Here is a 261,694-nt window from a genome sequence, read left to right as displayed (position 1 = left end):
AAGTTATACCGAGTCCCGTCCGTCTAGCTGATCAGAAAAGCATTTTTTTAATGCTTTAAAGTAAAATGTAGGTCTTTCCATACTGAGAGCTGACCTAAGTGAAGCTGTGTTTGACGAGGGATTGGCTGGTGTTGTGCTAGAGCATGACTGTACACATTGAGGTGGATACACCCTCTGAGCATGTATTCACAAGTGCACGTCATGTGAGCGCTTTGGAATTCAGGCAATGTAGGGAAACATTTTCTTCCACCAATAAAACGTTCTTGTGTTCTACTGCAACTTTCAATTTCGGCGTTTCGACTCCTATCTTCTGTTTTCACACACCAGACAACTGAGTGTGTAAATAAGTTCACTTACCAAAATGTCTCGCTGACTGTTTGAGATGTCTGATGCGCCACGTGGTGAAAATGTATGCATCTCTTTCTTTCTTTCTTTCTTTCTTTCTTTCTTTCTTTCTTTCTTTCTTTCTTTCTTTCTTTCTTTTTGTGTAGTTTTGATTATTGGTTTTTTGTTTTTGTGTCTGTCTGTAAATTATTTGAACACAGATAATCAAGAATGGGATGCTAACTACAGAAGCTACCTCTTCAACTGTAGTGGCTACCAACAGTGATTTGTTCATTTTTTTCTTTTTTCTTTTTTTTTGCATTCTTGGCTTTACATTGACAGAGGATAGGTGACAAATTAAAGGAAAACTCAAATGCCTGACATCCATGCAGTGGGGTGGATTCGGAGGCTTTGCTGTGCTTTGTTGATATGTTTAGGTCTGCTTGTCTCTCTGCAAAATAGAACTTTTCCTTAGCGACTAGCTACACAGCTTATCCTGTGGTGACGCATTTCTGTCATCATATGAGCAGTCTCTTCCACGATGATAATCCCACAGGGCACGAGGGATCATTGAATCGTTAATAATGTTTGTCATGTGTTCACAGTCGCCAGATCTCAGCACCTATGGGAGATTGTAGACTGATAAGTTAGACGGGGCTCTCCGGCACCGTCATCCAAACAGACTTGTAGAATAAATGAATGAATGAATGCCACACCTTACATACGGCTTAAAGTTGGCCTTTCCTTTAATTTGTCACCTCTGTTTGTACATCGTTTTAGTTCTTTGCAAATTGTGGGAGGAATCTATGTACTGTATACTGTGATTTTTTTAACCAACCTTAAACTATGAATTTTTTTGTTTTTATGTTTTATAGATATGAACCTGCAGAATAATACAGATTATATATAAAGTATCTCACTTATTTTCAGTTTGAATTAAATTTTACTAGTTTTACACGTGAGATCTCCCTGAGTTGTTTTTATTCTGTTAAAATAGAAAAAAAGGTATTTCTTTAAATTTTGAATGAATAAAATTGGATGAACACAATAATTCTTGTACTTTTGTGTTGCTTTTAAGACCATGAAAGTCATATTCACAAACCAGCATCTGGCGGTATATGAGAGGAAAGGTCATTTGTTTGCTTGCTTGTACCGCATTTGAAGTGACTTGAGCCAGCTGCTCTGTCCACATGTTCAGTTGAGGTACAACTGATGAATTAAAGTGAGGAGTTATCAGTCTTATTACCCAGTATGTGATGGATACACAAAACTTTGTACCATTTCTGCCACTAAATGTAAATTACAGAAACTTAGTTGATCTTCAAGCTAACAATGTGATTAATTACACAATGCTAGTTCTGAGCCAGAGCCTTAAAGCGTATAAAACCAGGACAAGGCTTCTTGGATGGAGAAATGAAGCCAATGTGAAAGTGTCTTCAACCTGCCTGCAGTGTCTCTGAAGGCCACCAGATGGCGATAGTTGTGGTTGCAAAAAGACTGCCGGTCCTGTAGAGCAGCGGTCCCCAACCCCCGGGACTTGGACCGGTACCGGTCCGTGAGTCGTTTGGTACCAGGCTGCGAGAGTTGAGGCTCAGGTGTGAAATGTATAGTTTTCAGGGTTTTTATCGGTTTTCAGCGTTATTTTATCATTTTTATCGTTTACTCGGTTTTCCTGGGTCTTTTCACGTGTGTTATGAATAAATTTTGTTTTTTTCGGTACCGGTACTAGTTTTACTTTGTTGTATTTAACCGCGACACCTTAAAGGCCGGTCCATGAAAATATTGTCGGGCATAAACCGGTCCGTGGTGCAAAAAAGTTTGGGGACCGCTGCTGTAGAGGTCTATGGGAAAATTGCTCTCTGTCTTGACCTCTCTGAAGACTTTCTTGCTGAGTTTATGGACTCACTTAACCATTTTGGGTCATGCTGAATGAAATGTAATTCTGTTTTGTAACTCTTCAAGATATTCTATTTCAAAATGGTGGATTATATGTGGTATGAAACCGCACACTCATTGGCTAAAGAGATATCAGTCGCTAGTCAGTAGCCAGTGAGTTACTGAGGTTTTAAAGCTAGACCCACCCTTCCTCAGCACATTCATTGTTTTGCAACAAAGGTTAAAGTCAAGATAGTCACATTTATCCTCTATTCTGTCTATAGTTGGACCCACTTTTGCTCTCAGAACCACCTTAATTCTTCAAGACACAGAAACATTCCTGAGATTTTTGGTCCATACTGGCATGATAGTGTCACAGTTGCTGCTCATCCATGATGCAAGTGTCACATTCGACCAAATCTCAGAGGTGCTGTATTTGTTTTAATTTAATTTATATAACCCTTGGAGGGTTTGAGCTTTGTGACATGACCATGTCCATTCCTTTGCAACCACAGTGTAGCCATCAGAAGATGCTACATTCCCTGAAACTGTCCCCACACTAATACAAAACCAGCCTAAACCACTGATACAAGGCAAGATGGATCCATGCTTTTATCTTGTTAGCACACAATGATCTGAATGTGGCAGTAAAAATAGAGACTCAATAAACTAGGCAGTATTTTTCCAGTCTTTTAGATTGTCCAATTTTGGTGAACCTGGTGTGGTCTTCTGCTGCTGTAGCCTATTCGCTTCAAAGTTTGATGTGCTGTGAATTCAGAGATGTTTTTCTGCATACCTGAATTGCAACAGATGTTTATGTGAATTATTGTTTGCTTTCTGTTAGTTCAAAGCAGTCTGGCCATTCTTCTCTGACCGCATTTTTACCCAGAGAACTGCCACACACTGGATACTTTTTCATTTTCTGTCTATTATCTGTAAAACCTGGAGATGGTTGTATGGAAAAATCCCAGCAGTTCAGCAGGTTTGGAAATACGTAGACATACTTAGACATCTAAACATGGCACCAGCAACCATGCCATGTTCAGAAATACTAAAACCTTCCTGGTTGTGACGCTCAGTTTAAAGTTAAGCAGGTCATTTTGATTATGTCTACATGCATTAAGATGCTGCCCTGTGTTTGGCTGATTAGATATTTACATTAACAAGCAGTGAATTTATTTCACACTTTTTGTGGCATTCAGTTTCTTTCCACTTCCAGCCACCACAGCTGTCTCCTTTCTGTGGTGTAGCTCATGAATTGTAACAAGGTGATGAGTAAAAATTGTCATGTGGAATTGTTACAGACATGAAATTTGATGTGCTTGGTTTAACTTTCAGCCATGTTACCCTTTACCCTCATCATTTGTGGATTTTGGTGAAGTCGAATGTCAAAACACCTTGCAAAAAACAGAGATGCTCTAAAGCATTTATCAAGTATGTTCCAAGTGACCCTGTGACACGTACAAGGCTCTCTGGATCTTTTGCAGCTGTACGCTGAGAGGGCACGGGAAATATTTACATTCAAGGCATCAAAGGAATAACTGTTGAGTGATCTTACAGGAGCCCACTATGGAGCAAAGCCAGAATGTGCTCTACTCTACATTTAATCACATCCCAGCTATTCTAGCCCTTCACATAGTTCAGGCACATGCCTTACAGCTCTGGCTTTAAAAAGGCTTTGTTACAATAAAACTAAGCTCTCAGAAACTCCTATCAATTGCACCAGACTTCTGAGTATCAGTGGCAGGCTTTGGGGGTTTTCAAAAAAATCCTTGCTGCACTATAATGTAATACCACCTACATATACAGTACACTTCTTGATTTCTTAGGGGTTTTTTTCATATTTCACATTACTGTGGATGAATTTTGGCCCACTATTCTCTGTAGAATTGCTTTAATTCAGACACATTGGAGGGTTTTTGAGCATGAACAGCCTGTTTAAGGTCATGCAAAAACAAGTCTCTTGCATTTAAGTCCAGACATTGACTAGGCCAATCCAACACCTGCATTCATGCCATGCAGAGGTGGACTTGCTGGCGTGTTTCTAATCATTGCCCTGCTGCATAAGTCAAGTACTCTTTACCTCCAGATGTTCTCCTTTACTGGTAGAGAGCAGAATTCATGGTTTCATCAACTATGGTGATTTTGTCCAGGTCCCTAAGCAGCGAAGCAGCCCCAGAACATCATACTACCACCACTATGTTTTACTGTTGATGTTCTTTCTATGAAGTTTTAATGCAAGATGTAACAGGACTCAAACTTTCCATAAAGTTCAGCTTTTGTCTCATCAGTCCACAGAATATTTTCCCAAAAGTCTTGGGGATCAACAAGAGGTTTTTTGGCAAATTTAAGATGAGTTTTTGTATTCTTTTTGGTCAGCAGTGGTTTTCTCCTTGGAGCTCCCCTATAGATGTCATTTTTTCCCTTTCATATTGTTGAATCAAGAACTCAGACCTTAATTGAGGACTGAGATCTGTAGTTTTGTTTTCTTTTTTCCAAAAAGAAAAATGTGATTAATCATAGTTAATTCATGATTTAACACGGTGGTTATAAGTCTGTTTTGAATTACTCAGGTTATTTTTGTCTAATATTGTGTAAACTTTGATGATCTTAAATGTAAATGTGAAAAAAAATTAAAAAGTAGAAAGACAGCAAATACATAGTCCTCACAGCTCTGTACACTACATGACTGAAAAAAAAAATCACTCAGTAATTCTGTTTTCAAGTAATTTTTATGCACACAAATCAGCCCAGACAAGCAGCAAATCAGAAAGTACTTTCCTAAATATTGATACTATTTACTAAACACTGTTATCTCTGTTATCAATACCAAGAACTAGACTGAAATAAAGATCATTGTTTGGGATAATTAATAATAAATACTTATAGCAAAATGAAAATAAAGGAACAGCAAATTCAGTGAGCCCCATTCACTTCTGTCATCCAGTGGTTTACATGACACTAATATAACAGTGAGGATAACATGATGTGAGATGACTGCAGGAGAGGAAAGCAGCACATAAACATAAAAAGGATGTGGAGCTGAACTCTGAGATGCCATCTTCTCTTCAGTTGGCTTCTTGAATTTTTTCCTTCTTGGGCTCCTTCTTATCTTCTCTAGTAATTTGAGCTGCAAGGCAGGGGGGATTTTTATTCAGTAAAAACAAAACAAAAAATTACTTAATCTGTTAGGTGCTGAGTAGGTAACATTAATGTCTGTAGTGTGTTTTTACTGTTTTATTGGTTTTTAAAAAATGCTGAAGCAGAACTGTAGTTCACTGAAAGTCACACCTCCACATAACTGAGGAGAGTTGCACAGCTTGGTGATGATTGTCTGTAGATTCAATTAATAATTATTGTTGAATTAAAAATAAATGAATACAGCTGAACTGTTTAAACATCCTCAGTGGACATTTAAAACCTCATAAATGTGGAGACTGTAATAAAGTCCATAATTCTCTGTCAAATCCCTCCTAAGAATTTATCATATTATCATCATATTACAGGTTATTTTGGAGCTTGACAGGGTAAATTATGACAATTAAAACTTTTACTCTGTGCAAATGTGATTTTATTTTTATGTTTGCAGTTATGACAGAAATTGCAAATCAGTTTTTAACAGGATTATTTTTCTGCAGCACAATTTAGAGCTCTGTAATTTCCCAATAATCCCCAAGACGTTATCTCAGAAAGAACTTCATAAAATGTTAGTATTTAACAGAAAAAACTGAGAAAAGGCTCGGCGGGTTTAATTCATAATTTAAATGAATTGTTAGTTGGACTCAAAGGACTTCGGCAGAAACTTGTTTATCTCTTAGTAAGTGTGCAGCCTGAGAGCCAATTCAGGATGTGGGGAAATATCAAACTGAATGGGTTTCTTTATCTTTCTTTGTTAATGAATGTCCAATTTTTACTCATGAAATAAATACATAAATACAAGACTGTTGTGTCGAAGATTTTCTGGGGTGTGTGGTCAGTTAGTATTTTCCAAGAAACTATTTCACATCAAATGTGGATGTGTTTTTTGTATTCTGCTATTAACACTAAAATATATTTATATATTTTTCTTTAATTATTTGATGAGTTCATGTGTGCGTCTAAGTGCAGTCTAAGTGGGGCATGAAAAAGAGGACACATGCATGTCATGAACTACTTACGGCGAACCTCCAGTTTACACTCCACTGTGTCTTCACCGCTGTCGTTGACTGCTTTGCACGTATACACTCCCCCATCAAATGGACAGGGCTTACGGATCTCCAGCGTCAGGACACCTTGCTTACTGATCATCCTGTACTTGGCTTCATTTGAGATGTCCATTTTGTTTTTGTACCATGTTACTTTGGGCTAATAAGGGAGGAAAAGTAGAATTATGTAAGTATATATTTTTGGGAAAAGATTTTGGAAAGCAGTTTAAATGTTGATTGAATAATATAATAATAATACGATTAATACTACTACTAATAATAATAATAATAAAGATTTCAGGGTGGTCAAGATTATAATGATTACAGTTTGTTCAGTGACTTCCTCTCCACCACAGCTTCAAAAGTTTCCAGTTTGTAGCCAATCACGGAGCCAACTTTGCTGATTTGTTCATTCAGCGTGCTGGAGTCACCAGCTCTGATGCTGCTCCCTCAGCTTCCTTAGGAAATAGAATCTACTCATCCCCCTTTATTTACACAGCCTCTGTCTTGGGCTTCCAATTTAGCCTGTTGTCGTGGCTATGCAGATATGTGTGCAGTCAATCATCATCTCACATTTTACTCACTTTAAGAAGCAGATGATTCCTCGCAGACTCCTCGACAAATTCATCCACTAGTGCTCTGTACTCCTTCTGTCTATCACTGGGGTGATGTCTGAGGTGTACCAGGTGTTTATACACCACTTCGCATTTAATTATTAGTTATTATTAATCTTCCACAGTGTGTCTTTTGTCCTGTCTTGCTCATAGGGGGTCATCTGATGGTGGGGTTTTCTCTGTACTAGTTTAGGATATGTAAAGTGCTTATTTATTTGCATTCCTGATATATATATATATATATTAGGGGTGCAACGATACTCGTATCGATATTGAACCGTTTGATACAGTGCTTTCGGTTCGGTACGCATATGTATCGAACAATACAAAATTTGTAATTTATTTTATCAACTTTCCTTCTGACGATGCTGTCTGTGTTGAGCGCTCAGTGAATCTGCGTTCGACTACTCTGCCTAGGCTGCACTGTCGAGCGCAGATCCACTGAGCGTTCAACACAGACGGAGATTTGCCGTGTTGTGGCGTTAACGTCATTTCAACGAGATTAACGCTGACAGCACTAGTGGGAACACAACGAATATGACTGCACATTTACGCCGACATCATCCTAGTGCAAAGACAAGTGGAAGCAGACAAAAACAACAAGCATGCATGCTACAAACTTTACCCGAGTCATTTAGACAGCCGTTAGCACATGATTCTCCTTATGGGGACCTGATATGTTTAATATTGTGGCGAGCTCAGACAAGGAGGAGACGGAGGTATCGTTTGGTCTTGCTTCCCGTGAGCTAGCCAGGGAGCACAGCCGTTTATTGACATCTGCAGAAGAACACTGCCGCTAGCTAACTGCTCAGCGCGGCAACCGCACAGCAACAACAACACACAGAGCGCCTTCTGACCCCGGAAGGACACACCGTCTCAGCGAGAAGGCGTCACCCGTCACTATGGCAACATAAACAAAACATAACTGTACAAACAGAACCCCGAACAGCCCTGACCCGCTACATAGCCCCCACCTAAGGGGTCAGTCGTCTCCGACGACCCCATTACCCCACACAAAGTCCTGCAAATGTCCAGGTGCCTTCTTTTGGCGCACCGGCCGGGGTCACTCGGGTCAGAACATGGGGTGCCACCATCATCCCACTTCTGACACCAATGTGGCGAGCTCAGACAACGAGGAGACGGAGGTGTCGTTTGGTCTTGCTTCCCGTGAGCTAGCCAGGGAGCACAGCCGTTTATTGACATCTGCAGAAGAACACTGCCGCTAGCTAACTGCTCAGCGCGGCAACCGCGCAACAACAACAACAACACACAAGGCGCCCTCTGACCCCGGAAGGACACACCGTCGCAGCGAGAGGGCGTCACCCGTCACTATGGCAACATAAACAAAACATAACTGTACAAACAGAACCCCGAACAGCCCTGACCCGCTACAATATGCTGCTGAGAATATAGCCCAGAAGAAGCCTATAGTATAGCTTTTATTTTGGAAAGAGCCATTTCTCTGTAATAAACTCTCTTTTCCAAAGATGAGTGATTCCTCAATCAGATACAGGTGTTACCGCGCCAGATCCGCGGCCCCGAACCGTAGTAAGGAAACCTCTGGCAGTTACTTGAAGGTTCCGTAACTGACTCGTAGCCGGCAACAGCTTACTATACAGGTCAACTCCGCTAGCAAAAAGATCGAAGGAGGCGTAGGAAACTGCTTCACCGAACTTTATTTCTTCTCTAAGGCACGAACACCGCGTACAGTGGGCTGAAACAGTTTACTCACAGCGAGCATCGCCGACACAACTCTGGCTGTCGAGGGAGTTATTATATTCCTTTTATTTATTTTCTTTTCGTCTCTTCTGTAGCTAACCGTTACTTTTTCCCCTTCTCCGCTCTCTCTCTTCAAACACACACACCAGGCAGTCCTGCTACACACATCCCGAATACATTTCCCATCAGGCTTCATCCTTAAAGGGCCATGCCTGTAACACAGGGCTTGCAAAATCGCTAGCCCGACGTCCCGGGGCTAGCGATTTTTCCAGTCGTACTACCAAAATCTATCTCTGCCCTGCCCGTCGGGCTATTGTAGGAAGGAAAAATATATGTCAATGCTTTTGCATTCTTTCGGAAATGTAGCTGGGTAATTATGTCATTGGCATCGGTGAGCCACTGTCAATATGTGACATATTGAAATCGCGTTTGAATTTGCGCTTGTTTTTTGCTTTCACTTTGCAAATGTCCAGGTGCCTTCTTTTGGCGCACCGGCCGGTCACGACCGGCGGGGGAAAAGTCACTCGGGTCAGAACATGGGGTGCCACCATCATCCCACTTCTGACACCAATGTGGCGAGCTCAGACAACGAGGAGACGGAGGTATCGTTTGGTCTTGCTTCCTGTGAGCTAGCCAGGGAGCACAGCCATTTATTGACATCTGCAGAAGAACACTGCCGCTAGCTAACTGCTCAGCGTGGCAACCGCACAGCAACAACAACACACAGAGCGCCCTCTGACCCCGGAAGGACACACCGTCGCAGCGAGAGGGCGTCACCCGTCACTATGGCAACATAAACAAAACATAACTGTACAAACAGAACCCCGAACAGCCCTGACCCGCTACAATATGCTGCTGAGAATATAGCCCAGAAGAAGCCTATAGTATAGCTTTTATTTTGGAAAGAGCCATTTCTCTGTAATAAACTCTCTTTTCCAAAGATGAGTGATTCCTCAATCAGATACAGGGTTCGCAAAATCGCTAGAGAGCGACAGCACTGATTGGTGAGTGATGATAATTTGCGCACCAATTCCTCTGACATCGTCTTATCAATCGTTAGCTTACTATGCAAACATGACAAGTGAAATCTCCCGCAGCAAGCTTAAACATATGAGAGGTTGATCGCGCAGAGAATCGCTGACCGTTATGTGTGTGTGTGTAAAAGCAGCAGGATATATATTTTAGTTCTGCTGAGCCAAATAAGACAGGTCAGGGTGAAGAAGTGACAGCCAAAGAAAAGCTTACCACAAAACGGAAAAGTTACGACAAATCAGACTATAAGGTAAAAAGAAAGTGCAGCTTTATGGTTTCATGGACAAAAGAATTTCTGTGGCTGCAATATGACGAGCTATATAACCGGGGTGCACATAAGTGGTCCGCAGGTGCGCATTCGCTGTCAAAAAAAAAAAAAAAACGCGCACAAGATATGAAGTTGCAACGCGTGTTTGCATACATAAGATTTTCTGGAGGAGGACAGACATTTGTTTAAAACTCTTAAAGATGTCGAAGAAGCTCCTTTAAGCAATTACTTTGGTGTTCCTCTACCTCCAAAGAAATGTCAGAAGGAGTCCGAACCACAAAAGAAGCGCGTATTCTCGGAAAAGTGGTTGCAGGAGGTGAGCTGGCTTCAAACAAATGATGAACGCACAGAGATGTGGTGCGGAATGTGCCGTGAAAATCCCACTCTAGCGGACAAAAACAGTGCTTTTTATATGGACGCAAACGCGCGTTGCAACTTCTTATCTGGTGCGCGTCTTTTATTTTGACAGCGAATGCGCACATGCGGACCACTTATGTGCACCCGTGTAAATAACATAATGTTCTGCCGGGTGTGTTGTTGGTTTTCTCTCGATTTCTGAGTCGACAAGCGCCTTTGTTACTGGGACCAGTCATTTTAAGAAAGGCCCCCATTAGAAGCCATGAGAAATGCAAGAAATGCATTATTGCTCAGTCTGCAATATCTTTCCCAGAACAAACACCAATTGCAAATAACATACTAAAAATAAACCTGAAAAATCTGTTTAGAACAGCGTACTATGTTGCAAAGAGTGAACTACCACTGGCACAATTTAGCAGTCTTTGCAAACTTCAAAAAGCAAATGGCCTAGATCTTGGTTCCACTTGCCTCTTACCCGTGACTTCAGCGGAAATTTCAAATTCAGGATCTGACACAGACTGATTCATGTCCTACACAGTTCTTACAAGTTCATAGAAATTTCTGTTCAATGAGAACCAAGTATTTGAGTTGATGATTGTAATTTTTATACAATGTTGTAATTTGTTTTTCAACAATTTTTTGATTAATGTTTTGTTTCCTTTACAATATTATACTTTAATGTATAATATTGTAAAGGAAACAAAACAGGAAACAAAACATCAATCAAAAAATTGCTCTCTTTTTTATTCGGGCTACTTACATTTATTTTGGGCTACCAAAAACTGAAGAGTCCCTGCCCGAAGGGCTACCAGGGATTTTGAAATTTTGAGAGCCCTGAGATATATTTATTTTTTTAAATTACTTTTGTTTCAGCAACATTAAATTTAAAAACTGTACTTTTGAGTTAAAATATATATTTATAATTTTAATAAATGACAAATTAAAAAGGCATGAACATTTTTTTTTGTATCGAAAAAATATCGAACCGTGACACCAAAGTATCGAACCGAACCGAACCGTGAATTTTGTGCATCGTTGCACCCCTAATATATATATATATAAATATATATATATATATATGTATATATAATGTATGTATGTATGTATGTATGGTCTAAAAAATTGTTAAGCACTGTATATAAGCAAAGGAAAATGTTTAACAAGATTTAATTCTAGTAAAAGTGAATATCTTTGAAACATCTAATTCATACCCTACAGACCTTTGGTATTCCTCGCACGGCGCAGCTTAGGGTGGCGTTGTATCCTGCTATGACAGAACGGTCCACCAAAGGGCGTGTAAACTTGGGAGCCTCTGTGAAGTCATGATCCTTGTAGTTGGGTGGCTTGTATATGATACCTGTGAGGACAATTGGATATTTTCCTTTCAGTTCCAAAGAGCATATAATCATAACCACAAGTGCATCACACTGGCTATATTTGCTCACCTGTTTTCTGAATGTAAACACTGTCTTTTGTGCAGTACGGCTCTGGGCTGAGGCCCACAAGGTTTATGGAAAAGACTCGGAACACGTACTCATTCCCCATGATGAGGTCGGACACAACACAATGGGTTCGCCGGTACTGATCATGGACTGTATACCATTCCTTCACATTAATTAAAAAAAACACACGAAAAAACAGATTGAGTGTTTAAGTACCACTTTAAAGACAAATGTAACTGAATGAGTGAGGAAAAAGAATGAATCATCATACTTTTATAAATTGGTTTTATTTAGAGTCCAGAAGGGTGTCATTCATACTTATTTAAGTTTTCAGCTTAAGGACACCTGAAGCTACTCTGGATGGCTATGATAATATTTCATTTTATGACATTTAATCTTTACATTAAGGCACAGCCCACATAAAGTTACACAGGATATATTGTTTGTTCACTGAGACGCATATATATATATATATATATATATATATATATATAAATTTTTTTTTTTTTTTAAGTGTTAAGTATTTGAGACATTACAAAGATTTTACTGATTTGATAAGAGAAAAGTGCTCACCCAAAGGAGAATTTTCACAGGTTATTTATTTCGCAACACATGATAAGGGTTTATCTAAAGGACACCTGCCCTAAGTGCTTTTATCTATGCCACATAACAGGTACACTGTTTTTGGTAACATGATAATAAACACTCCTACCTCACTATGTTGCAAGCAAACTTAATTTGATCTAATAATAATGGCTAGAGTGAAACATGAGCACTTGCTGTGCTGGCAGGGGAACAATGGTCCTGCGTCACTGTGCAGACAATCTGGACCAGCTCAAAGCTACAAGGATAAGATTAGGACATTCCTGGCTGACACTGTTCCTGGCGGCTCGAGGTGGAGGCTGGTGGCAGTTGGAGCTCTTGCCAGGAGGCCAGATATTACATCACTAGTGACCCACAGAGGAAAGTTACTGGGAAGAGTCTGAATTTGAATTTAAAAAACAAGAATTGGGTGTTCAAGATCAAATTTATTTGCAGTTTTCGATAATCCACACAGGATCAAACGTCGGCAAAAAGGCTCAAATATACACAACGGGTTCGCCATTAAAGTCACTTTAATTTTTTAATAAGTGGTTTTGAAAGGTTCTGCCTTATATCTTAACAAGCACTCACTGGAGTAACCAATACTAACAATAGGATCTAGGAAGGAGAATTGTAGAATTGGGAAGGTCTCTTGGAGACGTTTCTAAACAACTGCAGATTTCAAGATAAGGAGTTTACACAATTGTACGTAACTACAAGTTATTTAGATCTGCTACCATTTTGCTAAGGTCAGAAAGAAATTTAAACATCAGATGAGAACCACCAAGGCTCAAAGCTGCCACTAACTGGAAACTGTTGGAACACCAGTGTTACCGTTCACAATAAGGTTTAAATCGCCACAGACTGAGAGGTTATTGACCACAGCAGAAGCCTTTGCTCCAAAATCAGCATCTTCAAGGTGGACTGAAGTTTGCAGCTGCACACCTGAACAGGCCAAATGACTTCTAGAGAAAAGTTTTGTGCTTAGATGAGACAAAAATTGAGCTGTTTCGCCAAAATGACAAGAGGTATGTTTGGAGGAGTAAAACGTACCAACTCTTAAGCATGGTCAAAGTGGTAACATCATACTTTGGGGCTGCTTTTCTACCAGTGGTACTGCTGCATTGCACAAAGTGGACGGAATAATCAAACTTGGACACAGACGGATGTTCCAAAAAGACAATGATCCCAAACACACATCAAAACCTGCTTTGCAGTGGATAAAACGTTTAGCTTTTTTTGCGAACCTCCCGACCTAAACCCTACTGAAAATGTGTAGGCCTCCTTAGAAATTGGGTCTGTGTGATGCCAGAGGCTTGTTGATGGCCACCAGAAGTATCTGGTCAAGGTGCAACTTGATAAGGGACAATTAACCAAATACCATAGGTTAACAGCTGAAAGAAATTATTTAAAAAACAAATTACTATAATATTACTCGCCTCTGTCAGTGCGCCCCAGGGTGGCTGTGGCTACAATGTAGCTTGCCATCACCAGTGTGTGAATGTGTGTGTGAATGGGTGGATGACTGGTTGTGTAAAGCGCTTTGGGGTCCTTAGGGACTAGTAAAGCACTATACAAATACAGGCCATTTACCGTTACCATTTATGCCCATGATGAGTTTATGTAAACTTAAAAACTGTATGTAAACTGACCACAACTGTAATATACTGACTGACTAAGTTGGTGCTGGGAGCAGGCTGTGGTGGATAAGTAGGGCTTGCTTGAGAGTCCCGAGCTTCATTGATTTAATAAATCTTTGTTAACTGCTGACTTATATTTAGACTTTGTTAACTTAAAAAATAGTTTGGTTACATTTAGGTAACAAAACTATGCAGATGTTTCCAAATACAAATTCCAGAAACCAAACTTCTCCCGTGTGCCAGCAGAAACTGCATGTTCAGCATAAGCTGCTGTAATTAGAGGATATGTTCCAGGAGGGAGACTAAAATATTAATCTGACCTCATCCAGGACCACAGACGGTTGGGCCAGGGAGAAAGAAATTTAGATTTGAGTGTTATTATCTCTTCTACCTAACCTGACCACTGGAGAAACGCACTAGCAACAAAAATTACCAAAGGTTCCCCATGTGGAACATATTGCACAAATTTCTATTACTGGCACAGGTACCATAAAGTTGGAACAGGCATGGTACCACAAGAAAGTCGAGCAAAAGTGCTTCCAATAGATTCTGTCCACCAGGATTTTCCTAACCTGAACGTCTGCTCTATGTAACTTTTGGTACTGAAAGGTGGAAAAAGGGACAGGAAAGTATTAGGTAAATTAATACATTAAATTAATCTCTACTTTTATTGAATTTAGCTGCTTATTATTGGGTGGAAAAGCATGGAAAAACATGCTAAAAGCAAAAGCGAGAACTAGTGTTTGGATCCAGCTGGACTCCAAAAAGCTTTCTAGCGCAGTCTCACCATAGTCTTCTTGTCGGCTTTCTGAATGGTGTAACCGGTTATTTCACAGTTTCCATTGTCCTTTGGAGGCTTCCACTCAAGCGCCACATTAAAACCCCAGGTATCAACAATCTTTAGAGCCTCAGGAGGGCCTGGGAGGTCTGTAGAAGGAAAAAAAATAGGAGCTCTCATTCAGTGCCCACTGACAAAACATCTGTGGTGCTGTTTTAATGCAGTGATTTTTTATACTCCGATTAGAAGTCAAACGTAGCTCTCCATTTGTTCAGTTCTGCTTACCAACGACCTGCAGTGTTACTGCTGCTTTGTCCTCCACGTTTTCAATTTGCACCTGGAGCTCATACTTCCCAGAATGTTTTCTCTCTGTTTTGCGGATGAAGAAGATCGTGTCAACTTCACTGTTCCTAACACTAGCTAATGTGGGATCTAGGGGCTCCCCATCTTTGCTCCATGTGACTTTTGGCCTGGGTTTCCCCTGCATCACAAGAAAAGAGAAAGGAATGGCTGTAACTCAGATTGCTTCTGTGTTTGTCTGCAAATAAGAGACAAGAAAAGCAACCTTTCAGCTCTCTCCTGTCACACTTACAAGTTCAAACAGCAGCTCATAAACAGAACATTGCTCAGCGTTGCCACAGTTGGTCAGCTTGTCAAAACAAAACTGCAAACTCCTTCTTTGAACACAATCAGGGCTGAGGTGATAGAGTGAGGGAGATGAGGAGCAGTTCTCTATAGACTTCAGTACAACCTGTCTTCTTTTTACAAACTCAGGACTCACCCCCTGCTGGTCCATTAGAGTGTGGGTTCAAAACATTTCTACTGTGGCTTCCCTTTTCAGACCTGGACCTGGACCAGTCTATGGTCAATATCAAAGGCACCTCATTTTAAAAGTGGTTGACCTCAAAGTGGCATCACTACACTGCTTTGATCCAGAATTAAAAATCTTAAGTACTTTTGAGGAAACTACTGTGAATTTTCCCCCAAACAAGTTTTCCAAGCAATTATCTGACCTTACAGGTGAAGTTTCCAGATTCCAAAGAGCAGATTCTTAAGTGGCCACATTCTTAATTACTGACAGCCTACCTGTTAACATGAAAGTGACTTTTGACCTGGCGCCGTCTTTAGACCAAGGTTTACATTTTTTTATGTCCGTGCTGAGAAAGGTGAAATAATCCTACCTTTTTATCCATCCAGTCACACTGATATGACCACCAGATATGACCAATAATGATAAAGACATCAGTCATGTTTTACTTTGATATCAAACATAGGTAACCCTTGTTGTGTTTCATGTGTTCATGAAGCCACCTGAAATGGAATCACGATGTTCATGGTGTCTCCAACTTTCTTGATAAGAGTCTGACGGAGATTTCTGGGAAGCCAAATTTTAGGGCGTTCTGTGAAAATAAAACACAAAATAAGAGTATGAAAAAATGGCTGAGTATTGTGTATCACGTCCACGTAGGGAACTAAAGGATGTAAGCGAATAATGAAGCGTGTAATCTATAATTACTCACGCATAATCTCTCTGATGGTGACGGGCTGAGCCAGAGTGGCGGGAGCACTGGGTCCCGCCATGTTGTAGGCTCGCACACGGAACTGCAGCTTGTCTCCGGTGGTGAGGCCTTTGATCACCGTCGACGTCCTCTCTGTCAGACCCTCCATTGCTGGTATCCATTCATCAGCTGTTGCCAGAAACCACAACAAAATTCAAATAAACTCAAATCACAGAGTTATGATGTGGAAATTAGCATAAATGCAACTTGCTCCGGTACATACTGCCCTCCTTGCAGTACTCAATCCCATAGCCCTCAAGGTCAGCTGAGCCAATTCTCTCAGGCCGCCGCCACTTCAGCGTGATAGAAGTGTCACTGACGTCGTCGACGCACAGTCCAAGGGGCTCGCTTGTAGGGGCTGAGGAAGAGGCACAGAGCACATAAATGTCCCTTTGAGTCAGCTAGAGCTTTAAAGAAATACATTACTTTAATTAATTACTCGACAAGTGGATGACAATAATCAGTACAAGATTATTTAACCCTTCTTCAGAGCCATCATCACATTACACTGCAGCTTTCCTTTTCTTTTGTTCCACACCAGGTCAAGTCAGCAAGCTCCAAGTCATAGACAGTAAGAAAAAAAAAAAATCTCCTTTCTTAAAGTCTACCTATTAAATTGCATTTCATTACACTTTAGGGTCCTGTTCCAAAAAAGGAGGCCTAGTAAAATTTGTGAACCCTGTAATGAGGAAAAGCTCAAAGCCAGAGGGCTAACTCAAACCTCAGGTTAGTTATGAGGAACAGGTCTTCTCTCCATTTCCTCCACTTTTGCTGCACATTACGTCTTTCTTGAAACCCCAGGTAGATGCTAGTTTGTCATTCATTTTATTTAAAATAAATTCTTTCACAATCAGTCTGTCATCAGTTTCAGGACAGTGACAGAGAGCTTTAGAATTTAGGGATCATATATATTATATATTAATGCACAAACTTTTTGTCCTCTTACAATTGATCACATTGATGATAAAAAGGCCTTTTGTAGATATTTTTTAGAGATGATGTTAATATTTGAGTGAAGATGAATGTTGTGTTGCTAAATGCAGTATAATGTGAGATTTTTAATATAGGCTCTACATAGTGTGAATGTTATTAAATGCTCTCGACTGTACATTTAAAATGTAAAATCTCCATGACCCCAGATACCCTTTGCATCAGAAATCACCATAATCTATATTAGTGGATCTCACTGAGTCCTATTTTGTGTGTCAGTTTATGGCTGAATAAAAATATTTAAAACTCTAATGTAAAGAGAATTTAAGGAGAACATGCCGGGTAAGCAATGACTGAGAAAAGAAAATCACTATTTTTCCTCATCTTGTATTTAAATTAATTTATTTTTAAGGCAAAGATCTATACTTAGTTAAAAAGCAGGTTTTAGAGCATTTTAATTGAATTATGACAATAATGCTGTTTGCCTTGCAGTAATTTTACTAACAGACCATCCAGGATTGCCTGTGCTGCAGTTTTGATGAATTCTGTATAGATATTTGGGCTAATTTGCATCTTTCTTTCCTGCAGTGTTCCTCTACACTCTATAATTGTATATATAGCTTGCTAGTATAAGCTTGACTACATCCAATAAGATAATAATCGACAGTATTTATTACATTTCTGTGTTTAAGAAGCAGTGGTAGACCATCAAGTAAAATTCAGTATGCACTTGTGTAAGTTCTTGTTAGCATACACAGATTATACTCAGGCAGCTGTAGTGGGAGGTATGTGAAGATGAGCTATTGGTCTTATATAGTCCACAGGGTTTAGCAGAATCTTCATCTCCAATAATGAAATTCAGCGTCAGGTTGCCTAATCCTGTCCTAACTTGAACAACAAAGACATATTAATTAAATATTAAATGTTATTAGTTATCAAATGGCCGTTTAGCCCATAAGCCAGATTTAGGCATCATTTTCCATCCAGTGAAATATGAGTCTGTGAATATGACTGACCTCGACTTGCCAGGCTAAAGTCCAAGTGGCTGTGATACTTTGTGTGACACGTGATTTCAGACCTGTGGCTCTGGAGCGCTATACAGCTCTTTTGCCTGGGAGTTTCTCATCCATAGAGACCAAGATGGTCAATTTTCGGCCTTACATCTTTGGATTGAATCTTTTCTTTTAGGAGGACAGTTAGAAGAACAGCTTCAATGGGTTAATTAGAATTTGTGTGAAACAGAGGAGGAACTGATTTAGTGGCTAGTTTAGCCCTATTGTTATCACTCTGAGGACAAACTGAAAGCATATGCGGAGCTGTGAACAAACTGATAGCTACTCCATCTTGCCCTTAAACACGTAGAAACCAAATGTGTAAAGTTTTAAATATTGTGTGACTATTTCTGTGTGTGCTGCACAGCCAGTAAACGTGTTAGGGAATGATTTGCTGAGCAGTCAGTGCACTGACAAATATTTACTTAATCAAAATTCACTGCCAGCATGACCTAAATATACAGTCAGCTATGACCATAATGATTTTGCTAGTGTGGATTGAACCTTTTTCTAAAACCTGCATGATAATCCAACAAAAAATAAAATCAAATAAAAATCACATCCTAAAATCCTAAATCAAACAATGCCTACTGGAAACAGGCTGTGGGTCTGGCTCAGCGGCAGCAGCAGGCTCCACGGGGGTCTGCACTGCTGGGGCTGCAGCTTCCTCTGCAGGAGGACCACTTTCTGTCAGAGTGACACCTTTTGCTGGTGTTTCATCCTCAGCTGGTGCTCCCTCTTCTCCACTGGGTGCTGCCTCTGCACTACTGGCTCCAGGTTCCTGTTCTGCATCAGGAGGTGGAGGTGCCTCTGTCTCAGCTTTACTGTGTTCACAGTTTGCTTGTGCATTCTCTGGAGCCCCAGCTGCCGTTTCTTCCACAGGTTCCAAAGACTTCTTATCTTCCACTGGCTTCTTCTCAGCCGTCTTTGAGAGCTTAGGCTTTGTCATATTTTTCCTCGGTGCATAGACGTCCTGCTGTTAATTTAAACTGGTGGTTGTATCTGCTTCTTCAATGTGTTCTTTTTCTTTCTCTCATTGACAGTCTTCTCTTCTCGTCCTGCTGTCTTTGTTGTAATAACGATGCTTGTTCTGCAGCAGCCTCCACAGAAGCAGTGACCCCCCTGTGTGTTAAGCAGCTGGTCCCAGCAGAGTCAAGGGCTTCCAGGCCATTATTTATAGAGAGGGATGCCATGGATAGTTTCCTAATCAGCTGTCTTAAGAGGGACTGACCATCTGGATACACTGATGCTCCCTCTTAAATCAACAAGTGTAGGATAAGATTGCAGTTTAGATAAATTAGTGCCACAATAAAAGACAACTAAAACCTGAGCTGCTGAATGAAAAGTGACAGTCATAAAGAGTGCATCTAACTCCAAACCTTGTTTGGCTGTGGAACTGGGCGCTTGCATATGTGGCAAGGCACCATCAATACCTCTAAAGTCTGTATATACAGATTTTAGAGCTACACTTGCTCCCATCCAGATTGTGTCATATATTTCAGTAAAACAATGCTAAACTGCATACTGCAGCTAGTACAGCAGCATAGATCTGGAGAAGAGGAGCCCAGGAGCTGAACTGGTGTGCCTGCAGCCCAGTAGACTATTGATGAACTAGTCATAGACTATCAATTGTTTTAATTAAAAGTCCATTCTAAATCAATATCATAGGAGCCTGACATGCGTTCGGTGTCTCAGTGACTATTTACTCATGTTTGCGTTATACCACAGAAATGCCACTTCTTCCTTATAGCCAACAGACATGCTCTGTACTCCTGAGTTAACTCAGAGATGATCTTTGCATCATCATGTTTTTGTTTTTTAATTTGTTACATGCACAGTTCACAGACCCTGAACTCATGACCACATTACAAGTCACCCTAGCCCTATGACCTGAGTGAAACGTTAGACTGACTAAGTCACTGGAACTTGCATGACCCAACTTATTCAAGTCAAACATGCCAATGTTATCACAATCTGTCTTTACAACCAAGACAACTCATCAATCAACCTTTTCATGAAAGTGACCTGAATGAAAATGGAACATCCACTTATCCATTTCAGTGTTTCAATTATTTCTGTTTATTTAATCTAAAGATAAATTCACGGACTCACCGATTGGCACAAATGGCTGAGAGGCTGGACTGTGACGAGACATACCAATGCTGTTCACAGCATAGACTCGCATCTCATACGGCACACCTTCTATCATACGCTTGGCTTCATAGGTGGTTTCAGGGTAGGGGTCAAAGTTCAGTCTCATCCACCTGTAGCTCTTCAGCTTCTTTCTCTCCAGCACATACCCTGCAAATTCAAATGTGTGTTGCCATTGGCTTGGTGTCTCCAAGGAAAAATAAAGGAAGATGCAAAAAGAAAATGGCTCATATTATTATGAAATAAAGCCCATTAGAAGTTATTTTTACCAATTATTGGCTGGCCACCATCAAACAGAGGGGGTTCCCATTGAACGACACAGGAATCTTCACCCACACTGAGGATTGTGGGAGCCATGGGAGGATCAGGAACATCTGGAGGAGAAACATTACTCTTCTTTTTGTCAGAAGAAAGTTTGACATTCATAGATAAATTTCATAAATTTACAACTTTGATGGCTGTTGGTGTGTGTTAATTGGTATTGCTGGGGCTTTGGTAGGGAGAATAATGATAAAAGATGTCTTACCGACAACTTTCACGTGGATATCTGCTGTATCTTCCCCAGCAGGGTTTCGAACCACAACAGAGTAGATTCCCTCATCCTGCCTTTCAGCACACTCAATAGTGAAGACACAGTGGCCCTTGGTGGTTTCCACATGGACCCTACCATCTCCCTCTGTGACGACCTACATGAGGACAACCATGAAAGTTACTCGATTATATTGAGCAAAGTTTCTTTTGGGAATTTGTGCTGCACTTTCTTAAAAATGATAGTTGTAGCCGGATCAATTATGACTTTTAAGACGAATACAAATAACAATATTTGCTGATTTAAAAAAAAAAAAATCCAAGTGTATCAGCTAATATTTTACACTGCCATTTGTGTAGTTAATATTTGTTAAAATTATTTTTTTTTTACACTTTGCCTCACTCTACTCACATCTGCTGGTGGTTTGTAGTGTTGCAAACATGTGTCGTTGACAAGGAAACTGCAGAGTGCCCTATGGTGGACAAACCATGCAAATTCAACTCTCATAACGTATTTGAAGGGTGTTTCTCCCCTTTCTTCTTGACTTTGTTGAAGTCATTTATCAGCTTTTATGAATGCAGACACTGAATGCTTTCATTATTATTTCCATGAATATACAATTTAGCATGTCAATTTGCTGCTTTGCAACTTGAAGATCTAATTTGAAATCTAATTTCATGAGCTAATTAATTCCTCTTATTTTTTTAAAATAGAAAGTAAAAAACCTTCAGATTAAGTCTCAGAGTAGGTGAACTTTAAAATACTAATATAACATACTGGTCTGACTGATAGTATTAACCATTTGAATTTTTTTCTTGACCAATACCGGATTGAGGTGATGCTGCTCTTGCTTCCTTTATGACAAACTTAATATTATACCTTCACAATATTTCTCAATTACTACATTTAATGTTGGAATCTAGTATTTAGTTGCATATTTTATCTCCAGTTGTGTAGCAGTTAACACATTTGCTTGCCAAACAAAAGGTTGCTAGCTCATTTTCAACTAGATACAAATATCCCCATTGGAGTTGCATCAGGCAAAAAACTCTGCCAAATCAGACATGTGGAACTACCTGCTGTCGTGACCCCTTGTGGCAAGAGAGCTTCCAAATGTCGTTTTCATGCTCATATGGTTTATACCTTTTCCATACTGTACACATTGTACTTGCTGCTTAGCCTCCTGTGCCCTCTGTCTGTCTTAGGGAAGAGTCATAACATGCTCTTACCTTAGTGACATGGATGAACTCTGCATGCAGTTTTATCCTGTTCTTAGTGTTTAAAACTGACACAGAGGAAGGAAAAAACCATGGTATTCACTGGATAAAGTGTTTTTAAGAAAATCCATGTATTAGTTTACAATTGTTACTTCTGCTCTTTGAGGTTTTCTTGTTAAAGTCTTTTCAAAGCTCAAGCTGTAAGACAGCAGGTTTACAGCACATTTCTACAATACATTTGCAAATCTAAATGCATGACATGTGACGTTACTGTTTATGTGTCACAAAAGCTTGTAAAGGTCAGCAAGTGCACATGCGTAGAAACTGAGGCATGCGCTGGCAGTGCTGGCGTGAGTGAAAAAAACACAAACAAAAAATAAGCATATAATGAAAAGTACACTTACTTCCCCATCCTTCGTGGTCCAAGAGGTTGTATGCCCTCCTTTGTCATCTCCACCGGGTTTTACAGAACTAGCCTACATTTGAGCAGAGCAAAGCCTTAAAAGCCAAAGAGGACAGAGAGGGTCCCCTCAAATCAAAGACTTGCAAACTACAGCTAGCATCACTGTTGGAAGCCATTAGCAGCACTGTGCTTACTCAGCTCGGTGAAAGCATCAAAGTTTACAAGCCAAAGTAGGGAGGAATGTATTAGTTTGCATGATATCAATATGGAAGAACTAGCCTGTGCCACTTTAGATTATCAAAAGCAATTTGATGAAAATATACCTCCTTGGCTTGTTTAATATTGGAAGCATGTAACATATTGTTGCATTTATTTTTAAAATGCAGTATTAGTATGTCTTTCAAATATAAAATAATCAGCTACAAATATAAACTAATCAGCTACAACACTGAAACTGCAGACAGGTAAAATGAACAACATTCATTTTCTCATTGCACTGCAGTTACATTATTTAAGGACATGCACCCCCATGATGATAGCACTCCCTGATGGCATCCAGCCACCTCACCCAGCAAAACCAAACAAAAAGATCTTTTTTCCTGGCTTCTGAGATCCCTGTATCTCAATCAAATTGAGCTTGTAGGCTCTGCTATCCAACCTCGGAGGTCCCACCTGGGTCAGAACAGTTTTGGTGGCACAACAGTGACCTGTACGCTGTCACGTAGGTGATTTAATGTTGTGATTGATCAGTGTGTCTTTGGTAATGAATGAAGTGGGTTTTTTTTCAGATTTCAAATCTTACCTATATAACTCTGGACTGGTGGCACATGTCTTAATTAATGATTAATAGCACAAGCCTTCCATTTGTCTTACCTTTTCTCCTTTGGTCCAGATCACTGTTGGAGCTGGGTCTCCAGTGATGGGGACGTCCAGACGTAGTTTGTTGCCAGCCACCACCACAATGGTTGACTCGGTGGTGCGTCCCATACAGTCTAAGTGGATCTTAGGAGGATCTGTGAATGTAATGTAAATGGTTAAAATGGAAAAATATTTTGTATTATGACTGGTACAATCTGCGTAAGTTGGTGGCTGTGTACCTTGGCGTGGCACATAATCAATCTTCACCTCTTGGAAATCAAGAAAAAAACAATTAAATAAGTTATTTAAGTAAAATTTGAACATGTGAGTCTCTAAAGAGATTCTAATTTTAAAGTGTAAGAATATAAAAGCACACATTTTACCCAAGAAATTTAGTTTAGCAGAGAGGTTGAAAGCATAGCCATCTGGCACAAATGTGTAGTCCCCCTCATCCTCCGGTTTGACGTCATCAATGGTCAGTTTATGGATCCTACGGGGTCAAAAACTTTAGCTTGTGGCGTCATGGAGTGCAGGCAGCATACCGAACACGCATTACCACATGCAAACATGTCCTCACCTGCCAATATGCGTGATGTTCACTCTGGCATCAGGCTTGACTTCGACGCCATTCTTGTACCAGGTTCCCCTCACGTTCTCATCTGACACCTCGCACTTGAAAACCGCCTGATCTTTTGCCTTCACTGTGAGGTCTGCGATGCTCTGGTAGACTTCCAGCTCTTTCTCTACATGTTCAGAAAACACAGGCTCAGAGCGCAGATAACAGCAGGCCTTCTGCTTTATGAGACGCCAGGTTTAGTTGATAGCTTGTGAGGATAATATGATTAAAAAAAATAAAAGCTCCAGCGACTGTACGCGTGGATAATGTGATAATGATTTTGAGCATGAGGGTCTCCTCTGTGTGTTGTATCTTAGCTACAGACACAAGAGGAATAGTTAATTAGATTTATAGTAGAAAATAAAGTGGCAAGATATGAGGATATGAGGACCATATGCAGGAGCTTCGGGTTATTACTGTATATCAGATGAAATAATGTACAAGAGGGTTATTAAAGTTGTCCCAGGGAAATTGTTATCTGGGTGAGATATCTCACACCGCGCTCCTTTTAAAGGTTACAACAGTTTCACGTCAGCTCACTGCTAGGTAGGGCATATATGATGGGAATGTCCAATGGCATTATAATGGGAGCTCTACTGTGGACTGAGGTGTTGATCCCTGCAACACGATAGCAGCTGGTAATTCTTGGCAGGCTCGCTTTTCAATTAAAAGGCCAACAAAGAGCAAAGATCAGGTTTATATCTACACACACCTCTGAAACACACACACACACACACACACACACACACACACACACACACACACACACACACACACACACACACACACACACACACACAAAACAACATATCCAAAGGAGAGAGCATGCATATTCAATATAAAGTGAAGAAATTTTAAACAGATGTTGATGACCATTGTGTGATAATCTTTTCTTTTAGAGGGATTTTGATGAACGTTTTGTTCTGTCAGATAATGGTGCTGAGATGGTTACAGGGAAAACTAACTAGATTTTTCTTAATGAATTTTGCCTACGTCCGTGTATGGATGAGTTTGAACAGTCTCCACCCATTATTTCTAGATCACCTGTGGAATTAAAAATAAAACATCTAATCACCTTCAAAGAGACACTTGTCTTAAATATACCAAAGACCATCATGGTATTGAAAAGAAAAGTTCCAAATCTAACTAATTTCTCAAAAGGAGACTTACAAAATTCAGTTGTGCCCAGCGGGGATCCTACATCAGCATCACCGAGCTGCTGTGACTTGGTACTAGAGGAAAATCTACCATCTAATAATAAAACATACTTTCAAACCACAAAGTACTCTTTGCCCTTTAGGTGAAATATATGTCTTCTAACTTTAGCTTACATGTGCTCTTACATCTGTGGAGCAACCTTGGGACAATGATAGGTGCTATATCCTAAAGATAGACCACAGACCAAGAGTGGCAAGGCCACGGAGCTACTGGCAAGGTATGGGAATGCGTCCTTGAAGAATTCATCACTGACAAAAATGGTTCATATGGTTTGTACGGCGTAACTGACACTCACCCTGCACCAGGACTTCTGCCACAGATTCGCCACCGTTTGTTTTAACCTTGTAGTGGCCACAGTCTTCTTTGGTGGCCTCGTTAATGATCAGCACGTGCTTGCAGCCGTCTTTCTTGAAGCGATACTTGAAAGATTCGTCTCTTGTCAGCTCCACACCATCTTTCTCCCTGAACAGAAATTAAAACCACAATTAAAATTAATATGATCAACAAACATGGTGAAACGTTTCAGATAAAAAGAGCTAGTTACACTGCTCAACCATTTTTCAGAGGTTGCCTACTTTTGAGGTAAAATGCACTACGTCTTGTGGATGTTGATGTCACTGAATCCTAGTATGACAATTAAAACAGCTAATCGGCTAGACGTTAGATTTTTGTTACATTTCGCATCATATTATGTACAGTACATAATATGTTGCTAGGAAAATGGTAAATAGATGGTGAAACATGTTACTAAACCATGTGCCAACATACGTGGAAATGTAGCATAAGGCAAAATCACAGTAAGTAAGTTGGCACTGCACACTAAATCAAAATCTGAGGATACTTTTCTGTATTTAATCAGTATTTAATTCATCAATCTTTCTCCATTTTGACAAGATCCCCAACACCATTGTCTGAAATGCAGTCCCAAAACCATGACAGAGCCTCCACCGTGCTTTACAGATGGCTGCAGATACTCACTGTTGAAGCTCTCTCCTGACCTCCTCCATATGCACTGATGATTATTTGTACCCACAAATTTTAATATGGATTCATCACTTCATCAGACCTTACTTTCTGTCCAACTGAGGTAAACTTGCTAATCTCAGGCTTCTTTTTATCCTGTTTCACTTCCTCAAGAATGACTTCTTGTCAGCCAAACTTCCACCGAGACCATTTGTGATGAGGATTTGATGAACACTAGACTGATCAACTGAAGGGCCAGTGTCAGGGCTTAGCTGACATTTCCCCTGTATCTTAAGGACACGACTGTCAGATATTGTTAATCTACTGCAGACATTTTTTTAAGCCAGGTTCTTTCTTTTTTTGTCCTCCACTTGCCCAAATTCCTTAGATTTTTTAAGAACACACTGCATACCACGCACCACAAACTACTTGTTTTTGCAACAGGCTGCTAGTAACAAAAAGCTTAAGGAGTTACAGTTAAAATGACTTCTTTGCTTAGTTGCCTGCTATGTTTAGACACATGACTGAGTCATCCCTTGAGATAAAAGAGCTTGAATGATTAATATTTCAATGTTAGGTGGTTTAGCACTGACCTGTGGGATGTTTTGACATTTAGAAATTTCATCTGTTTCATCACTTAAAAATATTATGACACACGTGTTGGTTTCATCACTTAGCAACATGTCTGATTATGGTTCAGTGCATTTCATTGGTGAGTTTTTGTGTACTTTTCATAGTATGCGGTGGAACAAAATTTAAAATGTTATTCTGGGTGATACACTTTAAACAACATGTAACTTTACATTGCAACATTACAGATTTCCTGCTTCCAGAATCCAAGGTCAGAGTACAGGTCAATAGGTGAAATAAAGACAATATCTTAAGTTAGAAAGTTTACATTGCATTTCAGAATTGATTTGAATTCACACAAGCCCAACTTCAGCAAATGGGATACATTGTTTAGTTAGATGGACCATGTACAAATTAATATACATGCCAGTTTGGGCCATTTTTGCAAAATAATTCAGGTTTGACTATTTGTTTGAAGCATTTTGGCTGCAGTCCTGTGTTATACACTTATTTTATCGCTTTAGCAAAAGTTGGAACTTTCAGATGATTCTCACTTTGTTACAACCACCTGTTTCTTTTTGTTTTTTTGCATTTTAGTTACACAATCACACATTTCCTTCGCTCAATTTACTGGCAGGTTTAGGTCTACTTGCGTCACTCCATTAAATACACAAGGTGACCTTTCAGATTAACAGGTAATTCAGGAATACATAGAACCACAGAGAACTGTAATACAGAGGTGGTATATCTGATACATTTAATCTTTGTACTTTGTTTCAACAAACCTACACTGGCCAGACAATAATAGCTTGTATACATTTGTAGCAGCAACTTTCTTCTTCAGGTAAAGGTCATGAGGGACATACTGAATGGCTCATGCAACCTTTTCATTGAGATGATAATTCACAGCTGGTAGCAACACTTCCCACACTGAGGCCTGGTATCTATCTGCAGACATGACATCCTCAGATGCCATCTGTGGGGTGTCTGAGCAACTGTTAAGGATCCAGCAAATTAAAAGAGAGCCTAAATTTAACCCGATTAAATATAATTAATTTAATGGTAGATGGCATTTTGAATACTTTTTTATTCAGTCATGATTCATTTATTTTATTTAATAATGATTATTCACTTTTTTATAAATTGGGACATGGATGATCAGTTACTGGCTGCTTAGCCATGAGTGTAAAGAAAAACATCTAACCATTTAACATTTGCTCCTTCCTCTGAGACTTCACATTCTAACTCCACCCGCTCACCCTTCATGACCATCTGATCCTCCAGATTTTTCACTACCAGGACAGGAGGCTCTGCACAAAACAGATAAGAACATGTGATTTAGCTGAACATCTCTGTTTTTGCATACCTGTGCTGGAACTGGTATGTTGTGAATGTTCTCAAAACATCAAATACCTTTAACAAAGAGCTCAGTGGTGCACTTCTCATCTCCCACTTTACAGGAATATGCTGCATCATCTGCCAGGGAGCAGTGGTTGATGGTGAGGTACCGCATGTTGCCAACACTCTCAAATATGTACCTTGACAGGGAGGAAGATTATCACACAATGAAAACACTGTTTTTATTTGTTTTTTAAAACCACAATATAGCGTGTGAGAAGGAAAGGAAATGTTTTGTATTACTTATGACACTTACTTGCTATCGATTTAACCAAATGACGCAATAAAGGCACAAAATAGGGAAGTTGGTCATGGAGAGGCAAAAGAGAGAAATGAAAAACAATCAGTAATATAGTTAAGTATGTTCTTCCTAAAGTTTTGCAACAGAATATAATAAAAAGCCACCCTGAGCATCTTCTAAAATGATTTAAATAGAATTTCAGATGAACAACAACACATTAAAAAGAACTGCAAAATGCAGAAGCAGTGTGTGAAAAGTAAGCACAGCCCATGATTCAATAGCTTGTGGAAAGACCATTAGTTGCAATAATGTGAAGTAATCATTTTCGGTATGACTTTATCAAGCTTTCACATTGGTGTGGAGGAATTTTGACCCACTTTTTTGCAACATTGCTACAGGTCATTGAGGCTTGTGGGCATTTATTTATGCCCATGAGGTCTGGACTTTGACTGGATTATTGCAACACCTTGATTCTTTTGCTGATCATTGTCCTTTTGCATGGCCCAGTTTTGGCAATTTTGACATATTTGACTCCAGAACACTTTGGTACACAGAGGAGTTTATGGTCAATTCAGTGACTGCAATTCCTGCAGCTGCAAAACAACCCTAAATCATCACCCCCTCCACCACCTGGCCAAACATCTTCACTTTGGTCTCGTCTGTCCAGAGGACATTGTTGCAGAAGTCTCGTGGTTTGTTGAGATGCAACTATGCAACCTAATCCATGCTGCCAAGATCTTTTTAGAAAGAAGAGACTTTCTCCTGGCAACCCTTCCAAGCAAGCCAGCCTTGTTCAGTCTTTTTCTGATTGTACTGTAACAAACTTTAGCATTTAACATATAAGAGTCTGAGTTGTAGTTGTTGGGTTTTTCCAAATTTTCTGCCTTGGGGTGAATTTGATGGGACGTCCACTCGTGGGAAAATCGGCAGCTGTTTTAAATGTTTTACAACTGAATATAATCTTCCCCAATGCAGAATGACAGACTTTAACGTGTTTGAAGTGAAGATTGATGTGCAACAATGATAGCTTCTCTAAGATCACTGATGTTTTCTTTCCTGCTTCTCATTGTGTTAAAATATATCTGAATGCTCCAGATCTAGAAACTGCCAAAACATCTGCTTTTATAAAGCCGCTCACATTTACCGATGATCAATCAAATTCCTGTGGAAGTGTTACTTAGTTTTTCCACACACTCCTCTTCCATCGCACCTTAATCTTTGTTACATAAATACTGACACAGTGTAATATATAATATGTGCTGTTGTTCATCTGACTTTAATTGTATTTAACTAATTTTAAGACCTGCTAAAAACCAGATTCTTTTTTTTGCAGAGTTATTTCAAACTTTAGAAATAAAACAGCGTTCACTTTCTCATTCAGAAGGCTGCATGCATTTTAAGTATCCCTCAGCTCACCCTGCAAACTGAGGCATGAGGCCCTGATTAAGATAAAATACTTGCATCTATAAAAATAAAACTTAGCAAAGGTGCACAGGTAGGGTGTATTCAGACCTTCCAGTTGGTTGAATTTCTTGCCCGTTTTTCAGCCACTTCACCTCAATATCTGAATTGGCAACCTCAACGGCCAGTTTTATTTTGTGGCCCTTTGACACTTGGTAGGCAGGATCCAGCTTTTTGAGGAAAGCTGTGTTTCAGAGCATAAATAAAATAAAATAATCAGTCTCTGTTAGGTTTTCATTTAAATTGTGTTAGTTTTGCTACTAGCTCAGCGCACCAACCTTCACTTTTCTTTTCATCTTTCTTCATCTTCTTCAGCCTCTTGAGCATGCCCCTCAGGTCGGTGATTCCGTACTGAAAAGCAATCTTTTCATATTCAGTAGGAGGAGCCTGGCTGAGGATGTTCCACACATCCACATCGGTCTCTGTGTGCACCTGCACGGTTCTAACACACAAAGACAGATATGTTAAAACCACTCCAGTGACACGAATGAGTGAAAAGAAGCAGGCTGTTAAAACAGGGACAGTCACTGTAACACACTGGCAAAACTGACACAGTCAGATTCATTGATATCGCATGCATCAGTTCATTATTCGATACTGAAAAACTAACAAGCAACCGTTCAACAGTCATTTTAGTAGATTGTTTACAGACTTGTAGCTAACGATTAGTTTAAACAGATCGATATCGATTGTGTTTTGTAATCTCCTGTTGTGTCATTATGGGCTTGATCTCATTTTGTAGTTATTGTAAAGCTAATTTCAAGAATTTAGGAGTATTACAAACTACATGAACAAAATTACTGAGCCACCTGAGAAAGGCTTTCTATGAAGCTCCCCATGCACATTTTTTGTGCTGCTGTTAATGGACAGTTTCTCATATAGCACTTTTTTGTCCTACTTAGGCATTCAAAGTGTATTGTACAACATGTCTCATTCACACACACATTTAAACGAGCATTTTTTTCCCTCGCCTAAATGCTTTCTCTCTCATGTTCATTCTTCAACTCAGGGTTCAATATCAAACTTGAGCAGCCAGGGATTTTATGACTAACCTTCCGGTTAGTCGATGACTTGCTCTACCTCCTGAACCACAGCCCTGTACCCTGCTTCATAACAATGTATTATCTTTGCTACTAAATTACATTTGGTAGTGAAAACAACAAAAAACTTGATGATTGAAAAAAAGGTTAAAGTGGTGGTGAAGGCATGGCAAGAGTTTGACCTACTTGTAGTACTATATTTCCATATATACCTACTTTGTATTTCTTCGTCTTCTTTTTTTACTTTTTTAAATTTTATGTGAACTTATTTATTTATTTGGTTATGTTTAGGCACCTAAACTACTTGCCTAACCCCATTAAATAAACAACTGGCTGCCAGAAAAGAGGCAGAAATAATATAGATAAAAGGAATAGAGAAAACAGCTTTCCCTTGCACCATAATTGAGGCCTGAAATTCATTATTTTTATACAGTCCAGTTGCGCTGTTCACCTTCCATATGAGAGTGTCACTGTTAATAAAAGTTATAGATGTGAAAAACTATGAGATGCTTAAATTTCCCTAGCAAATATGATCCCCATTAAACATTAATATCAACATATTTGTATCAAAATAAGATAAAATGTGCATTTTCTTTTTCTTTAGAGCAGTTTCACTACAAATGTGAATGTCTCCTTTTCATACCTTGGATTAACTAAGCTGTGCACACTGCTTGTGTACCTCTGTGTACCTGTCATCTGTTTCCTTGTTGCTTACTTGCTGCTGATGTCTTGTTTGGTGTGAGACTGCCTCCTGAGTAAAGTTTTGTTTAACTCCGTCTGCCTGCTCTGTGCATCATGTAATGGGGAATTATTCTGCATTTGTTTTACATACTGTCAAAATGACTGACTCTTGCTTATGCTTCTGTAATAGACTAGCAGCACTTAATCAGCTAAGAATGATCGTGATTTCAGCATTACTATTAATTATTGCAGTCAAATGTTTGCTGTCATGGGGGAAAAAACACGTAACACAGAACAACAAAAAGTTTCCCAGTGACATTCAGACAACGTGTCAGCAGTTTCTTACCGATTTGAGGGTTTTAAGAAACTGCTGCTCATTCAGAGGTAGAACCCAAGAGGCAAATATGGCAAAACAAACCAGAAAAGTTAAAACACAGCATTTCAAAAGCAATGCAATCAGCAAATTAGAAATATGCTTTTAAAGCACATTAAATATCATTACAATGGTTAAAATGCACTGAAGCAATCGTGCACACGCTAAACCTGAGTCACAGCGTCAGTCAAAAATGACTCATATGCTAACAAAGCATGCATTGTTTGGATTTTAACACAGGGTCTGCTTATAGTGAGGCATATATGCGGATTTTAGGGATGTGACATGTGTTAACCCCGAAGACTTTCAAAGAAAAACGTAGGTGCACGGAGGTGGAAGTATTGTCAGACTTATTATAGACTGAGTGAAATGATCTTCGGGGCTGTGACAGTGTTGAGCAGGGGATTTATTTAAAGTGTGAGGAAAAAAATGGGATCTGACAAAGTGACTCAGGATGTTATGTGATGGAAAATCATGTGTATACGTTTAAAAAATGGTAACACTTTTTTCTATTCTGCGTGACAGACAAATGTAAAAGCTCGGAGATAATGAACACATCATGCCACCTTAAATTATCACTGTGCATTGTTAGTTTGTGTTCAGGCTTATTTGGTTGCAGATCCGTGATCATTCCAACTTTTAGTTTGCAAATGCAGAAGTAGCTTACTCTCTGAAGATGCAAGGAGATCCAGAAGGAATGAAAGTGTGAGAGTTTTAGATTATAAAGGGCAACCCCCCCAAAAAAACAACAACAAAAGCTGAAAGACAATAAATAATTAGAATTTTTTTGTTTATTAGTTTGTAATTGCTTACCTCTTTTTTAATAGAGTACTGAAGTCCAGCTCTCCTGAGTCATCATTTCCGTCTGTGCTACTGCAGGAATCAGAAAATATCAACAACCCAGTAGGTTACCTTTTTCTCATTTCTTCAATAAGTAAATGTTATTACTAAACAGAAATAGTCTATTTTAAATAAAACAAATCCACATTCCCAGACTCAGTAAATTATTTCCTGTTTACTCCAATATGCAAGGGAGAGACATGCTTGCATATCAAAATGTTGGAAGAAAAAAAACTGGATTGGACACGCCGAAACTAAAAGAAAACAAATGGAAAGATGTGAAGTGCAGGCAGATGTTTTTGTCTGGAAAGACAGATGTTGCCATGTTTAAGGAAGCAGCTTTCATTTTGGGAAATACACATTTTTTTATGCTGGTGTAGTCAGGGGGGTCGGGGTCTGTTTGGTCCAGTTAATGTAGGTGGAAACTTATCCACAAAGCTCCACAAATACAGCATACCGGCTTCATGAGTCCAGCCGGACTCGAAGCAGACTTGGAAAAGTTTAACAGGAATAACTGCTCAACTGTGGTGCCCACAGCTGCCAGTGTGCATCTGAATGTGACTACAATCCCTGCTGAAACTCAAATAGTTTACTACATGGAAGTTTACTAAGAAATTACACAAGATGGTGTTCTTGTTTTTGCGGAATGGCTGTATCTGTCTTATACCAGCATCTTTTAACAAAGAGCAAAACAGCAAAGCCAGTCATGCCTAAGGCATCGAGGCAAGCCGTTTACATCTCCTTCCATTCTTGTTACATTAGGATAACTTTACTTCATTTCTGGAAACAAAGTCAAAAAGTTGTATTTCCCAAAACTATAGAACTGTTCTTCAAGCCATGAGCAGCAGCATTCATTCACGCAAGAACAAAGCAAAACACTGAAGGTTAAAGCAAACACAAGTCACCGTATGGTATAGGCTCTGTTTGCTGCTCATGAGTGGGATAACAGATAAAAACAAGGGCACAGTAGACGTGACTGTGTGTTTGGCTCCTGCCTGTGACCCGGCAGCAGGATTAGAAGGTGAGTCTCTGGTTTATGCGGTGGAGTTACAACACACCATAGCTGCACTTCCTCTGTGTGGCAACCCCTTATGGAAGAGCTCGGCTACTGAAAAGCCTGTGTCTTAGCACATCCTGCACTTTCAGTATGATCAAACCACCGTCCAATTTCACTCTGCCATGTAGCTGTTTGTGCAGCTGGCTTTGGTGTTTTGATGAAGACCCAGGAGGAGATCAGAGGGAGCTGACAGATGCAACTAGCGGCATGTCACTTAACAGTTTAATAGCTCAAATCTCCACATATGGAGAGCCGAAGATTAACACAATCGTAGCTATAATTAGCAGTTGCATTCTGGATTTTGAATTTGAGTCCCACACTTAGCTCTCTCTCAAGGTCTTCCTTCTGTTGTCGTTCTCAAAAATCTGCAAAAGGGAGGCCGTATCATTCACAACACTGGGTTTGTTTGGCAGAGAAAAGGCAGGCCACAGAAGAGAGACGAGTCTCTGATCTGCATCCTGATTTCTCTGTTCTTTAACAAAGTCCTCAGAGTTTGAATACAGGCCTCAATTGCTGCAACAAACACCTTTACTACCTTGCTCCTGGTCCACTTCTCTTCTTACCGCCTTCACTCCTGACAGGTTAGCATTTCCACAGTTATTTTTCACAGACAGCAATAATCCACTGCAGTTTATTAGCAACTGTACTTGTGCATTGACTTTATAATCTACTGAGTCCTCGCTATCATACACAAAGCTGACGGCAAAGTGATGGCTGCAGTTTTGTTCCCCATTGACTCTGATTTAAAGCATGTGCAAAAATATATCTGCCTATGGGTACTTAAGTGGTTTTCAGTGTTTCTGTTATCTACCGAAAACATGCAGAAGTAATTACTCCAGCTCATCTAATGAAATAATTCAGTCCTTCCTTCACACTTTAAATAGCCATCTTTAGACTGTTTAGAAATATTCTGTATTTTTCTACAGAGGGCAAAAACTGGTTTGTTCATATGAAACAAATCCAAAATAAAATGGTTTTCTGATTATAAAACGAGATTACAGAAAACAGATCACAAAAAATGTATCAAAATGTACCCTTCACATATGACAATATTTCACTTTTATTAAAATATAGTCAGCCTGGTAATACAATATTGAAGAAAAAGTGTGATTGATTAATGGATTATAAATAGTTTTATAAAGGGAATGTGAATTTTATAGCTGTGACATTAAAGAAATGGGATGAGGAAGTAAAACTCTCAATGAACAACTCATATAAACAATTTACTTTTTAAAATCTTTTTAAAAATGTCACATGACTTTGTTTATTCTTGGAATGACATATATTATTATTTAATTTTATTTTTTTAAATAAAACTTACGTGCGTCTGAAAGCTGCTCTTATATCCAGGCCCTCTGGAGCACGAGCCTCTGAAAGAAAGTGTCCAATACCATAAATCACTGTGGTGCATGTATACATATATATATATGTATCTATATATATATGTATAGTATTTGTATCTATATATATATGTTTTGTGTGTGTGTGTGTGTGTGTGTGTGTGTGTGTATGTATTATAAAAAGAGGGTCACATTAATAAAATAAGGACACTCACCATGAACAGTGAGGTCAAAGTTGCAGCTGTCAAACTTATCCTTGGATGAAACCTCACATCTATAACCTCCAGCAAAGTTAGCCTTGGCAGCAATGATGTGCATCTCAAATGTGTAGACCTGCAATCACATGTGTGCAAAGAGATGTGAGATTTAATGTGTTTGGAGATATAATGTGTTTTGCTGTGTGTATGTGGGATGTTTTTAGGTCTGCTGATTTTCCCTGCCTCCTTTCCTTTGAAATCTCTAAGTTTCCTTGAAGTTCTGGGTTTCCGAACAGGTTTGATGTGTCACTGCTGTGTCATTACCTCGAAGATAGCGTGCCTGTGGTTTGTCGTGCTTTCAGGATAAATGCCTGAGGCAAGATGTTGCCCAACTGAGAGTGAGAAGGGCAGGACTTGCAAAACATGTCGGTTGCTTCAGCGTGAAATGCTACATATTCCAGCCTTAAGGTCATTTTAGTGACAAACAACATGAGCCCTTGCATTTGTGTGTTCCTTGAAAGGAAGCATAGCTTTTAACATATGTTATTCCAAATTTCTTCTAGTGTTGCTTGTTGTGATGTCTTTTTAGCATTAGCCCACCTTGGTGTTGCGGTCATATGTCTCCTTCAGTTGCAGGTGTTTTCCAGACTTGCTGGCCAGGTCCATCCACTTCCCTTTGAACCATTTGACCGTGGGTTTCTTCAGCAGCGACTCAGCGTTCACTTTAGCCACAAAAGTGATGTTTTCACCTGTGTGAAAACAAGGCTTGGATTTGATTCTCATATCTGATGGCACCTTTACCTTTTCTACAAATGATCATCTTACTGAGCGCACATTATACACATTACATTCATTGTGGGATATAGCTTCTTTTTGTTTTTTATTAAAAGGATAGAATATTCTACTTTTTAAGTATTTTCATTACAAGTATCTTTGCTTTTGTGTGTCCACCCTTCCTATACATAGCTGGTTAATTCTGTGGGATTAGATTAAGGATTAAATGTATTTAATTTTATATCCTGTATTTTGAAGCTACTCACCTACAGTGACTTCTCCACTCTGAGGTTTCTCTGTGAAGAGTCCAGTCAGGTCCTGTCTGGTGTCTGGAGGATGTGCATCTGAAAAATACAATGCTACAGCATAAACTTCAATTATAAAAATGTTTGGGTTTTTCATTATGTTGAAAATAGCACATTATTAGCTTAGCTCTGAGAGTTAAGACAAACCTATCATGGTCCTGGGCTGCTGACCCAATCTTTTTTATATTTCGGTCCCTCGTGTTCTGTTTATGATCCTCGGGGTCATTCCTAAATTGTTTATTATTGTTTTGTTTTTCAGCTTTGTGCATGTTATTTCGTGTTCATGCTTGGGTTTTTTAGTTTCAGTTACTGTTGTGGTCACTATATTCCCTCCTTGTTCCTCATGTCAGGTTGTCAAGTCTCTGTGTGTGGCTGTTGTTGTGCCTGTGTTACTTCCTGTTTTATTGTGGTAGTCTCTCATCTCTTGTCTTGTCCAGTTCAGCTGTATGTCCTCATCCCTCTGCATCTGTCTTGTCTTAGTCGCCTTTTGCCCTTTGTTGAGTAAACTTGCTCACTGTCTTTGAGGTTCATTCTAATGTTTTCTGACAACTTTTCACTGGCAAATGTTTGGATTTGCTGATTGTTTGAGGTTATTTCCTGTGTCCTGTATTTGCCTCCTTAATGCACTTGTCACATAGAGGCACATGACATAAACCATTCAACTTTCTGCTGTTGTTGTTAAATAGAATATGACACTTTTTGATCTGACATTACTCTACTACAGTAAAAATAAATGTGAAATCCTCTTTAAAAGAAGGTCATTAAAAAGTCTGAGGGGTCCTGTATTTATCCACCCTGCTGCATGGAATTACAGGACCTTGGAGACCTTTTCTTTAAACATAGCATGTGCAAAACTTAAAATAGCATCCAGGCAATGCCTTTTCTTACAAATGGCAGCTGTTTTCAAAGTCTTTGTGGAGTACACATGTACAGTTATGGGATATTTGGGGGCATTTTTGAGCATTCAGGGAATGATTTTCACAGCATATTTTATAAAAATGGACAGCTGGTAAGAGAACAAAGGAATCACTGAGTGATAAAAATGAACTTACCCTCAGCTTGTGCTGGGGCAGGAGTTTCTTCTTGAACTGGGGCTACTGCAGGCTGAGAAGGGGCTTCTTCTGGTTTTCCATCAGCAGGGGCCTCAGCTGAAGATAGCAAGCAACATTTGAGAGGCACAGAGAAACGACAATCATACGTTTAGTCCATTCACTGTTCCCCTCTGTTCCCCCCTCAACAAAGAATCAGCTCCAAATAGTGAGTTTTTAGTCTTTGAAACAACATAAATAATACGAGAGTTGAAAACATTTTTGTGTTTTGTCAACAAAAACTCTCTGGCCAACATTCATCCATTCGCTTCCGCTTATCATTTTCAGGGTCGCGGGGGGCGCTGGAGCCTATCCCAGCTGTCATAGGGCGAGAGGCGGGGTACACCCTGGACAGGTCGCTAGTCTGTCGCAGGGCTAACACACTGGGACAGACAACTATTCGCACTCACATTCACTCCTGCATTCACACCTATGGGCAATTTAGATTTTTCAATTAACCTATCTCCACAAAGGTATCTGGCCAACATTCATCACCAAAATATTTTTGTCTTATCATTTTTTAAAGGCCCGCTGACTTTCCATGTGTTATCAGCTGCCTCTCATGCCTTTCCTCAGTGCCAGTCAAGTGGTGGTTACTCATGAGGAAATAATGCACTGGTGTGGGTCAAGGTCGTCATGCAAACAGAGTAAAGGTGGCTATGATATGAGCCCCAGACAGCTGTGGCCAGTCCCTTATAGCACACTGGGCACTTTGGCCGCTGTCTTTCTTTGACATTTGTTTACATCTTACTAAAGCCAAAGGGTCACACCGATAAACTAACACAAATGCAATAGCACAAATGTTGCTCCGTGACACACTTGGCAATCGTCTCAATGTACATTAGAGTGCTGTGCAGGTGCGATAAAATACAGGACAAAAGGAGTGAAGTTAAACGAGTGAGTAGGTGTGTTCACGGCCTCAAATGAAGAGCTGGACTTTTTGGGAAATAAACTTGCTGTTGTAATATCATTTGTATTTAGAGACAACAGTTCCCAGGACACAGGCATGCAACTAACTGAAGGAAGCTGTGTAATTTCTAGTCACGTTACAACGAGTCATCCGACCACTGGCTTGGATGACTTCTCTCTCTCTCTCCACCATCTGTTATGTACAATTTAAGTCTTACTGAAACAACATGAAGGCCTGTTTCCAGTTATAGCGACAAAGCCAAATGTCACAGACCCTTACGCCAGCTGACTAGTGTTCAAGTCCCTTCTGGGACAATTATTTTTGATTTAGTGGACCACGTAGGTTCTCATGTAGTTTCAGTAGGATTTTTTGATGTGTTAAAAAATCACAATGTCATGTTTGGGGAAAACACAGTGTGACGACACTCAAGCTTTTAAAGTCCCTTAATACAGAGCTTTCCGTTCAGGGAACCAGGCTTGAATGTCATAGATTTGTTCTAATGAGCCAACAGCTGATCACCTTGTGACTCCAGCAGGGACGGGGGCAGCAGGGTTACTGAAATCCAACAGAACACAAAACAAGTTTTTAAGTTGATTACTCTAGCCCCATAAGAATGCCTCTCCTAAGTTTGTATGCACAACTACAAAACACATTTAACCACATAACAATTGGCCACTTCTGAGGGTCTAAACCTTTATAGATGTCTCTTTTTAAAAAAGGTCAAGACAAAGTTCGACACAGTCATTTCTGGTTCCCCAGCAACTTCACAGTGAGCTATAGAGGTGCCCTTTCATGCACAGGTGGTCTGATGTTTTTTTAAATCTTTGGACCGAGTCAAGGTAGCTGCCCTTAATACAGTATGAGTTATATGCTAAGCCAGCTGTCTGCTGACTATAACCTTGAATCTAGCTGTCAAATACGAGAGTTTCATCAATCTTCTAACTTAATTCTCGACAGAAAAAGAAATGATGCATTCCCCAAAATGTCAAACTGATCCTTTTAAAGCAAACATCTCTCAAATGCACAGCATACAGAGCTGTTTCAGAGATCTGGTTTTGAGTAGCTGTCAGAGGGTGCTGTCAGAATGTGCAGAAACATCAAGTGCATGCAATGTGTCAACTATTTACTGCTTCAGTGGTTTTCTGCATCGAGTGCTCCATTTTGCTTTGTGCACAGTGATGACATTACAGCCCGTAGGTGAGCACACAGAGAACTAAAATGCACAGCAGCAGCATCGCAATCTCCCACCTGGTTGAGACACCACCTTCAATTCAAATTTGACCTTTGAGCCCCCAGCGATCACTGCGTAGACACTGGCGTCTTCTTTGGTAATAACTTTTATAGTGAGCGAGTGCTTGTTCCCGTCGGCTGCAATAATGTATTTGCTGTCGCTGGCAATGTCCTTTGAGTTGCACTGCCATTTTACTTTAGCGTCTGGCTTTTCGGTCTCTGCCTCAAAGATCACAGAGGACCCCTCTTCTGCCTCCTGAGTCTTTGGTTTCCTGGTAAATGCTGAAACTGGGGAGGGTGGGTTGGAAATTAAAAGCAAACCTTTGATGTGTCAATTTAACTTTCTTTCTTTAAAGCTCATATGCTGCCAGGCCAGCAGTGAACACAGATACCATCATCTCACCGACAATTCAGTGATTAGAATTTGATCATGCTGTAAAAACAGTAAATGACAAATATCTGTGAGATTTGACATTATTTAAACTTTTTTTCATCTGGGTAATTTCTCTCTGCTCAAAAAACAAAGATCATGCCCGAAGAAATTCTGAAGAAAGAACAAGACATATGGGGGCAACAATAAGTATGAATATGTCAGCAAAGCTAGAAGAGTCATGAGCTCAGCATGGCTGCCCAGGGTGAAAAATGTTGTACAGTCCACAGCACACTGGGTGGGGCTAACTGAAAACCAATAAATTTGCCTTTTGCCACTCCACACAGATCCTGTCAGAGCACAAACATCAAGTTAGAAGACAAAAATGAATTCTGGAGCACATTCTGGAACGTGAACAAGCATTAACAGTGCTGTACTGTATGTGTACAAGCTAAACACTTTTAATCTGAAAGACTGAAAAAATTTCTTCAGCAACTCTTAAGTGCTTGTCATCTTTAGAAGAAGCCTAAAAACAGGGAGCGTGACTGACATGACTGACTGACATGTTTAATGGTTTAACGGTTATGAATCGCACACTTTGTGCTGGCGTAATGCAGGCGGACAGTCTTCAGCGAGTCCTCACCAAACCACACACAAACCAAAAAAAGAAAAAAAAGCCCTCCACATGTTAACAGATGGCCCCGCAAGTATGAGTTTAAATATAGGATGCATATGTACTGGACTAATAAATGAGGCTGGCAGGCTTAAGCTGCAACAGGGGTTGCAGGTATCATAGTTGAGGGATTAGCTGGATGCTATTTTTGTGACTTTAAAGGGAGAGGAAGAATAATGTGCCCTTCTTGTCATGTTGTCAATCATCTGTACTGTTCTAATTTTCATACTGCTGTCTGGCTTTAAAGTCAAATAGACTCCCTTGAGTTTTATTTTTAGAGAATATTAGTAATTGTAAAGCTGATTAGTGGTCTTTTAAACCTAATTTCACCTTATTTTTTGGATATGTTTAGCTATTATTTCAGCTGAATCTCACGATGACCGGGTTAAATGTTGGCATTTACAGTTTAATCTCTGTTTAATTCAATCACATTAACAAGTGATTAGTGTTAAAGGTTAGGATTGAGCTGAATGCACCTTCTGCAGCCAAATGTGTTCATTTATATATTATTACAGCTTTTCTTAATGTTGTTGCTGTATTTATTCTTGTCTTTAAATGTTTGACTGAAAACAATCTTTTTGACCGCACTGTACTGATAGTAATTGTCAGTAATGTTATGGGCTCAAGACAATTTGTCCTGAACAAATCCTTGACACTAAAGGTCTTAACACACGCACACAAGCTTGGCCATTTGGGCTGCACTCTTTGTCATTGGATATGTGACATGTCAGGCTTCTCGCTCCTCAAACGGCCATTCATTTCCCACTCAAGAGCGCAAAGAAAACTGTGGAAAGTCATTTGTCAAGTTGGAATCCTGCGGGGCATTTTTGGATCAGTGAATCATTTTGTGAATGCAGTGATGCTGGAAATGTGACAGTGTCGATTTCACATCAGACGATGTTTCCACCTGCGCCGCGAGATGTGTAAGTGAGCTACTGACGTGACCAAAAAGGGCTTCAAGTTCAGAGTGTTTTCTGATGAGAAACAACAACTGCATGCACACGAATGTAGTAGGTTCTGATTTTCCCTTCCTGGCTACATGATGGCTGATAAAGCATTTTGATAAAGGCACTTGTGGCACCTTAATAAGCCATGGAATATATTTAAATTTGAGGGGATGGAAGAAGAATACTGCTAATTTACCTGGTCAACTGCATTACACATCTTTAAGCTGTACAAAGTGAACATATTGAACCACCTTTCATTTAATAATCATGAAAAGGAAGAGCTACATTTTCTTTATGTTTTCCAAATGTCATTTCTCAGTTACACAGGTTACAGTCATTGCATGGGAATAAATAAGCTTTATATTTAAAATGATGTTTTAAGTCTGTTTAGAAAACTTTTCATATAAAAACACTATGAACAAAAAACAAAGGCTGTGTCACCGTCTATAACGAAAATGATATGCAGGTATTAGGCAGGCAGTTTGGTTGTGGTTCATTGCTTAAGAGGGGTGTGGCCCATCTCAGCTTTTTCTCACATGTACTTTTTACACATGTCTTGCCATATTGTTGTTCTTCTGACTAGATATTAAGGTAGAACGTGGTAATATCACAATAAAGAGTGTATCTAAAAGTTTACAGTTATTAAGAGAACTCATATCTATGGCAAACCTTTTGATTCATGGATTAGTTTGCTCAAAGCAGGCATGTGACAGAACAGTAGGAACATTAAATAAGATGAGAAATAAATTGCTCCATCTTTGTTTGCTAAGGTAGTCGAATATGTCCACTTACTTGGTTTTTTGACTGGCTCTGGCATCCTGATCAATCTCCTCTCTTCAAATTGTGTGACTCTTTGCTCCCAAACAGTCTGCTGTCTGTCTCAACACCCCCTGCCTTTAATAGTGGGCCTCTTTCCAAAAATGCCTCCCCTCCTTCCATGAACCATCCCACCTCTTGTGCCATTTTTGCTAGTCCTAAGCCAGTGTCCGCAGACACCACTCCACTCCTGCAGCCCATTCCAGCAGTGACCCAGCCCCCACTTCCCAGCCCACCGCCTGTCACCGGTCACGTCTGACCAAGGGCTATATTTCAACCATCCTTTCCTCCAGCACCTCGGCTGAATGATAGGCCTTGAGAGGGAGGGGAAGAGATGTAACGCAGTAGTTTATATTTAGCACTTTGATTCCAAAAAAAGTCTGCTCTCCCCACATCTGTTCTGCCTCCTGTTAGCCTGTATGTCTAAGAGTTAAAACTACAAATGGATAAGGTCTTTAACTGGTCTGTGTCTTGGACACACATGCATGGCAATCTTGTTGTTTTTTTGGCAGCAACTGAGCCATGAGGTTGTCGAGCAAATACAAAGTTGCTTGATCCCTTTAGGGGCCACCGAGGTGGATCATCTGCCTCAATTTCACTCTATCTCTAGCATCTTCCTCCTTAACATGTCCTCCTTAACTACACCCATGAATCTTCACTGTGTTCTTCCTCTTTTCAGCTCCATCTTCAACATGCCGTGTTGAATATATTCACTATCCCTCCATCAAAGCCTTGTCTCTTCACCTCTAAACTGCTCACCCTGAACTGTCCCTCTGATGTACTTATTTCTAATCCTGTCTGTTCCCGTCACTCTCAATGAAAATCTTCAGCTCTGCCTCCTTTTTGTTAATGCCACATACATCATACCATAATTCTACCCCTCGAAGCATTGCTGTTACACCTTTCTCCCTGTCCTGCTTCTACAAACATTTATTCCTCTTTTCTCCACAGCATACCTCCACCTGCCCAGGTTCTCTTCCACCTGCACCCTACTCCCACTACAGATCAAAATCTCAACTGCAAACATCATAATTCAGTAATGTAATTCCACCCACACCTTGAACCCATCTGCCACTCTTACTACACACCTCACTACTCACTCACTATCCTCATGGTGCCCTGCACCACCCTCACATACTTTTCTGCCACCCCTGACTTCCTCATGCAGTACTACAGTTCCTCTCTTGCCACTCGCTTACTCTTTTCTACTGCATGCTTTCTGCAGATTCATTCAGTGATGCCCCGTCTGACCATTTCTATACTTCTTCATCAACACTCTCAAAGTAAACATCACATCTATACTTCTCTTTCTCAGCATTAAGCCATGCTGCTGCTCACTGATCATCATCTCTCTTCTTAAACTAACTCTTTCCTACATCTTTATGATATGGCTCTTCAACTTTATCCCTGTGCAGTTACTACAGCTCTGTACATCATCTTGAAAACTGGCATCAGCACACTTCCTCTCTAATCTTCTTCTTCTTTAGTGTTCAGCCTTACATACAACTCACAATTAGCCTTTTCCTTTTCAACTCAGTTTTTGCCGTATCTATACCCTCTCTGTGCTTGTGTCTCAGATTATCTCACTTTTTCTTTGTTAACATCCTCCTTTGAATAGTTTCATGTACTTGTTCTTTTCACCTCCATTCTTATATGTTACCCTGTGCTCCTCCTCTTCTTGAAGCACATTTTCACCAAGCTTTCCAAGCTCCTTAGACTTTTCACCACAGCCTTTTCCATCCTTTTCACGAAATCCACTACTATCTATCGTTCTGCATTTCTCTCTTCAGTATCATACCAACCTAACACTTCCTAATCCTTTCTGTTATCTTCACTTTCATGAACTTTGGAGTTTGTTCCAATCACCACTCTCTCCCCCCGGGGACACTATCTACCGCTTCATCCTGCTTACTCCAGAAGTCCTCTTTCTCTTCTTACTGACATCCAGCCTGTGTGGCATGCCTCAAACCCATGATTTTGTGAATCAGCCAGCTCTCTCTTTGACAGCCACAGTCCTGAAATTAAATGTTACTCCACACTTCTGCTGTTCGTTCTCTCTTGTTACCTCCTAACAGACCTTCTCTTTTTTGTCCATGCTATACTAAAGCTACCATCAGCGGCTCGCTTATTCACAAGGGTTGCCACATCGTGTAGCTCTGCATGTTTGATTTGGCAACGTTGTCACACCAGATGCCCTTCCTGATGCACCCCAAAGGGATTTGTGTCTACAAAAGGTTTATACTATATTACACTAACTATATTGTACTATACTATACTCTAATCTGGTGCTTTTATGCATCTCATGTACACAGTTCTCTTTCTCTTGCAGCTCTAAATTACTGTATTTGACTGAAGGACATTTTAACGCCTACTTGTTATTGATATTAATTATAGCTCAGCCATTGTGGGGAGCTGTTGGCTCTTGAGACACCAGGTGCTGTGGTAACTTTATATTTACATATTGCAGATTACAGTAGTAAATGTTGCAGTTTGGCTACTCCCATAATGCCAAAGACCCGTGGCCATCGTAACTAGAATGCAACTGTGAGACCAACACACAGACGCTGAGCACTTTAAATGAAAAATAACTCTCAAAGTGTTTTTCTCTGGCCCACGATGAAGCTTCAACAGTACAAGGTCAATACAATATGCCATAAAACACAGTTTCTAAATATCTAATTTCACACATTATACATATTTAAATCTGCTACCCTCAGTAACACATTACATATGTTAATATTTCACATACAGGAGCATCTATCTATGACAAAATTTGCCTTTGACATACTTGATTCTGACATGATAAATAAATTTAGTTCCTATTTTTTCAGTTAAAAAAGGATGTGTGTGGAAACGGAGAAGTCAGTGAGCATTTCATAGGTCTTCTTTAGACAGTTTGCTAAAAAATGTTTTATTCTAGAAAATGAAAAACAAATAGAGAACAAATGAACAGAGGACTACATTGCCCACTCAGTGATATAACATAAAAATTGTAGTTGTGTAACTTTCAACATAGTGGGTTCTTTATACCCTCTATGAACAGGGGAACTGGTGGCTGCGGTGTGTCAGTACACACAGGCAGATATAAGTACTTGGTGACAAGTGACTTCACCTCCTCAGCCCCATATTAACCTCATAGTTCCTCATAGTTGAACGATTATCTTTTCAGTTGTAATGAGAGATGTCACTTAATCTGTGTGTCTAACACAATTCAACTTTATATAGACTTTGTGTTTCTTCTTCTTTGTGTTTTATCTCCAGTGTTTGCCCAAATCACATCACAATTATCTTTGCAAGAAGCACAATACAGATAAGGTGATGGAAAATTTATTAACTTTGTACATGCGATTTTTAATTGTAACATACAGCGTTTCATATACGGTCTTCTAAACCATGATATGAAACCTAATATTCTGTTTTAAATATATTTTTAAAAAATCCAGTTTAAATATATACAAACAGTAGTAAAAACATTACAAGAGAACTTGTTCATGTTCAACATGACAAAGAAGTTGAATGTCATTGCTGTGGTTGAATGACATGAAGCAGAATTTAGTTTTGAAAATATATCAGATATTTCCAAACAGAATATGAACGTCTACCATATATGTGTGCACCCCCACTTAAAACTGCATAGGGGATGTCAACATGCCTACATCCACCCCACCCAAGAGAGGGCTCTGTTTCTTTTCCTTAATGCTTTTAAACAGGCAGCGAACAAGTCAAATCCCTCTCATACCAGGAGTTTGAAGAAAAGAGTCATATAGCTGCTGCTTGTACATTTAATATGAAGCTACAAAACAAAAGCAGACGTAACCTGCTGGAACTCATTGCTCCAGATTCCAAATAGCTGAAAAACAATAATCCCAGCTTGCTTTTACATTTCAGAGATGCAATGTTTATCAGAAAGTTCATCTGACTGACTTTAGTACCTTTGAAAAGAAGCAGTCAATCTGTTTACCCATGGATTTAAAGTCTTAATGTAAAAACCATGTATTTTTTTTTTTCATATTTCAGTTGCGTACACAGGAAAACTATTATACTTTCTATCAAAAAGACACAATAAACCAAAATGACAAAAAAGAAATTCTACAAGAAAAATTAAGAACAAAGATTTATGAATGTGTTTGAAAATGATGTTGTAGAGTTTGATGATCGTAGATGATTGTTCCCCGTGGCTGGTAGTGGTTTTGTGGTTTCAGAGGTGAAGTTCAACTTTATGGTTGTTTTGTACATGTTGTTTGTCTGTATTTCATTCACAAGAGTTAGGCGTCAGACAAGAGTTGCCTGCAGTTTTTGAGAGACTGAGCTAAAGTCATTAAACTGTATTACTTTAAGCCTGAAATAAACTGTAATCTGTAATAAACTGCACACTTTAAAGCTATTTTGACTAAAATGGCCCAAGGGTAGTTGTAATTAGGAATTCTTTCTAGTTCCTGATATTGACTTTGTCTGTTAGGTGTGTGTATCAAAGGTCTCTCTAAACCATGGTATCACATGACTTTCACTTCCAACTCGGGCCACCTCAACAAGGAACACCAGCAATAACAGCTTTTCAAAAGTACTCATTCACAAATTTCTATACACATTTACAAACAGCGTGTTACACATAATCGTGTTCGGCCCTGACTTTATTTTCATTGTGATCATTTGGAGTATTTTGTCTTCCAAATATTTCAGACAGACAAGCCAAACTGAGCTTTCTATGGTGATTCTTCTGTACTTATTAAACGGTCCCCCAGCATGTCTTAGAAGGAAGATTGTGGTCCATAGCTTTATGCTGCATTTACTAGTACCTTCAAAGACCCGGTCACACTGTGCAGCAGTACTCATCAGGAAGACTGATTAAATCTATACTTTTCATTATTCAGTGCTAGTATTTGAGCATTCCTCCTGCCTATATGTATGCTTTTCTGTCTAGATGACTCTTGCCCAGCACCTCATCACTAAACTGGTACGTCAGCTTCTTTTTTATCTTTTTCACCTCTCCGGTTTTGCCATAGTTGCGCAGAGCACGAGCCATCTTCTGGTAGGTCATTTTCTTGCGGTTTCCCTTCTGGATTCCCCAGCGGTGTGCGAGAGCCTCCTTGTGTTTGGAAGAAAACTGGAATGTCCCTTTATCTCTGTCCACCCACCAGATACTGTCCTTCATGTCGCCGTTCCTTAAAAGGTCCAACAGAAACTGGTACAAGCGGATCTTCTTTTTATTACCTTTAGAAACAAGAGAGTTGCATCATTAGAAGTGACATATTATAATTTTTTTGTTTTACTTACAGATTAGAAAATCTTTTATATATATATGTGAATATAAATCATAAAAGATTAAATAAAGAAATGTATAACTTTATACAAATTACACAAATTCAAAGATCGGTCACTGAGAAAATTAGAACTAAAACTGTTTCAGCAGAGCAGTAGTTGATTTTACAATATCTGTTTTATGTGCGTACAGGACACTGCAATGACTTTGCACTAAAACGCTTTTAAGTTCTTAGAAGCAATGGAAAATGTTTTTCCTGCAGATATAGCCGTCCATGATTCATCATATTTTTTACACAATCATTCTGTTGTAATGAAATGAACCTAGCTTGACGCACAGTTAACTGTATCTGAAGTAGGTTAACCAATGCTTAGATCTCACATTAATGATGCAGGAGGTCGTTCGTTAATTTATATCACTTTACACATGGCTGCCTGTAGCCATACAACAAAACTGAGGACAACTGACTTCTGTACACATCAAAAGCAAGATAAAGACACTGTTTATGCTGTATGTTATATGGGAACACAACACATATCTTTTTCTAATATCATCATACTGTAGTTTTTTGAGACATTTAAAAATCATTCGTTTGCACTCTAAGATTATTGTGACTAATTTGTTAACAAAATAATTAAATAAAAATCGAATTTATAGTTTAAAAGAGTTCTTTTTACAGCCACCTGATCGGGAGTGTAGGTGACAATTACACATGCGACCAAACTATTTACTCCTTGGACAAAATGTCTCTATAGTCAGAGAAATATGGCGTTTTTGTTTTTTTTTCTCCTTTCACTTCCACTCATACACAATCCAAAACTAAAGGAACTCTGTAAAGCCGATGGGGGGGGGGGGGGGGGAAGCATTTTACATGGTACCAGTTTAGTATGACGCACATTCACTTCCACTGAAATCCTCACCTCGGTGCTTGGTTTAAAAGAAAAAAATTCCCCCAAACAAAACAAAACACTGCATAAAGCATAAGCCACTTGACTACAGGTACTACTGACACTGGGCACCAGACACTACTCAGGTTCTGTCACATCCTAAATAATATAAAAGAGGAAGTGCACACTACTTTTGGTTAAGCCAGAGAACAATGGTCAACTGTGAAAGGATTTGGACATGATCCAGAACGTCCACTGACACTGAGATTCTGACTCTGGTGTGTGAGTCAATCCTGCTGTGTTGGAAAAAATGCCTATTCAACAAACATGCTGCTGTCTACCACTTTTATACAGAACTTGGTCACAGCAGAAAAAAATGCCCCAAAGACTGACAGATCTCTGTAGATACCTCATTAGAAGGCCAGCGAGGTAGCAAGCTTTCCCACTCTACAGACTGCATGTTTTCCAAAATCCAGGGTAGAGAGACAGAAACTTTTAACCGAACTGAACTGAATTGACCTGTTTTCAGAGTACCCCACCTCTTGCCTAGTGACAGCTGTGACAGGCTTGGTGGACGGGTGAATGAGTTGAATTGAATTCCATTCTTGGAGACCAAATTCATGATAATTCATAACAGAAAAAAAAAACCTCCCTGTCTTTTTGTGGCCAATTTCCGGAGAAGATGCAAGACCAGCAGTTGTTGTGCAACGTGTAGCTGATCCTAAAAGCGCAATTTAAGTTGTCAGCAGAACACAAAGCTGACATGTCTTATTGACAAATGTCCACTACCTAAGTGCACAGAAAGCAAAACTCATCCGTAAGTCAGACAGAGACTCTTGAAGCACCTTTGATTCATGCATGACCTAAAACGCAACAAATGAACATGCCCCTTGTCTTGGTCAACGCATTCATGGAGGAACTTGGACCACGTCCACATGGTGTTTATACAGATCAGATATTATAGAAAGTTCCTTTAGTTTCCAGGACTCAAGAACCTAAAGAAAGAGTATTGACATAGAACTTCTAGATATACAACGACCTGAGAATCTTAAGAGTGAGACTATGAATGTGAACACGGTCAGAACAGTTGGTGCTTCCTAAAGTATCCATGCTAACTGCCACAGACTGAGTACAGCAAATCTAGTTCCTTACCCAGCTCTCCTGTTGGGATATAAGAAACTCGATCTCTCAAGCACTCCTCATCAGACACCTCCAGTGGCGGACTTCGTGCCCCATGGTCCTCTTCATCAGAGCTGCGCTGGGATATATGCGGTGGATACAAGGTCCGAGGGAAGAACGTTACCTGTAGCATACAAATCAAAGTTAGTTTTAAATAAAATATTTGCAATGATTTAACTTGTAGACTATAATTTAACTATTAAATTATTTTCATCTCCAGGTTTCCCCTGAGTTGAAGTGAAACAATAATAATAATAATGAAATAATGATGTATCATTTCATAGAAAAGAGCTTCTTCTTGCGAATGATTTTAAACAATGATTAGCACCAAAGATGGCTAAAGAACGCAAAATTGCACTTAGCATTTATTGGTAAAAAAAAAAAAAAGTATACAGTACAGTACTTTCTACAAGCTGATGCAATAAAGAGCAGTTTGTAAAGCAGTTCAACTAAACTCCGCTGTAACTAAATGTGACATTTAGATACTGCCATGTTCAGAGTGGCCCAATCCAACTACCAAGGGCTACAGAACTTAATGATGTAATCCATCTTTTAATTTGTATTTGTAGCTGTACTTAATTTCCTAAGAGGTCTGCCGTTTTAATTGAGAAAAGAAATTTTCCTTGCAATGTAACATTTTTTCAAGTATGGTATTTAGCCCTTATCTTGTTTTTTCAAACACAGTTTCACATGTTTTATTTATTTAAGTATGTATGCATCTATTTATCTATTTCATGTATGTATGTGTGCATGGGTTTAGTTATAATATCATTTTTAAGCCGCATGTTTGACAGCTAAAGACTTTTGGAAAGTTTTAAACTACGATACTAATATAAAGTGCAGACAGAGATGATGGTGCCACTCTCAAATGCACTCTGTGACCACTTTATCAGAAACGCTTGTGAAATCTAAAGCCATCCGACAGCTCTGCCATAAGTATGAAAACTGAGGTCCTGAGTGGGTAGTGCTGCAAGACCACAACATATTACACTTTTAACGGTATAGCATTTCACTGCAACAGTAGAATTGTCATCTTCACAATGCCGATGTATAAGCTTGGCAAAAGTATATTTCATTGCACAGCTATTCGCTATGGTCGTTGGGTACTGTTGTACTGTACTCTATATCAAACACGTACAGTGAAGTGTGGGTTTCCACTAAGATGTTCTCACTGCAAGTGAAAGCGTAAAACAAAGTTTCTCTCTGCATGAGCTGTGATGTGTGGATGCTCCTGTGCGTGTGACAGGCAATAGTTGTCAATGTATTCATAACATCTTTTGAGGCAACGGTCGGTACGGATACCTACATGTGAATTTCCATGTGTGAACAGTGGTTTTCACATTGTACTTTCCTGTTACACTTAAATTTCTGTATCAACACCTTATCTCGCTCTGTCTCTTTTTTTTTCCAAGCACACAAACATTTTCCTCTCGTAAAAAATGGCAGATGTTTTTTTAAAAGGGAAATTTCACTCGCTAACAAGTGAAAACCGTCATGTGACCTATAGGCACACAAGCTCGGTGAGGGTTTTTTTGTGTGATTGCTAACAGCAAAAGCACAAGTTGCTCTTTATGAGGTGAGTATTTTGGTGAAGTTTAAGGTTAATCAAAAGATGTTTTACAACATGAAAAATCCCTTATGCTTTTATGCTACACGTCAGCTGTATCTGCTTGTTTCAGGACTTTACGTCTTCACACTACTGAGTGAAATGTTTATTGTTATGACATCTCTGGACTTAACATCACCTAAAATAGGGAACATGAACTTTGCATGTAGCCAAAAATGTCACTATACATGGTACATACATGGTAAGATTTGGGGAAAGTCTGTGATCTTCATCAAAACAAGTCCTTTTTATTGTGATGCACATGATCTCACATGTGCTGAAGATTGTATGTAGAATTTTTGTGGGGTTTTTTCTCCTTTGAAACATGTGAATATACAAGAAAACAGGCACACACGCACACGCTTGCATAACACAAGTTCATACTGAGGTAGGCAACAAAATGTATGGGGTTTGAAACTGACGACGCTGAAGCGGTTAGACGTACTGTTTTCCAAAACCAGAGATCTCTGTTCTAGTTCACTGGTTCATAACTGGAGGTTTGAAGCATGCAGATGTGACTTTGAGTTTAGCTGAGTCTACAGAGCCTATTCAAAGTAATTTTTCCTTTAACACTGGGAAGAAAGAAGAAAAAAGCACTAAAATAAAAGTGTTTCTTGTAACTCAAAAGATTCACTTCCTGATTTTTGTAACAGGACCTTAAAGGGCCTCAAGCTCCCGAAATCTTCTCTGTGATTTCAATAACAGCCTCGAATTATGTAGATTCTGAAGATGTCTGCATAGAACTAAAAATATATGGTGCACTGTAGCAAAATCGGCTTATGTGTCAATCAGCTGACAGATATCAGTTTCTAGTGAATGCTTTTTCCACTCCACCACAGAGAGCAGAGTATAGTTATGCTTCATACTTGCACAGTTGAATAGTGTAAATATCAGTGGCTTTAAATAGATTAAAAAAAAATAACATCAAAGTAGTTTAATGTGTTATCATACTCACTGGTGATTTCAAATAACTCATTTAGAGGAGTTGATGATGATGCACTGAAAGCCTTAGTTTAAAGTATGCACAGTGCAGACCAACAGTTTAAAGCTTGCTGGCAGCACTTGCTCTTTTCAACAGTTTCATTTGTACTTAATTATTCCCTTTAGTAGTCAGCATCACTGTCATTTTAGCCTCTGACTACTAATGACTGCTTGTGTTTTGTGGGTTTGAGGACTTACTGGTTGCTGTAACACATGGGAATGAGCCGCTAGATTTGGATCAAGCAGGTTTTCAGCTTCGTATCGTAGAGTGTCGTGTCGTAAGAGCCCAGATGGGTGGAGAGCCTGCACATTCTGGAGCTCTGTGAAGTTGCTCTCTTGGAGGTTTTCAAACTCTGCAGGGTGCACATGAGGGTGAGCATGGTAGTCCCAGTGTTCTAAATAGAGATGGTGAAAAACAGCATAATGGCCACAACCTTTTCTCTTCTTTTTGTACAGTAATAACTATTTTGCTACCACAGAATTTGTAACATGTGAAATTAGAAAAAATGGAAAGAAATTAAACCTAGTCAGACTGATTTTTAGACAAATCTAAACTCGAAAAAATGTCTGTACAAATGCACGAATGACAGTGGAGACATAATAAAAGCCACAATGTATTTCTGTGAAAATCCATATTTGGAGATATTTAAAGAAATTAAACAAACAACAAGTGGAAAACTGGCTTTCTGAAAGTGCCTGAGTTTGCATCAACAGTGTGAAATGAATAAAAGAGAATTCAGCATGAAGCTCTTTCCTGTTTGTTGCCACACTAGCATTATTACCACAGCCACTGACTGTCTTTAATTTGCAATTTTCTTTTTTACAAATTTACCCTAGTTGTTTTATTTTTAAAACTTATTTAGTTGTTTAGAAAAAAACAAAACAAAAGATAGATAAGCTAGCTTGAAAAGTACAAGTTTTTTTAAGTGTTAACACTGCAAATATGCAAATATTTTAAATGCAAAGTGCAGTCTTATCACTAATAAACAAAAAATAGTTAAAAAAGCATTTCCCACGTCAACTCTAGCACTACAACAGTAATTAATATCTGTTACCTTGATCGGTATATATTAATTTAAACATTTCTGGGTGTAGATAAAGATTTGATATCTTTTGACGCCAGGTTAGAACACATCAAAATGACAAGTGATGCCTTCACAGCCAGCCCAGTTTCAACTTGTTTTAGTGCAACATTCAAAACAGTTGATTACAAGAGAAAGTAAAGCACCTTTCTTATATTAACAAAACCCCATGGGGCGAAAGTTGTTCTATGTCTGTAGTTATAGCGGCAAAAAAGAAATGGCATCTGTTTCCTGTGTTCCAGTGTGCTCCAGCTGCACACACTGCAGTCTTTTTATGTACAACAAACCAGAAAAGTCTGCGTTACCACATTAAGCCATGGCCAAAACTTTTTTTTGAAGGATGACTAAATTATGTTTAATATCAATCTTTTTATATATTTAAAAATACAGTTTAGTTAATGACATCAGTATCTTTAAATACAATCTCCATGCTTTGTTTTTTATTTTAAAATTATTTACATTTAAATATCACCGAGTGGATTTTCACAGTCCAAACTTTTTTTCATCATTAATTTACATTAAATTTCTTTAAACAGTAAAAGATTAGAAAAAATCAACGTTGAAGTAAAACTCACCTGCCTGGCTTTCTGGATCTAGGACATAAGGATATGAATATTCTGGAATTTGATGTCTGTAGATCTCAGGGTCGTAAATTTCATCTGTGTGCTGCTGGAACAACAAAAGCAACAACAACAAAATGTATATATCATTAATGAAAAGCCTTAAGTCAATGGTGTATGTGGACTATGCAGAAAATATATCCCTTATCTGCATTTTGTCGAATGGATTTGTAAATTATTTGTAACATTTTAAACACCCGTTTAAGTCGCCTGTAAATGTATACACATTTAAATTAGCTTCAAGTGTTGCTACAATAATGACGATTTCTTTTCTCTTCTTTGTCCTACAGTTCTGAAACTCTCAGAACTTTTGAGTTTCAATTTCATGTACCTCATCGTATAATACACTCTTAGACTTTGTAAGCCCTGTATTCAAATTGTAGTAGAAACCACATTAACTCATCTAATTTTTTTAAAAAATGTATGTCATCCATTCTTAAGAGTGTTTCTCTGTTTAGTCCTGCGGTAAAAAAGGACTAGTCTGTCAGCTCTGTTTAAGTTTCAAAGTCTAGAAAGTCTCCTCGGAGTTTAGATATTTGTAATAAAAGAAATTATACTTACAGGCTGAATGAGATAGCTCTCCATTCTGTATGGATGGAACATGGATACCTCTTATCCAGGACCGACTCTCAGATGCTTTGCTGGTAAAATGCTCTCTCAACCTTTCAAAACTTTTGCGGCACCATTGCACAATGTTTCAAAATTTCCTCTCAGTCAACGAAAACCAAAAAATGTCTCCCTCTCTTATTGTATAGCACAACCTTATAACACTTACTGCTCAAACAGGCCTTTCAACTGCATCAGATAAAATTAAATAAACAAGGCCCACTGTTTAACTGTAAAATGAAAAAGGAACTTTTGACTTCTGTAAATTTAGTGTGGGTGGGAGCAATAGAGTGTGTCTGCAAAAGGTTCCTGGCCATTTGATGATTTGTCAGGGGAGACCATGAAACTTCACATTTATCAGGGTCTATATGCTGTCCCATGCCTTGGTAGCCAATCATCATCGAGGGCTTTCCTCACTGTCAGTTTCTCCCCCCATCAAGTGTGAGGTGATAAATGTGGGCAACAGTGTTTGCAAGCGTTTAACGTGTTGTTGTTTGTGCTCTTTGTCAATGTCTGCGCTTTTACAACGTGTCATATTTAAGCAGCTGGACTAGTATATATAAACATTTACGTTTTAAAATTCTTTCTGCACATTATAATGCATTTTTAAATCATGTAGATTTAAAATAAACATTGCTATTTTTTTCACAATTGCTACATCATGTTTTGTTTTTAAGCTTTAAAATCAACCCTTGAAATGATGTCAACTATCCCTTGCAGTTTACAAATAGACAACAACATGTTATAAAGCATGTATTACATGGCTATATGGTGCTTATAAATGCTCAGCTGCTTTGTCTCAAGGGCTCAAGTAAAAATTCCATGCTATTTTACCAACCTTGCTATGTTTAGTATGTAAATGGCAACCATGTGCCTGGATCCTGACTGCGGACCTGAAACCGAGAGACTGAAGGAGTGCTTTGTAGCAAAATGACTACTACATTTGTTTTGGTCATGTAAACAGTGGCTTGGTGAGGAAAATGTGGCCCCTACACACAACACACACGCATGCAATGCACAGCTGTGAGATAAGATGAAGGTACAGTGTCTGTGCTGTAACCTCACTGAGGTAAATGGAGATTGTGATTATCACACAGAGAAGATACGGTTGGAATAATTCCTGAGGGGGAAGTGAGTACCTCTGTTGCCAAACAGTAATGACAGTCTATGAAACTGAGAAAACACCTGTTTGCTTTTAATTCAGTAATGCATTGTTATGCCATATATTAAACTAATTTTTTTGGCCAACATGTTCAATGTTTAGGAAGACATCGGGCTGCCATCAAATTTAGATGTTAGATGATTGACCAAATATATATATATATATATATATATATATATATATATATATATATATATATTAAAAAAACACCTGATTATCAATGTTTAGCTCGCTTTCACCCTAACAGAACAGCTTTGACCTCTTCTCTTGGAGTGCAGTGAGATGACGGTGGATCCTCTCGGTCGTGAGCATTGAGATGTGGGTCCTCAGTGAATCAGGTTTGTTCCAGCACATCCCACAGATTCCTATCTAGATATCAATCTGGAGTATTCTCTGAAGTTGTAGAGCATGTTTTTTGCAGTATGGCAGGCTTATCGCCGCTGCCTCCCAGGTCTGTCATGGCAATGGTCTGCCTTTTCTTTACCTTTAGGTGGATGGTACATGTCAGAGTCTCATCCTCATGATTCCAAGGGCCCAAAAATATTGAGATGTAACAGGATGATTTTATTCACCTCACCTGTCAGTGGTTTTGATGTTGTGGCTGAGTGTTGTAGCTGCATTGGTTGCCAGTTTCGAAACATATCATGTCAACTGTAACATCTGAAAATAAATGCGTATTTCCCAGATGTTGAAATAACTGATAAATAATACAGTAACAGTGTAGCATAAATCTGAGTGCATATTGTTAGACCTGCCTGCTTAAGAGGAAGAATGCAGTATTGTGATAAGGCATTGTGCTGAAAATAAAGTCCGGCATATGATCAAAACACCGAGTTTATCTTTATCTTCGAACACGGGTCACACAGATTCAGAGATTTCAGCTATACATCGATCAGTCGGTCAAACTTCATTTTAAAATAACACACATGCGACACACATGCACATAGACATCATAGCAAATGCACACTATTAGTCATACGGAGTGCACATATGCATTTATCTCTTTATGGAAGCTGGCATATTACAGTCCGTCACAGAAATAGTGCCACCTCAGGGTCTTTTGTAAATTTAAATGCTTTTAATCCTTGTGACCTGCTTTCCCCTTGAACTGATGAGGGATCATAATTGTCTCACTTTAGGGAGCTGTTAAAAACACACAGACGGAGGCCTACCCCCAAACCAGCCCCCCTCTGAATCACAGCTGCCTGAGCTGAACCAACCATATGTACAGTAGCATTTTCCAGGAGTATTAATACACAGAGTGAGCTGCAGCAAGGCCGGAACTATTTCTATCACAACTATTTTCAGTGACGCCAAAAGATAACGTTTGGTTCTTTTTCCCCCCCTCACTAAGCAACATAATGACCATTTTTGGCATAACATTCAACGTCCATTTAAGCTAACTCAAATATGATCATTTAAATATAAGATACGAGTTAAGATTACTCCGTTATGTGTTCCATATCATAAAAAATATAATAACATTAATACAGCATTTCATAACAGAAGTTATGTGTTATCATTTTCAGAGGTGAGAGAAATACTTTAATGTGTTACTTTTGTAAAAGTAGTTTTGGTACACAGAACAAATACCAAAGAACTGTTGTATTTGTAGATTCACCATCAATGTGTATTTAAAAATCCCATCGTAAGAGTGCTCATTATGCACAATAACACATTCCTAGATCATATTTATTATATTATTTTACGATAATTATTAATGCAAAATTGTTCTTCATTTTAATGCTGTAACTGGCAAAGAGGCAAGTTTATTTGTAGTAGTTTGTACTACAGGCATAATCAGTGACTTGAGCTTTAATAAAAGTTTACAGTATTTTCCTCTGAACTGCTACAGAGAAGTACAATATTGCAAAAGATTGAAATACTCAAATACTGTGAGTAATTGTACTACATTATGGGTTTTTTTTTTGTTTTGTTTTGTTTTAGCAACACCATCTTGAATCAGAGAGCCATGTTAAATGTTTTGGTGACCAATTAAAATAAACCTAACAGTCCTCACAGATAAAATGACCTGATACTCCCAATTATGTTACAAGCAGGTTCCAGCTTAGGAACCTTAAAAGGAATTAAAATGTGTCATGCTTGTCTCTGATTTTATCGGCACTCTAATATATGTAATGCAGTAAATAAAATGCAGTACTGTGCCGAGTGAGTGTGAACATGCTGACTAAAAAAATAAGTCAAACTATCCCTGTTGAACTTGCTTAAGTGTAACATAAAACTGCATTTTCAGTCTGTAGTTTCATTTCTGTCGTAACAATTGCATCAACACTGTGTCCAAAGTAGGTAAAGACAGAAAAACCAGATTAACGTTTAATGTTTTTATACATGAGCATACAATCAAAGTTTTTAAAACTGCACTCGACGTCAGTGTTTTAATCGTCGCTTCTTTTGGGTTTTATAGTGTTAGTTTGTTTTCCTTGTGGCCTGAGTGATGAAGTACATTACATGCACAACAGCAGTATTATACTATTAAATGAGGAACTGGGAACTCTTGTTTCAGATTCAGTTCCTTGAAGGCTGACTTTAAATGAATCCTTTTACGTGTCATACGGTCCGGATTGTCCAGGTCTCGATAAGAGCCGGTCACCTCTCTGCTGCATTTTTATTTTAATTTGCGTGCTATTTTCTGGTCGGTTCAGCAGGTTTAATGCAGGCCAGCTCCAGATGAGGCCCTTCTATGCAGTTTATAAACAGACAGGCATCAGGCATATAAAGGTACTATTAAAAGAGTGGCAATGCCGGCGTAAATAACAAAACAAAGCTGACCGTTGACATGTAATTCGCATTGTGCAACATAACAGAAACTGCAGTAACAGAAACATCTGCAGTAAACAGATGGCTGAAAACAAACTAGTTTCCACACAGCTTTGAAACTTATTGCAAGTACAGTCACAAACTCAGTAGTCATATTGCTTTAAGAAAGACATACTGACAACTTATTCAGTGTTCAGTAAAACCTTTATTTTTATTTTTATTCCAACATCATGCAGATAGGTTGCAACATCAAAAACACAACATAAAAACCATTACCACAACACATCACATGCAACACAGTGTTTCTCTGAAAGCCTTCCATTTGTCATGTGTGTATGATTTTACAGTGACTTTGACTAACCTCTTGCTGAAATACAGTCAGAGGTCACTTTATTAGGTACATCTGTGAACTGTAATACAATCTAAAAACTTCTTTGCAACCTTTGGAAAAGTATCCCTTTACTTAACACTGTGTGCATGCGTTTATTTCTTAGGGCTCTGTTATACCACTGGCAGATATTTTGCTAAAACATGACGAGGCTCAGCACAGCTGCTCTTCAAACAGGTGCTCCTAATGTCCAGTTTCAGCGTGATCGCTGTGCCAAAGTTGTTTGTACTTATCTCCGTTGGCACAGATACTCCCACATTGCAGATGTGAAAAAAAATAATGACCATGAAAAAATCTAAGCAGACTGGAATAGTATAAATTAAAGGTACTCAGAGGGCTCCATATTTACTCTTCCATCTGCAGCAATGTACGTGTTTGTACATTTTGTACCCACTCTTAATGGCATTTAAGGGTTACTGAGCAAGGCATTAACCTCGACTCAGCATCAAAATACAAGGCAGCTGCCTAAGTTTCAATATCATTAATTCATTTGTATATTTTACTAATGCTGAATGCAAATGAACCTCCTTTTTGAATGTAAATATTAAAGAGGCTGGTCCATTCATGGCAATTTCATTCCTGATAGTCCTTCTTCCTTTAGTGGCTTTGTTAAAAAGTCCCATATCACTGCTTGAATACTTTTAAATCCTGTTTTACTTCTGGGTGTTTTACTACCACTTGTTCAACGAGAATTACACAAATCAATATTATTTCCTTAATTAGGGTAAATTGAAAGCTGCAGTCAGTGGATGGTTAGCATAGCACAATGAGTTTCTGCTTTATTTTCTTGTACAATTCAATCCAAAAAAAGGGAAAAGCTCGCGGTAAAAGATTTTGTCAACAGAACCACCTTTGTTGGGAGTGTCCATGTTTTCTAGGGACTTGACCTACTTTTCTTTTGTTCGTTGATTTCCTGGGCGTTGAGTCAGCTAACAATAATAATATTTTATTATTAATAAGAATAACCAATGGCAGCAAACCAACCGCAAATCTTTAGCTGCCCGATTTCATCAACAATAACATCAAAGAGTAAAAAGTGGGGGTGGATTGAATAAGTTCCACAGATATTAACTTCCATAACATGCTCCAATAAGCCACAATCGTTAACCAACATACACAACAGCAGGACTTCTGCTAACATACCTGCACTGTCCCTGCTGCTGCACATTAAAAATGTACACCCAGTAACAGGGCATGCAGCATGAGATGTCTTGTACCTAAATAGAGGCTGCTTATTCTAAGGCAAACAGGTCCAGTGAGATATAAAATAAGGCTCTCAGCGTTGATAAATTTAAGTGTAAGTGTAAGTGACACACTGTGAAATTACATACTTGTGACCTGCAGCAGCTCAGACCAAGGACTGCATTCTGGTTTGGCCGCAATACAGGGTGTAACTGAGCACTTCACAGTTTTCAGTCTGAATACAGTCACAAGATACATATCTGCAAGTCCACACATGTAGGCAAACAGTTAAATTGGCACCTCTTAATTCACGGTCGCGTAGCGTGGCCCCTCATGTCTTGTCAAGGCCAGCAGTGTGGAGGTGTTAGTGTTCTCATCACTGCCTGTATGTGCTTATTTTAAGGTATTACTAATATTTTGAGGGAAGTAATCTGCTGCTTATCAAATGGTACTGTTACAGCTTACTTAACACTGCAAAACACAGGGATTATACAGTCCTTCACTGAAGTCAAACACATTTTAGACTTTTAGTCTTTTCTTAACAGACGTGCATAAATTCTTCGTGCCGTCGTAGGCCTGCAGATTTTTTTTTCTGCTGACATTTAGAGTTTTTCTCAGACATGTGGAGTCTCCCTTGATTCAGTCTCAGAAAATTCACAACGCATGGTCACGAGGTTGTGCCCACACAGCCTTGCTGAGGGGAATGACATGCATGACCACTGACTGTGGAAAACAGGATACAGGGTACGTCGCAACAGGAAGTGTTGCACTCCCCCTGCACAGAACATCAGTTTGACCAGAATGACTGCAGGTTGATGTCCACACTCTGTAACTCCTGTGGCAGTATTCGAATTTCGTAATCGTCTTCGCTCACCATTTCTCTGAGCGAGTTGAGTAACTCAGTTAAAAAAAAAAGGTTATAACCCCCACCCTTAAAAGAAAGTCCCCAGGCAGACTACACTTTCTTCACAGCAGATGCTTGTAGATATAAACTTTGGTTAACTCTGTGCAGCAGAAAATATCAAAGCTATGAAAGTAAAGCATAAATATTTGTATATAAACATATTCTGCGGGCTTTTATTAAAGATTAACACTCTAACACTAACCAACTTACAAAAAAAAGAAAATAAATAAAAATAAATAAGCAAACTCAGTCACATGCATTTCTTGCACAAAATTGTGCATTCTGAGTAAATACAGTGACGTTACATGCAAAAAGGCAAACAGTAAAACAGTAAAACAGACGAATATCTATCTGCACTTATATTTAATGTTAACAAAACAAATTAATATCTTCTGAAAATTAAACACATCCAAATAAAGAAAACCAAATTACTGAAATAAAAAATGTGAACTATGTTGGTTAAATGCTTGAATATATTTGGTTCTAAACTGCACTTTTAAAAACCTGCACAAAAACACAAAGTATTACTAACAGCGAACTCGTATCAGTTAAGAAACGCCCACATTCGCGCACAGAGAGAACAAAAAAAAAAAAAAAAAAAAAAATACCGCTTGGGTCTTACCATCACTTGATGTACAGCATCCAGCTGTAAATTCTCTACACGGGAGTTGCTGAACTACTGGAAGCAAATTGCCAAAGGTGGCTGAAAAATGCAGGCTTTCTATATATCTCTGAATTAGCAGGGGAACTAAAAACTTCCTTAAATCTACCAATTTAGGTTGGTACCATAAGGCTTCTTCTTCTTCTCCTTCTTCTTCTTCCCTATTAAAACAAGAAGGTGACAAACTTCCTACAAGACAAGTTGTTACAGCTGTGAATCCAGCGCGAACTCCTAATGTTGATGAGTTCAACTCATTCGGCCACATCAGCAGTCTAGTTTCAAACCTCTTATTATTATTTCTTATCAGTTTGATGCGCATTTGTTGAAAAGAATGAAAGAAAGGTGGCACAAGAGAAGTGACCTTTGATTGGCGTTTTAAGCAATCTTGCTTTAAGCTTAGTCTATTTTATCCACTACACTTCTGTGACAAGGGTTGCAATACATGTAAGCACAAAAACAGCTTAAACAGAAGTGTTGTGAGAATATGAACTGAATGGTAATCGGCATGGCTAAAACAATAGATGCTTCCCCTTTGAATTAAATCAGTGGCAAAGCAGGGTGGCAGGAGGAAAAAAGACAGCGTGAAGTTAGATAGATGCATTTTGATTTGTACTTGTTCTCACAGAATGATTGCAAGAAGCATTTAAAGCATCTGTTACCATGCTGTTGCCAGGTTATACCAAGGGCTAAACACATTATTTCACATGTCTAACATAAAACAAATTGCAATGAAGAAGTCACCATGTAAACAAGACAAAGCAACTTTTTAAACACTGAAGTGTGTTTGTTGCATGCATGTTAAATTTGGCAAAATTCGATTAATGGTGTGACAACGTGTAAAGATCTATCGTGTATGCACATGCATCATGGCCTGCTATCTGCAAAAACAGCAAAGTATATTTATTTACAAGAATAGAAATATATGCGTGAGACATTTTTTTTTGTATACTGACACTCTTGCAGGGCTAATTACAGCCACAATTTACGATCAGATACTGTCACTTTGTCGTGCAATGCAGTTTTGCACAATGTGATCTGAGCCCACACCCGACAAAACATCATCACTGAGTGGCAAGCAATCCAGCATTTATGTGCAAGGGTTGTATTAGCCTACAGAAAACTGGGCCCCCCCGGTTTGTGATTCGTGTCAGCGGGTGGGTTTTGGACAAAATGCATTCTGTTTCACTTGCAATTTTCTCAAGAATTGTGGAAAAACACACACAGAATATTTCAGTTCTGTGGGTGGACACTCCACAACGAAGGCCTACATTTCCTGGCTGACAGTCCTCAGAGGTTTCAGTGGCCATCATGTGTTTCACAATGACATGGAACGGTCGCTTGACAAGCGTGTAAGGGGACATCCAGCCCTCTCACTTCTTATTCCTGATTCCTCATTTTCTCTGGACTCCACAAGCATCAGCTATTAGACTTGGCTGTGAGTATTATTAGACAAGGGTGAATCACAAGGCAAGCGGACATGCGCACACGCACCCAGATGCACGCAAACGAACACACGCAACCGTTCACAGTGGAAAGTTACTTTTTCCCCTGTTTCGCCCTTTTTCTATTTAGCACAACAAGAATAATCTATCATCACGGTCAGTTTAACAACTTTTAAATTTAACTTCTTTTTGAAACTCTTCATTGCTATACAAGCACAGAAACCCATAGATAACCATATAAGGTTGTGGTCCTCTATCCCACCAAAAAACCAAGTTCCTCTTTCTTAATGTATTGCTCAAGTCAGACAAGGATGACTCAGTGCGGACATTAATCATGTTTTTTTTTTGTTATCTTCACATCTCACTCTGCTAAGTCCGCCTGTCAGAGCCACAGTTATTTTTAAAAATCTGAGAACTTAAACTCTGGTTAGACTTCAAATGTTAAAAACAACCTCAGAGCATGTTGTCAATTTGACTTCAACAACATGCCCTTGAGAGGGGCTAAGACTGTTTGCGCAGTCCTTTTATTTACATATATTAGCGCTCATTCTGCAGCTTGTCCATATTCTGCTTTTAAAGGACTAAAAAAGTCTTACTTTTTTAGGAATTGATCGAAACAAAGAATGTGGGAAACAGTGGTGGATAAGCTGGCCCACTGAAATGTTTTTACCTTTGAAAAACAAGTGTAAAGTCATTGCACACAAAAAGAAATAGGAAAAGAAAAGCATGTGTTTATGTTCAAGGTGTTTTATGGATTGTATGTCTCATAAGACTGATTTGTCATAAATAGTACGCATTACTCATGAGACTGGCTTCTTCCACATTTTCTAATCCTACAGAATCAAAAGATTTAAGAATGAATCAATGATGCTGCATTGCAAAAATGCTAAAGTTGGAGGGAATGAGGACTTCTTATAGTTTTTTAAAAGTAGTTTCCACATGCGTCCAGTCGTAAGTTAAAATCTTGTCGGCATACAATGGCCATTTTCTTGACTGTCAGGGCAAATGTCACACTGTAATTTAAAAAGTAAACTCCTGTCACATGCACCACCTGGTGGTCAGGCAGTTTATAAAGAGAACTTCTTGAACAGCTCCACTGAAGGAAAGATGAGGAAGTGGACCCTCTTACAGATCCATATATGGTAGAAACAACTCTAATGTGCACATTTAAAATAAACGAAACACTAAAAAACATAAAGAAGACACCAAACCTCCGAAAGAAGTAACGCAATAAGTTAAGCCGAATTTTGTTTTAGCTACTGATTGAGCTGCATCCAGTTTTAACTATATATATTTCGTTACAGAGATGCAGCTCAGTGTCTCCCAAACTCAGGTCTGTCAGGTCTTCTTTCATACACTCACTTTTCTATTATCTTTGCCTTTTGTGTGTGATATTGTGAAGCCCAATTTTACCTTTTTAGTTCTCAGGCAGTTAACTGAATCACATATTATTTAAACATCATAGGGGAACTCTGTCTTTCAGGAGCTGCTGGCTACTGTAAAACTTCTGAAACTTGACCAGTTATTTTTTAAGAGGTCATAAAGCTAGAAAATTGCAAAGCATTGGTTTAATTGTTAACAATATATTTTATAATCTTCTCAAACTGGTTTTAAGTTTTAATAATATTCAGAACAACAACAAGTAACTTATTCATTTGTGACCCGCTGCAATTAAAAACTTTAGTTCCTCCCTTATTATAGTGGACAAAAGTAAAAACATAGGCCTACCCACAGTTGCTGATAAGTCATGACCACCTAGATGTGTCCATGAACAAACAAAACAGGAACCCACACATTAAAATGTTCCTCTATTGCATTAATAGAAGCAGGAAACTGCACAGGGAACCTGTAATAGTGATAATAAGACCTGCTTGCCTACTTAGCTTTGATTTCATAATAAAACACATAATGGACATAAAGGTTAACAGTATACCACGTTCATTTTCTAAAACTTTTATTAACTGAATTTAAAGATAAAATTGTACCAGCTTTTAAATATGAAGACAAGCCAGAACTTAAGTGATTTTGATTCATGTAAATAAATACAACGAAAGCAGCAAAGGAGTAACTTGCTTGTAGTTTACACTCTCTTCCTTATTTATATTAAGTAACACTGTCTGCAATAAGACCTGCATTGTGTAATGACACTTACAGTCATACTGTATCTAACAGCAACAATAATGGGACCGTTGAGGATGATAATGACAGTATGCATCTCTCTTTTTGACCATTATTCTATTTTGTTTTGGGGCTTTTTTTTTCACACTCTGGTTTGTTTAGTTTTGCAGTGATATTAGGCCAAAAAACCCCTCAGATACTAAAAATATTCCACATGAAGGCAGTAAGATTAATCCATATATCTAATTATCGTAAGCCACAATGACTATATATATAGCTATTTCTTCTACATTTTACACCTGTGATGGACTATACTGATGGTAGCCAAACTTTTCTTTATAGATAACATGAATTATCTGTTCTGTTATAGGCTAATTAAAATTATTATTATATATACTTAAAGTGTAAACTGTTAAAGCACAATAATAGTTATTTGTCTTACTTTGCAGAAAAAACAAATGCTTATTCAGTTTACTCTCATTAAAAAAAAGAAAAGAAAAACATGGGAGGCATGTTTTTTATATTTGATGCAAATAATCTTTTTTTTGTTCGACTAATCGGATCAGTCGATTCTGAAATCTGTTTCAAACACTCTTACCAATTATACAATTATTTTGGGTTAGGATTTGATTTTTTTGTGCTAGTGGTATCTAGTTACATCCCGACATTTCACTGAAGTAAAAATAAAAATTACCCGAGCAAGAAAAGTATGCTGATATTTGGCCTTGATTTAGAGAGCTCAAGGGTCCCGAGTGAAAGAAGGGAGGGGGGCAATAAAGTTACTTCCTGGAGCGTTTTGGTGGGGCGGGATCCATGCTGTGCCTCTCCTCTGTTGTTTATGTTTCCCCTCCATGATCCTGATACGTGGCTGTCTGGAGCAGCGTATGGTTCGGAGACTGGGGAAGCCGCGGTGACCCGCAGTCTCTGGTGCGCTGCAGCTAACGGATCCCTGTCTGCAGGAGCAGCAGCAGCTGGAGGAACTCAGCCTGCATTTTATCAAGCCGGCCTGGATGGCAGGGACACACTGGTGCAAAGATTGCCGAAATCACAAGGTATTAGAGATAAAAAAAAAAAAAGCCACATGCTGACTGCTATTTATTTTGGTTTCCTGACCGCTGACGCGATCTGTAAGTTTGTGAAATTGGTGCTAGCTATAGCAGGGTTAGCTTTAATGTGAAGTGACTGCGTGTCAGCGAGGCTAATCTCTGTAGCTGTGCCCGTCTGCACGTTTACGGGCTAACGTTAGCCTGCTAACCAGACCCCAAGTGTAAACTTGGCTGACACAACTTTGAGTTAACCGCTTTTTTTTTTTTTAAGTTGCCGCACTGCTTGCGACTTTTTTCACCACCGTCCTTGCATCTTCTCTGCGGTTAATATCACAGCGCAACTGCGTATGTTACGTGCTGCTTAAATCTGCAATTCCAGGGAAATCCCAAGCAGGGAAGTGTCAAACTGGATGTTTAACAGCGACGTAAACGTGTTATACATTTCCCCCTTGCAAAAATGTGATTAATCGATAATAAATTAAAGGCACTTAAACTTTTCGCAGTCACTGTTAAAAAAAAAAGGCTTGTACAAAAATATCAATAGGCTCCTGCCAGGAGGAAGTCTGTCTGCTATTTCTGGAACTTTCTTCCTCCAGCATAGCTGAACTTTTGTCACATGTATGCCAAAGTCTTTTTTAATGCCTCCAGTGTTTACCGAGAGTTTAAAAAGTTAATATTTATTGATGCAAGTTGAGTAAAAATCAAATCCACAGATGTTTTAATGGGACCAGTATGTGTAGTGCTAAAAATTCAAAAAAAAAAAATTCAAATTTTATTTGTCACGTACACAGTCATACACAGTACGATATGTAGTGAAATGCTTGGACAACTGCTCGTGACCTAAAGAAAAACTACTAAAACTACTGCTACTGTTACCAAACACCATATTTAAGTTACAGTTTATCCTAATAAATACAGGGATACTCTTGGCTTATGTTTGAGGGTATTCTTGTATATACAAATTATAGGAAGGGTTTATGAATTACAGCTCTATAATTTATAGTCTCGTTTTTGTTAGTGGACAAAAGCTGTGGACAGATACAGGCTGTAAATGCTGTAAATAGTAGTGCTCGGCCAGATTGCAAATTTTGGTATCAATCAAATATCAAGTAAATACAGTGCAGGTATTGGAAATATCAATATCAATACTGATATTTTTAGCCTACAAGGCAGCTTATGGAGTGGACCTCAGTGTGTTATGACTTATGAGATAAAGTATCATCATAGCAAATTGAAGCACTTGATTTTTTTTCTCACTTTTCACAATAATTTGGTAACAAAACACACCTTTCATCTTTTCATGCATATTGAAAGTGGAGTTTTTTTGTAAATGCTCTAAAGCAGGCCAGCTTCTTTTGTTTAAAAGTTCAATAGGTTATAAATACAATGGACGTGGCAGTCAACACAAAAAGTTTCAGACATTTTTCATAGTGCATGTTTGAGGTGTTAACCACCATCGGTATTGATACTATTGATATTTGGATCAGTGCTCCCAGTTCTAGTAAACCGACAACAAGAGGTAAAAGCAGCTTGTATTATTTAGAATGATTTTATTTAAGTTTTTTTTTTTTTGAGGCAATAAAAAATGGCAGTAATATCTTAATATCTATAGTTAGTATGTTTTCATGAAACCCTGGATTTAACTCTGAAAACCTGCACTTGAGTTTCGTCTTGACATGTCTAATTTCAGATCTCTTGTGGTGGCGTACAGCGCCAGTAATAAAACTGTGTCATCCCCCAGTACTTACATACACAGTATATAGTGTATACTGGTCCTGGTTTACAGTGCTGGGCAAATGTCTAAAGTCACCTTTCATTTCTAAATATTTTTCCACTTAAATACTAACACAAATGGAAATATAGGAATAGTTCTCCAGGCTTCCTGAAAGACATTCAAAGCTCCTCTTTGAATGTTGCTGCTATTTGTTCTGTTTGTGTTTGTGTGCTTTTTTTTCTATCCAGGTATGCTGTTACTTCATTGGCAGTGTGTTTGACATCATTGTCATGCTGAAAGAAATGGAAGGTGTTGCAAAACAGACACTTTCCAGGTGGCATTGCGTGATGGATCAAAATCAGATGGTACTTCTCTGCGTTCATAATCCCATCAATTTTGACTCCCAACACCACTGAAACGCAGTTCCAAACCAGGACAGTGTTTTACAGCTGGATATAGACACTCCCTGTTTAGTGTCACACTCTGTTCTGATGAGGATTTGAACCAAAACTTAAATATCTGGATTCATCGCTATATTTTACTGTCACTACTTGTCCGGCCAGTTAATGTGTAATTACATACTTCAGCTTTTCCGTTTCCTTTACACTGAGGTCATTTCTGGTGAGCCTTCAGTGAACAGTACCGGGATCATCTTAGGTCCTGTGTCAGGTCTTTGGTGTGTGTGTTTTTTTTCTTCTTTTTTTTATATATGTCTTAAAGACATTACTCTTTGGGAATAATTTCTTTCTTTCTTTCTTTCTTTCTTTCTTTCTTTCTTTCTTTCTTTCTTTTTGAGGACATGATTTTTAGATACTGTTCCATCCGTTATAGACAGTTTTTAGGCCTCCCACTTCTTCTTTTGTCCTCCACTTGTCCAGTTTTCTCAAATTGTTAAGGATTCACTTCATACCATACTGAGATATGTGAAGTTTTACGGTATTAGGTCTGTGGGAATCACCTTCTTAGTGCAAAAAAAACCAAACAAACTTTTTATGCTTGGCAAACTGTGAAATCTTTGTTGTTTTTAGATTCTGTTAAAGAAACTGGAACAAATTATGTTTTTTTGGAACTGACTAAAGACATAATTTGAAATTACTTCTGGTTAAAAGTTGTCCGATATGTGTAAACAGAACACTTGTTAATCTCTTTTTATGCTTCATAGGTCAGTGTTAATTGGCTCCAAAAAAAAAGTCCTATGAAAATGTTAAGGGTCAAGAACTGGGCTGAAAAATGAGTGGACACATTTTGAAATAGCTTGAGAGAGCCTGGCTTCCTTTGAGCGAAATAAAAAGAAATGAGGGGTGACTCACAGTACTGTGTGTGATTTATAACTTTTAAGAAATTGTTCCATGGAAATAATCGCTGTTCTTCAGAAGGATGTTTGTAGATTGTGTTTCAATCTTTCTGTTCATTTTTCATTTTATTTTATTATAAAAATAAAAAAAAACTGCAGCAGAAACACCAATTCCATCTACTCAGCTGCAAAGATTAACCGTTTTAGAAGTTTTCAGTTTAATTATATGTTTTTTTGTTGTTGTTGTTTTTTTAAAGTACATTTATAAGGTACAGAGAAGACCTGTTTTGTTATGGTTTCCTTCCTTTACAGAATTACTGGTTGCAAGTATTTTTTGGACCTTGGAACGGATGAAAGGTGGACGTTACTGGAGGCCCAGCTGGGCTGTAGCGGCTCTGTTTATCCCGGTTGCCCTGCTGATGCTGACCTCCAGGGGGGCATCGAGCAACCAGAAGATGACACAAACAGTTATGGCTCATGCGACGGCCACAGCTGCAGGACCAGGCCCCAGCCTGACAGATGACCTCCCAGGCCTCCAGGCAGTAGCAGACTTCTTAGCCAGTGAGCGTGCTCATATTTGGCTCCTGTCTCTCGTGGGCTCTGTTGCTGTAGGCCTCAGTGGGATTTTCCCCCTGCTTGTCATTCCCATTGAAGCTGGAGCAGCCCTCAAAACAGAAGGTGAGAGAGACGATGTGCAACATCAGTATGCCTTTGCATTATTTATATTATAACATGTATTTTATAACTGCAATGATAAAACTGCATAGACATTTACCATATGTGACGCTATGCAAGAGAAGCCGATCACACATATTTGTGTAGGTGAAACAATAGACAATGCTGTGAGGGTCATTTGGCATAACAAAAGCTAGGGTGCACCTGTTTTAATGGGCTGCGTTTGTGTCACTGTTTCATGTTCATGCATCTGACAGTGAAAACAAACAAAACACACATGTAAACAATAACACAGTTGTCGGGACTGTAATTGTATTAAATATAATCAACATGCACACAGAATGAAGACAACAGATGGTAACCCTTGTCACGCTGGATGTTGTTAACCTTAAACATAAAAAGATTTCTCTTGAGCTAACATAGCTATTACAGTAAAAGTCGCCCACTGAGTCTTCAGTTGCTCTGATGTCGAGGAATGCATGAGTAGTCTTGTGTTTGGTCTTGCAGCCAACAAGAGAACATTTCGTTTTATCATTCTTTGTTGAGGGCACACTAAATAATTGCTCTGCGGGGCTTTATGGCATTGCATTGTTACTTGGTGATGTAAATATGGAAGACCTCAGTCACATGGGTGTAGAGACTGCTTGGTGACCATCTGCCAACCAAAAATATGTGTATTCTCATAAAAGTTCGCCGACCAGTCCGGGCATTCCCTAGAGGGTTATTTGTCCCTAGTTGTTACCAATTGGCCAAAACTTTTAGATTTATAATCCTTTTTACTTGCTCAAAAATACATTTGACAATAGTATAGTCAATAGTCAACATAAACCGAGATGGCAGTGTTTTAAAGGACAAGAGTTCAGACTTCAAATGCTTGTAGTGAATCAAGGAAGTACGTTACAGTTACAGAAGTCTGACCTGGCATCGCTGATTCTCAAAGCTTCTTACAACGATATAGCTAAAATCTCCAGATTTCCAGCTGTTGAATAATAAATCCCGGTATGATCAACAAGTAGTTCTGGTCAGCCTCTCCTAAACCCAGCTGCACATTCCTCATGGTTTAATGTGAAGGGTACTCAAACCTTTTGGAAAACTGCTGCTTCCTGGTAAACAGATCGTCTCCTGTGGTGACCTCATGATAATGATTCCACCCCCCTGCCATGAGGCATTAAAATACCATACTGAACAGAAGGACTCTCAAACTGTCAGTCTAAAGGTCACCCAGGTCCACACCAAATAAAAATGAAAGGAGAAATGCCCGATAGGCGGGAAAATGGAAGCCGGACCAACAGCTCTGTGAGGCTGCACTGAGGCACTGTGATGTTTAGCACCTTAGTCTAACTTATTCGCGTACTGACATTTTCTAATTGGAACCAAAATTTTGTACATCTGAGACTAATAGATCTGGCACTACTTGTGCAGTGGATTTTCAATGAGAAATACTGAGTTGTGCAGTCACATGCAGTATTTTCCTTGTTTTGGACATGGCAGTGGAAAACGACATTATCAGTAAGTGATGTCCGCTAGATATTTCAAGATATTAGTCATTTCTGCCCTGACAAGAAAAGACCTGCAGCGCTTGTGGCAGTGAGTGGTGTTGAATTCTAGACACATTTTTGTATGTTGCATTCTCGTTTGTGGTTGTTATTAAACGAAGGGTCTCGATACATGTGCAGCATTGTGCCAGTGGGCCTCGCACGCAGTCTACAAGAGAAGTTTCTAGATTGGAAATGGTGAAAATGCATTACATCCTCCCCCAGTCCTGAGAGCAGAACCAATTACGTCAGAGCTTATTCATTATTTAACATTTCACCCCATTGCCTGTTTAGTACCAGGCATTAGTACCCATCCCTGGCAGGCAGTAATGTACCCTTACAATACCTGCCTGTAATTTTAACCAGTTAACATATGGTTGAAGAGTGAGAGAGGTTTTTACTGTTGAGCTTCAGTAACTAGACGTGTTATTGTAGGTCAGTCTGAGGCCTCTTTCAGGTGCCCCACCCTAAAGAACGTGGCAGGCCAAATGTGTATTTTAGGCTGTGAGCTTCCAAGTGCAGTCGTGAGCTGAGGTTAGTCATTACCAAGGAAACTCCTCAGGAATAAAAACGTGGCGCGTGAGTAAGCATGGTTAATATTAGTAAGGTGAGCCAGAGATTCTCTTGTGTATTAATGTCTCTTGTGACAAAATGATTAGTTGATGAGTGGAAAGTGGAATCAGTTTGTGCTTGTAATTGTAAACCAAAAACATGAAAATTGTATAAAATTATTTATAACTTTTACTCTGCAAAATAATTGTTACCTTGATATTTTGTGTGTGTGTGTTTTGTCAGCTGGATGCCATAAGCTGAAACAGCTCTTGAGCTTTGCTATTGGTGGTCTCCTGGGTGATGTATTCCTCCACCTACTTCCCGAGGCTTGGGAGCTCTCTGGCTCTTCAGGTGGGTCTCCTTTCCACCAGTGCCTTCCCCACTTCTGTATTCAATTTGACCTATTCTTCTATAATTGCTAATAATGTTTACTATCATTGTAATATTTAGACACCAGCTTGCTTTCACTGTTAACAGTCTGCTTCTCCTGAAGCATCTTATGAAGTGTATTTGCTCTCTCAGCCTTATTTGCAGTCTGTTTGCTACCCTTCCAGCTGGTAAACAAAACCACTACATGACACAAGGCTTGTGGGTAATAATCGGTCTGCTGGCCTTCCTGCTCCTGGAGAAAATGTTCCCAGACCAAGACAGCCCCAAGAACTCCACTTCAGTTTCTGACCTGAATTTTAACTCGGCTGTAAGTATTTCTGCTGAAATGCTGCGTTTTCAGAAGAATATGCTCAGTGCTGCGCACACACATGTCAATACAAGCCTTCACATATTTATCTTTTCATTGGTATGCTTGGTGCAGAATGCATTTGTGTTCAGTCAGCATAATTCTGCCAGTTTTTTTCTATGACTGAAACATCACATGACGCTTTCACCAACAGCTTGAGATTTTGGGAAATATGCACATCGGCATTCTTGTTCAGTGAGAGAGAAATAGCCATCTATCCATTTTGTGAGCTATTTGACCAAATCGGGGACAGATACTGGACAGAATTCAAATTCACATCTATAGCCAATTTAGAAGCATCAGTTCACCCTGGAGGATCTGGGAAGAACCCCCACAGGCACAGAAAGAGCAAGCAAAGTCCACACAGAAAGCTAACGATGCTAACAGCATCACTGTGCTGTCAGAGATGGATTTTTATGTCTTCTCTTTAATTTGCTCATTTGTAAGGATTTGTATATTGGACAGGGTCATTGTTGCCAGTTTTCCAGCGTTGTATTTAACAGGCTAACAAATTACACAAACACTGCTCATCTCCGCACTACTATCAGCACAGAGGGGAGGACAGCTACGTGTCGTACAGCTGAGTAATAGGGTTATGATGATCAAAGTGATTTGGGGTAGCTTGACAGTCAGGTCGATTTTTATCTCATTTCCAAATTGATGCTTTATATTAATATTGTGATTATTCTGAGATTTATGATCAATTTAATCTGCCAAGCTATGGTTTCGTGCTGCACTTTTACATGTAAGTGACGCTTCCAGCAGATGTGACTGGGTCTGGACTTCTGCGCGCTTTGAAATTGGTGTGTATGTGGTGCAGCTACACTGATCCCTCATACCTATCATCAAGAGAGGCAACAGGAGGATAAAACTGACTTTTGGACTGATTTTAAAATTAGAGCATAAGGTTGTACTTGCACATACACTTGTGTATCTGGACCCCTAATTAAAGAGCCGAAAAATATCGTGACTCAACGTTGTAGCTCTTTATCTGATATCCAGCTACTTATGTTCACTAATTAGCATTTATTATTATGGTTGGGTAAATCCCTCAGCTTATATCAGTGTGCAAACATTTCTTCACGCTGGACGTGAGAAATAAACTCCCGTTGTGTGTGCGTCCCTTTTTCATCCGCGCACTTCTTTATTTGCACGTCTGGGCCGCACATTTTTTCAGAGGTTGGATAGCACTACTATAATGATACGTTCCTCTGGTGTCTGGCTGCAATGCCAAACAGTGCTGTGAAAAAGTATGTGCTCCTGATAACTGGTTGTGCCACCCTTGGCAACAAGAACTGCAATCAAGTGTTTGTGATAAATAGCAATGAGGAATTGTGGCTCACTCTACAGAATTGTTTTATTTCAGCCACACTGGAGGGTATTCGACCATGAACGGCATTTTTAAGGTCACACCAAAGCATCTCAATTGGATTTAAGTCCAAGATTTTGACTAGGTCACTGTTTTTTAACTATACAGAGGTAAACTTGCTAGTGTGTTTCAGATCATTGTACTGCAGCATAACCCAAGTGCTTGAGCTTCAGGGGATGAACTGATGTTCGGAGATTCTCTTTCAGGATTTTCAGGTGGAGAGCAGAATTCATGGTTCCAGCATTTATGACAAGTCATCCAGGTTATTCCAAAGTTATTCCAGCTTCAAATGTGACACGAGCCTTTGTGTTCTTTTTGCCCAGCAGGGTTTTTTTTTTTGGCTTAGAACTTTCCTGTGGATGCCATTTTTGCTCAGTCTCTTTCTTATTGTTCAGTCATGACCTCTGATCTTAACTGCAGTTCTCTGGTTATTGTGGCTTTGTAACTCTTTCCAGACTGAAAGATGTCAATGATTTTCTTTCTCAGCTGCTTTCTGAGCTATTTTGTCACACAGCATCTATAGAAGTGATTCAACAGTTCTGGCATTAATCAGGGCTGGGTGGAGCCTACTGGAGTTGAAATCAATTTTCCACAAAATGTGGTTAGTCAGAATTAATAATTTAACAAGGGAGATCAGGTTTGGATAGCCTTTTCCCCTAATAAATGAAATAGTAATTTTAAAACTGCATTATTGTAATGTAATGATCTTAAATATGTAAGCATGACAAATGTGCAAAAACAAGAAACGAGGAAGGGGCAAATACTTTTTCCACAACACTGTTGGCCGTTGGTGATTCCACAGAGCCTCATGGGAGGATAAAAATAACCCACCCCTCCTGAGTCATCTCATCAGAAATCAGAAATCATTTGCAGAAATCAGACAATACAGATACCGATGTATCTGGGGTGATAAATTTGGGCATGTGTGCATGAAAGCAAAGCGAGTGTCTGCTCTGTCTTTGTGGGGGGAAAAGGTAGCTTTGGATTTTTTTCCCCTTTTATAGTAAACAACATTATTTAGAAACTGCACTTTGTGTTTACTTGTGTTATCTTTGTCTAATATTTACATTTGTTTGATGATCTAAAACATTTTAGTGTAACAAATATACAACAAAATAGGAAATCAGGGAGGAGGCAAACACATTTTCACAACACCGTATATGTGTATTCATCTGAATTCTGCCTTTACCCTCCCCTGTAGGTAAACATATATATGTTTACCCATGAACAACCTCACCTACATGAGACGTGGCGTTTATGTGCACTGGTTTAAAAAACAACTATTTATAGTTATTATTTAAATATCTATAAATGAACTATTAACTATAAATACTGTAGCATTCTTAGTTGTTTAAGTTTATTGTTTAGGGGTTAGATGGAGATAATATAGAGTGACAAACACACTGGCTGATAGCAGTATGTTTGTAAAGGCAGCCTCATTCCCTTTCTTATCTTTCTATTGCTATTGAGGGAGAAGATTGGAATCCATGGCTCAGCTCCTCCACTGGTGTCTATTTATAGCGCTGGGGTGTAGCAGCTGCTTTAGCCATTTGAGTGTCCAAAGGATAATACTCAACTTATAGACACAGGCAGCAAGAGACGGGGAATGAGAGAACGAGAAGGTGGTTATAGGTGTTTTCTCTGATAATATTGTATGGCAAATCTTTCCATAGGAAGCAAAAAGTATAACAAGCTGAACTAAATTTCTTTACTCTAATTGGGTCAGTGTTTAAGAAGAACGAACAAACGCGTGGAGAGCCTCAGAGTCAAATGGAAAATGTCAAGATAGGATTTTTATCACTTTCTGGCTTCTTAGGTCATTTTGAATTTCTCATTAGGCAAAACTCAGACTATTTGGCACCGACAGTTTAGCTCCAATCTGTTGGAGGAGATTGATAACCCCCCAAAATTCATCACGCTTTATTACTTCCTCATGCTTCAATCGTACACATGGAGCAAAAATTTCCTTTCGGCGACCAGCAGTCAGCAGCCTATTTCCCTCTCATTTAATTTGACTATCAGTTTAAATGGCAGCGTAAGTGGTTTCTGAATAATGGGACAAGGAAGCTGGCTGTTCTCGGAAAACAAACCCTATAGCCTAAGATGAATGGTTCTCGCTCTCTCGTTCTGTTTTGTTTATAATATGAAAATGTAAACATGATGGAGCGGCAGTCGAATTTAAAGGAGATTTCGTTGTTTCTGAGAAAACAAATGAAAAGTACAAACGACTGCTTATTAGCGCAAATGTAGGAAGGTCAAAATATAATGAGAATGTTTTACCAGCTGTTAAGCTGCCTGTGGGTGAACTGTTTGACACACGGCAGGAGCAGCAGTAACATGACTGTTTACTGCACTGTGGGATTCAGGCATTACCATTTCCTTACTGTTTTGACCATAACTGTATTTTAAATGATTTTTTTTTTTTTTTTTTTTTTTAAAGTTCTTGTTGAGAAGATGTGTTCATTTGTGCCTTCTCCCCCCTTCCGTTTTTTCCCTCCACAGACACAGCCTAATTCAGTTTTCAGTGGAAAAGCAGTGGTATCACTCAGTAACAGGCACCATGCTGAGTCATGGAAATCCTCCAAGCAGAGTTTGCAGGAAGGATCAGAGAAAATCAAGGTAAGGCTGACAACCAAAACATATCCCGGTTAACAAAAAGACAGAAAATGATGAAAGATGGGGGCATCACTTGGGGTAAGAATTTGACATGGTTTGCTTATGTAAGAAATACATTTAAAAAAAAAAAAATTTTACTTTCTCCAACTGAGTAATAAATAGCAACGTAGTTGGTTCAGTGAAACCAGGAAGAGAGACTTGCATAATCAGTTTTGCTGTAGAACGACTCTGTTGTGAGTCCTTTGCAATGCCTTTTTCTCTAACAGTTTTATTTTTTAGGGTATAGGCTACATTTTAAAATGTCTCATAAGCTGGTTGGTAACATAAATAATAGGTTAATTCAATATAAAAATGTTCATATAGTGCCCGTTCACAACAATAGTTATCTCATCGTGCAATGGATTGTAAAGATGCACAACCTCAAGCGTATAACGATTCCTTATGAGCAAAACACTTGGCGACAGTGGGGATGAAGAACTCCTTTTTTGAGATCTCAGCCAGAGCCAGGCTGAGTGAGGGTCATTCTAAGGGTGAGAGAGGACACAAAGGAAAGTTCAGTCTTATCTGCGCAGTGCCTTTGTTTTCATACACACATGGCGGAAAAAGCATAGCGGCGAAGGAGAATGAGAAGGGCAAAAGCGGATCGTTGAATGAAACAGATTAACCAGAATTGGTTTTTAAAAACGTGCACTTCAGTGATGTGGAACTGGTTTCGTTTTTGTCTGTCAGATGGCGACCAAAGCAATTTTTTTTTTTTTTTTTTTTTGTAGAACATGCAAGCAGACCGTCGTTATTTCCAGTCCGCTTGCATGTTTAACCAAAAGTGCCTTTTGGTTAAGCTGTCAGCAAGCAATTTGCATTTGCACTGCTAAAAAACAGCTGTTTGTTTAAGTGAAAATAAAGTATTTTGTCTCACATCAGTTATATCGTCAGTTATATCGTTATCGCAAATTTTCAAATATATATTGTGATAAATATTTTTGGCCATATTGCCCTGCCCTACTTTGAGGTGTGTGAAGTATGATGGGACTTGATTATTTAGGTTTCAGATCCTTATTTAAGAATGGGGCAATGAAGTGTAGCTAATACAAGTTAGTTTTGGGTGAGTTTCCCAGCTGGGGTTTGCTGAGTGGACCATATCCCTGCTCATGGCTATAGCATTCATAGTTGCCTCAAAGCTGGTCCTCAGTAATGCACCAGCAGCAACTATGATAACAGGTATAATTATTACAAAATGTATTTTTCTCCTAAATAAACCCTTTTAAGGGGGTGTTATGGCCCCTTGTAACACCTATTGAAATTGCAGTGAAAGTGTCTTAAATTACATGGTTGTCCTCACCTCACGAGGTGTGTATAGAGGAATTCTTAGGATGGCTTGGGCTGTGTTTTCTTATTAATTTGCTCTACTAATTGTAATAATTTAGGTATAACTACTAATATTCAGCCAGGTGATGATTCTAAATTGGCTGTAGGTGGAGTGTGCAAGGTTGTCAGTCTTTCTTTGTTAGCTTTGTGATAGACAGGTGACCTATGTGTACCTAGAGTGTACCTTGCCCTATCCTGTGACAGCTGGGATATGACTTCACCCTCAGTCACAACCCTGTATTGGACATGGTGTGCCCTATCCAATTCTGTCGTTTAAAAACTGACTGCAACAAGAATGATATGTAGGGAAAGTGGACCAGTTTTCTTTTTTTTCTTTCCCTTTTCAATAAGCTTCTTCTTTACCTTTTTCAAGTATGTAAATATTTATTTGCACATACTTAAATCGTGCGTAAATGCAAAAGCAATGGGGTGCCATTCGCAGCTTGTATACTTGCACCAAACAGATTGTGCTGCTGTTTACACATATAGCGTATGTATTAAAGATTTTAAAGGTTAGTGATACCAATTTAATATCTGATCAAATGTGATCCCATACATAAGGGTTTCCACCAGTATATGACCAGTCTGATGAATACACTGGGGAGGTGTCTGTCTGTCTTTATGTGTTTTTGTGTGTATATTTAACCTACCTTGATTTGTGTAAATGGGTAGATCACAACTGAGCTGAAAGTATAAAGTCATAACTTTTTGTAACTAATTTTCTTTAAATTTTGTTTTCCATTTTGTGTATAGAGTTTGTTTGGTGGTGGTATACAAGCCGGGAATTGGACCACATTGCTTTTGCATTTACATACAATTTGTGTATGTGCAAATAAATACTGGGTTCCTTGAAAAGACAAAGCAGGAGCTTACTGAAAAAACAAAGCTGTTCCACTTTCCCCACATATCATGCTTGGAACACTGAGTTTTTTGAACCAGGAAGTGTTTAGTGACAGCATAATAAACAATTTAGTTTTGGAGACGGTAACAAGAAAGTTGGCAGAGAAAGTCAAGAGTTAATCACCAAAATCTTTTTATGTGTTATTATGTTTAGTTTCTTCGTTCGCAGTGGCGTGGGTGTCAAACATGTGTTAGATAAGACTGAACTTTGGTGGGCCAGAGCTCCAGAGAAGAAATTTAAAAAACAAAAAAAAATCTGCTTTATTGCACCATTAAAAAAAATGTGTTGCAAGAATAAGTCGCATCATGGAAAAATTTCACCAAAGCCAGATTTGGAGACATCTGGACATAACCCAAGGCCTGTTCATGTGTTTGTTTATGATGAGATTAGATGGACTAAATGTGGAAAAACACTGAGACACTAAAGACACTGAAATTGTGCTAATTATTTTCTAGATGTCTCGAGCATTTAGTCAACTAGAAACTATTTTTATTTTCCAGAATAGTTTTTTTTTTAGTTGTATGTGGTCCACAAAGTAAACTGATATTTGACGTTGTGCCTTTTTAAAAAACTGAAAGCAATCTTCGTTAGCATCAAAAGACTCAGTAATTAAAATTTCAACATCTACACTTTACGTCATGGATGTAATGTTGCGGTGGAGTTTTGCCGAGGCTGTGCTGTAGCAGAAGTGATCCATTCGTGCTGTTTTCTCAGTTCTGACTAATATGCAGTAATGTGACTAACAGTGACATATGTGTCATGTGTTCTGTGTCACAGATGAGTGGATACCTAAACCTACTCGCCAATTGCATTGACAACTTCACCCATGGGCTGGCAGTATCTGGGAGCTTCCTGGTTAGCAAAAAGGTAAGATAAGGTGACACCTCTTTTGTAGTTTACACACAAAAGCCAACAGCTTGTCCTACATCTAAAGTACTGTGCATGTAATATTAGCAGCTTTGCTTTTTCAAGCTCAGGTGCTTGCTCTTTATTTTGCTCTTGGTTTCAGATGCAGTTATTATTTTGGGTCCAGTAATAACTCAAGCTCTATGTGTGCTTTATGCCAGCTAACCAATATGGCAACAGAGTTGTGGCAGTCTCGAAAGTGTGCTTTAAAACAGTGGCGGCGCCTTGTTTTAGTTTATCTGGATAGTTTTGTGCTGAAAATATGCAAATTCAAAACCACACTGATTCAGCAAAGTAGTTTTGTGAGAATGTGATTATTCACAATTAGTCTCCTGCATGCATATTCATGAAAGAACTCCTGGTTTTACAATATAATTGCCGATGTTCCCTGAAGTTGCAGTCACATACTGACAGTTGGTGACTGTAAATACAGTGCAGTAGCTGATGCTGGACTCTTTTATAATTATAATGGAAGTTTTTCAGACACTGTATTTGAATGTTGACTGTCGAGTAGCAGCCCCTCAAATTCTGTTTCTTGAACAAGAAGCAATATTTGTCTGAAGACACACATTTTACTCTGTTTTCATCGAACTGTATAGAACAGGGATGTTAAATTCATTTTACATTGTGGGCCACATAAAGCCCACTTTGAGTTTAAGTGGCCCTGACAAGTGAAAGTGCCGTTTCTGTCAGTGTAAAAACATTTAACTAAACATTTAATTCCTGAGTGATTTTAATATAAGTAGGGGGGAAAAGCTTAAACATCATAGTCTATTCACTCCTTCCAGTGGGCCAGATTGGAGCCTTTGTTGGGCTGATTCTGGCCCTCGGGCCTTATGTTTTACACTATACAAGTATAATGTATACTATACAAACTATACAATACACCGAAATATTTTCCCCTTCACGATTTCTTAATTTGTTGCACTTACATGATTGAGGTATGATATGTTACTTTTAGTGATCTTTTAACCTGCTTCACTTTGCAGGTATGGCAAGTGAAACTGAGTGGTTAATCACAAATAATTCAACCACCTCGTAGCTTTTTCCCCCACTTGCATAAATAAAATCATCGTCTAAAAAGTGTTTTGTTTTTGCTCAGGTTATCTGATGTCAAACATGTAAGTGTGACAAAAATGCACCAAAAAAAAAGAAGTCAGAAAGGGGCAAATACTTTTTCACAGCGTTATAAATACATGTCAGTGGTTTGTTACTGGAACCTCAGAGGAGGAAACACCAGACTCAGTAACATAATGTCCACTGAGTGTGGGTAAGTGTGAATACAAAGTTGGTTGTTTGCACTTCAAAAGGTTGAATAATAAATACTTTAATACAAAATACAATAATAATTATTCCAAACGGCGAAACAGTGTCTGAAATTGAAGAAATATACAGCCTCGGCTTGTGGGAGCAGCCTTTGAGTTTAAAACATTATTTCTGTTTGGTGCATTACGGTCTTATTGAAAAAATCTGCACTCCAAACTGCAGTAACATGAATTTGTATCGCTTCAGTAAGTTATTGTATATTTGTAGCAGTGGGATGGGAGTCCAGCTGGAGAGACATAAGGCAAGCAGCGTGAACTATGGATCCGTGTGCCAGAGAGGAAGTTAACTCAATGTCTCAAACATGCACATACAAGACATCTCACCAGTGTCTTCTGTTTACTCGTTGTGCATTTAGCACAGTGTAAAATTAGCAATTTTTTTCATTCACACTGGTCTATGATCGTGCTTTCAACATATTTATTTTGTTTATTTTGAGAATTAAATAATCAGGACTTTATAAATTTGTCAACTTCCCTCAGATCAATGAAGTCTTGTTTCAAAAGCAGGTGGTCATTGCTGCTATCACTTTAGCTTTTTAAAGCCTAAACCAGCTTAAGTTACCTTCACTGTCACTTGACCTTACTGATGTATGAACTACATTTTTTGTTTCATGAGATTTTCATTTTTCCTTGACTATGGCTAAAAGAAATTTAAGCTCACTTATAGTGATCTGCTGAGATTTTGTCTTCCCTAATTCATGCTAAAAACAAAACAAGAAATAATTGATGCATAGTTATACTCCTGACTCAGTTGTGGTTTTCTTTAGGCTCTTTGTGTAGGACAAAGCAGCACTAATGATACATTTCTTGCAGGTTGGGTTCCTCACCACCTTCGCAATCCTGCTCCATGAAATCCCACACGAGGTGAGGATCAGAGTTGCTGCTAAATTGTACAGTTTACTTTGCTTAAGGCGTATCGGAAGAATGGAAGTGCTCTAGTGTTTGTAAACACGCTGAATGTTTACCCATTTTTTTTATGTGGGAAACATCATCATCTGCAGGTGGGGGACTTTGCCATTCTGCTGAGGGCCGGGTTTGACAGATGGAGTGCTGCTCGCATGCAGCTGTCTACAGCACTGGTTGGGGTCCTCGGAGCTTTCTTCGCTCTGTGCGCTCAGTCACCAAAAGGCACAGGTAGGATGGGGCCAATACACAACACACAAGCAAACGCATTATTAATAACTGGAGTGCATTTTACAGTCGCCATGTTCAGTAAGAAGACTTTCATATTGTGCCTAGAAAATGCCAGTAGTTGGATATTGCCTTTCACTTCTGGAGGCTTCCTCTATATAGCCCTGGTGAATGTAGTGCCTGACCTTCTTGAGGAATCCAGTTTCAGGTATGATGTATGTTTATTAAAGAAGTCCTTTATTAAAGTGCTTTTACTGCTACTGAGGAAATCAACAGCATTATTCTTGGGGTCTAACCAGCATGTCGAATGGATTTCAAACAAGAAGAATTATTTTAAATCACATGTGTGTTTGTTTGTTTTTATCTGTTTTAATAATTTGCATGTTTTCACAAACAGATGTTCATCGGTGATTGGTATTGCCGGAAACCGAACGTCCGGCTTTAACTCACACCACATGTATATTTATACACATCTTTATGTGTTCTTTGGCAATAATGTGAGCCAAGATGGATTAATACATGGGACACCAGCATTTACTATCAAAACAGCCAGAGTGGGGTTTTGTTTGTTTATTTGTTGTTTAACCAAAAATAAATCTGCATGGAAAACATGCTTCAGCCTAATATAAAGAAGCCTGTCAACATCACAAATAGGTTTAAATATTGAAATCTTTTGACACACCTAACTGCTTTTAGTTGCAGTAGCATTTTTATTATAGCAACATCTTGATTTTGATGCGTATATGAAATTATAGAACTAATTACTTTATTTTTTATTATAAGTGTGAAGTAAAAGGAAAGCATTTATTAGCCTTTTTGGGGGGGGGGTTAGGCTAGCTTTGTAACAAAGCAGCTATTTAAAGCTCTGCAGGACAGTTTCAGTCCTACCTGTGTTCGTGCAAAGGAATCAGAATAGAGGATTGTAGGAGTGGTAGTCATTCTTATGATGGGTAATGGACTCCTTGCCATGGCATGAGCTTATCAGTCCTTTGGTTGCACACCCTTAAAACAAATGGCCATTTTTTATTGCCATGCTCCATATTAATCTAGTTTTTGCTCGAGGCCACAGGGGGAGACATTGGAGATGGCTGAAAGAGCCAGTGTGTAGTTTGTGACCGATCGTTTAGTAGAATAAAACTTAGCAAGGAATGGAAAACTGGCTCTGTGGTTTCAAAAAGGGCAGATGGTTTCCTTTAATGTGCTCAAATTAGTCTCAATGTCTAACGTTTTATTATCTTTTTGTTTGCTTTTCCAGACACTCCCTGATGCAGGTACTGCTCATTTTCTGTGGCGTGGCTGTCATGGCTCTGCTCTCTGCCATTCTCGACTGCTAATGGCGGAAACACCCTTTTTGCCTTACCAAACACTAAAACTTAATAGCGGAGCAACATCCTGTTCTCCTCATATCTTTTACCCGTCATATATGTTCATAGAAACTTTTGTGTGATGCTTAAAAAAAAAGTCTGACAGAGGATTGGCACCTTACGGATGGACGACTGTCGACGGAACAGATGGTGTGGACACTTCAAAATGTGCCAAACTTGGATCGTTTGGAGTTCTGTTACCAAATTGTCTTTTGTTGAACAGATAATCATGATGTTTTGCACATGTATCTTTACACGGGTACGCCTGACGTACCTGGTCAGAACAAGTATTACCGGCCCTGTACAAGGACCTCCCTCTTTATAGTGTATTCAGAGCTACATTGTTTAAATGTTTTGTGTGTTGTTACTGCTGCCCATCTTCTGTTTCTCATGTAGCTGCTGCATATTTATTGAAAACGAGAAAACGGATTCATCAGACGTGCACCACGTTGTCATTTTGCCTTGTTCAGAAATAAGTGCCAAGAAATCAGGACGGTTTAACGCTTTAGAGTCGGCTCCTCACCAAAGTACACTCGATATGCTTTTATCTCCCTAACATAACACAGGCTGCACCTTTTGTCGAGCAGAAGTCGGGGCTCGTTACAAAGCTGTGCCGGCGCCGTATACTTGACTCTGACAAAGTTGAAATTAGTTCACGAGGAAGAAGATGATTGGTATGGTTTCATATTTAGTTTTCACTAACAGTTTTGTAATGCTTAAGACAGATTTTTAGAAAGTTAACCATGCAGATGTTCATGTCATGTTGTTAATATAAAGTTTCCACCACTGAATAAAATCACCAGTAAATTTCCAGCATCTCTGTTTAAAGAAGCCATTTTATTTTTAACTTTAAGCATCACGCTTTAGCAGACAAGAGGAAGCACTGGGACGCATGATTCAGTGGATTTGGGGATATTTTGACTGATAGAGTTGTGCGCGGGTGCTGAGACAGTACGACGTGTTCAGCTGACCTTGTTGTCCACCGTGAGCATAATTTTACTGCAAAAGGTCCTTTGCCTAAAATGTCATATGGCAGTGTGGGGGGGTATTGATTGTGTGTTCACACTTGTCCAATTTCAACACAGTCTATTTGGCAAGCTTCTGTTGCCATAACGACTCCTCCACGGGTTGCCTTCCTTAGTCATCAGCCTGTGAGCAGCTTATTGTCTGTGGGAGCCTTCCTAAGTCACAGCACAGAAGGACAACCAGCAACCACTATTTACTCTGTAGTGGAAGAGGTTTCACTGGCAAATGGTGCAAACAAATCTTTCATTCTTATTCTCATCCTTGCGTAGTTTAGCCCAAGAGTTTATTTCCTGGAGTCGGGGGGTTGGAATATGTGACAGATGGATGTTAATCATAATATTTTGATGATGTTTACACCGTCCTCTTAATAACTTCACTTTTCAGAGTGGATTTAACTGTTTAGTGTTTAAAAAAAAAACCAACAAAAAACAAATCAAAACATGAAGATTTGCAAAAGGAGCTTGTGTTTCATAACTTTACACTGAGATTTTTTTTTTCTGCATCCACTCACCCGCCACTTTGCCACACTTGTTCTACTTGTTAATGCAGTATCCAGTTAGACAGTCACATGGCAGCAACTCAAAGAGTTTAGGAAAAGACATGGTCAGGATGCCCTGCTTAAGTTCAAGATGAGCATCAGAGGAATGAATGAAGTGACTTTGAACTTGGCATGTTTGGTAGTGACAGAGGGGCTGGTCCGAGTGTTTCATAAACTGCTGATCTGCTTGAATTTTCCCACATGAACGTCTCTGGGGACATCTCTGAAAAAGAGAAAATATCCAGTGAGCAGCAGTTTCTCTGTGTGAAAATGCCTTGTTGATGTCAGAGGTCAGATGAGAATGGTCAAGGCTTCCTCGAAGTGATGGGAAGGCAGCAGTAACTGAAATAACCAGTGAACCAAGGGTTTCATGTGTGAGAGCATCTGTGAATGCACATCAAACCTTGAGGCAGATGAGCTAGAGCAGCAGAAACCCATTCCAGATTCCACACCTGTCAGCTAAGAACAGGAAGTTCACACAGGTTCGCCAAATTGGACAATGTTGCTCAGGTGATGATGGTGAGTCCCAATTTCTGTGCTGTGACATTTAGAAATCAGGTTTAGAATTTAATTTAGTGTAAACAACATGGAAGCACTAATCCATCCTGCCTAGTTCAGGTCGTTGGGGATGTAATGGTGTCAGGGATAATTTCATGGCGCGCTTTCGGCCCCTTGGTACCAACTGAGTAACTCCACAGCCTACTTGAATACTGTCGCTGATCATGTCCATGCCTTTATGACCACATCCATCTTCTGATGGTTGCTTCCAGTCACATGTCACAAAGCTCAAATCATCTCAAACTAGCTTCTTGAACACAAAAATGACTTTACTCAAATGGCCTCCTGGTGGAACTGGAGATTCGCCTCGTGGATGTGCAGCAACTGGGTCATACTATCATGTTGATGTGGGCCAAAATTCCTGAGGTATGCATCCAACATCTTGCTGAATCTATGTCATGAAGTATTAAGAGAATTCTGAAGGGAAAAGAGGCATGCACATGCGACATTATAGGTAGTTGTGTAGTAAAATGTAAAGTGACGTTTCTGCTTACGGGGGAAAAAATGAGCCTTACAACTTAAATTATATATATTAATTCATAAAGGCCTTAAGGGAATTCAGTCTATGTTCAATCTACTAAAGTCATCATGTCATCAAGACATGTTTTCTCCTGGGGTGCCCAGATTAAAATATGTGCTTGTCCTGGAAAGTAATGTTTTGGGATTGTAACTATCTGTAACAAAGCAGGGGCCCAATATAGAGTAAATGAATCTTTAACAGATTTACTCTTGCTGGACCATTATCTAATACATACATGCAATACACACAAGTATACATATATATACACAGACACACGAATATATATAGCTCTATTTGTACCTTTATTGAAACAAATTTAATTGTGTTGGAACTCGCTTCTGAAACACAAATGTGGTTGTGTATCAGCTGGCAGCCATCTCGTGAACATTGCCTGGATGGCTGAGTTGTGAAGCCCAGTATAGAACAATTATCACTTAAAGCATGTCACATCATTTCTACACTGTGCATCGTTTCTGCTGCTGTGCAGGAACGCAGTTGTGGGAGATAAATAACAATAAATACACACATAAAAAAAAGTAGATGATTCTTAATCTGAAGGATCGGTTGCACACTGCCCAGCTGTGACTCCACAGCACCTGTCTTTTACACGTTTAGTGCAAAAGGTGACCATCCGAGCATTAAAAACCAGCACTCCCCCACAACAGAGCTGCTTTCTGTCTGCTCCCCCATCCCGCAACAACCTGGAGGAGAGAGAGCGCAACTACATCACTGCCCCTGCCTCCTCCTCACAGCGTTGGTCGCCATCCATCCCCTCTCCTCCTGTACCATAACAGATGGTGGGAACAACATTGCATTCACCGGGTACCACAACAATAGACCGCAGCATCTAGTCCGGACATCACTGGCCTTTCAGCACCATGCTCCCAGCGCGGGACTGCGCGAGGTTGTGAGTGCCGTCGTGATTTATTTCACGCGGTATCACCACGGCCACGGAGGAACCTTCTTGCGACTGTTTGGGCTCTCCGTCGAGTGGGGAAGATGGCCGCTATGAAAATATTAACGGGCACGGGGCTCTTCTTGGCTCTCTGCGCGCTGGGGCTGCTCGCCATGGCGATTTGCACCGATTATTGGTACGAGACGGACGCGAGGAGACATCGAGAGAGGTGTAAAAACTATGCCAGTAAGCGAAACGACCCGGGTTACATCTACATTTCGAGCCACAACCTCCCCCTCCAGATGCCTCCAAAGAGCCTGGAGAGGGAAGGTAACGGCCCAGATGCTGCTCCTGTCTTCAGGAGGAAGCGGCACTTTCTGGCCGGGGCGTCTGCCATGGAGTCTCACTGTAGCCGGCAGTTTAACTCCACCATCTCTGGTCTCTGGAGGAAATGTCACCGGGAAGGATTCGACCCGGAGACCGAGGACCTCATTTACAAAGGTAAACACGAGCAGTCTGGAGCCTGGCTTTTCTTGTGTGCACCACCAGGCCGTGATGCTCAGCGATGAGCTCACCTAGCCTGACACACACACACACACACACACACACACACACACACACACACACACACACACACACACACACACACACACACACACACACACACATCCAGAGGCCTCTCACATCAACATGTCTCTGCTTTGACATTTTATAAAACATGAGGGTGGCCTTTTGGAATCTATTGTGTCTTTTAATTTAGCGGGTAATTTCGCTGTCCATGGTGCTAAGTCTCTCTCTCTCTCTCTCTCTCTCTCTATAATATTACTATAACAAGAGGATAGTCTTGTCTATAAGAGCCTAAGCGGTCTAGTAATAGTCAATATGATAAATAAAACAATTTCAGTGTGCACCAGAAGCTGAATCTTTAATGCAAGTGCTTTAAATATTAGGCTACAGTAGAGACAACTCAGTGCACAGCCATCCTTCAGTGAACAACAATGAAAAGCTTTGTATCAGGCCTGATGTCATACCTGGAAAAGAGTAAGGTCCTGAAACTGGGGGACTTTTTGTGGTCCTTGTTGTTGTTGTTGTTGTTGGTTAGTGTCACAATAAAAGTAGATCAGCATGGCTAAAACAGACCAGTAAATAACATTCATTTAGCCACAGCATGCTGTACTGAAATCAATTCACACCAAATCTAGCAGCCTTTTAGATACCTTGCAGTAATTCTGTTACATAATACTTCCCACTTTCCTCCCCCCCAACTACTATAACTACTGCCACTTATTCTACAATTAAAAACCATTTAATTGCACTAATAACACAAGATTTCAGGCTCTCTAATGAATAATTTACAGTGCATTTTCATTTCTGCTCTCAAAAATCATCATATTGTAAGAGCAGTGCACTTACATCACTTCAGTGTTCTGTTAATGTTTCACTGATTGCCCCATTGTCCTGTAAAGGCTGACTTTATGGCATAAACACATTAGTGCGATGCAGTTTTTGCAGCAGCAAGTAACTCTGATGAAGCTTATTCAGATTTTGTCTCTGAATGGTTGTGATTCAGTGTTCTGGTTATTTCAGGCTGTACTTTGTATTATTATTTGACTGGACTGCATGCTTTTTAAAACATTTGCGTTTTAAACGAGCACTACTATGTTGGTTATGAGCCGTGTTCATGAGACCATGTCCACATCTTGCACTATGCGTGTTGACAGACTACAACACATTTAACTTATGTTAAAAGTTCTTGCTGCTACTAGCCTCCATGCCTTTGGGATATTTACCATACTGAGCTCTTATCAGCAAGAACGGAGGTGCAGATTAGAATTGGCTCAATTTCAAGCATAATAGAACTTACAGTATTTACTATAAGTGCCTGCAGAAGTAAATACTGTATGCAGTCTAAGTAAATAGATTTTATTACTCGATTTAGATAGCCCTGTCTGAGTCTTAGGATCATCTTTAACTTCAGGTTTTATAGCTTCACATTCATTTATCATGTTTTGTGCAAAGAGTGGTACAGATGGCATAGAAGAAAACTGATTATTTATAATGGTCACTGGCTATAAAGCACCAGCATTATGTGGAGAATAATAACATGTAAACCAAACTATGTCTTTCTTCGCTGCAGTAGCTCTGCTTTGCCATTGGCATGTTCACTACAGTGACAATGAATATACACCAGAAGCATTACGCAGATTCGTCCGCTGTTATTACATTTAGATCTCACAAATGTATGTAATTGAACATCAGAATTGTGCTAACGTTGTTACTTCCTGCTCAAGCAGCCAAAATGTGATTACTGTGCAATCAGACGTCAACCAGTCTGTCAGATTTAAAGTGACCTTAATTAAACTCTGTCATCCTGCTTGAAGGCAAACAATAAATGATAATAACACAAATTTTAAGTGAGACAGTTTACAGAACTGCACTCGGAATCAGATGAAAAGAAAGGTCAAAGCTGCAAAGCATTTTAATAGTTGATTGTGTCTCATCTGGGAGATTATTTTCTTAATTAATGCAGACATTTCTGAATGCATTTCCAGATCTATACAGAGTATTAGGAGTTCAAAATCTTAATTTGTTCACATAGTTTTTCAGCATATGTGGAACAGAGTTTACCCCTATAGATGTTTGGACTTAGTCTTTCACAATATGTGACACCTTCAAAGATTCCTTCACTTGCGTTATCAGATTAAAGCCGGGCACCAATATGCTTACGAGTAATAATCAAACTCATTGTACCGTAGCTGTGATAAATGTCTGATTTATCCCATTTGAACTCACAACAAAGCAAAAAGGAGACTCAGGGAGGCGTCAGTCAAGCACAGTCCGGTTCACTGATCACAGCTCCAGTCATGAAGCTAAATTAATTTATGTTAATCTTCAATAGGTGTGTGGGACATTTAATGGCTTGCCAAGTATCCACAATTTTCCTTAATATGAGATCTGATATGAAAAGCAGGATCTGGATTATAGACTTTGGTTCCCAAAACCAAATGCAAAAATCAAAATAGATTCACTTTAAAGGCAGAACAGTTAACAGTTGTGGCTGTCGGTGGAATAATCCATATTCCATATTGTTTCCCTAATCCCCTCCCTTAATAACAATGTAGGAGTGGTTGGGAAAACAAGGTTAATAAGGCCAGCTCAGAAAATTAAAACCCAGTGAGGGTGGAAAATAAATAAGAAGCTTTTCTACCATGTTTGCATACACACATTATCTTACAATCCCAGAAGTAGGGCGAAGGTTCAGAATGCAATTCTTACTTAATTTTCTTGCTTGTTACCCTCTTACTTACTTGAATTAAAGGAATTTGTCCTCCAGTTACAACTGTTTCCATTTTCTTCTGCCAGGCATAATTCAGAGATGTATCCCAGTCAAGTATCACTATTCTTCGTCCATCTTACCGCGAAATTTACCCATCAACATCACAAAGACTATACGGCAGGATGAGTGGCATGCACTCCGTAAGTATTAAAGTTTTTGTCTTTATGGAGCTGGTGTTGGCTGTGTTTGTGTTTGGTGATTGACTATCTGGTTTTTGGAGTTATTCATTAATACACATGTATTTTTTCTACAAAGAATTTCGGTCAGACTCGAAAGGGTTTGGCATTGTAAATAATTACTGTCTGATCTATACAAGCAGACTGATTGCCAAAACATTACAGTCTAACTCAGCAAGTCTGATAAGTGCATCTCATCTGTGACGTTTCTTTTTGTATTGGAGACTCGACTCAGCTGGTTGTCATCTGGTGGCATTCTTGATATTATCTTGAAATTGCTGATCTACAGCAACAATTTCACTATTTGGAGGGAATCTAAATTTCTGTTTTAAATCTCTGAGGTTCTGGCTGGACTCTGAAGTTAATGTGGATTTCTGTTTATGTAGATGCGAACAGATTTGTTATTTTAACTGATTTATCACAATTATTTGCTGCATTATCACAAACAGATTGCATGTCTTTGCCAATTTGAACCCATTCAATCGCAATCTGATAGCAGGCTAATTCCATCGTACTGCTGTTCAAAGTCAAAGTCACACAGCAAGTGACTGCAAGTGGTTTGCTCATGTAATCTACATCTTTGAAGCATGAAGATTAGAAGTTTATTTCACACAGTTTCCAGCCACTGTTTTTCCTAGTGTGACCATAGCATTACTAGACTAGCTTAATGATAATTTAAAAAATAAAAAGAGAAAATTAAATAACAATCTTTTTTTAGTAATGGGCTTTGTTTTTGAGTGACATTGGTGTGCACCAAGGCACTGTGTTGGGTCCTATGTCTTTTTTTCGTCAAACAAATGTCTCTATTATTACCAAATCAAAACAACACCATGTTGCCAGCTAAAGAACTGCTGGAAGTCTTTCTCACTTTTTTCTCACATTAAATCATATTTGCTTCTGTTTAATGAATATCAGTACTCAACATGATGTGTAGTCGAAGGGAAAGTGGTGTTTTTTTATTGTTTGTACAACAGGATTGCTTTAGTCTTACTATTAGTGCTCTGGATTTATCATACTGCTCTTAGCATCTACATAACTATCACATACAGGCTCTTAATCATACAATCCATAAAAACAGCTCAAGCATGCAATATTTATTACTAAGTCCTGAAACTGTTGACCTGTGAAACACCAATGAAAAATCAGAGCTGCATGAGAAAGTAAAGGATGTTTGCACATTTAATCAAAAAAAGAGAAACAGCAGCACACCTGCTACCACTAACCCACGCTAGTTATGAAAGTTATCCCTGTTTTAATCGTTGTTTTGCTACTTGAATCAACACGCATTTCTTCTCTTATTTAGTGTCACTGTTTTCAGAGAAAAAGGAACTCACTTTAGACTTGCTTGCACAGCACTGAATAGCAGTCAAAAATAGGAACAGGCAGTGGAACGTATACCAGCTTATCAGCTAGATATTTCCCTCTGGAGGTGGAGGAGACCCAAACCAGAAGTAAAAGTTGAACATAAGTTTGGCAGGTGGACACAGACAAACACATTTTGTATTGTGCTCTTATTTATTCTTTGTACCGACAGACAGTTTTACTGTAACTACCATTAGCTCTGCTTGTTAAACTAAAATTGATCCACTAGATGAAAGGTGCCATGTTCACATAACAGTGTTTTCATCCTGTCAGTTCTTGTCAGCCTCAAACATGTCAGAAACTATTTTCATGTGAGAGGCAGTGACAAAATTAATTAGTTTTAGCAAATGAAGGTAACTTGAGCACTTCCAGAGGCTAATGTGAATTTTATTTATAAACTTTTATTAAATCATTGCTGATTTTAATAGACTCCAGCGCCCCCCGCGACACTGAAAAGGATAAGTGGAAGCGCATGGATGGATTGCTGATGTTATTAAAAAATTATGTGAAAACACACTCAACCACAAATTCAAATAGACATTTTTGTTTCTGTCAATACATTTTATTGTGATTTTTATTTGCCTTCTAGATGTCATCAAATATTAAAAGATACAACTATACATACAAGTACCCATACTGTATAAATGCAATTTAAATAATGGCAAAAATGTACAACTGCGTATAACACCAAAATCAAAATACTGTTCTTATACCTTACAGCAGCGGTCCCCAACCTTTTTTGCGCCACGGACCGGTTTATGCCCGACAATATTTTCACAGACCGGCCTTTAAGGTGCCTCGAATAAATACAACAAAATAAAACTAGTACCGGTACCGAAAAAAAGAAGATTTATTCATAACACACGTGAAAAGACCCAGGAAAACCGAGTTAACGATAAAAACGATAACAAAATAACGCTGAAAACCAATAAAAACCCTGAAAACCATACATTTCACACCTGAGCCTCAACTCTCGTGGCCCGGTACCAAACGACTCACGGACCGGTACCGGTCCGAGGCCCAGGGGTTGGGGACCGCTGCCTTACAGTACAGATATGATGATATAAGTGTGGAAATATTAAACATAAATATGTTTTTTTTGTCTTTTTCCCCCCTCACTATTTCAAATGCATTTGCAAAAGCCACGTCTTTTTTCAGTCTTGCTGGAAACGTTTATGTGAAATAATCTCCTTGTGCTGTCATTCCCTGCAGTCTTTTATAAACCTATAAGCCTTAGCAAGACGCTCGCTTCGTCGCAGTGGATACTTATCCATTTCTGAATAATTAAAATACCTATATTTACCACTTTGAACACATAGCTGCCTATCAATAGTAAATGTGTTGCTGACCTTATACTGACCTCACGGTTATCAGTGTTATTAACACAGGGGCTTCTTTTCTTAAACCTCCCCTTTAAACCCTTGAGTAGACCTGTACTTCTTGGCATCCTTGTATCACGGTACTGTGAAAAGCACATCCTCACATGAGTCTGCAGACGAAATACAATTTTATTCAGTTTCTGTTCTTCATGACAGCCGAGAGCACCTTTGGGTTAATATGAGACAGTGAGTTGCCAGACCTTAGATTCCATCAGTAGTGATTTCCAGTATCATGTTCCACTACTTTTATCTTATTGCCTGTAGGTGTGTTGTTTTATATTCAGTACGGGTGATACAGTGCGTTGGTAATGCAGAGATGTTCAGTTAAGATGAGTTAAAAATACATCCTTGCATTTATTCTTGTTATTTGTGTTCTTGCTATATTTTTACATTTTTATTCTCGTTGTATTTTGTTGCACGAGTACTAAATTTTTACATTAGCTATTAGAAGGCTCACTGAACACTTCATTTATCAAAGTTTAGAATTTTCTGGCAACTGTTTTATGGTTCTGGCTTAAAAAGGTTTTCTGTAAAAGTGATATCATTTTAATGCATTACAATTTTTTTGACTTGTTTAATTATATATGTAATTATTTTTACTAACAGATTGAATAAGTTTTATTTGTGTATACAGTGGGATCCTCATTTGTTTTCACTGTGTGGATCTATCTAGAAGATAAGGGAAAAAAGACTATTTCCTAGAAAGAACTGTGTATTGAAACTACGTAATGATGTCTTAAAACACTTCCTCTTCTAACACAGCAGGTTGTTTCAACACGAAAAAGCTGTCAAAAGCAGATAGTTTAGCACGAAATAAAGTTCAGTTAGAGCTGATTTGAATTCACTGATTTCTGATTTTTGAATATTATATTGATCTATATTAAGTTGTTTTATTGGCATTAGTTAAATCCTTGACACACGAGTAAGTATATCATAGCATACTACAATATTAGTTCCTCTGAAAGACGAAACTGGACAGCCAGTTGGTTCCGTCACAACTTTGCTATGGATAATACAATTAGAAGTAAACATTCATTTGTAACTTTATTTCTAAGTTAGCATGTAGCCTAGTTTACATGAAATTGTTAATCGGATAGGTGCTAGCCTCTCTTTTAAGGCTGCTGTGGAACTCCAGTGATTTGACTTTTGTATTCCCAGTAACATCATTGTACAATCTATAGTTTTGTCTACACTATTATGGTGATATTGTTTCTATGCCTGCCTCTTGACTCATGCTTATCTTAACTATTATCACAGAGTAGTTGTTACTGTCCTACTCTCCTGTGTTTCTTGTATCTTTGTTCTAACTGTGAAACACAGTGCGATTTTCCTGCCTCGCAAATAGAGCAGCAATGTATAAAGTTTATTTACAAGGCTCTACTGCACGATGTCTGATGACATTTTAATATTAGCTGTACTTCCTGTTCACACTGTTTGGAAAAACTGAAAGACTTTGCTGCCTAAAAAAAGGAAAACCCCATCAACAACAACCAAACAAAATAAACAACCAAACAATTAAAGCAATGTTGTTGTTGTTTTTATTTAATTGGATGATTTTAAAACATTACATGTCTACATCTACCCTGGGAAATACTTTTCATAATTTATGACCATGTATAATGTCTCTTTGTATTAGGTTTCTGCCTGTCTAGCAGTCTGTCTACACTTATGTTATTGCACACAGGTGTGCCATGAAAAAGAGATCTTGTTCTCAGTGATGCAATGTGTTTACATAAGGAATTCAATAATAGTAATAATAATACTTTAGCCTTTAGCTTTAGTATTCAGTGTCTGTAAGTTACGATTCCCTCGGTGAAGTTTTCGTTTCTGCTTGCAGATCTAAGAAGAATGACAGCTGGCTTTGTGGGCATGGCTGTGTCCATCATTCTTTTCGGGTGGATCATTGGAGTGCTGGGATGCTGCCAGCAGCATGACCTCATGCAATATGTAGCTGGGCTACTCTTTCTCATGGGAGGTACTGTGAGAGCACATATGCCCACATCCACACACACGCATGCATGCAAAATCCAACTTTATTCACTTTATTTATTTATTTGATGACAGCTGAGAGCACCTTTGTGTTAACATGAGATAACAGTTCAATGTCCCGCAGTAACATGATTCTCATCCTGCAGTAAGATGCAGAGTACATGTAAAAATTCAATAATCGATTGAAAACCATGTAAACCAGTCCTGTTCTCTTCCACTCACACAGGAACATGCTGCATCATCTCGTTGTGCACATGTGTGGCAGGAATCAACTTCGAGTTATCCCGCTATCCTCGCTACATGTATGGCCTCCCTGAAGACATTAGCCATGGCTATGGCTGGTCCATGTTTTGTGCCTGGGGGGGCCTCGGTCTCACATTGCTGGCTGGCTTCCTCTGCACCTTGGCTCCATCCCTGAGTACTCCTGCCGCTCGCACAACCATCCACAAGCCGAGGCAGGAGAACGGAACCGTGTGACAGGGGCGTTGTGAAGCGATTGAACCACCGAACGCACAAACACACCCTTCCAACCTTGATGTTTAACTCTGAAACAGTTTTTGTCTGATCACCATCTCACAACACCCTCAGCATCACCATCCCCCTTCAGTGTTCAGTGTGCCTGAGTTGTGACAGAAGGAACAAAGTAACGGCAAATTTCACACACCTAATCTTGAAAATCCCTGAGGGACCTCCGTAAAGGCCAAGAGTGACACCCACAGCAATGTTTGACTGGGACATGGCTCTAATAGCACAAATAAGACTTTTTTTCTTTTGGTTTTGATTTTTGAAATGCTGACTTTATGATGATCTAATGGTGACTGTTTTCTCTGAAGAGAAATTGTCATAAAATGGTGCTCTCTTAAATACATAAAGCCACACACAATCCCACACAAGAGACACACTTACACACAAACACACACATACACACACACAAACACAGACACACACCAGCCTTTCCACACATGCTCAATTACTATGGATGAATCATGATAGATATCCAGCAAAAGGAACAAACATCAGGCCAGAACATCCTGTCAGCATTCCTCTGTCAGTCGAGTGAAGTGTGCTGTGTTATTGTTCGTAATGGAAAAAAAAAAAGAAGAAGAAAAAAATTTGGCACTGACTGCCCATTGCCTATCTTTAGTATAGCACACTAACTGATATCAAACATGAGCCCCAGGGCACACGTCTACAGCCTATACTGGGTCCAGCAGTGCGGTCAGTATGATAAAATACACAGAAGTAAAATTTTTGCCTTCCAGAGCAAATTGTTTGACGCTTCTTTGACAATTATATATGTACAAATGCATCTCAGTGTAGATCCAGATCATTGTTTGTGTAAAGTAGATTTTGAATATTTGTTTTCTGTTTGCTCAGAGGCAGTGATGGCCGGCAGAGTTCAGTCGATTACCAAGTGAAAGTAATGCAAGTAAGCAGGTAAATCTGAGTAAAAGAAACACAGCATCTGCTGCACTGTCATGGATCTGACAGACCGGTGTGTTTGCTGAAGGCTGAATCATAACCTGACAGCAAGAAAAATTAAACCAAACTATGGAGGAAGTATTTGATTGCTCCGCTGTTTAACCTCATATTGGCCAGTCCTTCTTTTCTCTGAATAGAAGCGAATTAAGCAATTTTAGAAGAGAAAGAAATGCAACTTCAGTGATGCCACTAAAAATACAAGCACAATCTGCACACAGAATTCTCATCTGTACTAAGTACAATAACAGACTATATCAAACATTAGTGGAAGGCCAAACTATCATCATTTAATATCCTGCAATGTTAGTTTTAATATAAGGAAAGGAGCACAATAAAAGATCATTTCTGTGATGGACCTCATTGTCCAGCAATCAAATGCATATTGTGAATTTAAGAGTTGTTTACAATTTTTTTTATATGGATGTTAATCTTTAGAAAACAACAACAAGAACAAAATTATAAGTAGAAAAAATCCTGTTGAAGGCTGTGATGCTTGGAATTCACACAATGACTGATCAATTTAGTAAAAATATATTTTGTACCAGTAAAATGCAAATGTACTGTGTACTAGCTAACAAAACAGTACACTACACATTGTTGTGTGTGAGAGGAACAGAGGAATTCTTCATTTTTGTCTTACACCTCCAAATCCGAGGTCGAAACAAAGCACCTACAGCAACATATGCCTAGACATGTGTCTCGAGCTGTACTGCAAATACACATTCAGTTTGAATTATTTAATTTACACATCGAAAATAACTAGACTGAGAAAACTTGAAATGACAAGTATCCATAATAAGTCAAATTTAAGGAATGCGTTCTTGGAAACTTATTTTTGATTTGAAATACACCAGGTTTTCTGTATTAAGTTGGAAAATGACATATTCCATAGTGTGCAACATGGTTTGGACAATGTAAAAATGTCTGAAAATAAAGTGTAGGACTTAAAGCTGTTAAATATAAAAGGAAAAACTATCACCCTGTTAACACTACTGGGCGAGAATAACCCACAAAAGCCATTTGGTTTTTGTTTTGTTTTTTTGTAACGCTGTAATTTTTTGTTCCCGAGTCACTTGAGGTAATATATTTTAAAAGGACAAAACTCACCACCTCCACGATCCATGACTACATGATACAAGAATATTACAGCCATGATGTTTTTATAAGTGTTGATTGCCTGAGATGAATCATGAGATATTCTATCAGCTATGTCAATTAACTCTCTTAGAAGAAAAAAAAGGTGTTATAGTGTCTTAACAACACTGTGTGTGACGTTTGGTCATTTCACCATCACCATCAATGAGGAAATGAACTGAGGCATGATAGAAAACTGTATCGCCAGTGTCTTGTTGAATCTTTGCACTTTGCTGCGTTTCATGATTTAGTGAACCTGAAGTCTTAAGCTGGTGGCACTATATTTGTTTGCAAGGTCACACGAGGGAGCAAAAGATGATCAGAGCATGTAACAAGCACCCTGTTGTGAGTCCGCGTTTATACAGTGTTGTGAGGTCAGGGTCAATCGGCCGAGGCTCTTAATGTGGAAATGTTTCCACCCGAAAGTAGGGCATACTATAAATATGGAAATTTTTTATATCCATGCTCGCTACACTGCTAACTGACAGAATGCGACGCTGTGTGGTGTTTTAATGAAGTTTTAAGTTTGCACTTAAACTGAAACACAGTAATATACTGTAAGCAGTGAAGTGTAATGTATATGTACATGGTGCAAGTACAATGTGTTGTTCTGACTGAAGCACAACTGCACACAACTCTTTTTTGCGTATTATGGGGGGGGGGGGGGGGGAGGAATTAGACTTTTGCCACCACTGCATGTGTGCAGTCAAAACATAACACATGATACATTTTGAAAGCACACAGCTACCCCCCACGCCCCCAGCCCCCCATGTCTCAAATAGTAAATTTCAATGAACACCAACACAAAGCAGTGTCTGTGTTTTGAAGCTGAAGTTTTGTCATCAACTCAAAACAGAAGAACAGTAGCACACAGTAGCAAGATTTACAAAGCATTACAAAAAAAACAAAAAACAACGAACGTTAGAGGACGGATGAGCACCGTGTAACAAGATACTGGAAATTGTTGTATAATCCAACTTTCATGAGGAACTTAGAGAAGTACTCTGTGCAGTGAGAGATGTCCCGTGAAAATGCCACCATTAAGAGTGGCTCTCATTTCAGTAGCACAGCTATTATTTTCTACATTTATACTGGTTCCATCCACTGCAGATGTTACGTGGGGATAAAAAAAAACAAAAAACAAAAGCCAGACATTACAGCCTTGCATGATCTCATTACAGTTAGTTTCTTTCAATATATGAAAAAGTGTGTCCATTTTTAATTAGTTTATTTTACTGAAATAAAACATGTAATTATTAACATGTTGTTGCTTTCTGTCTTTGTGTTTGTGCCGGGACTCTGCAGTTCTGCCCTCCAAAGTTGCAGAGCTATATGTGAATCGCTCTGTTTTTAAAAAAACAAGACAAAAAAAAAACACTTTTGTCTTGAAAGTTTTAATATGTGACGATCCTCGTCTGTCTGAGGCAGCAAGATGTTTTGTACTGTTAAATCTGTAGGGTAGAGGTGCTTTCTGGAGCTGAACTGAAAACAGACAGTCCAGCTAAGAGATGAATGTCCAGGGAGGTAGGACACCATCATAGCGCCAGTGTTGACACATTACTTCCCCAACTAATCACCACGGCGGTGGTTGGCCTTTTGTCACTGAGGACATGGTGCCACCTAGAGGGAGAACGTAACATTTTGTGTCTTTGCTTTTTTTTTTTAAAAAAAAAAAGACTTGAATGAGTAAATCTGTGTTAAAAGGCCCAAAACATACAAATAACGTGAGAAGTAAATATGAAGTAAATATGAAGTAAATATAAAGCAGCATTAAGAAATCTTTTATTTAGTCCTTGCAATAGCAATCAAGTCTATATATTTTTTTAAAAATTACAATTATTTTAAACACATATTTTTTAGAAAAAAGGTTTAATTACAGGCAAACATCCAATGAAACTCAAATACACAGATGATTAAGGAATGTGGATGTCTAAAATAAAAAAAGTTCAAACAAACATAAACACATTGTGAGCTTGAGAAACTGCACAAATCTAAACAGATGACTTTACAACAGACACATTATTGCATAGAGTACCAAAAAAAAACTTTTCCTGAAAGAGTGTTTCACAATGAAGAACATATGAAAGTAATGATGTACATCCAAAAGATGGTGCGCTGACAAAAATATCTGCGCTGCAATTTCTTACAGGTCAAAATAAAGCTGCTGAAGCACAAATTGCAGCAGCAGGAAGCGGTGAAAGCGAGTGAATTGATAAAATTGTTGCCATTTATTTGCCTCCTAATGCACTGTGGCATACGCAGAGTTAAGTAAGCTTGTAATCACAGTCAGTTGCGTACTTCACACAGCTATAAGAACAGTCACATCTGTGTATAAGGAGAAAAGGTTGGATTGTATTTTAACTTGAGGTAAAATGGACGTCAGCTGTGTTGAATCACTGACCTTGAACACTTTGCTCTGATTAGGTGAGAGTTCCCGCTGCCACCTGAAGCCGGAGGCAGTTACTTCTTGCCACGATAATGGGCTCCGACCACCATGTAACTGTCAGGTGAGATGTTCAAGTTGGGTGGCTTTGGTTTGTCCTTACAAAGCCTGACCTCAGATTTACCTGCCAGCACTGCTCCTCCTTCTCCTTCTCCTCCTCTGCAGGGGTCATGTTTCTTCAGGTAACTCATAAAGGTCTCCCATCCTCCACCCACTCGTACCATCACGTGACGCTCATTCAGCATCTGCAAAGGTGACATGGGAGGGAATGCTGGGTAATAAACTTTCCATATATTTTCTGGCTGATGCATTTCCAGGATGTTTTTGAACTCTCAAATATATGTTAAGCAATGCTTCACACACACACACACACACACACACACACACACACACACACACACACACACACACACGCACGCACGCACACACACACACACACACACACACACACGTGTGTGTGTAGCACTGGCTATGAAAGGCAAATGATGTCTTGGAAAGCTTTGTCAAAATCTCATTAAGCCAAATGAAACAGCTCCTCGTGGAACCAGCTGAGCACACACACACACACACACACACAGTGACGCACAATGGCGCACCCACACAGATCTGAAGCACAAGCCACCTAGCAGAACTATTTTAAATGATAATAATTGCAGCGTTACCAGTCTGTCTGTTAACAGTAGTTACAGTGAGGTCAGTCGTGTCTGAATCAACAAATCGTACACAGACAGCCGTCCTTACAGCTGAAAACCAACTGCTGCCATGGCAACTAATGCCACAATATAGAGCCTTGGAGAAAAAAAAGCAATGGAAGGAGAAATTGAGATGAGTTCGGCTCAGTCCCTCAACTCCCAGCAGACATTAACATTCCCAAGAGGCCCTGCAAAGCCATCCGTTGTTCTGTCAGCGCCAGCAACCCCCCACCCACCCCCTGCCTTATCAGCAATAAAGCCTTCATTACAGGGCCATTAAGAATGCGATAATACAAGCAGATCTCCTCGCTTTATGTATGGAAGTGTGTGTGTGTCACGTGTATGGGATGAAAAAAAAATCAATGGTACAAGCACAGACACACGCACACACGCAGGCGGGAGACACGGGCGGCTTTAGAGGAAACTCCAGACGTGGTGCGTCTCAGCTGTTATCCTGCAGATTAAACTGTTGAGGTTGACAGGGGTCAAGTCTGACATCCTGAATAAACCACTCTCCTGTCACACTCCCAGGAAATATCAGTGTGACTGGTTATCATTCTCAAAACGTCAGTCACAATACAAAATTTAAAAAAAAACTGTCTAAACACAGTTGTTTTTTTCTTTGTCTTCATTTACTGTCACTGGCAAACCTCGTGTTTCAGTCCAGATTCTTAACAATGGACTGTCTAAGCTTAAACGTATTAAATAAAGTAAAAGATAAACTTAGATTTGTTATTTGGTGTAGACTATAAATAGCTTCTGCAGTCTACTATTTTCTGGGTGTAATTTTTCAAACATGGACCAATGTTGTCAAATAAAAGACCAACTTAATCATCTAAGAAGAAAATACAAAAAATGAAACAAGTCAGCATCTTTCTGAAGGAGATGATCTACCAAAGCCCTCTTTGTTATTTCAGGCTCCTTTATTTCTGTCTCTATAACCCCCGCCCTCCTCCCCCTCCCTGCTATGTCTGCAGCCCATAAACTAACGTCTGAATTCCCTTGTGTCCTCCATCGATTCCCTCTCTCCCCCTCTCCTCCTGAAAGATGCATTAGTGTACTCAGGGAAAAGGAGTCCTCTATACACATGCCAGTAGGAGGCAGGCTTTAGCCACAAGCGCTGATTTTGATGCTGTGAGCGCGCTCAGTTCTTAAATTTGACAGCAAACACACAAATTGATGAGCCATACCGGTTCTAATGCCATTAATCTGTTTCGCCTGTTGTACTCGGTTTCCCCTTTACTAGAGATCTCACATCAGCGAGACCTCCTTATTGAATACAGGGTGTATGTCTAGGTGCAGACAGTATAATAGAAACCCTATAAGACAGCACATTGATTAGACCATTGCAGATTCTGAATGGCACTAAAAGGTCAAATTGAGATATCTTGCTAAAAATAACTCCTCATTCGCCAGAAGATAAAGCTTAGTGACTTTAGTTATCCCCAAATCCACTACAGTAAAGATGTTCATCAGATTGGACACATGTTCATGATTTGGAGGACAGTTGTGGTGATGAAGATTTGCATAATCTTAAATTTACCACTACAAAGCTAACGTCGCTCACATAAGCCTCAGCTACATTGTAATGTTTGCTAAATCTGAGCTTACTAACAGGTAAAACGATGACAACAAAGGCAGTAGATTTGGTCCGAGTACAGGTTTCATAAATATTTCACACATTCCTTGTTCATCATTTCTTCACGTTCCACTGTTATGTCAAAGGTCGGCTATAGAACAAAGACCACATGGCTTCTGTTGAGTCAACGTCTTTCTCGAGAGCACTTGAGAAAGGAAGATGATGAAGTGTTTGTATGAAAATGATTTTAATCAGCTATATGTGATCATGAAAAAAAAAGAGTGCTTTTTAGGTTCATCACTATATTAGCATGATGTGTCTTAATATTGTGAGGTGCTATAAATCTCTTTTCCTTCCATCAGCACAGCCAGACGGGGTCTCTGCTACAAAGCTGAACGAGAGCCTAATTGGGCAGAGAGAAGAAAGAGAAGCCTTCCTCTTTTTTAACACCAAAGAATAGCAAAGCACTCCAGGGCCAGCGTGATTGAATAGAGTCCAAAGGGAATAGAGAGAGAAGGGGAGAGAGAGGCGGGGTAGAAAGTTTACACGTGAGGAGGGGCGGTCATGCTCAGCCGCTCATTAACAAGCTGTCTGATTAAACCCATCGCTAATGACTTTGTCTTTGTAATCAATAGTATCTGCTCTTTAAAAAGGTCTGTACACACTGAAGGGTACACTCCCCTAGGAGCGACACGGGGGTTATCACGGTATATGGAAATGGAGGTTTATGGTGTGTTTCCCCACTCACGTGTAGGCAGCTGTGGGTTTCAAGGTAATGGATGGCTTACTGATCACTCTATTCAAACAGCTCATGTTTGTCTGCTTTTCAGCAACCGGGAAAAAAGGAAGCAGTGCAATTTATCCACAAACTAATAATTAGGGATGAAGACGTGATGCAGGTTCAAGGACAGACGTTATATCTGAAAGACTGCATAAAGAATGTGAGCACACAAGGCAGTTTTGATAGCATAGAAAAGCTTTAATCTTGCTTATGCATATGCATTTAGCCAGCCCATGATTTGGCTATCATGCATCTGTACTTCCTCAGGTTTCTAAGAAGTGGTGTTCCAACATATGTTATATCTGTTATGATATGACAGATATGATTCTCTAAATGGGAAGTAAGAAATATGCAATCTGTCACTAATGTCATAATGTAGCTGTTGCAACAGAAATTATGCATCTAATAAATTTTATCTCCTGAACAAACACTGTGATCCAACCTGTGAGAAACCTTATCAAGATCTCACCTTTTAGATTCCCAGTGATTATTTTTATGTTAAATATATCGTGTACTCAGAACATACAGCAAGCATCAAGGTCACATTTTCAGTTTTTATAGATGGAGGGATGTATAAAAGACACTGAAGTACATCTTTGTATTCAAAACCGTACCCACATACATGCACTCCCGAGTGGGCTGCCATTTAAAATGCGCACCAGGGTCATATCTTTGCAGAATCACCCTGAAAGAAACATGTTTATTTTTCTTCCAGGTTTGAACTCTTCACTGAAGGTCTATGTACTGAATACAATCATTGTGAGCCCATTCGTATCCTGACCACTGGTTGCCAAGCAACCCTGCCTCCCCATCCTTGAGCCTTCAAAACATATGCATACAGATGGAGGATGTTTCAGGGAGGCTGAAAGACATCAGGGTCTCCATCCCAAGTGATGCAAATCAGTCCCTCTGACACATTGCACTTGTTGCTGACTCAACTCTTGATTAAACATTCACACCTCATATGTGATTATGTGTTATCTGTGACAAATGCTCACATTAGGTGTGGTTTATTATTTGTCTTTTGGTATCACAAAGCCTCCTGTCCTATTAGTGAACATACTTTAATATTTTATTTAAAAAAACAAGTTAAAAGCATTGTCATCAAACTAATGCAATGTAAACCAAACTTCTATTAAAAATATATCTTTACATACTACTTATTTGTTTATTATGTTTTTATACCCTTACCAGCCACTTTATTAGGTTCAGCTATTCACCTGCTCACTAATACATATCAGCCAATCAAATGGCAGAAACTCAGTGTATTTAGGAATGTAGACTTGGTCAAGACAGCCTACTGAGTTCACACTGAGCAGCAGAATGAGATAGAAAGGTGATTTACGTGATTTTGAAGGTGGTGTTGTTGTTGGTGCTAGACTGGGTGCTCTGGGTGAACTGTTGATTTACTAGAATGTTCCCACACAGTCTTTACAGAGAAGACAAAATATTCACAGACCAGCAGTTCTCTGGGTGAAAGTCAGAGAAGTCTTGTTAATGTTAGAGGTCAGAGGAGAATGACCAGACTTTGACCTGAAAGGAATGCAGCAGTAACTCAAACAGCCACTTGTTACAACCAAGGTATGCAGAAGAACATCTCTGAACAAGCAACACAATGAACCTTGAAGGAGATGAGGTACAGAAGTGGAAAACTACATAGGGTACCACGGCATTGCTATGTGGTCAGCCAAGAACAGGAAATTGCGGCTATAATTTGCACAAGGTCACCAAAAACCACTGTCCTCAAATGGCCTCCATAGCCACTTGATCTCAGTCCATTGAGATGTCGTGGAACAGGAGATTCATATCATGGATCTGATAAATCTGCAGCAACTGCATGAAGCTATCGCGTCAATTTGGACCACAATTTTTCAGGAATGTTTCCAGCACCTTGTTAAATCTATATCATGAATAATTAATATAACTGTGGAGGCTAAAGGGGGCCCAACTCAGTACTGGCAAAGTGTACATAACAAAGGGTCAGAGAGTGTATTTACTGCTTCTATTATGTTGGCTAAATTATCTAAAGAGTTGTATGGAGGATCTCAAAGTTACTGCATGAATGTGTCAAAATAAAAGTAATTTGTAGGAGAAAGTGATAACGGAAACATACTCACTCGTATATAAAGAACTTTGTCCCCAACACGGTAACAGCCCTTTGGTTGTTTCTCAACCAGGAAGGTGATGGGACAACTGCAGGGTTGATTTTCAATAATGTTTCTTACCTGTTACAGATTCCACAGAGAAAACAAACTCAAAAAGAGTGTATTTTAAACAGTGTACCACTGAGATTAATTTCACTGGAAACAAAATACGCACAAAGTCATCCAAAATGCTGGTGCAGGAGCTCCTCCTGATGGTTGACTTGTTTGATGAGCGAGGAGTCAAGGCTGCAGGTGGGGAGTTAGTGGGAGGTGTAGCTGTCGCACGGCGGGCGTTTATTGCGGTAAGGCAGACTTTGGTGGTGGATTCCAGGGTTTGGCCTGGTGAAGGCGCTGACAGCGGAGTTGAGGCAGATGTGTTAGTGGTGCAGGATGAAGGGAACAAAGGTGTTTGTGTCGAGACTGTGGTTGTATAAGGAGTACAGGATGAGAGGGGGGACTGAGGAGGGGATGAAAACATAGTTACTGGGTTTGTTGTGGCTGATGGAAGATCAGAGGCAAGCGAAGCAGCGAGGGGTTCATATGGACTGGTTGCCCTTGGAGTGAGGGGAGTGGGTGCAGGGAGAGGGGGAGAAGGGGCAGGTGGTAGGGATGGCTGGGATGGTGAATACAATGAGAGAGGAGGAAAAATGAAAATAGGGGATGATGGAGATAAGCTCCCTGCCTCCTCCCTCTGCATCTCGCTCTCCAACTTAACCAACCCCGGTGGCTCCACGCCGTACCTGAAAGTGAAATTTAACAAAAAAATTTGCATTTGCACAAACAAGTCAACACAGGAGAGAGAACATAGTGATTTTCACATCAAGGTGCTTAAACTCTTGGAGATACTTCAGCAGTTAACACTTAGTTTTTTTTTAAAGTGAGCACCTAATGCAGCTAGAAATGAAAACTTAAGAGGTGAAAAGTAATGAATGAGTTGCCATAGCAGTGAAAATCATCATCAAGGATAAACAGAAAATGAGATGACAAGAAAATTAAATATAGAAAAGAAAATTAAACAGGAAAACATGCAGCTATTGGCAGTAGAATGAAAACAATGATATAAAAAGAATATATTTCATTTAAGTGTAATGCAATCACGGTTTTATTTTTGGAGCTGCTCTGTGGATGGACAGTTGGTTATTCCTAGTTACCTGGCTGCAATCCGTCCCAGCTCCATCAGGCACAGGCACACCTCCCGAGGCTGCTTGTGGAGGACTTCAGGCAGCACATGCGTGACGTACAGACAAAGAGGATACAGGGGTACGAATAAAAAAAGGTCACTTATCTGAAAGGAAAGATCTTTCCAGAGATAAGCTTCTGTTTTTGTAAAAAAAAAAAAAAAGCGGGGCCTGCAGCCTGAACATAGAGGATATGTTTCAGGAGGTATTCTGTCTCTATTGTGCATCTCTCTCTTTGAACCAGGAATTCCTCAGGGCCCTGGATGTGCAGCTGAGGGCATGAAGGCATGAAGTCATCAACAAGTAAGCCACTTCAGTCCATTATGGTTTATGAAATAAAAATGGCTCTACACTCAGTTTGTGTCAGAAAACATTATTATTAATTTGTTATTTGTCAAGATGACAAACGTTTGAGTCCAAAGACATCACATTATCCACAGCATTCACTTATGGCAAAAAAAAAGTTATACAATCAGCAAACAGCTGCGTTTCTATTGACTCATCTGTTTTGACAAAAGAAAGAAGTTTATATCATCCCCCCTTTGTGTCACTGATGAAGTAAACTTAAGTCTGTCAAACTGTGGTAACTGTATTTTCCCACTTCCCTCAATTAATCAAGTGAAGTGGGTAACTTTGCCTGCAGGGGAGACTCATTGTTGCTGGTGGGGATTAGCCTGTACGTTATCATTCCTACGCATCTGCCACCTTGCAGAGACATGCCCATCTAAGACGTGCAAAATGTTCTTTCTTAGACTTACTTACTGCATTTAACTTGATTAAAACTGGTAGTTCAATTGGACTTGACTGGAGTGAGATGTGAGATATGTATACTTCACTTTTTCTGAGTCACAAACATTGTATCACCGACTCACTGGACTGTTAATGTTTAATTTGAAACAATTGGTAGTAGTTTTGCAACTGTTACTATAGTATTGTGCAAATGTTTATAGTCACCTTTCATGGGAAAACATACATGGCAACACAGTATATAAGGGGGAAAAAAAAGATTTGGACTTGTTTGAAAGTCAATATTTGGTATGACCACTTCAATACAGCCTGAACTCTCTCAAGCAAGCTTTCTTGTAATTTCTTTAGGTCGTCTTCATGAATAGTTCTTCAGGCTTCTTGAAGGAAATTCAAAGCTCTTCTTTGGATGATAGAAGCTTTTTGTTCAGTTCTCTGTCAAGATGATCAAACGCTGCTTCAATAATGTTGACGTCTGGGCTCTGAGGAGGCCAGTCCATGGCTGACAGTGTTCCACTGTGTGCACCTCTATTGAGGTATGCTTTTACTGCACTGGCAGTGTGTTTTGGATCACTATCATACTGAAAAATGAAGCCATTGCCAGTCAGACACCTTTTCAGTGCATAGTGGATGGATGATTTGACTTTTTTGTGGTTATAATTCTATCAATTTTGACAAGATCTCTGACACGGCTGGCTAAAATGAAGCCTCAAAGTATCACTGGGCCTCCATCATGTCTCAGTGTTGTAACTCTCTCTCAAATGCTAAGGATTTCAAATTTGGATTCGTTACTCCGTAGGACCTGTTATACTTGATTTTCAGTCCCGTTCTTGTGTAATTTGGCATGCATCAGCCTTTTCCTTCTGTTTCCCTTTCTTAAGAATGACTTCAGTGAACAGTAGATGGAACTAAAGGTCCAGATGTATCTCTTAGGTCCTGTGTCAGGTCAAGGTCAGGACATGACTTTCAGATACTGTTCATCTGCTGTACAGTTTTGTTTTTTAGGCCTACTGCTTCTTCTTTTGTTTTCCAATTGTCCAGTTTCTTTAAGGACACACTGCACACCATGCTGAGATATAACATGTTCATGTTAATCAGTAATGTGCTGTAAGTGCTGCGAGGCATGATTCACTTGAGCCTTGTATTGTTAAAAGAAACAGGTCTGAATTTCTCTGCTCCATTAGGTCTTAACTCACCCAAATCCTCAGACTCGAAAAGGTAAGCCTCATCAACACCAATCTTTCGACACCAGTAGAGGAAGTTGGCCGTGTTGTCCCTGGCGAAAAATGATCCAGAACTTGCATCAGCTCGCCAGTGGATCACTCTTCTTGTGAAGACCTGTGATTGATTGTTTTCAACAAGCACATTCACAGAGAAGCAGTGGAAACATAAGCTCTCATTTCTAAGAAGCACACTGACTGGCTTTATCCCGGATCAGTGTTTCAGGGTACACAATGGATCCTGTCCAATGATCAACAATAGAAAAGCCTTCTTTAGTGAGTTTGAGCATAAACACACTGAGTGGAAGAGACAACTTCCTCTCCACTTGCATTATGCCAGCATTTCGTGTGCATGGAGGGCATATCAGGGGTAAGATCTTTACAAAACACGACTGTAGTAAGGAGAGGCTTACTGAAAGAAAACATGAATAGACATAACACACATAGACAAGCACTGAATGAAATGCCAGACATTATCACTGCCAACGTCGGACCTGACCTAGTTTCTACCTGAACTCTGACTGTTCATAAGTTAGATTTCATTTGTTTTGTTTTTATTTTGTTGTTATTAAAATGACTCACATTACGTGTTTTTACATTAGTCTTATCTTCTTTTCCGTTTGGTGTGCAAATAATTGTGCGCATTACTTTGTGTTGTCACATCACCTTGCCATTGTTGTTGTGTATCATCTTGTCCTGCAGCAGCTGAGCCAGCTCACAGAGCAGAACACCATTATCCAAACTCTCCATCAGATTATCTGCTGTGAGGTCCACTCCTGGGCAGAATTCACACATGACACACAGAAATTTCACAACTGTAACTCAGGATTGCTTTCTTTTTGCATTTTGCTTTACTCAAAAAAAGATCTTAGAAGTCGATCAAATATGTTCCTCTATTGGTTTTTCCAAGAGGATCTTATCCATTTGTTTTCACAAGAAGGATTCTTTAACAATGAGATGCACTCAGAATAATCCAATATGAAATCAGTAATTCTGGATTATACTGTAGTTGAGTAAAAATGAACATGGGTGAACCAATGTTTGAAATAATAATGACATGATTACATCTGTTTTTTTCTGTATTGACCTTCGAATTCTAATTTCCTTTAAATGTCAAAGATTATTTATGAGTTTGATAAAATATATAAAAACAACCAGAAACACCCCGTCAGCGTTTACACATTACAATTATGACTTTGTGACTTTGAAATGAGAATAATAATTTAATACAATTTATATAAATTCTAAACATTTACATAATATAATCTCCATCTCTACTCCAACTCTTAATATGAGGATGTGCAGTCTGTTTAAAACTGTATTTGATTCCAAACATAAAGACTGATATATTCACACTTTGTAAATAGTGTTAATAATATCTTTTAATACTTTGAATTCAGTTTGGGTTTTCTCTAATCCACACATTTCTTTTAAGTTGGCAACACAAAGATCTAGTAACACCTTGCTATCATGATTGACTACAACCGTCAGTTTCTTGTTGTCAGCATAAAAGGATTTGTTTGACAGCACTTATTGGATTGACTCAGAGCAATGGGAAAGTCCAAGAAACTCAGCGAAGAGCTAAAAAGATTATGGATTTACACATAATAGGAAGGTCTCTTGGAGACATTTCTAAACTACTGCATTTCAATGCATTTAAGTACAATTTATTCAGATGTGTCACCACTCTGCCAAAACTGTCACTTTCAGATGAAAGGAAATTGGTTTGGAGGTTCAACCCTGCAATGAACTGGGAACTGCAGGAACACCAGAATTATTTTCCACAGTGAAGCAAGTTTTACATTGAAATGGACTAAGAGAACAAAGACCAAGAAAGAAGCATCTGCTCAGAACTGAAGCCTTCAAGCTTGTCTGACATTTGGATAACCCAAATACTTTCTGGAACACTGTACCAGCTGTCAAGGACTGGAGGATGACTTCCAAATTCTTCAACTTCACCTCAAATCAATCGACCTCAGTCTTATTGAAAATTTGTGTAATATCGACCAAATATCAAATATTGAACCAGAATTAAGCCAGAAGCTTGTTGGTGGCTGATTGAGGCGCAACTTGCATTTAACATTTGTTGGGCGTGTGACTGCGTGGATTAGAAAAAAAATCCAAACTAAATTCAAGATTTTGTAGCCATGTTTTGTTTTGAAAGTATAGTATTATAGCTAGACTGAGTCCCAGCAAAATCTAAAGGTTATCTATGGATCATCCAGTTGAGTACTGCAATGCAATACTGCAATATTTTTTGCAATGCTTTTTATTACAGTTAGTTAAGAATTATGCTGCAAGAAACAGGGAAAACGAGCATATTACTCTAATCCTCAGCTACTTGTTTTGGCTTCCAATCAAATACAGAATAAAAAGTATTGGTTATTGTTTAGAAATTGTTAAATAGCTTGGGGCCTAAATATATAACTGAGATGTTTAATGGATAAAAACCTAGTAGGCCTCTAAGGTCTGCAAGATCTGATCATCATTGGCGAAAAACAGTATTATTCAATACAGTTTATTACAAAATAAAAAGTTGTCTCACCCATCATGGTGTTGAGCCAGAAGGCCAGGTCTTCTTTCATGGGCAGAAGGCTGGAGTCATGGCGGTAGGGGAGCCACTGGTGGTACTCCTGGGGACAGGCCAGGCCTGGTCCAGAGTGTCTGTACCTTAGTGAGAGACAGCCATTCATCCCCAATCCAGTCAACTGCCTCGGGGTGATGGGACTGCCAAGAGTGGCTTTCGTTGCTCCAACTTCACTGTCCATGTTTCAGCACCAAATGATCTTTGATGAATCCCACTAGTCCAGAGAAACTGGATTTAAAAAGAAGACCATTTAAGACCGCACATGACTCCGGTCCTCCAATTTTTATTCATTTATTGCACCTCAATAGTAAGTAATTTCAAGCACACCTGCTCTTCATCAGTAATGTGCAGAGTAGTGTTGTCTCAAATTAGGGTATGACATTCACACAGCTGACCTCCTGACTTCCTCTGCTCCCTTTACGGATCACCAGATGAGTTCCATCTCACTCCTCTTCTGTCACACCAACCCTCTGCATGTCCTCCTTCACTACATCAATGAATCTTATTCTTTCTCTTTCCCTCCTGTCATATTCACCATCCTTTGTCCTATATATACACTATCCCTCCTATAACTGTGGGCCTTAATTTTATATCTGTTACCCACGAAGAAAGTTAAAATAGATCAGACATATTCCAACTATAAATAGCAGTTAAAATAACTCATATACCTATATGCTAAATGTTGTAAAGGTGCATCTACATCTAATTAGATTCTAATACATCTAAAGCCAAATACATAATTTAAAATATAATGGTTTTTCAAGGGTAATATTTGTAAGTCCTTTAAAGTGAATGTACAAAAACAACAAAACATGTTGAAACCTTCTCCCAAAGCTGCGGCACTGGTTTTCATGTGCAAACCCTGTTTTCACAACCAAACAATCCACACAATCATTAATCAAAGGGATTAAACTGACTGACTGCAGGCAGCTTGTGTTTAATAAGATGTACAGCCACAGCCCCGAGCCAGTCTCCTGGTGCTGCTGCATGGCTCATTTGTCCTGTTCCCAGAGCAGTCACGATCGTAAAGCTCAGCACCATGCAAAGGCTTGCTCTCTCTAATCAGCTAGAATTAAGATGACAACATGTACAGTGGGTCAGTGGGTGTGCTGACTGATATATAGTAGAGATATGATTACTTTGAGCCAGTTGACTGACTTTAATGTGTTACTATAAAGTAACAAGGCAAGAAAACATTCTGGATGGTGGGGGTGTTTTTCTAAGCTACCGGTGAGATGTAAAATAAGATCTGAGCAGTCCAGCATAGGCAAAAAAATCAATTAATTTTAAGGCTTGTCAAATGGCAAAACACTTCACAGAGGGTGGAAATATTACAGTTGGAATAAGGATATGCTTCTTGTAGTTCTTTGACCCAATGCAGAACCTGATATATTGCCATTAATTAAAAGCAGAGACAAGTTTAATCTTTTTTACTACACATTCCTGCAGCAACCTCAGCTGCACCGGGAAACAAGCCTCATTGATGCTTATGTGTGGGTTCTCTGAGCGTAGTCTACAAGTCACGACACAGCAGCAACAAAATTAAGCCAACGCCGAAATACCAAAAACTGCTGCTCATGTGGTGGCCATCTGAGGCTAACAGTAGGCCTGTATGTTAAAGGTAGACAGTTTTACAGGATTAAAAGCCTGACAAAAAAAATTGTTTTGCTCCCGGTGGCTCTTCATAACCAGTGTAGGGTGAGTGATTTTGACTGACTCAACCATCAAGACTTTACCTAGAGCTGTAGTTGATTGCTGTCTGCTAGTTTTCACTTCCACTAAAACCAGTCACACGGAAGCCAAATGAGAGATTGGTTCCCATTGTTACCTTACAAATATGCCTGCTGTGTGTTGCAGCCCATTCAAGAAGTTTGTACTCATGCTTATGATGACTGAAGCTAGGATTTTATTATTCAGCTATTTGCCAATATTAGACAAATATGTATTTCTGTGTGTTGCACCTAAATGGTTTGAGCTTGATGACAAAGATTGCTGGCATTTTAAGAATTTACCAAACCATCCGCTTGTTCACACATTTATGCTTCAGTACTATTGAAGCTTCAAAATGCAGAGTTCAAAACCAGTAAACTAGTAGGTAGGTAACGTCACATTGGCCATGTCAATCTATTATATACAGTATGTGATCCTGAGACCCTCATAAATGCTGTGGTAGCCATCCAACAAGGGAAATTGGTGTGTTGCTTAGACAACGTGTCAGATTTTTAATAATAATAATAATAATAATAATATTTTACTCTTGTTTCACACCAGACAAAAACAAAATGATATTGGCGTCCTTTGAGCTGTGCTTCTAACATAACTGATAAAAATCTTCTTTCTGGGAAATCCCACTCTCAATATTTATTGCCTTTAGTAGAATAGTGAAGTAAATGCACACCTGAAGATAGATGTTAGGGACCCAGATCAGCAGGATCGCAGCTGGCTTTTTGATACCACCTGTGTTTTATCTATCAAAGTACATGTAGCTCCTCGTTGCAGATAAGCACTACAAGTTCAGGTGTAGTTTGCTGTAAAGCTGACTTCTCTTGGCAGCAAGCCTCTTTGTAGCATGTTCACAAAATATGTCAGGCAAAGCTGCACTGAATTCTGGCCTTGGGTTGTGTGAGATGAATGTGGGAAACTTGTAAAAAATACCACTCTGACTAGACACAGTGTAAAATATCATTTTTAAACATTTCATGCAGATGTGGGACGGAGGCAAGCTATATGTGGAGGGCACAGGCTGCCTAGTCTGATGCTGGATTACAGATTGACAAACGGGAGCCTCTGTCTCTAAGAAAACATCCAGGTGCAATATTCACACCTCTGCTACAGGAGAGCTCTGCTGGGAAGGGAAGGCAGAGGTCAACCACTGGCCCAGCTCTCAGACACTAGCAGCCTTTATATTCCTGCAGAGCTGTGTGTAAAGGCTGTAAGACACACACACCGATGCCGAATAAACAAACACACAGGTCCGTGCATGCAGCTCTGATTTACACCTTGTTTACTTTGCCCAAACTTTAATGCTTCCAAAGAGAGATGTGCTTCACTGTTATCTCACACCCTTTAATGTGTTTTCAAAATAAAAGCCTAAATCTTCACTTCTAAACGAGCTATTAGAGGAAAACTAGCAAAGTTACACACCTGACTACCTGAATTATTACAGACCTGAGCCAAAGCATTAATTTAAATGTGTCTAAGTAAGACAAGATGTTATTTATGAATGGGATTCTTGCAACCCTCGGCTCAGCTCTGCTATTAAATGAAATCAAAGCCTGGCAGCATCTGGTAAACAACTACATTCCTTTCCTACATGGCAGGCACAGCTTTGGTGTTTACTTTGGGGTTAAAACAAGTAGAAATCATTTCTTCAGCTTCCAACAAAATCTGATGCTTTCTGTGTGGCAACTATTTGAAATTACTATCCATAAAATATTGGACGGCAGTAGCACTGCTGGCAGCATCTTACTCCATCAGTTTTGAGTCCGTCTCATTTGACTTTTTGGAAAGTAGAAGAGGTAATGTAAAACTACTGAATGAAGAAGAGGCTTCAGCTCTCACTCCACGACCTACCCCACGGTGCTTCTAGACTAAATAAACTCCATGTCAACACAGGATGAGAAGGTCTATTGCCTGCTGCACCTCTTTAAGCTCCTTCGATAAAACACGCTCTTGCTCCAGTAAAACCCTATCAAATCAAATTCTGGTGCCAAGATATACATTTTTCAATCTTCCACTGGTTCAAACAATGAGCTCCTCAGAACAGTCTCTTCATTTAGTAACTTCTGTGAGTGCTTATGTGAAAATAAGTTTCCAAAGCTGACATTTAAAGACACGTTTTCTTCTGACAGAAAAAAGGTAAGTTATGGTTAAATACATGTAGTGGTAGTTGTTGTAAAATACACAAGCAACTCTGAAATTGTAAATTTTGATACATTTTCTATTTCTTGAAATAAATTGTTATGACCACAGCTATGATAATAATAATAATAATAATAATAATAATTCCACATAAATATAAAATATACTTACAAAACGCTCACAGTAACTGTAGGATTCGTCCACAGATGTCTCTTATTTACAGTCTTCTTCTTACGTGTTTTTCCTCTGGTACACACATCACTCATGACCAGATGTTCAGCGCCCTCAGGTCCACCAAATGTGAGTACACTAAAGTATGTAAAGGGGGCCGTCACTTTTAAATGCCTGCAAGTTTGTGGTGTCAGCTTACAACTGCTGAAGACAGGTTAGACCGTGGGAGAAAAGAAGGAAATACATAGCTGTTGTTCTCTCGTTTTTGTCGGGGATTTTTTCCCCCTCCATGTTTAAATAAATATATTTAAACAGGATGTCTTAATTAAATTACATTTTTCTCCTTCTCCTGCTGTTAATAGCAAGTAAACTTGGTTCCCATAGCAACACATTTACAATTACAGTTGAATAGCTACTGAATATTAAATCAAATGACTTCAAATGACTTCAAATTCAAATTTATTTGTCACGTACACAGTCATACACAGTACGATATGCAGTGAAATGCTTGGACAACTGCTCGTGACCTAAAGAAAACAAAAAAGGAAAAGGCTATGAATAAGATAGGAAATAAATATGAAAAATTAAAAAGGGAAATAAATATGAAAAATTAAAAAGGGAAATAAATATGAAAAATTAAAAAGGGTAAATTTTACTAGGAAGGAATAAAATATAAATTAAGGTTAAAAAGGAAATAACTGTACAACACAAATTAGAATGAAGGGTAAATTTAACTGAGAAAGAATAAGATAAAATATATAAATTAAAGTTGAAAATAAAATAACTGTACAACAAAATACACAATACACAATATAGAACTATATAAGAATGTATGAATAAATAAATAAATATATACACAATAACAGCAGCTGTACAAATATTAACTGGAAATGAAGAATATAGTGACCAGTGTTGTGCAATCCACATTATGTCTTCTGCAGTGCAAATATGCTTAAAGTGATTTAAGTGATGAAGTGAAAAATGTTTAAAACAAAGATCCTTTAAAAAAAATCTAGTTTGCATGACTGTTTGCAGTGTTTTAATATAACAAAAACTTTTTAAAAAATGACACTATGGATAAGGAATCATGAAGTTGCCATCTACATTTAGATGGTTCTTTCAATGCCTCAGAGTTTGGAGTTTTGTTTTCTCTATTAGTTTTAATTATGTGTGCTTGCAGATATGGATGCTTAAAACAATCAGTGAAATTAAAGAATTTAAAAAAATGTCTTGAGTGGAGATTACAGACTGCTCTGTAGTTTGAGGACAGTCTTACGTTTGCTTATGACTGGTCTGATGCAAGTTAGCTAAATGGTTAGCTGTCCTAGTTTTAGGCACCCCTACAGTATAAAATATGGATGTATCTTCCAGGTATGTTAAATGTGGAGCCATGTGAGGAAGTGACTTGAATCTGTAGTGTTTTTAATGTCCCCTGTGTTTGCAAAAAGGCTTCCATAAGTCCATGGATAAGTCTTCTCATCTCAGAAAATACTTTCCTGCTGACTTTATGGACTCAGTCACTCATTTTTGGTCAAATTCACAACAAAAATGTGTAATTTTGTAAATTTTGGTCATACTGTGTTTCAGAAAAGGATCATGTATGTTCATTGGCTAACTAATTAAAGATTAATTAATTAAATTATTTATTGTTATTAGGCATCCAAACACAACTAGCACCAATGGAGCAACCAGGGAACATAAAATCTCAATGATATTTAGCTACTAATAAGATAAAAATATCTTAGTAGTTTCATGGAGGTGATACCAAGGGGCGTAAAGAATACCTCTGACTGGCATATGACGGTAAAGTTTTTGCCTATGCAATCACTCTGCAAGCAATCAACTGTTTGTTGTTAAAGACATACAGTGTTGGGGAGTAACGGAATACATGTACCGGCATTACGTATTTAAAATACAAAATATGAGTAACTGTAACCACTTAAGTAGGTGATAATTAGAATACAGTTACTTTGTTGAAATAAATGGATTCCAGGGTGGTCTCTTCCTGTTTCATATGTTAGGCTAACCCCTCTCTATTTTGGTAATTCCACACATTGCCAGAAACCCAAACAAAACACGGAATAAGAAGCGCTAACGTACGCATCCTGTTAATATTGGTGGTGTCAGTTACACAATGGACCCGGAGCCAGCACAACAGAGCCAGCAGTGCACGGGCAGGAATGCATTTCTTACTTGGAAATTCTGACACCACTTCACATTTAAAGAAGAATGGGATGGGTGAAATCTGACTGTGCAATGTAACTTCTGTTTGCCAGAAACCAAGCTGCTCTCAGCATCAAAAGACTCCAACCTAAAGAAACATCTGGAAGTAAGTTCTTTTTTAAAAACTAAAGTTCGCCTACTGCAACTACCTTGTTTTAGTTGTGGTAGCTACCTGGGTTGTGTGCCACTACAGTATCTTCGATGAACTATTGCTGTTTGTTTTATTACTATTAATGAAGGCTACATTACAACCTACTAGCTACAAATAATCATGTGCAGTTTCTGAAAGCAGACAGAAAAAAAAAAACATTACTGATACAGAAATAGTTTTCTATACGAGATTGCTGCAAAAAGTGCAGCCTTATCTAATGTCCACCCTAATCTTACTCATTTTATATTAGGATTTAAAAATCTAGTTGGTATTGCTTTCAGAACAGCACATGATTATTTGCAGCTAGCAGGTTGTTAATGCTATCTATCAAGTCTAACAGTCTGCAGTCTATGAACTAACCTCAACTAACGCCAGCTAACAATGTTAGATTGGTGGCGACTAGCCTTCATTAATAGTAATAAATCACACAGCAATAGTACATTCATGTAGTTGTAAAAAGCATGACAATATATCAAGTAATCCAAAGTAATCAGAATACGTTAGTCACAATGAGTAACGTGACGGAATACGTTACAAACTACATTTTGGGCCATTTTGTATTCTGTAATCTGTAGTGGAATACACTTTAAAAGTAACCTTCCCAACACTGTAGACATATTTGCATCTTCTTTTGCACTAAGAAAATTTCACAATTCAAGAACTTTACGCTTTGGATTTGGTAAGTGAAATTGTAGTGTTTTATTAGTCATTAAATAGCTCTACTTAGCTTATATGTGTGTTTTTGCATTGCATCTTACACCTAGTTAGGAAAGCAGCTTGCTAACTAAGTTAGCTAACATTAGCTGATAAATTCACGCTTTCATTCAGATATCATGGTATCACAATGTCCACCTTTTGTACTTTTGAATGGTTTGTATATCAACAGGACTTAGGTTTTTTAAAAATTAAAACCCAGAAATAGATGAATAAAGATGTGTACAGCACAAGTCTGAGCCACCTTTCATTTTTTTTATATTTTCCTTCCAAGGAGCCAGACTTTCTCGTGATATCTGCACATAACAAGAATCTTACCAAAGAAGCAATTTTACTTTGTTACTAGAAGCCAGTTGCAAAAACAAATACTTTCCTTCCATTTCTTTAGCTGAATTTACCAAAAACCATACAATAGCATTTGACAGCCATAAAATACCATCAGCATGGTGAGTAGTGATGGGAATTCCGGCTCTTTTTAGAGAACCGGCTCTTTCGGCTCGGCTCACTAAAAAGAGCGGGCTCTTTCAGCTCCTAACCAGCCCTCAACCAGCTCTTCAGGTTGTTTTGTTGCTTTAATTAATTTATTATCAACAACAATATAAAATTATGCACAAAAGGAATTACTAATGTAAAAAAACTGTGGTTTTATTTATATATGTTTATATATAAATACATACGGTCAATGTTCCCTCTAATTTTTCATGTGTCTGAGCAAACACACAAACTCCCTGAGCGGTCCCTTGAACCACTGTGAGCAACATTAGACGTGTGCACTGTGGTCACTAGTGGTGCAACGGATCACGGTTGATCCGAAATCCGAACCGATCCCACTCCACGGTTCGGTACGCACGTGATCCGAAGATTTGAAAGAGAAAAAAAAAGTATGTGTATGGTGCGCGTGGTGGGTCTGTCAAGCGATAGTTATGGTCAGCGCTAGTGATCCAAGTGGCGGAGCAGAGGAGTTTGCAGCATTTAAGCAGCCCTTTGCTGCCCAATCCGACCGGGCTAAAGCTATTACAAAAGCTACTGGGGTGTTTAGCTGCAGATGGGAGGCCGTATTCCGTTGTGCAAAACAAGGGGTTTAAACTGTGATAAACGTGGATGAGCCACGCTATGATATCTCATTGCGTGTCCACTTCAGTGTGACAAGATCGTTCCAAGCATGTATGAGCAGGAAAAGTTGAAAGTTATGGGTGAACTGTCCCAGGCATCTTCTGTTGCCCTAACTACAAATGGGTGGACCTCCAGGGCAACGGAAAGCTACGTGACTGTGACCGCTCGTTATATCACAGCGGAGTTGTAGATACAAAGCCCTGTACTGCCCTATAGATTACATTAGATCAGATGAAACTTTATTTATCCCTCGGGTGGGTTTCCAGTTCCACAGCACCGACAGAAGTTGCAGAATGTGAGCAGAAATATACCATATATACACATATATAAATACAGAGTATACAAAAGGGATAAATAGGAATAAGAATACAAGGGAACGGCACATTTCTAGTATTGTGAGTCTATTACACCGGTGGATATTAACAAAAACTATTCCACAGTGAAAAGGCACTACAGCTTACTTGTTCCCCCCTCCTTTGTCCCCGTTTCCCCTCCCTCTCCCCTCCAGCCAGGAGTTAAACAGTTTAATGGCGTGTGGGACAAAGGACTTTTTAAGTCTGCTGGTCCTTGACTTTGGGAGAAGCAACCTCTCACTGAACAGGCTCCTCTGGTTGTTTATGGCCGTGTGCAGAGGATGCAGAGGATGCCCAGCATGGTCCATAATGCTGGGCACGTACAAACTTCAAAACACGTACTGCAATTACCTTGTTTCACTTTCGTTGTGTTTTGGAGTTTGTATTTGTTTTGGAGGTTTCATGTGTTTTGGAATTTGCATGAGTTTTAGAGATTCAGAAATCAGAAAGGGTTTTATTGCCAAATGTTGAGCAGGTTTACAACATTGGGAAATTGCTGCGGTACTTAGTGCAAAACACACTGTAATACAACAGTTAAATAAACATGAAAATGAAAATTAAAAGTGCTAAGCAGATCGATATATACATGAATGCAGTTGATGATCAGTGCAAAAATGGAACAGATGCAGAGAACACAGTATAGTCATATGGTTATTGTTCATGAGTCCAACAGCAGATGGGAAGAAACTGTTCTTATGGCGAGAGGTTTTGGTCCGGATGGACCGGAGCCTCCTGCCTGGGGGGAGCAGTTAAAACAGACTGTGTCCAGGGTGAGAAGGGTCAGCTGTGATTCGAGCTGCACGCCCCAGTGTCCTGAAGGTGTACAGGTCCTGCACAGATGGGAGTCTGCAGCCAGTCACCTTCTCAGCAAAGCGCACAACACGCTGCAGTCTCTGTTTGTCCCTGATAGTGGCTCCAGCGTACCACACGGTGATGGAGGAGGTGAGGATGACTCGATGATTGCAGTGTAGAATTGCATCATCGTTTGTGTTGGCAGGTTGAATTTCTTCAGCTGCCTCAGGAAGTACATCCTCTGCTGGGCCTTCTTTATGACGGAGGTGATGGTGGGCTCCCACTTGAGGTCCTGGGTGATGGCGGTACGCAGGAAGTGGAATGAGTCCAAAGTGGTGATATGGGTGTCAGTCAGGATGATGGGGGGGAGTGGGGCTGTGTGCTTCCTGAAGTCCACAATAATCTCCACTGTCTTCTGGGCATTCAGCACCAGGTTGTTGTGGCTGCACCAGGACACCAGACGTTCAATCTCCCTCCTGTAGGCAGACTCATCCCCGTCCGAGATGAGTCCAATAACGGTGGTGTCATCTGCAAACTTGATTAGCTGAGGTGCAGCAGTTAGTGTACAGGAAGAAGAGCAGAGGAGAAAGAACACAGCCCTGGGGGGAGCCGGTGCTGATGGTCCGGGAGTCTTTCCCAGCCCCACGTGCTGCTTCCTGTCTGTCAGGAAGTCAGTGATCCACCGGCAGATGGGATCAGGCACATTCATCTGGGAAAGCTTGCCTTGGAGATGGTCTGGAAGCATGGTGTTGAAGGCAGTGCTGAAGTCCACAAAAAGGATCCTGGCATAGGTTCCTGGGGAGTCCAGATGCTGCAGGATGATGTGTAGAGCCATGTTGATAGCATCGTCTACAGACCTGTTGGCTCTGTATGCAAACTGCAGGGGGTCCCGGAGGGGGCCGTGAGGGTCTTGAGGTAGGAGAGGACCAGGTGTTCAAATTACTTCATGACCACAGATGTCAGAGCCACAGGTCTGTAGTCATTTAGTCCAGTGATCCTTGGACTAACAAAACACGTACAAACTCCGAAGCATGTACAAACTCCATGCTGTACGTGCTTTGGAGTTTGTACATGTTCAGAGTTTGTACGTGCTTTGTCTCTAGGGGCCACCGTAAATATACTTTTATTTATTCACTCCACATAAAATGTAATAAATAAATTATAAAATACAAAAAGCAACTAATTACATTTCAACTTTTAACTATTTAAATTTTCAGCTTTATCCTTTTAAACAAATTTAAAGGGAAACAACACAAAACACTGCAAACCACAACACAATAAAATATAAATTAAAATATGCAAAACAAAAAGCAGATGCACATTCTCTGTCATATACGCCTGGGATAATTTTTTGGGAGAGTGTTTTCCTGCTTGGAATTGCATACATAGGATTCACGGGATGAATTAACTTTTATCATCCGCAACTGAAAATAGTTGTGGATGATTACTATACCTTTGTAATGTGACGACGTTGTCTCTTGTTGTTGTCCCTGGCTCTCTTTCTCTCTCTTTCCCTCCCGCTCTGTTCCTGTGCCCCTTCAGGGTTAAGAAGATGAACATCAGCAGTGTTTCTGCTAAGGACTCTGTAGTGGTAACACATTTTTTTCTCATTATAATATGTTAATTAAAGCTGCCGAGACAGCATGGATGTTAATTACACTTCCTCAGATGATGATGTTTTGTTTTAATAGTTGTAGCTCCGGGGCGTCAATCAGTCAGGTAGGTGGTGGAGGTAGCTACAAGCTAACACCACTGTGTGTGTTTGGTGTCTGTCCGTGTGTGTGTGTGTGTGTGTGCGTGCGTGTGTGTGTGTCTCAGGTGTGGCTGCTGGTTCATTTGCAGTCTGCCCCAAGGGGGACAACCCCCTCATGTTCCTACGTCTATCAGACACTCCCCCTTCCCTCGATAAGTATACCTCCCTGCTGCCCTCCTGCTCATTTGCACTGGTTAGCATTCGCTGACCTTTGCTGTATTGAATTTTAATGTGTGTACGGTGTGCATTAGTCTCACTTCATGCTACACCCATATGAGATTAGATATAAAACCATTTTGTAGTTCTTACAACAGCCAACAGTTGTTTTCAGAGAGGCTGTGTGAATCTGTGAATTGCAGAGGCTTGTATAGTAGAGCGGAACTACTGATGATATTTTAAAGACCTGTTAAGCCAATTTAACAATGACTCAGATGCACCCACAGAGTTAATAAATAGTCCCCCGATCAGCATCTGGAGCACAGCCCGGACTGTTAAACAAAGCCAGACAACATAGCTACTCACAGCATGTTTTTGTTTCCTCTCTTAAGACCCCCTAACCGAAACTGGCCTCGTGTTCTTCTACATCTTTCTTTGTTTTCTTGGCCGTTTGCTGGATTGTTTTTCTTAAAGCTTCACATTTGAGATTTCCACACAGACCCTGTCTTTTAACTCCACCCTAGTTAAATACACACAGACACAAGTCTGCCTGGCAATGAAAAAATGATTGAATTAAAACAATGTCTCAGCTACACGACGTGGATCAGCACACACATGACAGATGGCATCTTAGGTTGCCAAGACAACTGAACCCTAATCCTGCTCCCTTTTGGTGCTAGTGGAGCTAGTGGTGGAGGTGGGGGTCGACAATTCAGCCCGGCACCATGTGCTGTGTACCACTCAAATTGGTCCCCTGGGTCAAAAGGACCTGGGGTCCATCAGATGGGGCCACACTTATTAGAGACTCACAAGTGTTTTATCATTCTGTCAGATTAAAGCAGATTTCATTTTAAGGTGGAATGAGGTTCCTTCATATAACTCAATGCATCTGTGTGTGTGTGTCCTGCAGATGTTTTTGTGTATGGCTTTTTTTCTGTTCTGATTTGAGAAGAATACACTGGCTTTTTATTCACTTCATATGCACTGTTTTCCTCCCATTCAAATCATTACTTGTTTATATTTTTATAGCCCATTTAAATTGAAAGAAAGGAGAGTCAGTATACTTGTTGTGGTAAAACTCTCAACTAATGAAAGCATTTCCGTGATGTCTTCTATGGTTGGATTCACCTTATAGTGGTTATTTACATCCTTGAATAATTTAAAGGATAGCTATGTTTTGAGGTCTTAACATTCCCCTGAAAAAAATAAATCCTTAAAAATCTCCTGAAACTAAATTAGCCTTTAAATCAATTTTATTGTTGTCATATTGTTTTTTTTTCTTTGTTTAATTTTTAAAACCTTCATTTGCTCTCTGTCAAGTCATAAAATGTTTTAAGAAGAAAATGTAGCTCCTTTAAATGACCATGCACCTTTTATCTAGTGTCATCATAATGTTACGTTTTATGTTGAAGTCTGTCACTTGTTTTTCTCTCTCACAGGTATTTGCTCTGATTTAAATCATGTCAATCACCCTCATACTGTCTCAGTGTCACAGCCTGTCTGTGGATATCAGGCTGTGAGGCGTTCATTTAAAGGACTAATAAAAAATATGTCAGCCAGTGCTGCAGATGACAGATGAATGCTGGTTAACTCAGCACAGGCTGGCAGGCCAGGCGGTCAATAGCTGCAGGGCAGACCTTTACTTTAATTAAGCTACCTGTCACACTGAGCATCTAAATGTGAAGCAGGTCTATAAGCAGGGCTGGTAAATTACTGTACTTTGTCTTTGAGTCTACAGCGGGGAATAATGAAACCTAAAAAAAAAAAGAGCTGTACATTTTTACAGGTCTGTACTCCATATGAAGCAAACCAGCATACAGGATCCTAAAACACCAGTGATTTGAGTGGAGTGTTAACAAATGGACACCAGAGGGCAGCATAGCAACTCAATCACAAGCCCTTGTTAGTAGGGGGAAAAGGAAAAAAAGGGGAAGCCATGTTTACTTTTAATGACATGGTCTGTAGCCATTGTGTAGGAAACCCATGTATCCGCATTTCTTAAATGCGGATACATGGTTCTTCCTAAAAGTGCAAATTAGCAAATGGACTTATTTTAATAGAGAACTTAAAGAGTCTGCCTTTGCTTTTCAGTGCTTGTGTGCCTCTACAGCTCCATAGTTACATGACAAAGGCTTAATGCACTTCAAAACCTTCAGTCAGACATGGAGAGGGCTTGGCTCCACTGGCGGCCAACCCGCTGTCATTTGTCTCTGTCACCACGATTCCAATCACTGGGATCTTAACAAGATTACCGGAAGCGAGTGGAAGCAATGGAGTACTGGTGTAATGTAATTATCAAGTGATGGAGTGCCTGAAATGGCTGTATTATCACTGGCGAGTCGCTTAACCTCTGTCAGCACGTGAAAGATCAGACCGTCACTCACACTCAGAGGTGCGTGAGGAGAGATGCTGATTCGTTCATTATAATTTGCACCTTTACGAAATTGTGCCTTTGTGTTTTTGAAGCATAATGAGTCAAAAAGAAGAAAAAGAAATGTGAGTGACGTACAGTGTACGCTTGCTCTTTCGGCTTCAGTTTGAATGGTCCTTCAAGTGTCTCCCGAACACTACATTTCGCTTTTTTGCCTCTTCCCTTTTACACATGTATCCTGGTCTCCATAGCAACTCATCTCAGTTTTAGAAACATGGACAAAAGAAACAGAAAGGAAAAAAATCAAAATAGGCAAGGACATACAGGTATAATACATGTAGCGACGCGCTAATCAATACAACCTAGGAACAGAAATGCAAGGATGCTTTTCACCACATGATTCAGGTTTTGCAAAAGCCAACATAAAGCCGCTCTAACAAATGGTTTCTTTGTGATATAAGAAAAAAAAGTTTCACAGTGTCAGGGGTTTTTTTTAAAATTATAATTCAATGCTTTTGTCACCAGCGTATTTAATATCAGCATCAGTGAGGCGTGTATGTCACTGACATAGGATATCACTCCAGCCTTTGAGGCTTATGGAGCTTAGCCTTGAAAAAATGAATTTTCTTCTATTGTTGTAAAAAAGACCATGAGCCATTTCAGTAGTTCAACATGTCTTTCTCTTAAATTCTGTGAATTCATCCAGGTTCACCCTTGCAGAAGAGTGTGATCACTCTTCAACTTAACTCTTTCAGTCTCTATCAGCAGTAGGAACTACTTGCTATATTACCTTATTACTTGCTACACTGAAGCAGATACAATATATGATCTTTTTTTTGTAGATGTGGATGCTAGCCTCAAACAGAGGTTATGTGCAAGCAGTGATCTAACAAGTTTACTCAATGATTTAAATCCTGCATTCTGATTTGTGGTTTGAGGGATTTTGATCCAGGAGACGTGGGTTAAAGTCCCAAGTGGAACTACTTTTGTATTATTTCTGCGCTGTTAACTTTGAATTTCACTTACTGTTTGGTCAATGCTACACCCATCTCTGGAGACTGCAAAACAAACAAAATTATTGTGACTGAAGTTCGGTGCACACTGAGTCCGACTGATTGCAACGTGTTGCCAGTCTGTCTGAGAGTGAATCCAGTCAGTCTAAGTTTGACCCCAATTTTTTGGAGGCAGGTTGCATTCCACCAGGTGACCTGTGCAACTACCTTACTATCAAAAGTGGTCACAAGGCGATTCAGTGGAAAAACTCAAGTTAAACACCTTCAATTTGAACAGAGTAGCAGTAACAGAAGGATAGCAGCAACAGTGAAAGGGAAGATTTACAAGATTCTAGTGAGACCTGCTATGATGGAGGATGGTTTGGAGATGGTGGCACTGACAAAATGACGGGAAGATGAGCTGGAAGCTTTAGTGCTTAACCGATGAGTACATCAGAGGGACAGCACAGATTGAGCAGTTTGGAAACAAAGTTAGTTTAATTCACTTTGATTTATATACCATCAAATCACAACAACAGGTGCCTCAAGGTGCTTTATTTTGTAAGGCAAGACCCTACAATAATACAAAGAAAAAAATTCTGACATGGCTTGGATGAGCTTGAATGAAGGACGGTGGATATATTGGACAAAGGAGACAACAGACGACATTTATGGATGTAGTGAAGGAGGATATGTAGAGGTTTGGCGTGACAGAGGAGGATGTTAGAGATGGGGTGAGATGGAGGCAGACGACCTACTGTGGTGACCCTTAAAGAGACCAGTAGAAGTGCAGTAAGTAAGTGTCCCTACTTTGCATGACAGATTCCTGGGAGTTTTTTGAACTTCACTGACTGGTTGAAGCAAAAAACTTCTTTCTTATTTTTTATGTGTCAGAGCACAGAATAAAGTCTGTATGTGGTTTAAAACCCTAAATGCCAAGTCTGCCGACTCACTGTTTGAGCAGACGGGAGAAAGACTGACAGATGGACAGAGAGAGTGAGGGATGAACAGAAATCTTGCCCCTCTGTGGAGCAGAGGATTGACAGATTTACCGACTATGTGCATGCTGCTCCTGCAGCAGCGGTCAGGGCGGTGTGAAGGAAACACCATTAAAATCAGATTGTTTGTTTAGTGTGGAGCGTAGGTGCAGAGCAGAGCCTGAAAACAAGCAGGTACGTCCATCATGACAGCTCCCTGTCTTTGCACTTTGAACCTGTGCAGTGGTCCAGAGGTTATAACCCACCGGTGGGTGCTTGTATGCGTGAAAAAATAAATGAATAAAATAAAACATTGAAAGTCGGACAGCGGCCGATCAGTGTGTGACTCATCTGGTATATCATTCAGATGTAGCATCTCTGCAGTGTCTGAGTCACCATGCAGCAGTGACAGAGCGAGGAAGAGAACAGGGGAGGGAGAGAGAGCCAAAAGAAGCAGAGCAGATAACAAAGGAAGCTGATATGATGAAAGAAAGATCATGACATTATCTTATCCTTTTCATCTGATTCTTTTCTGCAGCCTTCACTTAGCCCACTTTGGTCTGACAGGTCTAGTCTCGTGGTCTGACTGATATTGTGTTAATGCAGAACTCACAGGTGTTGCTTTTAATGGATGTTTTAACAAGGCTCTCACCATCTGTCCAAAATGATGCTGTACATTTCTGGTGTTAATGACAAAGGAAGATGTCATTTTAGAATCAGAGAACTGATTTATATATCTTACATGAACATCAAGAACTAGTTTGTTTTTCTTTACTGATGAGGAGCCCTCTGTATGAATTTATGTGATTGACAGTCATCACTTATAAATCAATCACTTAATAAAGAGCACACACTCACACACACACTCACACAATCTAGCAGTACAATTGGCCTGAATTTATGGGCTGTTATATGAAACCCTGGGGAGATGTAGTATTAGCTCCCTACTTTGTATGAGCTGCACAATTTTTACTGCGATCTTTCAGGAGCAAACATCAGAGGCAGGGTCTCCTGTGTGTTTTATCCTATTTGTTTATTGTCTGTCCCTTTCCTCCCACACACTCGTCCCAAGGTGTCTGCTCACACGGGTTCGCCTCTTAAAGGTGCCGGGCATCAATATTTTATCACTGCAATGACACACACACACACACGCACAAAATCCATTAGATGAATGCAAATGTGTGTCGGTAGGCTCTCATTAAAAATGGCTGCAGGAAGTCGACAGCGGAGAGCAGAGAGTGTGAGGAGCATTGAGGGTGTTTTTTCAGTTGAGGAGCAACTGCGTGAGATTTCTGCTGTAGATGAGAAGTAATCGCCTGCAATTTCAAACCAATTTCTAGCCCTAATGGGTAAATTGCAGGGTTTACAAAGGGGGCTTGGTGTTGTGCCATTTGCACTGGCAGTTACAGCGAGTGGTTTAACTTTGATAATGAAAGGCCTGTTTTGAAGATTAGGATTGCTTACCATGTATTTTGGGGGTTGTTATCATCTAACAAATGACTGTAATAGAAAATGAATTCACCACAGTCAGCTCTAGTAGTGAGGAGCGTGTACTCTGCCCGGGCTCTAAATGTAGAACAAAAGGGCAGATGGTGATAGTGTTGTGCTTGTTCTATCACTTCGCTTTGAGACCTCTCTATCAGGACATGTCACGTCACTGTACCCAATCAAATCAGATGAACAAAAAGTGGCAACAGCACGAAGTCAATAACGCTTCAAGGGGTGTGTGTTTGTGATTTATCTTTATAATCTGATTGTGTTTCATGAGCAACGTATCTCGCTGCTATGAAACATGATTCTGATTTTAAAACCCATTTGAAGCTAAACGAAGCGCGCACCAAGTTGGACTTGCTGTTCAGTGTTTCCTGCAAACCCATCAGACATAAAAGCCCTCTCCCCCCTTCTCTCACTTTTTAATGAGATTTGGAGTGTGTTCATCACCCCACTGTGAAGCCATCGGTGACAGGCAGGAGGACAAAAGAAGCCCCCCCACCACCACCACCACCCCTTGCCACACACACACACACACATATCTACTGCTGGCTCCCATCTGGTGATAGAGCACTAAGAGGCCAGTCTGAATAAGGAGCTACTGGCACACAAGTGCATGCATGTCTCTGCACAGACACAAATGCACACTCTAATCCAGGTGCCATAGTTGCATTAGTCCAGAAAAAAAAATACCCCCTCCTTTCTCTTTTCACTCCATAATTCCCAGTGTTCCTCTACTTGTACTGAAAAACTGTACTCCTTGGGAAGGGTCCAAATATCAACCCTTATCAGCAAATTCAATAAGAATATGGTCAGTAAGAGAGAAGCAACAACAAATTCCAATCTCTTTCTTTCGTTCTTTTTTGAGAAGAGACATTAAATCCACATTTTATTCTGGACAATGGTAGAATTTGCTACGCAGTAGAACTGCTTTAAAATGACTGCGTTCTTATGTGCGCTCCACGCACGTGCCTGCACATCCCTCTGCCTCATGCACATATCCCAGCATCTCACCGTCGTGTATTCAGTGTGTGCCTGCGCACGTGCGTCCATATGTGTGTGATCTTGAAGAACTCATGATGCAGGAGGAACAATATCAAAGTGCCGCGCCCCAGAGGCTCCCCCTTGACGAGCTGATGACGCACTTCCTGACAAGGTGGCAGGAGGTATAAAAAGGGAGGAGACGTAGGTGTGGTTAGGAAGTAGGGGTTGTTTGTGTGCGTGAGGATGGGGTGGCCTGCTAAATATATACCAGCTGTGGGCTGTCATGTGGGACCAATCGTGCTTCCTGACTCGTGCAGGAGGAGGATCCCGCTGTGTCTTTCCAAACCAATTGCTGCTGATCCTGGTCTGTTGTGTAGAACTTCAACTTATCAAACAACATGATAGGATTCTATGCTGTGTTTTGCCTGCTGTGTGCATATGTGTGCACCTCAATGAACAGAAACATGATTGTGTTATGCAGCAATCCTTTAGTGAGCACCACGGACGGCTCACATGTGGGTCTATGTGACTGCAGATAGCAGAAGTGACACTGAACAAAGATATTTTTGTTTGGAATTATAGTTCTTGAAGTACTAATGAGCCCTTCCTTATTGCAGCTTAAATTACCTTCATTCATTCATGCAAAAATTGCATGAATTATATAAAAAAAAATGATAGTCTTTCATCATCCTGTGTGATGCTCACAGGTGCTGGAGGCACATTGTGCAAATCCAGAGCTTATTTATGAGCCACACAGGATCTCAGGGGCCCGAGCATGACACGAGCACAGCCCCTGAGTAATTAAAAAGTGATTTTGGCATCCTCCTCTCATCCCCCGACACTAACTCCCCCCCCCCCCCCGAGCTCCCCTGAGGCTGTAGCAGCACCTGCCCCCCATCCACGTCTGAGCAGCAACTTAAGATGCTGAACATATGCACACTCATTCTCTCAGTTTGGCATCCATGCTGTCAGACACACATGTGCCCACATGCTGTATTTAAACACACAATGCAAATGAAAACGTTAAATCTCAAAAGGGCTGCTGGATGACGCGTTTCTGCACAGAACTTGCATCAGTATGCTGACAGAGCGGCTGGCTTGGTTTTTCCCGTGATGATTTTTCTTTTTTTTTTTTACCTTTTCAGCAGGGTGTAGCTGTGGCTTTTTTTTTTTCTGTGATTGGTGTGACGATGACAAAGGGTTACGGGTCAGCTCCCTTGCTTGTACTGGGGGCAGGATGACGGTTCAGGCTGGTTGACTGTGAGAAAATGCTATTTATGGGTGAATGGTGACACGTTTATTGAGCCTGTCAAATTAACAGGAGCAATGAGCTGAGCCAAGACAAGACTCCAAGACAAGAATAACACACATGCAGATAGAGACGGGGGGGATAGAGACAGAGACATGTTTTGGGAATCCGCCTGATCCAGAAATTGTGCATCAATCAAACACTGATCTCTGTGTCACCTTGGGCTTTTCAGAAGGCCTGCAGAGTTGTTTGACGTCAGAGCTGTTGGGAGAGTGTGTGGTCTGAATTTTACCTATCCCGCTCTGCAGATGGGGATCCATAGAAAAAAGAAGAAAAAAGTACACATTGAAAATGGATGCGTGGATATATATGCAACATTAAGGTGAAACTTGAATATGACCTTGAGTCCTCGGACTGTGATTATCTGCTGAAAAAAGTCCTCTTTAGACATTGGTCATATTTTCTTAAGCAAATCTACACCTACTCCTTTATTTAATAAATTCTGGGTCCATGACTATTTGTGTGACTCATGTTTCTACACACCCTTTTATAAACTACGTGTTGCTTGACGATTGGCTTTCAGCCCAGTTTGTGGTGCCACACTCTGAGGTAAGTAGGCAAACTTGGGTGAACACAGTGTAACTTTCCATCTTCAGAAGGAGAATGTAAAACAGGAGCCAAACTTTTCACAAAGTGTGTCATTCTTTACAGTCAAGGTCAAACACTCAGAGCGAAGCAGCAGTACCCCAAAAAAGGATCCACATTTCCAGCATATATGTGTATTCAGCAGCCCTGATATGAGCAAAATATAAAGATTCTTTACTTATTAAAGTTATTCACAACTGGAATAACTGCCTTCTGTTATAACAGAGTGTCGGTATTAATTTTTTTTAGATCAGTGACCACAGTTGGGTGATAACAATTCACTTAAGCTTTTTTGTATTTATTGTCAAAGAGCGTCCTTAAAGAGCAAATAGTAGCAGAGGACAGTGTACAACCATCAAGGCTGAATGATTTCGTGCTTAATTCAAGTATTTTAAGCCAAATAAATTTAAGGGGTAAACTGTAGACATTTTCAGATAGCTTTCTTTCAGGAAGTTAGTGGAAAATTACATAATCTCTCCACTTTATCAACACCAGATTCAGAAAGGTTTGTTTTTAAAAAAAAAAAAAAAAAAAATTGCATATCTATCTTACTGCATTTATCTCTCTTAAATTACTTCAGCACTGATGGTTGGGTGCGCTCCTGGTCATTTCTAATATTTTTTGGTAAGAGCTCATAATTGTTTAATAAGTTTTCTGAGTGGGACCTTTATCAGGCTGGGACACACTGTTTCAGTTTGTTGAATATGTGCGACCATCTGTGAGAACCATGTGCTGTAGATTTGAGAATGGAGGAAGGAGTCAGCACTTAAATCGAAGTAACACTTCCAAATAGCTCAATAAGTGCTCCTCCTCCCTCTCATCTCCATTAAGAGGTTAGAACAATCAATAGGTCTCGCAGAACACTGGAGACTGACCCTATTGATTTCACCGAAGGGGGAAGGATGGCAGCCATTAACTGTGTACTTCCTGTGGCCTTGGTGGAACAGTAAATCTCAGCCTTACAGTTACGATTGCCTGGATAAAGCAAATTATATTTAACTATTCCTGTTTTTCTTTTGTGTTTTTTGGACCAAAGTCCACAAAAAAACTGAAATATGTTACGAATATAAACTTGAAATAAAGCAATAAGATACAACTTGGCAGGTCTCATGAATGATACTGCTGCATCACTATGACAAATGCAGAGGCCTTGTTTGTCTGAACTCTAATACAGGAAGCTGTGATGAGAAAGAATCCAATTATGTTAAATTGGTTGATTAAATAAAAAGAGCAAAAGATCCAAAACAGCCAACTCAGTGACATGTTTCTTTTATTTATATTCTGCTGTTAAAAAATATCACCGAGGGGGGAAACACACAATGTTTTCTGTCCTCAGACCTGCTTCACTGCAAACCTTTTTTTTTTATCAGTGCAAAACAAAACATACATTCACAAATATGCATTTGAGAGTTCAACCCTGTTTGATTGCACGACTGACGTAGTGCTTGTTTGACAGAGCATCAAGGTTTAAACTTAATCATCACACCACCCAGCACAGGAAGTGAAGCTCTAATCTTCCACATTTACCTCTGGATGACAATTTTCAATTCAATTCAGTTTTATTTATATAGCACCAATCCATGACAACAGTTGCCTCAAGGCGCTTAAATGCAAAGCTATCCACCAGGACACTGAGTACAGACACGTGTAGATACATTTGTTATCGTCCGATCTTTATCAATTATATAAACTCATAATTGGAGACAAAAAAAGCAACAATTCACAAAGAATGTATGAGGATTTATTAGAGTTGCTATGTCAAAAGCTTAATTTTTGTTTGGCAATAAATTCAATCATCCAAGATTTTTTTTTCCCTAGAAGTAATCTACATTTTACAAATTGTTGCTTCTGATGTGACCGTAGCTTTTTATTAATCACTGACAGTAATCGATTCAGTGGTATTATATAACTCCTTAGAAATGAAACACTGGCCGCAGATGGCTGGAAACATGACTACAGTTAAAGGCGATGTTGCTTCATTACCTGCAGGATGTGTAAAACAGAAACTCTTTGCAAACTACTTCACTAGATCAGCATGAGGTAAAAGCAACAAGTTATTCAGTGTTGCCTGAATTTTATTTTGCATTATTTATTCGCCTTTGTTGCCAGTACAAATACTCGAGACACAAACAGATTTGTTTATCATCATTTTTTATATCAAAAAGGATATAGAGTATTTCATTTTGACATCAACAAACCTCTCAATTTACACAGCAACAGAAGCCATAGACTCACACTTTAACTTCAGAGGCACAAAAACAGGAAACTTCTTACTACTTCAGGTTGCAACATTTGCTATTTTTCAAAATCGCATGTTTACGTTTCAACCTTTATGTCAATGAATATTGTGACACTGAATTAGTGGTTGTACAGGAGAGGAGGGGAGGGTAATAAGACATCGGGGGTCCGGCCACTGAATGAAAGACATTAACCCAACATAGTGCTGAGAAAAGAAAGAGAGAAAGAGAGTGAAAGAACAACAACAGCACAAAGTCAGTGTGGACCACGGCAAAACAAAATCAGAAACATGAAGAAGAAGAAGAGGAAGAGCATTTGCCACTCAGGCAGAGCTCAGTTTATCATTCTCATCTGGTGAGCAGCCCCTTCACAAACTCCTTAGACTTTTTGTGTTGTCAAAGACGTTTGAGTTGGACTCTAGTACAATATTTTATAAATGTATTTTTTTTTTTTACATATTTTTCTTTACAAGTGTTTATTTTCTACATTTGTTATCACAAAAAACACGACATGTTTAACAAATGCCTTTTTTTTTAAAAAAACAGTTACACAATGAGTGTTCATGATGTCTGACCAGAACTGTTACTATGGATTTATTGCTTTGTACACTGAGTAATGTTTGGTGCCACCTGCACACTGAAGGTCCAATATGCTGGAACCTCACTGCTGATGGTCTGTACTACCTTAAAAATGTTTGACTTCCAGCTAAAACCCAGCTCAGCTTTTCACCTTTGGTAAATTGTGCAAAGAAATTGAAGCAACAGTAACAGTTTCTGAGACGAAGACGAAAAACTTTGGAAGAAAAAAGAAACGTTAAAAAAAGGACACACTACACATTTCACTTTGTTCCATGCATAAATACACAGCCACACACACATCTACACTGTGAAGTGCCAACTTGAGACAAAATAAAGAAAATGAACCCCCTTCAGATCTCGTCAGTGTGAGTGCAGACTGAGGACAAACAGATGGTTCTGGGTTGTCTTGCATTTCTGTCTAATTCTGACTCTAAAACACTTTCGATAAGTCAGACGTCCACACTGTTTATCAGCGCATAAACGGCCTCCTTTCTGTAGTGCTGCTTTTGGTTTTCCATCCATATAAATAGAAATCTCCCGTTTTGCTGAATCTCATGAAAAGTGAAAATATACTGTATGTTAACATACAAATACTTTTTGGGGGGAATGTTTGTAAACAATTTTTACCTCTTGCTTTGAACACCTGCATTTTTCTCACTCTTGTAAGATGACAGATTTATGTGTGCGGGGTTCAGCTGGGGAACAAAAGGGCAACATTACAACATTTATGTAGTGAAGGATTGCTTAGTTACTGTCAGTCAAATCTGATTAAACCTCTGTGTTAAAATCTTAATAGATGCTGTGAGGAAACATGAATCTTTCAGGAGTTTTTAATATGATGCATTCAAATGTCCTCATGCATCCGTTTGTTAAAATTTCTAAATATCTCTTATTATTATTTATTCTTCTCTTTTTAAATAATATTAAGTTTGCAGTTCTATAATAGTAAGGCTCTCATACTTGTTTTGGTTGGTCCCCAAAGACTTTCCATTGCACAAACCCTTGATAAGGTCTTATATGACAATAACTATTGTGATCCAGCTATATCTGAATTCATACAATATTTCTTTCATATATGTTTTATTTTAGATAAATCTTTAAAACAATGCATTGGTACAGTTACATTCTAAGTGGCATGACGGTGATGTTGAGTATTACAATGGGAGCGGCTTAATTCCTTCACTACACTGCTGAGATGTGTTGGGCTGCAAACACACACACAAAAAAAACGCTCAACTGCAGCAGTACAGGGTCACAAAAGGAATTACAGACAGGACACTTCTTTTTTTATCGTTTGCATGTGTAACTAAATGAGCATCACAAGTTACAATGCCGCTTTACAAGCCTCCACACCAGGTCGCTTCCATGTTCAAGACACACAGAAGCTGGTGATGAGAAATCAAAAGTAATGTGCGTTAAAAAGGACACACGACTGCGAGTGCATTCAGGAGAGAGACAGTACGATCTATACCAAGAGAGTGTCTAGTTTCTGTTTACAATATTGTGCAGTGACATATTCACACACTGAGATGGCTGGCTTGGAGGACATTGTACTGTACTTGTTCATTTGATTAATAAGGGTCAGCTTCTATGTACTTCTACAGGCTTCAGTGTGGTCAGGAAACCTTAGCTGATGGGATGAAAATGTTCATGTTTATACACAGTTGGACTCCAAATAAATATATCTATCATTAATATGCATAATAATACGTTAACAGACTGCCAATTTGATATGTGTTACACCTCTATTAATCAAATAGCTTTAGTTATTTATATGATCTCATTTTAACATTGAGTTGATCTTTTTTTTTTTTTACATTTTTTATTTGTTTTCTTTAGAATTTGTGCAATCAATACGACAACGGATTGTAGGTTTTCTTGTTTATCATTTGTAGATAATTTTAAGACTAAATCTGACACTCAGGAAAATAAACCTACTCATATATCAGTGAGTGCGTGTTTGGTTTAGGAGTATCCCTCATCCTGCCTGTATCCATAGCCTCCTCCCTGTGCTTCTTCCTGGACATACTCCTCTGTCTTCTCCCAGCTGGCAGCCCAGCCTCCATTCACCTGCGTGGTTGCACCATATGTCTTGGCTGGCCCTCCGAAAGCACCGTAGCTCTGAGTGATGTCACCTGTTTCTTCTGCCAGCTCGTCCTCATCAATGAAGCCACACTTCTCCTCACTGGTCAGTTCCGGGTCAGCCCACGGCTGTTTTTCTCCTGATGCAAAAAGGCCGTAGAAGATCACGCCTCCATAATGCACCAAGGAGGCTATGAGGAATACGTACTGCCACTCCTCTCTGGTCTGAAGAGGGAAGAAAAAAAATAGTGTTTTCATAAATACGCTGATCATACCAACAATTTGCCTGTTTAATATTTGTGACCTTGGAGCAGAGTATTGGAGAAATATTTAAAATGTGTCTACTTTGTAAATCTGTGGCTGCACACATCAAATTATGTGTAGAAATTACATCAGTCCATGTAGAAAACGATATTTAATCATGGTACCGAGAAGTAAAAGTAAAAGCAAGTTATACTTTTGTGGGCTAGCTCCCAGAGGGATGATCTTAGTCTTATTTATTTAAATAAATAATAGATAATCAAGACATTTCTAGAGTTTACTCATATATAGTAATACATATATAGTATACTCATATAGCTACATGAAAAAAACTACAAGGTCACTGCATGCAGATTTAGGCCATTTCTCTCTTATTGTTATTGTCTTTACCTTAGAAGACAAAACGCCTCGAGGTAACTGTAGTGCGATTTTGTTCTTGTATAAATAAAACTGAATTGAATTGAATTTGTAAATGTCTGGGTGAAGTATAACTTCTCTGTACTTTTACAGCAAATGTATAACATGCTGTTATTTCTTTAACTGTTTATGCAAATGTTGCCAGAAACCATTAATGAAAGGTATGCTGTATGCTTTATAATGTCAAGCAGGGAAAATTAAAGTAAACTTCAGAGTTATTTGTTAATTTTTGCACACATTTGAAATGTATGATTTTTATGATTCTGTCACATTTGGAGGAAAAGCCCTTACCTTGTGCTTTGTCATAGCACCAACAATCAGCGGGCACACCATGCCAGATAAGGTGCCCACACCATTAGAGATGCCCATTAGGATACTGGCATAACGCGGAGCAATATCCAGGTGATTGACGTTGAAGCCTGACAGCAAAACAACAAAAAAAAGATTTTATCTTTGTGAGCTACAAGCCTGGTTAACATAATTTAAAGGCCAGTTTGATACAGAAAGGGTAAATGCTATGAGTAAAGTATAAAAGGCAACTGATGCATGACACAGTTACAGATAAAAGTAGCACAAATGGTGACCATCTTGTTGCAGAAATAGGCTCCAACTCGCCACACGACCTCCTCCCCCACTCTGACTAGCTGAATGAGTAAGTGTCCTCGTGAGCTGCTGCACGCCGCCTGCCTGGCAAGTCTCCCGAGACAGCTAGCACTGAATTATTAAACACTCTTGGAGAAAGCTGGAGAACACCAGCAAGAAACTGATTTTGCACGTAGTCACAGATATCTGCAGCTTCTATAACTGAGCATAAACATGACAACAGCTGTTGAATGAATAGCTGGCCTAAAGGTTTAGGATCATTAATGAAATTAAATTTCTACTTTTACTCTCCACAGCTTTCTAATTATGGATAATTTCCATGCACAAAGGTCATTTTTATAGTCTTTTTGTCCAAATATCCAACTTGAAGTCTGTACTTAGCTAAGAAATAATAAATAAACACTTTCATTTATTATGAATTAAATAGACACGATATGATGTGTTAATTAGCTTCATAAATGCTTGTTTTATTTTTAAAACGCTGGAGAAAGCCACACTCGCTGTTTCTCCTGGTTCTACTCATTGTGGTATGCTAACAGTCTTCTAGCTCTAGCATCAAATATAGAACACAGAGCAACAGCATTTAATACCAAAACAAATCAGCACATCTGTCACACGTCGTCTTATTTTATGCCTCATTCAACCAAGAAGTTGTAAATAAAGTCCAAAAGGCACTGTAACAAAAAATAATTTCCCCTAGGGATCAATAGAGTATTCTGATTCTGATTCTGAAAAACTCAAAGCCACAACTGCCAGCCTATGGTAGTCTTAAAAACAAACTGAATGACAATTATTTCGGACAAAATTCAAATTTGAGATTGAGGTGAAACAAAGAGCAGACTCTGAAACTGACCTGAATGGAAACAAAGGCACATAAATTGTAATACAACACGCACAGAGGGAGTGTCACTATGATCTCTGCTGAGCATGCAATGGCTCCATCAAATCCTTACTGTACATATATTATATAGACAAAAAGTACCGAGCTGCCTTTAACATCATATATACAGGAGCTGACCAATATTTGTTCGGCTGCTATTTATTTTTGTTACAGGAGTTTCCTAACAACTGTTATGTGTAGTTATGTATGAGTCCTCACTAAGATAACCCAACAATGTAGTTTTAAAATATATGCCGTCTGTTATCAAAGCAAGTCATTAATCACTCTTTTGCATTCTGCCTGATTAAACTTGAGTTAGGTGTTTGTTGTGTCCTTGCAGAGTGATCAAAGGGTTTTTCTCTCATCTCTTCTTTAGGATTTTATTTTTATTTGCCGTTAAAAATGTTGATACAATATGGTGGCAAATACGTAATATTGGCTTTTATTATTAATATAATTAACAGCCCCTTGAACATCGGTTGGGCTTGATGATGTGCCTCAAAAGAGCGCCTACTAGAGTGTCAACACCACTCTGTAACTTTACGTGGTCTGACACTTTGTGGCTCAGTTGCTGTGGTTCCTAAACACTTCCACTTTGCAATAATCCCACTTAACAGTTGTTCATAGAAGAACCAGGAGGGAAGAAATTTCATAAACTGCCTTTTTGCTGTGGTAACGTTATCTTACAGTACTGTGCTTGAGCACTTCAGAATGACCCAGTCGTTCACTTGTAAAGAGGACTGATTGTACACTCCTGCGGTAACTGGGTTGAATTTGTCTGAACTGGGTAGAACAGCGCTCTTGTTTTGCACCTTGGTCATAGAATGACCGTCAGAGCACATTGAAGTGGAATGATTTTGTCTCCCTATGTGAGTTCAGAGCATTCTCCAGCTTGTCCTTGTATTATTTTGACTATGACTTGTTTTATGTATGTTGATGTTATGTTTTATTATTAATTTGAAACAGTGTAACATTGTAATGGTGGGCCTTCTTGGGCAGGACTCCCCTAAAAAAAAAAAAAGAGATGCTAATCTGAAAGGACTTTCTGATTACATAAAGGGTAAACAAATAAAAATACCTGAATTGAAGGATTAAGAGGCTTGGCCCAATACCTTTGTCCATAAAGGGCAGCTGATTGCTGCTGTATTAATGTTTAAAAAGTGCACACTTTCTTTGTAAGCTCTGGGTCATTTTATAAATTGTCTCAAAAAGCAGTGCAGTAGCACCAAGTGTTGCTTACAAGTATATTTATTCTTTGTCTAGCTTGTTATCCTTTTAACTGAAGCCCCAAATCATTAAACATTAAATGAAATAAAGCTAAATCTAAACAGTGATTACATTAGTTGATCACTTTTAATTTACATCTTGTTTCATACCACATATATTCTGATCTTTTTACACCTACTAACCTGATATAGCAAATCCACTGAAGCCCACTGCAAGCACGAGGAAGGAGATCGCCACCCCTTTGCTGTGGGAATATCCTACCACCAGTAGCAATGTGGCCTCCATGCCAAATCCTGGCAGGGAGAGACAGTAGTGTCACACACACAAGCACAGACAAAGCCCACGGGCAGTTGGTCATTGTGGTGCCAATTGAATTAAGCGTGATACATGATCCGCACTCAGTTACACAAGTGTCAGATATGAAATCAATGCACAGTCACAATCAGTGAGTCAACCCGTGTACTGAAGTATTGAACAGATAGATTTTTACCAAAAAATATAAACAAAACCATCTCTGCAGCCCAGCTGGCCGTTAAGAGCACCTTAAAAACAACACTATGGATCTGACACCATCAAAGTAACACCCTGCAGCCGTGCAAAGAGAGGTGTGGAAATTTTTGATTTCATCCTCGGTTCAGACTTCTCACCTCCACAGTTCATGATTTTCCTGACAGTGGTAGTTGTCAGGATGTTCTTGCTGCGCAGGTAGTCGGCCAGCTGGCCACCAATGGGCACAATGATGGTCATCACCAAGTGGGGGAGGGCAGAAAGTGCACCGACCTAAAGTCCCATACAGAAAATCAATAAAATTAGATGCACAGCTGAATGCCAGTATAATAGATGAAGATTTATACTTCTGAAGATGTTTCTCCATTAATTTTTAAAAGGCTCTACAATTTAGGACATTCTATATTTTTCATTATTCGTATTTTCTCACTTATTCAAAGCAGAAAATAGGAAATATCCCTGTTTTTAATGCATTTTCATACTTTGTCAAATGAATGTTCGAGGGAATGAGCAGCTAATAAGCATCACACTCAAACAAACTTTGAGCATGTATTGGTCTTATAGAGCAAATAACAAATTTCTGATTTGAAAGTCACTAAAATAAGATGAATGGCGTAAATCTTTGGACTTTTAACTGTATATTTCTACATTTTACACCTTTTTCTGTTGATAAAGACCTCCCCACAGCCATTCATGCTACACCAAAGTAGTTAATTAAAAGATAAACAATTAAATTACTGAAAAGTTCTAGTTGTTTACTGTCTAATATAGAAATTTCAGTTAAAAACAAGTAAAATTTTCATCAATTGACAAAAAAACAATGTTTTAAAACTACAGGACATTCCCGGCACTGACCTTCAATATCATGTAGAAAAACTGACACATGCTGTTGAAATTGCACTTCTTTATCTCATATTAATATATCGCAGGGATTAAATATGTAATTTAATCCCCACATAATTAAACTTTTCACTCACCAGGCCCACTTAAGATTAAAGTGGATTGTTTGTGGCCCTTAATGTAAAATGAACTTGACATCCTTGCTCTAAGAGATTCTGTGTAATATATAAAATAACTACAGTGCATTTTGTTTTTTAAATTTAAACCTGTTGAAGTTACAGTTGCTTTGATGTGTTTTTTTATTCCATCATCTGAAAAAGTTCACACAGGCCTTAAAAGATAAGCATGGATATATACTGGAAATGTATATTGCATCACTTTGTTATGATGTGTATCAGTTCATGAGAGAGAACTATTGGCCACCAGCTGCACTCACACTGATTCTCATAATAAATCAATGAATCTGTCCAAGAGCAAAGCGTCACTGTCAGCTTTAAACAGACTGAATCTGAGTGGTGAGGGGTTTTCTTTACGACTTTAATCTTTCATGTCTCTATTCTTTTTTTTTTCTTTTTTTGGTTGTCTTATGACATTTTTTGTAAGCTCACCTTGCTTATCTCAAAACCAAACACTTCTTCAAAATATGCAGGCTGGCTAATCAGCAGCAGGTAAAATGTCCAGCTCCTGCAGAAGTTGGCCACAATAATTGCATAGACAGGCATAGAGGTGAAGAACTTCCTCCAGGGTGTCTTGAATTTCTGGAAAAGGTTAAGAAAAATGATGGTTGTGTTCATGTAAAGGTAAAGAGCTTTGCCCGACTGACAGTTTCTGGAACTGTGTTCATATTTTTGTAATGCTTCTTACAAAAAAATAAATAAATAAAAACGGGCTAAAAGCGGGGTATTTTGTGAGGTTACTAAAGCCCAGGTTTTTGACGGTGTCCCCTCACCTCTGCAGGTCCTGTTAGCTTGACACTCTCTCCAATGCTCTCCTCAATGTAGCAGCGTTCCTCATCAGTGATGGTTGGATGTTCAGCAGGGCTCTCATAAGACACCAAGATCCAGAACATATACCAGAAGATGCCAAAGCATCCTGTTTGTACAAATTACAAGTCAGAAGGTGTACAGAAGAAGCATTGCAACTAATTTTGACCTCAGCAGTAAGCACATGCAGAGACTCTGGCAGCCTGATCTTTCTAAAATGCCTGAGAGAATAAAAGCCAGACAGGAAAGCTAACTGTATCCAGTCCACAGAGAAAGACATGGGGGTTATTTATTGACACACCAAAACATCAGGGGGGGAAAAATCAATACATAGTCTGCCTGGCTAAATCCATTTGACTTTCACTGAAGTCTCTTAGGTTTTAGCCAAGCTTAAAAACAGTTGCATTTATAACCTACATGTATTTTTCATATATAAAAATTTATCTCCAGTTCTTTTTGCATCAATATGCATGCCTATCCCATGCAGTCCCTCACTGAGTCTTACAGTCTTACCGTAGACATAGAACACTGAGGACCATCCTGTATACTGAACCAAGACCCCAGCCAGAGGCATCGCAATCACAGCACCAGCATAGGAGCCTGGCAAGGAGAAAGCGATTCAGTGCTTGCAAGGACAGACATCATCAAGGTAAAGTAAAGTTTAACAAATCATATCTGAATCTAGAAGGGGAAACAGACACAAAAGTATTTACCACAGAATGAGAGGGTGGCCAGACGACTCCTTTCTAATGGCGGCGCCCATTTACTCCAGATCCCATGACAGGCTGGGTAGGTCACTCCCTAAAGCCAACCACAAGGAACAGTCTGTTTTCATTTGTTACAGTAAAACAATAATCATCAGTGCAACTCTCTGCACTTTGGCCTGTTCTTCTAAGCTATTGTTGTTATAGAGATGCATGTACTCTTGTCTCCCAGAGGCCAGAGGGATTATATAAATGTAGCCAATCTATATGGTCTGTGTGAAAAATATTGCAAGATTTGAACAATGGCACAATTGCAGAGCATGTACTTTCATTAGCTTGCACTTGTTTTATAGGCTACTGTATGAATACTATTATAACAGGAAAGGCTTTCAGGATTTCTAGACCAAACCATATTTAAATTATTATACACATTATATGTATATGAATACAGATATTTTCAGGTTTAGGATGTGTTAAAAGTCCATTTGGAATACCCAGTTAGACTTGAATCTGAACCAATAGACATGTCATAAGTAATCAAAATTAACATTTTTGCCCTTGTAATTACCATGAACAAACAGCTCAGCACCGTGATGACCTCATGAGCTGTTCAAGAAGCAAAACAGGCCTGCAGACATTAAATGCTAATCAGCCTCTAATTTGAACAAACTTCACTGATTTTAAATCCAGTCTGCAGGCTTCCTTACAGTAGGGCCTGCTGGTCTTTAAGGAAATTAACTGTGTACATTACCACGTGTTTATATGTCCAGGAAAAGCTGTATCTTTGTATGTTTATATCTATCGCAACAGACTTTATAGCCCATGTGAGAACTGGATTATAAGCCCTCCATGTTTTTTACTCCAATAGATATATTTCATCAACATGAGTGTCTAATTTCACTACAAAGCCAGGAGGATTGATATCCCTCTGCAAATCAACATTTTCCCCATTATCCATCTCTGCAGGATCACTTTACTGTTGTTTGTATCCAGGCACAAAAAAGGCACAATAAAGGAAAGAAAAATGAGCTGGACAAAGCCATGGAACCAGTTGGAGTGGACTGGATCAATACAGTGCATCTCGCATTTCATTGAACTGCACGCCATACTCTTTATTCTCTCGGGAACTAAAATTATACAGTGAGCGAACAAAGTGAGAGAATAAATTCATTGCTGATTTTTTATTCATGCACACAATAAAATAAATAAATAAAAAAAACATAAAATAAAACATAGACTGGTGTGACGCACCTCTGACAGTGTCTTACCTCCACCAGTCCTTGTAATATCCTGACAAATATGACACACCCATAGTGGACTCGGGCAGCCGAGGGAATGAACATGTTGAGAGTGGAGGTGAGGACGATGGCTGCACCAAATACCCTGAAAATATCACAATGACCAGCGTTTTAAATTTCAATCATAGCAAATCGCCTCATTATTAACTGTGCTGAACATATGGCAACACATTTTATTAATCAAGTATCACAACAGTCGACAGCGTGCTTTTTGGGTGAATATTGTCCGGTTTTCCCAGACACTCATAGTAAAGCAAATCCATAAAACAAACAAAAAATAGTATGTGTTACTTCCAATGGTAATTTTAAATCTCTTTGTTTTTACTTTGTTTTGCTGGAAAAAGCCGAAACCTTCCATTTCAGCTTTAAACCATCACTGCACCTGAGGAGGATGCAGGTCTGTTCGCCGGTCCTCGGATTTGATTGGCTCTGCCTTACACGCGCTCTTTGACGTCATGTAAATGAATATTTGAAGTAGCAACACCCCGTAAATGACCACGTCACGTGTCGCTTAGCAACCGTTTTCGCTTTCGTACAGCTCGAGACGTGTTTCTCCTGAAGAATGGCGTTTAATTTTAGTTTTGACGCTGACCGAGAGCGAAGAGGACAATTAACCGATGACTGCTCTGCATTATAACTCGGGGGAGAAAAGATTCATGCAGGCTAATTATTCATCAGGCTGTTAAATTTAGCCCTAGCACTGCTTATTCTGAAATATTAAAGCTTACATGGAAGGTTGTAGAAACAGGAATGCTTTTATTATCGCTATTTTATTTTATTTTTATTTTATAGATAGGCCATATTTTTCCATCTTTATTTTTAGGAGGGAGCAGGTGAGCAAGCAGAGCAAGGCCGAACACACAGTTATTTCTCATTTTTGTCACGTCCCACCCTCCCCCGCCCCTCTCCTCCGCACGTGGGGGGACAAGCCCTAATCCGGTGGAGACTAGTGTTGAGCACGAGACCGATTGATTCGCTTACATCCTCGTGTCAATCACACAAACGGACTGCAGGGAGATACGATTGTAAAAGTCGCGGGCCCTAAATAAAAATATCGCAAATATATCATTTAAAAAAAACAATTTTCCGTTTTATTTGAGCAAAATGATTGGATGAGAAATGTTTGGTACTATATCAACGTCCATCCACTAAAATGTGTGCCGTGTTGTTGATATGACAGCATACAGTCTCTGCAGTTTAACGTAATTATAATGACTGACGCATTTGGCAGTGCTCATGTGAATTAAAGCCTTTGGCGACAGGACCGGGTCTGGTATCCATGCCCTGAGAGAGCGACAGATTAGACCCGGCTCCCCCTAGGGAGCTCATTAACAGGTGGCAGAAAGCCCTGACACCAGGAGCTGCAGGCCTGCCAGCCCAGTGCCCTCCCTGCAGCTCTGCATCACTTCAGAGCTGCAGACTGTCTGCTCCCTTTGTGCAGAGATGCTCTGCATATAACCGTGACCTGCTCATCCGTTTCACAGTTCAGACACGGATATTTTTATGCCTGCTTTTGGCTGTATTTGGTTTTACTATTCTTTTTAATCGGAGGTGATTTTATTCCACTCCCCGCCTGAACGGGTTTTTTGTTTTCCCACTGTTGATAAAAATTGCAAATGTAGAAATGAATAGACAAAGGGAGTAAGAGGAAACGAAAGTCACGCCAATTGTTCAAACAATTCTTTTAATACCCAACACCAAATCACGAAAATCTGCCGACTGAATATAGCTGTGTCGTATTTATGGTAATTCAGGGGAGGTGCCGCCTACCTGTTCGCTGCCAGCCTGGAGGATATATATCCTCCCGGGATTTGTGTCACGATATAGCCCCAGAAAAAAGATCCGTGAATCATTCCCACCGTCTCTGGATCCCAGTTGAACTTGGCTTTCTGGCAGATAATATGGAAAACAAAAACAGTGGAGTTAAAATGAACAAGTGGCCTATGCGCTTTGGAGAAATGTACATGTGTTGCATGTGAGCTCTATTGTGGCTAATTAACCAAGAAATGAACGAATTTACTCTATCGAAGAATAAATCTAAACGGGGGCCTTTTTAAATAAAGGCCTGCATGTGTTTATTTCGACTGGATTTTCATTGATCTGATTACTAAAGCACCTAATTTTCCCGTAAAAAAATAATATAAAGCAAGCTAGTTATATGTAACAGTTTGGCTTTCTTGGTAAAGACGAATATTGGACGAGATTTGAGATAATGCAGATGTATAATATAGGGGTCAGGATGTATACTAAATACATGTTTTATAGAAATTGTCCGAAATATTCAGACATTTTTAATGCACCTTTTGTATGTAATATCCCTTTAAGAAAAAGACTGGCTTTTACATCATGACACTGACACTGTTCTACGTAATTTATTACACCATACACAGGAAACAGTGACGCTACTGATCTTAAATCTTATTGAACCATCAATGTATGCTATTTAATCCTAAGAATATCCTGTGTAAGCTGTGGAGGCCTGGTGCCATTTAAATCAGGAGCATCTCTGGCGCATTTTTGGATTTACTTTCCCTGCACACAGATGTATGTATACTAAAGCTCTGTAGAAATGACTACCGTGGTTCATTTAAACTTAGAGGGGGGTTATTTCACGGCCTAGTGTGCCAGCAATAGAAGGCCTTTACGTGTTTCTCATTTATCACGTGCAGAGAAACTCGTTTTAATAACCATGTGCCATGATGTGCCTCGTCTGTACACGGTGTACTCGCTCGCTCGCTTTGCCACACCTCTTTGATGATGATCTTGCCGTTCTGGTGAACCGTGCTGTTGTTGACCATGCCCACTATGGCCACGCCCAGGTTGCATCGGATGCCGAAGGAGATGCAGAAGCCCAGGCCGCTCATGATGGCGATAATGTAGCGGCGGGGCAGGCCGAAGCACTTGCAGTCGCACAGCGGGGGTTTCTTCTCAGCGGCCTCCCGTGGCCTTCCATCCTCCGTGAGCTCGATCACTTCCCCGGTTTTCTGCCTCCTTTCTATAACCCTGCAACAACCAGGGGGTGATAACTCTGTCTGTGTGGATCCTCAGTCATCCAGGTCATGGCAGTCTTAGGCGATTGAAATAAAGCCAACTGGGATTCTTTCTTTCTTTCTTTCTTTCTTTCTTTCTTTCTTTCTTTCTTTCTGAAGGTTCATGGAGAGATTTCATACCTCATCCACATCCAAGAGTTTTGGGGGGGGGTTTTCGTTCTGAAAACTGATGGAGAGTCCCAGGTATTTATTGTCTAATGGGGTTGTCCCTGTGGAGGAGGATCTAACCCACCCTTTGTCCACAGGGTAAATACCTGGGACTCTCTTGGATGGGAGGTGAAACTTCTTCACTAACCACAAAAGTCCAGTTATCTTGATTTCTACCGCTTAAGAATAACACTGTCTGCGGATCCAACTAACACCACATGAAATTAAGATTCTCAAATTTATAAAAACAACAGATTTTTTTCTTTCTTTCATGGAGGCCCATTAATATTTCCATTTAGCATGAATATTTTAGTAGGGGCTGGGTGCTTGGGAGTGTGTGTGTGTGTGTGTGTGTGTGGGTGGGTGTGACCAGGATACTGTTTGAGACGTCTTGTCAAACAGTCAAGTAAATCCTGGAAACATTTCCTGTAGGATCACCATAATGAGAGAGAGGTAGTGGGAGGTTTAGGCCTCTGTGATGTATTTACATTATGGAGAGCATTTATTCACACTGAGGACAGCATGTCTGTGAGGCTTTAGTCAGACGACTCCTACAACGAATTAAAAAAATAAATTTGATGCTTTTATTTTCTCCAAGAGGGGGGGGAAGCTTCTAATGGGAAACGAGAATGAAGGTTCCCCTTGTAGAGCAGAATTAAGTCGAATATGCCCCTGACTGTACCGCATTGCAGCACCCAGCTCGCTTTCACACTCATTAGCATTCAGGGACCGAGCAGCAGCTCCAGCCTGCAGACAACCCGTCTGTGGGCTTTCCTCAAGCTCCTCGTGCGTTTCTTTTTTATGTATTAATTTTTTCTGTCCAGGAAAATCGCGTTTGTCGCAATCAGTTAATTGTCTAAATCTAAAATGTTATCAAAACATGTAAATCTCCGTCTCTGCAAACGAATGAAGACATTCCAAGTTAAATAAAAGGGACAGCAGAATATTAGAATTAAATGCGTGTATTTGGGGTGAAACGTAAGACCTGGTTCAAGGGTAAAGCCAGAGAGGATACAGAGAGCCACTGATGTTTAACGAAAGTCGGTTTAATTCCATTTCTCCTGCAGATTTGAGCAAGCACTCGGTGCAAGGGTATGTAAGGCGGAGAAGATGAATTCGCAAGGGAATAGGCCCGATGTGAATATAGCGGAAAGTCTAAAAACGCATTTATTCTGCTGAACACTCAAAAATAAATACAAAATAAATAAAACGGGTTTTTTTAAATCACCAAACATCAACATTAAAGAAAAGACACACACACATATCCAGGTGCTGAATTAATCAAAGTGATAGCTGTAGATTAAAATGATTCAAATGAATAGAATTTCCTTTCATTTGGTTATAACGACATCGTGAAATGCTTTAAAAATCACGAGTGGAGTCCCACAAATTTCTCGCGTGGCCTGCGCGTCCTCTTTAACCTAATCTGCCAATCAGATTCATGTGCAGGCCCCTGCATCAGGATCTAGTGGCATCCATACCCTTGCCAGCAACACACACACACACACACACACACACACACACACACACACACACACACACACACACACACACACACACACACACACACACACAGATTTGATTGCATAATTTTCTTATTTTCTTCTAGAGGCGTGACTAAGCATCCCTGTAAGTTGTGAGACAGTGCTGGGTGCCCTCTGGACCCACACGTCGTGCCTTGTTAAAATCCAGCATACAAATAATCGCATTTTGGGCTCAGACGGTTTCAAACGCGCTGTTGTCCAGATTTACCCACAAAAAGAAAAGCTCGTCCTTACCTGTACATATGACCCAGGGTCTTCCCCGCAAATTCCTTCACCCCCGCCGTTGCTTTCGTCTTTACTGACTCCATATCCAGTTTCTGAATGCAGGCCTGTTTTCTCAATATTTGTTTTACTGTTCAGGCGTCATGTTACAGCGCAGGATGGCTGGACTGCAGCGGCTGCAAGGAAAACAACAAACGAAATTACGAAAAAAAAAAAAAATGAGCCCACAAGGAAGGCGACGATCCAACAGCCGGGAATAATTCTCAGCGCTAGGCTGAAAGCGCAGAGGCGAAAAGAGCCTGGTGTAAAAAGGGGGGATCAAGCGAGCAGTTCGCCTTCATCCACCACCAACTCATCTCCTGCCTGGCGTACAGTAGCCAAGCCAAGTGCCATCACGACGAAAGCGAGCGAAAAAATTGATAGCCGGCGTCGTGGAGCGATATGGATCTCTCTTCGCACCCAAAAAGGAAAGAGAGAGGGGGGGAAACAGAGCTAATGAATGATGGATATGAAATAATTTAAAAAAAAATCCAACAAAACAAAAGTTAAAGTTCAGAAAGCGGGAGTGGGCGTTTGGAGTGGCTTCAATAAATCAAAGAGCGAGTGAGGCTGTATCGTGTCTCCTGTGGTGAGCGCAGGTTCATCTGACGTCGCGTTCAGCACCGAGGTCAGCGACAGCAGCGCTCCGCGTCCAAACATCTGGCCAGCTGCTCAGCCCAAATAAAGGCCACACGCAAAACACAACATGCCCACAAACGCCATGTCTATATATTTATATGTAGACGCTATAAAGGCTAAATGAGCCTGTGTCTAATAGCAAATTAAAAAAAAATAGTGAAGGGAAGAAAAGGAGCTGCTTTATAGCTCAATCGGTCTCTTTATTTATCAGCTGAAATGTGAAACTAAATGAAGCTATTTTATATCAACTTGTGTTTTTTAACACTTTGAAGAAAAAACGAATATTAACAGCAACAGTACATATGAGAGCTGCAGATCTCCTGAGGGCGGTGCTATGGAAACCAATGGAACAGGAGTGGATCTCCCCCACCCATCCCAGTGCTGCCCTCCAAAAAGCTCCTCAACGCAGGAATCCATCAATAATTTAGCCGTCTCCCCGGTTTTCCTCTCCTTGACAACCACATCTTCCCACAGAAGCATGAAGAAAATCTTAGAATAATTAAAAAGAAATCTTTCTCAAAAGCATACGTCGAATAATAATAATAATAATAATAATAATAATAATAATAATAATAATAATAATAATATGCTTTAATACGAAGATCTTATTTTATTCACAGTCAAATAACCTGGGGGAAGCGACCAGGCTCTCTCTTTTTATTTGTTGGTATGGGGCGACACCTGGTGGTTGAAAATAGCAGTCTGAAACTTTTGTGTGACAATCTTTGAGATTATTCGTGCATATTTTGTGTGTCTGTTGTTAGATTTTTGTGTTTATATTGCATTTGTATCATAGCTTATATTTGGCTTCTCCTGAAGTCATTATTCAAAAACTGGGTTTGTCTTCACTGATGTGCCGGAGCAACAGTGTGCATAGTTCTTACACTGACCTGATGAAAGTGCACACACGTTTCAAAGGAGCAAGACTTTCGTTCGAGTGTTTCTTTGTTGTTAACATTCAAGCATAAAAGCCGCCTAAACCAAGTGATGAACCAGTGAGTTGTCTACATATAACAGACAACTCAGCAAAGAACCAGAGATATATTCTATCTTGAGACACTTTGTTACAAGCAGCCTGACACAAAAACACAGAATTTGTTCCCCTTTCTTCAGTTGAATATATGAAAAATGCCGACAATAACACAGTTTGACAGGGATAAAACTGTACTTATTTATCAACAAGGTGATTCCCCAAAGAGCTATAAAAACCTTAGAAAAAAGTTTCCTTAAAAAAAATCAAGAAACTGGACAAGGGGAGGACAAGAGAAATGGCCTAAAAACCACTGATGAACAGCATCTGAAAGTTATGTCTTTAAGATATAGGGGGAAAAAAATCAGCAGAGACCTGACAGCAGACGTGAGAGACGCATTCGGCCCTTCAGTTGATTCATCCACAGTTCACAGAAGCTTCACCAGACATGGTTTTAATGGAAAGGTGGCTGTAAAAACCATAAGAGAGGGAAACAGATAGGAAAGGCTGAGGTATTCCACATTACACAAGGACTGGACTGAAAATCAGCAGCGAGAGGTCTGATGGACCGATGAATCCAGATTTGACAATTTTAGTTCAAATTGTCTTGAATATTTACAGGTCAGGAGAGCGGTACAACAGTGTCCTTAGTGAGGCTCCACTGTGTTTTACAGATGGCCGTGGACACTCATAGTATTTTCAGCGAATATATAAAAACACAAAATGGAGCACTGTCAGTCATAGATCAGCCTCTGCAGAGCCTGGACATCAACATTACCGAAGCAGTGTTGGATCATCTTGACACAAAATACAGAAAAAGGCAGAGCTTTGAATGTCCTTCAAGAAAACAGGGGAACTATTCCTGAAGACTACTTAAAGAAATGACTAAAAAGCAGCTTAAGAGAGTTCAGGCTGTGTTGAAGAATAAAGGTGGTTGTGCCAAATATTAACTGTTAAGCTTGTTTAAATTGTACAGATGTTTTTCTGTGGAGAAAAACGTGGTCTTAAAATAAACTTGGATGAGATCTTTATGTTGGAGAAAGATGCAAAACATAGATGCGCTGGGTGTCTTATTGTAATTGAAAATAAAGCTCCAACAAAAAATGACTTTTCTTTATTTATTGGGAATTTTAACAGTTTTAATAAGTTCCTGTTCAACAGTCGACAGAAAACTTACATATTGATACTGACAAAATATTTACATGATCACAGTTCATGCACAAAACTGGTACACTGCACATAGTTTGCAGCAGTAACAAATACTATGCAACAGATGTTGAGAAACAGATAGGAATTTTTTTTTCTTTAAAAAAAACATACAAAAACAAATTAAGACAGATGTTTAAGGCATTCGTTTGTTGGGAAGTCCATCATGGATGTTGCGGGATTTTGCACGCCTCAGTAAACAGTCATGCTCAACAGACACTGAAAGATTTTAAATCCTGAGATTGGAGTGAGTGTCGACTGTCAGATATATCCTGCTGATTGCATCAGCCGCTTTACTGTAAGAAGTTAAAGCACAAACACGGAAACCTAAAAAAGCATAACAGATTTACACGCACTCTATATGACAAATGATCAACTTATTAAAAAAAATAATCAATCAGACGCTTGCTACAATGTAAAATGTAAAGCAGGAGTCTTATTTTTCATTAGTGTGGTGCCTTGATGTGCTGGAAGAGCTGTCTGAGCTAACACTGCTTCTTGGCCAGTTACGAGGTGATGAAGAGGACAATCTAAAACAGGGGTCCCCAATCCCAGTCCACGAGGGCCGGTATCCCTGCAGGTTTTAGATCTCACCCTGGGTCAACACACCTGAATCACATGATTAGTTCATTACCAGGCCTCTGGAGAACTTCAGGATATGTTGAGGAGGTCATTTATCCATTTAAATCAGCTGTGATGGATCAAGAAGACATCTAAAACCTGCAGGGACGCCGGCCCTCGTGGACTGAGATTGGGGACCCCTGATCTAAAAGAAAGAACCCAAATGCTGCAAGGTCTTTTATAGGCAAATGTAAAAGCATAAAAATAGTAACTCTAAACACAAATGCTTCAGGCAACAGGGCAGAAATGGATCAATAAATTAATTGCACTATAGCCCCTTAAAAAAACAGCATCTTTATATCTACAGCAGCACTTAGACGTCAGCTATAGTTAATGAGCTGGTTACTAAAACCATTTCATGTTACTCATACATATCCCCACCAGGCTACAAGAAGATCTGCTTCCTGTATATTTCTCAGCTTGCGGTTGCACGATTAATAATATGTGGTGACATAACTAATGTGAAAGTTGAAAATTAAAAGTTGGCCATTTATTGTATAAACAGGGAAAAGTAAAACCAACACATGATCTGTCCAGCGCCCTGACAACATGTTCTTCATGTAGTCTATGTTTGTTTGTTTGTTTGTTTTTAGAGAAACTTTACAATTGGTCCCGCAGCAACTTGGTAATACACGTAGAAGATCAGACACGAGCCTGCAGCTGCTGTCTCAACGCATTATTTCTGTCGCTAACTCAGGTCAGAGTGAGTGGAAAAACACCACACATCTGATTGTTACAGTGTTACTGCAGTGTGATGGAGGTACTTGGTTTTCAAATGCACAGTTTTAAAGAGCTTTTTTCTACATATAATAAACACTCAAACAATGAAACTCATGGTCTACTAGCTCGGCTGTAGATCAGTAGACATATTGTTATGTAGCTACCTATTAAAATAAAAATAAAAAACGAATCATGGTGAAGCTGTCCGAGGAAGCACCGCCAGTTTGACTTGTGTTTCATCTCGCATATATTTTTAAATATTTGTAAGCATGAGTGTTTTCTACATTCACAACTGACTAAATATTCAGTCCTTCACCTCGCATTCTCATCAAAGACTAGCATGCAGAATACTAAATTGACGTCACAATCAGCTCTTTAAATAGGAATCAAACCCACTGTCACACATTCAAGAAAACAAACCTTAACTGTATCAGAAAACACAGAGATTATGCTTTTATGACAAAGAAAGATGAATGTAAATACAGTTTTTATGGAAAATGAACGCAAAAGAAGTTGATTTTAAGGAAAATAAAACGTTATACTGCACTGGATTTTAAATGCTGTATCTATGCGTTTCCTAACATAGGAGTATAATGTGGAAGGCTTTATTGTCCATCCAAAATGAAACAAATAGCGTTTTGAATTCAAAGACAGAAGCCCTTGCATATGGCTGTTCTCAGGGAGAAGAAAACACACAGACATGTCCGCCCTCGGCTTGGTTAGCTGGAGGTGCGACGCAGGTGCTACAGGCACTCAGAAAGCACTTCGTGTTTGTCTGGCGTCAATGACGTTTCCGAAGTTTGCGGCTCTGTGATGAAGCTGGCACTCAGCTGCAGTTTGAGCCTTTCCACCTCGTAGTTATGCAGGTGTTCTTGAATCAGGTATCGTTCTCGCTTGATGCGCGCCTTCACATCTGACGGGACGTCTGGGATCATCCACGCAATAAAGAACTTCACCACAAAGACCACATGCTGCAAAGAGAGCGTTATCACATGGTAAAGATATCATCACTTTGCAACATTAATTCAGGTTATTATTTTTTTTATTTTTTTTACGAGTGAGGAACGTGTGAGGGAAAAGTGTATTTTGTCTTACTTCCATGATAATAATGAAGGCCATTTTGGCTGCCAGGATGTGCCAGAACTGCATGGTGTGAGTGTACTCGTTCTTGTGGCCTGGAGGGTGCCGGTAGTCACGGTATCTGTACAGACCAACAAGAGAGCGGCGTCACATGCAAAAATTTCAAGGGTTTACAGAGAATAGTCTGAAAATGAGAAAATATCCAGTGTTTGACATCTCTGGGGCAAAATAACTCAAATAACCACTCGATACACCACCAATGCTTGCAGAAGAACCTTATAAATTGAAGTGAATGGGCTACAGAAGCTGTCATGTCAATGTGAACCAACATCTCTGAGGAACTTTTCCAGCCAACCATGAAGAAATAAGGCAATTCTTAAGTCAAAAGAGGGTTCAATATGCTGCTAGCAGTGTGTGCCTAATGAAGTTCCCAGTGAGTGTACAATAAGGCTCCCATAACAGACAGAAACATGAATAAACTGAAAAGTACGTAGATCTATGCAAACAGTAATTTGAACCTAACTGACAAGTTTGATGAAATGCCTTTCATAAAAGTTATGTTTGCTAACATGTAAACACAACATTAGTACTCTACAGTCAGTGAGAATGCCAAATATTTACTCTGATTTTTGCCTCACGAAAGCCTTTTCACCACCAATTGCTGCATGTAGCAGCTGGAAACAACACTGTAAGATTAGTGAGCTTGAATCTCAGATGAAAGATCCTAAAACACTCCACTGACAGGCATGAACTGCAGAGTCTTGCAATGACTTTCATTGGTTAACTCATTCTACCAATATTTTGTAAAGGATATTTATTAATGCTTTAAATATGCTGAAAATATCTAAAGAGCTTCTTTCAGCTCTAATACCTGCAGGTCGTATTGAAGTGACGAAACCAGTTGTCCTCAGTCATATTTTGTGGTCTTATCGGTATTCTGTATTCTGACAGGCTGCTGTTGATGTAGCCCTTCATGCTGGTACTGTTGCTGTAGGCATACAGGTACACCATACGGGGGATCATGTCTGAGGTGAAGGCCATGATGAAAGCCTGGAAGGAAAGGGACCACAAAAAGTTGTTTCTGAAGCTTAGTTCCAGGCTGATACGTAAGCACTATCTCATGAAGTTTAACCTCATTTTAAATGCGATGAAAGGGAAATTAAAACCCTCACATTGGTAACAACAGACAAGATGGCCACTGAATTTAGGATCTCCTGCCATGCTCCGATGTTTCGAGCCTTGGATGCCACTGGTCGCCTAAACTGGGTGGTGAACTTCCAGGCGTCCACCCTGATTTCCAGGATGTTGTTGAACAGGGCCAAAAGGGGGGCCAAGGGGAAAGAGGCCACAAAGAGAGTGATGAAGCCAAACTGGATCACTGGAATTACAGGGAAAGCAGTCAGGACAAGTTAAACATTTCCTGTTTAATGTGACTTTTTAATTGATATTTGAATTTATCAGAGAGACTAGTGAAGCATCTCACCCATCTCTAGGTACTCGTAGAACAGGCCCAGCTGGCTGAAGTTCTGCAGAACATGATCCTGCTCCCATCGACTGTAATGGTTCTCGGGGTTGTGACGTCCCTTCCTGCTGCTCCACCAGTTACGCATCAACCTAGCAAAAAAAATATGGAAAAAATATGGTGGAGCTTTCCACAACGAGATTTTCAGAGCAAGAATGGTGACGTCAAGCTGCAGATTTAGAAGATGCAGTTCTCTTCTGGGAGTTTAAGACACCACCTCAGCACCTCTAAAGTCCCTGCTTGTTTTGTAGCAATGCCAAAAGATCAAGAAGGTTTCATTTTGTCATGGGTTCATGTAAAAAGTGTGATTTTTTTTAGTTTTTTATAAATACTGTTTTCTGTTAAGTCGCTTTCATTTATGCGCCAGGCACTTAAAATCCAGCTAATGATCTTCACTTACACTTTTAAGCTGGAATAGGCAGAAATTCTTTTAGCATGGCTGGACAAAAAATGCACGACAGCTTTTCAGTTTAATGTAATTCAAGAGAGGAAACTCTCCAAACTGCCTCTGGGCTTTGTTTTCAGGCTTTAGAAAATTTACTGTATGATGGAAGACTGTCAACAAGCAAGGCATTTTTCTACCTAATCAGGTAAGGTGAGGCAATACAAAGAGCAATACAGTCAAATTCACAATGGGAACTGGATGTGGTGGCTCCGTGCGTTAAATGGAGGGGTTTGGGTGTACCTGGCCTCTTGCCCTATGACAGCTGGGATAGGCTCCACCCCCAATGTTAGGCCCTGGTTTGACAATTTTTGCTAGTGCTTCTAGATGCCGATCCTTGTGGATACTTGTTTAGGTTTTTAGGTGCTTTCCTGCTACAGCACACTTAATTCAAGTGATCATCTTGTTATCAGGCGTTTAATACGCGAATCACTTTAATTAGGTGTGTTGAAGCAGGGACTCGGGTCCTTAGGAGTGGGGTGACTGTAGCTCAGGAGGTAGAGCAGGTCACCTACTGATCGGAAGGTTGGTGGTTCGATCGCTGGCTCCTCCAGTCTGCATGCCAAGTATCCTTGGGCAAGACACTAACCCCAAGTTGCTCTCCAATGCATCCATCGGAGTATGAATGTGTGTGAAGAGAGCATTCAGACAGCACTCAGTTTAGAGTCAGTGCTTGTGTGAATGTGGCATGTTAAGTGTCATACACTTAACTATGATGTGTGTGGGTAAGCAATAGTGTGTATATGTAAATGATGCTGTGTCTACATGTGTGTGTGTGTGTGTCAGGAGGTTGGAGAGGACTTTAACACACAGTTATTTGGTTGTTGGATTAAATGTTTATATGAAAATTAACTTCATATTTGCTGAAATTGAAGTTACATTTTTTACTCTTGGACATTTCTTTCTAAGGGTAGGGTAAAATATTTTTAACTAAACGTTACGCCATAGATAGTTAATGTATTATCTTTGTGGTTTCATGTAAATCTCTGACTTTTTTCCAGACTTTGGAGCTGATGATGGTTTCACAGATTGTGGCTTATTGTTCGGCCAAATAAGACAAACATTTGATGGTACTCACGGCAGCAGAGCTTCTTGAATGTTCCCCCATAACTGTTTCCCTGCCATGACGATCAACAGCTGTGTGGTCAGCTCTATCAGGCAGCCTCCGGGGTCACACTAGGACAGCAAGAGACAGGCTTTTCTGTCACACTTCTTGTATTTATGAGGATGTTTGCTTAAAGAAATACGTCTCAGTTTAGAAAAAAGAAACAATGCTTAAATGCTGTCTTTTAAAACTCACCTCCTCATTCCTAAATTTCTTCCATTTGCCAAACATGTATGTGTAGTTACCCGGGTAACCCACAAATTTGCCTTTGAAGAAGGCCACATAGAAGCAGGAGGAGTAGTAGTTGACAAACTGGAACATGAACATCTTCGTAATCAACCTGTTCTCATATTCCAGGTGAGTTTTTGGTATTTCTGCAGGAAGCAAAGCATCATCAGTTAGCAGATCAGATAGTAAATCATCAGTTTTATTGTATTTTCTAAATCCTGTGTGCCAAATTAAATCCCAGTACCCATATCAGTGATCCAGATGGCCACCTTCTCATAAAAGAAGTTAAGGATCATGATGATGACAAAATTGATGCAGGAAGCGGTGACAGAAGTCGCCAGCTGTGGGGTGATCAATCCGCCCACTAGCAGGGTCTTGTTTTTATGGTTGCCGGACTCTCCTTTATGGTTGCCAATGATACTTGCGAAGGATGCATAGACAGCCAACCTATATGCTATGACCCCAGTAATACAGGCCAGAATCAGAGAAATCTGTGGAGAGAACACACATGATTTATAAAGCTGTGACTAGTTATAAAATCACACACACATGCACTTCAGCTGAATAATCGCTTACCCAGAATGTAACAGTGGCTCCAGAGAGGCAGTAGCGAGCACACCTGGTGTGGAGGGGGAGATATGGCTCCATTTCCTGAAAGATAAATTGTTGTTATTTAAAGCTCAGACAGACAGAAAAATACCAAATAACCTTTTCAGCAAATTTAACTGCAATGGAACTGTTTTTCCAGCTTTAGAAAGCCGAGTGGGAGGCAGGAGGTTTGGCAGTGTAAAGGAGCAGGAAGAGGGAAATGGGTGCAAAATGCAATGAGGGCTTTAACCTGTGAGAATGAGGTTTAAATCCTGGGGAGGGGAGCCTTAAAACAGAGAAAGGAGCACTCTTTGTACTCAGTGTAATTCCCATTTTTTCCTTTTGTTCCAAGCTTTTTGCCCATTATAACTTTAATAGTTTGAAAAGCACCTGTGTGATCTTGTTGAGTCTCCTGTTAGTGCATTTGATCTCAAACTCAGGCCGAGTTTGAAGCTCTTGCTGTTCCTCTTCAAAGTCCACCAAGTCCCACTCGTACTCCAGCCGGGCCTGGCGCCGCTTCCAGAACTCCAAAAACAGAGTTACTGTCAAAGTCAAGAAAAAGACACGGCATTTTTTAAAAACCATAACTGGTCAAGATCGATCAAAACTCTCATAACTCTCACATCCATTTGGCTTTATGCTGCATTTTATGCTATGCTACCTACAAACAGCCCCGCTGCTTTGGCATAACAGCATAATTTGTGCCAGCAAATCTTCCCGGACTGGAGCAGTTTAGGCAAAGCTGGACGCTCTTTTCGTGTGAAAGGGCTTTAACTGGGAAAATCTGGCCAACAGGAGGGGGTTTCGTTGGATCTCCTACACAAGTCAAAAACAGCAAGAGCGGCACAGACTGACACTTACCCCAGATCCCCATAAACATGGCAAAGAACACGGTTGCCTCATTATCAAACAGATGGGATTGCTGGAAGAGAGAATATGGAAAAGTATAGGTTCCTCGGACAAGCACAAGAGATCACATGCTGGGAACAAACAGGGTAACATGCTGGTTACTCAGTATGTAGCTGTATGATTAAATGTGGTCAATCTAAAACATTTTAGTCTGTGTAATAATAGTTGACCTTTTTTCACTGATTACATAAACCGCATTGATTTAAATAAATTGATACAATGTAACATATGTGTAAATGAAATTATAATAATGCGACCAGTTAATATATGAAATGGAATAATTACCCAGGATGAGAGACATGTTGAGTCGAGCCTCCAGAAAGTGCAGTTTTTATCGCAAAGAGGACACATCATGATACTGCCTCCTATTTTAGGGTCACATATTTCTTTGCTAAAAATAAAACAAAATAAAGAAACCCACAGATGAACATACAGTACACACAGTAGAAGGCAATTAAATAATATTCAAAGTGTCTGTATATAATATTGTCTAAAAAGGGTATTTTGCCATAGTATAAGCATTAAAGGGACATTTCATCGCTCCAAAGCACATTCACGGTTTCCTCTGGCCTCATGTGTTGTTCGTCCATTCTAGACCTAACCCTTGTATGGTGTTCGGGTCTGTGAGACCCGTTTTCAGTTTTTTTCAAAAGAAAAATTAAACAATTAATTATTTTTTCAACCTGAAATTCATTGGCTTTGGCTTATTTTCTGTGAAGAACATAAATCCGAACTAATTTTCAATGACCGCATACTGTACCTCCCCCCACGCATTTACATTACATACAAGGTGTTCGGGTCAGGTCTAATAAAAGTGTTGAAAGTGTAGGTCCTGTGTTCCCACACTCTGTCTTCCTCCTTTCTGGTGCTGCTGATAGTGTTTTCTTCCCCTCCTGCTCCCGCACAAAGTTGCAACATTGATGAAAATTCAACTACCAACACCGTCTGCTATTACATTCCCACACATTTTACCCTCTTTCTTGAGGGATCCAAATTTTATTTTCTCATACCCTGTCCCACCTGCAAATTAGGGGCATAATACTATAAATAAGACTTTGCCAGTGTGGTTCTTTATCACAACTGATCAAGATGGCAAAAGATTATCTGCTGCGAGGGCCATCCAATTGATTTTGGAAGAGAGAGGGGCTTCGGATGATGATGTTGACAAAGAGGTTTCAGAATATTTCACATTTCACAAAAGGCTGAGTCTGACAGTGACTTTGAAGAAGAGGATGAGGTTGAGCACCATTTAGTAACAAAACGAAGACGAGTACCCCCTCTGCAGCCAGCTCCAGGACCAGAACAAGCCCACCAGACAGCAAGTGAAGAAATATGGATGTCAATAACTGGTGAAATTGAATGGTCTTCTTGCCCAAGAAATGAGCCACCCTGCAGAGCTGTTACTGTGATAAGCCAGGGCCAACACGGCTGACAGTTACTCATGTGCAGGACATCAAGTCTTCATTTGAGCTTTTCATCCCAGATTCCATCCAGAAAATTATTCTAGATTGCAGTAATCTAGAAGGAAGGTGTGTTTTTGGAGAGAGGTGGAAGAAGATGGACCAAATTCATCTAAGAACCCCAAAGGCCTACTTTGGGGTTCTTATCCTTGCAGGAGTTTTCAGGTCCAAAGGGGAATCCACAGAATCCCTGTGGGATGCAGAAACCGGCAAGAACCTTTCCGTGCATCAATGTCTCTGGAAAACTTCCACAAAATTTCCAGGATTATCTGTTTTGATAACCGAGACGACAGACCAGCTCGACGGCAGAGAGACAAGCTAGCTGCCATCAGGACAGTGTGGGATAAGTGTGTGCACCACCTTCCCCTGTTTTACAACTCTGGGCCTAATGTCACCATTGATGAGCAGCTGATCCCATTTAGTTGTGAAACATATTGCTTCACGTGTAAATGTGTTGTGTCTTTCCACTCACTCCACTTGATTATAACTGATTTATTTTTTTATAACATTTTATATAAAAAAAAAGAAACGAGAAGCACATTAATTCATAAATGTGATCTAACAAAAGTAAAGGGAAAAAATTAACCATGTTTGCTGTTCATATGGCTTGTAATTGGGATGAAGTAAACATCTGTTGAGTAATTTAACATAAAATTGTTTGATAGTGTTAATTTGGAAAGCCAAAACTCTAGCGGGTCCACCAGACCCATGAACACTGGCTGAGTAACAAAAATATGAACACCACACAAGGGCTAGAGGGCATAGTAGCGGCACATGACCTAAAGTGGCTCAAGTGCTCGGATCTGGCAGTGAACTGCAGGCTGGGCAGCCTCCATTTATCCACTTAAAATTGGGTGTGCAGGGTTTTTTTTGTGAACAGTTCGGTGATCCAGCTCCACCAGCTACAGGGACAACAGGCGCAAGCCTGCAGAGGTCTGTCAAGGAACTAGCCGAAGAAGTGGAGGAAATGAGCTACTGTTTGTGGCTACAGAGGAGGGTCAGATGCAGGGGGTGGCAGAGGGATATCCTGATGTAGCCACTTGCCGCCTCACCTGGAGATGTACAGGGTACAGGGTGAAACATCAGTGACAGGTTACCAGCTGAAGACCCTGAATCTGACCCAAAGTGCACTGGAGCAGGTGTGAGGCAGAGGGCTGAGCAGGAAGTCTAGAACCTGTATATTTTATTTGGTTTTTATATGGATTGAAAAAGTGTCTTTCTATCTGTGACAAGAGTGTGATAGGATGTAAACACTGGTGACAAAGAAAAGAGCACAAACACAACAGCTACAGTCTGCATAGCTTGGTGCTTGGTTTTATATTTATATATATTATATATATTTATAGTAATGGGACTGTAAACGCTTGAATTCACAGGTGAAGCGGTGTGGCCCAATACTTTTGTCCACATAGTTTATATAGAAATTAACCAGTTTGAAAGTCCTGCACAGAGCCCTGACATTAATCCCAGCACACACTTCATGACTGTTAAACAGGTGAAACAAGTAGTCCATCACTGACTCCACCAGCCCTCTTGTTGGTGAATGTGAGAAAAAATATCAGTGTGCCTTCCTTAAAGAGCGCAGGTTCTTATTATACAATATGCCTGCTGGTTTTAGTTTTCACTGGTCAGCAATTATCCATCTATTCTCCTCCTCTTATCCAGTTCAGGGTTGCAGGGCAGCTGGAGCCCATCCCAGCTAGTACAGGGTGAGAGACGGGGTACACCTTGGAAAGTTCACCAGCTCCGCAGGGTTAACACACACACAATCATACCTATTGGCATTTTAGAATCACCAGTTAACCTAACCCCACTAAATGCATGTCCTTGCACTGTGGGGGGAAGCCAGAATACCCGCAGAGAAAGGATGGATTTGAAGCCAGGACCTTTTCACTGTACCACCTCTCTGCCTGTGGTCAACAATTACATACACTTAAATGGCAGTTTAATGGTCTCCCCTAGCCTAAACTATTGCAGTCAGCTAAAATGTCAGATCATGAAAAGTTTTATTGTTATGATTTACAGTAAACAGTCTGAGAGCTATTATTATTTGGAAGGTTGCAGTTTGTGGTGCTGATGACCTTCTACATTATAGAGAGCGCTGTGTATGTTAACTAGCCTACTCTGCTCAATATAGACTACATATAACAGACAAAATATAACTATGCTTAAATTGACTGCAAAGTGTAATTAGTCTCTTTCTAAAATGATTTAAGCAAAACAAAAGAAAAAAAACTATAACCTTCACAAGAAGCAGGATTTACTGCAACATCAGATAAGCTTATTTTTAGCCAGGTGTACTTACAGCAATAAAAATACTTCTTCCTGTATAAAGTAGATGAAGTAAATTGTTTACTTAGGTTTGTCCAAACAGCTGCGATGCCCCCTGGTGGCACTAACCTTGTTATGTTGTCATCATAACTGAGCACTCCATAGATGAAACATATGAGGCCCACAACCGCTGCCAAAAAGAGCATCTCTGTGTAGAAACCCAACCAGGCAAAGTAGATCCCGATCTTTTCTCCGTAGTACTTCCTGCAAGCAAATGAAGAGTTTAACATCAAGACAAATGGAAATTTTAGACGTAAGATGATATGGGACATGTGTTTGTTTACTTGATGAGGTTGAGGGGCTGCTCTTTATAAAAGCAGAGAAACCTGGCCCAGTGCTTGTACAGGTTGTAACGCTCCTCTGCATTTCTGCCCTTTTTCCAGTACCGACACTGAAAGCGAAAGACACAATGTCAAAACAGGACCTGCTGAACAAAACGCACTTTGAAGTTGACAACGTGTCTTACATCATGAAGGGGGAAGGCCGCCGTGTAGGTCCCATTGCTGAGTAATCGCTTGATTCCCGTCTTTTCTCTATCTTTCTGCCCCTCTTTGCAGTACGCACAACGAGACAGGATGTAGAACACCTACCAACGAGGAGGAGGTTTAACAAAAGATTAAAGGATTTGGATTTACCCTTTCAGCCAAATGCATTTTACGTTTTGCCTGATTGATACAAAACACTTTTGTGGTCATTGGGGTAAAACCCATAAAAGGATCTTAATTAATAAAAAACAAAATCATTAAGAGATTTAAAATATATCTTTGAAATACTAACAATTCTATTTCTTGTGGATGGTGGGAAGAAAGTGTCTTTGTCCCCGATGAGGAAGAAGTCAGTCTTGGTCTTGTCGAAGTGGTAGGTGAAATAGTCCGGTTCTGGGTGCATGATGTTGCCCGGCAGTCGAAAAGGCTGCGTGAGCCACTCCAGAGCGACATCCTGACTTTGAGGAATGTCACTCTTCTTGAAGGGAACTTTAATCTTCAAGACATCAGCGTAGGTGGCCAGTACATCCCTTGGAGCGTGGATCTTTAGGAAATAGGTCTTTTGGTCCTTGGAGTCCTGGTGGAAAAATAAGGAACACTTAAAGGAAGCATCTTTGTTAGGATTTTTGAGGCAATAATCATGGCATTGTCAAACACTGAGCCATCCCTTTAAGACATTTATATCTGGACTCAGGTGTGCCTTAGCACACTGTCCACTAGGTGGCGCTTGAACTACACAGTTGAATTTCTTACCGATTTGTCTTCTGTCTCCAGTTCCAGTCCTCTTTTCTCCAGGTTGGCTTCAAACGCCCTCCTTCTCTCCTGTGGATAAACACACAAACCAAAAACACTGGAGCTCAACAGACTCATGCCTGTTTTCCTTTTCACGGATCCATGACAGGGACATTCAGCCAAAGCCTTTTCCTATTTATTTATGAGTATTTACGACTCAAACCTTTACAGTTTTCCCAAATGAAGGTATGAAGGCCTACAGGCACGGGTTTCAGATTAAAACTGGTAAAGCACCAGCAACTTATTCAGGGAAAAGTTGACATCTTAATCAACAACAGGCACTGAGCATGTCAGTAACTGACAGCACAACTGTCCACATGCCTGCTACAGAAGCACAAAAGTGACCTTCACTCCTTAATGTAGGGAGGGATGGCCACATAACAAAAAAAATAAAAACACATTTAAAAATATAAAAATGTACCTTTATTTGATACACTTTGAATGAATCAAAATAAAACATGACAACAGTGAGCTATAAAAAAATAGCTTATGTATATATTCAGTGTATTCAAATGACAGATACAAAAATGTGGTTAAAGTTGAAATCTTGGCAAGCCTCTTAAAGCAAATGACAAAAAGTGTCATGTTTGTGTTGGATGTTTGGAAACTCATGCAGAACATTTCAGATGCCATCATGAAAGTGTACCATGTCTGGTTTTCTAACGTCTGCTGAAACCCACGTGAGCTTGAACGTTGTCGTTTTGCTATTCAACATCCAGCATCATCTTGGTCAGATCAAACTTTTAGAACAGAGGTGAACACGCCCATATTTATACATCACGCACCCCTATACGCCCTGTGGTGCCAGGTGTGGTTAACATGAGGGTACCCTAGCAAATGACAAAACATTTGCATTTGATTGAGTGAATACATTTCAGCAAAGTTAACAAAAAACTGTATTACCAAGATCATACCTACATATGAATGTTTGATCTCGTACAATCTCATCCGTGAGGGCTGTGAGAGTGAAAATGTAAACATCTTCTCCTCGGAGTGCAAGGGTATTTATAGCACTTCCTTGGGGATCTAGTGTGCTCTATGTCACTGCATCAGTGATTTTTCTCCCTGAAATGCAACTGAGCAGCACTGGCCCTGTATCCAGACGCAGCTCCTGTGCTCTGCTATCCTGGATCTTAGAGCTCTGTGTCTTTTTTATATATGCTAGGCCACATGGACATTAGATTCAATTCAATTCAATTCAATTTTATTTATATAGCGCCAAATCACAACATAAGTCGCCTCAAGGCGCTTCATAGATACAGAGAAAAACCCAACAATCATATGACCCCCTATGAGCAAGCACTTTGGCGACAGTGGGAAGGAAAAACTCCCTTTTAACAGGAAGAAACCTCCGGCAGAACCAGGCTCAGGGAGGGGCGGCCATCTGCTGCGACCGGTTGGGGTGAGAGAAGGAAGACAGGATAAAAGACATGCTGTGGAAGAGAGACAGAGGTTAATAACAGATATGATTCAATGCAGAGAGGTCTATTAACACATAGTGAGTGAGAAAGGTGACTGGAAAGGAAAAACTCAATGCATCATGGGAATCCCCGGCAGCCTACGTCTATTGCAGCATAACTAAGGGAGGATTCAGGGTCACCTGGTCCAGCCCTAATTATATGCTTTAGCAAAAAGGAAAGTTTGAAGCCTAATCTTAAAAGTAGAGATAGTGTTTGTCTCCCGAATCCAAACTGGAAGCTGGTTCCACAGAAGAGGGGCCTGAAAACTGAAGGCTCTCCCTCCCATTCTACTTTTAAATACTCTAGGAACAACAAGTAGGCCTGCAGAGCAAGAGCGAAGTGCTCTAATAGGGTGATATGGTACTACAAGGTCATTAAGATAAGATGGGGCCTGATTATTTAAGACCTTGTATGTGAGGAGCAGGATTTTGAATTCAATTCTGGATTTAACAGGAAGCCAGTGAAGGTAAGCCAAAACAGGAGAAATATGCTCTCTCTTTCTAGTCCCTGTCAGTACTCTTGCTGCAGCATTTTGGATTAACTGAAGGCTTTTCAGTGAGTTTGTACGACATCCTGATAATAATGAATTACAGTAGTCCAGCCTGGAAGTAATAAATGCATGAACTACTTTTTCAGCGTCACTCTGAGACAGATGCCACTTGTTGTGGGAGCATGTGTCTCTTCGTGGGTTTCCTTGTTATCCAGTGGGTGTATGTGATACTCTGAGAGTATGCACCCCACTGATAAGTCCCTCCTGGAGGATTAAGGAAAGTATTTTTAAAAGGGATAAAACTCAGTCTACTGGCATTTGTCTCGAGTTTGGAGGTTGTTAAAAGAAAATACTGGAATTTGCCATTAAGTAGTGAATCAGATCTCTTATGTGGTAAACTTAAGCAGGACATAATAAGTGTTCAGAGGGGTGTACTATAAAGGAACATCAGCATAGTAACTATTGCATAACCTGCTCCAGACCAGATTACTGTAGGTTTCAGTAAAGCTGCATTTTCTCTGACACCGTATCCTGTAAGTGTAATATAGATACTTTGAATATGCTCCATAAACGGTAAATTGACTCTACTGGAGCACTCAAAGCATTTCATACAACGTGCACTTTTTTCTACACCTGAGTGCTAATGTAACATTCACATCCTGGTAAATGCACATTGGGGTTCAGTATCTGGAATGCAGACTGAAGCAGCCAGGGATTGAACCACCAACCTTCCACTCAGATGACCTGTTCTACCTCTTGAGCTAAAGACTACTCAGAATATAATCAGTAGAGCTGACTAAACGCTACTGAGTAAAGCCTAGCCTTGTGTCACACTGTCACAGTAATTTCCTTTCATTTATATTCAGAAGGTCGTGCACATTTTTAGATTTGGCCTTTTTTTTTAAACATTGCTTTGTTTTGAAGCTTCTAGAACACAAATGAGAAAACTGTCCATTTATATTTGCACCATATTAACCACTGAAGATATTCAATTAACAAAATTAATTCCACTTTGATCTGGCGACAAACTTAAGCAATTCTCCTTTAGGAGGCTAAGGAAAAGTGTAAAAGCTAAACACACTGAGCAACCTGTAATCTTTAAGTGCATGCAGTTTTAAGTTTCAGAGCTCTAAAGTGCAGTTTTCGCATTAGAAATAAGCAGTAGTGCCAATGTAGTAGAAATATATTAATATATTTAGGCCTATTTTACCACTCTGTGCACTTGTGATAATTTCCACAGAATTACTCTCATCAGTTCCTCTGATATTGTCTCTGACTGGAGTAAAAAGAAACCCAATTTTGTACATAAACAGAGCTAGATGGCATTAGCCGGCAAAGCCTGGCAATGTTAAACTTGTTCCACTCCTCAGGTGACCACTCCCTTGTTGTTTCTTTAATAGCTTTGTATCTATGTGATGTTTGCACGTCTACTTTTTTCCCCAAGCAATTTTTTGACCACTTGGGGACAGTAAAAACAAATTTGTGAGTACAAAAGAAGCACACAGCGAAATATTGCAGGTATTCACTTCTTTAAAGTTTTGTTTTTGGGCCTTTAAAGTCTCCTGAAGGATGTATCTGGCTGTTTGGATCCGCTATGTTCACCATCCAGCTTCTGTGTCCAAAAGAGCCCCTTTCGAGGGCACGATATAACAATGCACAATGTTATCTTTCTCTGTTTAATCTGTTTCTTCTACAATACCCACCAAATCCACAATGCAACATATAGTAGTTTTCCAAGGCCTGTATATTAGTTTCTGCAAACATAAACTATGCAAACATAGTTTCTTCCCATAATGGAACCGCAGCGATGACTGTGATGAATAATGCAAAGTTGATGATGACCAGTTAAGTGTCTGAAATCTTGATTTAGTGCTGACTGTGCGTCCGGTACAAGGATGTGTCATAGCTTGCAATTGTATGACACTATTCCCTCTTCACTGCTTGAAAAGAAGGCAACTCATGAAGGCTCACGAAGATATTTCGTGTACCTTCACTTCTTAAATAACTGAGGGAGAACTCAAGATATTTTAACCCCTTGAGAGGATCTTCTCTTTGGAGGGTTGTTGACCCACTGCTATTAGGATGTTTAAAGCCCCATTCTCACATTGCTTGAGATGATCTCAATAAGTTACATGATGAGGAGGAGACACAGTGTCTTATAGAGGTTTCACATCTAGGCCTTGCTTCATATCTTGGCTCATAGGATGGCTCACATGATTAACAGTCTGGGTTTCCATTTACAAATGTCATATGTTCACAGAAAAGGGGTTGAATCTCACTTCCTCTTTACAGCATGGATTCTGTTCCAGTTAGAAATTGCATAATAATATTGTCTGCTAGCATTTTAAAACGCTGAGTAGGCAAGTAATGACAATTTGGCCCTTTTCTGTTACGCTTACCTGTTTCTTTTCTCCGTCCTTGTCATCTACGTAGGACAACACAAAGTCTATTCTTCGTACTCCGTCCCTAAAGAACACAGTGTCTCTGCTTGGGTCTAGTTTGTCTGTCTGCAGGAGAAACAACCACAAAGTAGAGCTTTTAGCTTTGAAACATTGGGAAGCCAAACAGACGTCCACCCTTGACAGATACAGACAGAAACAAATTAAACTGACTCAGGCTTGCACTCATACAATTGGATACATAAAAAGCACAGAGGAAATATACCCTCCTGAGTCACAAAGAAAAAAATATTTTGACATTAAGCTGAAATCATACTTAAAGATCATACAGATGACATAACACCTTGTGTCAAAATTTGGAGAAGGGGCTAAAATGACAACTTCAAAAGTCCATTATGGATAAGAAGTATTGTATATGATAGATGTTTGAAGGAAAGAATCTTTCCATGGCAGCCTTGTTCCACTTTGTTTAAGAGAGTTCTCACTTTCCAGAGGGCTTTATTCTATTCTTTTTTTCTTTATCCAAACAATACTCAGGATTTTCTATGAATCTGTTGTGGTCAGTGCCATACTGCTGTTGCATGCTGGGGCAGCAGGTTGAGGATCCTGGATGCCAACAGACCCAATAAACTCATCCGCAAAGCCTGTAATGTTGTAGGGGTGGAAATGAACTCTTTAAAGGTGGTGTCGGAGAGGTGGATGTTGTCCAAGATAAAGACAGTGCTTGACAATAGCTCACACCAACTCCATGAGTGCTGGTCAGTCACAGGAGCACGTTCAGTGAGAGACTGAGATTATCCAAATGCACCGCTCAGTGACACAGGAAATCACTCCTGCCTGTGACTATCTCACTGTACAATCCTCCATCTAATGCACACGTATGCACTGCAATCGTTGCACATCCTTAACATCACATCCTCTGCAGAGAAAATTACAAAGTCAATATAACAATGTGATCTCTATATATATTTAATTTTGTGTAATATACTGGGATATTTATTATTAGATGCATTATTATTTATTTATAACTTTGTTGTATAATATTTATTGATTATATTATTTGATTTAGTTTAGTTAGTTACTGTTCTTTACTGGGATTAATAAAGCATTCTGATTATGGTTTTCCCACTTATCAGAAACATCAAGATCATTTGTTACTCTGCAGCTTACTCTTGAAGCATCTGTCTCAGCTTATTGAATCGGCTATAACTAGGAGCTAGTAAATTCAGATCTTAGGTTATCTAAATCATGCTGAAACCAGAGCTGCTGAATAGAAAGTCGCGTCATCTCTGTTCACTCCAACTGGCCATTGTTTTACAGCAATGGTGGAGCACGGAGCTTTGCTAAATTTCCAAAAGTTAGCAATACACGGTAGCCGTGCCATAATCATATAGCAGCAGAGAAGTGTGATATGCATTTTTCAAAGGTAAGAAGTTGAAAAACAAGTCTGTGTGTTATCAGTATAGACTCTATTTTAGGACTATCTGAAGACTACATGACAAGAGGTAGTAAGTCCTGGTGTCCACTACGGAGGACAATGAATAAAAGTTTAGTTTTGGAAGTAGTAAAATTACTGTGCAATTTTGATATTCTACTAACTCAAAGTTAAGACTCTCAAATTGAAGAAACAATTCTTATGCAATCGAATTATAATATCTGCAAAAAATCCCCAAAACAAACAGTGTTACTTAACCTCTCTTGTGGCCATAAAATATGGAAGCTGAAATTTCCATCATTTTGAAATGAAGTCAGAGAAGTCATGCAGATTCCATAAATGCTGCTTGACAAAGTCATCGTAAACTCATGTCCCCAACATAGGAAAAAAATTTTAATTGCTGGGTCTGAGGATGATATATGCAGTTTAGACCACTGATTACAGGGACATCTACTTCTCAGCCGAAAAGCATTTTTAAAAAAACACTTTCTCTGACTAGAAACATGTAGAGGGCAACAATGATGACTGTGGAGAAACCAGATTTAACTGCAAAGCCTGAACGCTGCACAATCAAAGCCTAACATTACACAAAAATAGCGGACGGTAGAGGAGAAATGTGTCGTGTCTGTATCGTTACTTAAATTTCAGTATTTGATTACCTGAATGCATTTAGAATTCTAACATTAAATACGTTTCCATTAATGTAGAAATTCATCTTTACTGTTTCTGTATATAAGAAACCTTTATGCTTAAATAAACAATAACCATTATTTTCAGCTACTCTAATTTCATCTATCATGCATCCATGCACGCACGATCATTAAACAAAAAAAGAAATTGAATGCATGTTAGTTTTCTCTGCATATAAAGGCAATCTGAGTTTGTACTATACATTAAATAATTTAGCTTGGGATCTCGAAATAATTGGTGCTGCATGGTAGGTAGCAAAACGAGATATTTGAGCTGATATTCAATAAAAATAGTGAGAAATAGCATGTCTTAACTCCACTTTGAGCTAGTTAGTGTGAACTGCCTGTATATATATTTTTTTAATGTTTATAGATAAAGTCTAAAAATAATGTTAATTAATTTAATGCCCAAAACACACTACATGGAAAACTTGAGTTTAAATGATGTCATTTTGTGGATTAGCTTTGTTGTTCTATTAGTATGTTTTACATTTATATGGCTTCATTTCTTATTATGATATTAAATCTTTGCTGCTTTTCCATTTTTGTTTATTTTAATCATTTTTGTCTGTCATTGATTGCATGACCCGTCTTGCAATGAAAGAATAACAAAATAAAAAAGGTAACATACATTTGAATTGAAATGTTTAAAAAAAAACAAAACATACTTTAAGAACTATATACTATTATAGTGACTTGACTAGGACTTGAAGCGCCATGTTGCCTGAGCAGTTTGCTGCACTCCACCCAGGGTTTGTTTTTCTTTCTTTCTTATCAGACGCTGTCATTGACTAACAGACTTTCCTCTAAAGGAGTGTGACTCAGCTTCTTATATTCAGGGTGCAATTTGTGGGGAGAAAAACACAGAGGGTTTATAGTCTGAATCCTGTTAGTGTTTATTACTGCTGTCAGTTTCCCATTTATAACAACTAAACTAATTATAACTTCAGCTAAACAAGATCACACAACCACTGCCTTTAAAATAATATTACAACATTTTTCTGTGACATTATCTGTCTTATTATGGCTTTAAACACAGGTGACCCAGTCGAGACAAACTGTTTAACATCCCAGATTAAATCACATTTCCACTTATTGCTATTTGACAAGCCGTGCTATTTAACCTCAGTTTTAAATGAAAAAATCTTAAATTTCAACTGCACAAAATGCTGCCAGTTTAAAAATAATGCAGCAATATTAGGCTTAGAAAACAGACTTTTTCTGCAATCCTGCAGAAAATCATCTGCTTTCTGATTTTTAGAGTTAACATACTGTATATGCAAGTTATGTGTTTTACAGCATCCTGAACCACATGTGAATGACTCTCAGGTTAGGCTCGATCTTTTCACTCAGGAGTGTGGCTGCTATTCTTTATCGGCCCATCACAGTAGCGGCACCATTACTTTAAAAAGCCAGCAAACAGTGCACTTCATTTCTTCATAGACAGCGGCCTGTTGAGTGCAATTCAACGATTTTAAATACAGCATTGCAGAACTCATAGTTGTAGGAAATTCAGATGTTAACAATCGGGGATAATCAGTATTTTTCAAGTATTTTTTTCCACACGAAGTAGAAATATTTCTGGGATTTTCTTGTGAGTTTCCTGTTAATTTCTCCAGGTAATTTAGCTAACTCTGAAACAACAGTGCTTAGTGGTTTAATAAAAAAAAATAATAGAATAGAAGCACTCCAGATCATTCCCCTCCCCTACTTTGTGTCATACTTGTCACAGGATCACAGTGCTGAAAGTGAAAGACAGCATCTGATTTAAGTGTTGTTTGCACTGTGGATTGTTTCAGATGCAGTGCTAAAAATCAGATGGGGCGGTAAAAATAATTTGGCAGAAGCAGGGACATATAGACCAGAGAGAGAGGAACACAGCTTGGTCAACTACACCCTGTTTGGACCGTTAATAAAACATCTTTTGACCTAATGAGAAAATTTTTAAAAATATAGCGATTCAGTGTTCAATGGTTATGCACTGAAACCTCATACACACATATCAGAAATATGCCATCATTTGTATTATTAAGATACATAGTGCATCTGTGGAATGACCTCATTATGTCACTGAAAAACCAAAGAGATAGTTTATTTCAGTCTTGCTGAAATGAGAGGCACTCTGTGATAACATGGCTATCTTGTGACTCATCAGAGTCATCAATCAGAGGGGTGAGTCACCAAAGGGTCATCTAAGATTTTAAAATTACTCATACACACAGTGAATACTGACACAAACAATTTAGTTGACTACAAAGGAAATGACACACAGACAAAAGGCTGCTCAATTAACTGTTAATGGAAATCTTAATGGAAATAGATATTTTTATATATGCTTGTTTACATTTAGTAGGGAGATAGGAATCATCATGAAGTTAGCAACTAGCAGCGTTTCACTGCATCCAGTATGTATTGTATTAAACAGAGGCATAGCACATTAATCAGTGCTTTGTGTGCACATTGGTTTACTTTTGAAAAATAGTTGCTCTGAGCTGACCAGCTCCTCTCATACAACTGGCAAAAAAGTGATAAACCTTTAACTGTCATTCCCAAAATGTCTTAATTTTTTTTAGCTAGCTAGATAGAAAGGGAATGTGTTGAAATGCTCACAGATACACCAGCACTCACTTCTGTATTTCCCGGCAGTGGTGCCCTTTCAGATAAAGAACCATTTCCGCTGCTTTCATCTGCAAAATAAATGAAGAAAAGAATAACATCAGGAGAATTATACAGCTGTACAGAAGAGTGCAGTAACAATGCTGTTCATGTTTTAGAATTCAGTCTTTGGTATGTAATAGCATAGTAATTATCTAATTATTATCGTATTATTGTATTGTAATTGGACTGGTCTAAATAAACTCCATCCATTCATCCATCCATTTACTTCCAATCCAATTCAGGGTCACGGAGGTGGTGGAGCCTCCTCCAGCTGCCATAGGGTTAAAAGTGGCATACACCTTAGACAGGAGTTAACTTGACACACAACTCAGTGTGAGGAATATCTGCAGAGAAGCCACACAGGCACATGGAGAACATGCAAACTCCACACAGAACAGTCCCATGAACTCCAGACTTTCTTGCTCTGAGGTGCAACAAGATGCTAACTACTCCACCACTTTGCTGCCCAGTCGAATAAGTCGAATCATTAAATGATATATTTGTTCATGTCAGTAAATGGTTGTCTCACGTAGGACTTAGTGGTCTTTTTCATGTTAGTTTGTGTTGCTGAAGGATTAGCAGCACATAAACTCAAACATAGCCAATCTTAAACAGGTAACCCAGAGACGGGTACCTGGTTGAAGTGAATTAAGCTTAAAATGCACATACTTACAAATTTGCAGACTTTAAGCAAAAAACATGATTAATGAATTAAACATGATTGATTTTTCAAACTTCTCAAAAGCAATATTTACACATACAGGGAGTGCAGAATTATTAGGCAAATGAGTATTTTGTCCACATCATCCTCTTCATGCATGTTGTCTTACTCCAAGCTGTATAGGCTCGAAAGCCTACTACCAATTAAGCATATTAGGTGATGTGCATCTCTGTAATGAGAAGGGGTGTGGTCTAATGACATCAACACCCTATATCAGGTGTGCATAATTATTAGGCAACGTCCTTTCCTTTGGCAAAATGGGTCAAAAGAAGGACTTGACAGGCTCAGAAAAGTCAAAAATAGTGAGATATCTTGTAGAGGGGTGCAGCAGTCTCAAAATTGCAAAGCTTCTGAAGCGTGATCATCGAACAATCAAGCGTCTCATTCAAAATAGTCAACAGGGTCGCAAGAAGCGTGTGGAAAAACCAAGGCGCAAAATAACTGCCCATGAGCTGAGAAAAGTCAAGCGTGCAGCTGCCAAGATGCCACTTGCCACCAGTTTGGCCATATTTCAGAGCTGCAACATCACTGGAGTGCCCAAAAGCACAAGGTGTGCAATACTCAGAGACATGGCCAAGGTAAGAAAGGCTGAAAGACGACCACCACTGAACAAGACACACAAGCTGAAACGTCAAGACTGGGCCAAGAAATATCTCAAGACTGGTTTTTCTAAGGTTTTATGGACTGATGAAATGAGAGTGAGTCTTGATGGGCCAGATGGATGGGCCCGTGGCTGGATTGGTAAAGGGCAGAGAGCTCCAGTCCGACTCAGACGCCAGCAAGGTGGAGGTGGAGTACTGGTTTGGGCTGGTATCATCAAAGATGAGCTTGTGGGGCCTTTTCGGGTTGAGGATGGAGTCAAGCTCAACTCCCAGTCCTACTGCCAGTTTCTGGAAGACACCTTCTTCAAGCAGTGGTACAGGAAGAAGTCTGCATCCTTCAAGAAAAACATGATTTTCATGCAGGACAATGCTCCATCACACGCGTCCAAGTACTCCACAGCGTGGCTGGCAAGAAAGGGTATAAAAGAAGAAAAACTAATGACATGGCCACCTTGTTCACCTGATCTGAACCCCATTGAGAACCTGTGGTCCATCATCAAATGTGAGATTTACAAGGAGGGAAAACAGTACACCTCTCTGAACAGTGTCTGGGAGGCTGTGGTTGCTGCTGCACGCAATGTTGATGGTGAACAGATCAAACACTGACAGAATCCATGGATGGCAGGCTTTTGAGTGTCCTTGCAAAGAAAGGTGGCTATATTGGTCGCTGATTTGTTTTTGTTTTATTTTTGAATGTCAGAAATGTATATTTGTGAATGTGGAGATGTTATATTGGTGTCACTGGTAAAAATAAATAATTGAAATGGGTATATATTTGTTTTTTGTTAAGTTGCCTAATAATTATGCACAGTAATAGTCACCTGCACACACAGATATCCCCCTAAAATAGCTAAAACTAAAAACAAACTAAAAACTACTTCCAAAAACATTCAGCTTTGATATTAATGAGTTTTTTGGGTTCATTGAGAACATGGTTGTTGTTCAATAATAAAATTATTCCTCAAAAATACAACTTGCCTAATAATTCTGCACTCCCTGTATATCATCTAAATTGACAGTAAGTAACTGTTAAACTAGTTCAAATAATTTGGACCGCAGGATAAATTAAAGCTCACTCATAACAAAAACATCCCTTTAAGAAGAATCAGCTGCCAAATTACTGTTATGGCTACAAATGCATAGTAGACAGCATCAATATAACAAGAGCCAATGAAAAAAAGCCTACAGGAGGCAATATCAGGAGATACTGACTATCACTATGTTTGTAAGTACTGAGTTGAGAGAGATGAAAACACAAAGGCCACATTGCACATACACACTTATGCAATAGCTCGCCACATTCCAGCAGAGCCTCTCTGGCCCTGCGTGGCAGACTCTGGCAGAGGAAATGTGCTCATGTTGCACTGCTCTGCTAGCCGCCTGCTCCCCTATTATTCCTGGATGGTAGGAAAGCTGCACTTCCTGTGGAGGAGGCTGCATGACAAAAACATCAGTGAGAGGGAGGAGCTGGCCGTTGAGGTTGCTGTTGTATCAAAGGGTCCAGCCTCCTCCTAAAAGAAGCACACACGCAGCACACAAAGAACACAAAGCGCTTCAGTCTCCCTCAGCTTGCACTGGCAGAGACCTTTCGTTAAGCAGGAGGGTCTGACAGACAGCAGTGACAGCCAATAGCAGCAGTACTTCACTGAGAGGCCTAAAGAGGCACTTGGAGTAAGAATATGGCATATCAGTTAGACTGTAAGAATCCACAGGAAATATAAGTAGCATATTACACCGTCTTTCCAATTAACCCTGTGTGAGCTGCTTTTTTCCTCTCCTATCTTTTTTATCCCACTTGTTTTGGTCTAACTCCAACTGTGCCAAGCCGTCCACAGTTATCACAACCTGGCTTAGAGCAAACAAAGGCAAAAGGCCAGCAACTTCCACAGAGAGACAGACTGAAGGAAAACACAAAGTAGCGTTCCCTCTGTGAAACAGGGCAACAGACACACTTACTAGAACAGATGGCCATAAATGAGTCTTCACTGGAAATTACTACCACGTATTAAAATGAGACAGCTATTAATTTGGGCAAAACTGAATAAGTGAGAAGTGCCATGCGCTCTTTTAACTACCCACTTTCCACCCATTTAACCCAATTACACTTCTCCTGCTATCTATTTACAGGAGCTGAGATACTCTCTCGTCAGCATGATTGTCAAAAAACATGTTACTAACTTCATGGGAACTGAACAGTGGCATTTTGAACTATCTCCAAAAAAAATTAGAGCACCATTGCTGAGTATTGACCCTGATATAGCCAAACAGCATTTCAAAACCTGTTGCATGACTGAGATGCACTTGAGAGATGTGCTTTTAGTGATTCCAGTTCATAAAAAGTTGTGCATACCTCATGCCCATAGGTCCTGCCCTGTAAGACACACCACAAGGCCAAAACTGGAAGTAGATCAGTGCAAACTCATCCAGGAGGTAGTGACTTTATACATGTGCGATGCAGCCAAGAACAGAATCAACTAATCTCTTTTCCTAAATGAGTTGATTCTATCCAGAGACGTGATGCTGTACTGATGTTCAGACGGAGCAGAGGAAGGCGAGAGATTCACATGTAGCCGAAGCAGAGGCATCTGCTGGTGTTATGAGCTGTAAACAGAACAAGGTTGTAGCAGATGTATGCACTGAGCTTTCAGAGCTTTATCATAAGAACAATCGAAAAACTATTTTCGCATCTTTACTTTCTGCATCATTGGAATTTGAATCGTGTTAGGAAATAACAATCATTAAGATCTTTAAGATAAAGTCTATCTGTGTTGTGCGAAAGTCTTGAGCCACCATAGTGGGCTTCAGCAATAGTTCTTCAGACCTTCCAAAGGTCTCTCGAAGTTTTCTTTTGTCATTAGCTGCTTTTTCACTTATTTTCAGTCTACTCTTTACAAATCCCCACTTTCAGAGGAACATTTGTTTTATTGTATAAGCCACTTAAAACTGACCTAATCATCGTTCAACAATAAAAAAAAAAAAATCACCAACTCAAGAGATGAACCTGACACAGGACCTGGGAAATGCACCCACTGATCCATCTACTGTTTGCTGAAGCCACATCAGAAATATCAATAAGCCATTTCTAAGGAACAAGAACCAGGAAAGGAGGCTGAGGTATGCCAAATTACACAAGGAATGGACTAAATGAATCCAATTTTCAGACCTTTGGTTTGATACAACATCTGTATCTGTAAAACACAGTGGAGGCTCCGTCCTGGTTTGGCGCTGCGTTCCAGACAAATATCTCCCCTCAATTACTGCTTCACATCAAACTTATTCCGTCAGCAAGATTAAGAACAGTGAGGAGTGACCAGCATCAGAGTTGGAAAATCTCCATTACTCTAAATAATTAAAGAAATCAGAAATCAATTCACATTACATGAGTGGAAGAGAAGAGGAGACCTTGTGCCAGGATACCGGTTCCCTAAAGACAGCACTGATCTTGCAGAATAGAAAGAAAAGAAAGCAGGGGCTATAACACTTCTGTCACTGCTATCGTCTAACAATAATCTATCTTTATCCAGACAATCTGATGATATGAAAATACAGACAAGCCCGTGCTGCCTTTCTATTTACAGTAAACTGACAAAACTTGATTCTGTGCTCGCTCCACTCTTTGCCTAAGCAGGCAGCCTGCTCGGATGACATGTGTTCATGAAGATATATGCAAAGCTGGACTAAGGTACAACCAAAGTAGTCAAATGTACCTCTGCACAATCACAATCATTTCTGCTACAGGACTGCCTGTTACAGAAAAGGTGTCGCTGTAAGGCCAGCAGCCTCATCACACTGAGTCACCGAAACAAAGATTATGAAAGTCAACCCGCATTTCTCAATCTGAAACAGCATCCTGGGTTTAGTGTTTATCTAACATGAGGATGTGAAAGTTTGCATCACCTGCCCACTCAGTCACCCACTCATGTGTACGTTAGCCACATGAATGGCTAATGTACACCCCCTTACTGCTTCCCTAGGAATTAAGAGGAAGAATAGCAGGCAGGTGCTGGTAATCAAATGCACTTGATTTAAAGATCACTGTAAGTGTGAACACCTCTATTAAAGCAGACGTTTGGGCAATTTGGAGGTCTAGGTGTGTGTTATTATCACAATACACACAATATGTGTTATTACATATTACCAAGAGGGACATCAATAATAGAAAAACAATTGCTGCTCATTAATTTGGATAGGATTATAAGGCTATTTCCACACCGTCTGAAGTCCATCCTTCTACAGTGGGAAACATTATCCACAAGTGAAAAACACAAGACAGCTTCCATTCTTCCCAAGAACACATTCTAGCAAATTCACCTCAATGCGATGCTCAAAAAAGAGTTGAATCTCAGATTTTAAAAGACTTAGGTTTGCAAAGTTACATTTGAACAAACCACAAGACTTCTGGAACCAAAGTGGAAATGCTTGGTCATAATTCACAGCACCGCGTTTGGCAGAAACCACACACAACATGACACAAACACCTCATTCACACTGTGAACGCCTCTGTATACCAAAGAATTCTGGAGTCAAATGAAAGGTCATCTGTCCAAAAGCTAAACTTAATCATGCAACAGGACAATGACTCGAAGAACAGCATTCTCCAAAATGATATCAGAGTCTGATAAAGTCACTTCAACTTATTGCTCTCAAGGACGGTTATACAATTTAATCACTCGTGGGGTGAACATAGTTTTTCACAAACCTGCATGGAGTCCTGTGACTGCGCTTACATTTTACTTCAGTGCTTGTGCTTTATTTGCATTTCTGTGCCACCACATTTGAGAGGAACACACTGTATTTCATTTTTACTTTGAACTATAAGAATGCATTCAAAGTATGATTGTGTTACTCCCTGTAACAATGAAGGCATACTTTACAGGCTAACATACCACAGGCTAAGAATAAGCTACTGCAGAAGGACTGATGGCTACCTAAAGTAAAAAGCTAGCTGTAGTAGCTATCCTTCTTTACTCAGCAAAAGACTATCTGAAGCCAAATGAGGTTTTTTTTCTTCTTCTTATGTCAGACTTATGTTTGAATATGGTAGTCCCTAATTTCTCGGTGATTAGTGGACCTTTTGGGGTAATGTTATCAAAGGTTGCTCATTCTTGATGCTGTAGTGGAAGCACTGAGGCAAAGTATTCAGGCAGAAGCTTGTTAGAGCTTCAACATATCTCTCCTGGGCCCACAGAGTCCACAGGCTGTGCTACATACTACATTTGTGAGTAAAATTATGCATGCAGGAGTTTTTCTGCTTTTATAGTACTAGCAAAACTTTGCTATAAAAAGTTATACATGTTGCTTATGATATAAATCATCAAATAGCCTAGCCACAAGTTGAAATACCATGGGCACATATCTTAATTCAGCCTCTGGGTGCATGCATCAGTACAAATAGTACAAATTTGACACAGTACACAGCACATTAAGCTACCAGACGGCAGACACTTAAGCAAATGGCTACAATATGAAAGCTGAGATAGCAGACAGAGAGGCATTTGATTCTGATCAGCAAACAAACAGGAAAGCCGTAACAAATTTACATAAATGGAGCATACGCAGTGACATTAAACCGACATGGTGACGGCACGTGATGGAGGGTGCGAAGAGAAATAGCAGAGATTACAATGACGCGAGGACGGACAGACAGGCGTCACATAAAGCCTCTGATCTGCCCATACCTGGGTGGAGGTTAATCCTGAATGCAGTCAACACAGCAGGAACATCTTTAAGGGACAGACAGACAGTGGTTAGGAGGTGGAATTAAACTGTAGATCAGGACAACACAAAGGTTAAGTATTGAGCCATCAGACTTTCACTTACACAAGCATTAAAAGAACAGCATAAAAGTACAACAGAGAGTCCTATCACTGCTGGAAATCAGACCACAGCTTTTATATGTTGCAGATCATCGACACCACTGATGAAAAGCACTCGCTGTGTTTTTGTACCTTTGATTCAGTATCAAGCAAATCGTTTTTACTATGACTCAAGCAACATGCGTGGGCGCCTATGGTTCAGAAGAGGCCCCGCTAACAACTCTCGTGTAGCTCTTCAGTGTGCCTGGCACAGAGCTAGAATGTCCTGCTTACTGTACTGAAACAGGCGTTCTATATTTTACTCGATTAAGAGCTCTTCAGAGTGTCGTTCGACCTTCCACTTTGACAAATGGAAAACACAGCACTGGTTTATTATGACAACATAATCCTTTCTCAAGAGAAGTAATACAAACATATTACTGCTCTACAACTTCTCTCTATTCATGAGTTTAATAATACCAGATGGGGCATGAGGGCTCAATTGCAAATCGATGTATATGAAATATTAATGCGATGAACAATACTGTAGTCTAAATAGGGGTTCCCACTCAAAGTCATCCAATATGCAGGATCACGCGAACCACAAGTGTGTCTTGATGAGAGCATCAGGCAAGTATGTCAGGTTTTTACAAAAAGAACTGAATTAAATTTTAAAATTTGATGCAAAAACGCAAATAAGAACTTTTAATCTTGCAAGCACGGTGCACACCCTGTTTCAGTCAAACCACAACATCCTGAGCTCAAACCCAGGGCCTCTGTCTTCTAGGACGAGGCATCCTCAAAGTCTGCCACTCAACATTTCCTGTCAATACAGCTGACTATATTCAAAATGCATCCAGATTAATATAAATGTTGTTTAAAAACATTGAATACGTGAGGCTTTAAACATATACAAGGGAACGCTACTGATAAAGTTGGGTTTTTTTTTTAATGGTGTCTTTTATTTTTAGAAAGCATTTGAAATGTTGACAGTTGTGTTTTCACATTTGTATCATGCTCATGTTGTTGCCAAGAACACAAGTTTCCTTTCTTATCATCAGGAAATTGTTGATACTTTCCTGACAATTACCGGAAAGCTTGAACAGTGCCAGCTGAAGAGGTCATATGCAGAGCAGAAGTCATAATTCATCGCGTTAAACAGACACAACATAACACGCCTGGACTTCAACACTTGACATGTCTGACGGTCTTTTAAGGAAGAGATGTTTGACGAAATCTTTTGAAAGGATGACTGGACGAGACAGATTAGGGCACAAAAGTAGCTTTCTTGCGTCTATGATATGAAGGCCTTGGGCGTTTTGTTTGCCCAATAAGTAGATTAACAACATTAACCAATGAGAGACGGCACAACAGTGAGTCAGGTTCCTGCATCCAAAGCTGCCCTGTAAAGAGCACCCATATAGACTGGTGACATATTAAAGGAAAAACTCCTACACTCCTACAGTAAGGATGTTGGTGAGGGGGAATGGTTTGCTGCTTTGAGTGTCCTTATCACCCAAGAAAAGAATCAATATGGAGGTGTTACCTTTTGCCCTGATAAAACACGTCTATCCTGGTGGGACTGGCACGATGGGTCACTGAATCTTTTGATCAGTATGAAAATGACACGAATCATTTGCTACTGAACTTTCCCTCACAAGATCTCCACCCAGTCGGTGATGGTGGTGACAGATAGTGCGTTCCTCTACAGTCATCAAAGCACCAAATCAGGGGCGTATCTTCTGGAAAAACGATATTCCATGTTTTCATCAGAGTCCCAGCGACTTTTCAGAGGTGTTTTCACATGTGAGCTTTGGGCAAATTTTGCAAGAATCGAGTCAGGACAGATGTTGTTGTTCTTTCTCAAACAAAACACAACAGGAAACACTTCCCTTCAGCTGTTTTCGCGTTACTGCACATGCTCTGTGTGGTTTAGGGGAGGGAGCTCCCTGCATGCCGGAGGCGGCACAGACGACGCCCATTCACTAGCTGTAAATGCAACGAATTCTAAACAGCGCTGTTCACACATCAGCACAGCGTAACATCAAGCACCCTTTGCACTTGGGAACTGACATTTAAAGAGTGTCTAATGCCTGATCCAGCTGATATCAGCCTTCTCACGTGCACCTCTGTCAGGCAGTGGCTAGAGACGTTCAGGGAAGTCTGAAAGTGTGAAAACAACTTTTGAAAATCCGCTAAAACTATTCTGGCATCGTACGATGGCCCGACACCTTACTAAGACACATGATGTTTTTTTTATTTGTCACTTGTCTCTACAAAAACGTACCAAAAGGTGAAAGCCCAGGGGAAAAAAGAGGCATATGCCACCTATGATTAAAAATTTATAGAGCAAAAAATTTATTTTATGCCCAAAACAAAAGGTCTGTAGTCTGAAAATAGTTCTGGCAGTACAATAAGACCTCATCTAGTCTTACTGTGGTTGTGGTGAGAGGACGTCTTGCTTGCCTGCCATGTGCTATTCTGTTCTGTTTGCCTCCTCAAAGGGAGTAATTTAATTACAAGGCCTGTTTCCATAGCAACTCTTTGGCTCTGCTTCACCTCTGAATGGCAGATGACTTCATCAGCTGGACTGCGGATTGAGATCACCTTAAAAGGAGGCAAATCCCGATATAAATGAGTAATTAATAACTATTGAGGACACTTAAAAGTGGAGTCATTAAGATTTTTTCCCTGACTGTAAACTGGCCAAGAAAAAGATTTACTGACAGAGGGTGACAACAAGCAGCAGGTTGATTTTAGAAAACCATCCACCAAACGGTATACGCTGTCCATGGACATCTGGTGTTTATCCAGCAGCAGAATGTCATGTACGATTATAAATCAGTGTTTGGGCAGCTGTGAACAAGGTAACACATACAGACACACACACTGAGGTGAGGACTGAATCCTTCCTCTCCTTTGTTTCCCCTTTCACTTGTGGCTGAAAGTCTGGCCTGATAAGAGCCCGAACAAAGCCTCTGTAGAACAGCAGTCTTTTAATCTACTGCTCACTCTAAATAAACAGCCACGTGTCCTTATAAACAACCCTCTAATACACACAGCGGAGGATATGCAAATACAAACAGGGAAAGGTGTAATTGAGGCATCGTAATCTTAACTCAGACATGGTTTGATTGAATGAAAATGCTGGAAAATGTGTTCTATAAACGTTTTGTTTTTCTCTTCTCATAATGGTCTTGTTGTGATGCAGTGGTCTGTTAGGCAGAGGTAAGCAGGCTCACAAATTAAAAGGCTGCTCTTGTCACAAAAGCAACAGAGGTTTCCAGTGCACCTAATTCATCTTGTCCTCCAGCAGGTCAGGTCAGCAGATATCAGCACATGCCATGCTCTTACTGCAACTTGAGTATACTTGTATTATTCCTGTTATGGATTTGTGTTTCTTTTGGAAACCAGAGCGTCTCCTGACTTATGCAAAATCTTGCTGGATGCCTCCAGACGTCTGTGGCTCAGTTTTAGAAATGCTGAAAAGTTTCCCACTGCACATGTGCGGAGTTTCAAATGTCAGCGAGAGGACAGCATAAAAATGAAGATTTAGTGTTTGTGAGGCAAAGACATGGGTTATTCAGACTGGGATGGACTGACACATAGTGCTCAAAACATTAAAAGTGTCATTAACTCATAGATCTGCTACTTTAGATACTGGAGTGAAAGCAAGTCATTTAATTCATTCATTCATTAGTAAGATTCATTCAGGACACAAGTCCTGTGCAGCAATGTCATACAATCCTCTCAGGACTAAAACGACCGCAGAACCAAACCATTAGGTTTCACAGTGCTCCATCAACTTAACTGACTTTCTAATGTCCACGTAGAAGCAACAAATCACGGTAAGCTGACATAATTCAACCAAATTCACGTCTGAAAGCATTCCTGTGGTGGCACATTGTTCAAACTGTGAACCTCCAGAGAGGTGACTTCATGTGACTAGGCGTAGAGTCAGTAAAGCCTGACTATCTCACAGGGAGCTAGTCCCATTAGATAAGGTGACACATGTTAGGCTTGACAGATAGCAAAAGGTATGTTTACTCACATGCTTTACAACATGGATCAATTTGTCTTCTTCTCTAATTTAATTCGTTAAAAAATGCCTGAGATGCTTCTAGGATAGTTTACTACAGTGTACACTGAGATATTGTGCGCTAAAAATAAATAAGCAGTCTGGCTCAGTTTGGGAAACAGACTATGTGTGTGACCTCAGTGTCACCCTGCAGTTGTAAGGGACTTGGCTGTATCAAAGCAGTAGACAAGAAGAACAAACAGCATGTGTGTTTTGATGTGTTTTGGTCATGGGATCTCTGGTGCAACCCAGCATCACTAACTGGGCTGTATACAAGCACAAGCCGAGTAACCAAATTACAGCCACATGTAGAAATGGTTTTGCCACGTAAGACAAAACAACTAGAGGACATATAAATATTCACCCTTCACTGCTGAATTGCGAGTTTACAATGAACCTCGGATTACTGTAACTTGTAGAGCGTCGCTCTGCCACAGCAGCTGCCACATTTAGAAATAAAACCGTGCATTTATGCGGTTACCTGCAGCCCTGGCGCTCTGCAGCTCGATCAGAGTCTCATCCTTCGCCTTACCAGTTATTCGTCTCATAGCGGCTAGCGCTGTTATTGTAACGGCTTCACCTTCTCGGGAAAGTGGGTAAGGCGGTGAGGATGCCGCTGTCTCCTCTCGGTGTCTGTGAAGACCAGCACTGGGTGATCACACACTGAAATCAGCGAAGAGATCCAGGTCAAGGGAGGGTAGATGGATCATATTTACACTATAATCGATTTTCACTGAAACGGTCCCAACACGGCTCCTGAGTGCTAACCGAGGAGACCAGGCATAAAGGGGAGTGGCTCTGATTTTTTCTGTTTTTTACGTCGGCAAAACTGGGTGTATGTGTGTGTGCAAAAGAGAGAGAGAGAGCGTGTAGGAAACATTTGTCATGTGGCGAGGCTGTTTGAGAAATAGCACCATCTTGTGGTCATTTTGTAGTACTGAAGCTTAACTTCCTTTATTTTTATAGCCTCCTATTGTAGTGAGACAAGCCAATATTTCATATGAAGAGTTTGAAAATAAAGAGTTAAAAATCTTACTTTGTTCGATTCCATATATATATATATATATATATATATATGGAGTGTTTCACCCCAAGTCCAGCACCCTGAGGCTGTACGCTAAGCGGAAGGAAGGGGGCCGGGGACTGGTGAGTGTCAGCACCACAGTCCAGGATGAGACAACAAACATCCAAGAATACATCACGAAGATGGCCCCAACTGACCGAGTGCTCAGTGAATACCTCAGGCAGCAGAAACCCAAGAAAGAGGAGGGAGACGAGGAACCAGCATGGAAGGACAGGCCCCTGCACGGTATGTACCACCGGCAGATAGAGGAGGTGGCTGATATCCAGAAATCCTGTGGCTGGACAAAGCTGGACTGAAAGACAGCACAGAGGCACTAATCATGGCAGCACAAGAACAAGCTCTGAGTACAAGATCCATAGAGGCTGGGGTCTATCACACCAGGCAAGACCCCAGGTGCAGGCTGTGTAAAGATGCCCCAGAGACAATCCAGCACATAACAGCAGGGTGCAAGATGCTAGCAGGCAAGGCATACATGGAACGCCATAACCAAGTGGCCGGCATAGTGTACAGGAACATCTGTGCCGAGTATAACCTGGAAGTCCCGAGGTCAAAATGGGAGACGCCCCCAAGGGTGGTGGAGAATGACCGAGCTAAGATCCTGTGGGACTTCCAGATACAGACAGACAAAATAGTGGTGGCTAACCAACCGGACATAGTGGTGGTAGACAAATAGAAGAAGACGGCCGTAGTGATCGATGTAGCGGTTCCGAATGACAGCAATATCAGGAAGAAGGAACACGAGAAGCTGGAGAAATACCAAGGGCTCAGAGAAGAGCTCGAGAGGATGTGGAGGGTGAAGGGGTGAGCGGGGGATATTTTATATTTATATCTATATGTATATCTATATCTATATCTATGGAGAGAGAGAGAGAGAGAGAGAGAGAGAAAACTGTGAGTTATGCGAAGCTATTCTAGTGGAATCCACAAATAAAATATTTAATTGGAAATGAGCAGAAAAAAAATGACTCTATCTTAAAGACCAGAGGAATATTCTCATTCATTTTCTCCCGCCAGTTCCTGACCACAACAAATGCAAAAACTAAAGATGCTAAAGATGATTTTCAGTAGCTGACGAGGATGTTTTAGTACTCGTAGACCACTTCTTTACATTAACTGAGCACTCAAGCACTTTCTACTCTACACATCTTTCACTCATTCACACACATTAGTACAAGCTTTTTGCTTTGCCTAATTGTTTTTTTTTTTTAATCTAATATTAACACACGCACACACACACACACACTGATAGAAGCATCTGAGGACACTTGGGAGCAGGGGCGTAATTTCCAGGGTGGTTAGGGAGGTAATGACCCCCCCCCCCAATAATCAGACCCAACCAATATAACCCCCTCAATAAAGTTATGAATTATCTTGCATAAATAGGTATAAATAAGTTGATTTTCTTTACTCATTTCAGGTATTACCAGCAAAATAGTTGCATGTTTAATCATCTGGGAATTTACCCAGATTTATTTATTTATTTAGACAGAGATATTGCTTGGGAGGCAGCATCTTACCCAAGGATACTTTCTACATGCAGACTGTAAGAACTGGGGACTGAACTAGCTCTGCCCAATGAACCACAGCCATACATAGTTTTAGACACACAGCTCTGGCTGTGATCACAGATGCCACAGATACCTACTGTTCAAACCTTCTGTTTGCGAGGGGCAGCCAATCACAGCAGGGTTGGCTTAAAGGTAACTTTGCTCCTTAACCCTTTCACGCATAGTGGTCACTACAGTGGACAGCTATTCAAAGGCTGTTTTCTTGTATTTGTGTCAGTGTTGATGGTATACTTGAACATAAACCACTACACTGGACACTGATGTGTCACGCCATACCCTGCCACCCATTGGTCGTTTAATGTTACTAGAGATGTATGTCGTGTTTCATTGTAATTATTGCTATTTAACCCTGTCATGCATGAAGTATGCCAACCTCAATAGGGATTTCATCTTTAGGCATGAAAAGATGAATTAAAGTACTTAAGAGAAAAATCCTGATTGAAGTTGTCATAATCCATGCATGAAAGGGTTAAAGGAGGAGGACCTAAAACAGCTATTTTAAATCAATTCAATGAATTTTCTCTGGCTGATATTTGTCCTTTGAGTTCTGGACATCCTGTGGCAACGCAGCCGTCTACCAGCTTCCTTCTGCAGACGAGCTTTATGGAGATGCTGACATCATTTTCCAGCAGGACTTGGCACCTGCCCACGCTGCCAAAAGTACCAAAACCTGGCTCAATGATCATGGGATTGTTGTGCTTCATTGGTCAGAAAACTCACCTGACCTGAACTCCAAAGAGAATCTATGGGGCATTGCCAAGAGAAAGATGAGAGACATGAGACTGAACAATGGAGAAGAGCTGAAGGCCACTATTGAAGCATCCTGGCTTACATAACACCTCAGCAGTGGCATAGGGCATATATACTATGCCGCACTGAGGCAGTAATTCATGTGACCCAAACCAAGTACTGAGTACATATGCATGATTACTTTTCAGAGGTCCGACATTTCTCTATTTAAAATCTTTGTTTTATTGTTTTCGTGTAATATTCTGATTTTCTGAGCTTTTGAATTGGGGGTTTTCACAAGTTGTAAGCCATGGCCAACAAAATTATAACAAATAAAGGCTTGAAATATCTCAGTCCAGTACAGCACCTTTGGGATGTGGTAGGATTCACATCATGGATGTACAGCCAACAAATGTGCAGCAACTGTGTGATGCTGTCATGTCAACATGGACCAGAATTTCCTGCAACTTGCAGAATCGATCTGAAGACCATCCCGGTACTAGCAGGCTGCACCTAATGAAGTCATCACTGAGTGTGGTTTTTTAAACATGTGACACGTGTTAGTCCAGTAAATAACGGAGCGCATGGCTGACACAGAAAAGGTGTACACAGATTCATAAATACCGCCACTAGGAGGAGCTCGTCTACAGCTAAACAGCTGAGCTTTGTCGTAACCGTGTGCTCGGAAGCCCTCCTTCCTTATTTATCATATCAGGTTCACTTGTGCTGAACCATCAGCTTTAAATAAAACACATACAGTCAACCTGACACAGTTACACCATTTTGGTTTCATTGTCCTCGTTGAACTGAAGCTGAAAACAAACCCAAACCAACGCAAACTAACGAACAATTAAAAACACAGATGTCATGTGTTCAGTTTGGAACCAGATGGTTGCTATTTTTTATTTCATACAATAAAAATCATTCAGCCACAGTCTGTTAATTTATTTATTAATTTACTGATATCTGAGGCTTGTTACGTCATATTTCCCGTATGAAAATCGATATAATTACAATTAATTATTCTTTTTTATTATTGGGATAATGACTGATTGCTGTAATTAGGAGCAGTCATCTGTACTGATACAAGGTTGGCTTTGTTTTCCTGACATGCAGAAATCATGCCGCTTGTGCAGGTTTCTCGTGCACAGAGAGCAAAACAGTCTGCAGTCGGCTCTTTTGTTTGAGACCAGATTCAGTGTGTGTGTGTGTGTGTGTGTGTGAGAGAGAGAGAGAGAGAGAGAGAGAGAGAGAGAGAGAGAGGGAGGGGGGTTGAGGCAGTTTTTAGGATACAGCAGAGTGAGTGAGGAGGCTAGAGAGAGAGAGCGGGATGCTGACAGACTGCTGATAGATGGTTAAAAATGGCGAAATCTCGTTCGACCCCTGCGACCCACCACCTCAATGTAGCACTGTAGGTCGGAACATGTAGTATCTGAAGCTGGACGTCTGCGCTCCTTTCGCTCTTTTTTTTTCTTTGACCCGTGTTTGTTCATCTCACGTTGTTCTCTGCGAGTGCTGGAATATCTTCCGTGTTTAAATGGCACCCACAAGGCGCCGCCGCCTTCTGTGCTTTTTGGGAATACTCCTGAACGCTTTAATCGGTAAGTGGCATCATCTTATAGCGTAGTGTGCAGCAGAGTGTAACAGCGTGACAGAGGACAGCCTCTCTCAGCTCGGTGCTTATAGCAAGCAGCGAGCCTGTTAGTGACCAGTAACCCTGAACTTGGCCCCTCTCCGGTGTCTGTTTGTATTCTGGGCAGTAAGAGCCGGAGTGAGCGCCCTTGTGTCTCGTGCACCGCGGAATGCCTGTGTGCACTTTGCCGACATGTGCACCAACACCTGGAGTGTGCTTAAAGTTGTACTCTGTGCTTTCTGCAGCGCTTGTACTGTAAGTGTTTTTACGCACAGATGCTTCGGAGCACTCAGATGTCCAGGTAGCTCCACGATACGAGGCATCCCACCCAAGTTTGCTGTAGTCCCCCAATGATGAGGGTCGATATCTCATTTGCACGTATTTTGATCCACATTAGATTAAAGTTAAGGGTGAACTATGATTGCCTACACAGAGAAAGTCTTGCGTTTCCAGGAGCCAACAGTGTGCAGGTTAGAAGGGCTTAACTCACAGCTAACTTGTAAAAAGTGACTATGCGCCTCTCATAAATAGTTTCATTTAATATCAGGGGAGTTTTTCAAAGCAGATGGAGGTCTTGACTGTCCAGTCCTCAGAGCACACCACCCTGCAACTGGGTGAGGTGACAGTGGTTATTGCTCTCAGAATAGATTAAACGACTGTGGTTATTGCCTGCTGGGGAGAATATTTGTACAGATTAAATGTCAAGACTGTCTCTCTCTTTCTTTTCAAATTTTCTTTCACATCCCTTTGTTCAATATGACAGACAGTTTCTCTCTCGCTCTATGTGGGGCCCCCTTAATTCAAAGGCAAGAGAGAGTATTGAGTATTTGCAAAGCATACCACACAGGGACCCACAAAGGCCCCACTGGAATCATAAAGGCCTGTACACAGTGGTTCATAACATGTTCAGCGAGAGGGCTGGGAACAAAAACGTCAGAAACAGAGCTCTGTGATGGATGAAGCTCCAATCTTCCCATCACATTAAGGAAATGAAGCGCTTTCAAGTGCCTGGCCGCCGCAGAGATTAGATTCAGTTTAGATAAAGGCACTTTTTATGATATTTTAGGCAGTTTTGATAACACAGAGAAAAGAATTCAGACCAAAGCTGGCCTTAGATCTCACGGGGACTGAAGAAGTCAGAGAGCCAGGAAGAGTTCAGAGCATCACTCTGAAGATCTCACGATTAAAAAAAAAAGTTCAGTTTATCAGAGGGTTAATTATTTGCTTTGAATGGATGGCTCTGAGGTGGCTTGTGAGTTTCGAGCTTCAGAGAAAAACGAGAGCATCAAAAATCCAAACTGATTTGCATTTTAATTCAAAATGATTTGGTTTATTTGAGGGAAGATTGCGCAGTTCACCGGCAACAGATGAGTGATGGAGAGAGCTGAACTGTGCAACTACTTTCTTTTCACCTCATGGGCTACTTCTTAGCATTATTACCATCACTAAACAGCTCCAAGCTTCTATTATAATGGGTAAATATCAGTTGAAGCAGCACGCTCTTTAATGAGATGGAGCATAAAGGTAGCTAGAAAACCAGAGTATTGATTAATAATATATCAAGCTGAAGCCTATAGGAGGGAAATTTAGCATCAGTCCTGCACATATAGTCTTCCCCCAGGAAAAGAAATAAATATTGGTTTGTTTGTTTGTTTGTTTTTAGCCAGACATTAGAGGCTTTATAACCAGCAAAGGAATTGAAGTTGTTCATTTTAATGGTTTTATTCATGCTCACAACTCTCGTTTGTTTCATCTGCACTTACGCACTCAATCATACTTAAAGTTTCAAGTTTTTGGTGTTTTTTTAAAAGTCTATTTTTATTAAATTCTTGACACTCACAAGATAGTGCCGCTGCAGTTTTTCCATCTACAGTTCATATATATATATATATATGTGTGTGTGTGTGTGTGTGTGTGTACTTGTGAAGTGTGGGAAGCATTTCAATCAAGCCATGCATTGAAAATAAACCCCATCTTTGAGTTAATGCAGTATTTAAAGTCACACTTAGCACACACATAATGACAGAGTGAGAAGAGAATGCAGGTAACTACTGATAAAACTGCTTTAGTCAACTTTACTTTTCCTTTAATGTCATATTTAACTTGAATCTCTAAGACTATATCACAGATCATAGTTTTTCAAGATAATCTTATAGTGTTGACAACAACAAGGCCTTTTGTAAGTAATTCTAATCTAGTTGATTAAGTTTAGTTAAGTATAATGTCTGGACTTGGACTACACCCATTATTATTGTGCTATCATGTGATATGATGTCAGTAACTTTGTATCCTCACTTTGCTTGTGGTGTGTCCTGAGCTTACTTAGCTTTGTCAGTGGCACTTGTGTCTGCTAGCTCTGATCTGTCTGTGAGTCACTGGGTGTCATCTTCACTCTACTATTGCAGCAATAAATCTTAGTGCCAGCCCGCCACACTTATCTGTCAATAGTGAGCAAGCCAAAGCATGAGTTGCACTTAGCTGACGGTCGTCTCTAGTCTTACCCGCTAATCCCCTGCGCTAGTGCCTGTTTTCTGGGCATGAAAAGAGCATAAAATTGTGTGAATGTGTGTCTGTCTCCTCGTCAAGGCACGAAGAGCCAAGGCTGCAGACCCTGATGCCCGCAAACGTGTTTCTGTGGCTAGGCCACTGGTTTTGCCACTAATTTGTACAGCTGTGATTTCCTCTCCCTCTGCACACCCCTGGATCCTCGGCATTCACAGATGACCTTAACCTAAAGCACACAGAGCGCAAAATCCGGCTCTCCCCTCCTTCTGTTGTCCTCCTTCTGCCTGTGCATTATTGGATCTATCTGTCTTATAATCTGCTGCTGTGGTGAAAATTATTTTCTCTGACCTTTCTCATACTGTTGTTTGTAACCTTCTACCGAGCCAGTGCTCAGAATGGCATTAAACAATCACTCTAGCAGCACACTATATTTATAGGGAAAGCCAGAGCCCAGCAACCTCAGATTGTTTTAGCTAATGGAAGAAACTCTGATTGCTTGAACACAAAATCATTAAAGTTGTTTAATCCACTCCAGATCAATGAGCCCGTATACACACTGAACACTAAAATGTTATTATCCTGTCTGCTCCGAGGCTTGATAACATTGATTAATGTCTTTTTTGCCAGCTTTGAAAGAGGAGAATAAAAAGCCTCCAATATACTTTCAGTTTACACAAATAATGTAGAGCTGAGTGGAAAACATCCTGGGTGTGTGGCTGCTGCCTTTTTCTTTCTTTTCTTTTAAATCTGCCGATTGCTTCTGTTTGAAAGCGGGATATTATTTGGATCAAACGAGATGGAGCTCTGTGGCCGGCATCATTTTAAAGAGCAGCAGCTCGGGGAGCAGGATCTGACAGCTTAGGGTTAATTATTTCTCCAATACCACCCCCTTGTTTTTCACAAGTGGTACCACTGATGTCTCTTCTGGTCTCATGGTCATTTCACTTACCGTGCTTGTTGAGTGTAAGAGGGGGGGGGTTAAGTAAGGAAGGGACACAGAACATAGGGAGAGCTGCTTCTTTACATTATGCTCCATATGTGATCTTCGTGGAGTGTGTCAGTGAATTCCCTGCCTTTTCCTCAGGGGAAGTGGTTGTCTTCTGGAATTTGAAATGATGAAGCCAGAGGTTCTGTGTTTTGACCCCTGTGCTTTGCCCCCCTCTGCTGCCCTCCCCTAGCCCGTCCCACCAGATTCCAAGGCCTGGGGCAGAAACTGGTAGTGCTCAGTCCATCAGCAGCTGAAACATGATACCAAGAGAGCTCGCTAAGCTCCTCTTTTATAGTACCAAGCCAAGTCAGGCTGTTTACATCCTTTATTTATTATTCTCCCGGCAACCTCTTTTACCCTCAGAGACTGCAGACACTGAAAATCTGATCTGCACTAACCACATTAGATTTGTGAGCGCGGTTAAGAAAAACTGCATAATTTTGTGCTGATGGATGAAAATGAAAGTGCGAATGAGCTGTGACAGTGTTACAGCCACAGGTTAAACGGTACAGTCACTAGAAGACTACAAGTGCTTGTCTTTAGTACAAGAATACACTCGCTTGGGGTGCGTTCACTCCACAGACAGTGAATCCTCTTGTGACTGTAGCCCGGAGGTGGCTCAGCCAAGGCGTTTTACCCATATGGAAAAGATATATATAAATAAAAGTTTGTATCTGTCTTGTGTGAAACTTGTATGAAAAGCATACAAGAGTGAAAACAGATATAAGATCCCTTGAAAAATTATATAAATGAAACTTGTATGTTTTGGACACTTACTAAAACAATATATGAAAGTAATGAGAAAGTGGCCACTTTCATGAGTAAATCATATAAGTTTTTAATATTTCTTTTCCATATGGGTATTCATCAGGTGTGAGGCCTGGTGAGCAGCTATAAGGACATTAGGAACATGGTTACTGTTTGCTTCAGAGGTTAATGTGGAAATTATCAGCTTTGATGCAGTGGTTGGCATCCATTGTGACCCCGGGTAGTAAGGGTTGTTGAAAAGGACGGATGGCATTGAAAAAGGCTAAAAAAAGCTTCACTAACTTGACAGAGAAAAATAAATGTAAATTAAAAGGAAGATATTTTGTGACGCACATAAGATAAAAAGTGTATGATTTCACAAGGAGTTTTCATAAGGATTATGTATTATAGGTATTGGGTCCATTCATCTCTCCACCTTACATAGAATGCTGCAGTAAGGCCCCGAAGGACTACCGCGGAGGTCACGTAACACATATTTTACAACTATTACACTCACTGTGTAGATTTTTTTTTAATGTTAGGAATTCAGCTTTTACTCATTACTATTAAAGCTGACTCCTCTGAGCTTTATATGCACCTGTGTTTAATGTTAGGTCAAAGCAAAGCTGTGAAGAATCTTTAAACTGACAGTTACTCCAAACTCTGCAGCGCTCTTCCTGCTAACATTTAAACGGAGAGCACTGAATTGGTGATAAAAATAAAAATGAGATTGTAGTTTAGTAAAGCAGAAACAGTAAAAATGTGTGAATGAAATAGACTTAAAGGAAGTGAGAGCGTAACATGGGTAACGCAAGTTACTCGACTCGAGGTCGTGCGGTTTCCAGTAATCATACACAGCCAACGCCACCACATTTTGCACGCACACTCAATAGCTCAATCTGGAGCTGTAATGGAACTTGATTGGAAGGTCTGTGGTTCAGTCCCTGGCTTGGGCAAGATGAACCCTGAGTTGGCCCGGTGCATCTGTGTGACCAGGTGAATAGGTACAGAAACAAACAGTTTGTGATTGGTTGAAGGAAATTTGTTGTAAAAAGCCTTTTGAGTCCTGAGTTACAGTATAAAAGCGCTATATAAATATATAAATATTAGTCCATTTTACCATTTATTTTTGTGTTAAAATGTATGTGTTTGTGTTTCCTCAGGTGTGATGTGTGAGGCAGAGCTGTCCTTCACCTTGGAGCCCAGTGACATTATCGCTGTGCAGGAGCAGCCTCTCATGCTCCACTGCCAGGTGGATGGCATCCCCCCGATTACGACACAGTGGAGGCGTAATGGCCTACTTTTAACTCAGGACCAGCTTCATACCACCTTCATCAATGGCTCGCTGCTGATTGCACACTTCCAGAAGACCAAATCTGACGGCTCCTCTGATGAGGGCGACTACGAGTGCATCGCCCAGAATTCCTTTGGGTTGGTGGTGAGCCGTAAGGCACGCATTCAGGCAGCCAGTAAGTCTTTCTTTTGGTCATCAGCATAAATAAATGGTAGTAGCAGCGAGCAGTCTCCAGTAACTACTGAATTTTGGGGGGTAGTTTCTGGAAGTGAAATTTTTCAGCCAGGGAGGATTTTGCTTGGTTTAAATGCGTCGTACTTATTTGAATACACCGGTGCTCCCTTGCAGTATATTAAAGTGCACGGTGAAATAAACAGCAAAAGTTGACGACATATATGAATTACACTAAGAGATTTTTTTTTTGGACTTAAAAAAAAAAAGAGTCCAGCTGATGGTCGTGTAGAGGAAGTCTCCTTCACTCTGGAATTAGCTGACCATGATTATGATTGACGTCTCTGTTGATTTTATTGCTCTTTTGTTGTCATTATGAGATACTGGCTTCATCATCCTACATTATCCTATATCAGGATACCAATATATCAGTTTGTCTCGAACTGATTGTATTAACTGAATGGAAGTGAATGCAGTTACAACACAAGCAGAATCACAAGCACTTACTTGTGATTTTGAGTTATGATCATTTTTCTATAAATAAAATGTAAACATTGTAATGGAAGCTTACCTCAGGTATTTTGGTTTAGTCTCTGTATTGCTGCTGTGCATGCTCAAGTAAATGCTCTTAATATATCCCCAGCTGCTTGAATAATTTAATCTACGTCTTTGAGTGTAATGAACTTTCTGATGCTCATCTGCAGTGCTGCTTAGAAATAGAAGCCTTTTGAATTTAGCATTAACAAGCGCTCATACTGAGAGTCTCCAAGCTGCTTTGTAAGAGTGCAATAAGCTCGAAGAAACCCAGCAACCCACTCACTGGTAGAGGCATCAAGGTGCATTTTCTCAAGCATGACGACCAGACCCTTTGTTTGAAGTCCCTCTAGTTCAACGCCGTTTTCCCTGCGTTGTTGCCATGGTTAATTGTTACTGCATTTTTAATCTTGTCACCGTTTCGCATGTCTCCACTTACTTTAAATCAAAGGCATCCAGGATCCACACTCCTGCAGTTTTAGTGATACTGTACTGCTCCACATTGTGCCAAGTTAAGTCTTTTTCGAAGGCTCTGTTATGTATATTCTCAAACACAGAGATAGACAAAGGCTCACAGAAGCCTGTTGATTCCTGTGGTTATATGTAGACAGGGTACTGCTGTGCTGTTGTGCCCAATACAGCTTTTAACCCAGTGGGATAGGGAGGTTAGCATGGACGTCTCACTGGCCAGAGGGAAAAGTCACTGCAGCTCAGTGGCTGGCGTTGTCAAGCACATGCAACCTTTCACAGCCTCCCTAAAAGGTCTTTCTTTTCAAAGGTCATATTGAATCCTCTGTTGCGGCACATTTTTGATTCTGCATGAGGGAAAAGTCAACAGTAGTGCCCCTTCATTTCACAAAATGAATCAGGGGTAGGAATACTTGGTGGAAAAAAAAACCCCACATTAATTTGTGGAGCCTGACTGATGTACGATTTTTAACAATGCCCACACTGATATTTGGAGATTTGAAAAATACAATATATCATCGAATATTTTTTCTCTCTCACACATGCAGTGTGTAACTAGATCTAAATCCTTGCTGATCTAATATAACAACACAATTTAAAAATAATCATGTTTAAATGTGACAAAAAGTCGTGGATTGCTCGTTTATACTCTACCCAACTCTGCTCAGATCAGCTGGTTGTTGTCTTTGTGTCGTTTCAAGGACATGTGTTGCTAGCAGAAAAGTTGCTGGCAACACTTATACAGTGGTTGAAGGGTGTTTCCCCCATTTTTGCTTTTCTTTGTATTTATCGACAATTGGAAATGCAGATTCCGCAGATATAACGGCAAATAGCTAACACATACGGGAAATAGGCGATATATTGACTCAAGCTGATATATGAGTCAGGCTCTATTCATTTAGAGATTCAGTTTGAATCCCAGTTAGACTAACACATGGTCCTGGAGGGATAATAAGGTTTTGTGACCTAAAATACATTATTTTCAAATATAGTTAATTTGCATTTTTATGTAAAGCTGTTAAATATTTCAGTATGTATAGCATTAGCTAGATGGTTATTATTCTCTGGGTCAATTCCATTAGCAATATTTTTTGATGGACGAGAGAAACATTGATATATATATATATATATATATATATCAATGTTTCTCTAGTGTGGAATTGTGATCCAATGAAAGCATCTATTCCACTCTCCAACCATGCAACACTCTGCATTACTAATCTGCCTTGAATATATCTGAAATCCTTTCTGATGATTCCAAATCATATCATAATCACACTTAATTTTAAGGCCGAAACAATGTCAAGCTACGCCTCTCTAATTGTTATTTAACTGTGAAGCAAATTAATCTTTCTTTAGTTCAATGGTTCATTAGGGTTTTAGCATGAACAATTAAGAATTATGCAAGTGTGAAGCAGTCCTCTCGCTCCCTCTGCTTCTGGAAAATTCAATGAATGAAAACAGATTTAATGAGTGAACAGTGAATAAATTTAACCAGGAGCAAACCTCAAAGCAAACCTTGAGTGAACATGGTAGCTCAAGTTCAAAATCTTTCACGGTTGATTTATCCTGTTTTGACTTGGCTTTGTTCTCCCTCTGACCTTTTCCGGGTTTACCCTTGATTGGTATTGATTAGGTAGGGACTAGTGAATTACTGAAAGTCACATTCTGACCTCTGAGCTTTGACCCTCTGAGCTGTGTTGACCAGTTTGTTGACAAAGCGTTGAATGAGACAAGGCTTTGTTCTTGTCGTCAGTCTTCCTCCTTAATAGAGTTTCGATGAAAAGCCATCACTAAAAGTAAGAACTTGTAGTCTTAAAATGAAATAAACTCTTTTATCTGTCATGTCTTTGATACTTTTAGTACATATGCCATAAAATACTACAGTTTCATTTAATTGTTATCTTTCATTCTCTTCATTGTTGTAATTGATATCTGTTTTTTTCCCAATCTTGAAACAGGAAACACGACATGGCTTTCATGCCTGTATTATTTCTATTGCAGTATGTGTCTGAAATACTATACATTTGCTGTAAAGAGTGAAATAGTATTCCTTATTACTAAACCTAATTTCTGGCACTCCTCCAACTCCATGTTTCTGAGGTCACCTGTTCAGCCCAGATGTGTTCTCGTGGCACTCATCACTAGGTATTAGGTAAATAACATAAAACCTTGTTCTATTTCATCTTGTCTTGGCCTGCCAGAGTTATGCAGTGGGCATGGATTAAATAGGACAAAGTGTTTTCAACATTTTTTATAAAGACAAATGGAACAAAATAAGGAAATGCTCTCCTTAACAGGGCCAGTGACTCGTGTTTGTTTCTTTTCCTGTTCACAGTGTTTGTTAATGTTGCCTCTGTCTTTGTGTTTTAGTGGTAATTTGCTGGGTTATAGTCCCTCTCACAACAGAGAGTGACTTGCACCACTGTGATGCAATAGGTGGTGCGATTACTGAAGCCTCTTTATAGCCCTCCCAGTGGATGAATCCTCCATCTTATTGCACACTACCACCCTCCATAAATTTTACTTTTTATTTGCTTGACAACCGTTTGTGTGAGCTCACAGTCGGGAGCTGGTGCAGGACTGACTCCCTGTTGCCCCTCTAAATCGACAGTCGGTCCAGGAAACACTTGGAATTTTTTCCCTCCCAAATTTTATCTCTTTGATAGTCCGTTTCTCTCTCTTTCCTCACTTTCTCTCAGACCTCCTCATTAGCTTAGGCTCCGGAAGCTTTTCATCATTTGGATGAATGACAAGCCCGGTACAGTGGACCCAGCCAGGGCTCCCACCCCTCCCCCACAAGCACACCCTCGTCACCAGGCAACACACCACAAAAGCCCTCTGTTACAAAATAGCTTTTAGGATCAATTGAAATGACTTGCTTTTGTCTGTTTGTCTGGAATTATTTGGAAAGAGCTGAAGCTTTGGTAGGAAATATGTGTTCACCCTGTTCGACTCTTATATAGAGACTGCAGTTGACCTCAGGGACTGTTTGAAGAGATCTAAAAAGCCAGCAGTGTGGTCGCAATAAGCTAATTCACTGTGAATATGAGTCGGGAATGAAGTAATAAGTAGTAAAATAGCATCATATGTGCACGTGACTATGTTATTATTTTACAAATCGCTTCAGTATGCATAATATCCACCTTGTTTAGTCCAAAAACCATCACGTGAATTGAACTACTGTTATATGGCAGGCCTCTCAACAAGACTGTAATGAAAAAAACAAGAAACCGAGAAGGGGGGGGGGTTAAAGGACATGACAGAGGAAGCCTGTAAAAGTGCCTCAGTTTATACCCACGCCACTCATTCATGTGACTTTAACTCCTCTCTGGATGCAAATGTAAAGAAACATGTTTTCATCAGTCTACATGCAAAATTGCAGTTCGCCACTCCTCAGAGCTTTGTGGACAGATTGCCACGAGCGGCCACTCAGATTCAGACAGCAGCGAGGAAGAGTGATTTATGTGGAGCTGATGGTAGGTTTCATGAGCGTGTTTGTACTTGTGTGTGCACGTGTAGCTCTTGATCACGCTCCGACCTTCCTGTCCCCACCCCTTTCAGGAGCTCCTGCCTGGGTGACCGCTGAAGCTCCATCCTTACATCTCCTGTTAGCTCCCTTTGTCTGCAGGCCAAACCCTGCCTTCGATCAACCCCCCTCCCTGTTCCACCTCCCTTGCTCCTCCGAGCTTACCGTGAAGCAAGTGATCTCTCTGTCATATTGATCAGCAAAACATAGCTTTAATATTTAAACATAAAGCCTCTTGGCGGGCTCCTTTGTCTCTTGCCAAATGAGAATGAGTTTAATATAAATATTTTCACTTATAGAACAGTAATCCATCTGTATCCCTTTGAAAACATTGCAGACTTGTTGTTGTTGCCCCCTTTCGTGTGGGCAGGTACATAGGCTGATGTTAACTTGAGAGTGTTCCCTCCTGCTGTGTGGTCAGCACTCCTCCATCTGTCTGCCAGCATAGCTCAGATGAACTGATGGAGAAAGAATTTTTTATTTTTTTTTTTGCTCATAACGAGCAAGCTAAACTAATGAGAGCTCTGACCTCGGTTGTGTAATTGCACCAGAAACCGATTATTACTCTGCACCTGCTGACTCAATCTGCAGCTCTCATTGCTTGATTATGAATGCTCAGTTCTGGCTCATTTAAAAATCGGAAACAACAAAGCGGTTTTATTACAGCACGCTATTTTTCTGATTTGAGAGCAGGTTCATTTTCTAAAAGGCAACGACGATGGTCGTCTGACTATCCGTAACACGCTCCACTTCAAGTAAAGATGCTGTTTGCTGTCAGCAAGCTAAGTAAACAGCAATACTAAAAACCTCCTGTGGGTAGTTATGCTGACAAACGCTGAAACTTGTCCAGCAGTCCTGTGGGGAAGGAGCGGAGTGAATCTCTATTACGTCTGAAGATGGCACATCACTCACCTAAAAGCGGTGGAAAATTGCCAAGGGATTCCATTCTGCTCATGGCATGCCTTATCATCTTCATTTACTCTGTTTTTTTAAACAGAATCTTAAAAAAAAAACTTGGAATTTCTATCCATTTAACAATTTCTGAACCAACAAAATTAAGAGTGCAATGTTTGCCACTGTGCTCAAGTCCTAAGCTGTGCTCGGACGATTTCAGCCATGTACAGAGCACAGACATGCATGGAGAGCTCTAAATATCCACTGTTAGCTGCTCCATAATGTGAAGGATGAGCTGGATTCAGCATCCTTAAGCTTTAAAAATAACTGCCTGCATAAACAGCATCACTTGGCAAGTGAAGCCCACGAACAAGGAAAAGGATGCAGAAGGGTGTCGATGCCGCTCAGAGACTAAATGTGTTTAACTTAGTCCTCTAGAGGCACTTCAGTTATGACATGGATTTAATCGCATCACTGTTATTTTTATGGGATCCCTCTTGAAAATGCAAATAAATCTGCGCCAGAAACCTAAGAAAAAAACTTACGCACATTGCACACACACACACACACACACGCGCATGCACCATATGTAACAAATTGATAAACAGATATCTACGCATACACAAACTTTGCTTCTTTTTGTCAGTGCGCCAACTTTCTAAGCAGCTGCTCTCAGCAGCTGTGTACTCTGTAGCTCATTCAGATTTCATTGTTCTACATATTTCATAGTTCTTTGTGTCACCTCTGGAAAACACAGACTGGAATAACATAATTTAGAAAGTAAATGCCTCAAAGAAACAGCTCATCGCTGGGTAGATTCTAGACATTATTCGATGTAGATTATTTGATGTGCCTTGAATTTGACAGTGTGGTAAACAAACAAGTGAAAAGGAAGAAACAAAAGGTTAGCTCTAGTCTCAAATTCAAGTTCAACCTGTGTATGACTGTCAGTGGATGTGTACGCGATTCTGTTTGTACGTACATATGATGCTACCTTTGCTTGTGTGTCTTGATTAAAGTGGCACTCTGTTAATGAAGTCTGCGGCCGTCTCTGGACCACCCCAGCTATTCTCAAACAAACAAATGAATAGGGGGCCTAAAATTCCTTCTGTCTGCTTTTAAGGCTCATGGGAGGAATTCCTGAGTAATAGAGGTGAGAGGTGACAGAAGAGAGAGCAGAGGCCGGGCCAAAGGTTGGAAGAGGCGGACTAGTCTCCAAATGTGGAATTTTGCTTTGGCCCCACATCATTAAGATTTTATATTATGGTTTGAACCACGTAGGTTTTTGGCTGCAGGAAGTCATTTTTATCAATCGCGTCCTCCCAGGGATAGAAAGATAAGGACGCGTGAGCTTGTTTTGAGCGCGTGTTATGGTGTTCCTGTGATTCCAGGCTTGACGAAGGGCTTGGTTAGCTCTCGCTACTGCCCCGTCACCGCGCTTCACTACACTTAACAGAGCCTTTATGGCCAGATTGCGCAGTTAAAAGTCTTTACAGGGGTCTGCACCATCCACCAATAAAAACACATAAGGCCCCTCTTTTTGTCTCCTTCTTGGCATGCATTCTGTTTTTGCATCTGTGAAAATGTGTAATAAGGACAAAGACAGGCGGGAGGTGGAGCCAGTTGTGGATATTATTATCGCCCTCTCAGTTTTTCACAAAACACACACACACATACACACACACACGCACACACAGGGGGGCCCTCAGTCCAGTTTTGCATTTTGTTTAAGCAGGGATCAGGAAATCTTTCTGCCAACAAGCAGAAGAGTCTGAGACAAAGGCCTGTCAGTGATGGGCAGGCAGCAGCTCTCCTTTGGGCCTCTGCCATCTCTTTCCCACTATCTCGGCTCTGTTTGTGTTTGTGTGTGTTGGGGTACCTCTCGGAGCAGACCAGCAGCTATTGTCATTTATGAAATGCAGGGGCAGTGGAGTGGCTGGGAACAGGCAGAGGCTGTGGAGATGTTCAGCCTCTGGTGGCTCTGCTTTGTGACGGTGGCCCTGACCGTTTGTTCTCCTGACCAACACAGCTAGCTGTGGCTGAGGCCCCCTTTTGTCACTCCTGACTCTGGGTGGGTGTGTTTCCCCGTGCTCCCTCCCGCCTCTTTCTTCCCCCTCTGTTTCGGCATTGACGTAGAAATAAAGGGGTCAGAGGTCATAAGGGGCTGGACGATGAGAGGGGGTCCTTATCTGGGAAACGGTGACCTTTTTGTGTGCACTAGGGCAGAATGCCCCTCCCCTTTTTTCTTTTAAATTCTACTCCCATCACGTTTCGCCTCTTCCAACACTCGGTCTTATTCCCCAGTGGGGACCCATCCCCCTAGTATGATTGCCCCGGGGCAATGGCAGTGACCTTGGATTTGGCTGTGAAATAAAATGACCCAACCCTGCCACTGCACCAGAGAACTAAGCCCGCCCTTTCCCAAATAAGCGATGCAGCAGCCTGTCTTTTTTTCTGTAAATATCAGTAAAGATATTTATTTGTGCCTGTCACATTTTCAGTGTTGCTTTTGATCTTGCTGATATTTACACGTTTCAAACAATACTGGCTGCAGGACTGATTAATCGATTAATTTATTGATTCAGTAAGAGGGAAGATGCATGGCAGTGTTTTACACTGCTCATGCGACGATAATGACTGAGTTGCGCATTAGAGCTATTTTTGCCCTAAAGTGACAGGATTGAGTGACTACACACTACAGCTTTTAAGTCATGACCTCAAAGTAAACATGTCAACTTGATATTGTTGTGTAGTCTAAGAAAAAGGGAATTCCATACTTAGACATATAAAAAAATGAGCGCTCTTGCTACTGTAACGTCTAAATGGAACAGAGAAGTTGTTTTTGAATTACATGTTGCTGCACAGCCTGCAACCCTGCTTCCATAGATACTGAATTTAATGCTAACCTTTGCTGTAGTTAGATACTTTTGTTATCATGACATCACAAAACTGTGACATAATCGTAAAACATGTTAAAGCTGTCTAATTTCCTTTATATCTGTTTTCAAAAGAGAAAAGAAGTTTATGAGTGTCACAGGAAGTCTGTTGAAATGCTTAAACTTAATTTATCTAAGTTTAATTATCCTAGTGTGATTATCTTCCTTTCATAGTTTATATAGGCCAGTTTCATATAAAATGAATACTGTAGTGTTCAGCGTACACTCTTCTTCAGCTGAGTTTGAGAACTTTTGGCTCTGGGTTCAGACTTCCTGGCCAGCTGGTGCCTTTGTGTGTGCCTACGTAGGGTTTTTTTCAGAGTGCTCCATCCAAACACATGCATGTTAAGTTAATTGCTGATTTTAAATTGGCGGCGGAGTAGATGTGAAGTGTGTGCCTTTCTCTGTTGGCCTGTGACAGACTCGCAGCCTGTCCTGGGTCAGCTATTGTCTCCAGCCTCTTACAACTGTGGTTGCAACTCACAGCCTGTGAAGCCATTTGTGCCATTTCTGAGCAGTGCAAATAAATAAATAAATAAAAATAAAATCTAGCTAATTAAACTGATTTAAAAAAAAAATAAAGTGTGTATATTTTCAATAAGTAAACTGGGGTAAGATAAGTTGGGCTGACCAAATTCTTTTGTAACTTTTTCTTTTTTTGCCGTGTTGAAATCCTTTAGCTTCCATGTGAGCATCCATGCATTGTTGTTGCATTTACAGTCAGTCTGAAACGAGGAGTTGTTATAACAGCATAAACTCACTGAGGTCCATAATCTTTACTTTCTTCCCTCTATAACTACACGTATTTGAAGCGTTTGGGGGTAAAAGCCTGTCAGGCTCCACAGTGTGTGCAGAGTTGGTCGTCAGGGATAAAACGAATTCCACAGGAACCAATTAGAAGCGGCTACTGCTGGCATAGGATGAAAGATTTCTGAGATGGCCAGTTTCCTGCTGGCAACCTGTTTGCAGTGTCTATAGTTCTGTTAGCTTTGTTCTGTATGACTTTGGGGAAATCTAATAATTGAAAAATGCGCAGTTTCATTACAATTTTGCATTATAAATTATGAGTTCTGCTGTTTAGAGTGATTTCTCGTCAGTATACATTAGATACAGAGCAGTCGAGGTTATAGTAGAACATTTTCTTCCGCTGTTGTGAACTGATAGTCCACAGGTTTTGGACACTGGGTTGTATGAAATAAAGCATTTGAGAATGTCAACACATTATACAAGTGCGGATGATGCTCAGAGACTTATAAAATCTTTGAGCATTTTAAATGATTTCAAATGGGGGGAGGAATGAAGAAAATATTCCTAAGGCCACAGCAAAACAAGCCGCGTGAAAATCCAAGCAGGGAATAGGTGAGACAGATGAAAGTGGAGCGCAGCAGGGAGTGAAATAGGTGGAGCATGTGGCGGTGGTCTCGAGTGATCCCTCGGCCTCTCCGGCTCTGAAGGCTGGACCTTGAACCAGGAAGGAACATTCCATTCCGATGCTGTGCTGGGACCTCTGACCCCCACAGCTTTGTTTCCGGGGCTGCTTTCGACAGTCACCAGGGGTACAAGGCAACATCGGGCTCACTTAGCTCAAAGAAGCACGTCTCTGCCGTTTGAACATGCCGGAAAACTGCTCCCCCGACCCCGGGCTCGTAATTCATCTCTGTAACTCGCACATTACCTTCGCTTGCGATCAATTAAATGATCTGACAAGGACATGTGCGCAGGATTGCGGTCAGAGACTGTACATACAATACGTTGACCTGCCGCTTTCCCTTAACATGAAGGTGTGTTTCACTCTGAAAGCATCAATGAAACATTTAATTTCCTATCCTCAAGTGACGGAGCAGAGTGTCGGATCCTTTGCAAGAGCTGTTTTAAAAATTCGTCTTTCAGTGAGCGCTGCGAGGCGAGATGTGTTTATTTTGTAACCTTATAAAGAATTTGTATCATCCGTCTGAATGCCGTCTTTAATCATTTTTATGAATGCATCTCAGATTTTTTTTTTCTTTGCAGAAGTGGTTTCATGTCATGTGTTAGTAAGTCGTAAGGCAGACCATTTCATTGCCACAGCTTGAAAAGATGAAACATGATACTAGCGGTGTAATGGCCCTCTCCATTTTCCAGCATGGGCATTATTTGTGAGAGGTAAGACAGCTTTAGAGGGTTAGGTGGCTGATGGCGATTTGGACGCGTCGGTGATATGTGCTTATGTCTGACAGCTTATAGTTGTGCCCCTCCTATCCACTGCAAGGAACAGATGAGATGAGAGCATGACTGTCAACAGAGTCCATGTTACAGGTTGCTTATGCGTTCTTTGTCAGTGGACATAAATTATACGAATACTGAAACACTCGTGTTTTTGAGAGGGATTTCCTCAGACAGGACTCTTGATTAAAGACGCGTTTTACAGCATGTCACAAAATTTCACCTTAAAGAAGTGATCTCAGTGGAAAAGAAATATCAACTGAGTATTCTTAGTGCTATTAAATTAATCAATCGTTGGCTTTCCATATTCCCGGGTGAAGATTAATCGACCATAAATATAATCTGTAATTGCAGCCCAGAGGCGTGCTCCTGACAGGAGACTATATAGGGAAGTTACTAAAATTATCCCTCTTGGCTGCTCGAAAACACAATTAATCATTGTGATCTTGCGTTAATCCTCACTGATTGACAGGAATTTGATTTACAGGAATCACTGTAAAGATAATTCATTTAATTTCATTGTTCACTGGACCTCAGAAACAAAATATTTCTCTCAATTTATGTAAATCCAAAGCTGCTCTTTGTTTATTCGGGCCCCGCATGTAGTGTCGCGTTATCAGATGGAGCAAATTGTCGCTGAATGTAGTGTCTGCACAGGCTTTGTTTGCACCCGCTATAGGTAGCGGCAGAGACAAAGGGCTTTCATTTCTCACCCACCGTCTTGTAACACTAAGTGGTTGTGACAGGCTCTGCACTTGCCTTTCCTCCCTGTCTCTGCTCCTCTTCTTCCTCTGTGGTAATTTTTTTCTCATGATTTCACGTGAGCTAAGCTCCATGCGGTGGGCGTGGCAGGGGGAGACACACATGTGCGTACAAAGGGGGCTATGGTGGGGGGAGGTTACTGACTGCATATTATCATGGATTCATCGGGCTCAGGGTGGAGGCGAGCATTGGGGGCTGGGTTCCCCGAATGAGCAAGGGGCAGTAATATCCCTGGTGACCGCAGTCAGCTGGCAGCGTGAATGGAGGAAAGAAGGGAGGGTTAAAAAGATAGTGAAAAGAGAGGAATGGGAGGCAGGCTTTGAGTTTCCAGGCATCTCACCGAGAGGATGTGTTGGTGTCAGTGACTCAGTATTGGAAAACGAGGTGATGGCAGTTTTCCATACATTAGCAGCACCTGCTGTTACCTAAGATGCTCCTTAGGCTTTAAAAGCTGCTGTGACATTATTCCCTATTGCTTCTCTTCCTGTTACGCAATATTTTCCAGTCTTCAGTGCATACATTTTTTTCATCTCTTTCAGTGCACATGGATATGTGTGTGCGTATTGCTGTGAGAAGTTAAGAACAGCACAAAGCAATTGCTAGAAATATCTTCCACTAATCTTGTCGCCGTGATTGATGTCACAGCATCTCTTCTTGGAGTAATTGAGCTGATATTTACAGCATTCAGGGTCTGATCTTTTTTCTCTCACTGTCTTTTTATCCTCCATTTAGCTCAGCATCAGGCAAAGCCCAAAAAGAAGCAGGTGGTTTACCCAACCAGCACTGTTATGTTTTCTTTTCTCTCATGTCGTTCTCATCAGTGTATTCCCCCCCCCATCAATGCATCTCTCTTTGCCACGCACTTGATGGCAATGTGTTGCCCAGGATTGTGATTAATGGCCACAATTCAGCCTGATAAATTCCCCTGAGTGGGTGCCAGTTGGCTTACGCAGAGAAGAAACTCATTACTGCTGTCAGCTGAGCTGACGGCATAGAGACGGGTGTGAGCAATTGTACATGTGCTCGTGTGCGTGTCCGTGCAAGGGAGGGAGAGAAACTAATTTCTGTGCATGTTACTGAGTCTCTTCACCTTTTTCCATATAGAAGCCATCATGCATGAATAAGTGTGTCCACGTGTTTTAAGCTGAGGGTAAAAGTGACAGCGTGTCCCAGGGCTGGTGTCTAAGTAACATGGATCATTTCTGAGAAATGAACGAGCCTAACTCACCGCACACAACCACCACAGCTTCAGGTCTTTAATGGACAATCTCGTGCACACCACTGCTTCATCAAACAACCATTCTACTTTATAATATCTTAGATATACTTGGCATATATATGTATTCTTATTTTTATAATCTGCCATTCATAAAAACGGTCTCTAATCGCTACTAAGATACACAAAACAGGTGATTTAAATGTTACGTCTTTGTGTCCTCTGTTAAAGTCATTTCTTGTTAAATAATGGACAAAAAATCTTTTTAAAAACTATAATTACCTCCCTATTCTTATTGATGAGGATGTGATGGTGAGAGAGTGAAGCAAGAATGGAGATAAAAAAGGAAGAAAGACGTCTAAAATGAGAGTAAGTCTGCACAGTACGGATAAGCAAATGCATGTGTCTTTTTCCCTGTGAGATAGCTATCTACATTCACTGACACCACAAAGGGGGCAAAATGAAGACTTGAGGACGTACAGACAGACCGCATGGATGAAAATTAACTGCATGTGTGGCTTTGCTGTATAGTTCAGGACACTGAGTCATGATTGGAAACAATATAAAGTTATTCTATTTGTTTAGTGCCTGCAAAATATACATAGTGTCAGTATATTGCTCTAGATTCTTTTTCTAGTTTTCTGTCAAACATTTTTTTTAATCAAATTATTTGCTTTAAACACCAAATACATGAATATTTGAAAGTGACAATGGCAGGTATGGACTTGCAGAGATTTAAAAGATGCAAAGATATCAGCTTGTTGGACAGCTAACTAAGAGTGCATGGTTGGAGTTGGTTCACTGAGGGGTTTCACTCTGTCTAGCATCACTATGATATCGTTCATTGTTGGAATACTCTGATGTGCTACATAAAGCAAATATATTTTAATGTAAATGAGAAGAAAATGCTGAAATCAGCCTCTTTTAAGTATATTTACATGTTATTTCCATATAACATGTTATCTAAATTCTCCATTAATGCAGACAGTCACGAGAGACCTTGTTCACAGATCTGTTTAACAATTAAAATTTTGTATTTTTGAGAAGTTACATTGAAATCCTGGAAACCCATCCATTATCGTCTCTGGGCACCGCTTCTCGTGTAACCAGTCGATATCAGGGCAAAGAGTTACAGTTCTGTGAGTCAGCCATTATTTATGAATGCAGATAGAGTAAGAAAAAAAAAGCCAATAAAAGATGAATTATTTCAGTAGATGTATCTTTTTTTTTTCTTGCTGTCTACAGTGGCTGTTTACCTGCTTTCAGGCAAAGCCCGCTCATACACTGAATGGAAAGCAGCCACATAAATCTTGTTTATAGTAAATTATAATTCAGTCTTGGGAAATTTATGGGTCTTAATGCTGAATCTAGAAAAGCATTAGTGCTTACATTTGCTGTTGACGCCGTTATTGTTTTGTATAGCTTCAAGAAGCGATCGATCCTAACAAGAATCCATATTTTGCTGATTTAGCTTTAGCTTGTGCAAAGAAAAATCCTTTAAGGTTTTTTCTGATCCACAATGTCGGGGGAAACAAAAAGTGGATGTATTGGAAACCCCGCAAGCAGGATTAAAACTCTAAATCTGTCACAGTGACTGATTTGTTTCGGGTAACTTTTCGCGGGTTTGCATGTTTGGAAGCTGTGATGTGATAAATTCCCAGTGGTAACTGCACAACTGGGGGCCCAGGCCAACTGGACCTCCCTTTTGGGAATTCTGTTGTGTTGTAAGGGATGGAGTGATGCAGAGGTGAGATTTACACAGCCGTTTTAGCCATTTGGGGAGCAAGCATTTAAGGGTGCTATGAGATGCAGTGGAGCGCACGGACCGGTCCCGCCCTGCGTCTTTCAGATTTCCCATGGGAGTGCCAGATGTGGGGTCATCCATCTACTCAGGGTTCAGACCAAGCGCCTCCCTTCAAAGTCATTTTCAGATGTGTAGTTAATGCTGCGCGCTGCACTCTCAGAAAGCAGCACATACACACACGTTCATATGTATCTAAAAAAATTCAAATTTTACATGTGTGTTCTTTTCAGCAGCATTCTGTTATCAAGACACAACAGCACAAATTAAAAAGAAAACCTTTTCGTGGGAGATTCATCGTGGCCTCTTCAGTGTGGCTTACCAACCCAACAGTTGTCCTCTAATGAGGGGGAAGTAATGAGTGTTAGACTGAGGAGAATTGTGATGCCAAATGTTCACCCAGGTTGTTATTCAGAGCCTCTGCTGTCTGAGGTCCTCGCTCATTTCTGGCTTCACAAAACAAGAGGCGTAGACCATCCAAAGAGGAATTTAGTGGCATTTCCATTTGAATATAAATCTCATTTAACCCCAGATAACTCTAAACGTTGGAAAATATTTCAACAAACGGCAAGTCAAGGATTAAGAATTGTAGGGTTTTACTTTTGTGCAGAGAGCATACGGCAAATGAGCTGAATGGAGGACAGCACATAATTCATGCAGCTATGTGGCTGATAGGAGAGGCGACTCATTTGAATTCTGAAGCACAAGTATTGGTGATAATTAGATATGTGACTTCTGGGGAAGAAGACAATTGCATGGAGAAGACATATGGTGCTTCCCAGCAATAATCAGGTGTGAAAAAGATTGTAGACTCTTTTCTCTTTTTTACTGTCAGCAATAAATGTGCGGCGATTAGGAGGTTTAACAAAAAAAAGAAAAAATCAACTGGAAAACATGAAAATCATCACGATGCTTACGGCATGAGTGGAACTGCGAGTGAAATGTATTCCTCTACGACTAAATGAATTTGAGGACGCTTACGAAAAAGCGCCCATTGTTCCCTGAAACGCTCCAGAGAAAGGAATTTCATTATGTTTAAGGATTTACTTTCAGCTGCCTCGCAAGTTAAGGAAAAAGTCAGACATTAACAGCCCAAAACCTGAACCGCTTTCAACTGTCTGCTCATTTTTCTTTTATTATCTTCTCCGAAAAACTGGATATGCTTTTCTGCGAATTATATATAGGACTGTACTGTAATGGTACAAAACATTTAGTTTCCTCCCATGCATCCTGTATCAACATAAGTAAGCTGAATAATGATTTTACCTTGGACCAGACTGCTGGTACTTTTATTTAGTTTTTTTTTGAGCCATATGAATTAATGTGTTTGAGGCCATCACACATAATAACATGGTAATGTGTCCGAGGGATAAACAAAGAAGTGGCTCAAGTTAAGCAAGAAGAGATCACATTCTTTAAGAGAGGCTCTACTAATGGGAGAAATGTTCATTCACTGACCCGTTTGTGTCCTCATGTCCTCTTTAACTATTCATTTATTTGATCTTTTTCTTAATCTAAATTTAGATCGTGGGCAAGAGGCAGAAACTCAAGTCAAGACGAATGTTATTCATATCAGAGACAGCACAGGGGCTCATTGGTTAGTGATTTTGGTTCCCTGTGTTCGGGTTTCTGGTCCTTTCTGGATGGTATTTGCGTGATGTCTGATGTTTTCACATTTTCTCTGAGCATTTGTTTTCACGCACGACCACAAAAAGCATTCTTGCCTATTTATGGCCCCAGAAACTTTCGCGAATGAGATTCTAAATATGAAAAGTTTCATTTCCTGGTTAAATGAATATTACACAAAAATACCCTGGGGGGGTCCCCATCCTTGGATTCTTGATTCAGATATGCAAAAAAATAACATTTAACAGGGAAAGACTGATTAAAAACAAAACTCAGAAAGAGCAACAGACGGTGGCAATATAGTGGAAAATATGAGCAGCATATCAAGGAGGACGCCAAGCTGCTTCCAAACTGAACAATTATGCAAACATGACTTGAGTCACAGCACCTCCTCTACACTTTGAAGACCTGGAAAGCGAGCACAGATAATGTTTCTCTTCATGTGTGATGTGTGAAGTGGAGCTCTCCTTCACCATGTACTCTAGTGGCATCACTGCTGTGTTCATTCCTACTTAAAGCAAGACAGGGTGGCTTGGTGCCATGCTTTAATCCTATAACTCAGTTCTCCTCTTCTATACTCGGCAGGAGGACAGAATACAAAAGTGCACAAAATGTAAGCACGCAAATAAAGACGGCCAGCAGGGCCAAACCTTATTAATGCTTTGGCTAACGGCTAAAACTGCGTTTTAGTCACACGACAGGCAGAAATGTGCGTTTGCATTCTTTTTGGCAGCTTTGTAAAGCCGTGTGTATCTGTGGTCCTCTTTGATAAATCTCAATCACTGTAAAGCTGCATGCATGTGCACAAGACTGATTTCCATCCAAATCTGTAGTCACGAATGGATGTAGACAGTCCCTTAATTAATCATTTGCATACAAACATGTTGTTTGTCCCACAAGTTATTAGACTCGCCCATGAAAACAGCAGCAAAGAAGAAACACAATTTCATGGAATGTGATTCTTTAAATGATCATTGGAAAATTGGAGAAAAAGAAAGGTGGTTTTCCGGGATGATAAAAAAACATTGAACAAAAACCACCAAAGACTAAAAAAAGGGACTGAGGTTATTAACTGTGTAAGCTCAGAGCAAAGGACTCTGGCAGATGTACAAAAGAAATGGTCACAGTAGGAAGAGAGGCAAACAAGGTCATCAGACCAGTGAATGATTAGTATGCACAGCTGCAGCTATTTACACCCCTAACAATTAGCATTAAAAATGTATTACTAATAACATTACAACCAATAAAGAAATTGGCCACTTTGTTTCTGTTTTTACTTCATTCTTTGTCTAATTCACAACGTCAGGCTTAATCTCTAAAAATGTTTAGATGGTGTGAATCATGCATTAAATGCACACAATCTAATTACACATTCTTCCTTTATGAATGCCATTTCACGTGTGGGAAAAAGCATACGCATGGTTTTTGTGCATACTCATCATTTATTCATCCAGGCCCTTGGGCTCTGTGTCTGAGACGATAAACAGTGCACACTGGATGAACCCCCGCGAGACCCTGCGTCACTGTTATTGATGTACTTTCCTCTCCTGCGAGTGTGCGAGGGTCCTCTAGTGTCCGGATGATGCAAATTTTATCACCGGGGGTGGGGGGGTGTATGCCCTAAAAATAAGCTGCAAAGGCACCAACTGCGCACGCATCCTTCAAGTGGAATTATAATTATTAGAGTACAAACAACAAAACGTCCACGCTATCCACAGCTGCCCACGTGCATGTCCAACAGAGTATAATCCAGGCATTGGGCGACACTGAGCCTGGACATGTGCTCATGCGATAAAAGAACAAGCTTAGGCCCATGCACCTGCATGTTAAAGAGAGACAGCTGTTTTCTAGAATAAACAACGTAAGTCTTTGGAAAGTCGGCTGCGATGGTCATGAGAAGATGTTTGAAGTTTTTTTAATGAGTGTGGAGTTTTACGCTTAGTTTGGCCTTAAATGTTACAAAAGGCCTGCTTTTTTTTGTTCTCTTGCATCAAATCCCTTCTTAATTGCTCGCGAGTCTCTGAATACACAAAATTCTTATTTGGCAGTTGTTATTTTCCTCAATCAGTAAAAAGGAAACAGTATCAACAAGGTTGACAGCTACAGGGAGAAGGAGTTGCAGTTAATTTCAAATCAGTTCTACTTTTCTTGTTATGGGCTTGTCTGTTATTTTAGCCTCCTTTCTCTGTTGTCCTCACTCAGCCCTCTCACTCTCCTCTTTTCTCTCCTGCTTGTCTCTAATCTTACCCAAGATGTGCCTGGGAATTATTTGAATAATCCCCTAATTTACAGCATCTGCTGTGCTTTAATAGGGCTCTCTTTAATTAGGGTCTACTTGCAGTAGTGAGCATGGAGATTTGGGGCTAAGGTCTAGAGTGAGAGTGCAAGGGGGGTGTTGTGGGTGGAGCAGAGGCAGGAGAAATGTGGACGAAACGTGGAAAAAAATGGACAGTATTTAGTTTTGGGAAACACCTTTTTTGATACAAAAATACTAACTGGCATTTTTTACAGACTCGGCTAAAGAAATGGGACTAATTGGAATTTTTGTCCCAGGCTAATTGTAACAAAGTGACAAAAGATTTAATTTAAAATTAGTTCTTCACTAAGTTTTCTGTCACGTGTAGACAAAGATGGGTTCAAGGAACTGTTACACGAGTTGACTTGAAAAAAAAAAAAGACAAGAAAGTCTGACTTCTTGGAAGCAAAGTTTTGCATTGTACTGTAATTCATTAATTGACTAATTTTTTTAAGGTCTTCATCTCCAGGTAATACAGTACAGTGCTGTGAGAAATTACTGTATCTTTCAATTCATTGTCACCAGACTGGCTTTAATTCCCTCAAACTTTAGCTGTCTAACTGTGAAAATGATTTTATTCATCACTTTTTCTGGTCATCATATTTTGTCATCGTTCTTGTCATTATTTATATTGTCTCATTCTCCTGAGGGATAACTCTTGTAGGACTGCTGCTCTCTCTACCTCCGACAGGGACCCCTAATAGCAGCCATCAATCTTAATATGTTTAACACTATTGATCAGCACAACAAACTGCACACAATCACACCACCGGAAAGCCAAACAAGTCTGCAACACAATCAGAGAAGGCCATTATATTCTTATCAAAACTGTTGTGTAATGTGAGAGGGGCAGAGTTCACATGTTTAGCTGTTAGAAAAGCAAAGAAAAGGTTGGTAATTCCCTCTAAGAAAAATTACACTCAAAATTGAAGTGGACACAATGCTTAGTTTGTATAAATTTTAGCTAATCTCTGTGTTTTTTCAATGCCATCTGTGCACAAAGGCCTCATACCTTGGTGTTTGATTCAATTACAAGACTATGACTCATTCTCCGTCTATATGGAGCAGAGTCACACTGCACACTGTGTTAGCGGTGTGGTCCTGGAAATGTAGTGTCAGTCTGTTGAGTGGTTTACCAACTGCTGTGTTTCAAGCTGAGATTTGAAGGGATTTAATTTTGTTTTCATTTTAGTCGTCTGCTGATATTTATTAAACATAAAAATCAGATTTGTAGGTGATATCACAAAAAAATTAAAAAGGTAAACAGGGCCTTTTTCTTCTCAAAATGGAGAGTGAAGCTGACAGAAAAAAAAAAAAGAGGATCGTACACATGCAAATTGCCTTATAAATCTTATTACCCATATAGTATATTGGTTGGAGTACTTGTCATATAAATGATCAATCAGTTTGGATTCTCAGCTTCACATTCATGTGAACATCTGGTACTTCTGGGCTCAGGTGGCAGGTGTTGCACCTCAGCTCATGCTTTTGCTCCTGCAGGTTCTGATGTTCATGTGTCGGCGTGAAGCATTAATGGAGGGAAATAAATGTGTGTGTGTGTGTGTGTGTGTGTGTGTGTGTGTGTGTGTGTGTGTGTGTGTGTGTGTGTGTCACACCAGACAAGACCAGGTGTAGCCCTACGTATCGTAGGTGATAAGCATCACACACCACAAACCAAAGCCTGATAGCGGGACTGGTGAGAAAGAGGTGGGGGGCTAGTGGGGCAGGGAGCTAATAAAATATCACATCTGCATTAAAATGCCAAGTCCAGGGTCCCAGCACACAGCCTGCTATTTCAGGGATACCTATTTAAAGGCCGTGGAAGCACGGACTCTGCACGCCGTTATAGCGGCGTACATGTACACCATCTCCATTATTTATGGGTCTCATCTCTGGTTTACTGAGTTGGGGGTGGGGTGGGCACTGCAGTCATCACTGCCGCTTCGAACAACATGTGCTTAATGATGTCACAGACTTGAGAGGACCCGAGGGGGTGGGGAGAGAGGTGCGATGAAGAGCTGGGAACGGTTAAAATGTGGAGTGGGGCGGGAGGGTGGCCGCAGGCAAATGGAAGGAAGGGCAATGACATTACAACATAGGGGTTCACCGGAGAAGCTTTTTCACGACAGCTGCTGTTTTGAACATTACTGCAGGATATCTGCCTCTCTGCTAGCATCATTAGCGCTGTCATATCACTGAACACCCACATGTGACCACAGGTGCTTGGAAATCATGAAAATTTCTCATCTGGCTGCCTGATTTAGTTGTTGCAGTTGGAGATGCCAAAAAATAGAGCAGTTTTGGGCAGTTTTTAGTAATGGTGTTAATTATTATCTGTGGAGTATTTGTGTGAGTGTTTCACAGAGCAATAAAGAAATGGATCATTACTTGGGGCTATTAGCCAAAACTTCACCAGTAGGGTCATTTCAGTAATCACCGTTTGGTCTACGTTTCTTCATTAGATAGATACAAGCTGCTCACATGACAGAGCTAAAAATCTGCTATCGAAACGTTGAAGCCATTGTACTTGGTTTTCTCATTTAGCATCATCATCATCGGCCCTCAAGTCTGATAGTCAGCGATGGTATATTTTCACTTGCTTTCATATTTCATCCTTTGTGCGTCTTTGTGGGAAAGCGGGGGTGACATTTTTTCCTTTCAAAGAGATTTTCATGTTAATTTCGGCCCGATTCCGATTTATTGTTATGCGACTTCATGGTAAATTGTGCAACACGCAGCAGGACAGTGCCAGTCACTTTTGACAAGATCTGATTTACAGCTTAGCTCCTTGTTTCACATTTCCTCTCTGTGACCTTCCCTCATATTACTCCCTCAATCATTCTTTTGTGGTTGTCACCGAGAAACTGTCAAACATATGTTCGAGGAGTGATCTCCTCACTGTGCGCCTGTGTATGGATTTCCATTTAGTATGCACCCCAACCATTCTTTCCCCTATTGCAGTAATTAGACCTGCTCCATTTAAGCCGGCGGCGTCACGCTGGTAGTGGACAGTCTTTAATCATGTGAGAGTGTCTGTCAACACTTAGCAGAGCAGGAGATAGACAAACAATGGCAGAACAGGTCTTGTTGGAGGTGTGTGTTTGGATGAGTAAAATGAATTGTTGTTGTCTACTGCTTTTATTATGCTTTGAGCACAAGGAGGAGGTTTGATAGGGTTGTGTGTTTGGATGTCTTCGTATGCGTTTGCTATAGCTTTGCTAAATCACGTTGATCTGCTTCTGCAGCATACACCATAAAAGTCAACTAAAGTGCAGATTATAAATGGCTGTTTTTCTTTAGAGTTAATCAAATTCTCTGCCGCATGCATTCATTTGTGGGTGTGACCCCGCTGTGATTTTTGAAATTGTGTCTGATTTTGCGAGGGTTCAATAATAGGAGGACTGTGGGCCTCTTAGAGAGACTATGTTTTATGCATGAGGGCAAAGGGTGGGGCCCGTTAGGGGGTTGTGTCAGTGGACACACACAACAGCCAGATCAGCAGACACCCTGACTACTTGGCCGAGATCCACAAGAAAGACTTCTATAGACACTGGTCCTCCTTTGTCCTGCAGCATTCAAGTGCCTCAGTGTTCCCAGTACACACGGACAGTGCACACAGCTGTGTGCGTGCATGCCTGTATCTTAATTTGAGACTTTATTCCAGGACAGCGCTCGTCTTGCATCATATCGGTCACCTTGACCTTCTTGTTTTCCGCACATTGTTTTTCTGAAGGATTTCTAGCCATTTCACCTAAGCGTCTTTCATCAGCAGTGGCAGCACCTTCAGGGCTTTAATTCAGTGCCTTCTGCCAGTCTTTCTGCCCCAGGCTCAGTATGACAGCAGGCCAGGGCAGAACGTATTGTTGATTGCTTTTGTCTAGAAAAGAAGTGCAAGCCCATAAAAGTGTTTCTATGGGGCCACTTGAAATATACAATAATAACTTCTGACAACTTTACAGTGGGTTTTCATCATTTTATAAACTGAAGTGTTCCCAAGCTTGCAGTTTACTGTGTCAGAAGGAAGAATTGAAAAAAAAGAGCTGAAATGGACCATAATGGTGATTTGGTGATAAAATACTTCCGATGCTCTCGGTGACTTTAAAGCCATGTATGCTTCAGAGTGATGTTACATTTATTAGGTAGGGCATTGTGAGAGCCGTGTGGCCCTTTGAGACTGACGAACAAACTGAATTACCCCAGTAAAAATGGACCGCTGCTTTTGTGAGGCCTTATCATTTCTTAAGAGAAATGATTTCACATGGTATCTTCAGAGAAATATGCTACAGCTTCATAAGTCATGGCTTATGAAGAGCGAACTACTGGAAGAAAAGTAGATTACCATGATTTAATTTTCATTAGAGCGCCATGCATCTATTCCAAGATCTAAGGTCAAGTCGTGTTTGAGAATGCCACGCTTCTCATTAAACTCTGAAATGTAATAATCACAGTGTTGCAGCCGCTGGTATAAAGTAGTGCTTCTCTAAATGAAGTATCCACTCTCTCTCTGTGCTCTCATCCTTCAGCATCAGTGGTTAAGGTTTGTTTTCTTCATTTCTATATGCATATTTTAAACTATACATATTTCTTTTCTGGTTCTGCACAACAGGAAAACCTTGACAACATTCAAAGTGCACACAGTCAGTAGTTCAATACAACAAAGCTAATGCTACACCAGCCCAAGAAGTCAGAGAAAGAACTACCAGACAGCAACCAAGCATAAATACGCTTATTAGGTATTGCTGCCTGCAACATAAAGGTCCTGCAAGTAATAATTTAATGCAGGCTACATGTTGGAAGGGGGTGGGGGGGTCTTATGAAATAATAAGGGGTCTGTTCCCGTTGTTATGCTAACAGTTTTCGGAGAAACCCCTCTTCCTCCAAGTTAATTATGGTTGACATTTAAATGCACTTCTGTTGAAGAAGGTGGGAGAATTGTGGAAGAAGAGGGCCTCTCTCTAATTGAGTTTGTTGCTGGCTCCACCTTCGATGCCGCCTTTGTTCTGCAGGGAGTGGATATGTGAACTGCAGCTGAATGAGGCTCTCTGTGGGGATATTGATACTGGCTTGGCTATATGGTGCTGGCCTTATCTATGTTGTCTTTATTTGCGTTAGCATGCATTTTGGAAACATATGTTTCTTACCTGCATACAAAATGTTTCATTAGCTGCATATGAAGGACAGGCACAGTGGCAGCAGAAAAATGTATCACATCCTCTCAAGCAGTTTGCATGCTCTCACAGAAATAGCTATGCTTTTACTTCTTGAATGTGTTTCATTGTGTTGTTATTTGTAGGATTGTTTTCTTTTTCAAAAGCTTCCTTTTACACATTTGTAGTGATGTCAGAAACGTTCTGCTTGTCTCTGAATTGGCTTATGTGAAATAGTAAGGTTAGCAGGTAGGTTAAAGCTCTCAACAATGAAGTGCATTTAGTGAATCAGTGCCATTTTGTGCAAAAACCCAAGTATCTCCGTCAACAGTTGAAGTGTGGATTTTCCATGAAATTGTAATACTTGCACTTTATTTGTGAAAAAGCAACACACTAAAAATAAATATAAATACTAAAATAAATTTCCCTTGCAGAAAATGTGCCAGTTGCTCCAAGCATGTTGCAGCACTCCTTTGGTAGATATTCTGTCTCTTTATGTAGTCCAAGATTGGTTCTCTGATGTTGGGATCTGTGGGGGCCACGCCATCTGTTGCAGCGCTGCTTATTTTTTCTGTAAGCAACTGAGCTTGTTGCTCTGTAGCTGTTTTGTGAAGCTATGACCTAATATTTCAACTGCTCCTCTTTCTATCTCACAGCCATGGCAGATTTCCACGTCCAACCCGAGTCGGTGCACGCTGAGGAGTCCGGTGTGGCCAGATTCCAGTGCCAGATTCACGGCCTGCCAGAGCCGGTCATCAGCTGGGAAAAAGACAGCCGTCCAGTGGACACCAGTAATGAGAGGTTAGATCAAAATACCACTTGGGCGTCTTGTTTTAAGAAACTGCAGCACTTTGGTTAAGGGTTGCCAAGTCTCGTGATTTTTTTCTGTCTTTTAGGTACACTCTCCTGCCCACAGGCGTTCTCCAGATCACAGGAGTGCGTGAGGAGGACAGTGGAAGGTTCTGCTGTGTGGCTCATAACAGTGCAGGAGTGAAACACAGTGCTGAGGCACTCCTAACAGTTTCGGGTTGGTATCTATAGTTGAGCACGCATCTGAGTAAACCTCTGTTTTTTTGTTTGTGTGTTGTCATTTGAGGAAAGCCTACATGTCCTCACTGTAAATTGACTTTGGTTTAAATGAGCTTTCTTTATTCGGATCTTTAGTTTTCTGTATCACTGATCAAATACAGTCACTTAATACGCCTCTGCTTATCTGTATAGCACATTTCCTAGACTTTTCCAAACCTATTGTCCTGCTGCCAGATCTAAGAGATACAGCATATTGAGCTAATGCACTTGGAGAAATCCAATTAAAAGAAGCTATCCATCATGCTCATTCCAATCTTGAATTCTCGTCTCCCTTTTCCCTTCAGGCTCTCAGTCATCTGTTTACAAAGAACCTGTCATCGTGGTCGGTCCAGAAAACCTAACCCTCACTGTTCACCAAACGGCTATCTTGGAGTGTGTTGCCACTGGATACCCTCGGCCCATTGTGTCATGGAGCAGACTAGGTGAGAAAAAAGTCCTGATCAGATCAGACCTGGTGTTCTTGTTTGTGTGTTTGAGAGATTAGGTGGCATCTGTGTGTTCTGTCTTCCACTGTGAAGTATACAGAGCCAGACTGATATATCAGTCGATACTGGTTATTCACTGATATGTTGGCATCAGCATTTATGGCAGCTGATAAATCGAAACTTAAAAAGTTTAACAGCATGTGCAAACAAGCTGATGCTTGCATAGTTTTTCATACTATATCAGATATTCATGTCAGATTTTTAAATCACCAAATATCGGTATCATTATCGGTCAGTAAAATTCCTATATTGGTCATACTCTACTAGAATAGATTTGTTACAGCACAGATCTATTGTGTACACATGAGGCAGTGGGATTGAAGATTAAGTCTTAGGGCTAAACATGATGTTCGACTCTGTTGCTTCGTGTCCTCATGATGCTAAAACCTCCTTGGAAGCAGCGGAGAGCTTCTGAGTAATTGCTGCACAGACAGCTCTCTTCATGCGGATTTTTCCTTTTCTTGACTACCACTCAGATTCTGTCGTGAACAATTTTTCAATCTCCTATCTGTTTACTTTACTTCTCATTCAATCTGATTTTCTGTTCCAAATGTAAATCACAGCCCCTCCCCAGCATCTGGGTGTAATCAGATTGCCAGTATTGCCTTACACAGTGTTACCAGAATGAAATGCTAACACGATGGGATTTGTATGTATTAGATTACAGCAGGGAGGCTAGGATAAGCCGCATAATGAATCTTATAGTTTCACATCAGTCACTCCTTAATGCCAGAGTTGGTTTGCTGCTATTCATTGAACAGCGGCACCACGGCCTCCTAGGTTGTGCTCTTTTTTTTTCTGACACTAAGTTAATTAGTCTCTGACAGGGAGAAAGTGATGGCAAAGCCAGAGAGAGAGAGGAATATAACAGGAAAATGCAAGAAAAGAACAAGACTGCTTCTGTTAGGACAACGTCCCAGTGCGATAATGAAAAAAATGCGGAAGAAGAAGAAGACGAACACGTGTCACACAAGTTGGAGACATTTATTAGATCTCAATGATTTGTCGTGATTAATTGCATTAATTACATGTATTGTCTTCATTAGGCATCGCCACATAATTGCACATTTACTAATTGAAGCTGCGGCATTTATCACACGAGCCGTGTGTGTGTTGGCTGGTTTGAAGAGTCAAACGAACGCAAAGGATTTTTTTCATCACTTCTGATGAATTGAATGGTGAGCTTGAGATGTGATGAGGTTCGGTCTGTGTGTTTGCTGTGATGATTTCCTTTTGCAGTTTAGGCCTGGTGATCATATCTGATTTAAAAGCAAATCTCTGTGTTGTTACAGGGCTTGTCCCTTTCTCCTCCTGGGTTCCTTTTCTCTCTGTCATCATGTTTGGTGTCAGTGTAGTTGTCTTTTGGTCGTTTCCTGTTGTACTCCAGTAGCTGGGTGTCTCCTGCGTCATGATCTGGGTCACTTTCTGTTTGTTGTATTCACCTGCATTTATTAATTTCATCTTGTCACCCTTTTGTAGCATTATCTGTTTGTGCAGCCTTCTTCCTTGGCTCTATGTATGTTTTGCTTTCTGTTTTACCTGCACTTCTGTGGAGTTTTAGGTTTTGGACCTGTTGTATCACCCAGAATAAAGGCTTGCTTTGATTTCATTGTTTTACATTTCATGACAGTATGTGTCATCACTACAGTTTGGCTGAAGAAACCAAAATAACAGTTGCAAGACAAAGGTGCTCATAATGCCTACACACTTGCACTAGCTACACAGTAATAACATGTTTTTGCCACATTGATAAGGCAGTGTATATAAAATTTAAAATATTATAAGATTTCATGTACTCTTGATGAATTAAGACATTCATCAACTCGTTGTGTAGACACACTAGTGAGATATTCATGTCACATATGGCTGTAATGTAAAATACACACCATTATATAATCTAAGTATCTTTGATACAAGCACATTTGTATGTGCAGTAATGGGATATATTATCATGCACAATATACACACAAAATCATGAGTCTGGTAATCATTTTTGTCATCATATAATTTGATTAGGCCAACATATGCCACAGTGTATTGGTTTGGAGTGTGCCATTATGTTTTCAAAGTACGCTTTTACAGTTTTTTAGTCTTTTTTTTCACTTAGATAAGTGGTGATCATACTGTTATCATCAGCAACAGTTTTACCACCACAGAGGACTCTGAGATCTGTAGTCCCATAGACCATCATCTCTCATTTGTCTTGCAACCAGCAGTATGTGATAGAAGGCTGTTCTGATGGCAGTTTCAGTATTCCACAAAACTCTTGGTCATGTGGGTCACGACAGTAAACTTAAACGTTTGTGATGGGCATTCAACATCATATATCTTAGTCCTTAAAAATGAAACTAACAATATGTTTTCACAGTCTTTTGCTAATAAAACCTTTAAAAAATAATTTGTTGATAATCCTGATTAGCAAATTCATTTTTAGGCTTAGTGGCATTATTTTGAAATTCACTTGCTAATGTGCAAGTGAATTTCAGTCAAACTCATTATCCAAAGTAATCTTTCTGTTGAAAAGTGACTTGCTTTAAGTTTGAAGATAAGGGACGAACCCAAAAGTATTCACTGACTATTGACCACATAGTTAGCATTTCTGACTGGAGCTCCTTTGTCCGCTGTGGTACCTGTCTCCCTTCCCTCCATTCCTGCCCTTTCAGTGTATCATATCTGGAACGTACAGGCTTACAGGCTGCAGATGGAACTCACAGATGGGATTAAAATGCCCCTTTGGCCCCATAGCTAACATCATAGGCAGACTGAAGCCATTGTTGGAGTTGACACTGCAGATAAGGGAGCACAGGAAAGTGTGTGAGCTTATCATGTAATTACAGCAAAAGCAGAGAGGAGGCTGCTATGGATTGTGTAAGTAGATATAAGATTAGAAGTTACAGTTAGAATTTCTGGTCCCAGACTGGCAGCTGAAACATTTCCAGTGCCAAGAAACAAACCAGCTTAAAAGAAAATGTACTCTGAGGATTTTTCAGACAAATTCCTGAAAAAGGTGAATGTCTCAACTGGAGCATAAAAGTTTTAATTAGCTGAACATCCGTTAGGGAGAAGCAGAAAAGCAGCATTGATTTACTGTAAAGCACCCAAAAGCCAGATGATTCTCACTGGAAGCTATCACAAAGTCCCAATTAAGTTTTAAAAAATTGCAGCGTGTACACGACTCAAACACAAACTCGCTGACCTTTCTCAGGTGTATGGTGTGCTGGCAGCTTTATCACATTATAGTCCTGAGGAACACACGCTGTGAGCGCTGCATCCTTGGGGGGACAGAAATAGCGCTGCTTCTGTCAGCTCGTGGCCGTAAACTTGCATGATGTTAATTAGATGTCTTGCTAGTGATTTACACCCACTCTGATCTTTACTATAGTTCAGTTGACCCCCATCAAACATAAACACCCACTGTGCCCATATACCTGGTTCTTTTTATGCTGACCTCCATAGATTCTTACTCATCCTTCTCAACTGTTTTCTTTTTCTCTCTCCCTGATTAGATGGCCGTCCCATCGGGGTGGAGGGAATCCAGGTGCTCGGCACAGGAAACCTGATGATCTCAGATGTTGGTGTGGAGCACTCCGGGGTCTACGTATGTGCCGCTAACAAACCAGGGACCCGTGTGCGCAGGACTGCTCAAGGACGTCTGGTGGTCCAAGGTGAGCTCTGGATAAAAGCAATGACGTTTTTTTTTCAGTTGGGTGAAACTTAAAGCACCTACGAAACATCCTGGGGAACGTGACGAGGTACAGCTCAGCACTATGTGGGTGGATCAGGCAACATGATTACTGTACCATGACTGAAAGCACCTCAGTTTTGCTGCATTGATAAACAAGTGCTTTGCTCCTGTGCCACCAGCGTGTTTTATGTAGGTGGTCTTTAGTTTAAAACCCTCATTCTGATCTAGTGGTTGGTGCAGATTTTTCAGGGAGAAGGTTTTGAATGATTTTCCCCCAAAGCAAAGCAAAGCAAAGCAAAGCATACCAAAACATTTCAGGCTGATTTTTATTTTGCTACCTTCCAAGCAGTAATTATCGGCTATTTCTGGTATACCAAGCATACTTTTACACCTTTTTGTGCCACCAGCAAGATACAAGACCACTAAAATGTCTGCTTGTTGCTCAGAGCTAGAGTCTGTATGGTAGGCATTACAAACATTTCACGAAGAGTTCCGACTCTCAGCTTTTGCAATTTCAGTCATAGTTTCAGGTTTCAAATCCTCAACACTCTGTTAGGAAGAGATAAAAAAAAAAATACCTGCAGAGGTTTATTTGAATCATCATTTCTTTAATATTGGAGAACAAAAACACAGAGCAAAATAGATTTGCAGCATCACACCGAGAAGCAGACAGTCCTGCAACATCGGCTTTTGTGGTCTCTGAAATACACTTTAGGGACCAGGCGCAGTTTTTACCAACCCTGGGAAGTTATCATGTACAGTATATTACATTTGTGGAGGCACATGTGATTAGATCTTTTATGGCAAATAGGTTTTTTTTTAGATAGAATGAACAAAGATTGTTTTGTATTTGGAGGCACTGAGCACAGAGATACTTGATGATTAGAGATGGGACTCTGGAGAGTCAGGGGACGTGTACCGTGAAGCAGGATTTGGGGTTTAGCGAGGTTAAGAGGCTATGTTGGAGATTACAGATCAAGTTGTATCAAAGCATAGCCTACTAACTAATCAGTTCTGTGACACCATTCCTAGAAGATCCTATAGACCATGCGTGCATATTTTCAGAGGAGCTCTAGTTTTGTTTTGTTTTTAGAAACTCTTTAAACCCCTTTTCATTTTTCCTGACAAGCATCGTTAAGAGATACAGATTCTCAGCCTTTCTGCTTGCTTTGCTGCAAGCCGTTTCAGAGCAATTTCATTGTCTTGTAATGTAATGGACTTGCATTTATATAGTACTTCTCTCGTCTTACTGACCACTGAAAGCACCTTAGACTACAAAGTGCTTGTACTTGATGGTCTAAGATGTGCAAGTCAGCCTTCACAGCCATTATAATTTGCTAGTCCTGTGAAAAGTATGTACATCAACATCAGCACTGCCCACTTTTAAAGGACATTGCAAACCTGGCTTGATTTGCCCAGTCGAGTTTGCCCTGTTTATTCAATTCAGGTTAGTGAGGTTTAGTGAAGCCACGTTATAAAAAATTGTTATACTACAGTCTGAGCTACAAAAATGAGATGCACACTGTGGGCACTTCTGGGAAATTCTATAAATATAACCATCAAATTTAAATTAGAGAATGACATATGGAGATATGATTTGCAGATTTTAGATGCCACACTAGAAGGATAAAAAAAAACCCAGCAACACGGATTCTTTCTTCTTTGTTTGTTGGTTTTCAAAACGCCTAGAAATTGATTTATTGTGTCTTTGTTTTGGCACTGATATCCTCAGCTCAAAAGCCGCGCCTTCATGTCTGCAGCTTTTTAAAATTCTTCCGCGGTTCTTCACAGGCTCTGCAACAAGAGACAATGCCTCTGCAGTATTGTATCTGTGAGCCTTTTCTTCACTCAAATGACACGTATAATCAGTTTTTTTTTAAAAAAATAACAGGCCATTAGCATTAAATTTTAGATTTTTTTGTTTTATAACACAGTTGTGTGAGTCTCACAGGGGATAAATATGCAGATTTTCTACAATAAATAAGAAGTAACACCATCATCTGGTGAAAGTGGTAAACCCATAGCACCTCTCTTTTTTTTCTTCTCAATATACAATACAATATACTAGATACTATAAGATACGCTCTATATTTATGCATCATTTTGGGAATGATTACATCCAAATTCAAAATATCCTATAATAACATATCTTTGATTTGCCAGTCTTACGTGTAGGTGTCCCTGTAGTTATAGTCATTAGTTTATTTGTGCTAGCTGATTACACACTACTGTATGTACAGGTTATGTGAAAACAAGACAAACCAACTCTTAATACATCCTATAAGTCTTTTTAAAGAAAATATATTTTATGTGATGTGGGGAACTTTAATATTAGACAAAAACTTAAAGGTCAATAATCTGTTGCTCTGCCACAGCATGCAGAAGAAATATAGCCCTTTGAAGTTTCATTCTCTGTGTGCTTTCTAACATTTTGATTGAAATGTTGTTGTTCTTTTCATCTATTCTCCACAGAGCTGGAGCCAGTATCATGAAGGTGTTTGATGTTAGTGTTAAGAGACAGGTGCTTTTGACCAAAAGGATATGGCAGGTGTGGGCTGCCCTGTGCATTAATTGTCACCAAGCAGGAAACATCCAGTGTCTGCCTCACTCACATATTGATCAGACGGACCATACTTTGCTACAGCCTATAGCAGCATCGATCGCAAACAATTTTTCATTTCATCTGCTTGTCAAGTCTGCGACGAGCCCCTCACCTGCTAAGGATAAAAAGATGTGGACATTCATGATGTGCCGCTGTCTGTTTTTGGTTTCTGTTATTGATTTAAGGAAACAACAAATGCCTTATTAACTACACATAAACACATGTGTTAGAACTGCTCCGTTATGATGGAATAGTGTGCTTTAATTAGTAATTCTCATTATTCTATAGATAATAAGCTACTATAAGAGGGCTTCAGTGGCTGTCACTGATTAGGAACTTCAATAAGCACAAAGCTAAGAAGACAATCACAGTTTAAAAAAGCACTTACACAGTAAACAAGCTGGATTTATGTTGGCTCCTTTGGGGTACAAAAAGAGTGAAGAGAGAAACAAAGAATGAAAGAGTAAAACTGTAGCGGCCAAAGAAGCGAAAAACAAGCGTAAGATGGATAGCTGGTGCTCACGGTCTTACCCCACACCCTTACAGGTGCAAATCAATGCCTTCCTGAGCTCCCTCTGACCTTCACCTTCAAGTCAGCCCTCAAAGCACACAGCAAGTGTGCACAAAACAGACAATGAAGCTGGGAAGGACTGAGATGAATGAAAGGACCATCTCACGCTGTCAGCCCCCCTCATTCAAGTGCCTAACGGCCCCTTAGCTTTTCCACTGGGGAGAATGGAAATGCTTACATTGAGAAAGTGTCAGACAACATTTTATTTATTAGTGTTGGAACAAGAAGGAGGGCAGAAGAGCGGGGAAAACAAAATAAACAGGGATTCAACTTGACAACCGAAAGTGTGACAGATCTTTTAAAGTTGACCTGTTTGACTTGTTCCTAGTATATATATTTTTTATTTTTTTGTCAAATAAAGGCACATAGAGTGGTGGATGCCCACGTTATATATGGCCAAACTTTCAAATAAGGCCAGCGTATGTGTAAGACCCTATTTCGAGGGATTTTTTTTCCCACTCTTGGCTGTATGAAGCAGGATGTGGTTAATATGTTTATCTCAAGCATACAGCTCTGGCCAGCGCAGCGCCTGTTTAAAACCTTCTGTTTGCTAGAGGCAGTCAAACAGAAGACACGGTGAACTGAGGGTCATCAAGGGCCAGTATAGGATAAATAAGGATTATTCAAAAAAGTATATCATGTAAATGTACACTAATAGATGCCAAGAATTAAAAATATGCATAAAAATGAGCATATTAGGTCCATTTTACTGGAACTATGGCTCATGACCGCTTTAAAAAAAGACAGGAAAGTCTAGCTCCATTGGAAGCAAAATATTAAGACGTGACTAAAGACTTTTGCACAATACTGTATTTCTTCATTCATTCCTCTTAGTTTGGACTTTTAATATGTAGCCCTCAATACTCCATATATGTCATAAATGTGCTGTCCCTAAGAGAGCCAGCTAAAATTACTTAACCTATTTAAAACAAGTGCAGCCTTTTTTTATAAACAGTAATCTGTTGCACATTACTCATTGCCTTTTTTAATACTTTTTTTTTTAAGTAATCTTATAATCCCATCAAATTATAGGTCCAAAAGTTTCTCTTTAAGAGTCACCTCTCTGATTCAGTCACTTTGATCTCACGGTATTTGTGTTCAAGCTATTTCAGGTTTTCTCAGGTTGCTCATCCTCCCTTGATGATGATGAAGAAAATGACAGGGACAGAAAAAAAAGGTGGAACAGTGTGGTATTTTTACTAAAGGCATCATGATACGCCTCCAGTAAAGGCATTATATAAACCCGCGTATATATAATACCATCAAATTTTCTCGGCTAATGTTGTCATAAATAAATTAGGCTGTCAGATCACTTACAGCTGTTGGGACAATTATAAGCACAGAGGAGATCATTCAAAAGCACCAACGTAGAAAATTATAATCCAGCAGATATAATTTTAATTACTCTTTAAATTAAAATAGAGCACCTGCCATTTTGAATAATGAATAATGGCTGGAAGCCTGAATCAAGTGATGAGAGCAGATATGATAAAAACTGAACTGCTGTTTGAAGGCAAATTACTCCCAAGTATTGCTCTGGTTGCACAAGTCTTATGGCTTTATCTCGCTTTCCTGCTTCCCCCTTTTCCTGCATCTGCATTGATCTGGTGTCTATCATAATCCTGCCAACTGACCCTGAATTATATCTCTACAGCAGTATTTATACCATTCATGCATACACTAGGCTTTCATATTTTCCCTTCCTCATTCTCACCCTTTGGCTTTTTCTTTTTCTGCACCTCTTAATTCTGCCAAAATTGTATTTCTATTTTTCTGGCACCGATCTATCCAGCAACATCTTTTGCTTGACGGATTGAGGTTACTCGATCTGATTCTCAGTCTGCCTTCTCTTACAGCTCCAGCAGAATTCGTTCAGTCTCCACAGTCCATCGCCCGCCCCGTCGGCACCACCGCTATCTTCACCTGTCAAGCGCGGGGTGAGCCTGAGCCGCAGCTCACCTGGCTGAAGAACGGGCAGATTCTGGAGCCCGGAGGGCACGTCAAACTCAGAAACAACAACAGGTAAACAAAAAAACAAAAAAATTAACTTTAATCATATTCAAATTTATTCATATATACATAAATGCTCACAGAGGCACAGAGCTCTGTAGTAAGACAGTTTGCTCAGTTTTTGCTCATTCTGTCAGAGGTTTTCTACAAAATGGTCCCTTTTGATACCATAAATTTGTTTAAACAGCTGTTTGTTTCCTCACCTAAAACTTTAGGCAGCCCAACAAAAATGTCAAGTGCATTTCCTCCCATAGAAATCGCCACTTGAACCGTGTACAACAACCTACAGAGGATCTTATTAACTTATTAACTCATATTAACTTATTTATAGCTTAAAAAACCCCGCATATGCTTATGATATTATATTTACATGAAAAACAAAAATGACAACCCAAAAACTCTTCTTAAAAATGATCTGTAACGAATCTGTCACATGTTACAGCGATTTCATTAAGTCATCATCATCTGGGCTGTTACATAACGTGATAACTGCATTTATCACAGATCAGATTTCTTTCTTTCTTTCCAGCCGTCACTTACAAAGCTGCACCCAGCTAACAGGACTAATATGGTTGTCAGTATTAATTGCTATTGCCTTGATCTGATCATTGGCATCATCAAATGTTCATTTTCTCCACATTTGTGTTGCTTCTATAACGCAGCAGCTGCTGGAATTCACTCCTGCCAAGGCGTGAGCCTCAATCTATTTTTGCGTCTTTATGTGTGCGCTGTAAAGGCTACATTTTACAGCAGAAACTATATATATATATATATATATATATATATATGTGTATGTATGTATGTATGTATGTATGTATGTGTATATGTGTGTGTATAGTATATTTGGCTGTTAACACTTCATGGCCAAGAGTTGGGGTTTTTTAAAATTCCATGCTTGATTTTATGATATTTCTGGAGAAACCCAAAGTTTCCAGCCTGTTTCTTAACACTGCTAGGCATAACTTCAACCTGCGATACTCCAATTATCCTTATATGCTGTTATTATTCATATTATATGAAATATGAAGTCAGTATGCAACAAAAAGAATCAATACTCACACTACATCGCAGTGAGTGATGCGAGCAGACACCTTCATCGCTCACACACACTGCTGCACTCCTACTTGCCTTCCACCAGTCTCTATTTGTCAGCGAGATGGACTGAGGGGCTAACAAAGAAGGAAAGAAGAGTGGGAAGATATAAATGAGAGGCCAGACTTAGATGTGGTGAAAAAGTGAGAAAAATGAATCTCACTTTGTGTTCAATAGAGAAGTGATGAGTTGGCAGGAAGAATAGATGAGACGAGAAAAAGAAAAAGGGTAGCCAGAGCATTACAGTATTTCTACTCTACACCATTACTGCATGACCTGCTGTTACATGAATCTTATGCAAACTATCTGATTGGTTAAGGAGGCAGGCCTCAGCTTGAGATCTCCCATTAGCTAATTACATCACAAACTCAGCTGGTTAAACAGGAATTGCAATCAGCTATTTAGAGAACCGAGCAGCTTGTTGTGCATCTTAAGACTCTGCACTGTCTGTCTGTCTGCAGTGTAATGTTAAACTCTTTCTGTTCAGGGAGTTTGTTTAATGAAAATCAAGAAATTCTCACATTTATAAAACAACTGAATCATGTTGAAATTTGTGCTTAGAAACTGAAAATTTTCTCTTTGACTGACAGATAACATATATAAACATATGCTGCAAGGCTCAAACAGTAGTAAATCCAGAATCTATATTATATGTTCCTTGTATAATTTTCCCCTCACAGATGCTGTATATTTGTTCGGTAGTTATATTTTGCTAAAATAATTTGGTGAGTGTAGGAGGGGAAAGTCCTTTATGCTGAAAAAATTATGAATTAGTCAACCTTTTATAATTAAACAGAAAACCTCTGTAAATGACATAGCCTGTATTGAAAAGATGGGTGTAGTCGTCTGCAGAGTGAAGCCAGTGCCTCAAGTCTGCATTCTTTATAGTGGCCAGCAGGGGGCAACTTAAATAAGATGGTAAAGAAAATTGTGAGACACATGTTTGACTTCTCCCTTGATTTACATCCTCTGTAAAGTCTTTCCTGGTGAGTTTATGGTCTTGATCACTTGGTTTAACTCCTACCTAGTAAAACACATTCAGGTCATAAAATCCTTCATCCTGTTAAAAGGGAGTTTTTCTTTCCCACCATCACAAAGTCCTTGATCATTGGGGCTCGTCTGATTGTCAGGGTTTTCTCCCCAAATACTAGCGACAACAGTCGCCTCAAGGTGCTATACGGTAAAGGTGAAGCTTTACCTTAAAGCACCTTGAGGCGACTGTTGTTGTGAATTGGTGCTATATAAATAAACATGGACAGAACTGAATTGAAGGTTATGTCTACATTTAAGATTAATCATGCATTAATTGCCAAGATTTGATGATGTGGAGAAAAATTCTGAACACTTTTAGATTCATTAGTCAATCTCTGGATATTTAAAAGAACATTTTTTAGTCATAATTACATAAGATTACTCATCTACTGCACTCATTATATCTCATGTGTATACATTTGAGGGGAAAAGGGTAAAAATACATGTGACTTTCCCACTGAGGTATAAACATCTTGCAGATTTTGGCTGTATATTAAATTCACTCAGCTGGCAATTCACAGTGGGGTGAGTTTTACCGAGAGCCTGAAAGACCATGTAGTGTGTTTTCTGGAGATCCTAAAAATATATATGGGATCAGGCAGAATTTACCTGCTGATCCAAGCTAAAACAAATGATATATAATGATATGCAAATTCATTCAACAGCTCCGGGTAGCACAATTATTCTGTTTTCACAGATATGTACATATATATAGATATATTCAGAGGCTATCAGATAGTGTAGGCTTGAGTACACAATGCAACATACCTAGGAGAGAGATTTTAATTAATGTGTGTGGTCGGTGTAACAGTATATACACACACTGCCGACTCTCATGATGCTGACCTTCAAGAGCAAAGAGGGAAGGAAGGGGAATCGATTGTGCATTTCATTCATACACACGCACACACATTAATCAAAATAGCAAAATAGCCCCACGGTGCATGCCATCATTCATTTTGCACTCACACATAATCCAACATGACAATTCACAAGTGTGATGCCCTTTACTCCTCAGCCGCGCGAACGCTTTTCTCGCCAAATGCAGCAAACCGACGAGGCTGTGTCGGCAATATGCAGTGATGTCAGAAATAAGCTGATTGGCTGCTTCTGTAAACACGCGAGGCGTGTGTTCTTCCTGACACAACCCAACAAATGTGACACCACGGACACACACTGCCAGCATTATTATGAAGCCCCTTCATTATTAGTGTTTGCTGGCCAGCCTCCTGTGAAATATGCTGTCCTGGTTATTTAAACCCTCTCAGAGTTGGATCATTATACATTGTTCTTACATCACCAAAGCTGCCGTGTGTGATCCCTCAACAAACACAAGCTGTGATCTCCGAGAGTTTAATAATTGAGAGGTTGAAAGTCAGCTTGTTTAGTTTTACTGCGGTGGATGAAAATTTAATTCTCCCTTGTGGTAAAAAAAAAGAGAAGAATGACAAAAATCATTAAATTTTAATCATTCAGATCGACTAACAATCCTTTTTCGTCTGTTTAGAAAGTTATGTAGTAATTAAAAGAACATTTTCAATTGTGTGTGAGAGGCGTGGTGTATTTTCAAATTAATAGCCAACGTCTGAAGGAACAGGGCACCACACAAACCTGGTCATTTTGTAGCAGAATCCTTTCAAAGGGTTTTTTTTCTTTTCTTTTTTTTTTAAACTTTCTTTCACCAAGACCTGCCTTTCTTGTTTGCAGACCCCTCTCTGTGCCCCACATCCCCCTTTCCTGCCCACTTTACAGCGAGCTCTGGCCTGAGCACTGGCCTTGAACTCTGACCTCGCCTGTAATCAGTCATATCCCTGGGCCCTTCCCTCCTCTCAGGCCACAGACAGCTCATCACTCCTCCCCTCCCCCCTTCCCCGCCTCTTCCTCCTGTTCTCTCTTTGTCCCCAGACTTTTTTCTTCTTCTTCTTCCTTTCACTCTCACTGAATCCAGAATGGCAAAGCTGGCTTTTGATGGGGTGCTGCTCGGAGACAACGGAGAGTAAACACAGCCTTAGCAGCTGAACAACAGACCCAAAGCCCCACTGTCAGCTATCCCCCCCGGTCCACAGCCTTATCTGTCAATCTGTGAAGTGACCTTGAACTGATGAGTAAATGATGGTGTCAACCTGTCAGGACGGGACAGCTCAGTTCAGGAGCTCCTATGAGACAAGCAAACAGTCCAAATTTAGGCCATACACCTCCCGTGTGTTTTCAACTCTGTCACTCGCTTTTCCCCCTCACATATGTTTGGATCGTTGGTGAGGTGTTGCTTATAAATACAGACCGATCTATTTGAAAAGAAACTGAGTCAGAAAGTATTTGAACATGGCGAAGGTTTCAAAGGTTTCAATTTGAGTAAGCTTAGCATTTACCGCTGCCATTCATCAACAGTGCATCTATAAAACAAGTCATTTTTAGTATTTCTCGACAGTGGATCAATTTGTAACACTGCAGGGAGTAATGGATCAAGAAGACGGAGCAGCCACAGTGAGCTATTAGATGAAGAGCTACAGGCGTGAGGCTGCACACCTCCAAAGTCCGATCACAGCTGCTTAAAAAACGACCACACAAACTTTTCCGTTAATTAAAAGTTTCCTTTTGCTGCATTCTGATACAAAAAGCAATGTGATTTAGATTTCCAGCTGAAGCAACAGAGAGAAAAACAGACCTCAGAAACGAAACATCGTGTCACTAAACTGTCAAATGACACTGAGGCTGAACTAAAGACATTAAGCCAAAATTAAGTGCAAGACATTAAGTGCATCAGCACTGAAATCATTATACCTAAATTAATGCAGTCATCACTGTGCAGTGATAATTAACAGAGATAAAAAAGCAAGTCTTCATGAATATGATTACAAGACCAAACAGGAACTTGTTTGTAGATAATGAAACTCTAAATCAGAAGCGTCAAACAGTACAAAATGTGAAATGAAAATTACATATAAGTTATTAGTAGTTGGTTCTTATTAATAGCTGGAACATCTGGAAAGTGAAGTGAAGTGAAAGTGATTCAAATTCCTGCAATTTTTTGGTTTGTTTTTAAAGAAGTAAAATACAGACAAATAGTTAAATTTGACCATTTTCTGCATCAAGTTTGACTTTTCACAGTAACAAAAAGCGAAAATTTTGCAGCTTTTTTATAATCATATAAATCATCAAGTTTCTTGAAGACGTTTCACCTTTTTTGGGGGGGGGGAGTACAACACATATAGGATCAAAGTCGACTGACTGTGCCCCATTAACTAACATCCCTGCTCTAAAATGTCTAAAACATCTAGAGCTTTCCTCCTGGAAGTTATAAAGCAGGTTTTGACAGCAGTTGTGGAATTTCACAAGTGACCAGCTAACAGCGTCCATCCTTGTGTTTATGAAATGTATGTGTGAGTGCGTGGGTGTGTGTGAATTAGCATACATGCAGCTGGACGCTACTGTACCTCCTCAAACAAGCGACTTCTTGTGAAATTTCGCTGCCTTCCGTTCTCACACTCATGGGGCGCATCCGGCCGCGGTGGCATTGAGTAGGGCATCCCTGGGGGCCTCTTTGCTGCGTCTGGTCAGGCTGCTTGTCTGCAAACACTCCATCCATCGCTGATATGAAAGGCTGTCAGAAACGTGATGGTTGAGTAGCGAGCTGAGGGCTGATGACTGCTGCCACCTCAGGGGTCAGAGGTGAGATTGGCTCAGAGAGGCTGCAATGCAGAACACCTCTTTGACCTGATAATTATACAGATTGAGTCCACCTGGCAGCCTGGAGCGAATAATGACTCTTCCATCTCGCAGCTTTCTCTGACCCAGATTAGAAATCTCCAGTAACAACACTTCAATTTTGAAAAGAAAATGGAATAATTCAGTTCTTTGTCCTACCTGCTGACCCAGAAGAGGCTCGCCTGACCTTAAAAATCCATCTGCATGAAACGCACTGAGGCTGGCGTGATGTCAGTGCTGCTGAGAACTGAAATGCCACTTTGCTCATGTTCCCTTTCACCGATCTAGGAGGATACCTGCAGTACTGTGTAAAATTCTTAGCAATAATGTTACCGGGGTCTTTGGACAATACCTGCTATTTCACTCGTTTTCAGTCCATTCCTTATACAATTTTTAGAGGAATTTGTTGTTGTTTGTTAAGCCATTTAACACTGACCCCTAAACCATAAGTCACCATAAAAAGGGCACCTTACTCAAAGGATGAACCTGCGTTGTGTCTACACATAACAACCAAATTAACAAAGAAACAAATTCTATCTTAAAGCACAAAGCACAGGACGAGCCTGTCACAAAACACTTAATTTGTTCCCATCTATGCGACTCTATGAAAATTGTGAACAGTAACACAGTTTGTCAGACATGGTGTGCAGCATGTCCTTTAAAAATCTGATAAAACCAGACAAGTGGAAAACAAAAGAAGTGGCAGGCCTAAAAAACTGATGAAGGGTATCTGAATAAGCAGCAAAGACCTGACACAGGACCTAACAGATGCATCTGGCTCTTCAGTTGCTCCATCTAGTGCTGGCTGTCATGAAGCCATTCTTAAGGAAGGGAAACAGGAATAAAAGGCTGAGGTTTGCCAAATTACACAAGAACTGGACAGAAAATTAGTGGCAATAGGTCTGATGGCAGCACCGTGGCAGGACGGTGGCATGGTGGTTAGCAGTGTTGCTGCACAGCAAGAAGGTCCTAAATTCCACCATCAGGAATCCATCCACCATCTTTCTGTGTGGAGTTTCCATGTTCTCCCTGTGTTTGCCAGGGTTCTCCCCGGGTACTCCAGCTTCCTCCCACAGGCAAAAGACATGCAGTTAGTGGGGATAGGTTAATTGATCAGTCTAAATTGCCCATACGTGTGAATGTGGGAGTGAATGGTTGTTAGTCTCCGTGTGTTAGCCCTGCCACAGACTGGCGACCTGTCCAGGGTCTACCCTGCCTCTAGTTCAAGATTGACACATTACTTTCTAATAGCCCATCTATATTTTGATTTCTTTTCCTCATAGCAGCGTTGTGAGGAAAGTTTATTTAATATAATGCTTCCTGTTCATCAAAGAAAAGTCACATTCTGCTGTACCAACTCATACAAACTGGAGTAGCGGGATATTGGAGTTTGCATTCAGTTTCCTCGCTTAAAGTTAAAACACAGCGTGAGAGCCACAAACCCGACAGTTTACTTCCCTTTATCTGGCAAATGCTTCTGAACTCTAGAAATAATATGACCAAGGGGTGCACCATCTTCAAGGTATAGCTCAGTCCACTTCATATTCATGTTTTGTTCGGCATATATTATACTTTAAATACAGCAGAAATGGCCTTGACATAACAATGACATGAAGAAATGCTTTACACTGCAGTGCCTCATTTCCATAGTATGTTAAATGTTTTACTATTTATTTCTTTTGCTTGAAGACAGGCAGAATGTGAAAAGTGGATTATGTATTCTTGTCTAAAAACACCTACACAACCTACACATGTACATACATAAGGTAAACACATGCACACACACAGTGCTCCCCTATATTTATTCTATAACTGAGGACAAGGTAGGTAGGAGGGAAGCGATAGAAGTAGAGAAAAATGAGGACAAAGAGCAGCGTGTCAGAGGTTTGATAGAAAGGTGTGTGCGTGTTTGTGTGTGTCCATAGGTAGAGTTCACATGTGTGTATGGAAATGTCACAGTTTATACCGATGTGGGCAAATTTGATTTTTTTGAAGCACTGATATAAATTTATCTACTGCCATGGGAGATTCAGTTCATGATGAATCTAGTATGTGCTCCGCATGATTGAGGACCTTCTGTTCTTACTGCTGCTGCCTGCTGTCTGTGCCACAAATCACTTTTTCTCTCACCCAGCTGAACACAGTAACTCGTGCTCTTGACTTTATGTCACAGTCATCTTTTGTTCTGTGTGGTCCTTACCAGGAGAAAGATATACTACATTTAAATGGATTTATTCAAGCATGAATACCTCTTGAGACTTTATTTAAAAACACTGCTTTTTAGTTTATGACATATAAAGACTTCAGTCTCGACGCGCGCTGGAGCCTAGAAGGACTTGTCTAGACATTGCCCATCAGAGATGCATGTTACTGTATAGATGGCTGATGTTTTCAGCTAGCAGCTTAAGCACTCTTTAATCTACCAGCTCTCTTGGACAAAGACATTACGGTGTGCTACACTTGTGTAATGACAACTTAAAAAAAAATGTTCCAACGTTATTCTTGCAATTTATGTGTGTAAACTGTCAAAAGTTGGTTTTGAACTATAAAGACACATCTCCTGGATGCACTGGTACGCATCTTCAGTGATGTATCCTAGGGTCATCAGGTGTTTCGGGTCTCACAACATCATACACCCTCGCCCAGGCGACCCAGCCGGGGGTGATCAGGCCCTGACTTGCGTACCAGTAGCTACCCACGGATCAGCCCTCTTAATCCACAGCCACCTTGTGGCTTTCTCTGCCGCTTCACTCACAGCCTGGATGGCCCTCTTCTTGGTTGCCCCAGCCACGCCCAGCCGGCCTAGGACTTTGCAGAGTGATCGTCCTGCAAAGCCCCTACAACCCACTTCTATGGGCTCATAGAAAGTCTTCCAGCCCCTTCCCCTGCACTCTTGCACTAGTTCCTGGTACTTTCCTCGTTTCCTTTCATTAGCCTCCTCAATCCGCTCTTCCCAGGGCACTGTGAGTTCCAGCATGATCAGCTGTTTTGAGGCCTCAGAAATAATTATCAAGTCTGGCCGGAGTGATGTTTTTACAATGTTCTGAGGGAACTTTAGTTGTTTACCCAGGTCAGCCTGTAGCTGCCAATCAGAGGCTGTGTTGAGAAGGCCAGTTGTCAAATGTTGTCAAATCATTTTTTCTCTCACCCAGCTGAACACAGTAACTCGTGCTCTTGACTTTATGTCACAGTCATCTTTTGTTCTGTGTGGTCCTTACCAGGAGAAAGATATACTACATTTAAATGGATTTATTCAAGCATGAATACCTCTTGAGACTTTATTTAAAAACACTGCTTTTTAGTTTATGACATATAAAGACTTCAGTCTCGACGCGCGCTGGAGCCTAGAAGGACTTGTCTAGACATTGCCCATCAGAGATGCATGTTACTGTATAGATGGCTGATGTTTTCAGCTAGCAGCTTAAGCACTCTTTAATCTACCAGCTCTCTTGGACAAAGACATTACGGTGTGCTACACTTGTGTAATGACAACTTAAAAAAAAATGTTCCAACGTTATTCTTGCAATTTATGTGTGTAAACTGTCAAAAGTTGGTTTTGAAAATTAAAATTGTGAAAATAAGTAGTAATGTTTGGACAGCAGTACAGAGAATACTACACAGTGTTGGAGCAAGACAATTTTTATAATGGTGGGGAGGTTGAGCTCATTTCTTGCATAGAGATGAGGTAAAACGCTACAGGAAAAACAGTTTTTGTATTTTGGGGTTTTCTTTGTTAACACTCGCTCTTATTTAATATACACGATTTACATTTTTTTCCTTTGTAATTGTGAACCGTTGCTGATACTGTAAAGCTCATAAGATATTTACAATTTTAAAAAGTTCACCGTTTAAATGAGTACATGAAGGAAAAGTAGCTGTAGAGAAACAGTTCTGTAAACAGAAAGTTCCAAGGAGAAAACCAGTCATTACCACTGGTCTTGTGTGGAGGTCAGACTTTATAGTCTGGTTGCCATGGCCACCCCATGGGTCTGCCCCCGATGCTATAATTAAAGAGGATATGTTGTTGACGCTGTGAGCAGAAAATTTCAAAATCTAAACTTAAAAATGTTTGCAACTCCTGTTTTTTTTGTTGTTTTTTTTAAGCCAACATGGGCAGTTACTTTCCCCAGAGTTTAACAGTTTTTGTAGCATTTCATCTAAACTTTAAATATGTGAGTCACATAGTACAGAACAGTTTCTTTCTTACAGTTTGTAAGAAGCATTACTGCTATCACTGGCACTGAATCAACGTGATAGGTTTAAAGGCTAAAGAAGGCTCCTAAATTCCTCATAGTTAGAATTTAAGGCAGAGAATTCACCTGCTCAAACACGAGGTGCAGCTATTGCACTGCTAGTAAAGCAATAGTAAGAATCTTATGTTCCACATTTGCACCAGAGAAACTAAACTTCCTTGTTTCCTTTCTTCTTTCCCACACTCTCTGCTTCCTGCTTCTCTCCTCTGCTGCTTCCACAGCACACTGACAATATATGGCATCAGTCAGAATGACGAGGCTATCTACCAGTGCATCGCTGAGAACAGCGCGGGCTCTACGCAGGCCAGTGCCCGCCTCACGGTGCTCTGGGCTGATGGACTGCCTGGCGTTCCCACCCACGTGGAAGCAGAGGCCCTCTCCCCCACCACCATACAGGTGTCCTGGAGGGAACCCGATAAAAACACTCAGGACATCATCGGTTATGTGCTCCACATCCGCCGGACCTCAGGTGGGGCTTCTTGAAGATCCAGATACAGTTTAAAGCAAAGCTTTAGTTAAAACAAGTGTGACATGATGTCAGTGTCAAAAGGCATGCCAGGTGAGATGAGAGGAGGCAGAAAAAACACAGGCCTCTTAACGTGGAATAAATCAGCTCTGAAAGTAAATAAGTGTTTGAGGAGCCCCATGACATTTTCACTGAAGAATTAGGAATGAATGCGGCTAAATTCATTCGCATAACTACAAATGGCAGCAAACAAGAGAACGCTGCCACACTTTCATTATAATTCAATTATGTAAATAAGCTGCTACAGTAATGAAATGATGAGGAACGGCACTGACACAGACAAAGATGGTCCTGAGGCACAAAAGCGATTTGTAAGCACACACACACACACACGCACGCACACGTCACTTCAGGCCAATGCTTTACTTCAGTTTATTTCATTTATTTATCACGCCACTTCAAACTAGCAGCCATCATTGTAACAGTCATACAAATTATTGGTAAGGTAAAACCCTTCATTAGTGGTAAGCGCAGGTTTCTAGTAGTAGAGTATGAGGGATGTCAAATCTCATGTGTAGTTTGGTGTGTCAGACTTTGGAAGAGTTATCGCGTCAATATTAAATGAGAAACAAGAAACAACGACCAAGGTGATATGGTGCCTATGGAAAATTCACGTTTTAATATTTTACACTGAATTACCTTGACACATACTTTTGTTTAAAGATAAACAAAGAGGTGGATCCAAGGTCTACACAAAGGAAAGAAATCAAAAAACAACAAGAAGCTGTTTTCACATGTCAGCTTCATAATATTTAAGGATAATTTGTTTTTGTGGTGATTTTCAGTTTTCCTTTCTCACAAGATGCAACCAACACACACCTTGAATCAAACTGTTTGCACAATTCAACAACGTGACCTCAAACCTCCAGGGAGAAATCAACTTTGCAAAATGGTAGATTAGCCCTTTAAAGCCTGAACCATGAAATAAGTGCCGGAGTGTTTATTAAACCTTCTCACAAAAAATTTCCATATATGAGTTTTAATTTATAGCATATTTGCTATATCTGCATTTTATTTGTGATGTACACATCGGGGACAGAGAGGAAGGCTAGTTTGAGCTTTGAGTCCAGGATGCCATTTACGTGAGAAGGGAAAGACCAACTCAGAATCCACCATTGTAGGATGGTGAAACATTGTAGGTTCACCATCCTACAATGTTGTGACTGTTCTCTGCAAATAGTCAAATAGATCATGGTCATTGGTCAATAATCATGAAAATTTACTTATTAAAGGTCATGAAACCGACTTTGCCTCAAATGGTGCCAGTGTCGGCTATTATGCACATGTACTGTTTATAAGGTGGGGAAACCTGCACTGAAGAAGTCACTTGGATGATGAAAAGTGTCTCCTATTGAAAATGCTACGTCCAGATGAACAGAATCAACTTAACACTCTGTGTTAGGGGGTTACAGACTGACTGATCTCTGATCCCTAACTGTTTTGGATGTTTACATTGGTTCTCCTCTGTCAGGTGGTGTCTAGAAAAGTCCCTACAAGCCTACTTGATAAATGCATGTGTCATTTATTTATTTTTTTTACCTTGTCGGTATGGTACAATTAACTGTGTATGTTTTTTACTTGTTTTTATGGGGAGACCATTGTAGCACCTGCTGATGTTCCCCTCAGTTGATCTATTAACTGATCATTAAGGGACCTGGGAGACGACTAATAGTATCTCCTGTAATTTCCTCTCCAGCGTGGCATGGCCCAATGGATTGAGGGCTAGATGTAGATAGTGGTTATGGTTGGATGAATTGCTGAATTAAGAGCAATAAAATGCTTTAACACATCCTGAACAACTCTCCCGATTCCTCCCTCCATCTTCTTATGCCGCCCCTGCAATTCACCCTGAGGCCCAGAGTGATACTAAATTAGCTATTAAATACTGTAAATGCTTTGATAAAACCCACTGAAGTGGGCAGTAAGCACAATTGCTAATAGAAACATATTATTTTCCATTTTTCTTCCTTTTCCCATTTATGTCTTTCCTATTTTTCTTACAAATCGTTTCAAAATTTGGCTCCTCCTTCTCCCTCCACCCTTCTTCCTTCAGACCCGGCGGAGATGGAATACGAGGAGGCTGTCAGTAAGGTCACGCTGCAGCAGATCATCCGGGACCTGGAGCCTTCCACCAATTATACCTTCTATGTGAAGGCCTACACATCCCATGGGGCCAGCAAACCTTCGGACAGTGTCACAGAGAGCACTCACGGAGAGGGTGAGTTGGCGGAAAAAAAAAATAAATTAGAAATATCAAGACTCCCACAAGATTTGTAGCACAGGTAAAACACATGATTTCACCTTAATTATTGCAGAACATCCATAAAACATAAGACAAATTGGGCTGCTCTCACTGCTTTATATTTTAGAGCTTGTTCATCCTGAGGAAAAAAGTAAAAATATTATTGCTCACATTTTATTTTTCCCACACCTGATCAAATTTCTGATAGTTGTTTAACTACTTTGGCTTACATTTTGTTTTGTGTTGCAGTGCCAGCTCCTCCTTCCCTCTACACAAAGGTGGTGAACGGTAGTGTTGTACAAGCAACATGGGAGTCTTCCTCCAAGATGGGCCAGCCTCAGGGCTTCAGACTGTATTACAGGAGAGCGCACACACCACTGTTCACTGGGCCCATCGCCTTCCCTCGCAACGTCACCCAGTACAACATCACTCATCTGGGTGAGACATGACAGCTGACTGTATCATTGCTTTTATTGGTAATTAGCGTCACGCGTCGTAAGCGCTGATGAGCGGGCCTGTGATGCAGAATGGTTTGTTAATGCACTTTAGTGGGTTTACATAGTTGTTTTTGCCAAGAGCTAAAAATATGTGTCACTAACAGCTCGTGGTGCTTAGTTTTGATTGCTTTCTTTGTTTCCCTTTGTTCAGATTCCTCACTGGTCTATGAGATAAAGTTGATTGCTCACAACCAGCATGGAGACGGGAATGCCACCATACGATTTGTTTCACTTCGGGAGGCAGTGGCCAAATCAGGTGAATTTTTCTTTATCATTTTTTCCATCATTTAAAATACAGTCATCTTGAAATGTGGATATATGGAAGTGTACAGTCTGCCCACATTTCCATAACACTTTGTCCAAGGACAAAAAAATCTCAGGAAGACAGACAGTGGAGAAAAAAGATTATAACAATACACCTAACAAAAAGGAAAATAATAAACTGAGAATAATAGAAATGCATTTATTGTTTCATTGGAAAAACAATACTGAAGTTTGAATCAAATACTATGATGTGAATTAAAAAATAAATCAAATATTATCATCATGCACATGATGATGTATGGATTAGTGAGATGGCGCTGTCCCACAGGTCATCTGATTATCTCACCAATGTCTATTTCCAGAGGTGGAGAGGCTTCCCATATGCATCATCTCTATATATCATAGACTACGTGTCCACGGGTTTAATCCTTTTTATATTGATTGATTTTGTGAGCCTGATGTGATAAGTCTTTCTGACGATATTTAGGTAGGATGAAAAATATTTCAAGAAAAATAAATGTTTGCCTGGAAATGTAAGAAAAAAGTAATGAATGGTGTGTCATTCCAAGATGGGTCAGCAAATAAGACAAATCCAAAACCAGGACTCAGGATCTGAATCCCAGAATGAACTGTCGGAGTGGAAATAAATGGTTAAAGGTCATTTGAGAGAAGCGAAGTGTCTCTGAAAAACTTAAATGTTTTCTTTATTGGATCTGCATTTTGAGTTAATGCATTTTGAACTACAGGATTTAATCTTTCAGTGATGCCAGCAAGAAAAACTAGATCACAGAGGGTCTGTTTGTCTAGTATATGTATTTAGAAATAGTGTTCGCCCAATATTAATGTAGAAAATTGAAACGTCCTGGCCAATCCTGCAATTTGGATCTCTCGAGGTGTGCTTTTTGAATACAAGAGACTAATGTACTACAAAGATAAAAAGAAATACAGTTATATCACGCCTTCCTTTGATCTTGCTATAAAAAGAGTATCTTTACTGGGGCTCTCGCCTCTTTCTCTTTCTCCCAATCTGGTATCTGTCTGCAAAGTGTAGACTTTGGCCTACACAGGCTCATCAAATGATTTCTGCCCTCTGATCCTCAGTATGGCGCATATGAGCTGACATACCTGACTCACTTCATCCTCACTAAAAATGATTCGCTGGGTTTTTTTTTTTCAAGTATTGCTGCTGCATTTCTATCGTTCCACTTTATCTTGGAAGAAGTGGACCTTTAACACAAAAGGTCTGCCCAGTGTGGGCTGCAAGATTCTACGAGCAGTCTGGGGAAGTGTAGTGAAGGCCAAGCAAATCTTGCATCATCTAGCATGCTGTGGGTGTACATCACCAAAGCCCTCCTCCACAAAGTTGTTTCTCTGTTACTTGGATTCTAAGTTTAATCTTTATCAGACTGGTCCAGGACTTGAGGCATGGTTTAGCTGAGATGACAGCTCGAAAAACCCAATAAATCACAAGAATCATCACTCAAAATAAGGGCTAAACGTGGTTGGAGTACAGGGTGGATTTGAACTAAATATGACCGTATATCGATCTCACAGAAGAGATGTCTTCACTTGTTGCCACTACCCCTTATACCGCTGCAGTGACCCACCAAATATGGAAATATTTTCACACCGCTACACACTGCCCACATCAATACGGAGCATGAAAGTAGATTAGTCTCACATAACATCTTTTGTATCAGTCAAGTTGACCTTCATGCCACATAAACAGTCCAAGCTCACCCAGCTGTGATGTGACCGTGTTGTGTGCAATATCTCCTCAGTGTTGGACGGCCCGTGCGACTGTGTGAAAGATGAGCAGGGCAAAACATCCACCACGGGCATCATAATCGGCATTCACATCGGCATTACCTGCATCATCTTCTGCGTGCTTTTCCTCGTCTTCAGCTACCGTGGCAGGTCAGAACTAGCACGACGTGCACATTCATGCGGCAGTTAATGGTGCCAGTGAAATAACTTGCCAATAGTTGCTGTTAAAGGGTCTATTTCTATCGTGTGTATAGAATCAGGCAAACGTTTAATGTGTGCATGTTCGTGTAATCCCCAGATTAATGATGTGTAAGACAGTTCAGGCCACCCCCCAGGCAGGGAACGGCGCTGCTGTGGACTCTTCTTCGTCTTCCCAGGGAGCCTCTGGGCTTAACGGGGCTGCCAGAAGAGAGATGGAGGTCAATGGCAGCGCGGCGAGGAAGAAAGCGGTTGACAGCAATGAGCTCGAGAGCCTTTTCATGCAGCCGAACACAAGAGAAATGTGCATGGTAGGTCCTCAGAGTGAAAAGAGTGAGGAAAGCTATGTTAAAGGAAAAAAAGTATATTCTATCTAAGCTGAAACTAAATGAAATATACTCAGTCTGATTGTTTGCACGTGTTTTCAGTCTGATTCCTACATGCTGAATAACACCCAGCTGTCTACGATACCGCTGGATGAGTTTGCCATGGAGAGGGAAACCCAATTCCGAGAGACTCCTGCAGCAGGAGCAGCTCAGCAGGACCAAGGCTAATAATGTATGAAGGCCAATTCACACGACACTGTCCAGTGTCCACGCAGACTTTTCTCTCACTCAGGTTGACAGATTGTTGTTGTTTTTTCAAAGTCGTCATTCCTTTTGTGCAAAGACTTTTTTTTTTTATAAAGGAGTTCTGGAGGATCTAGGACTGTATATCTGAAGCCCGATGAATTTTTAGTTTTTGTTTTGGTCTTTGGTTAATTTGCTGGTGTTGGGCAGCACCTAAGACAGAGGCCCCAGAATGTCCTTGTTATACAATGGTTTTATTTTTAAGTTTATAAATATATGTATATATATAAATATATACACTATATCTTTATCACTTATATGTCAAAGCAGTTATAAGTTATTGGTCTTATCTCTACTTTTCTGTGGATGTCAAAGACTCCTGCTGCCTACTCTCACCTACCAATGATTCCACCTTCTTGTTCACAGAAGATCTCAGCCTTCTTCCAGGGATTCGATATATTCTGCCTCAGGACTTTGTTTCAGTGATTTCAACATTTTTTTTTATGAGTTTTCGGCCTTCATGCAGGCGTTAGACTTGGCTGCGTGAACCTTGCGATAGAAAGAAAAGAAAGAAACCTACCTCAGCCGGAATGAATGTGTAGTGGGAAGCTTTTAGGGACTTTACCTTCCCCTGAGCTCACAGTTACTTTACATGCAGAGGAATTGGTTTGGAAGTGACAAAATCAGGTGCCGCTCTACCTCAGATGTCAAGAATCATCTCTCTTCTCCTGCTTGTCGAAGTAAAACAGAAAAATAAAGAAAACAAAAAAAAAAGTATCCAACATAAAGCACTTCCAAATGCTGAAATTAATGTTCTACCTCAAGATAACAATGTTAATGTTGTCGCTGTTGTTGTTGTTTGTCTGTTTATTGCATAATGAAAAACCCTCTTTTGGCCCTTTGTGAAGTCCTGGCTTCCCTCTGTTGATGAATATGGTGTTTGTAGATACAGCATCAGTACCTCATGCAAGCTGACAGACTGATAACATGTTGTACGGTTACGGTGTGTTGGAAATATGTATGAATTATGCTAATCTATTGTAAGCCTTTTGATAGATTTGACTTTATTTTAAAGATTGTAATTTCTTTTTTCCACCGTAGTTGCTTCAGTTGAATGACAAGGCTGTTAGAGATACACTGCATTGTTAATGACATCTTAAAGACTAACTGTGCATGAGATGAGATGTCATGTGTTTTTAAATAGATAAAACTAAATTGAGCACAAATGTTAACAGAAAATGGCCCGTGTCTACGAATAGTTTGGATCATATTTCTGGAAAATCTGCTTATTGGCTTTCTTGTTGGCAGATGAAACCGCTCTCATTTGATCTTTCTCAGTTTTAAGGTCATAGCTGTTTGGCAAGTAGCCTAGCCCTAATTCCAAAATTGTTGTTAACCATCCCCGGTCTCTTAGACGCTTAGATGAGCTATTAAAAATCTAAATTCTCTAACACATGCTATTAAATATATCTTTTTTTAATATGTAAAAAAGCCAAAGCTTAAAAACAACTATTTGTAAGAGATTTATGTATTAAATGCACGTATGTGCTATTGCTTTTATTTTGTCCTGTTATCTAATATTTAACTGTGGTTTTGACAACAGAGATATGAGAGCGGTATTTGACCTCTGGAAAGAAAGCAAAACAAGCTCTAATTAATTTTTTTTGACAGCAGTGTATCTCTAAACTTTTTCTGAATATTTGTGTCAGCATCACCTTCTTATTTTGTTTTCACATCACATTTCCAGCCTCCTTCACAAACGCAGCAGTAGCCTTTTATTTCTCTTCTGGTGCCCAGTAGACGTAACAGTTGCCGGTTAAGCTCGTTTACTGTTACTCTTCTCAAAACTATACTTGCTGCTCGGCCTTCTCCCTCCTGTCAACGCTGACTATGTGCTTCAGGTGCTTATAATATCTTTGAATGCTGACGAGCACAGACAGAGAGCTGGCTGAGGGAGATGGGCGGTTGTTGGGTAGCTAAACAATTACAGGGCTTTTCTCTCGCCGGCTCTCTGCTCAGTGTTGTCACTTGCTGTACAAGTACTGATTTGATGCATTATGGTTACCTACCTCAACCTTGTTGTTGGCCTTTCTCTCAGGTCTTAATGAAGGACACGTACAGAGTATAAACAATGAACTTAATGTATATATATATCTACAGTCGTGTGACACAGTAAGTATATCTCATGGAAATTGCTAGCTTTTATTACATACTGGAGCAAGCAAAAACCAGGTCATCTTTGAAATAATGCCTGAAGATAACCGCTCAACTTTTTGCTGAACAAAAATAGCAAAAGAAGTTAAACTTAAAATCAAATACATCAGAAGCTAGTGTTGCCCAATATAGCAGTACCGTAATTACATCATGTAAGCCACCTGCTCAGTTTTAACGAGGCTCTTCACCTGAAAAGCTGCCTGTTATCGGTACCCTAGCAGGGTCTGCTGTGATTTTGCTCCAGAGGATGTATCTGGCTCATTCTCCAGCCTGGAGTAACAAATCTTTGTGCAGCTATTTCTGTGGCGAGTACTTAAAGCCAGAGAGAGGAGCGCTCTAGTGCCAGAGAGCCTTTTTGTATTGCGGCTTGTGAGCTGTGCGTCTGTGGCTACTTGTGGTGCGTCTTAGTTGAATTCCCAGGTGGATTTTTCAACTGGTACGCCCCCCTTATAGATATCACCTTTATCTACAGGCATTGTTTCCTAAGTGACCAAATGTTTCCCCCAATATGTCAAAAGATAAATAAATTCACACGACTGTATAATATAAATACATAAAAAAATTGCAATTGTCAAAATATGCTGGACAGACAGAGTCAATAGAAACAGACACAATAGGAGGGGGAACATTTTAGGACCTTTATGTTGAGCACTAATTATTTAAGCAGTTCAAGTTCATGCTTAATTTGTAGTGATTGTTACTTTTATTACTAGCACATCATTTTTTTTTTCGGTAGTGATTTACTTTATGTCTTCTCTAGACATAAATAAGTTTAACTGAATCAAAAGTGGGTGGCACGTACAACTCGACATCATGTACACAAAAAAAAAAACACTTTCAAACCTCTTTGGTGCATCCAGGTATGGGATACTGTAAACAGTAAAATGCTGACACTGCTGCATCAAACACTTTTTTTTTATGAAAATGAGCTTGTCATGTCTCTGCTGTCCCTAAGTAACTAACATTAGTGTAAGATGAGTGCATTTAATATCAGCAAACACCTTTGATTGAATCCATGGTGTTGAATGCAGAATGCTTCCTGGTGCTACTCCTCAGGCAGCTTTGTGTTATCCATTCATCAGCCTTAATAGTAAGAAGCATATTAACAGCTTCATTTCTGACAGGTGGCAGGGCATGCAATGGTTTAAAGGTCACAGCATTTTTGAGTCCAGTGGAGCCAACTAATGCAAAATGACCTGTGTTCTACTTATGCATCATACATACAGTGTAGGAGTACTTTTGAAAAGCATGCACCGTCTGGTCCTCCACCACATCCAAACTGAGAGCTATACGTGTCCCCACAAAAACAGTAATTCACCTGTCATTTTATTGTGTTATGCAAACCAGCATTAGAGTCAATCTCACTTTAGTGATCATCCTAGGTACTATGTTTTATGCCTTTTTAATTTGTTTGCATATGCGTATTTTTTTGCATTTCTCTGGTATCTATTTCCTGCATTTAATTGTACACTATGTTGTTCATATCATAACCAGCGCTGGGGGAAAAAAGAAATGGCAACTGTCAAAACAGTAGAACAAATGCTTGACCTAAATGTCTCCTCTGTGTATATTCACTAACTGCAGATTAGTTTCTCTCCGGGGCTCCTGCAGCTTTAATCAGTGTTTTCACCTCTGTGGAGAGAACTTTCACAAAGGACACAATGGGTATTTTTTTTCTTCCTTACTTTGTTCCTCAGTCCCTTGGTGTCATTTAAGGTTAATGTCCTCTTGCAGGAAATTGTACACCACTGTGGATTTGACAGGCGTTAGTGTCATACGGACGTTTAACCTGATTCACCGTGGATGCAGTGCGGTGATCATCATGTTTACTTGATTAGACTTTGATAGGTCAGGTTGTCATATAGCTGTATAATATTAGAACCTGTGTGATTTATTGGGGTGCTTAAAGCTGTTCTCACTGACTGACTGGTGCTGTAATCCATCATCTGTGGGGAGCAGATGATTCCTTTGCTGATATGGTTAGTCAAACTGAGGCCTTTGTCTTACATATTCTGCAGTTTTGAGAAGTGTTTCATCACTAAACGCTGCTCTTGTCAATGAGACAGCCTCCTTTGTTCCTTGTTCAAGAATCCTGACCTTTGGTCAGGGAGGGCGTGTGCTCAGGGACTCTCTGATCCTGTGTTATATGCATCTCAGCCGGCCATACAGTTGGCCTACTGAACTTGAATTTCCTCAATTTCTGCTTTGTGCCCAGTTCAGACAGATTTGCTGCAAGGAATGCCATCGTTGTCTGTCATTAAAACTGGAATTGTTATGCTTTTACTGCTTTCTGTGATATACATGGCTGTCGCAATGGTCATGACCAAAGATTCAAACAGTGGTTTCAAAATATCTGCAAGTAAGCCCAAAATCTCAGGCTCTGCTCTAAATTCTCAATTTCAGACAGATCTTTCTACTCTAAAAAGAAGAGGAAAAAAAAGAGGGATATACCTGGTATGGTCACTTCAGGTACCATACCAGGTCTCTCCGGCTATGTTTAAACGTCGTGTTTGCAAAGGGCAGCCAATCAGAAGAAAGTTGGTAATTGAAGTTTGTACTACTTGTTTCAGACAAGATAAAATTAAGAGCTTCATCAAAGCCCAGCATAAGATAGGTAAGGTTTACTCTGAACTGTGAATCGTACAAAGCTATCCTCATCAAAAATATTCAATTATAAATGAGCATAATAGTCCACAGGTGTTGGCAGGATAATGGTTATTTAACTGTCATTTTGCCTTTGTTTGGCTCCTCTGATAGGAAAAGGAACATTTGTCATAAAACAGTTCATCCGCCTCTTAAGCGTACTGAGGGGTGATGAAAACAGGGAGGCACATTAGCATCATGTTACAATTTCGGCAGAAGAAATCATGTGACAACAGTAACATTCACGAGGACAATCTAGATTTTTATAAGAATATGCTGCTTTTCTTTACTTTGTATATTAAATGGATTAATTTGGGGGTTCGACTCTGGGTCAGGCAAGAAAAAACAAAAATACAAAAAACATTTTAAATAAGTTAGCTGAGCTTTAGAAAAATTAGTAAAAGCACCATTATCTTAAATTTAGATGGACCAAATATTTGTTCAAATTGACTAAGAAAGTGTTTAGAAGAAAAAAAACCTTTGGCTGGAGCTGTCATTTCTTCATACGTATTCTACTACCCTCAGGTTCTTAAAAATAAAACATCCTGGACTGGGAATGTGCAGGGTTTCTTTCACATGGTGCCAATATGACTCCAACTCTTCATGCTCTTATAATACACTGACTAAACACAGGTAACCAGATCAAGTCAGGGGGGTAAGATAGGCTTAGTCTGGCTAGATTGGCACTGTATTGTTGATATGATGTCTGTTATGAGTGTTAGTGACTCTGTGGTTGATCTCAGTGACAAAGACGTTTAGGAGACCCGAAATATTAACTTTTTTCTTTTTCTAATTAAACTTTGCCCTTTTTTAAAAGTCCTTTACATTATGTGGTACTGATTGCTGTGGCACCAAATGACTATCTGAGCTGACTGTAACTTGATTACATTTCCAGTACATTTATCTCTATGGTGTTTTGCTCTGATACACTGATGACTGTATGTGTCAAATAATGCTGAGTTTCAGGATTTTCTGAGTGATTTATACTGTTGTCAAATGGTGGTTTATTGTAACTGTACTTTAATGTTTGATATCAGTATTATATTTTACACGCTCCTGTTGAGAAAGCAGATTGAATTCAGTATGTTTAAAAGTAGAAGGCAGAAAAAACCCTACAGTGAGTCTGCATGAGAAACAAAAAGCTGATGTGTTATTTTAGCCCTAATTGAAAAGTTTTAGTTAATCCTTATTGGCAACACTGTGATATTTAGCCAAATCATGACAAAAAAATACAAAAAAAATCTTGTATTCTCAATATGGTACTATTGATTGTCAGTCTGTTTTGCTGGTGTATATTGATGAAATAGGCTGAGTGACCTTTTTTTCTGTTGACAAATCTAACTCTCTTGTCCTCGCTGATGCCTGATGATCACCTCATTCTCATCCTGTTCCCACCAGTCATCCTCACATGAGTGACTCAGGCTGAGGTCCTGCCAGTGCTGTCACAGTTAAAGTGAAAAAGGTGTCTTTGTTTTCCTTCACAAAGCATCTGCGGTTGAGGACAATGTGTGTTTTATATTGATGTTGTCAGCATGAGCTAAAGCCGCTCAGTCATCATTTAATCAGCTGCTTAAATGGAAAAAAGAGCTCCTGAGTAGGATCTACACTGCAGGTGTAAACCCCAGTGCCAAGCACTGGAGTGTGCAACAGCTTCGTACGAGAGATGCATTGCTAAATTTCCACATGCACAGCAACTTCAACTTGCAGCACTGCAGGCAAAACGAAATTTAGAAAGTTATGTCAATATGATGTTGACATACTAAACCATGTAGGCGTATGAATGTGTGACCTGTTCTTACCCAGAGTTTCTGGTTTCACCAAGAATTTTGTATAAAAGTAGAAAAAAATGCTGATGGGATTATTTTTAATCATTAAACCTCTTAAATGAACTATGTTTCCACGCCAAGGATTTAAACCTCCCACACCTTGTCACCACCTCCAGAGCTGAGAAGTGATTGCAGAGCTCGAGACTGCGCCATCGGTGAAGTTTAATTACTGGGTTTAAAGCCCACGAAACACATTTCCTTAGTACATTAAATATTCACGAATAAATAAGAAGCAAACAGTTCAGAAAAGAAACCTCCCTGATTATTCAGTTTTAATCTGCTTCATCCAAACACATTCAATTTGCTGTCTGGTAAAAATGCATCTTCTTTTACATGCTGATATATTGTCAATATATTGCGTCAAACATTGACTTGGGGCTCACTGTAATCTCTAATCAGAGGAGGCATTACTTTTAAGCACATTTGGCTCATGATGTTTTTTTTAAATCAACATCTTTTAAGAAATTCATCATTATATAAATATCTTATTATATTTTAATGTTGGTTCTAAAAGCAGTGTCTTTATGGTCCAAGTCTGAACCACGATAAAGGGCACCGTAGGAAAAATCTGCCCTGTAGATTTGTTTCTACTGGCTTTACATGCTGTATTAAAATGTGTAAAATTTCTGTTCTATTCTATAACCATTTATTCCCAGCAGGGTTCAAATGAGGTGCCAGAAGTTTAAAAAGAGCAACTATATGGTGTAGCCTGTGTTACTCAGATTTTGTTTAAAAAAAAAAAAAAGTTGCAAAGGCATAAAGGAGCACAATATTTTACATTTAGCTCATGATCATGCATAATCATGTCTGTCTGTCCATCTGTCTGCTGAGGTCACTGCCGATATCTGCTTCTCTCCCACAGTTTACTTCAGGTCAACACTAGATAGTTTTAAAAGTGTTCTCAGAGAGCTGTCATGGATCACTGCTGTATAAAAAGGTTTTGTTTCTATGCTCTCTCTAGAGACCATGTTGGTGCAACTATAAATTGTAATCTGCATACATATCCACATATAGTGTATATACTGTATGTGTGTATGTATATGCTTTAAAGGAAAAATAGACCATTTTTAGTGGTTTGTATTGTTTTAGGGTTCATTGTGCAACACTGATAGGAGAAAAAAAACAATAACAGTGATAATAAACTAGCTCTAGTGATAATGAATCCAGAGTCTGTCTTTATTCTGTGTGTGTGTGTGTGTGTGTGTGTGTGTGTGTGTGTGTGTGTGTGTGTGTGTGCGTGCGTGCGTGCGTGTGTGTGTGCGTGCGTGTGTGTGTGTGTGTGTGTGTGCATGAGTGAGTGTGTGCACCTGGTGCAAAATAGTGTAATTTACAGCACAGTCGTGAGTTTGCTCGCTTGCGTCCTGCAGTCCGCTGAGATGCAGCAGATCAATCTGGTGCAGGCTGCTTCTCTCCCTCCCCACATCACCATCCTGTTCTCCTGTTCAGCACATTAACTCATGGCCTCCGTGGCCAGACAAAGAGTATTGAGCACCAGGCCCAGAGCTCCTGGTCGATGAAGGGTGGTGCCGGACTTCTAATCACTGTAAATCCCAGTGCATGACTGCAGACAAAGGAAGAGTCCAATATGAATCAACGTCCTCTCTTTCTCACTCTCTCTTTAATATGATTCCATTTTTTTTTGTCTGCTTGCTTTTGCTGCTTTTTTTCCTAGCATACCTGTTGGTAGTAATATTGTTATATATTGTACTCACGGATGCATCGTGAATTCAGCAATGTAATAATAAATAAGTCCTGCAGAGCAACGTGGAAAGCTTACACAGGACGTTTATTATTTTATGCATTTTTGCATCCAATTCTCATTTTTTAAGTTTGCTCTTGACCTTGGTTCAATTAATTCCTCAGCTATATTTGACCTATTGTGTTTACAGTCCTGCTGTCTTTTCTTTTTTTTTGTTTTTTTGTTTTGTTTTTGTTTTTTTGGAGGGGGGGGGGGTGCTCACTTTTCAGTTTTACATTCCACTTAAGACAACATAAAATGACCCTTTTATAACTGCCAAGGATTTCTATTTAGCTTTCCTGATCCCAGCAAATCATTTAAATAAATCATCTGAGATAATGAATAGGAGTGATGGTGAAATTCTCAGAAAATTAATCATTGCACTTTCTGAGTCATTTGAAGGCGGATGAATAGCTGTATAACTATTCAATCTACTTTTTACCACGGTTGCAGCACACAAACCCATTATGTTTATCTTGGAGGAGTCAAGACACCCACGCAGGAACTTAAAAAGACAGCCACATTTCACTACTCTTTGTAATTCAATTCACCTCTATACCAGCCCTAACTATATGCTTTACCAAAAAGGAAAGTTTTAAGCCTAATCTTTAAAGAAGAGAGGGTGTCTGTCTCTCAAATCCAAACTGGGAGCTGGTTGTACAGAAGAGAGGCCCGAAAGCTGAAGGTAAGTACTGGCATGATACAATACTATGAATTCTTACATTACTTTATAGATAAAATTTCAGCACTAAGGGCACCATATCTACCGGCAATTAACCAAACCCCAGTTTCTGAATGCACTATGGTTTTTCAAAAAGTTTGAACCTGTATCTTTTTCAACTCTGAAAGAAATAATTGATCATATGAGAAGCTCTAATACGCTGCATGACATTCTTCCTTCCCACATTATTTAGGAAGCTCTGACTACTATTGGTCCCTCTATCTTACTTCTAATGAACTCTTCACAGTCATCAGGCTGTGTTCCGACTACCTTCAAACACGCAGCCGTACAACCTGTGATCAAGAAAAGCAATGCTGACCCCAACACCCCTTCAAACTACAGGCCAATCTCTAAACTTCCTTTCATGTCTAAAATTTTAGAAAAAAAATAGTTCACCAGCAACTTCAGTCCTTCTTAGAGACATGTGGTGTCAGTGACAAATTGGATTCAAACCCCGTCATAGTACCGAGACAGCCTTATTGAGTTTTTAATTATCTCCTCCTAACTGCCGATTCTGGGCACCCTGTGGCTCTAGTCTTATTAGATCAAACTTCTGCTTTCGACACGATAGACCATAATATTCTCCTAACAAGGCTAGAACATGTAGTTGGCCTTAAAGGTAATGTTTTTTCATGGTTTAAATCGTATCTATCAGACAGATCCTTCTCTGTCACCTTGGGGAAATACTCTTCCTCTTCTGCCCCTGTTAATTGTGGTGTGCCTCAGGGGTCCGTATTAAGCCCCACGCTGTTCTCCCTGTACATGCTGCCCTTGGGACTCATCTTTAAAAAACATAACATCTGCTATCACTACTATGCAGATGATATCCAAATTTACTTTCCTCTAAATTTGGATGCATTGTCCCCACTCTCGCCTTTGTTCGAATGTCTGCAGGAGGTTAAAGACTGGCTATCCCAGAACTCGCTTATCTTAAATGAAAGCAAAACAGAAATTATCGTTTTTGATAGCCACGTTCCCCTGGGCCAGCTAACTGATACAATGGGACTTTGGCCAACCACCTTTCTCATTCTGCCAGAAACCTCGGAGTGCTCATGGATAGTTCTTTTAAATTAAACAAGAAAGTATCCACTGTGCTAAAAAAACAGCTTTTATCAATTACACCAAATTTCCAAAGCTAAGCCTTATTTACCACATAAAGAATGTGAAAAATGTATCCATGCTTTCATCACTTCTAGATTGGACTATTGCAACTCTCTTTACCTGGGCCTCCAACTCTCCCTCCTTCAGCGCCTGCAATTAGTCCAAAATGCAGCAGCACGCCTCTTAACCAGCCCTAGAAGGCATGAGCACATCACCCCTGTCCTCACTAACCTACACTGGTTTCCCGTCAAATATCGCATTGATTTCAAAATCCTTCTGCTCACTTTTAAAATTCTAAATAACCTGGCCCCTAGCTACTTAACTGATCTCCTCTATCCGTACAACCCAAAGAGATCACTAAGATCCTCCAGCCAACTGCTCCTAATGCAACCAAGGTTTCGTTTAAAAACCAGAGGTGACCGTGCATTTGCCATTGCTACCCCAAACACTTGAATAATCTCCCAGTCGAAATCTGTACTTCGGAATCAGTTCAATCATTCAAATCCTGTTTAAAGCACACTTGTTTAACTTAGCTTTTGTCGGCCTGCACTACACCATGTAAATTCAATTTTAAGTATAATTGTACTATTTGTTCTTTGTTCTGCCCGCTCTGCGGTTTTATTGTGAAACACTTTGATGTACACTAGTCTTTTAAATGTGCCATATAAATAAACTTTGACTTGACTTGACTTGAAGTCTTTAAATACAAGGTCTAATTATTCAAGTATGTGAGGAGAAAATTTGATTCTGGATTTTAACAGGGAGCCAAGGAAGAGACACTAATATGGGAGAGATATGTTCTTTCTTTTTAGTCCCTGTCAGTACTCTCGCTACAGCATTTTGGATCAAGTGAAGTCTTTGCAGGGAGTTTTTGATGTAATAACGAATTACAGGAGTCCAGCCTAAAAGTAATGAACTAGTTTTTCAGCTTCGTTCTGAGACTGGATGTTTCTCATTTTAAGGTTATTGCACAAATACAAAGAAGTAATCCTACATAGTCGTATATATCTGCTTAATACACACATTGAAGGACATATTCAAATAAAATGCGACTCCAAGATTCCCCACAGTGTTACTGGAGTTTGAAATGCCATCCAGACTAAGCACCTGGTTAAACACCATATTTCTAAGATTTTTAGGGACACGTACAATAACCTCAGTTTTACAAATAGGAAATCAGAGGTCACCCAGGCCTTAATTCATGTTTGGCTGTTAAACCTGGAGATTCAAGCATTTCTTTTGTTTTATTGTATATCAACAATTTAACAAATTTAAAGTGAGCACACAGTTACTGGATTTAATTTAAATCATCGTCTCTCTGCATACAGGAGCTGCAGCATGTGTGGATGTGAATAGATTTTTAATAGCTGTGTGGAAGATTGCTCTGTGAGAAAGAGAGGATGTTTTTAATCACAGTAGCGAGTTTCTTTTCTCCTTTTATAGAGAGATAACAGTAGAGTAGTTTTCCACAAGTAGCCTCTCTTTCTGTTTCTGTAATGTACACACACACACACACACACACAGTCCAGACTGGCCATGTAAAGCAGTGAAACTTTATCCGTGGCTGGACCACCTCAACTGGGCCCCGGCTGCTCCTGACCCCACTGCATTTAAAACGCGTTGAGAAAGAGGACCTTGGTTTCCCAGAGAGAGCTGGGTGGGGGCGCAGCTGTCTTCTGGCTACTCACACCGCACGCCTTTTAGCGGCTCAAAGGGAGTAGCCGAGAGAGAGGGAGGCCAAAGGTCACACCAGCCAACTTTTACACCCGCCTACTTCTGATGTTACCAGGGTTTTTTTCTCCTGTTTTTCCCTCTTCTTTTTTTACTGTGTCCAGATTTCCCAGCCGTAACACACTTCCCAGGTGACATCCCTCCTCTCAAGTCACAAATAATCAAAACCATCTTGTCAGCTCCTGTTTCGTTTTAAAACGCTATCCTCCGTGTTTGTCACTCTGTGTGTGTGTGTGTGTGTGTGTGTGTGTGTGTGTGTGTGTGTGTGTGTGTGTGTGTGTGTGTGTGTGTGTGTGTCAGAGAGAGTGCGTGAGTGTGTGTATTTAACAGGCTCTCATTTTTTGTGTGTGTGCCCTTTAGTTAAATTGCTCCAATAAAAAATAAATGTTTCACACTCAAAGCGAAGCTAAGAATCACAATTAAACTTTATAGCAAAGACAATTAAATTATAACTATTTTACTTTTACTTTCATAACATTGTGTTTTCATATTAATGGATTATTAATGGATTCATTTCCAGAATAATACAAAACAATCCAAACAAAACAACAAAGGGAGACCACAGTTGATCATGAGTTCAATATAACCTGATCAAATTTCATCAGTGACAGTCTTTGGCTCTCGGAGGAGGCGGATGCACTTTTTCTCCTCTCCCTTATCTTCCCTGCTTATGTCCTTGTCTAGTCTCGTGGTTTTTTTGTATTTTCCCTGGAACATTCCCTCACAGTCTGTTCTCTAAAACCTAAAAGAGGAATTATGGATTGGATCAACTGGTCCCTAAATGCAATTGACACCCCTTTCTCAACGAGAAGTTTGGGCTTGGGTGAGCCTGAGTGCTGAAGATATCTACCTATTCGGAACCATGGTAACAGGGTTCTGGCTGATCGGAGCTGGCTTGGCCCTGACTTATCGAAGAATTAAGAAAGCGGAACCGGCTGTTCAAACCCCCACAAGGCTGCCCACTGGGATTGGAACGATGGGAGAGGCGTGAGTTTCTCAAAATGGGCCCATTGAGTCAGCACGGATAAGATCTTGGAAAGGCTACGGCTGCTGTGGATACTCAGAATAAGATCTCTGACTGCAGACTGGATACATCTCGGAAGGGCTAGCCCAGAATAACATCTCTGGGCACAAAATTGGATGACATCTCGGGGAGGCACACTGCCGTGAGTTCTCAGAAATTGGCTCCTTGAGCACAAGAAATGACAACATCACAGAACGCAAGTATGGCGAAGCTCTCGGCTCACCAACGGGAGAGTGTTGGACTGTAGAACTGCTCTGAAATTCATATGAGCTGTTCGCACTAAAGTAAAAAATAACATCACTTATGCGGATACCCCTTCGGCGCCAGCTGATGGAGCTGAACAAAACTCCCTGATAACGACTGTGTTTAGTCTGTTCCTTCCCATTCCATGCAAGGCCACCTGGGTTGGCTGGAAGACTGTTTACTTAGCCTGGCAGGGCGAAGGACACTGTCTCAGCTGAACTATGGACACGCACACACATACATATACTGATACTGATAAGCACTCACCGACGCATCACCCTCCCTACCCCAGATCCAACGCCACCTCCAACGCTTACCTCCCCTCTGATGTGGACATCGGGTCAGTTGGAGGCGCAGTCGAAAGATTGCAGCGGTCCCAGATCAGATGTACACACTGGAACTCCTTCCCATGTTTCTTGTCTGTGTTTATTGTGCTGTGGTGTGTTGATATCTGTGTATTCCTGTATTATCCTTTTGTGTTACACATTTCAATGTTTTTTTCCTCGCTACCTAGCCTGACCTGTCTCCCCAATGTGATGTTTGTGTATTGTATGTACGGTCGGCAAGGTCTGTCATCTCGGTTGTGGGCAAAAGACCTGCAACTGACAAATAAAGGCTATCTCATCGCTCATCATCTCATCAGACTTTCAGGTACAGAGTAGTCAGAGTCAGCACTTTGAGCATTTTTTTTTTACCCGTATGTCACTAATGATCTAAAAATCCACTTTAATGTCAAACCTTTAGCTTTTAACCTCCTTATTGTGGCGGTTATTTTTCATATTTATAGGCTTTTTTTCCAGTTTTCTTAACTTTTATAGTTATAGAGGTGGTGGCACTTACTTAAACTGTCATAGAGCAAGTTGAAGTGTACACCACGGCTACATTCACATACATGGGTATTTTTCCACTTTTGTTTAGAAGAACATCTCGGTCAACACGAAAATGCATAAAACATTGTTTAATGCTATCATGAGCATGCTCAAACAACCGATGCTCATATACACCTTACTGTATAGAAATGTTGGCCAATCAGAAGCCTGATAGTCCGACCTCAAAAAAGAAGATAGAGGTTCGCACTGCTGATGTTGCAAGACAAAATCTCTGGTTTCCGCCCCCACATGCAAATGCAGAAACTGAGTTTAGGAAATACTTCACCTTGAAGGGAGTTTTTCAAAAGCTCAATTTACAGTGACCAAAAATGCCACTTAGTTATAGTTATCAAGGAAAGGCAAATTGCAAAATACCTGTGTAGATGGCCTGATAAACTGGGATGGGAATGATAAGAATTTAGTGATTCCCATTACATTATCGTTATTCCTTATCGATTCCCTTATCTGTGGCACAAAGAGGGTTTAAAGCGATCGCCACGGTAATTCTACTTTTGAAACATACTTTTGAATATGTAGAAATGGAGCCTGCAGCCTGACTGCTTATCACTGCTTTTGTTACCTGTTGAAGTTCAGGGTCTGGCTGCTGGGCTGGATTCAACATTCACTCAGTTAACGTCACTGTGGGTTCTTGGCTTGCGCTATAATGCTGTCTGTACAGATGCTTGCAAAGAGCCAAAGTTGTGATAGCAGTGTAATGCAGCTGTTTCTGTCCTAGATACAAATTGTACTTTACCATCTCGCTGTCGTCCTTCGGTGCAATCAAAGTAAAAGTAATGTCCATATCCACGCTGCAGACAGTGCCACTGTTTTGGTTCTCCGGCACATGAACTGAAATCAGCAGATTGTAACGCAAGTTGAAGTGGAACCGATAAGAGTCATCGATAGGCAAGCAGACTAACAATTCCAATTGGGTGAAAAAATGCTAATGCAAAATAGGACACCCTCCCCACTTGGAAGTAGACGTAAAAGCAGAAAGCAGCCACTGTGATGTCACCAGTGTGAGGCCAATTTTTAAACATCAACACAGGTTTAAAGCACTTGTCTTTACTTTTCAGATACAAAATTCACACCCACTCTTTGAATACAGTCTATGTTTTAGACCATTTCAAAATGAAATATTTTAGTATGCATAAGTGGTACTTTTATGCCACCAGCAGTGTAAATGAGGGAAAGATTGTTAAGTGCTAAAACTGTGATAATAATGGAGATATTCATGTATGGAACATCTGCAGATAAATCGCCTGCTGTAAATGTTTGTGTGGGTGTGCTTTGGCGAAGGATTGTGTGCTTGAAAGAGAGGATATAAATTTTTGCCACTTCTCCCCACGCTGTTGCCTGTGGCTCCGGTTTGAGATGGAGTGCCATGTGGTGGATGGTGAGTGATGGAGAATGTGGGCATTAACGTGCTGAGGCCACAGGAGACGTGGCACTGAAAGCATTAATGGAGTGACTGGTTCTGAGAGACGGTGGGCTGATGTGATTGCAATGTGTGCAGGGGGAATTGTTCTGCGGAGTGACCATGTAGACCTTACTCCTGACCTCATAACACATTGAGATGTGTTTGAGAAACAAATTTTGAGGCCTTTTCTTTTGGCAGTAAGTGTAGGGCTCACATACAGACGTAGGCACTCATCATCTAAGAAAGATTTTGCTTCATTTATCACTCAAACACACATCCATGCACACACTAAGGGCTTGAATGACTACTCACCGGTTAACGGGTACAGTGCACCCAAGCGCCCTCAAGAAAGGCAAAGGAGGGAGGTGGGTAAAGTGTGGGGGAGGGGAAGTGGCAGAGATATCACATCCCCTGTGTGCACAGTGGCAGTGAAGAGCAGGACAAAGAAAGGATGGAGGGTGGGACAAAGCAAGCAAGGGATGGGGGTGTGAGGTGGCTCTAAGAAAGAAGATTAAATGATTCTGGAGGTGGCAATAGGTGTGAGGATTGAAAGCCGTAAAGGGAAAAGAAGATGGCATATACCGCTTTAACATGCAAATCACAAAATGTGAATTTTGCGAGCTTTAGTTGCATCT

The 261,694-nt window shown here is 40.0% G+C and overlaps 8 protein-coding genes and 2 long non-coding RNA genes across 25 annotated transcripts; 5 read left to right on the top strand and 5 right to left on the bottom strand.

The window, feature by feature from the left end:
* Positions 1–4,912: 4,912 nt before the first annotated feature.
* On the bottom strand, positions 4,913–42,768 carry mybpc3 (myosin binding protein C3). 12 transcript variants are annotated; one of them, XM_040010801.1, is made up of 34 exons: positions 42,599–42,768; positions 39,835–40,104; positions 37,641–37,736; positions 36,550–36,627; positions 36,110–36,258; positions 35,528–35,645; positions 35,294–35,342; positions 34,508–34,546; positions 32,889–32,948; positions 32,743–32,745; positions 32,049–32,072; positions 30,260–30,423; positions 30,033–30,165; positions 28,536–28,538; positions 28,295–28,419; positions 28,086–28,191; positions 25,644–25,810; positions 24,092–24,257; positions 23,898–24,004; positions 23,754–23,783; positions 23,530–23,669; positions 22,658–22,729; positions 21,034–21,193; positions 20,777–20,881; positions 20,469–20,657; positions 16,598–16,732; positions 16,336–16,503; positions 16,127–16,215; positions 15,101–15,296; positions 14,825–14,964; positions 11,819–11,978; positions 11,585–11,730; positions 6,357–6,543; positions 4,913–5,329 (listed from the first exon to the last, which is right to left on the bottom strand). In XM_040010801.1, the coding sequence occupies exons 1-34, from the start codon at positions 42,621–42,623 to the stop codon at positions 5,268–5,270; spliced, it is 3,861 nt and encodes a 1,286-aa protein (XP_039866735.1). In that variant the 5' UTR covers positions 42,624–42,768; the 3' UTR covers positions 4,913–5,267. The 12 variants fall into 12 exon arrangements, with proteins under 12 accessions (XP_039866735.1, XP_039866736.1, XP_039866743.1 ...); XM_040010802.1 differs by having other exon boundaries at positions 11,594–11,730; positions 42,599–42,767; XM_040010809.1 differs by lacking the exon at positions 22,658–22,729.
* A 3,087-nt stretch (positions 42,769–45,855) lies between these two features.
* Positions 45,856–55,246, bottom strand: spi1b (Spi-1 proto-oncogene b). Of its 4 annotated transcripts, none has more exons than XM_040010821.1 (5): positions 54,799–55,246; positions 54,193–54,283; positions 52,734–52,888; positions 49,922–50,072; positions 45,856–47,833 (listed from the first exon to the last, which is right to left on the bottom strand). In XM_040010821.1, the coding sequence occupies exons 1-5, from the start codon at positions 54,838–54,840 to the stop codon at positions 47,520–47,522; spliced, it is 753 nt and encodes a 250-aa protein (XP_039866755.1). In that variant the 5' UTR covers positions 54,841–55,246; the 3' UTR covers positions 45,856–47,519. The 4 variants fall into 4 exon arrangements, with proteins under 4 accessions (XP_039866755.1, XP_039866754.1, XP_039866753.1 ...); XM_040010820.1 differs by having other exon boundaries at positions 54,193–54,286; positions 54,799–55,243; XM_040010819.1 differs by having other exon boundaries at positions 52,734–52,930; positions 54,799–55,219.
* An 11,028-nt stretch (positions 55,247–66,274) lies between these two features.
* slc39a13 (solute carrier family 39 member 13) lies at positions 66,275–84,823 on the top strand. Its single transcript, XM_040010814.1, has 10 exons — positions 66,275–66,530; positions 69,845–70,210; positions 72,538–72,645; positions 72,849–72,991; positions 76,902–77,018; positions 80,059–80,148; positions 82,326–82,376; positions 82,514–82,646; positions 82,752–82,851; positions 83,899–84,823. The coding sequence occupies exons 1-10, from the start codon at positions 66,317–66,319 to the stop codon at positions 83,975–83,977; spliced, it is 1,401 nt and encodes a 466-aa protein (XP_039866748.1). The 5' UTR covers positions 66,275–66,316; the 3' UTR covers positions 83,978–84,823.
* A 2,099-nt stretch (positions 84,824–86,922) lies between these two features.
* Positions 86,923–99,603, top strand: tmem276b (transmembrane protein 276b). Its single transcript, XM_040010817.1, has 4 exons — positions 86,923–88,045; positions 90,908–91,021; positions 95,636–95,773; positions 96,014–99,603. Exons 1-4 carry the CDS (start codon positions 87,649–87,651, stop codon positions 96,262–96,264), a joined length of 900 nt encoding a protein of 299 aa, XP_039866751.1. The 5' UTR covers positions 86,923–87,648; the 3' UTR covers positions 96,265–99,603.
* An 83-nt stretch (positions 99,604–99,686) lies between these two features.
* On the bottom strand, positions 99,687–116,193 carry gas2b (growth arrest-specific 2b). The gene is made up of 8 exons (XM_040010816.1): positions 115,804–116,193; positions 111,730–111,999; positions 109,851–109,960; positions 109,161–109,302; positions 107,194–107,257; positions 106,218–106,782; positions 106,016–106,123; positions 99,687–101,091 (listed from the first exon to the last, which is right to left on the bottom strand). Exons 2-8 carry the CDS (start codon positions 111,950–111,952, stop codon positions 100,864–100,866), a joined length of 1,440 nt encoding a protein of 479 aa, XP_039866750.1. The 5' UTR covers positions 111,953–111,999; positions 115,804–116,193; the 3' UTR covers positions 99,687–100,863.
* On the top strand, positions 100,826–104,843 carry LOC120720934. Its single transcript, XR_005693095.1, has 3 exons — positions 100,826–100,910; positions 101,012–101,121; positions 104,614–104,843. It is a non-coding gene; the product is annotated as an uncharacterized LOC120720934 (long non-coding RNA).
* LOC120720933 lies at positions 108,340–125,946 on the top strand. The gene is made up of 3 exons (XR_005693094.1): positions 108,340–108,482; positions 121,116–121,120; positions 125,914–125,946. It is a non-coding gene; the product is annotated as an uncharacterized LOC120720933 (long non-coding RNA).
* An 8,594-nt stretch (positions 125,947–134,540) lies between these two features.
* slc17a6b (solute carrier family 17 member 6b) lies at positions 134,541–150,147 on the bottom strand. The gene is made up of 12 exons (XM_040011148.1): positions 149,361–150,147; positions 147,133–147,388; positions 146,156–146,274; positions 144,356–144,470; positions 143,097–143,184; positions 142,897–142,983; positions 142,350–142,492; positions 142,009–142,158; positions 140,701–140,833; positions 140,236–140,346; positions 137,635–137,762; positions 134,541–136,890 (listed from the first exon to the last, which is right to left on the bottom strand). The coding sequence occupies exons 1-12, from the start codon at positions 149,432–149,434 to the stop codon at positions 136,549–136,551; spliced, it is 1,746 nt and encodes a 581-aa protein (XP_039867082.1). The 5' UTR covers positions 149,435–150,147; the 3' UTR covers positions 134,541–136,548.
* A 3,151-nt stretch (positions 150,148–153,298) lies between these two features.
* Positions 153,299–185,618, bottom strand: ano5b (anoctamin 5b). Of its 2 annotated transcripts, XM_040011146.1 has the most exons (21): positions 185,294–185,618; positions 180,618–180,662; positions 173,587–173,645; positions 168,835–168,942; positions 164,447–164,515; positions 163,986–164,270; positions 163,675–163,794; positions 163,493–163,599; positions 163,278–163,412; positions 159,703–159,808; positions 159,370–159,430; positions 158,899–159,050; positions 158,497–158,571; positions 158,165–158,411; positions 157,888–158,066; positions 157,666–157,763; positions 156,107–156,237; positions 155,796–156,001; positions 155,495–155,673; positions 154,639–154,744; positions 153,299–154,514 (listed from the first exon to the last, which is right to left on the bottom strand). In XM_040011146.1, exons 1-21 carry the CDS (start codon positions 185,358–185,360, stop codon positions 154,287–154,289), a joined length of 2,763 nt encoding a protein of 920 aa, XP_039867080.1. In that variant the 5' UTR covers positions 185,361–185,618; the 3' UTR covers positions 153,299–154,286. The 2 variants fall into 2 exon arrangements, with proteins under 2 accessions (XP_039867080.1, XP_039867081.1); XM_040011147.1 differs by lacking the exon at positions 180,618–180,662.
* A 3,695-nt stretch (positions 185,619–189,313) lies between these two features.
* On the top strand, positions 189,314–250,174 carry igdcc3 (immunoglobulin superfamily, DCC subclass, member 3). Its single transcript, XM_040011574.1, has 14 exons — positions 189,314–189,794; positions 195,230–195,535; positions 219,599–219,743; positions 219,839–219,969; positions 220,316–220,453; positions 224,023–224,181; positions 229,231–229,396; positions 239,688–239,935; positions 242,046–242,210; positions 242,484–242,672; positions 242,883–242,987; positions 244,777–244,912; positions 245,061–245,271; positions 245,389–250,174. The coding sequence occupies exons 1-14, from the start codon at positions 189,731–189,733 to the stop codon at positions 245,512–245,514; spliced, it is 2,289 nt and encodes a 762-aa protein (XP_039867508.1). The 5' UTR covers positions 189,314–189,730; the 3' UTR covers positions 245,515–250,174.
* Positions 250,175–261,694: the final 11,520 nt, after the last annotated feature.

This window comes from Simochromis diagramma, unplaced genomic scaffold (assembly GCF_900408965.1).
Source record: "Simochromis diagramma unplaced genomic scaffold, fSimDia1.1 OVJJ01000603.1, whole genome shotgun sequence".
In the NCBI taxonomy this organism is placed as follows: domain Eukaryota; kingdom Metazoa; phylum Chordata; class Actinopteri; order Cichliformes; family Cichlidae; genus Simochromis; species Simochromis diagramma.
This window is presented reverse-complemented; position numbering and strand designations above follow the sequence as displayed.

What these genes read in the sequence shown, in the direction of transcription:
- tmem276b (XM_040010817.1), top strand. Translation starts at nt 87,649, where the DNA reads ATGGCCGCTATGAAAATATTAACGGGCACGGGGCTCTTCTTGGCTCTC. An exon ending in GGATGAGTGGCATGCACTCC is followed by an intron (nt 91,022 to 95,635) that starts GTAAGTATTAAA and finishes TTCTGCTTGCAG; the next exon opens with ATCTAAGAAGAATGACAGCT. An exon ending in GCTACTCTTTCTCATGGGAG is followed by an intron (nt 95,774 to 96,013) that starts GTACTGTGAGAG and finishes CCACTCACACAG; the next exon opens with GAACATGCTGCATCATCTCG.
- ano5b (XM_040011146.1), bottom strand. Translation starts at nt 185,360, where the DNA reads ATGAGACGAATAACTGGTAAGGCGAAGGATGAGACTCTGATCGAGCTG. An exon ending in TGGAGACAGAAGACAAATCG is followed by an intron (nt 164,271 to 164,446) that starts GTAAGAAATTCA and finishes TTTTTCCACCAG; the next exon opens with GACTCCAAGGACCAAAAGAC. An exon ending in CATGTTTATGGGGATCTGGG is followed by an intron (nt 159,051 to 159,369) that starts GTAAGTGTCAGT and finishes TGACTTTGACAG; the next exon opens with TAACTCTGTTTTTGGAGTTC.
- spi1b (XM_040010818.1), bottom strand. Translation starts at nt 54,840, where the DNA reads ATGTTCCATCCATACAGAATGGAGAGCTATCTCATTCAGCCT. An exon ending in AGATCCAGAAAGCCAGGCAG is followed by an intron (nt 52,931 to 54,192) that starts GTGAGTTTTACT and finishes ATCTCTATTTAG; the next exon opens with AACACTGGGACTACCATGCT. An exon ending in CCCATGTGTTACAGCAACCA is followed by an intron (nt 50,073 to 52,733) that starts GTAAGTCCTCAA and finishes TGTATGCTACAG; the next exon opens with GTAACGTTCTTCCCTCGGAC.
- igdcc3 (XM_040011574.1), top strand. Translation starts at nt 189,731, where the DNA reads ATGGCACCCACAAGGCGCCGCCGCCTTCTGTGCTTTTTGGGAATACTC. An exon ending in GTGGACACCAGTAATGAGAG is followed by an intron (nt 219,744 to 219,838) that starts GTTAGATCAAAA and finishes TCTGTCTTTTAG; the next exon opens with GTACACTCTCCTGCCCACAG. An exon ending in ACACAAGAGAAATGTGCATG is followed by an intron (nt 245,272 to 245,388) that starts GTAGGTCCTCAG and finishes ACGTGTTTTCAG; the next exon opens with TCTGATTCCTACATGCTGAA.
- gas2b (XM_040010816.1), bottom strand. Translation starts at nt 111,952, where the DNA reads ATGGACAGTGAAGTTGGAGCAACGAAAGCCACTCTTGGCAGTCCCATC. An exon ending in CTGGCTCAACACCATGATGG is followed by an intron (nt 109,961 to 111,729) that starts GTGAGACAACTT and finishes AATTCTGCCCAG; the next exon opens with GAGTGGACCTCACAGCAGAT. An exon ending in TTTCGAGTCTGAGGATTTGG is followed by an intron (nt 107,258 to 109,160) that starts GTGAGTTAAGAC and finishes TGCTGCCTGAAG; the next exon opens with TCCTCCACAAGCAGCCTCGG.
- slc17a6b (XM_040011148.1), bottom strand. Translation starts at nt 149,434, where the DNA reads ATGGAGTCAGTAAAGACGAAAGCAACGGCGGGGGTGAAGGAATTTGCG. An exon ending in GAAAATCATGAACTGTGGAG is followed by an intron (nt 140,347 to 140,700) that starts GTGAGAAGTCTG and finishes TCTCCCTGCCAG; the next exon opens with GATTTGGCATGGAGGCCACA. An exon ending in CAGTGGATTTGCTATATCAG is followed by an intron (nt 137,763 to 140,235) that starts GTTAGTAGGTGT and finishes TTTTGCTGTCAG; the next exon opens with GCTTCAACGTCAATCACCTG.
- mybpc3 (XM_040010801.1), bottom strand. Translation starts at nt 42,623, where the DNA reads ATGCCAGAGCCAGTCAAAAAACCAA. An exon ending in CTTTGACCTCACTGTTCATG is followed by an intron (nt 35,343 to 35,527) that starts GTGAGTGTCCTT and finishes ACTTTCTTTCAG; the next exon opens with AGGCTCGTGCTCCAGAGGGC. An exon ending in GGACCACGAAGGATGGGGAA is followed by an intron (nt 21,194 to 22,657) that starts GTAAGTGTACTT and finishes GTCCTCATGTAG; the next exon opens with GTCGTCACAGAGGGAGATGG.
- slc39a13 (XM_040010814.1), top strand. Translation starts at nt 66,317, where the DNA reads ATGTTTCCCCTCCATGATCCTGATACGTGGCTGTCTGGAGCAGCGTAT. An exon ending in GCTTCCTGGTTAGCAAAAAG is followed by an intron (nt 80,149 to 82,325) that starts GTAAGATAAGGT and finishes CATTTCTTGCAG; the next exon opens with GTTGGGTTCCTCACCACCTT. An exon ending in CTTGAGGAATCCAGTTTCAG is followed by an intron (nt 82,852 to 83,898) that starts GTATGATGTATG and finishes TTGCTTTTCCAG; the next exon opens with ACACTCCCTGATGCAGGTAC.